Source organism: Neltuma alba, unplaced genomic scaffold, assembly GCF_004799145.2.
Source record: "Neltuma alba isolate B1F8T4 unplaced genomic scaffold, ASM479914v2 tig00013147_pilon, whole genome shotgun sequence".
NCBI classification, from domain to species: domain Eukaryota; kingdom Viridiplantae; phylum Streptophyta; class Magnoliopsida; order Fabales; family Fabaceae; genus Neltuma; species Neltuma alba.
In genome coordinates, this window is record NW_021637461.1 from 1 (window position 1) to 205616 (window position 205616).

General features: G+C 36.5%; 27 protein-coding genes, 4 non-coding genes and 2 pseudogenes across 47 annotated transcripts; 16 read left to right on the plus strand and 17 right to left on the minus strand.

Moving 5' to 3' along the window:
• Positions 1-1952: 1952 nt before the first annotated feature.
• LOC114734798 (galactinol--sucrose galactosyltransferase-like) lies at positions 1953-5949 on the minus strand. Its single transcript, XM_028922442.1, has 4 exons — positions 4613-5949; positions 3376-3553; positions 2921-3288; positions 1953-2826 (listed from the first exon to the last, which is right to left on the minus strand). The coding sequence occupies exons 1-4, from the start codon at positions 5819-5821 to the stop codon at positions 2263-2265; spliced, it is 2319 nt and encodes a 772-aa protein (XP_028778275.1). The 5' UTR covers positions 5822-5949; the 3' UTR covers positions 1953-2262.
• A 1587-nt stretch (positions 5950-7536) lies between these two features.
• Positions 7537-12677, minus strand: LOC114734810 (FKBP12-interacting protein of 37 kDa-like; annotated as a pseudogene).
• A 2760-nt stretch (positions 12678-15437) lies between these two features.
• On the minus strand, positions 15438-15522 carry LOC114734825 (small nucleolar RNA snoR77Y). The gene has a single exon (XR_003739207.1). It is a non-coding gene; the product is annotated as a small nucleolar RNA snoR77Y (small nucleolar RNA).
• Positions 15523-15574: 52 nt separating this feature from the next.
• LOC114734826 (small nucleolar RNA snoR2/U65) lies at positions 15575-15724 on the minus strand. The gene has a single exon (XR_003739208.1). It is a non-coding gene; the product is annotated as a small nucleolar RNA snoR2/U65 (small nucleolar RNA).
• Positions 15725-15921: 197 nt separating this feature from the next.
• On the minus strand, positions 15922-15988 carry LOC114734827 (small nucleolar RNA U49). Its single transcript, XR_003739209.1, has one exon. It is a non-coding gene; the product is annotated as a small nucleolar RNA U49 (small nucleolar RNA).
• A 5488-nt stretch (positions 15989-21476) lies between these two features.
• On the plus strand, positions 21477-24620 carry LOC114734811 (short-chain dehydrogenase TIC 32, chloroplastic-like). 2 transcript variants are annotated; one of them, XM_028922456.1, is made up of 8 exons: positions 21477-21669; positions 22120-22351; positions 22469-22548; positions 23400-23553; positions 23659-23737; positions 23878-23965; positions 24054-24100; positions 24175-24620. In XM_028922456.1, the coding sequence occupies exons 1-8, from the start codon at positions 21540-21542 to the stop codon at positions 24262-24264; spliced, it is 900 nt and encodes a 299-aa protein (XP_028778289.1). In that variant the 5' UTR covers positions 21477-21539; the 3' UTR covers positions 24265-24620. The 2 variants fall into 2 exon arrangements, with proteins under 2 accessions (XP_028778289.1, XP_028778287.1); XM_028922454.1 differs by having other exon boundaries at positions 24185-24620.
• Positions 24621-34923: 10303 nt separating this feature from the next.
• On the plus strand, positions 34924-40242 carry LOC114734809 (LRR receptor-like serine/threonine-protein kinase). Its single transcript, XM_028922453.1, has 2 exons — positions 34924-38077; positions 39545-40242. The coding sequence occupies exons 1-2, from the start codon at positions 35239-35241 to the stop codon at positions 40102-40104; spliced, it is 3399 nt and encodes a 1132-aa protein (XP_028778286.1). The 5' UTR covers positions 34924-35238; the 3' UTR covers positions 40105-40242.
• A 2016-nt stretch (positions 40243-42258) lies between these two features.
• Positions 42259-46970, plus strand: LOC114734794 (2-oxoglutarate and iron-dependent oxygenase JMJD4). The gene is given in 11 exon segments (XM_028922438.1): positions 42259-42510; positions 43035-43205; positions 43884-44046; positions 44168-44221; positions 44224-44284; positions 44602-44671; positions 44752-44832; positions 45273-45329; positions 45437-45548; positions 45670-46179; positions 46210-46970. Coding segments are annotated over 10 exon segments (1476 nt in total). The 5' UTR covers positions 42259-42282; the 3' UTR covers positions 46149-46179; positions 46210-46970.
• Positions 46971-50188: 3218 nt separating this feature from the next.
• On the minus strand, positions 50189-72813 carry LOC114734818 (uncharacterized). The gene is made up of 9 exons (XM_028922471.1): positions 72808-72813; positions 62315-62323; positions 52826-53213; positions 52636-52722; positions 52284-52496; positions 51869-52033; positions 51716-51769; positions 51474-51620; positions 50189-50795 (listed from the first exon to the last, which is right to left on the minus strand). The coding sequence occupies exons 3-9, from the start codon at positions 53204-53206 to the stop codon at positions 50418-50420; spliced, it is 1425 nt and encodes a 474-aa protein (XP_028778304.1). The 5' UTR covers positions 53207-53213; positions 62315-62323; positions 72808-72813; the 3' UTR covers positions 50189-50417.
• On the plus strand, positions 56772-73824 carry LOC114734815 (protein MODIFIER OF SNC1 1). 5 transcript variants are annotated; one of them, XM_028922466.1, is made up of 11 exons: positions 56772-56783; positions 66492-66503; positions 66657-66743; positions 66834-66878; positions 66985-67357; positions 67961-68054; positions 68688-68756; positions 68877-70182; positions 70472-70733; positions 70813-73356; positions 73441-73824. In XM_028922466.1, exons 3-10 carry the CDS (start codon positions 66688-66690, stop codon positions 73258-73260), a joined length of 4653 nt encoding a protein of 1550 aa, XP_028778299.1. In that variant the 5' UTR covers positions 56772-56783; positions 66492-66503; positions 66657-66687; the 3' UTR covers positions 73261-73356; positions 73441-73824. The 5 variants fall into 5 exon arrangements, with proteins under 5 accessions (XP_028778299.1, XP_028778298.1, XP_028778297.1 ...); XM_028922465.1 differs by lacking the exon at positions 56772-56783 and adding an exon at positions 65160-65399 and having other exon boundaries at positions 66429-66503; XM_028922464.1 differs by lacking the exon at positions 56772-56783 and adding an exon at positions 65160-65396 and having other exon boundaries at positions 66426-66503.
• On the minus strand, positions 59307-61861 carry LOC114734817 (probable apyrase 7). 2 transcript variants are annotated; one of them, XM_028922468.1, is made up of 3 exons: positions 61654-61861; positions 60276-61436; positions 59307-60006 (listed from the first exon to the last, which is right to left on the minus strand). In XM_028922468.1, exons 2-3 carry the CDS (start codon positions 61357-61359, stop codon positions 59453-59455), a joined length of 1638 nt encoding a protein of 545 aa, XP_028778301.1. In that variant the 5' UTR covers positions 61360-61436; positions 61654-61861; the 3' UTR covers positions 59307-59452. The 2 variants fall into 2 exon arrangements, with proteins under 2 accessions (XP_028778301.1, XP_028778303.1); XM_028922470.1 differs by lacking the exon at positions 61654-61861 and having other exon boundaries at positions 59307-59924; positions 60276-61464.
• A 1119-nt stretch (positions 73825-74943) lies between the features above and the next one.
• Positions 74944-78849, plus strand: LOC114734805 (uncharacterized). 2 transcript variants are annotated; one of them, XM_028922447.1, is made up of 6 exons: positions 74944-75012; positions 75110-75200; positions 75711-75774; positions 75937-76070; positions 76726-77166; positions 77934-78765. In XM_028922447.1, the coding sequence occupies exons 3-6, from the start codon at positions 75748-75750 to the stop codon at positions 78346-78348; spliced, it is 1017 nt and encodes a 338-aa protein (XP_028778280.1). In that variant the 5' UTR covers positions 74944-75012; positions 75110-75200; positions 75711-75747; the 3' UTR covers positions 78349-78765. The 2 variants fall into 2 exon arrangements, with proteins under 2 accessions (XP_028778280.1, XP_028778281.1); XM_028922448.1 differs by lacking the exons at positions 74944-75012; positions 75110-75200; positions 75711-75774 and having other exon boundaries at positions 75948-76070; positions 76731-77166; positions 77934-78849.
• A 647-nt stretch (positions 78850-79496) lies between these two features.
• LOC114734804 (uncharacterized) lies at positions 79497-83446 on the plus strand. The gene is made up of 5 exons (XM_028922446.1): positions 79497-79894; positions 81081-81147; positions 81347-81745; positions 82288-82628; positions 82937-83446. Exons 1-5 carry the CDS (start codon positions 79817-79819, stop codon positions 83150-83152), a joined length of 1101 nt encoding a protein of 366 aa, XP_028778279.1. The 5' UTR covers positions 79497-79816; the 3' UTR covers positions 83153-83446.
• A 2995-nt stretch (positions 83447-86441) lies between these two features.
• LOC114734803 (LRR receptor-like serine/threonine-protein kinase GSO1) lies at positions 86442-89958 on the plus strand. The gene has a single exon (XM_028922445.1). The coding sequence runs from the start codon at positions 86781-86783 to the stop codon at positions 89730-89732; it is 2952 nt and encodes a 983-aa protein (XP_028778278.1). The 5' UTR covers positions 86442-86780; the 3' UTR covers positions 89733-89958.
• Positions 89959-93171: 3213 nt separating this feature from the next.
• LOC114734812 (serine/threonine protein phosphatase 2A 55 kDa regulatory subunit B alpha isoform) lies at positions 93172-100671 on the minus strand. The gene is made up of 14 exons (XM_028922457.1): positions 100640-100671; positions 98282-98406; positions 98023-98126; positions 97057-97107; positions 96855-96946; positions 96638-96756; positions 96313-96436; positions 96071-96203; positions 95633-95701; positions 95443-95534; positions 95277-95354; positions 95125-95204; positions 94909-95023; positions 93172-93466 (listed from the first exon to the last, which is right to left on the minus strand). The coding sequence occupies exons 1-14, from the start codon at positions 100669-100671 to the stop codon at positions 93172-93174; spliced, it is 1509 nt and encodes a 502-aa protein (XP_028778290.1).
• A 203-nt stretch (positions 100672-100874) lies between these two features.
• On the minus strand, positions 100875-104743 carry LOC114734821 (serine/threonine protein phosphatase 2A 55 kDa regulatory subunit B beta isoform-like). Its single transcript, XM_028922474.1, has 14 exons — positions 104662-104743; positions 104393-104500; positions 104184-104284; positions 103863-103982; positions 103399-103584; positions 103203-103294; positions 102890-103008; positions 102332-102455; positions 102108-102240; positions 101688-101756; positions 101440-101531; positions 101267-101344; positions 101091-101164; positions 100875-100999 (listed from the first exon to the last, which is right to left on the minus strand). The coding sequence occupies exons 1-14, from the start codon at positions 104741-104743 to the stop codon at positions 100875-100877; spliced, it is 1503 nt and encodes a 500-aa protein (XP_028778307.1).
• Positions 104744-107027: 2284 nt separating this feature from the next.
• LOC114734806 (uncharacterized) lies at positions 107028-113769 on the plus strand. Of its 2 annotated transcripts, XM_028922449.1 has the most exons (13): positions 107028-107599; positions 107826-107961; positions 108446-108582; positions 108968-109169; positions 109434-109672; positions 109776-109887; positions 110073-110214; positions 110345-110487; positions 110613-110782; positions 111244-111543; positions 111628-111683; positions 111986-112200; positions 112371-113769. In XM_028922449.1, the coding sequence occupies exons 1-13, from the start codon at positions 107390-107392 to the stop codon at positions 113543-113545; spliced, it is 3237 nt and encodes a 1078-aa protein (XP_028778282.1). In that variant the 5' UTR covers positions 107028-107389; the 3' UTR covers positions 113546-113769. The 2 variants fall into 2 exon arrangements, with proteins under 2 accessions (XP_028778282.1, XP_028778283.1); XM_028922450.1 differs by lacking the exons at positions 107028-107599; positions 107826-107961 and having other exon boundaries at positions 108547-108582; positions 108968-108991; positions 109065-109169.
• A 97-nt stretch (positions 113770-113866) lies between these two features.
• LOC114734807 (pentatricopeptide repeat-containing protein At1g74900, mitochondrial) lies at positions 113867-116191 on the plus strand. 2 transcript variants are annotated; one of them, XM_028922452.1, is made up of 2 exons: positions 113867-114766; positions 114926-116191. In XM_028922452.1, the coding sequence occupies exons 1-2, from the start codon at positions 114324-114326 to the stop codon at positions 115806-115808; spliced, it is 1326 nt and encodes a 441-aa protein (XP_028778285.1). In that variant the 5' UTR covers positions 113867-114323; the 3' UTR covers positions 115809-116191. The 2 variants fall into 2 exon arrangements, with proteins under 2 accessions (XP_028778285.1, XP_028778284.1); XM_028922451.1 differs by having other exon boundaries at positions 113869-116191.
• A 2111-nt stretch (positions 116192-118302) lies between these two features.
• On the plus strand, positions 118303-121712 carry LOC114734796 (anthranilate phosphoribosyltransferase, chloroplastic-like). The gene is made up of 10 exons (XM_028922440.1): positions 118303-118587; positions 118672-118815; positions 118934-119086; positions 119190-119273; positions 119825-120011; positions 120334-120423; positions 120544-120603; positions 120711-120829; positions 121337-121471; positions 121553-121712. The coding sequence occupies exons 1-9, from the start codon at positions 118417-118419 to the stop codon at positions 121454-121456; spliced, it is 1128 nt and encodes a 375-aa protein (XP_028778273.1). The 5' UTR covers positions 118303-118416; the 3' UTR covers positions 121457-121471; positions 121553-121712.
• Positions 121618-123183, minus strand: LOC114734797 (uncharacterized). Its single transcript, XM_028922441.1, has 3 exons — positions 122185-123183; positions 122031-122078; positions 121618-121944 (listed from the first exon to the last, which is right to left on the minus strand). Exons 1-3 carry the CDS (start codon positions 123002-123004, stop codon positions 121898-121900), a joined length of 915 nt encoding a protein of 304 aa, XP_028778274.1. The 5' UTR covers positions 123005-123183; the 3' UTR covers positions 121618-121897.
• A 796-nt stretch (positions 123184-123979) lies between these two features.
• On the minus strand, positions 123980-128630 carry LOC114734820 (U3 small nucleolar ribonucleoprotein protein MPP10). Its single transcript, XM_028922473.1, has 13 exons — positions 127910-128630; positions 127607-127677; positions 126722-126977; positions 126534-126644; positions 126293-126430; positions 125966-126034; positions 125817-125858; positions 125632-125700; positions 125381-125452; positions 125214-125267; positions 124980-125121; positions 124738-124800; positions 123980-124337 (listed from the first exon to the last, which is right to left on the minus strand). Exons 1-13 carry the CDS (start codon positions 128576-128578, stop codon positions 124324-124326), a joined length of 1770 nt encoding a protein of 589 aa, XP_028778306.1. The 5' UTR covers positions 128579-128630; the 3' UTR covers positions 123980-124323.
• A 275-nt stretch (positions 128631-128905) lies between these two features.
• LOC114734813 (uncharacterized) lies at positions 128906-134004 on the plus strand. The gene is made up of 7 exons (XM_028922458.1): positions 128906-128963; positions 129091-129223; positions 129347-130023; positions 130624-131583; positions 132253-132478; positions 132687-132829; positions 133681-134004. Exons 2-7 carry the CDS (start codon positions 129124-129126, stop codon positions 133810-133812), a joined length of 2238 nt encoding a protein of 745 aa, XP_028778291.1. The 5' UTR covers positions 128906-128963; positions 129091-129123; the 3' UTR covers positions 133813-134004.
• Positions 133936-137210, minus strand: LOC114734814 (uncharacterized). 4 transcript variants are annotated; one of them, XM_028922462.1, is made up of 9 exons: positions 137066-137210; positions 136186-136540; positions 135904-135937; positions 135561-135788; positions 135289-135378; positions 135084-135149; positions 134858-134949; positions 134721-134768; positions 133936-134579 (listed from the first exon to the last, which is right to left on the minus strand). In XM_028922462.1, exons 2-9 carry the CDS (start codon positions 136509-136511, stop codon positions 134462-134464), a joined length of 1002 nt encoding a protein of 333 aa, XP_028778295.1. In that variant the 5' UTR covers positions 136512-136540; positions 137066-137210; the 3' UTR covers positions 133936-134461. The 4 variants fall into 4 exon arrangements, with proteins under 4 accessions (XP_028778295.1, XP_028778294.1, XP_028778292.1 ...); XM_028922461.1 differs by having other exon boundaries at positions 136186-136593; XM_028922459.1 differs by having other exon boundaries at positions 136186-136635.
• Positions 137211-141978: 4768 nt separating this feature from the next.
• On the minus strand, positions 141979-144871 carry LOC114734819 (uncharacterized). The gene is made up of 6 exons (XM_028922472.1): positions 144273-144871; positions 144071-144184; positions 143618-143698; positions 143288-143460; positions 143067-143163; positions 141979-142455 (listed from the first exon to the last, which is right to left on the minus strand). Exons 1-6 carry the CDS (start codon positions 144549-144551, stop codon positions 142342-142344), a joined length of 858 nt encoding a protein of 285 aa, XP_028778305.1. The 5' UTR covers positions 144552-144871; the 3' UTR covers positions 141979-142341.
• Positions 144872-151666: 6795 nt separating this feature from the next.
• Positions 151667-155207, plus strand: LOC114734795 (triose phosphate/phosphate translocator, non-green plastid, chloroplastic-like). The gene is made up of 9 exons (XM_028922439.1): positions 151667-152164; positions 152644-152766; positions 152858-153010; positions 153290-153375; positions 153503-153587; positions 153738-153857; positions 154044-154112; positions 154560-154689; positions 154787-155207. Exons 1-9 carry the CDS (start codon positions 151787-151789, stop codon positions 154861-154863), a joined length of 1221 nt encoding a protein of 406 aa, XP_028778272.1. The 5' UTR covers positions 151667-151786; the 3' UTR covers positions 154864-155207.
• A 1159-nt stretch (positions 155208-156366) lies between these two features.
• On the plus strand, positions 156367-158311 carry LOC114734822 (transcription factor MYB98-like). The gene is made up of 3 exons (XM_028922475.1): positions 156367-157127; positions 157293-157419; positions 157730-158311. The coding sequence occupies exons 1-3, from the start codon at positions 156367-156369 to the stop codon at positions 158309-158311; spliced, it is 1470 nt and encodes a 489-aa protein (XP_028778308.1).
• A 281-nt stretch (positions 158312-158592) lies between these two features.
• Positions 158593-163186, minus strand: LOC114734823 (uncharacterized). The gene is made up of 3 exons (XM_028922476.1): positions 162768-163186; positions 161528-162672; positions 158593-161444 (listed from the first exon to the last, which is right to left on the minus strand). Exons 1-3 carry the CDS (start codon positions 163184-163186, stop codon positions 158593-158595), a joined length of 4416 nt encoding a protein of 1471 aa, XP_028778309.1.
• Positions 163187-164673: 1487 nt separating this feature from the next.
• Positions 164674-170464, minus strand: LOC114734799 (probable boron transporter 2). 4 transcript variants are annotated; one of them, XR_003739206.1, is made up of 14 exons: positions 170361-170464; positions 170121-170203; positions 169840-170032; positions 169602-169740; positions 169179-169350; positions 168795-168961; positions 168491-168664; positions 168276-168371; positions 167938-168075; positions 167541-167860; positions 166926-167196; positions 166459-166807; positions 165719-165801; positions 164674-165116 (listed from the first exon to the last, which is right to left on the minus strand). XR_003739206.1 is itself a non-coding variant. In XM_028922443.1 (12 exons), the coding sequence occupies exons 1-12, from the start codon at positions 170462-170464 to the stop codon at positions 166490-166492; spliced, it is 2175 nt and encodes a 724-aa protein (XP_028778276.1). In that variant the 3' UTR covers positions 166177-166489. The 4 variants fall into 4 exon arrangements, 1 of the variants encoding a protein (XP_028778276.1); XR_003739205.1 differs by having other exon boundaries at positions 164674-165065; positions 165719-165809; XR_003739204.1 differs by having other exon boundaries at positions 165719-165809.
• Positions 170465-174433: 3969 nt separating this feature from the next.
• LOC114734802 (iron-sulfur cluster assembly protein 1-like) lies at positions 174434-190987 on the plus strand (annotated as a pseudogene).
• LOC114734801 (iron-sulfur cluster assembly protein 1-like) lies at positions 184486-187195 on the plus strand. Its single transcript, XM_028922444.1, has 4 exons — positions 184486-184605; positions 185261-185570; positions 186397-186451; positions 186652-187195. Exons 2-4 carry the CDS (start codon positions 185285-185287, stop codon positions 187097-187099), a joined length of 789 nt encoding a protein of 262 aa, XP_028778277.1. The 5' UTR covers positions 184486-184605; positions 185261-185284; the 3' UTR covers positions 187100-187195.
• A 1106-nt stretch (positions 190988-192093) lies between the features above and the next one.
• On the minus strand, positions 192094-195127 carry LOC114734792 (inositol-tetrakisphosphate 1-kinase 1-like). Of its 2 annotated transcripts, none has more exons than XM_028922437.1 (2): positions 195122-195127; positions 192094-193270 (listed from the first exon to the last, which is right to left on the minus strand). In XM_028922437.1, the coding sequence occupies exon 2, from the start codon at positions 193234-193236 to the stop codon at positions 192271-192273; it is 966 nt and encodes a 321-aa protein (XP_028778270.1). In that variant the 5' UTR covers positions 193237-193270; positions 195122-195127; the 3' UTR covers positions 192094-192270. The 2 variants fall into 2 exon arrangements, with proteins under 2 accessions (XP_028778270.1, XP_028778269.1); XM_028922436.1 differs by lacking the exon at positions 195122-195127 and adding an exon at positions 193339-193597 and having other exon boundaries at positions 192094-193301.
• A 36-nt stretch (positions 195128-195163) lies between these two features.
• TRNAP-UGG (transfer RNA proline (anticodon UGG)) lies at positions 195164-195235 on the plus strand. Its single transcript has one exon. It is a non-coding gene; the product is annotated as a tRNA-Pro (tRNA).
• A 1262-nt stretch (positions 195236-196497) lies between these two features.
• Positions 196498-198332, minus strand: LOC114734791 (dof zinc finger protein DOF5.6-like). Its single transcript, XM_028922435.1, has 2 exons — positions 198225-198332; positions 196498-197809 (listed from the first exon to the last, which is right to left on the minus strand). Exons 1-2 carry the CDS (start codon positions 198276-198278, stop codon positions 196889-196891), a joined length of 975 nt encoding a protein of 324 aa, XP_028778268.1. The 5' UTR covers positions 198279-198332; the 3' UTR covers positions 196498-196888.
• Positions 198333-205616: the final 7284 nt, after the last annotated feature.

Below are 205616 nucleotides of genomic sequence, written 5' to 3' on the forward strand. Positions count from 1 at the left end.
TTTGTTTAGACTGCTAAAAGTAAATCAAGGAATCATTTGAACAAAGACCCGACATGCATGAAGAAACCAAAGCAAAAGAGAAAAAAAAATAGTGTAGTAACATCTTGGAAAGATTGATCTGTGTCGTTTTCAGAAACTCCGACGCTCTTGGAGTAAATCTCGGAAAAAAACTACTGTGATCGGATTTAATGTTTCTTCCCCAAGGAAACAAAAAAATATAAGACGATAATCAAGTCCCTGCCAGCCTTCATGGCCTTGAAATTGAAACAAGTGACATTAATAACACTAACTTAGAAAGCAGAGAACAGAGTTGAAAGTATGGAAACAAGAATGGTTGAAGGTAGCACTTACTAGTCAAGATTGATGACTCTGTCCCTGTCTTGGGGATGATTGGTGCGACTAGAATAGGAAGGTACGGCCAAACGTGCAGATCTAGAGTTACGTTAACACGTTTATCAGTGTCAGAATCAACCTCGTGCTCTGTCTCTTCAAACAAGACCCTTCTTTGTTTCCACGATCATACCCCATTCTCAGCACCAAACTCGCATTCAAAGCCACGACAGCGCCAAACAAGTGCTTCCCAGATAATATAGTCTTCAGATTCGCCATCACCACCGGAGAAAACAGAGCACCAAGCAACCAGGCCACTGAAACAGAGTAAAGTCTCTGAGAGACGGGACTTGTACTCAAGTGAAGGACCTCTGTGCTCCTTCTTACATGATTATGCTTAAACTTCAAAGAACTAAGTTTTATATTACCTCCAATCCTAATTATAAGACTTTATTTATAATCTACAAATCAAATCAGTCTTATAATTAAAAGCGAAAGTACAAGAGATGGTATTAAACTATGTTACGAAATTAAAAGGCATAATGAGAAACAGATGGGTGACGAGTTAAAACGAAAAAATATCTACCATAAATCTAAGTTGAAAAAACCGCTTCCTTCCTAACAACTAACAAGTATATGATGGTTGCCCAAAAAAAAAAAAAAAAATAATAAATATATAATTAATTGTAAAATAAAATTAAAAAAAAAAAAAAGGAAGGCCTATAACTTCTTGTATTTGGGTTAGGTATCAGAACATGAATTTGGAGGCAAAAGTTTTGTCGGTCTTCCCTTCGCCGGTAAACGGTGGTGAGATAAGGACATTTATAAAGTGTGTAATTGTGAAAACCATGAATGTACTGGCCTTCATTTTTAATTTGTGGGTTTAAATTTGTCAATGCTTCTGTTTTATTACCCCTCCGGATAATACTTATTTAATTTTGCAATGAACATGTGTTGAAACTCGGAATATGTTAGAGGATTTTATATCTTAATTAAATGTATCTATGGAAGTCATACATTCACCTAACTTCACATTCACTGTAAATTTAGATACGTAACGAAAGTAAAATGGTTGGAAAGTGCAGAACTGTGCTTAGAGGCATTCCTTTCATTTAGTAAAAGGATCTTAAGAAACTTTCTCGTACGTTTCTTTTCCTTTATATATGCAGCGTGGTGCTTGCATAGTAAAAAAAAAAAAAAAGTTAGATATGAATAAATCCTGTTAAGGTGATGACCAAAAACCCATTCAACGAGGAGCATGTTCACAATTATGTTGGATGGGTTAAAGACTTGAAGTCGTACGTGTTTCTGCCAAACGCAACTTAAAGGTTGCTTCTTTTAAAACCACATTTTAGCGCAAAGTCAACGTATATCACAGATTAGGTATTAGTAGATTTTATGAGGTGACATTACTAATATGAACCCGTGATACAACGTTAACTCGTTGGAGAGCAGAACTCAACGCCGTACAAACCAAACAAGTCAGCACAAAAGAAAGGGTAGAAGTGGTCGAGATGAGCAAGCATAAAGGACAAAGGAAGGTAAGGATCAAGGCCTAAATACTAATCTCTAGCAAGATAGTTATCATGGAAGCGAGCCTAGGATGCCTGAATAAGCACAACTCACCAAAGACTTGACCAGATGCACAGCATAAATTGAATTTATAGTCAGGAAACTCACGACTACAACTTCTAATTCCCAAGTAACCTTAACCATAGCGAGAAGGAAAGTATAACTAAATTTTGCTAAACAAATCCCAAAACAGGCATCATGTTTGAAATCTAACTTATTAATAATCTTTCGTTTGACTATCTAAACTCCTAAAATTCGTTGACGCTTACCCAACCAAGGCATGTCATCAGTATTTGCCAATGAATTCTTATTTTTGAAATCGTTGAGGAAAAGAAGCCACCAAAGCTAGCTAGCTTTGACTCAGAACAAGTACTCCACCGTGGACAACGTTGAAGAAGCAGTCCAGGGAACATGAACGCGTGCCATGTTGTCCTCATAACCAAATTCAACAGCCACTCCATCAACTTTACAGCTCACAGGCTTCTCTGAAGCAAACACCCTCATCTCTCCCTGTCCTCTCACTCCAATTCTCACCTCATTCCCCTGCTTTCCAAACTCCATACTCTGAATTGCCCCGCCCGAGTTTAGCATATTCACCAACCCAATCGGAGCGAAATGGATTGACCCCTTCGGCAACACCGTCACCGGAGAAACTGTCAAGAGCTCATAATTGAAGGGATCGAGGGAAATCTCCACACTTTCCCACCACTTCAACAGCTTCAAGCTGTGGTCCTTAATCATGTACACAGCAAACACATCCTCCTCTGTTACGCATATCGGACTCATCCCCTTGCTCCATTCAACCTCCTCAGGACTCGCAAAGCAACTCACCCTCTTTGAACACTCGCTCGCGCTTCTGTTCCTCCTAGTAACACGGCACCATCCTCCTCCTTGGCAATTAAACGCCCCCAAAACCCCAGTATACTGTGATCACAGAACCCAAAAAACCAAGTATTAATGCAAGATTTACACTGAAAACAGAGAGAGTTATAATGCATGGAGATGTAAATGTGCTTACTTTGTTGAGGTTCCAGATTTTGAGCATGGTTTTTCCATCATGAAGAGGGTCCTGAAACAAGCAGTCTCTAGTGGGGAGGGCGTAGTGTTGGCACCGGAGAATGGAGCCGTCAGGGAGGACGAGCTTGTGGAGGAGCTTGAAGTTGTGTCTGCCAACAGAGTCGCTGACATAAACAGGACCGCCGGAGATGGCTCGTGAAGCGGCATGGAATTCAGCACAAGGGTGATCGGACTGGAACATGTCCCAATCAGGGCGGATGAAATTTCCCATCCACAAGCTGTTATAGGCACAGTGCACCATGTGACATCCTTGAAGCCAGAACGTGCCGTTTGGATCTCCCGCAGGGTCGGTGCACCAAAAATCATCACCTGCAAACACAATGGGGTAGCTCGATTTTAATGTTGGGTTGAAAAGAGATAGGGAATGGCGAGTTGAGGTCGTTGGGAAGGACGTACCGACTCGGCCGAGAGAGATGGTTTGGGTGCCAAGGAACATGAAGTCGTTGCATTGCTGCATGCTGGAGATGACGCCGTTGCCTTTGAAGTGCTTCTTCACTGAATCAGAGAGGGCTTTGTAATAAGCTTTGGAGAGTTCTACGCGACCCCCATATTCCTCTGATAGCATCTCCAGAATCTGCCGCATCATCAACAATCAAAGCTAAATTAGCAGAGCTATGATACATCGATGAGATTGGCATATGACCAACAAGGATCAGAAGAATCATTATGCTTCCGTTTTTCTAAACTTTTTTTTCCTCGATTCTTGTTCACTTATGCCCATAAGTGAACCACTGAATCATTCTTCAATTCCCTTGCAAGGATGGTTACTGTTTGAATACTTTAATTTGTGGTTTCTGCTTCGTTACTACATTTAAGGAAAAATAAAACACTCATATATAATCCCATTTCATCTATGATCTACCCCATATGAAGTAGCCGAATTTTTATTTTTAATCACTCTCGACGAGGCACTTGAGAATGACAAGTGATAAGAAACCAGCTTTGGATCAAAATCAAATTACTTGGAATTGCAGTATAGTTATACTGCCAGGGTATTCGTTGGAAGTTAAAGTTATAATAAAGAATCATTGACCGCTGTGTGCAGGGTATATTTTTACCCTCCCCTCTCGCTCTATCTCACGTCACTGTGCATTGTTAAACCTAGTGTTTATCCTTAGATCTTCAATTGTTTAATATTGTTATCCTTGTGAAAAAAAATTCCCTTACACGCTAATTATGATTTATTTAGCTCACTCTTCACCCGCTCAATCTGACGTCGTCCTTGGTCTCTGGCTCTCTGCATACACATTCCACAGGCACAATCCAAAAGCCTCCTTAAAATGTACGTCAGAAATAAAATTATCCATCTTCCACCGCCAACAACATTTATTTTAACAAAAATCGAGAGATAAAGTGAGGGGGGGGGGAATACAACTCGATTATTTTGAATTATCTAATAATTTCGTAATTAGCCATTAACTTCCATCATAAACTTCAAAACTGGCCCGGGAGTACTATTCTGCCCCGGTTACGTAATTGACTGTTGATTGATTACTTGTAAGTTTAGAACTAGCTATAACTATAGATTTGACTTTCAACTAAAATTAAACAGTAATGCATTTTCATATATTAATAAATAAAAATAATAATAATAATAAATCTAACCGGAGGAGGAATTTTGGAGAAAACTTACCTGGGTGACATCAATCTTGACGCCGTCAATACCCACAGACTGCAGGTGAGAATGGAGTCCGTCATACAATTTGTGAGCATCTTCCGGCGGCACCAATCCTACCCCGACTTCCAATATCTTGTCCACCGCCAGATCCCTCATCAGCTTCTCCGCTCCCTCCGACAGCTTCGGCACCACCACCCGGGCCTCCGGCAGCCCTGGCACATTGGGCCTAAGCCCACCCCAATATCCACAAAACGCGTGCCACACATACACGTCCCCCAAGCTCTTAAACTCCTCCTTCAGGTCTCTCACAAGGGCCCCCAGCCCTCTCTCCGAAGGACCCTTCCTGCTACGGTACTCCTTAAACTTGCTATTCTCTTCGAAACTCGTAAGCCTATTAAGCATTTGCTCTCCTGGTATTGAACAATCCAAGCTTCCGCTATCGCCGACGGCTTCGTTGTCGTGGCAGAAGCTTTGCCAGCCGTCGTCGATTATGACGAAACCTGGAGGGCACCCACCGTCCGCCAGGCCTCTCACACCTTCCCGGACTCCTTTTGGATCCACCTTCAGATAAAACGCGTCCCAAGTGCACCATCCGAACTTCTCCACTATTCCTGGAGGGCTTTTCTCTTCCAGAAGCTTGAATGTTCCCAGATGGTCTCTTATCACTTTCATGGCTTCCTTCATTAAGTTATAAGGATCATCTCCCGCGTGGATGTACAGACAGCTTCTGAAGGTAGAACCAGAGACCCGCGTGGAGCCACTCTCCAGGCAAATGTCCACGTAATCGTCGAGACCAGGTTGCAGAGAAGCTCTGAAGGGCCCTTCGATGAGGGGAAGGAGGAGGACATAGGGACGACCCAAGTGATTACAATTCTCCAGCATCATCATTTGGGTTTCGTTTTCCACATCGCTCCCCTTAGTTCCGGCCCAATGGGTGCTCCACCATAACTTGAATTTGAAAATGCTCATGAACCTGATCCCACTGAGTTTTCCGATGGGAACCACGTGGCGGTGGGTGGGCTGGTCGGCGTCGAAGCCAACAAAGCAACCGACGTTGGCAACGTCGTTGGCCGGGGTTGCTGTGATGTTTGGCGGGACTTGGTTAAGAATAGGGTGGCCATTGGCGAGGAAGGTTGATGCTTCGAGCTTTATGGAGGATGATGAACTTTCATGGAAGAGGCCCTTTTCTTGTAGGCCACCGTTCTTGCGGATGATAGGCGCCATGGAGAGAGTCTTGGGAAGCTCCCTGTAGCTCTGGATTTAAGGATGGGTAAAGGGAGAGTTTACATGAATAAGTAGGCCAGGCGATTAGAGAAACTACTAGCTTCAGACCCAGAGAGAGAGAGAGAGAGAGAGAGCTACAGTATTCTGTACTTAATTACGTATTCCGCATTAGCCGGTAATAACCTGAATTAATTATGAATTATTCGTATTAATGTCTGGCATCAATTATTTTATGAAGGTATATTTGTATGATAAAAAATGAATCGTAGTTTAGAATTATAAATAATTAATTTCAATTACTTTTTTTATAACACTTGTGTTTGTTTGTCTGTCTGTCTTTAGAGGAAAGAAAACGGAGATCAGCCTGATCGCTGATTAGAAAGACATGAATATCTTATATTATAGGATCAAATATTTATTCATCACGTGCTAGGGGATGGATTCGTTAATTAATTTATGAATATCAAAAGCGATCCAGTAATTGAATGGTTCAAACTCCGGGCCGAATATTTTGTAGATGAAAAAATAAAATTCCCGAATGAGTAGTTACGTGTACTTTAATTGGGGTTTACAAAAATACCATGCTCATGATAAATAGCAAATAACACGTTTATATATAATTCCCGCAACATATTTAATTTACTCAGATAATTTCGGAACAAAAATATTACTTTTTTTTTTGGTTTACTATATTACTATTTTTTTTCCAAACTTGTTGTCGAATAAGAGAGGGAGAATAGTAAAATAATGAGCAAATTAAAGGGAAAAAGGTGAGAGAGCCAGAGAAGCAAAGGTGTACGAGCATGGATAATAATAAATGTTTGTTTGAGTCACATGTATAATAAATATATGAAGGGCCTGTTTGGGTATCCTAAACCGTGGTTTCAGAAGTATTTTTTTGTAAAACGAGATAATCTCCTCTATATATTTACTTTGTAATCCGTAAAAGCACTTCTGAAACCATAGTTTGGTTTCTATCCAAACACATCTGAAGTGAATTATAATGACGTTAAACGCGGTGGTATCAGGTGTGCGTGGGGGAGGATAAACCCAACACGACCAAGTCCGAATAGGGTGCGGTGGCCATTAATTATGTCAGAGGGAAGAGAGAGAGGAGTCCAAGTTCCAAAGGACTCTGGAAACATCGCTGGTCAAAAAAAAAAAAAAAAGGACTCTGGAAACATCGGCCCCACCCTACGTGTGACTTCCTCCCACTTCCACTTGTTTCACTCTCTGCATACACCCCCGGTGCAGGGCATCGCACCCAAGTAAGCCCATTCCCAACTAACCAAATCATGGATCTGTTTGTAAAAACGTTTAAAAATAAATTGAGATAAAATTCTTTTCACTAATTAAAAAACTATTTATGAACTATCTAAATAGACCCCATATCATATAGTAATCATCAATACCCACGATAATTTGCAAGAGATTTCACAAGAAGCTAGAGCATGCAAACTTTGAAAATCACCGCACCAAAAAAAAAAAAATTCCAATCTTTGAGGCCTTCAATCCATCGTCAGTTTCCAAAATCTCATATTATGCACCCATGTGGACCATTAATCGACTTGTTTATAATCATAATTATATATATATTTTTCCCCACAAGATGAGGCCTTAAAGAAATCATATTATTCACGTGTAAAGATCACAACTTATTATAGATTTTTTTTATTAGTAGTAAATTGTATATATTATGTTAATAACGAGTTATGTTAATGATTAGAGATAAATGAATGTTTTCATTTAAAAATACAAGTTTTTACAGAGTACTCAAAGTTTGACAGCTGATTAATTGACAATAGCTTCTCCAGATACGTTCACCTCTTGAGGTGGGGCATCTCTTTTATGATCCTCTTCTACCGTTAAGCTCTTCTCTTGTAGCTCTTGTTCCATCCTCCGAATTTCCGCATCCTTCTCCTCCATTTTATCTGCAACATATGCACCTGCATTTCAACGCATTCATCAGCAAACCAAAACCCCAGAACATAGATTATTCCGGTGAGTTCCCCTCCTCACTTACATAACTCCAATAATGTAACCGCGTTTCCTTATAGAAATATAATTAAGTTATTTGAGCAAAAAAACATACCATCAATTTTGAAAAATGATATTTTAATTTAATAAAAAAAATTTTAAAAAGTAAAGGATATATTCACAATAATTTTCCAAAAATATGACTAGATTTAGCAATACTTTATTTAACCCATATTACAATGAGAGTAATTAAGCCACTCCCAAATGCTTCCTCAGGAGAGTAATGTAATATAAATATTGTAAAAAGACCTTTGAGAACCATTCCAATTTTTTTTTCCTGGATCAAGAGTCGAGATAAATCTTTCCCATCCCGCTGTATTTTCAAAGAACAAGAACACTATTACCAGTATAGGCATAGAATATAACAGTGTTTCCTCGTATTTTACTATCAAGTTTCACAATTAAGATATTAGACATAGAATCTTTTTAATAGTAGAGTAATATGATATATATAATTTGTATAGGTGAGTTCATAATTTTTCAACCCAACACCGTATAATTAGATTTAAAATAATATTTACACAGTCATAATTTTATTAGAAGACTTTATGTTAAAAATATAAGAAACTATGCCTAGACCTAATTCGTAAGAATAACATAAAGCTTGATGGAGAGGAATAGGATCAGTGAGCACCATTTCATTGGATCTTTCTACATCGTTTGTCAGCACCTCCATATGCTTCTGCAACCCTGTAATCACGTTAAAAGCATCATTATTATTTAAAACTGTCAACATATGGGAAAACAATATATAGGAAAACTTCCAACCTGAAAGTCATCGAGTATGATACTGCATCAAATGCTTTTTTCTTAGGCATGATAACATCAAATGCTTGATTATGCGCACACAATGATAGAATTGATTATATACATCCAAGTCGCAAAATAAATATAATCACATGGTCAACTTGAAATATAAAAGTATAACAAACTACACTATTCATAAGCCGTAAAAATGTATCTCATAATGGATGTTGTACCTCTATTCCATTGTCATCGTCATATCCTATCCCCACTTTTTACTATTCGAATTTTTCACCCAAAATTTGTTCAAATCAATATTTTTTTAGTAAAAAAAATATCTATGATATTTATTCCATGCATTATACAGGGAAAGAATCAAGTGATTATAAAAGCACTCAAGCATTAAATGCATAAACATGAGGTGAGTGAGGCAGCAAATTAGTTGTCATTGAGATGGTCGTTCAAGATTTTGTTCAAACCCACCTTCAAATTGACTTCTGAGCTCAGCATTCTGGGATTTCTGCAATGCGAGTTTCAGAGCTAATTCATGCATCTGGAGACCCAAAGAGAGAAAAAGATATCATATCAGTCAATTTATCAATACAGTAAGATGCATTAGACAATCAACATAGCATAATGGCGTCCCCATAGCTTCTGTGCCACATTACTTCTAGGAATAGAATATTATGCGCTCAACATTCTAATAAGCTGAACGTGCACTGGTGATAGCACCCAGGCAGTTCAGATATATCTCATTTCACTTCAGAAAATAACCTACGGTGTATTTTATTCCCACCACATCTAACAACCGAATGAAAAGAAAACAACTACAATAACAAAGCCTTATCCCACTAAGTAGAGTTGGCTACATAGATCCCACGACGCTATTGAGCCCTATCCAAAGCCAAATCTTTGGAACTGAATGAACACATAAATGAATGGGAAGAAACAGGAAAAGAAAGTCCAAGATTCAAATATAATTGGCCAAAAAAAAAAAAAACAGAGACAAGAAGAAGCATCACCTTTCCTTCAGAAGCCTGATTCCCAATTTCCTCATTTTCCTCCTGCAGCGTTCTACATTTAGCCATCAGCATCTTCCCCATCTTGCTCTGGGGAGTAAAATTTACAGCGGCTATGTTATCTTGCAATTCCTTCACCTTTTTGTCCTTCTCCTCAACTAAATTCTGTCATCAAAAGCAAAAAATTGTTCAAATATGTAAGAAGTGAAAACAGTTTATCTTTTGAAACAATTGAACATGTAATAAAAGTTCAAAACATTGTATTCTTATAATAACGCCCACGAAGCTTGACAATTTACCATTAATAGCAAGGGATTAACAAATGCTACCATGTAAACAGAAGAACACCGCACGCCAACGAGATAATTGTGTAGTAGAACTTGAAAAATATGTTTCAAGGACAAAATTTTTTTGAGATTTAAATTTTAGGCATTTTTAGGCGTGTCCACATCCAAGGGAGGAGAGACAGAGACAAACAACAACAACAACATCAACAACAACAATAAAAAGACTTATTTCACTAAGTGAGGTCAGCTATATGGAGTGCTCAGCACCATTATGCTATATCAACAATCAAATATTTGAACAAATTGTTCTCTTCAAACTTCCTCTGCCCCTTTCCAGAGACAGAGAGATAGCAGACATAATTTGAGGCAACGTAGTATCAACTAAAATCACAAACCTTTAAACGTGTGAACTCTTCGTGAACAGCAGGATCTAGCAACAACCTTCTCGCCTGCAAGTTAAATACCAGGCAAAATAAAACCACTATAAAAGAAATAAAAGTTTGAGGATTAACTTCACTCACGAAATTATCCATGAAAAGAGCAATAACAATTTACTCCTCATATCAATTCACAAAGATGACTAATCAGCAGACAAATTGACATATCTATACTAAAATGTGTCTGTACAAATCATATACAACCTGCATTGATGGTGGCTTGAGTTGAGCTTTTAGATCCCGGACAGCAGACTGTAAAAGTTCAAAGTTTAGATAGGTATAACAAGAAGGAGGAAAAAAAACAAATTAGGAACATGAATTATCAACATAGGTCAAATGCAAGCAGAAAAGAGCATTAATATCTAGATAAGACTAATGTCAATAGCATGCAGAATCGAATCCTTTTCTAAACTTTACCTTCAACTCTGCTATCTCTTGTTCACGTTTTGCAAATGTTACGATGAATGCAGCTTCCTTTTTCTTTGCTTTCTCAAGCTGATAACAAAACGTAAGGGGTCTCGATGAAACCATGTCAATGAATGAAGATCTCTTCAAAGCAAAAATCGGAAGATTGGACTCCTAACCTGCTCTCTAAATGACTCTTCAGACGATTTTAAGGTTTGAAGATAATTAATCACCAATTTGGGTTCTAAAGCAGGAAAAAAAGATGAAATGATTGTTCAGGTTCACAATTAAAAGGAGTAAACAAATACCAAAAAGAGATTGTCCCGTATGCCAAAGCTTTAAAGGGCATGTGAAATACAATCACGTCTCATTTAGTAAGCACCCAATACAAACTCACCAGGAGTGGTCCCACCAGGTATAAAAGGTTCATTTTCAAAAGAAGAACGCCACTTTTGAATCTCAGCTTTTGCAGCCTCAAGATCATTCTGTAAAACATCACAAAGGTCGGGAAAAGTTAGAAGGAAAAGATACAATGAAACCTAAGAAATGATTATGATGCATCAAACTTCAACCAAGGTGAGAATATGAGCTTCAACAAACTGCTGAGAACCAGCAATGCAAGTCAGTCAAGCCTATTAAAGGAAGGTTAGTGTTACCATTCAAAGACTACAGACATTGAGTATCAAATAGTGATCATAAATCCAACAAAAAGATCAAATGACTAAAGTTCACTTCTCTTAACAACAAAAACTAAATCGTACAAAAGCGGGGAAATGAAAGGGGGTAATCAAGAAAACAAGAAAATGAAAAACATATTGCCTCACTTCTTAAAAGGAAAACGTACTTGGCATGTTGCAAGCGTATCCTTACAGTTCTGAAGACTGCCAAAAAATAAGTCCCAGAATAAACTTAACCACTGAAATGTTAGTGAAACATGAATTTCACACCAATTATAATGTGAAATACCTCTCACGAAGGGACAAAATCATTCCTGTTGTTACACCAGGAGCAGCTTCTTCAGCTTTAGATTTAATCTGCATAGGGAACAACAAACCTTTAAGCTTAAACTGGACAAAAATAAAAAGCTGTGCTCATCATATACATGTTATCGATGCACCTCACCCATACATAAGCAAATAAAGAAACCCAACCATCTAGATAGCGCATCTACGAGTTGGTTATATATATATATATATATATATATATATATATCACATATGAACGCACATGTGTGTGCAAAAAAGGAGTAAGTATGACTCCCAAATTGAACCGATATCACCACTACACATGCCTAAATGTGAAATAAAAATGGCTCAAATTCGAATTAAAAAAAAACACACACATACAGTAGCAACCTCCAAGCAATGCATTACAGATTCAACACTACATAAATTAGTAAACTCGGATAGAGGAGGAAGGACCAAGGAATACCTTTTTCGATGAAAAAGGATCACCGTCATAATCTTCATCGTCATAGTCTGGCGAAGACCTCTTATTACCTATATTTCCGAACAGTGATAAACTCAGGCTATTCAATAACATGCAATACAGTAGCAATTGATAGAGAAAGAAAGTTAACCCGAATGCCTTCCAGATAATCCGCCTTCAAAATCAAATTCCTAGTGTTGGCAAAAACACAATTTAGGTTCTACAGCGAATAAGGTCAAGAAAGAGTAATGGCTAGAAAAATCAAGAACTTACATCATCGAAATGCGCAGGGGAAGACATGGCAAGAACTTCAAGAAAAAAAGAACCCTAGAAATCAAAAGGGAAAACCGAGCTAGAACTGCTGCACTGCGAGTACGTTTGCCAGTGAAGAAGACAATATCGGATCTCGAAAATAGCCGTACTCTACAGCAAGTTAGTACACCGGTTACGCAGCTCCAACTACAATCTCCAGGCCGAATAACGAGTTTGGCGGCACCGGGTCGACGAGTCCCGCGAGAGCGACAACCACTATATATTTGGGCCTCGTCATCGGCCCTTTGTCTGTAGTTACACCCCTTTTTTGGGCCAACGTCTCGAGTTTCATCTATTATCATATCTGTACCCAAAACAATTAAAGTAGAGAAGCCTGAACCTGGAAAGGTCAGGTCCAAAAAAACTCTGCAGAATAGAGATATAATAGGACGCTGAACAGTTTAGGAGGTTCCAGGAGCGCGCAATAAAACCTCTCTCTGTTTTCTTTTTTGGGCCAACGAGGGCAATAAAACTTATATAGAGATCCAACACTATTGGGCTTCCGCAGCATATGTTCGAAACCAAAGTCATTTTAGCTAATGTTTGCTTGCAGCTCTACTCTAAAACCCAAAAACAATCGTCTTTTTTTTTTTTTGCCAACAACCAATCTCATTTATTTACAGTAACGTTTTTTTAATTTCAAAATTATATTATGTGAATTTTTAAAAAATCATAGTAATGATATTTTATAGATAATATAACATGTTATAAATTTGTTTATTTTATTTGTCAATTGTTGGTAATATCTTCAGTTTTTTAATCATTTTATGTCATTACTTAATCAAATTCAAATAATTGAAATATTATTATATAATCTTTTTTTTATCTTTTTGCTTGTCCAAATCCATGACATTAGTAAATTTCATTTTTCCTAGCTACTGATGTGCGCTGAGTACAGCATCAAGGGAAAGATTAAGAACCCGTTTAGATACAACTCAGCGGAATTCCTTCCCAGCATACAACAATTGAAACGTGAAATGTTTATTGTGCTGTTATAATCATTACTTAATACTTAATATAAGACTTATTTAACTAATTTAATTAAATTAAGAAAGTTAGGTAAGTTAGGTCTTGCTCTTTTTCTTCTACTTGATTATGGGTAAGGAAGTATTTATAAGGATAATTTAGAGAAAATTAATAAATAAGAAAAATGGGTATTATATTTAAAACCAAAATCAACTCAACAATTAGGTCATATATTAAGGATCGGAGGAGCATTTAATAATAACTACTTCGTATTATTAATCTTTTTTATCTAACTTTTTGCAGTTTAACCCCTCATTTTCTTTTCATTCAATTTCTTTCTACTCCTCCGGTCCTAATTATAAGACCCAATTGACTTATTTGAGGAGATTAAGGAAGTAAGTTAAGTTGGTTATTTATAATAAATAAGTGTTGTCATTCTTAAAATATCCTTGCTAATTAAGTATATTGACTAAAACTATCATCATTAGAAGGATTATCTTGGAAAAAATACATAAATATAAAAGACAAAATAGATTGGGTCTTATAATTAGGACCAAATAAAAAATCAAATGAGATCTTAGAGCGGAGGAGTATTTTGTTTCCCCGTGTTTCATTTCACCAGTCAAATGAGGCCTCGAGATAGAAAGGGAAGGAAAAGACTGGTAGGTACATTCGAGTTTCGACAGAGTTGAAATACCGAAGAATGGTGAGTCAAGTGTTCCGCTTCTGCGGACGCGACCGCCCTGCGTCTTTTGGAATATTAAATAATCATTTCCCAAATCCATTGCTATGAAAATGAACATGGTCTGATTATTTGATTTAATTAGCAGTTTATCACGTCTGAACTGTATTTAAATAGTTCAGATTTAAAATCTTTAATTAATTATTTTTAAATAAAAAAATTATTTTTTAAAAGAATGATAATTAAGATATTGTTCTTATTTTAGATCTATATATATTAAAATAATTATTTTGAAGATGCAGACTATTTAAATAAAATATGAACCATATACATATCTGATAAATTTATTATGCTTATCAAAGTAATAAGTACCAAAACCGATTCCCCAGGTGTCTTTTAACCTTTTGCCATCTCAAAGAAATGGATGCAACGATTGGGAAATTAACATTTTTCATCATAAAAGTGATGAATACCATTATGCGACAACGTAAGAATGTTCTTTAGTTTAACAAGTCTCATAATAATCGATTTATGATAAGCTATTAACAATACCAATTAACATGCCTGAGTGGGCGAAAATCTATTTCGTTACTTTATATTACAAATATTTCGATTGTTCTCCTATCATCACAATTTCACTTTTCTTTTTTTTAAAAGAAAAAAATTCTGACCAGTATTAGAACTATTAATCAGCTTATTATCTACACTGTAGTTATGTACTCCCTATAGTCCTTTTGATAGAATTCCTTCTAAAGAACAAATTTAGTTCTTTTTATAAAATCATGGCATATATTAAATTAAATATTTTTCTGTACATGTCCATTTAATGAGGATAACAAGAGGATACAAATTAAAATGATATTAAAATTTATGGCACATTTATTACTTCAGTTTTATAGGTACTTGTGAATTAATTGATAGGTTTTTAGTATATTACTCTATGTATGTACCGTTTTGTTCTGCGTTTTTTTTATTTTTTTATTTTCAAGGTCATAAAAATAGATACCATGTAAATCCTCTGCAATCGCTTTTTGTTCTTTGGATTTTGAGATTTTAGTTGCTGCCTGCTCCCGAACCCACGCAAGGCCGAAGAGGCGGATGAGATGCCCCGAGTATGATGATCCCTGAGCCAGGAAGGAGAGTTTATTGCAAACATTGGAACGTCGATGTTCGAAAAACAAGAAATGATAATTATAGGGGTGAGGAGCGAACCAAGATGACAGCAAATGATACGAGATAGAGAGAGAGAGAGACGCCATCAAAATACATGTTTGACCAGCAGAAAAATACGATTGCAGTGCGAAGCCTCAGTCAGCCAGAAATTTCACATCAGGGTAAATTGTTCAGACGGTAATTCCAAATTTGACTTATTCCTCATCGGCTTCAAGACATTCATATCCAAAATGACCATTAAATTAAAAATAACCCGAAGGAATATATGTAATCGCATAAACCGGCTCCATGGATCCATTGAAAAGGGGATCCACAGGTTCCTATCAACATGCGAAACGAAAATCTTGTTCTTGGTCCAATCATAGCATCGCCGGTCACAGCTCAGATGGCTATCGGAGACGTGGCATTGGACCTAACTTAGATAAAATCAAATGTCTAAAAAATTAACCGAGAAAACCCTCAGAGTCCCGCTTCAAATCACACACACAGCGAGTCACCGAAGTCACAATGATCCCGGCCGTTCAAAAACCCCAAAAAGACGCCGTTCCCGGAGGGGAAGGAGTCAGGATGGGGAATGAAATCGGCGGATGAGAAAATTGGGAATCGGGATGCAATCGCTGCTGTTTGGAGTGTCATACGGCACTTCCTATCAATTTGGGTGATCTTCCTCATGGGGATTCATTCTTTTGTTCATCAGAAGACCTAACTCGCTAAACGACTACCGCGAATGACTGAATATAACAAACAAATAAATGGGGAGAGAAGACTCCTCAACGTGTAACACACCGCCACAGCTACGACTCGGCCGCTCCAGACGCGATACAGCCATAAAACTGGGAGCTGGGGATGCAAGATGGCTGATTAGGGTTCGGGGGTGGAATTTATAGTCGATACGGGGGGGCACATCGGCCCCGCGAGATCAAATATGAGGTTAGGGTTTCAACGGATCACCGGAGGTTTGAAAGCCCAGCCTATATTGGGCCACTAACTATCACATTGGGCTCAAAAAACCCCGAGGCGTTCGGCACTGTTCAGGGGAAGTACATTGTTGGGCTAACCCCGTTGGGGAAACTTAAGCTGTTGTGAGCTCTTCATTTGATGTTAATTTTTATGAGGTTCCTCGGGGTTTTTTTGGGTACAATTATGAGGTTCCTAGTTGTTTCTTTCCTGCTTTACTTATTCATTAGGTCTATGAAGACAACCAACACAGACCGAAAGTATTACTCCTTTTTTTTTAAAGTGAATTTCTTGTTAATAATTCCAATGACTAGCCGAATGGGTGAATCCCATAACGCGTCAAGACAAGATTTCAATACTGACTGAAAGAAATATTTATATTCCTTTAATCCTTGATACAAGACCCATTTAACTAATTTGATTAGATTAAGGAAGTTAGGTAAGTTAGTTGATTATAAAAAATTTAACACAATTTTCCTAAAACACCATAATCATCTTTCTTAATACCTATTCTCCCTCTTTTACTTGATTATGGTTAAAGGAGTATCCATAGGGATAATTTAAAGAAAATTAATAAATATAGTAAATGGGTCTTATATTTAGGACCAAAACCAACTCAACAATTAGGTCCTATATTAAAGACTGAAGGAGTATTTAGTTAGCAGCTGACTTTCAATAGAATGATAGCCGTGGGTATAAGAAAGGTTTATTGTGCCTCCTGGTGCCATCACAGCCAAGCATGAATTAAAGTATTGATGATCGGCATTACTAGTATATCATAACAAAAGAGCGACAATCGAGAAAGATTCCCCCAGCCTTGCACCCTTTTCAGATTCAGCTTATAGGCATGGCGGCGGAGAAATCTGTGAAAGAGATCTAAATATTGTTAAACAATGAAAACGATGTATGGCCTTGGTTCTGCATCTCCAAAACAGATGAAGAATGAAGCCCATGGCGATCGCCACAGGCACCATTCACACCCAGAGAAAAAAAAAAAACAGAGAGAGAAGAAGATCCCAATCCGAACAAAGGGCAAACACATAATATTGTCTTAGAATAATGTTGTTCGATGATTCCGCACGACTGCTTTCACCACCACCCAAAATGTTTCAAACCCGCACATCATGTAATCATAATGGCTTTGAACAACTAATTGTTAATTATTCTTTAATTATTATTTTATTCACATGTTGCTATTGCGGGGGTATAGATGCTCCATTTTCTTCAAGCAACCCCGGCTCCTAGTCCTCTCTCTCTCTCTCTATTTCTATCCACTACAAAAATGACACCCCACATTTAACAATTCCACCCCTTTGATTACGTGCGTGCCACTGTGTTTTCTTTTTCTTCTTGGTTACATTTTATACGTGTAGATAGAGACAAACAACCTTTTCTTCAAAATCTCACCGCACAAAAGATAGTCCCCAACAAACGTTGGGATTTTTTCTTTTCTTTTCTTTTTCTTTTTTTTTTTAAAGAGAAGTGGTAAACGATGGTTGTTGTCAACTGCTTAATAATATAAATTATCTGGAGCTTAATGATATCTTTTGTGTGGATTAATTTTATAACGAAAGAATGTAAACGAGCGAGCATCGGCTGGACCCCACAGTCCCACTTATGGCGTGATTGGCTCGTGTGGCTGGGTCCCCACACCAGGATGCCGCACATGTGTCGCCATATGATTGGCGTATGGCACATGTGAGCGGCACGGATCAAAATAGCACAAATAACCACTGCCTTTCTTCCAAGTAATGATGAGTTTTCGCTTCGTGCGTGGGATGGATGACCCAGGACGGAGGCGACGTGATTGAAGAGCGGAGAAAAAATGGAGGGCATGTCGGTAAATTCACATTCTTACCGGCTTTGGTGGTTTAATGTGGCATCCCTCCGGGTAGAATTTTTTTGGCTAATTCAGGGGACATGGTTGCGACACCAGGGCCCTCCATGCTCATACCAGTTTCCGTCATGAACCTGTATTTTTCAGAGGCTAATTCATAAATATGCGGATATCTACTTTGGTTTAAAATTTGATATTTAGATGTATAACTTTTAATAGTGCAACTAGTTAGGTGCTGGTAATTGCTTAGGGATGGGAGAAGTCAAGATGAGATTTCTTTTTTTTTTTCCGGCTAAAATATAAGTATTCTCTTATTAGAAGCAATCCTATTCGAGGCACTGTCAGGTACTAAATGTAGGTACCTCTTCTTACAGGGATTCGAATCTTGATTCGTTACGTTGTAAGTGACTAGCTCCTTCTATTAGATCCAACCCCCCATTGGTAAGATGAGATTTCTGGCTACACGAGAATATTAAATAAAGCTTTTGTTTTCCGTTTTTTTCCCCATCTAACAAATTAAAAAGAGCCACTATTTCGCGTACTTTATCTGCACTATGTAATAGTATAACGTGGTGGGTGAACAGAAGGTGGAAAAGATAAAACACATGATTTTTTTGGTTAATTAGTCAATCGGGGCAACGAAACTTAAATTTACAAAAAAAAAAAAAAGGGAGTAGAAGACGAAATGACACCATATAATGAATGCCATAAATTCTGAAAATTCCGAGCTTTAATGGGTGCAAAGACCTTTTGTGTGGTACAAGCTTAAGCATGTTTCTCCCTCCCTCACTAAACCATATATATATATATATGCATTCATATATGATGGGAAGAAGTAAGAAAGAAGAAGATACAAGACGTGGGAAGTGAGAAGGAGAAAGGTGGGTGAGTGGCGGTGGGAGGTTGATGAGAAGGTGTCGCCGAGCTAGGTAACACAATGGGACCCTCACACGCACAAACCTACTGTGACGTTCTACTGCTCTCAATTCCTTTGACCCCTTATACTATTCCCGAGAATAAATATAAGAGTTGGACAGTCACTTTATAAAAATTAAAAATTAATCTTGTTATCTTTTTAAAATATCTTTATGAATCATATGCATCAAAATTATCTTTTGATAAACTTTTAATATATACAATCACTATAGAGACTATTTGGGAGAAAAAATATAACACTATGGGTGACAAAATGAATCAAAATCTTATATTTAAGATCAAATTGAATCCCTAACTAGTTTTTATATTACGTATTGGAGATAGTGTATGTATAGTTGTATACATATATTTGATGAAAGTATATGTTAATACATATACGTGTGTGCATGCGCGTGTATGCGTGTGTTTGTGAAAAGCTCGGACTGTTGCATGAAAGAGGGGAGGCGATAACACGGATGGATATAATGAATAAAAATGAGGCATCAATTCCAAGTATAGGGTGTGTGAGTGATATTCAAATTTAGACGGTGACGGGAAAGGAAGGAAAGAAGAGATGAAATGTGGATGGGGACAAAAGAAAGAGGGCGAATGGCAGGCTATGCACGCACCAAAAGCATCTTTGTCTGCAACACCCATGTCTCTGTCTCTTTTAACCGCTTCCCTTCTCTCTCTCCCCAAATTTCAAATCCACAAAACTTACATCGCATGCCATCATCATTCATATTTCTAGAACCACACGTGTTCGGGCTACATTCATACTCATCACCCCATGCATGGCCCCCGGATACTTTAATTAGCCACCCCCTACTTCACTAAATACGCACCTATATATTTGTAATCCTTAACAACTAGTAAAACTTAATCCAATTAATAACAACGTTGTCATTCAATCATGTTTTACTTTAATTGTAAGAATGGGAATTTAAATTCCCACTACCAACATAGATACTAGGATCTTCATTCGTGATTATAATGAGACTTCAGACTCTCCTCATCTAAATTTTTAATTAAAATAATCATTTAAACCCCTTTTTTCCCTTTAATTTCCCAAAAACAAGAACATCCATACAAATTAATGGTGGCCCCCGAATGGCCAGGTCAATGGTCCATCTCACTGCCACTAAGCTAAACATTATATTAGCGAAGATGAAGGAATGGCGTACGTGGCCAAGTGTCATCTCATTAAGTCAACGAGTGGGCTACACTACTTTGCCAGAATTGCCGGTTAATTAATTAATTGCATTTGGATTTCGTTGATCCCAAAAAGTTAAAGCAACCTTATTCGTAAATTAAACATCATCAAATTAAGCCGCCTTTGAGCAAGAAACTAGGAGCATATTCATTATATACTCCTACAACTGGTGCATCAATCATGAAACCCTAACACATCCTAATTTCGTACGTTAATCCCAAAAATACCTTAGCTTGTTGAGAAATGAAGAACCTAATTAAGCCGACTTTCAACAAGAAATCAGGATCAAGTTATATGCACAAACATCAGGTCAGTAATCACATGAAATCCTGCGAGGAATATATATATATATATATATATATATATTTGTTCTTTCCCTCAAGTTTCGGCATTCCGTTATATATAATCTAGCCATAGAATTCCCCCCACCACGTGTTTTATTTTTTAAATATATAAAACGATGACTTCTATATTGTGTGTGCGCGCGTGTGTGTGTATGGTTGTACTAACTAATCAAGCCACACACAAACACGTTGTAGGGGTTATTTCAAAGATTTTGGTTGTAAGATGATAATATTTTTTATTAACAATGAAAGCGCAAGAAGTCACATCTGATAAACCACATTTATATTTTCACACAGAGAACCAGTTTTGTGGAAAGCAAAAGCAAATTGAAAAAGGAAGGCCACTACCGTCAAGCATCATGTACACGTAAGAACTTGGGTTTAACTTCAGTGGTAATCTTCATATAATGATTCTTTTTCGCTCTGAATTAACCATTATTATGCACTTTTTTCGTAGTACAGAAGCATAATTATATATGCACCTGGAAATTTTAACAAGAAAAAGAAATATAACCGTGTGTTCAGCTCACCAAAAAATGCAGTAGGCCAGTTAGTAAAGACAGCCTGTAATCATGAGAAATCAAGACACAAAAAAGAACCCAAAAAAAAAAGAGGAACATATTGGCAGATGTAAAAATCTAGAAAAATAAGGTAACAGTAAATATGAAGCTCAGATGGTCGGTTTAAATCCCATAATTTGTGGACCATGAGAAATAGGTGGTCTCAACCAGTGTGAGAAGAGCTCGATGACGACAAAACAACTTCGTTAATTGGTTAAAACTATCAGGTTAGGTTAGTCCAAGGGCTAAATGATAGCTACAGTGTTTATGCGCTCAGTTTGGGTATATAACTTTGGATAGTTTTGCTTTGCAGTCTCACAAACCAAATGCTCTCTCTCTCTCTCTCTCTCTCTATCTTTCCTCTGATTAAAGGTTTCAAAAAAGCAGGCAAAGTAAGGAGCCATGAAGGCGACAATAAGGTACTTAGCAGGAATCGCTGGCCCAAGTGGTTTTGGCTCTAATTCCACAGCTGAGCAAGTCACTGAACACTGTTCTTCAACGCTTCCTTCTCGTCTCACTGCTCTCATTACTGGTAATTCAATCCCACTCATACCTTCTCTCTAGCAGTTTTACACCTTCTAATCATACTCAACGACTTATCATCCATTTTTTCATCAGCTTTCTTTATGTGGATTCTAATGGATTGTTGCTCGAATTATCATCTGCTGAATTATTAGCCAGTTTTGACATTAATTAAGTTTCAAGCTCTTTCTCAGTATGATTGTATATATGTGGTGATTCTTTTGGCCGCACAGAAAGATATGGTTTTGTCTCTTGTACATGCGTACTTTCTCTCATTGGTCGAGATTAGATATCGATCGTCTTCGTCTCATCTGCGACCGACGCAGGAACTTTTCTCCCACCGTAATATATGCACAGATGACAGATATATATATATATATATATATTCTTAAATATACATGAAAGCACGTGTGATATATACCTTAATTAATATAGTGTTGATTTGAAATAATATTTGAAGGGGCGACTTCTGGTATTGGGGCTGAAACGGCAAGAGTGTTGGCGAAGAGAGGAGTGAGGGTAGTGATCGGTGCGAGGAACATGAAGAAGGCGAGGGAAGTGAGAGAGAATATCCTGAAGGAGAGTCCAAATGCTGAGGTTATATTGCTTGAGATTGATCTCAGCTCTTTCGCTTCCGTCCAGAGATTTTGTTCCGACTTCTTGGCTCTCCAACTCCCTCTTAACATCCTCATGTGCGTACTTTCTCATCATCTCTCTTTATTACGTTCATGGTTACACACACACACACACGCACCCCCATATTTACCATTCTGAAAGAGTTCTTGATGAACAAATCAATAATTCTGCAGAAACAATGCTGGGATATACTCACAGAACTTGGAGTTCTCCGAAGAGAAAATTGAGATGACATTTGCAACAAATTACCTAGGTATAGTTGTCTTTCTCAGAGATCTTGTCTCTTTTTCATGTCTGTCTATTGACTTGAAATTTAAAGCACACTGCTACTTGTTTGGCAATCACCGATTCAGCAGCATATGAGTCCAGATGTTACCAACTCCTCTTTTCAATCCTTAACGCACACGCACACGCACACGGAAACAAAGTCAAGAGAATCATTGAATTGATCTAACAAAAGGGCCCCAGTCACCACGCTTGCGTGTGTGGGTGGTACTATTCACTGGTCTTTTCATAGTTAAGTTTTACGTCCTTTGGATTAATGACTCCCCAGAAAATAAGAATCTCAATGCTGCTCAAATGCCTTGGGTGAAAGGGAAAAAAGGATCAGTTCGTACACACAATTCTTTCATTTACAATCCTATGGCTGGAGTGCTTCCGTAAGAGGTCGATGTTATCTTTTTCTTTTATGTTCTAAGTGGGGACAGCGTAAATTAAGATTAAAGCAAATGCATAATTAGTCAAAGCCCTTAAAGTAAATACAAGAACACTGTGCAATATTAATAGCGATTTGAAGCCTTCAAGTGTGGATCAACTGATCAGTAGCCTTTGTTTTATTAGGCACTCCCTTAAAAGAAAGAGAGAAAGAAAAAGTTGGTTTACTTTTCTCTTTAGGTTTCATATAAGATGGGGGACAATGATTTAACCTTTATTAAGGTCCACAAATTCCCAGCACTGGGCATGCGATAGTATCTCTCAGTGGCCCGTTTCTAAAGTGAAAATTAGCAGAGAAAAAAGAACTCAAATAAAGAAAGTCGATAACTTTTGAGGTGATTATGCACCAAATAAACGGAAAATAACTTTCGATAATTTGTTTTGATGCAGGACATTTCTTGTTAACGGAAATGCTATTGGAGAGAATGACAGAAACAGCAGAGAAGACGGGCATTGAAGGAAGAATCATAAACGTGTCTTCAATGATCCATAGTTGGGTCAAAAGAGAAGCTTTTCAATTCAAGGACATGATTAAAGGAAGAAAGTAATCACCACAGGAACTTAATTATCTGCAAAATTATCCCCCATTTTGATGGAATTTGGTTAGCTGCGACGCTTAACTTTTTCCTTTTCAACAACAATAATGCAGCTATAATGGCACGCATGCGTATGCCCTGTCAAAACTGTCCAGTATTTTGCATGCCAGGGAAATGGCCAAACAGCTAAAGGTAAGAGAAGAAATCAAAACCAAGTCTTTCTAACTCATATCGATCAATTATTCGTGAGGTAGAAGCTCAGCTTTTAGTTGGGTAGTAGATAAACCAAAAGCTATGATGTTTGAAAATGAAATGTTTGACACTACACGCAGGCAAGAAATGCAAGAGTAACTATCAACGTGGTCCATCCGGGCATTGTGAAGACTGGAATCATGAGAGCTCACAAGAGTCTCATAACAGGTTCTTAATTTTCTGCAAAAAAGTGCAATTCATTTGAATTGTGTCCAAAACTGATGAACTTACCCAATGTAATCTTCCACGCATGCAGATTCCTTGTTTTTCATAGCATCCAAGTTACTCAAATCGACTTCTCAGGTTTGTAAAACAAATAGAAAGTAAACTTGTTGGCCCAGAAAATTGAAAGATAAACATTATATAATACAAAGTAGGTGATTGCAGGGAGCAGCAACGACCTGTTATGTAGCGTTGAGCCCAGAAATAGAAGGAATGAGTGGGAAGTACTTCTTAGACTGCAATGAGAGTAGCTGTTCATCTTTGGCCAATGACGAATCTGAAGCTCTCAAGCTATGGAACAACACACGTTCTCTACTTCACAAACGATTACGCAAAGCTGCCGCTTGACCTCCCATTTCATCTTAAAATGGTTTTGTATGTGTGTATATATATTATACTAATATTATATTCGCCATTTACATACAAAGACCCCACCCCATGTATAATTAATAAGGGGTTTTGAATTGGATCCCAGTATTCTGCAGTAGGAGAGAGGTTGAGAGGAACACAAGCTTTTTTATAGTCTTACACTCTCACTCTCTTTTATATCATCCTCGATCTCTCAAGTTATACAATTATAGAAAGTTTATTTGTTCTTGTACCATAGTTGGTATTCATGTTCATATACATGCTTGTGTAGATTCTCGTCTCAAAAGCCAACAGTAAGATTTCTAATGCGAAAGAAATGGTCTCTTTTAACACATAGCAAAGGAGAAGGAATATTATACGGATTTTGCGCATGAATTTAACTATACGACTGGAAAAATTAATTGGCAGCTCGCAAAACGGCTGAACTAACCAGTTGTTCTGTTTTTTTTGGGCCATGCATGGTTTTTCTGGGACACAATGATTTTGGTTCTAACTTATCTGACTGAGGCCTATTATACTGGTGGGCCTTGTTATAAGCCCAGGAAATCCAGCAGCTTGCTTCAGCGGGTGGCCTGTTTAATTGCTGGATGGATATGTTCCCCGGGAGACAATTTCATTCTTAAGTGAATTATCTGCTTCTTTTTTTTCCCCAATCAGTAATTGTCATTTTCCTGCGCCGTGTTAATTACTTAATTTGAGCTCGTCAAAGTCCAACACTGCCTGTCAAACACCACCTCCAGTCCTTAATATAAGAATTCATTTGACTTTTATTTTAGTTCTAAATATAAAACTCCAATCCACTTTGTCGTTAATATTTATATATTTTTTTCAAGATAGTTCTTCTAACAATGATAGTTTGAACCAATACACTTGATTAGCAAGAATATTTTAGGAAATGCAACATCTATTTATAACAAATAACTAGCTTAACTTCTTTCCTTAATCTTCTCAAATTAGTCAACTAGTTTTTATAATTAGGACCGGAGGTAGTATTAGGTAGACCTCAATGGGTAATATATTATATTAAAAGACACGATCTATATCATGTGTAATGTCCTCTAGGTTATGTAGTAATAAGAATTAGCTGTCCCACTATATATTTTTTATTTTAACCCAATAATATTTAGATTATGGTAGGAAAGAGGAGGAAAAAGGGAGAGAGAATCAAATTTGGAGATGTAACGTAAAGAGGGCGTGCAAGGGACAAAAGCATCTTAGTCTCTATTAGAAGGAATCTTAAAAAATATTAATGAGATTGAGATTGGGTCCAGTGGAAAAATATAGTGCATCACAGCATGAAAAATCAATATTTGAATCTAGCCTAAAGACATTTAGTGCTTGACGGTGTTAGACAGCAACAGAATTTCTAATAGGAATATTTTGTACTTATAAAAAAATAATAATCCTATAAATCGTGTTAAAAAATCAAGAAAATGAAAATCAACAAAGGGTGCCCTCGATCAATTTACGAATTTAACATCTTAAAGAGATAGCTATTATGGTCATCTGCATGCATTAAACCTTTTATTCGGCTATGAATTAATGTTTTCTAAAATGATATTTAAAATTTTTAATTTATTTTCATTGTTTTTTTTATTTTATATCACATTTTTATTAAATATTTATAATCCCATTATTTTAAATTGAAGCAATTAAAACCTCTCCTCACCTGGTTCTTCCCAAACCAAACACTTATTTCTCTCTGCATGTGCATACATATAGTTCAAAAAACATTCAATTATATATATATATATATATATATATTGTGAGTATTTAAAATATAAGACAGAATACAGAATTCAAAATTTGCAATATACTACTTCTTTGATTTTTATTTTGGTCATAAATATAATATCTTAATATATTTTGTCTCTCATATTTATCTATTTTTTTCAAGATAATCCTTGTAATAATGGTAATTCTAATCAATATACTTGATTGGTAAGGATATTTTAGGCAAGACAATACTTATTTATTTCAAATAGTTAACTTAACTAATTTTTCTAATCCATTCAAATTAAGCAGCTAGTTCTTATATTAAGAATCAGAATAGTGTAATTTATCGCATATAGTATATTGTTAAAAAAAATTAGAATGTCTAAGTAATCGCAACACATCGGCGAAAAACATTATACCTGCGTGAAGGAGGTGCTGCTGTCATTGGACTAGATTACAAGGGGCAGCCTGCGTGTCTTGCCCAGTCGCCTCAGCTACAAAAGCAAACGTCAATGTGTAGTGATTTTGGCCGTGTTTTTGAGATTGGTCCTGTTTTTAGAGTGGAAGATTCCTTCACTCATAGACATCTGTGTGAGTTCACAGGTCTTGGTGTTGAAATGGAGATTAAGGATTATTTTGAGGTAGGTTTGGTGGGAAAATATAATAAGCAAATTGTTAGAGAGGTATAGTCTAATATACCATTTCTTGGGCAGGTTTTGGACATAGTTGATAGGCTATTTGTGGCCATGTTTCATAGTGTAAACAATAACTGTCAGAAGGAGCTAGAAGCTGTGGGAAGGCAATACCCATTTGAACCTTTAAAGGTATTTGTGCATCACGTGTCAACATGCATAATAAATTTACAGCAACATATGATGCAGTGATTCATTACATCGTTTACATAAGATATTACTGTGTAATACTGCTAATTAGATCAGTCAGCGGTTGCCATTATCTTTGATCTGATGATAGTCTTGTGAATGTGCAGTATTTGCCGCAGACTTTGCGGCTTACATTTGAAGAAGGGGTTCAGATGCTCAAGGTATGCTTTTCATATTCTTTTAGACACTAATGACTATATAGAAATTGTAATGGGATAGATGAGGTTTGCTCAACCCTTGAAAATTATATTTTAGCAGAACCCTCGTTCTCCAAAGTTTTTTTTTTTTTTTTTTTAAAATCCAGATAGCAGATGTTCGTATTTGTTGGAGCTTGAACTGGAGGATGATGCTGAAGTGGATTGCATGTAGTTGAGTCAATCGCTTTGCTCCTTGACTTGTTTAAGGGGGCTGATGCGTGCATATGAGGCACCACTTTAAACATCCATATTCTCAGTTTATTTGTTCTTGCCTTCCTTGACCCTCTAAATCAATGACGTGCACTCTCGTGCCACTTCTGTACATAATCAAGGCTGATATTTAAAGATCATATTTGCTCAGAGAGAACATAATATGCATGATAGCAATTGTGAGATTCTCCTCACCTTGGTAACTCAGATGTGTTTATGTCCCCAGCTAATTGGCAGTTTGATGTGTATCTTGTACATGGAGAAATATTAAATTACCTATCACTGGTTCAGCTGCTTGGATGTTATGACAGTTAATGAAGAGACAAATAGAAGAGGAAATGTATATGCAGTATGCATGTATTGTGATCAGTAACCCAATACAACCTGTCATTTGAATTTGCAGGCGATGCTGGTGTGGGCGTTGACCCTCTTGGTGACTTGAATACTGCATCCGAAAGGAAACCTGGCCAATTAGTTTTGGAGAAGTAATTCTGTTTTCATTTGTTTCTGTCTATTTTAATCTTTTTATCTGATGTTTTATTTGATTTCTGCGATGGGGCATCATTTTAAAAATATTTACCGTATGGCACGCAGTTCTACATCCTTCACCGTTACTATGCCTTACGATGACAATCCGCTCTACAGTAATTCATTTGATATCTTTATTCGAGGTAAGCTGAGTCATTTGTTATGGCCTTGGTATGACAATCTGTCTTGCACGTTATTTTAGCTTGTATAGGCTACATAGCTTCGACGAAGCTGGGTTTTGGGTGATTGCTAGTTAACTTGAGCCTCTGGCGTTATAACTTGTTTTAGGTGAGGAGATCATTTCAGCAGCTCGGCGTATCCATTGGCCAAAGTTCTTGGAAGAACGTGCAGCGGCTTGCGGAACTGATGTCAAGACAAAGGCAATTTCCACGTACATTGATTCTTGCAGGTATTCATTATCACTTGTCACTACTCTTCCTCAGCTATGTTATTGGCAATAATTTAGACTCTTTTAGTTAATGTGTCTTGCCTTTTTTATAATGGAAGACTAAACATCTGAATATGGTTGATCATTTTCAGGTATGGCCCGCCCCCACCATTTGGAGCGGGCTTGGAGTGTGAGGTGATGCTGTTCTTAGATCTCGTCTCGATAATAAACGCAAGACATCTCTGTTCCTACGGGATGGTACTTTTTGAATGCACCAAAAACGATTCTAATGTTATATATATACTCCTCCGGTCCTTAATATAGGACTCAATTTTTGAGTTGGTTTTGGTCCTAAATATAAGACCCATTTTTCATATTTATCAATTTTCTCTAAATTACCCCTATAGATACTTCCTCAACCATAATTAAGTAGAAGAGGGAGAGGAGGTATTAAGAAAGATGATTATGGTGTTTTAGAAAAAATGTGTCACTTTTCTTATAATTAACTAACTTACCTAACTTCTTTAATCTAATCAAATTAGTTAAATGGATCTTATATTAAGAACCAGAGGAGTATATAATTAATAATATTCCTCGTACGCAATACGGGGCATTAAGACTTTAGTCCTAAACTTGTTTTATCTAGCTACGAGTCAAAATATTAAAATTGTCATAAAGCGCAATCAAGTTTCAATATCATTTTCATTAATTACACTACGTTTTAATATCATATTAATTTTTATTTCTTGTAACCTTTGCTAATAAGAACATATATGGAAAAAATAAATGCTCTAAAAACACCTTTTATAGAACCAAAGGAGCCGTTCAAAAACCATACAGTTTGTGCCAAACAGGCGCCACCATACTTTAGTCAATGCAAAACCGTTGCAATTCTATTGACCAAAAAAAACAAAAAAGAAACCCTTGCAATTCTTGATCCTTCTCGTGTCTTTTTGAAAGTGAATATAATACTATTTTCCAATTTTACTTATAACTCATTATTAAAATTTAATTATAACTTACTTTTTATAAGCACACTCAGTAATACCATAACATGTTGAATGAACACGCACGCACAAAAAAGGAGCTCTTCCCCAATTTGAATACGCACGTGAGCAAACAGGTAGCAAAAATTGCAAGATTACCATTTCCTAGATCAACGAAACTCTAGTTTCAAAGCGCTATACAAACTGTTGTGCATAAATTATTAAAGTTATATGATAGGGCAAGATTAATCTGTTTTTGTTTTTTTGAACTTTTTTACGTGAAGGTTTTTCTGGGTCATAATTATTTTGATCCAAATTACCCTGACTGAGGCCTATCATACTGAGTGGGCTTTGTTTGTGAGCCCAAGCAGTTGAGAAGTGATATATTAATATATGGAGATTTAGCATTGAAATTGGAAATCAATGATTGAGCGATTTGTGCTTCAGGTAGACCATGTATTTATAATATTATTAAATCACAACAATCAGTTTAGTACTATCTTTGCTCCTAAACATAATATCTAATTTGGATCCAGTTTACCGTTCATATCTCATTTTGATGGTCTAATTTTGATTTTTTGATTTTTATTTGTTTAAAATAATTATTTTAATATACATAATTTCTTAACTATCATTTTTTAAAAATAATTTTTTATTTAAAAATAAGTAATTAAAGATTTTAAATATAGACCGTTCAAATAAGATATAAATAATCTAGATCTGATAAGTTTAGAGTGCTTATTAAAGTGATGAGCACTGAAACTGAGTCATATCCAATTTATAGTGTAAATTGCACTATAAACTATATAATAAGGAGGTTTTCAGGTCAAAAATAGAAGAGTAGGGGTTTGCGTGTAATTAATGCATTTGCCCAGTATATTCACTGCAAAATGGCAATTGAACCTGACGATTCACGAGCCTTAATTCTTCTATTTGCAGGGGATAGTAGAACTCATGATAAATACGGGTAAGAGTTGAGGTATATGAACTATGAGAATAGTATAGGACTTACTTGGGTAAAAGCTAAGTAAAGCGGTAAATTATAAAGGAAAGGTAAATAAAACACACAAGACTCTTAATATTTACAGCTGTGTGTGTGTGTGTGTGTCATTCTTCCTTCGAAGACCTCTTTTTAAGTATTTCTAAAGATCAACTTTCAACTTTAGACTTTGCAGCCGAAAGATGAAAAGCCTACCAAGATGCTCCGTCCGGAAAGAAGAGAAGAACGCAGTCCAATAACGAATTGAAGGCCAGCAAAAAGGGCAGGAAAAAAAAGAGAGATTCCTATTTATATATAATTAAATTTGAGAGCCAATGAATATTGTTGGTCGTGTGATAAGGATCAGACTTATAGCTTAAAAAGGTGCATGGTCATATCATGCACGTAGGGCCTCGTGTGATAGTCTCGATTATGAATAATTTATGAGTATATTCATATAAATGATGCTCTTTTAAGTCATCAATATATGGGAACCTCAGAACTTAACTCGTCCAACTTTTCATATTAAAAAAATAAATTTAATAGAACTTCAAATAATTTTAAGGAAACCTGTTTAAGCTTCACACAACAAAATTTATAAAAAAGAAAAAAAAATAAAGCCCTTTGCATTTGATTTTAATTCTTCCATTTTTTAGAAGGGGCTAAGAACGAAGCTACATATCAACATGGAATCAGAGCTATCAAATTCAACAGAGACCAGACAAGGAAGGACACAACCATCAGAGAAGGAATACAAATGGTTTTGAGAAAGTGATCAAACTTAATTTAAATTGATTTTTATAATCACTGAAAGATCATCGAAATAATAAAACAATAATAAATATATCACTTTAATTTGGTGAGTGGGATGCATGCATGCTTGCTGGCTATCGTGAACAGCAGTAAGCAGTACTGAGTAGTGATGACTATAGATATGTTTAATGTTAAAGTCTTTAATTAATCACCTCAATTATTGCTTCAAGGTATATTAATCAATTCCAATTCCCAACACTTTGCCTTGTTCCTTTAATTTAGTCCAATGTTCATCTACCCAAGTTTGATGCGTACAAGGGAACATGCACATACATGAGCTAGATATATACTGTTCTCTCCGGTCCGTTATACTCCTTTGGGTTCAAAATATAAGCTAAATTTTTTTTAAAGGATTGGTTTTTTTATAAGATAACATTCACTTTTATCCAAGCATTTAATGAGTTTTTTTTTCCATTTTACCCCCATATATTCTCTTTCCTCGTTAATTCATTTATTACATCTTTTACTTATTATCTTCATTAATAAGGGTATATTAGGAAAAACAAATATATACCTTACACATTTATTGTTTTAAATTGATTTTAATCAGTTTCTTGATAAACGTAATTGGTAAAATTTAGCTTATATTTTAAACCGAAGGGAGTATATAGTATAAAATTAACATTTTATTAGCAACTTTAATGAAATTAATTAAAAATAACTGATTAATTGAAAATACATAGCTAAATGTCAAGAGTTTTAACAGCTTTTCAAAAATAACCCTTTAATTTGTGTCGTTAATCGGGAGCACGATGATAGGGTGATGATGTAAAGGCCAAGAGCAGTAAATTAGAAGAGATGAGTGTTCTTAAAAATGTGTACATGGTGAATGTTTCATTAAATTTTGTAACGACTTTGTATTAAAGGACGGATAAATAAGACCATATATGCACAATTCATATGAACTACAACCATTTGCTTCCTCCTCCTTTGTTTTTTAGATTACTAGGTAGGAGTAGTATGATATATATATATATATATGCACACTATATAATTTTATTCAATAACTTGACAACCGGCAATAATCAAATCTGTTTTTATTTTTGGGGGTTTCTTTTTAGGGGGGTGTAACTAAATAAGGGAAGAGAAAAATGAAAAGAATGAAGGCGGGGGAGGAGCGGGCGCAGGGCAGAGGCCATGAAGAGGACACAGAACGTCACAAAGGAACACAGATATGCATTATTTGGAAGCAATCATGTAGGATTTTAAAAACACTGATCAAATTGTGCCTCCACAAAGGTCACCCAAGTCCTACGTCTCACCTAAATTAGTTGGGTGTTTTTCAATTATTATTAAAGCTGATCGATGAAGAAAAGTTCCTGTTAGATGCGTGTGCGTGTGTGTTGCAGTCAAGAAAGTTGCACTACAGTAGCCCATAAATAAATAACACCACAACTTGCCGTGTTTGGTATTCCCTCCGTTCCTTATTATAAGAGACGAATAACCGAATTACGTTGATCAAAAAATCAGTTAAAATTAGTTAAGAACAATCAATATAATTTTTTTTCCAAAAATACCCTCATTAATAAGGAGAGAGAGCATGAAAGAGAATAATTAAATTATTGAAAGAAAGAGAAGTGAGAGGGAGAGAGAGTGTGAGTTGAAGACAATAAATATGGGTAAAATAAGAAATCAACACAAAAAAATAAAGACAACTTTTAAGTGTCTCTTATATATAGAAACATGCCATAAGCATCAAATGTCTCTTATAATAAGGAACGGAGGGAGTATCATTTAATGGTATAGAAAAAGCATTGAATTGAGGTATACTGTGGCGGCCCACTTTCGCCGCTCTGGTTAATTAAATAAGATTGCGCTAGGAATGCACGTGCTGGCCTAGTTGTGTATTTAAGTATTAATTAGACTATCAGTGTACGAATCACAAAGTCTTACCCATCATCATCAACATTTTGAATCTGATTTTCCTAGCAGTCTGTCTACGACATAACTGTGCCTGTTTGCGGTCATGGTAAAAATTTTCTATAAGTACATTTTATGTAAATCTAAACAAAACTCCTCTCACATATTTGTTTCGTATTTCGTAAATTATTATTAAAAAGTTACTTATAAACTATTTATAAGTTGTTTTAAACAGTCCCGCTATTAGCTATTAACTATTGCTATCTATATAATGAATGGCCTTGACGTGCATGCACTAGCTCAAAGCATTTTGTCCTCAGAATTAATGAGTACGGATTAAAACTGTACGGATCATTAGCATTATTGGAGACAAACCGCATCCCCATCATTATATTGGCTATGAAATCAAAAAAACTAATAAAAAATTATTATACTCCCTCCGGTTCTAAATATAAGAGTTATTTTATTGTGTAAATTACACTACAAAATGGTTTTTATATTTAGAATCGGAGAAGTATTATGTTCTTCCAGTATGGTTTAGGGGGTTCGGTGAAAAATCATGTCATCTTTTTTAATTTAATCAGTTAATTTGATTTAAGATGGCAGCTTGTACGTATTTTTGGATGATGAGGTAAAAACTGGGGCAAAAAACAAAGGGAGCAGGAGACACATGTGGGGATTTGGCGGCGACGGCCGACGGGGACCTCAACCAGTCTGGCAACCCTGCCCCTTAGACGTTGTCGTTTTGCCATGGATAGGGATGGCGACTAGAGACCAGAGTCCGTTGTATTCAGACGAGTGAAGCCTCCACCTCTGCTTTCCCATTTTCCACGTCGCCCACAGAAAATAAAATTGTCCCACATTTTATTTTATTTTTATTTCATTACTAATTATTGGCTATTCCCATTGCATGTTTGCATCCATGACCTTTCCCTTCCTAATGTTCCCTACGCCTCTATGCCCATCCTCCCTTTCTGATGCAACGACGTCGTAGGAGGCATGGCCGGCTCCACTTTCTTATTCTTCCTCATGTGATCGCGATAGGACATACTGGTATACTGTAAAATGGACTAATGGAGAGGAGCAGGTTAATATTCATAAATCACAATTACTCCTCTTTTTTTTCCTTTTACTTTCTTATTTTCCCTATTTTATTTTTATTTCTTACTCTGCATCGGATCCAAATTTTGATCCTCAGCAATCCCTTTAATTAAAAATTTTAGTGCTTTGTACGTGCTTTGGTTCTTGATGTGTTTTCTTTTCGGCTTTTTTAAAAAACAATGATTTGTGAATAAAGCTTAAATTTTGTACTTTAACAACTGTAGAAGCCACGCAGAATTACCTCTTCTTTCCCACAGAAACCATAAAAACCGCAAAAGCTCATATCTGCTCGTGCCTCTTTAGTTCGCTGGTCAGACACTGCCAAAGCACCAACGCCAAATACATACACGAGATAATATAAAATCAGTAACTCTGACTGGTTCTATGTGTTCCTTTAAAGCAACAGAAAACCACTAGTTTAATTATGGAGTGAGCCAATGAAGCAGTCCTCTTCAATTTTTTTATTTCGTGGAAACGAAGTATTTTTTAAGTTCAATTCTCCTATACAGAAAATTATCAAACTTGTCTCTTTCTCACACAAATGGTAAGTTGCTAACTTTTGGCCATTACAGTGGAAGAGGTTAAAATGATGCATCCTAACTAATCCAAATAAGCGATCAAACAAATTCATTCAATACAGAGGCCAAGTCAGACTCAAAACTAGTTGGCCCTTGGATGAATCTGTCGCGGACAAAATCCACGCTTTGCCCATGTTTGTATCCGATTCATCTCCATTTGTAGTGGAACAATCCAATAGAAAAAGAAAGCTTATTTCACGCAAGGCGACAACAAAAAGATAGCCATTTGATATTAAAACAAAATTTGCCAAGGAAGCCACTCACCCGCCCATCTCTGTTGCCCACATGCAAATCAAAACTTAGAAGTTATAATATGATCCTCCCCTCCGCCCCCACTTCTCAGCATAAACAAATCAAATGCTTAATAAAAAACTACCCAAAGTTCGATTTCCCTGTGCATAACATCATGGCCCAGTAGCTGTTCTCGGATCCGGAGATTCTGGGTTTTTTTTTTAAACTCACATATATATATATATATATATGTATATGTATCTTTTATTTGAACATTGCACTAGTTCACAAGACATGTTTTGGTTCCTTACAGTTGCTCCTCCCTAGGTTCAAACTTTTCTCCCCTGTTTTGCGTGTCATTGGAGTTCGTAGCGTTGTTGTGATGACTGTAAATCCATGGACCCCCTTCTTCCTCTGCTTCTCTCTTTCACTTCTTCATCATTCTTTTGTAGCTTTTGCCGTAAACTCGCAAGGAGAAGCTCTTCTTTCATGGAAGAGAACCCTCAAGGGATCCCTGGAGCTGTTGAGCAATTGGAACCCAAATGACAATACACCATGTGACTGGTTTGGAGTTAACTGTAACTCCAACGACGAGGTTGTGAAATTGGATCTGAGGTATGTGGATTTGGTTGGGACACTTCCTTCTAATTTCACCTCATTGCTTTCCCTGAACGAGCTAGTCCTCACGGGAACGAACATTACCGGTTCAATTCCGAAAGAAATAAGCACTCTTAGCGAGCTCGACTACTTGGACTTGAGCCACAATGCCTTGACGGGTGAAATCCCAAGTGAACTCTTCTTCTTGACAAAGCTTAAGCAACTCCATCTGAACTCAAACCAGCTCGTTGGTTCAATTCCGGATGCAATCGGGAACCTCACAGAGTTGACGCGGCTGGTTTTATATGACAATCAACTAGGTGGTGAAATTCCCAGAACCATTGGTAACTTGGGGAACCTGCAAGTGATCAGAGCTGGAGGAAACAAGAACCTTCAAGGCATCTTGCCCCCCGAAATTGGCAATTGTACCAATTTGGTCATGTTGGGTTTGGCTGAAACTAGTATCTCAGGTTTTCTTCCTCCGACTCTTGGCCTTCTTAAGAAGCTTGACACTCTTGCAATCTACACTTCACTTCTCTCTGGCCAAATTCCTCCCGAACTCGGAGATTGCAATGAGCTTCAGAACATTTATCTGTACGAGAATTCTCTCTCAGGATCCATACCAAGTAGACTGGGCAATCTTAGAAACCTCAAAAATCTTCTACTGTGGCAAAACAATCTCGTTGGCAGCATCCCACCAGAGATTGGAAATTGCTACCAGTTATCCGTCATTGACATTTCAATGAACTCGCTTGTTGGAAGCATTCCCAAAAGTTTTGGAAATTTGACGCTGCTAGAGGAACTTCAACTCAGCGTCAATCAGATTTCGGGTCAGATCCCAACAGAGTTGGGGAACTGTCTGCTACTCTCTCACATTGAGCTGGACAACAATCTAATCACGGGTACAATACCTTCTGAATTTGGGAGCCTTAAGAATCTAACTTTGTTGTTCTTGTGGCACAACAAGCTCGAAGGAACTATACCATCTTCGCTTTCGAGTTGTCAAAATCTGGAAGCAGTGGATCTGTCACAGAATGGATTGACCGGTTCCATACCGAAGGGGATATTCCTGCTCAAGAATCTGAACAAGCTTTTACTGCTGTCTAACAATCTCTCCGGGAATATAGCCCCTGATATTGGGAACTGCACGTCTCTGATTCGGTTCCGAGCCAGCAACAATAAAATCACAGGGACCATTCCACCAAATATTGGAAATCTGAAGAACTTGAATTTCTTGGATCTTGCAAGCAATCGCATTTCAGGAGTTATTCCAGAAGAGCTCTCAGGCAGTCGGAATCTTGCATTTCTGGACTTCCATTCCAACTTGATATCAGGAAGCTTGCCGGAAAGTCTCAGCCAGCTGGTCTCGCTCCAATTTATTGATGTCTCCGATAACATGATTGAAGGTAAACTAAGCCCAAGTCTTGGAAAGCTCGGCGCACTCACCAAGCTCATCCTCAGAAAAAATCATATCTCCGGGTCAATTCCCAGTGAATTTGGTTCATGTGCGAAGCTGCAATTATTGGACCTCAGTAGCAATGAACTCTCAGGCAAAATCCCGGGTAGTCTAGGTAACATTCCAGCGCTCGAAATCACAATGAACCTCAGCTGGAATAAGTTCAGTGGCGAGATCCCGAGGGAGTTTTCTGCATTGAGCAAACTTGGAATTTTGGACATATCGCACAACAATCTCACCGGTGGCCTCCAGTATCTCGAGGACCTCCAAAATCTTGTGGTCCTCAACGTCTCATTCAACAATCTCTCGGGTCGCATGCCAGACAAGCCTTTCTTCTCAAAGCTTCCTCTCAGTGTCCTCGATGGGAACCCATCGCTCTGCTTCCCTGGCAACCGATGCCCAGGAGATGTTTCAGAACGATCAATTCGGCGGACAAAGGCGGCGCGTGTAGCCATGGTGGTACTTCTGTGCACTGCGTGCTTGCTTTTCCTCACAGCCTTGTACGTCGTCGTTGCCGCGAAAAGACGTGGGTTCCCGGAGGACGGTCTGGACCTCAACGTTGGGGATAGCGACGTGGAGATGGGCCCACCCTGGGAGGTGACACTCTATCAGAAGCTCGACCTGTCAATCTATGACGTGGCAAGATGCCTGACAGTTGGCAACGTAATCGGGCGCGGACGATCCGGCGTTGTTTATAGAGTAGACCTCCCGTCGGGATTAACCATCGCCGCGAAAAGATACAGATTATCAGAGAAATTCGCAGCCTCCGCATTCTCCTCCGAGATTGCCACGCTGGCAAGAATACGGCACCGGAATATTGTACGGCTACTCGGTTGGGCGGCGAACCGAAAAACCAAATTACTGTTGTATGATTATTTACCTAATGGTAATCTAGATACGCTCCTGCACGAGGGTTGCACAGGATCAGTGGAGTGGGAGACACGGTTCAGGATAGCACTGGGGGTGGCTGAAGGCTTGGCTTATCTGCACCATGACTGCGTGCCGGCTATCTTGCACCGGGACGTCAAGGCGCAGAACATTTTGTTGGGAGACACATACGAACCGTGTTTGGCAGATTTTGGATTTGCGAGAATGGTGGATGATGACGATCACAGTCCGTTTTCCGTTAATCCACAGTTCGCGGGTTCTTACGGCTACATTGCGCCGGGTACGTGCATTTTCGTTTTTGTTATGATCAAGAGCAATCAAGGGTACATAATGAGCATGCATAGAGCTTTCATATATGCATTATGATGCAAAAGTTACAAATTTTTTTTGGCCAAGAGAAAGTTACAAACTTACAATTGGATAAACTAAACTAATTATAAGTAAACTTTGATTTGACAATCGAGGCACGCATGTAACTATGCAAGAAGCGATCCGCTCTAACAGTATTCTTCATCTTCATCTGACTACTGGACAATTTTGTTTTGTTTCAGACCGGTGATTATATTAATTAATATTTTTTTATCTTTTTTTTCCCCTCTCATTTTGCTCACGTGCTTCATTAACCTTTTTAATTCTTTTGTTTAATGAAATGAAAAATACACGTCAAATTAAATTTTATAACATTTCTTTGTCAACTTGAGAAAATTTATTAATTGTGAGTTTTTTTCTACGTTTTAATTGACAGTTTTAGAAACTGTATATGTAGTTTGTGAAATATAAATGATATTGTTAAAACTGCACGAAAATTATAACTTTTATATGCATTATAATTTTGACTTACGAATGATATCAGAGTTAAATTGAACAATTAAAAATGAATATGAATAGTCTTAAGATATTATTTAAAATTTTCATTGTAAATGTTATTAAATTACTACCTTCGATTTTTAATATAAGATTTCGTTTGACTTTTGTTTTGATCCTATTATTTATTATTTTATCAAGATAGTCATTATAATAACAATAGTTCTAGCCAATACACTTAATTAATAAAAATATTTTAAGAAAAACAGTATTTATTTAATACAAATAACTAATTTAATTAGTTTTTTTAATCTATTTAGATTAGTTCACTAGCTCTTATATTAAGAACAGTAAGTATTATAATAATTACAATATACGTATGTGTGTGTATATATAGAGAGAGAGAATGTTGTCCTTTTTTTCTTTTTCTTTCTGTTTTGTTGGGTTCACATGAAGAAATGCGATAGATGCATGAACCATAATACCATATGCTTTGGAAGTTGATGAGAAGTGGGACAGGGAAAGTGAAGTTGAAAGGAGAGAGGATAACATAATGGCATGATGAGAGTCTGGTGGGTCGGAATATAGAACCATAATGGCGGGCACAAGCTCCAACTTGACCGAAACACATTCCATATGCAAAGCATAATAATGACACACAATCTAGGCTTTTTGAGAGCCACCACACACGACAACCTCCCCGTTTCATGCCCAAAAGCCACACGCACACATTATAATACAGTCATTCATAATTCATGCACGCACTAACACTCCCACCTACATATCCAAACTATTTCATGCCTCTGATCTGATCCTTCCATCATAGACTTATTCAAAGATAAAGTTTAATCACATTGCACGATCTATATATGTAGTTAATCCTACCTAATAATATAAGACTTTGTTATTAATGTTATAGATATGATTTGGTTTGTATTTGCAGAATATGGATGCATGGTGAGGATTAGAGAGAAGAGCGATGTGTACAGCTTCGGAGTGGTGCTGTTGGAGATAATAACGGGGAAAAGGCCGGTGGACGCATCATTTGCGGAGGAGGGGCAGCACGTGGTTGGGTGGGTGAGGCAGAGGCTGAAGAGCAAGGGGGACCCGGTGGAGATTGTGGATTCTAAGCTGCGGGGGCTTCCAGACACTCAAATCCAAGAGATGCTTCAAGCTGTGGGCATTGGTCTCTTGTGTAGCAGTCAGCGTCCCGAGGATCGCCCCACTATGAAGGATGTCACGGCATTATTGAGAGAGATCAGACACTGCGATCCTCATGATCATCACCCCCACAAGCCTACTGCTTTTGCCGATTCCCTTTCCCCGAAAACGACGCCTCACCCCTCGTCGTTTTATTATTCCTCATCCTCCAACTTGTCGTTTCCTCCGCCCCCTCCTCACTTGCTCCTGCTTCACTCCTCTTCCCATTCTTCATCCAACTTCCCCGCTTATTCTTCTTCTTCTCTTGCCGCTTACCACCCCCAACCTCCCACGAATAAATAATCATTAATGTATTGTTACTAATATATATATATATATATATATATATTAGAATTGTAAAGCTTCATTCCATTATTTCTTATGGATGCTTGGCTTCATGAGTGTACAGAAACTTAATTAGTAGTTGTCGTTATTATTCCATATTTATTCTCGCCTGCTAAACCAGCCTTCTTCGCTGTGCACTGCCAAAAAAAAAAATCCCATTTTTATGAATGCTTGCCTTTCTAGTTATTTAATTCAATTAGAGACGGGCGGGAGAAGAACATGGTTGCGGACGGACGTATTAAATACTCATACATACCTGCTGATGTGACCTTGAATTAATGCAGTAACAACCTTGGTACGTCCTGCTTCATAATTAAATGGGCGTGAATTCTTAATTACTAGTCTTGTCACGTCTCTGTTATGAAAAGAGGAATTTGATTATACATACGTACGTATTTGGCTCTCCTTTAGCTGATTTTCATTACCAGACGTTGGCTTGTTTGAATCGTAAAGTACAAACTGAGAGGGTTATTCTGTGCAAGGCATTGAGCCAAAGCTCATGAAAAGTGAATATAAACTATGTGTAGGAAGACAAACAAATATATTAACTAAAAATATAAGTGGTGGAATGATTTTTGGGAAGTATATGTTAATTAACTTAAAAGTTTAAGAAGGTAGCCGGGAAGAGACAAGTGGAAAGGAAGACACATATTATTGTATATTTATATATATATATTGGTGTCCTCCTGTTAAAAACAATCATATTTAAATTACTGTAAGACGCTAAATATAAATACTTGTCTCAGTAAGAATTTAAATTTTAATTCACTACGTTGTGACGGACTAACTCCTTCTATTAAATCTAATTTCGTTAGTTATGTTATTGAATATTTGATGGAAATAAGAAAAGGAAGGTAGGTGTGGCCAATTGCTGATTGTCTTGGGTTGAAGCAACCGTATTGGCCCGCCCCATGTGACTTGCGAAACTTCTTAAGCAGCATTCAACATTACCATCCACATCCAACCCACTCCCACAAACCTCTTTCCGCATTATTAGCGCATGGCCTCATCATATTAAACCCGACCACCTATCTCTCCTTCCTGTCTTATGAACGAAGTTTGCATAACATTTCCTTTTCTTTAAAAAAAAAAAAGAGTTAAATTCACTCAATACTGTGACACTGACACCCACATATTTTGCCCTTTTCATTAATTTATTATATAACCCTTAATTACCTTTAATTTTTACAAGCCTTTATATGTTGCTTTTAATCAGTATATGCTTTCACTGATTCCTGATACAAGTGCTATACATAAAATGGTTGAATTTGATTCCATATATAATATCTCAGTTATTTTTGTCTTTTATATTTATAAAATTTTTTCCCAAACTTTATTCATATTAATTAACAGCGCACGAGATAGTTCCAATATAAAGGATTAAAGAGAGTGTTTTAGGTAAATTAATTGACATTTTTTACACATAACCTAGCCTAACTAATTTTTTTAATTTCTATAAATTGGTTATTTAGCTTCTGTGTTAAGAATAAGCAGGAATATTATAATTGAATGGAGTTTACTGGCTTCGGCTGGGGTCACTGTGCCTTTGCGTTTTGATCATCTGGTGGCCTCCTCATCGCTCCCTCGTGTAGCGCATGTGGATTTAGTCATGTGATTGGACCCATTACCTTTTTTTCTTTTTGGAAAAAAAAACTTAATTTTAATAAAGAAATACTGTGAAATTTGGAGGTAGATAAAGGTAAGCAAAAATGAAAGATTCCATCGTAACATTGCTGACGTGGTTCCAACTTCCATAGCGAAATCACATTCAAGTCGCAGAGAATGATGTGTAACTTTATGGGAACACCGAACAATGTCACCTTGGAAAAGAAACACCCAAACCTTTGCCTCCGTAACGGTAAATTCTATATAAGATATTTGTCGGCACTAAGTTCAAATAATCACAAAAAGTGGCTTTTTTTTTGGGCCAGAAAATTGTCGTCATTGATTACTCCCATTCCTCAACCTGAACAGGATTTTCTAGGCCCGAAATTTCAGAAAGCCCAATAGAAGCATCCCACAGTATTCTGGGCCCAATACCGTGAAGGAGAGATGCGTGGTTGTTCGTCCTCCCCGCAAAGGCCAACGACCAGAAGGTTCAGTTTCCGGTTCAGAGGAGGACGTAGAAACCGTTGAATGAGGCCGAGACCTGGCATGGATATCAACATCGGAGGACAAATAGAGAAGGTGAATGGAAAAGAGTTGACTTATCGGGAATTTGTGAATCGTTACATGGAGAAGAACCATCCCGTGGTGCTCACAGGACTCATGGACGACTGGAAGGCTTGCAGAGACTGGGTCACCATTAATGGCCAACCCGACCTTCATTTTTGTTCTTCCCATTTTGGGAGTTCTAAAGTTCAGGTATTCGTCTATCTATCTTTTTATCTTTTTCTAAGGCCCGAAATTTCAGAAAGCACGAAAAGTTTGTGTCTGTGTTTTGCCTCCCTTTACTCTTCGCTTTCCCTCTCTATTCTGGAGGTTGACTAACAAACGGCCTTTGTTGCTACTGAAGATTTTACATGAGCAAATGGCATCAAGAGTCTGAGATACTGCATTCTACTATCTTGATCGACTGTAACTTGGAACTCATTCTTCTGCTGGCATTCCTGCTTCAACGTTAGCAATTTGGAAAAATAAATTTTATTAAACCAAGGAAGTCAATGTTTTGTTAGTCCTCTGCATTGTGAAACGTATACCGTTAAATACTCAATTCCTATGTACTATTTCCTTTACTCACTTCACGATTATCATGGTTAGAAAATTTGGTTGATTAAAAAAAAAAAGAGAGGCTGTTGTGCCTTATTTTGCTTTAACAATATAGTTATAAGCTTCGGTATATAGCAAAACTAAGTATCTTACTGTTCATTAATATCCGTGTCACAAAGGTTGCAGATTGTGGCACGAGAGAATTCACAGACCAGAAAAGGGAGGAGATGCGTGTTTCAGATTTTATAAGCCGTTGGCTAGAGGGTTCACCATTAGAGCCTAATACTGAAAATGATAATAGCAATGGTCATGGCTCCGTACTGTATTTGAAGGATTGGCACTTTGTAAAGGTATTCGTGCGAGCTTCTCCCATCATCCTTCCCTTTTTTCTTCATTGATTAATGATTATTGAACTTGATGTGTTTCTGGCAAAAAAAAAAAAAAAAAGGAAAAAAAGAAAAAACAACTTGATGTGTTAAGCATGACATTGGAGAAATTCGAATCTAGAAGTAGGAAGTAGGAAGTAGGACAATAGTCAAACATCACTAATAGATGCAATTCCAGGTAAAGGTTTTGAGTCCTGGATGGCTGATTTTAAGGCACTTTCCAAGTTTCTCTAGGGTGATAGCAGGGTGTGTGGCTTAATGGAAATTTGCAAAAAGGGTTCTGGTTATAATTTCCAGTATCTTTCAGTGATTGATGATGCCTTTAGTTGAAACACCTTGTATTGGTATTATTTTTAAAATGAAACTTACTATGAACATAGCCTAGGAGCTCAAAACATGTTTATACTAATGAGTTTTTGGTTGTTGCAAATTTTGGCTTTGTTTCTTGAATTGAACTATTACGAATTGTTTCATTTCCAATTTTTTACTGGTGTAAGCTTCCTACCTGGCGGAGCCCTGGCTTCGTTATATAAATTAAACTATTGAGAGACACGTCAATACCATTGATTTGTAGTTTTATATCCAGTTTGGTTAACTTCTATTTGGCTTACATATTTATGGTTGGTTTTCGAATATGGTTAGGAATATCCAGAGTATTTAGCATACATCACTCCAGTGTTCTTTCATGATGACTGGCTCAACCTCTATCTCGACTGCTACAAAATGCATATAGATCCTGATAGTTACCAACAAAATAATGAAATATGTTGCTCTGACTATCGTTTTGTTTACATGGGGGAAAAAGGTTTGTGCTTACTCATGATGACTATCATTCTGAACTTTCTTTTAAAAGAGTGGTCTGGTATCGTTTGATTAGTTTTATGGACTACTCACCAGTAGCCCCTAGTTTTCTATTCTTCTGGCAGGATCTTGGACCCCTCTTCATGCTGATGTTTTCAGGTCATATAGTTGGTCTGCAAATTCTGTGGGAAGAAGAGATGGCTTTTTCTAGCTCCTCCTCAGAGTCATCTTGTATTTGACAGGCATGAATTGATTTGTTTGTCCATATAGAAGTTAAGAACTTTGTTTCTGGATCTGGAGTTGGGCATTTTGGTCACTGTTCAAATCACTGAGCCACTGGAAAATCACTACTAGATCAATTAATTATCCAATGTCTTTATTTCCCGCGGCAACCTTGTCCTAACTTTCTGACTAGGATGATGCTGTCCCTCCATAACTCCCTGTATCTGCCACCTTGATAAGTACCCCCCCCCCCAAAAAAAAAAAAAGGAACTTACATATTTATCTTAAGAATGCATGTATTTCTTTGCTTGACTTTGTTGTCTCAACTCTGATTCAGGAACATGAAAAGCTGTGTGTATGATATCTTTGCTGAAGTAAGCGAATCAACTTTTCCTGGCTTTAGAAAGGTAACTTCCAGCTTTAATTTTGACATAAATTTTCTTGATTCTTATGCTTCTTTGCTTCAGTGGGTTTTTTTCACACGCAGACTATCTGGTTAGAATGCACGCAAGAAGCAGGTGAAGTTATTTTTGTTCCCAGTGGATGGTATCATCAAGTTCATAATCTGGTATCTTCTGGTTCCCCCTGTAGATTGCTGTTATATTCTGATGGAATCAATCTCTGATTAAGTATTGTTCTAGTAGCTAAGCTACCTATTGTGTCCCAGCTAAGCCAAGCTCGTTGCATTTTTTTTCTCCTAGAATAAGTCTGATTGGCCCACATCTGTTATATTCTAACTTGATTTTTGAAAGGCTGCCCTACATTAGGATCATTGACTGACGGCGTTGGCATCCTATGATTTTTGAAAGTCTAATGGCTAATTGATTGGTCGCATTAGATGTTATTAACAGGATATGGTTAGGAGAGAAATTGATATATCACATGAAAGTGGGGACGTTCACAGCCACTTTTAGATTTTGATCTACACTAGATTTGTCAGTTTAGCTGATTCTGTCAGCTATATCAGATTTGACCCGAAAAATTGATGATACCTTCTTAAGCTTTCAGGAGGATACTATATCTATAAACCACAACTGGTTCAATGCCTATAACCTTTCTTGGGTGGTAAGTTGCGCATTAAGCCATTTTCCTATAGTAAAAATATGATAAGCACCTTAATGATTAAATTTTATTAAATCCATTTTGTTAAATAGGGTTTCATGTTGTGACAGTGGAACTTACTTTTGAGGGACTACAATGAGGCCAAGGAAAACATTGAGGACATCAAGGATATATGTGATGATTTTGAAGGTCTCTGTCAGCGCAATCTTTTTGCCAACACAGGTGCACTGTATGGTTAATATGTTTGACTGAATACTTATATGAATTACATGTGTAGGCAGTTGGATTGCAGTTGTACATTCAATGGTTTAGCTGACTTCTACTGTGTTTCCTTTTAAAACAGGGATGAACTTTTATGACTTCTTTACTTTCATAACATGCTTTACCCTGGCCAACTTAGCGTTGCTTTGCCATCTAAGTGGAAAATATGGAAGCCCCACTGAAAGTTCACTGGCAATCACTCAACATTTAGTTTTCAATCTTGGATCAGTGAGGAAGGTTGCATTGGAGATGAAAAACATGCATGCTCTTGGAGGAAATCATGACTGCTTCCTGGACATTATCAAAACATCTGAAGATCCTAGGTTTTCTAAGTTGTGTGCACGTTTGAGAAGAACATATGTGACGATACATGAGCAACCTTTTTTGTCTTTTGAATTTGAGAAATCTGCAGTTGATTATCTGATGGGCCTTAATGTTTTGAAAGCATGTTCTTCTTCTCGGATCCACACACCCGAAGACCTTATTAAACTTATAGATAATGCTGTTTCAGAGCTTGGTGACAGTTATACTCAGCAGCTGTCTGCATTACATGTCAATTGAATGTCCTTTTGGTGATTCTTGTTTGGCAACTCATTGCACTCCACCTTGACCCGTGGCTACTGCATTCTAACTTTTTAAGAAGTTCCTTGCCACCTTGATTTCTGTGTTCTATGCACCATTACTGGAGTTCATCAGGAAACCCACCATTGTATCATGAATCATAATTCGTTCAATAATATTATCGCAGAGAGAATGCAGGTTGAGCTAAAAGTCCCATGAATACTTTAGTCTTAAAAAACTCGTCTTCCTTCGTAGTAGTTCGTCCAATTTCCTCTGTGGTCCATCTGGCTGCGCCCTATCCAATACCTCTTCTGATATTAATTCTCAAGCTTTCTATATATTTAGCTTTCCCCTCCATTTCCTTCACATTATGATTAAACCACAACCGAGAGTAACTTTGGCGGGACTAAAATCTTCTGCTGTGAATACGGCCAAGCTGTATCAAGTGCAATACTGATGTGGATATTGTTGACAAATGATGGGGAAACTTGGGAGTAGGTTTCATTGGGAATCATCATGACCAACAGGGACTGTCTTGGACGCCTTCTTTGACTGCGTAAAGGAGATTTACTATGTCTCCCACGCCTAGTACTGGGGTCTGGAAGTTCACTGGGACCTCTTTGACGTTTGCCTTTCACAAGACGGGAGACCTTGGTGACCGGGGGTCCCCACCTTCTGCGGTTCGGTCCATTTAGTATTGTTTATCTATATGCATGATGACGGTGTCCTTCGAGTTGTAACCTTGTAGGGTAAATACATTATTGCTTTTATTTGTAATGTCATACATTATTGTTTTTTAATAATCAGTATCAGAAGGGACCATTTATTCCTTGAAGAGGAAGCATTTGCTTTCGGTCTGTCATCAACCTCAGTGATTCTGTGCAAATGAGGAAAATAAAGAACGATAATGAGTGAATAATATGTCCACTTCCGCTTTTTGTCAGAATGATTACTGTATCAGTGGCTGCTACTTGCTTGTTCAATAATTCACTGGTAGAGCTGATCGTGAGCTGTGTGCCTCAGAATTTGAAATGAGATGAAATAAAGCACCATTTCTTGCCCAAATTATTTTACTATTTTTGGTATAATAAGACAGTGGTTGCTTATCTAACAACGAGGAGAGCTCTTTCTCTTGCTTGATGTGCGGCAGTATCTTTTTCCAAGACTTTCCAGTTTAAGTCAGCAGAATCCCCCAAGTGCGTAACTACTTCTGCTACACGTTTCAGGACTCTGTTTAGACCAAACAGCCATAGGATTATAGGTCAGTGTCCTTTACTCTTTAATAAGGAACCTCTTATTCGTTTTGGTTTCACGCATAGAAGCGTCAATTCCAGGGTACGGTTCAATTTTTCTCCACTTCTTCTCCAAAAAACTTGAGGGTATCTTGCAGTCGCTTCACTATACTAACATTCGTATGCACACTAGATGCCACTAGCGCCAGCACTTACTTTTGCCTACCACTTTCTTCTTCTGAAAAACTTTTTTTTTTTTTTTGTGCTTCTCTCTGTGGTAAGCTGCTTTAATACTGTTGGTGCGAATGGCAGTAACATGTGAGATTCCTTTTGGTTGACATAGAAAACTTGGTATGCGGGGCAAAGTGCAATGTACCTACGTAAATTGAACGTCAAGGAAGCAGAATTTATTACCAACGTAAACTCTCGACGTTAAGAAATATTAAAATATAAGCTCGCTCCACATTAAGGAAATAAAATAATCCTGTCATGACTCGCACGATGCTGACTCTCAGCATTTTTCGGTCATTTGGCTTCAGATACACGTTTCTACGTATTTTTAAAACAAGACAATTTGATTTTACCTGCTTAAATATTATTAATTTCAGTGTGTTTTTCAAAATTAAATCTGCGAAATTCTCTTGGCTAGTTGTATCCTTGTTGGAAAGCACGTGCCCGGTGAGAAAATCCATTGTTGCCATAAATGGTTCTTGGTTTTCGATTAATCAAGATCGTTTTTCTTTGTTACGCTGCTGATATACAGCTAATTCTAAGATTTTAATTTTTATGCTTGATATTGTCTTGTACTCACTCCTACCTTTATTATAAGTTTCAAATAATTAATTCATAAGTAACAAATAATTAGTTAAAATTAGTTAACAATAATAAATATATTAGAATTATACTTCTATTTTTTCTTAAATATGTCTTTATAATAAATGAGAAAAAAAGATGAAAGAAAGTATGTGGGGAAATGTGATAAGAGAAGAATAATTAAGAGCAACATTGAAAAATATATATATTAAATATTAAAACAAATTCAAATTAAAACTTATATAATAGACTATATTCCTTTCTAAATTTGAAACTTATAAATAGGATGGGAGAGATTTTTAAACAAATCATAGAAATGTGCAGAACTTTTTTTTTTTTTTCAGTTTTTCATTGCTTTCTTTTATACACACCGGTATATTTAATTCACAGTATATTCCGTTTTCTTATTATCACTATTTGAATTCCTAAAAATATATTCTATTTTAAATTTTTAAGATACAAATGTTACTTGTTTCTGATAATGAGATGGAACATGTCAATTGTCAAATGGAAGTGGCTAAAATTTAAAATATGGTGTAACATTAAATGGAGGAGGGGAAATTAAAGAATGCTTACGTAATGCGTAGATTTTCTTCTTCTTTTTCCCCCCTGGTCCATATGTTTTCTCGCATGAGAACAAGTAAATAGCGATGAAGACACTACTTAATACTCCATCTATCTATTCCTTATAAAAAGGGGGAAAAAATAGAGGAAATGAGTTTGAATTGAATTGGATTGAGAGTTCAAGATTTGTTTACAGCAATATCGGCGGTTACTGACCACATGCAAAACCGCACATCAAGCTCAACCTTATCTTTTAGAAGTTCACCCTCCCGGTTTAAACACATGGGCCATGGCGTGCTCATAAGTCAAAGTCAATTTATTATCAATTTATTATCCAAAAATCCTTAATAGATATACAAGACAATTTTGTTTAAAAAAACATTGGAGTATATTAATCATGTGATTTGTTGTTTGTTTTTCCTTCTAACTTATACATCCATTATGGATTAACGTGATCCCAAACTTCCAGACCATTAAAAAATAATTTCTAGTTTAAGGGCGTGTTTGGAATCATGTTCTCATACGTGCATCTCAACCGGAGAAGTAACAGGTAGGTTGAAAAATAATATTTGGATCTACGTTTTGTGCATCTGACTTTTGCCATTGAAATGAACTTATCCAATAAGCACAAAGAAGTTGCTTTTACTCAATCTGACTTATGTAAAAGTCAGATTGGAAAAAGTTACTTCTGCCACCACTATCCCAAACACACCCTAAGTTGTTGCTGGTTTTTAGCTTATGGCTTCTTTATCTTCACTTCTTCTCTTTTTTCCTGTTTTGAGTCTTCATCTAAACAAGTCCTTGTTATATTGATTTTTTTTACAAAATCTAATCTAAACATAAATTATATTACACTGTTTGATTTTTATTTAATTTCTTTTTGTAAAAGTAAGATTAAAAAAAAATTACTTATGCTATTGGCAATCCAAATACACCCTATACCTTGGACTACCTTCGGTCCTTAATATAAAACCTCATTTGATTTTTATTTTAGTTTTAAATATAAGATCTCAATTCATTTTGTTTATCATATTTATGCATTTTTCTAAAGTAGCTTTTTAATAATGGTAATTCTGGCAAATAAACTTGATTAGTAAGGATATTTTAGGAAAGACAACACTTATTTGTTATAAATAACTAACTTAACTTATTTTCTTAATATTATCAAATTAGTCAACTAGCTCTTATAACTAAGATCGGGAGTAGTATAAAGGATTTGATCTCACATTCCAAAAGCCTTAAAGCATTGGTGTCATTTTAGGCCGTAAGGTTCCAATACACTCATTAATAATGTGGTTTGTTGTTTATAATGGATGAAAAAATGTGTTTAATTTTCAATAAAACTCAATCTTAACACGCAAGTTTATTCATAGTTTGAAATGCATTTATGGACATATACTCGCCTTTCATAAATTACTTGGACGAAGGAAGGGAAAGAAAATACCACACAAAATTCCTGGCTTTCACTGTTGCTGACAAAAGAAATTTACATGGAGCCGACGGGAAAATCCAAACAAACAGCCTCCAACTAAGCCATTAGTGAGACATGAAAGGAAAAGAAGAGGAATGGAAAGAGAATTCAATCGTAAAATGAGTGTATAAAAATTATATATTTTATAATAATAATAATCATCTATGGCAAAAAGGAGATGAGGTCCGGTCAGGGGCACCGGATATTTCTGCCGGGGCCGCCGTAATAGAAATAAGTGCCCCAAACATTGTTGCGGCCCTGTCGGATATCGTAGCAATTGGAATGATCGGCGAGCTGGTGAATGTTGGTGAGCGGAAGCAAATTGTTGTCCCAATCCACCACCTGCAAGTTCCTGAAGTAAGCCGCTTTTCGGAAGCCTTCGCCGGCGAAATGCCCGCTTCCCATCTCAGTGCCCGTGTGATACCCTCTCGATCGGGTGTTCACTATCTCTCCTCCGAATTGCACCATGCTCGCGTGGCTTCTCAGGTGACTGAACAAGTACGCCGGCCAGTATCCCACCAGCAGACCCGACCCGAACTCCAGCCACCAGTGCCCGTGTTTCGGATCCTGCGTCCACCAACGCCACGTGTCTCTTCATTAATTACACTGTACCACTTGCAGTACTGCCCCACCTCCTCCTAATCTCTCCTTTTTCTCTTTAATTATTCTCTCAATATTATTTTGAATTTATTTTCAAAAGATGTCTTCATATATTTTATAATTTTGAAAAATTAACATTATTTTTCCATTTTAAGATAAACTTGTATAAATTTATGATAATTTCATATTGACTTTTCTGATTCTCGGAGAAGCTAGTTACAGCAAACTAAAGTACTAGAAGACTTGAATGCCGAAATAAAATAAAAGGAAGCAAAGCAGGAAGAGTTGTGCTTTCAATTCAAAAAAAAAAAAAAAGAAAGAAAAGAAGCGTTTTGCTTTAACAAAGAAAAAGGCAGGGTCGAGTCGAACCCACGAAGAACACTGGTCCAAGGAAAGCAAAGGAATCTCACATTGTATTTAATAACCAATAAAAAGCTGTGTTGAAAATTGCAAAAGTAAACGAATTATTCTTTTACTCTCGCTCACCTCTCCTTTTTTGTTTTTTTTTTTTTTTAATGGAAACCAAACTATCTGTGAAATATCGCAACAAATAACGGTTTCAAAAGCTACAAAATGGAAAAGAAAAAGACTTTGGAAATCAAATTAAGCCCCGCAAGTGAAGAAAAAGAAAAAAAAGGAACTCACCTTCCAGACCATTAAGCCAATATCAAATTGTCTTCCATTGTAAGCTGATCTTGGAGAGATTGCCGCTCCTATGGCTATTCTATTGTTCGTTTGCACAAAACCTGAGCACAGCAAGTTGTAGCATCCAGTGGCTTGATATGCATCTGTCTGTTAAATAACAGATATTCCTGTGAGAAAAGAAAGCGAAAGAGAAAAAGTTGACAAGCAAAGGAACAAAGTAAAAGTCGATCAAGAAATCTTACGGTCCAGTAAGTGAAGAATCTAGGATAGTTGTCCCCGTATAGTTCTGGGCTCACCTGAGAAAGAAAGAAAAGAGACACATCTTAGCCACAAAGCTAACAGGAAATAGAAAAATTGAACATTGGGATTATATATTTGATTAAGTATGGACATGCCTGCCAACCAGCTTCGATGGTATTCAAATCATGGCCAAAGGAGCCTGCAATGACCCATATCTGTGATAAGCTGAATTCGTATTGATCGGTTACCCTGGGTGTCCACACGTTGATGCTTGCCTTTGCTCCATAATATTGATCTCCGTTCACAAAAACCACTGCATGCTGCAAATAACATTTTGAGTTGGAAGGGAAACTGTGGAATCACTTTTATCATAAGGAGGCAAACTTTTAACACGTGTTGTCCCTTCATGTCTGTTGTTTATGAATTCATTTTGCACTGTTTGGTAGACACAGAAAAGCAGGATTGCTTTTCTTTTCTTTCTGGCGAGGTAAAGCTTGTGAAAGAAAATGAAAGAAGCCTGTTTTGATTGAACTGCAAGAAGAAAGACTCTTTCGTTTTTGTAGTACCAACCTCATGACCAGAGCCAGTTGAGTCTCTTCGTACGTTTCTTGGTTTTCTTCCGAATCTACGAATGGAACTTGCTCTTAGGATGTCTTGTTCTGTTGTTCTTCTGATAGGAACAGTTCCTTCTGGGCATGATTCCCCAGAATCAGTCCATAGCTGAAAGCTTTCAATCACTTCTTCTCCATTGTCTTTGTGGCCCTTCGGCCTTTCTGGTGGATCCTGTGAAAACCTTAATCCTCTTAAAATTCAATCCTTAAAATTAATTAAAGCCTCAGACTAAAATATATTAACCTGCATTTCAACTTATGAATTCTGGGGATTCATTGAGCTCAAAGAAAGAGTCTTTTTGTTTTCTTACCAATGGCTTCTTCCCTTTAAGCTGAGGATGGTCAAACGCTGGCTGCTGATGCGATAAAACACAATCTATCAAATCCCCATCAGGGCTCTGCAAATAAAAACCTAGATCATTAATTTACAGCTCAAGGAATTACCCAAAAAAAGAGGGGGGAAAACTGTGAAGCAGAGGACAATCGTATGAAATGAAATGCCTTTATTGTCTTGACAGAAGGCTTGTTGATTTTCTTGAGGTGAGCTCTGATTCTCTTTAGCTTGAGCAACTCAGGACCCGGTCGGAAGGTTTGATTGGTTGGTGAAGAGTGAGACAGAACAGGAGTGATGAAAGAAAGAAGCAGAAGGAAAGCAACAAAAGCATGAAACAGAGGCAGGCTTGTATTTTGGCTATTCCCAGAAGAAGTAGAAGAAGAAGAAGAAGCCAATTTCAGAGAATGATTCGGTGGACTTGTTTGTTGTGAGGCAATGTGATTTTCTTGTATGCATTGTGGTTGTCTTCTTGTGCGGTGTTGATGACCTGAAAGAAAGGGTTCATTCCTATGATTTGTCCTGCAACCTGAATATCGCTTCATATCCATACAAAACACAAAGAGCTTCCCCAGAAGAAACCAAGTTTTATTCACTGCCTTCACGTTTTCAAATTATAATATATCCTCACGGAAGAGAGAGAGAGAGAGGAGGAAGGGGGGGTAGAGCGAACTAACAGTGGTCTTGATTTTGTGCTTCCCACGCCATGAAAATTGAAGAACCAGCACATAAAATAGACCCCGGATAGGTGGGGCTGTACTTTACAAGTTTTATTAGTCTCTCTCTCTCTTCCTCTTCTATTTTACTCTTTTTTTAAATTTCTTCTTGGGAGCTGCGACTCGCCTCAGAGTGACTCAACAAGTTAGATTCATTATACCCGGTCATTGTGCCCCAGCCAAGCCAATTTTTTTTCAGAGAAACAAACTCCTCTATATATTTATTTTATGTATTATAAAAATATTTTTAAATTATAATTTGGTTTCTATCCAAATATCTTTTAGTTATTTATGCTCCAATCAAACTAATTTTTTTGGGCAACTATCAAAATCTCTTCCCCCTAAACCACTTCTAATAATTTCATATAGCTTTGAATTTCCAACTCTTCTTACTTACGTTTCAATCCAAATTCTCCAGGCCTCGCAAATCTATTGTGTACTGTTCCTCCTATTTATATCTGCTCGAACTTGGGGAATGTTGTCTCACCAGCTAATGTCAGCCTTTAATTTTCGCTGCTTCGTATATTTATTGCAATACATACGGCCGAATATAAATGACACAGCCCAATAGAGATTGCTCAACTGTAAAGTGGAATAAAATAGATACACTGGACAGCCAAAAAAATTATATGGGCCATACCTAATTATTATATCCAATAGGGCATCATGATGAGAACACAATCATAAATTCTTGTTGGTGTGGCTGTTTTTTTGACTCTGTGGATAATGTGGTTGATTAATTATCAAAAGGGGTTTTATAATTATTTCTGTGGTAGACTCTGCGAACCTGATTTAGATAATGATGTGGCTGTTTCTTCTCCTTTGAAAAATTTTCAGCCTTGATAATTCTGTTGGGCTGATTTGTGCTTTGAAACTACGACATTTATCTCTAACCCGTCAAAAACATAGCCTGCACGTGGCTTGTATGATTACTTAATATTCCATTTCACTCTGGTTTTTAGTTTTTAATCTCATCTTCATGGAAAGGCAAATCACCTCGAAATCCTCACTTATTTAAGGCTTACCGAAGGTAGTTTGAATTTAAGAATATGAATGTTCTGTCACTAATCTAAGTGGTCCGTATATGAAGACTTTGAGGTAGATATTAGAGTGCGTTAATGGCTGCATGTGCCGACAACTTATAATGCCCACCTGCAAGTTGTTAGTTGTTTCTTGATAGCTGAAATTAACACACTTTCGCCAAACTCTGTAAGGAATAAAAGTAGAAGTCTTCAATGTTGGGTAGCAGGATTCATAAATTTGATGTGGCAATTCCAAACCTCAGTTCTATAATGTTACATGTCGTTGAGTAAACACCACAAATTTATTGTAATTGGATCGCTTACTACCTGAAAGAAAAGAACAGGAAAAATAAAATAAAAATAACAACTACTATGTTTAAAGGATAAGAATAATGACTCACGAATTACAAGCCAAAGAGGGAAGCATGTTACCATAGAACGTTTTGATGTATAATTAAATGGACAAAATGGGTTTAGAAGAAATATTCCTATCTAGAAACCTATAAAGTTTCTCTTGGGGAGTGAGTTGGCCACTAAGCCTTATAGTTTTTGTGAAATTGTGAGGCACAAAAGTATGGGCCCTCTTCGTCCTCCATTGTTATCACAGTTCGTCTTCTTAGCTAGCTGGCTATTCTTTTATTTCTCTCTTCTTTTCACAAACTTCCACTTACTCTCTCTCCAAACCTTAGAGAGGGAAAAAAAAAAGCTTTTTCTGTTCTAAGCATGGACATCGGTCCACAGTAAAAATCCCACATGAATCCTAGAGAGATTTATATTTTGAATGTGGTTGAGTTCCCAGAAGTGCATGATCGGTTCATTTCATAAAGGCAGTGTGATTTTATGGCATTAGCTATATAAAAATCATGTTCTTAAAAGGCTGACACAGCTGGGCGTGCTTTTAAAAGGAATCAGCATCTCAGCAGTTTCAAAAACAATGAACACAGATATGAAAGAAAATATTAACATTTAAAAAAATTAGAAATCTGAAAGTGGGGCTCATATTTATGACAATGGCCACAGGACCCTTAAGAATGGCAGTCACAATTGCTTTGATTGTTCTTGTTTTTCCCCATAAACAATGAATAAATGGACCCCTTACAGTACTCATTTGCTTTAATGAAACCATCAACCCATATCAGCATTAACCAAAGAAAGCAACGCAACATAATCCAAGAAACCCTCTTCCACTTGGGTCTTCAACAGATCAAAAATTAATGTTAAATGGTATTAACTGAGGTTATATATTCTATAAGAACGAAATTTATATATGGAAGAAAAAGAAAGTTCCTTCCTTTACTTTACCAATATTGCCCAGAAGAGAGTGCATACAAAATCTGAATACTGAACAATTCGAATAAGTGCAATGCACTTGTGACTGAGAGGCAAGAAGATTTCAGATCTTCACCTTTTTTTGTTCCTTTTCTCTCTTTAAATATTCCTACGTTTAGAGGGAACTTGTCTTGATTACCAAGTGAGGGTTGATACCATTTAATTGAGAATTTGTGCTCACACATCATGTGAAAAGATTTGCACTGTGTGGGAGAACTGTATCTATTCATCCATAACTAAAATATCATAGAAGCATGGTGCAACTATAGGAAGGGAAATGAGTATATAGTCTCAGAGGCATGTGAGAGTGCAGAATGTGATCCACATAGGCAGGCCACTAAGCTCTTAGTGCCTACTGTGAAGGATGAAGATGGTGATGGGTCATCGGCTCTGGGGGTTGTGGAAGCCATGTGATGTTATGTCTTTCAAAATAATCTTCACTGCTTCCTCCATTCTTTACGAATTAAAAAGCTGATAAGTCATGAACTTTTTAGTTCCCATCAGAATACCAACTCTCCCTTTTCTTTTAATTTTTTTTTCCCGTTTACTGGCTGTGCGGTTTCTTGTGAATTCCAAAAAGTTATAACAAGCAATTTCTGGCTTGGTTTAGAACCGACCCAACTTGAATTGTTTATGCACAAACTTTCTGGGACCTGCTCAAAACCACTCGAGTATCAATAGCACTAACAAAAGGGCCTTTGTCACCACATTTGACTATTTAGAGCGACAATCAATGATGATACTTTGAAGAAAAATAGGAAATAGACGTCAATTATGGTCTTATTTTTTGACTTCACTTTGACTAAGTTGAACCAGATGTACTTATTGGATAAGCAGGCTTAGAAAGTCGGAGATGTTTAGCACATACATAATATTAAGGGGGAAAAAAAGTCTGGGGCTTGCGGCCTTGCAGGTTCCCTATCCTCCACCGCGAATTCCATTAGTTTTCACTATGAAACCAAACAAGCGCTTAGAATAGTTTTCCAGACTGGACTAGGTTCTAATAGTTAGGTACACTGCTCTGCTTTGGATTATCGAAAAAAAGAAATTAGATGAAGAATGTCCAGACTAAAAAGGTGCTTAGGTAACCCTAGAAGTACTTTTCAGAAGTATTTTTTCACAAATCAAAGTAAATTCCTCCATTTATTTATTTAGTATATCGTAAAAACATTTATGAAACTATAGTTTTGTTCTTACCCAAATACCCCTAAATCGCATATATACCTCGCCATATAAAATTCTGAAGTAAAAGACTTGTCCTTGTTCAAACAAAATGGATCCTTTAGGTGGGGCTAATGACAATTCTACAAAGAACAGAGGACGTAGTAAAGCTATAGGCATGAAAATAAGATAATAACAAATGTTCAAATAAATAGACAAAGTGTAGAGCAGCTAATTTGAATTCATTCCAAATACCTAGGAAAAGTTCAGAAAACCATGGTCGACAAAAAAGAAAAAAGGAAAAAGGGGCAGTTCAGAAACCAGCAGAGTAGAAGCTCAAAATGCAACAAATTACTATAAGGTAAGAAACAATTTTGTGTCACCGAATAGCATGGTAATGCTAAGTGAATTAGCCTACCACTGCCAGAGAAAACAAAGAAAATGCAGAAAGGCTAAGAGAATCTCATACCATATTGGTATAAAAGAGTAAAGATGCGAGTTTCCAATTTTCTGCTTCAAATTTTGACAAGAATCCCAAATGGGGAATGTTATGCTTTCCTGATGTGGAAGAATAAAACTTCAAGTTACATCAATGTGAAAATATCAAAAATATTAAAATTATGAGTTACTAGAAAGCACCAAATGGTTGAGGGTATACTCAAATAATTTTTTGGACTTCTTTTCTATAGCTTATCGGAGTAGTGGCTCACAGGAAATGCATAAATTCTCAGCTGAGTTTGCGTTCCAGATGCATAGATGCTTTACAACACCATTTTAGGATTTTGGCCTTTAACGTCCAAATCAGAATTCGATTCTTTCTTCCAACCCCTTCACAATATTCTTTCAACATTGATCTCAGTGAACCTCATCGAAAGGCCACGGATAGGAAACCGTGACCATGTGATAGTGACGACTCCTGACTCCATGAAAAAAACAAAACAAAACAAAACAAAACAAAGTATTACCTCTGATCCTAATTATAAGAGCTAGTTGACTAATTTGAGAAGATTAAGAAAATAAGTTAAGTTAGTTATTTGTGATAAATAGATATTATCTTTCCTAAAATATCCTTACTAATCAAGTATATTGGTTATAACTACCATTATTAGAAGGACTATTTTGGAAGAAAATGTATAAATATGATAAACAAAATAGATTGAGGTATTATATTTAGGACAAAAATAAATATCAAATAAGGTTTTATATTAAGAATAAGAGATAGTAATAAGCTTTAAGTTTGGTAGTTGTGGCTTCTGCAGTTTATTCTAAGCCCATAATTTTTTGTTAATATTTTCTGTTGAAAATAATGATAACCATAATGTATCATTGTTATTATTATGATTTATTGTCATTATTGCTATTTATGGCTGTACGCCTGCTTAGGTCCGTCTTAACCCCCATGAAGAATTATTATTTTCATGTTTTGAAATCGAAATGGCAGGTTACAACTTAGAACTTGGAAGAATAACCCATGTTATTTAAAAAAAAAAATACCTACATCAAATTCTTTATATTCATTATATCAATTTCTCCAATTAGACATGATCATGTATCTTATTTTTAAAATATTAGCATCTAGCTATAATGAAACAAAAAAAGACGCCTGACTATGTATGATTAAAAAACTTTACATAATAGATATAAAGAATTTAACCTGAGTTTTTTTTCCCTTTAGAAAAAGCAGCAACGAAGGACACATGTTTTGCCGTAGAAATATTATTTTATTATTTCAGTTTAAATTGAATGAATTAGTAGTTAATATAGATCATAACGGTGACAACGGCACCTGACATAACAATAGCAGTGAGGAGAGGAGGGTAGTACCATGACAGTGACGATAGGGGAAATAGCAATCAAGAGCCATGGTCAATGACTCGGTGGTATGGGAGTTGCCAGGTAAATGATAATGCTAGTACTGACGACTATTTGACGATTTGATAATAGATAATGAAAACTGTTTTTTATTTTTTAATAATAAAAATTAAAAATTATATAAAATAACTTATCATAACTTATTCCTCCCTGGTGGAATAGTGTTGCAGAAAGAGATGTTATCAAACATATTACTAGATCTTCTCGATCGCATTTCAGATAAAGAACCCTTTTTTATAGGTGCCAAGAGAGAAGACCAATGTACAAGCAGGGCAAGTAATTGCAGAACAATAAGCTTGTCCGAAAATTGAGTCACTAACAATATATAGATATTGAATAGCATAACCCAGCACACTTTCAAATTCTCTAAAGCCAAATCCTGAGACTTTTAAAGTTGCTTGAGATACAACTCCAGTGACTTTTAAGTAGGCAAATATTGTGCTTCAGATGATATCAATCAAAAGAGCAGCGGGTATTATAATAATAAATAGAATTGGTCAGGGAGAAAAAAGCAGTAAAATACCTTCGCAACAAGTTTGCATCATACGTTATGCGCAATTGGCACCAAAACTTTTGCTATAATCAACATTAATTTATGAAAGTAGTATTCTTCCAAAGGGAATCTATGTGCAGAAGAGATACAAGAAATAAAGAATACTAACTAAACACACTGAACAAAACTTTATGCAAAAGCTAACTAGAATTTTGACCATTGTCTCGCTTGAGTATAAGATGGCAAAGAAATGCCAGGAGCAGAAGCCCTTCTGCTTGGCACAGGAAGTTTAATTTGACTACAATAAACAATTAGCAAAAGGAGTAGAAATATAGAAAAGAGAAAAGTCGGCGAAGACAAGACCTCAAAATTTTTTAAAGTTGAAATGATGGTCTGCACTTTGCTGGCTGCAGTATTTAACCAAACGAATTTCCCTTCAACTAATGCAGCACCTAACGTCCAGGAAACATCACCTGGTCCAAATACCATCTCTACATCATCAAGATGAAGAGTATACTCAATTAATGATGCCATATAAGCTGCCCGGAAACAAAATTGTCCAGCATAATTTGGATCGTCAGAGATACTGCTCAATCCAGCCCACAAGGCAGAGCACAAGCGCTTGCTTGATCCCCAAACCTTTGTTATGTTGGCTCTTGGGCTCAAATTTAATTTGCTGTGCACAAGAAAGAAACCAGATAAAGCATGGAAGTGCCTTGTTGGGTGAGCAACGGCTGTTAAATTATATATACCAGAGCCTGCATGACACATGTCGAGCATATAAATGACTTTTGACCTTCATATAAGTATTAGACACAAACGAGTTCTCTTGTGCTAGGAGTAACTTCATTTACTATATTCACTGTATTTAGACAACGGTGTAGTTTTCAGTTTGACCATACGTGCAGTGGATACAAAGAGGGGGAAAATTCATCAGCCTTTACCAATGAACATGCATCTTTATATTCAGAACAGGATAAAGTATAGTTACAACTACCTAAAAGAACTACTACTAGGCATTTCTTACCAACTGTTGGATGCGGTGCACTCAAATCACTCAAGTTTAAAGCAGCTGCAATTGCAAGATCTTTGCACCGCCCCCAATCCGGTTCTCCAACAAGATGCAAATAAGAAAGTTCATCTTTTGGAAGCTTACTATGATTTTTCTGGTAACCGGAGCAAGAATAGCAGGTGTAGTTTTGCAAAAAATTAGATCTGAGACAAGGATGTCTGATTTCAAAGCTAACCCCAGTTTTCTCTCTACTTTGATTATTTGTGAGCATATAGACAGTCCTGTCGAATGCTTCATTTAAGCCAAATGCTGGCAAAGAGTATGCAATAATCTGATGTTCAATTGAATTGAGCTTTGATCTCATTGTGTGTATGCCATCATCTGTGTCACCTACCTCCATCACAATCTGCAAGGAAGAGCCACCCAAATCAAGAAGGCCCAAGGTGGGAGACCTAGGATAACCAGCAAAGCTCCCCATTTTGTAGTTCAAAGCAACCCAACCGTAATATGCTTCTTCAATTCCACTCAAAACTCTAATCCAACTATTCTTATACATAAAAGAGTGATCCTTCACAACAGCCTCCACATCTTCCAAAACTTGCTCAGCATCGCTACTTGCCAACCTCCTTAGCCCAGCTGTTGCTAGAACAAAAATGGGGGTGTCTTTATGCCTTTCACGTGGCACCACCTTCTCTGCCCATATAATCAATGGTTCCAAAGATTCTTTTACACCTGATGAATCATTAACAAACTTGTCTAACCCCGGCTCGGTTTGCATGCAGTGATACTGACAGGAACTATTCCAGAGTGAACTCCGGGTTGTATTATCAGGATAAGAATGCAGCAAAATAGGCAAGTTTGAAGTACTCGCACTGTCCACAGTCCATTCATGTACATTTACCCGCGTTCCCGTGCTCCCACAGTCAACAACCACAGCATAATATGACCCCTTGAATACAGTATTAGCTTTTCTGTGATCCAATTCGAGATAAAAACCCAGTAACAGCAGCATCACGAGAAAAATAACAGTACCAATCATTAACATCCATCTGTTTTTGGTAAATTTCTTAACTTTCGAAGGTGATTGGGGGAATTCCATCAACAGAAAGCAGTAATACCAACAAGTCACAAATCTTAAGTCTAGCTCCTTCTAATTCTGTTGGCTTTCACATTTCCCTTCGCAAAAATCAACAGATCCCAAAAGCCGGCAGGAATACAAGAATACTACTGAAAATCATCGAATTTTTGGAATTTCAGCAAAAAGAATCTGAGCTTCAGTAATTTTTATCACCTTCGAGCAGTTAACTATAATACAAACTAAGAAGGAGTTCGTGAATTATTTCCATTTCGACAAAGTTCTGATAGTTGTAGGAGGTGAATGAGGTGAATGTACCTGAGACTCAAAATTTGCCTGCAGTCGACCACAACACAGGGAAGAGCCGATAAGAGCACTGGTTGCGCTGTCGCGGAGACAAGCCTGTGTCTACAGCTTCTCTTCCATTCTACGGATCATTCTCCCTCTCGCAACTCATCTGTTGTGACTGTGGATCCCTGCGATGGAGATCCGGCGATGACAACTTCCGAGTATAGAGAAATTTAGTTTTCGGAGATTAACATTATTATTACATACTTGACGCGAATTTAACGAACTTTGCAACCCGCAGATCCTCCCTTCCCTTCCGCATGGTTTTTCTCTCTCTGTTTTTTTTTTAAAATGTTATGAAGTTTTATAAATATGTTAATATTTTTTATGACATGATATATGTTAATATTAATGTTACACGATGGCAAAAGATGAATTTGAGGCTAAAACTCATTAGACGATTCCAAAAAGTATCGCCGCAAATAGATGCATCAATTTTTTTGATAAGCTCACTAAATCACCAAAAAATAAAAAACTAGGCTGGGAATTGTGGCCAAGCTTATTGAATGTTTAACAACCTTGAAACCATGGAATTGTGGCCAAGCTTCTGAGAAGCACTTTTTTATAAAACGAGACAAACTCTTTTATATATTTATTTCGTAAATCATAAAAGCACTTTTGAAACTATGATTTGGTTTCTGTCCAAACACTCTCTAAATTGCGTTCTTGATGATTTGATATGCACAAAATGGATCGAGTAATTGACTCCTTTGTAGGAATATGTTGATTTTGGCACATCCTAATCATTAATCTATATTTTGAAATACGCTAACAATTGGGCTTTATAGTTTTTCAAATAAAGAAAATAACTTTTTTTCCCCAGAATGTAAACCAAGACCAATAATTTTTCAAACACGCTGGAATTATGAAAGTTAGGCCACATGTGTCAGTAGACGAGCCCACTTAGCGTATAAAACCCGGAATCCATTTCATTCCTTTTCTCCTGTTTTCATGCGCTGTCATGTGAGGCAAATTCTTTATATTTATTATGTTAAATTTTCTAATTACACATAGTAATGTGATTGGCGAATTTGACATCATGAATACACATAACTTGATTTAAATGTTATTTTTATATAAACTAGTTATTAATAGTAATTTATGTCTTTGTCGTCATTATAAAAGATAGAGATAGGATAATAAATTAATTAAAAATGATGTTTTATCATCGAAAAATTCTAATATTATTATTATGACGATGATGACGAAATACTTTACTGTTTACATTGCGAGGCTATCTTATATATATATATATCTGGATACCAATAACTGTCTTTAAAAATTTGTATCCGTTCAAAAACTATGATGAGCAAGTAAGTTGGGGGGGGGGGGGAAGGGTTGGCCCACCCAACTTAGGAGTTAATCCTTGCTCAGCTTCTTAGAAGGAAATTAGAGGACAAATTATGCTTAACTGGCCAGCCTTGTGATCATATGGACGAGGGTAAAAATATGTCATCGCATAGTTGGAGACTCGGAGAAGCCAGTTGATGCGTGCCAGTCTCGCCAAAGAAGCTTAATAGGCTGGACAAGAATTCATGATTGAGTGGTTGGCCTTATTTAGGAGCTTGTTTGGATGACATTCAAAACCTAAGGTAAAACTATGACTTAGATAAGATGACATCCAAACAACTTCAATTTTTTAAAACCTTGGTTACACCTGAAACTATGATTTTGAAGGCTGAAATCATGATTTGGTAAGAAGTGAAAAATTGTTGCTTCTGAAGAGTGAAAGCTGAGTTATTAAAGTGATAATTAGAAGTCAAATGGGAGCAATAGTATATTTTGACCAAAAACACAAATTAATAATTTTCACAGAAAATTAAATAATTTTCTGTTCACAACAAAGTAATTCATCTTCTCCACAAATATTTTTACTCTTATATTTTATAAATATATATACATGTAGTAACAATTAATTAATTAATTATATCAAAGATCGGAGGTAGTATGTTGTTACAAAAACTAGTTGTAAAAAAATGTTATGGGATTTCATGTTTAAAATCTTTAAAGAAAATTAATACTTTTCTGTTAGCAAAAAAAAAAGTCATTTTTCCCTAAACATATCTAATATTATATTTTATAAATATTATATATACACATTAATTATTTATTAATTATATTATCTTATATATTATTAATTATGTTGGTAAAAAATGTATTATCAACAATTTTATTCCTTCAAATTAAAATATATTATAAAATCTATCTTTTATGTAATTATCATATTAACTTATACTCTTTTTAGTAATTTACACGTGTAAAAGGTGTTTCTGATACAACTATCCAAACACTTTCACTTTATCAGAGTCACTTTTTCACAAAATCTATTTTTCCATAATTTATTCTCTAGAAGCTAGTCTTTAAACCATAGTTTGGTTTCATCTAAACACCTCCTAGATTTATGTTGGGCAAGATGGCTCTGTATTCCAATTTATTTTTATAAACTGAAATTAGAACAAAAGTTAATTAGAGTAATATAATTTATATTTAGAAATATAAACTTATGTGAGTAATATATTGAAAACTTAGTTTTAACATGTTTATATTTGAAGAGCCAAAATAATTTTTTATCGAATTATTTTTTTCCCTGTTTTTAACTAATTCCAACAGTATCTTAAATATGCACTTTTTATGTTATGGCTCAGAGGATTAACCTTTCTATGGTTTGTTACCTTTTTTTTTTTTTAAGCTTCTTGTCTTTTCTTTGTACACAAATTTTTTTGGATGATTTTTCTTGTCCCTCTCTCTCTCTGTTTTCCCCCCCTTTAGGTAGCCAATTCATGCATGGAGTTTTGAAGTTGAAAGAATCCCATTTCACCAAATGGACCAAACTAACTCATCTCAATTTTTACCAATAGGATTGAGTTTAGCGGAAGAAGTTAGTCCTTCATGACATGATGAACTAATATTCAAATTTTTATTAGAATATATGTTTATATTTATTACACGACAGTGTTCTGAACAATATTACTTCTATCTAATAGAAAGATAACTGTGTCTAAAAAAAACCTATCTCAATTTTTTTTCCGGGCGAAATTCTAAAGGCCAGCCCATTTAGCACGGTATAATAGTATGGCCGAGTTTGTTGTAATCGCCCTTAGTGAGTGAGGAGAAATAAACGTGCTGCAAAAATTTTCTTTTTTGGGGTTAAATGTGTAATGTAATTGTCATTAGTACCAAACAAGAACTAAACAGAGACTCGATTTTGCAACTAAACAGGCTTTTCCTTGGGCCATAGAACACCATCGTAGATCACAAGCAGATGTTCTTCTGTTCTTGGTAGGATATATATGCTTCAATGGAGTCCTCAAACAAAACTCATGTAAGGAAAACCACTGCAACTTCTTTTTGGTTCTATTATTATTAGTTTTACATTTTTCAATTAAATTAAATTTAAATTTAAATATTAATTAAAATATATTTTCTTAAAGGGACCTATATTTATGAATAATTTCTCACAAGGCAATTCAACTGGGACGTCCTCGAGCTCTTTCAGCTGTCTCCATTCTCCGCTTCTTCGTCTCTTAACCCAAGCCCACCACACAAACCCGTTGCCATCAACGCCTGCAGATCTCCTTCTCTGAATTCTCCTCACGATCATTTTCGATAATTCCTCAAGCCTTCGATCATTTCCCCCTTATTTCTGGAAAAGCTTTCTGTAATTGATGCTCTAGGGTTTCTACGAACCTTCCTACGCTTGTTTCATATAAGGCAAGATATTTTGGAGTTATGCCTGGCATGCTTTTGCTTCCACTTCTGACTTTTGTTTATCCACGATTGATTCCCAAGAGAAACAAAGGGGAAAGTAATTATTACGAGTGACGATGTATAACTATAGCATTTTTCTGAGTGTGTCTTTGCGCCTAATATATTAAGAGATTTTAAGATATGCCCCTGTGTTTTGTTGTTAACATATAAAAAGGAGTAGCGCAGAATCTGTTTTATCTGCCGACGCCAAGAAAATTTACTGATGCTGCTTTTCTGCCACCTCCAGTTTTCTTTCCAAACAATGATCCAAGCACGTCCCTATTGTTGATTATGTTTCTTACCTTCATGCGTAGAATCTGAACCCAATTTACGATTGGAATGCTTGCTTATGCTTTAGTTGGTTCCTTATCGTTGACAATTTCATTGTTCGAGAGCATGCTCATTTTTATAAGGCTTCGGTTGTTTCCTTCTTGGATCTATTGCCTGTAAATGGTGACAGGGCTTGTCTACAGTTGGAAGTGAGAAATAGTTTGATGCTGAGATTATTGCTAGCCAATATGGGGAATATTGGTTATTGGTGGAGGTTGTGTTTGATTCTTCTGGAGTATATATTTGGTGGAACATGGGACAGCACATGGCTTTTTCTTCTATCTGCTAGACAAAATATAATTTTCATCAATGGATTAAGAACACTGTTTTATACAAGTTGACTAGTTGCATGAGGCTTGTGCCCTCCATTTTTTTCTGAGAATGTTGACCGGTAAGAACGAAAGTTGTTCCTAATGAGGAATTTTGTGGACTACGATGAAGACATGCATTATGTTGAACATCAACTTATGTAAATTAAATACACAGAATGATTCAATTTGTTGCTTCCTGCCTCCTCAATTTTAAAAATAGTATATATGACACTCGAATTCTCTGTGAAGTTTTGAAAGAGATAATATTCATGTTTTTGTTTTCAAATTGTGTTGTCTTTGCATGTATTGTAATATAATATCACACCATTGCCCTTATCTATTTCTTTCTTGCAATAGGCCTTCCAAGTGGCTTGAATGATTGTGTGGCAGCATCTAGGGTATGACTTCAAGCATGTTGAGTGGGGATCGAAGGTATCTTTTGATTTGTTGCTCTGGTATCCATTTTGTATAGTGATATGATAATGTAGGAAACCAAACGAGATTATGTCAAAATTATGGTGTTATCTCTAATCCTTTGTCTTTACCAATGAGGCGGCTTCAAGTTTGAGACTAATGCTATTGCAGGTGGGCCTCTTCAAGTTCCAGAAGAGGTGGCATGACTGTATTAGGCAAAGTTGCAGTTCCAAAACCTATTAATTTGCCCAGTCAAAGGTATTTAGTTTCTTGCTTCACTTGTTATCTTTTCAGCTTATTAATGTGGTCAGTTGCCTTCTGAAAATTCCCCTTTTGTTCTGTATCTAGGTTAGAAAATCATGGTCTGGACCCAAATGTGGAGATTGTTCCCAAGTAAGAAAATATTTATTGATATGAGTGATATGATATTTTATCTATTTGCATTCTTTAATTGATGCTTGTTTTGCTTGAAGTGATGTAATCTCTTTACTGTCATTAGGGGTACCCTCAGCTGGGGCACTAAATCATCTTCTGCACCGAATGCTTGGGGGTCATCTTCTCTCTCACCAAATACTGATGGTGATAGTAGCTCACCCAGTCGTCTCAGTGCTCGTCCATCATCAGGTGGAAGTGGCACAAGGCCTTCAACCGCTGGCAGTGATAGGGCTCTTGAACCTACTGCAAGTGCATGGGGTCCAAATTCTAGGCCATCATCAGCATCTGGTTCACTAACATCGAATCAGGCTTCACTGACATCACTGCGTCCTCGGAGTGCAGAAACAAGACCTGGTAGTTCACAGTTGTCTCGATTTGCTGAGACCTTGAATAAAAATCCTACGGCTTGGAGTGACGCAAGGACTGCTGACAAGCTGGTAGGCAGTAGACTTCAGTATTATATGTGCTTAAAAGATTACAATATATTATTTGTTGTCCTGTCATTAATCATTTTGGTTTGAGGGTTGATTCAACTCATGCATGATTTGTATCTTAACTCTCTACATATGCTGTAGGAACTTGTTTGGGATGGTAATTCCTTCTTTTCTATGCAATGATGCACTCTTGGACTTGGTGTCAATCTCAGTTTGCATGCAATTAAACATATTAATATAAAATATACAGCAAACTGGACTATTTGTAAATCATGAATAGTGTAATTCACTTTAGGCTTTGTCCAACGCTTGGGTTAACGTGTCTATTTTGTAGGTCTAAGTTGGTATTTATTTGTGAGAGGAGCTTTTATCTTGAGTGAATAACAGAATAAGATCTGTGGCATAGGAATTTCAAACAACTTGCATCGGTTATGTTTCAAGGGAAGAAAGTAGAATTCATTGTATTTTTATTCCATCAAAGTTTTAATTTCCCCCAAATACAATCCCTCTTAATTTCAGTACCAGCTGCCTGTGGCTGCTTCTAAGTTGTTTTATCACTAGCCCTTCTGATAACAGCATTTTTTTTTCCCTTGGGTGCAAATGCAGGGAGCCAAGAATGAGGAGTTTTCTCTTAGTTCTGGAGATTTTCCAACTCTTGGTTCTGAAAAGGACAAGTCTCTAAAGAATTCTGAGTTGCAAGGTAGCATTTTCTGTGCCACGTTTTTTTGGTTGATTATCCAATTTATCCTGTTATAATTTAATTGTTCTATGAGACACGGAAGATACTAAGGAGAGGAGGCTTATGTATCTTATCCTTTCAACAAAAGAAAATGAGAAAAATTCAGACCAAGTTAACTGAAACACAAGAAAGTTAAATATGAAATGGAGCTGTGCTGTGCATCTCCTCTCCATGTAAAAGAGACCAACTGAATAAAAATTCATTGTGTGGCTCATAGTTAAAACCCTAAATTTGTGCCATATATTTTCCGTCTAGGATTGGTTGCTGCAATTTCATTGGTTGTCTTGGGGATTTTTTTTAATGTTGCTTGAGTATATTGTCATCCCTCCCCAGTTTGTCAATTGTACTTTATTTTCATTATGAGTGTTAATTGGGTGCTTGGATGGCAGTTCTGAAAGTATGGTTGCCTGTTCCTTTATTTTATTGAGATAACTACTGTTTTTTCAATTAAGGAGTAATTTATCTGATGTTGGCAGTTATTCATGTAGAATTCATTGTGTAACCTCCTAAAATTAGACGAAAGATGTGTTATATTATCATTTAGCTTAATTAGGTTCTCCCGTGAGTGGTGGTTTCTTTATCAATTTTTTGCAGACCATAGTTCTCATGGTCGTCCTGGCTCATCTTCTTCTGAACTCGGGAAAGAAAAAGCTGAAACCTTTGGTTTGTCTGCTTGCTCTTGCCCCTACATTTGCAGTATTACTGCAAACTTGCTTCTTTTTACTACTGATAGGATTTGGTGTTCTTTCATCTAAAATAATGTTGTATTTTGGTAATTTACAGATGATGTTTCTGAGGATGCAAATGTCAAGGGTGGGGCAGTAAATTCTTGGGGAGGAGACTATCGGGGACACAGTGATGATGGAATGAAGCCTGGCGTGGAGAAATGGCAGGGGAATCCCCAGCCTTACCCTAGTGCTGGGATTGGTCCTCATCATTATGATGCTTGGCATGTTCCTCCTGTAAATAACCCTCAAGGTGGTGTTTGGTTTAGAGGACCGCCTGGCGGCCCCCAATTTGGTAGTCCTGTTGCTCCTGGTGGATTTCCTATTGAACCATTTTCTTATTATCGTCCACATATTCCTCCTACTGGTCTTGTCAACCCACCACCGGTTCCTCCTCCTGGGGCTGGTCCACGAGGGCCCCATCCAAAGAATGGAGATGCATACAGACCTCATATGCCTGATTCATATATTCGTCCTGGTATGCCTATTAGACCTGGTTTTTATCCTGGTCCGATGGCCTATGATGGGTATTATAGTGGTCCAATGGGCTATTGCAATTCAAATGATCGGGATGTTCCTTTCATGGGAATGTCAGCTGGACCCACGGTTTATAGCAGGTACTCAGGTCAAAATCCTCCTGAGCCTGGCAACTTGCAAGGTAGATCTGGGGGCTATGTTTCTTCTGGAAAGCAATCCTCAAAGCAAGGGGAATCCAGTCATTCTCCTGATACTGGTGGACCATACAGAGTTCTTTTAAAGCAAAACAATTCATGGGATGGACAAAATGAATCACCAAACTGGGAGGACTCAGAGATGGCGAATGCATATGCTGATGGAAGGGATCAAAAGAGGCCGTCTGTTTGGGAAAATGAGCAGAAATCAGATTACAGAATGAATGAGGAGATGAATTCAAGGGCAGGTGCTTGTGGGGAAGAAGTTTTGCAGACTTCAGAAAATCAAGGATCTAATTTTTCTGTCAAAGCTGAACATTCTGATAGTTCTGGAAATATCAAGGCATCAAATGACATTTCAGCAAGAAAATTGGATGGTGCTGCCTCTGGTGTCGAAGAAGTCCCCCTACGACCAGTTGCCCCAAAACAATCCAGCCTAATTCAGAAGATAGAGGGCTTGAATGCAAAAGCCCGGGATAATTCATCCACTAAAAGCAGGGAGGAGCAAAGGAATAAATCTCACATTGTTTGTGCTCCAGTAAATCGTGTAGAAAATGGTGCCTTTGCTGGTGATGTGCTTCCTGAGAGGAAATGTGCCCCTGAAGTCTTAAATTCACCCTTTCGTGATCTGAATGCCTCTGGTGGAGAAAAGAATCCTGAATCCTTGTCTTTCAGTGGAACAGCAACATCCAGGTTTGTTTGGTATCAATTGCAGTAACCGTGTCACCCCCACCTGATTTTCTTCTTTCCTTCGTCCGTTTCTTTTGATAATTTTTCCTGCAAGATATGAGTAGATTTTGCAAAGTTTTTTAATCCTATAACTGACTAGAGAGAAGGAAAATATATAAAGATAAATAAATAGGTGTAAAATATTTATAAATTTAATCAATTATATTCCAAAATCTCCACCTATTTAATGATAAAATGTGCATTTATCTCTGTGCTTTTAGCATGGGGAAAGTATTGAAATGCTTGTTTACAGGCGAGCCGGTCATGTCTTTCACGGCAGAGCTGATCATCGTAACAAGGGAAGATTCAATAGTGAAGATGCTGATGAGTGGCGAAAGAAGTCTGTTGATGGTGATTCCACTTCATCAAGTTCACAGTTGGAAGCATCTAATGTCCACATTGGTGACCATCGAATATCCATTGAAACCTATGACAGGTCTGGGTCCTATCACCAAGCTAGCCATGATGGAGAATCAGGGCATTTGATGTCTGATCCATCTGGCGGTCAGGCACAGGTAATAATATATAAATCAAGGATGTATTTGCTATCTTCTGTGCGTCAGCGCTTACACAATATGCTTTGGAACTCTACAGCGTTCTAAGATGAAAGAATTAGCTAAGCAACGTACTAAGCAGCTGCAAGAGGAAGAGGAGGAGCGCTTAAGGAAGCAAAACGCTAAAGCACTTGCAAAGCTAGATGAGCTTAACAAGCGTGCACAAGTAGTGGAAGGATCAAATAGGAAAGAGAACGCTACAAGTTCTGTCCTCCAGAGTAAGACACAGGAATCGCTAGCTTCTGAATCAGCAAATTTGGCTTGCGAATCTGGGGCATCCATGATGTGTGGCACCAATAGTCAGATAAGTGTGAATAGCACTAACAAAGTTGGAACTTCACCAACCTTGTCCGTTGAGCTGTCGTTAGAAAGACTAAATGCCGGGAAAGAATCTGTTCCTAATCAATCAGAGACCTTGCACCCAGCTGTTAATAGTGCTGAAGCTACTAGTTCCATGCAGGTTCAAAAGAATATTGCTACAAAGCAGAGGCGAGTGGGCTATAAACAAAAGCAGAATCTTCCGTCCAATGAAAAGCTTAATTCTGTCACCCCAGCTGCCCCAAAAGTTGAGAATGGCACAGTGATTGATGTTACTGTGTCTCCTGGGATTGTAACAAATGAAGCCTATTCTGCTGTTGGCTCGACTGTTGTGGCTGAGTCTTCTGTAAACCAGAAAAAGAAGAATAATAAGAATGGAAAGAACAAACACAAAGTTGACGAGAGTTCATCTGCTGTGGCATCATTACCATTGGCAACTGCAAAGGAAGCCGATCTATCTAGAAGTTCCATGGAAAATGATCAGCCCAAGGCTTCTAATCTTGAGTTAAATCAGGACTCAGTTCAGCCTAGTTCCTTGTCTAAAGATCCAAAGCAGCATTTAGAGCAGCCCAGAAATTCATTAAATGAAGAATCCCATGGTAGGGTGAGCAGCCAATGGAAATCTCAGAATTCTCGAAGGATGCCAAGAAACATGCAGGCTAACAGACCAGCAGATAAGTCCCATGGGAATGATGCTGTGATGTGGGCACCAGTTAAACCACAAAATAAGGTGGAGATTGCTGGCGAATCAGTTGACAAAAATAAATTTGAGACAGTTAACTCTATAAAGGGTGATCAGCAAGTGCATAATAATTTGAAAAGTAAGAGGGCTGAAATGGAGAGATATGTTCCGAAACCTGCTGCAAAAGAAATAGCTCAGCAAGGAAATGTACAGCAGGTGGCTTCATCAATCAATGAGGGCCGTACAGATGAGCTTGTTGGAAGAGTTGGTTCTGCTTCTCAAGGTCCTCAAATTTCTCAAAATGCCAGTTCACCTATTGTAAAAGTGGCTAGTGGAATGGAATCCAAGAATGGAGATGGCAGGCAAACTAAGCAGGGAAAAACTCATGGATCATGGCGGCAACGGGCCTCAACACAATCTACCATTGTGCATGATGCAGAAGAGGGACTGCATTCTGGTCCAAACAATGGTCAAAATCTCCAAAGATCAAGTGGACGTGAACAGGCTCAAAAGTCTGACTTGAGCTTAGTGGAAGGCCAAACCAAGCATGTTAATGACTCCATTGATCCTGATGGGACATACCACCTCAACAATCAGGATCCAGCTAGTCAGCTTTTTGCTCCTGCTGTTAAAGAGCAAGCAGTAGCAGGCAGAGGGAGGCGGGGACCTTCCAGAGGACACAAGGGCATGGGGATGAACTACGACATTGATCACAAGAAACCTGATCATGAAGCTGAGAAAATTGAATCGCAAATCTCATCATCTGAGCATGGTCAACCAGATGTTGGTGCTGCTTTTAAGGAAAATCGAAGTGTTGGAGAACGTTTGACAGCTCACTGGCAGCCTAAATCCCAGGCTTCTGGTAGTCAGCAGGGTAGCAGACCCAATTATCACAATGTTGGTTCAGAGGCAAGTCAGGCTATTAAAAAGGATTCCCCTCACGGGAGTTTATCTCATCCAGGAGGCCCCAACAAGGAGACCAACACGCATGCTGCCCGACCTCACCATGATCAAGCAGTCTTACAGAAGGGCAAGGCTGGGGAAGCTACAACTATAGGGAACCAAGAAGCCAAAAGAGAGAGAAGAAATGCTCCACCAAAGGGTCGTTCCCATTCCCCAAGTCAGGTAATTGGGAGCTCAGTAGAGGCCCCTCCAACAAATATGGATTTCAGACCTGAGCAGCACTCATCACCTGGGTTTCGCAGAAATGGAAACCAAAATATTTTTGGAAGGGGACATGAATCTAGAGGAGATTGGAAATCATCTGGGCAAGACAACAGACATTATAACCAACCCCGGGAAAGGCAAGGGCATAACTTGCAATATGAGTACCACCCTGTAGGGCCGCATGATAATAGCAAATCAGACAACTTGGAAAGGCCTAAAGACAGCCATCACAATCGAGGAAGATATAGGGAGAGAGGTCAAATGCACTCTAGACGAGGTGGGGGGAATTTTTATGGACGTCAGGGTGGTTCTTATGATTAAGTGCTGTTAATTAGTGGAGAGGTACTATATGATGGTCTGTTTTCCATCAGGAGCCAAACCTCCGTTAGCTGTGCTCAGATGGTCAGCCATTTTCAGGTATATGTAGCTTAGGTTTCAGGTGCAATTGAATTGTTAATCTACATGAATATTCTTCTGATGGTCGGTGTATGCATTGAGCAGGGCTGATGGCAATGATGATGGTGCCCTCAAATTTTGGGGTAAGGGGAGAGAAGGGTTGGCTGCTAGTGCCCTGTGTAGTTGGTTGTTATTTTCCGCTGTATCTGATTGGAAATATTAATTTCATGGCATTTTGTTTTTGTTTTTATGGAATCCTTGACAATTCAAAGTTTCAACGAGCCTAATTTCTAGTAACCACAACGCGCTTGCTTTTGGTGCTGGAGAAGTTTCACAGGTCTTATTTTTGTTGACCCCCTGCACACGTTCATATGACCCATTTTTGCTGGACATATGTACCGACGTACAGTATTTTTATGTGGTCTGGTACTGATGTAGGACGAGTATACCTGTGACTATAAATCTGCTTTTTTGGCTGTTGGTAGATAATACTTTCTTTTAGTAATGATAAAATAAAATTGTAATTTGCGCTTCCACAGTGCGTCAAAGTTGGGTTTTTTCAGGTTCTTTGTTTTGTTAACCAGCAAGGTTGAAATCCATTTTCTTGTTATGGTGTTCCTTCATCAGTGGGTCTAATGACCTGGAAAATTATTATCATGTTTGGAAAGAGTTAACAGTTGTTGGCATGGTTTGTTGCCAGATGCTCCTATCCTTGTGACTCTCGTTAGCGGTAATTGAGGGGTGCTTAGATGAAAACCAAATCATAGTTTTAAAAGTGTTTTTATAATTTACGAAGTAAATATGTGAAGGAGTTTGTATGTTTATGCGGAAAAGTACTTTTAAGAAGCATTTTTAAAGGTTGTCAAACATTTCTCGAGTCTTTTATCATTATAACATACACCGACTGAAAAATTGAACTATAAAGTCAACGAACATTGATTTTTATTGAACTACGAAGTCAACGAACATCGATTTTTATTAAACATTACCTCTCTAGTTTGGAGTCTAGCTCTTCGAACTTGGCTTAGTAGTTGTTTGATCAATTTTAACAAGTATAATTAGTGTAACTCTTGTGTGTTGTAAACAAAAATTTGAAAAATAAATTATATCATTCATGATTGAAAAATAATAAGTTTGTTATATTTTTAATTTTGCATTTAGACAATATATGAGCAAGATGTCCCATGAAAAAGGTTTTGCGTGGAAGAGCGGTAATAATTAAAGAACAAGAAAATAAATAATCTTTTCTCACTTTGGCCTACTGAAAAACATGTATGAGAAATTACAATTCCTCACGTAAGTTAAATTTTTTGTTTAGAAATTTGCATTTCAAACTTTAAATTTTTAATAATATACTGAACAACAAATTAGATTATGGGTTTTATATTTCACGTGAAATTTAATTCAACAATGAACTGTTCGCGACAGAAGAATAATGTGATTCTATAAATTTTATTTTACGTATATATATTGATTTTTTATTTTGTTATTTACTTTTTTTTTTTAAAAAAAAAAGGAAATTGCACAACCGGTGCCCGGTGCCAATGGGGCCTTTTATTAAGGCTTTAGCTTTTGATTTGCCTTTTTCATTTTCTCCGTCAGAGATCAGAACCGCCTCCGTTCATCTTACCCGCTGTTTTTGTGGCACCCTCCACCATCACCTCCTTGGTGACACAGGTTCTTAAGAAACCCTACCATTTGCAACCAGAACTTCCGTCCCCCTTAATTATACCTATTACCTTCGTTCTCAATCTTTCTATTTATCTCCTTGCAGCAGGGTCGTCGGCAAAATGATTGTTAAATTCAGAAACGGCTATATATTGAGAAGGTTTTGACGCGACCTGTTCATTAATTCGAGTACAAAGGTCTGTTAATTCAGCTGTATTTGTGCTTGTGTGTGTTGTTTTCCTTTTTTTAGTTTGATTATGCTCTATTTTGAATGCGCTGTGTTTCGTAAACCTTGTCTTGTGCCGCGAAAATCAGCCAACAGGAGGAGGAAGCGATTTTGTTTTTTTGTTTTTTTGTTTTGGCTTGCCGAACAAAAAATTCATTCTTTGTTTATCATTCGCTTGAACCGGGGAAATTCTAATCTATTCCACTTGAATAATTGGGGATTTAGCTTTTTTCCTCTGGTTCCTCAAACTTCCAAATAACTTAGATATTCCTTTCTACTTCTAACCTCTTCCCCTTGAATTATTGGCGCCTTCGCTTTTGACCTCTGGTTCTTCAAACTTCCGAGTAACTTGGATGTTTCCATTTCCCAGATATGAGTAAAATTCTATTATGTTCAAGTATTGTTCGGCGAGGTTACATTCTTGAATTTTTGTGTCCGGTGTCTGGTCACTTACCTCTTTTACTTGGTGTTCGTTGAATAGGTCCTTGAGTAGATAATTTTGTGGATAAATACGAGAAATGGCTCTAGTAGCACTTCAACCACAGGTACTTGTGTTTTTTTAACTCTATTATCACCGGGAATCTCTAATTGTAGTATACTTACATCCAGTTTAGCTTTTCCGGTTACAATTAAATTTTATGCCTACTGCGAGTGCAATCAGGACTTATGATGTGAACCTTATATGTGATTTTCCCCCTTGTGCACAGGGTGTCTATTTGACATCTTCGTCAAGGCGTTTTATACTTAGCAAAAGAATGCAGTTGAAGCGGTGTTTAACAAAGCATCACATGGTTGGACGAACTGACTGGCATTGCCTGTTAAAGCGGAATATTTGTTCAAGGTGGAAATATGTTTGTTTGTCTGTCTTGAGATTTAAATATATTTTCTGTAAATCACAGTTTCCTGTCCTGAGAGATGTCCAAAACTTAAAATTGCATGGCCCTGGTTTTATTTTATAATTCTACATTTGCCTGTCTTGACAATCAAAAGATGCTTCAACCACTAGGAGAACTATTTTGACGAAAGTATCCATACATCTATGTGATAAACTTATATTAATTTCATTTATATTTTCAACAAAAGTTCACATTGAAATGAAGTTTTAAAACTATATGTTTAATATGTTATACTTTTAACAGAAGAAATTAATACTATTTTGGAGGATATTCTAGTCATATTTTTGCTTCAGCAGTGTGTTTTATATATATTGTTTTGTTATAGATGGGAGGACTGTAACTCGGGAACATCAAGAAACTGATATGGTAATTTGACAAAACTGTCTTGCCAGCATCAAAATGCAACTCAGCTCTAGGATCTTTCTTGGAATAAAATAAAAAAAACTTAAACGTTTTGATGAATCGGATATGATTGATTACTTTTCCATCCTCTATTAGTTTTCTGCTTTCTAGCTTTGTTGCTGTTGATGCTAAACATGCGTGGAATGGATGTGCACAGCACCATTGTTCTGTGTCACCTAAAGGATTTCTTGTTTTCAGTGTAGGATCTCCTCTTATTAGTGGATCCATGCATAAGCCATTCAGAATTGCAGCTTTCAAAGGCAATGCACAAAATGATGAATCAGTAACGAGAGCTAACGGATTGAAGGTTCCTAAGACCTCTGTTGGACTGGAAGAGAGTGGTGATGCCAAATCAGAATCTCCTAAGGTCCACAACGGTCCTCTATCGTATGCTTCTAAACCGAATGAGAGCCTAACAACATCATCAGCTATTCATAGACTTTTCAAGAGATGGCTTACAATGTTGCGCACACAATCATCAACTGAAGAAGCAGAGGAAATTATAGGAGAACCACCTCCTGGTGTTTCACAAGAAACACCACAGGAGCCTCAAAGCCAGGGAAGAGGTGAAGTTTTGAAGGCAGCATGGTTTCATTTTGCAGCCCTTGATGCAACAATTAAAGTTCCTTTCCTAATATTGTAAGTATGAAGATTTTGCCTTTCTGCATATTATTCTATCTGCTTCTCCCACATCAATTAAGTGCACTAAATTTGGGAAATGGGAAAGTAAAATGTTTGCGCATGCCTAATATGTATGTTTCGTTTCTTGCAGATCTTCAAATTCTCTTTTCTTTCGCCATTCAAATGCTTAATTTTATCTCAATTGAACATAAGTCTTGAGACAAAGTTTATGTTATTAGGCTTCATGAGGAAAAAGGAAGAAAGAAAAGGGAAAATGACATGCTTGGTTAATATATTTTATCAATAACACGTATTATTTTTTGGCAGCACAATCTTTTATACTGTCAATCTTATAGACTAATACATAGATGGCAGCATAATCTTTTATGCTGTCAATCATATAGACTAGTACATCGACTTTACATTGGTTAAGTTTTTAATCATAACAAGTCTAAGATTTCTGTGGAGTTACTTGTCAGCAACTAAGGGAGTAGTTTTCCCTTGTTTGTTTTATGGGGACACCTGGTAAATTTTCATGACTTAATTTGAGGGGAGCCTTTATTTCAACATGTCCAGGACGTTCAAATGGACATAATTATGGTCAACAACTTACTGTTGATTTTTTGTAAAAATAAAAGTTATATCTCCTCCCTTAAGAAGAAAGTTTGAAGCTTGTAAGTATTAATGTGCTATCCACCTTTTTTCCCCAAACAATACCAACAACATTGACTGCTGGAGAATTCTTAAGTCTTTTATGTGTCTTCTCATTTATCTTTTACCTGCAGTGTTCCTTTCTACCTGGCCGTTAATGTCACATATGGTGCTGGAGTTTCGAGGGAATTAACTCCTTTGTGGGTTTTGGGCCCCCTCATTGTGGCCGTCTACATCACGATATTTCGGAAATTGTGGACACTTTATGTCTTCAGCTTCAAGCAGACTATCAAAGTACTCAAGGGCATGCCCTCTTTCTGCGTTCTGGCTTTTAGCTATGTCTTTAGTGGAAAGCTAAAAGAAGACATTGGAGCTCTTATTTTGCAGCCTATAATGGGCCTTAAAAATAAAGATTACAAAGAGCTAAGGAGGAGAAAGTTTAAAGAATTGGAAGAATGGTTAGTGGAGAAGTACCTCGATTTCGTGGAGTCAATTTGGCCCTATTATTGTCGGACTATCAGATTTTTAAAGAGGGCAAATCTCATTTGAATTTGAAAAATTTTCTTGAGGGTAGTCCTAGGAAAGGTAAGAAAGAGGTGGAAGGAGATGATCTGATATTGTGTCGAAAGAATTTTTGAAGAGAGCTGGCCAATCCCATTTTGTTTTTGGGTCTTGGTGTTTGATCGAGTTAATGATCAATGGTAAATTCCTGATTTGTGTCATCTTCCCAGCGTTGTCATTTTATTCTTAGACGAGGTTGTATCGATCATTGAATTGCAGCATATGTAGCGCCATGATATTGATTTCCTTCCGTGTCATTGGCGTGGATTGCCTCCAACGTTGTTGACAACTGAAGGACCCAAGGTGATTTCCCATTTTGGAAACATTAATCAAGGTCCGATTTGTTTGTAGTATAGTAACAGTAAACCAATTCAGTAATAGATTATGATGTTTAACTTTGTTTTACTTTCGTAGAGTGAACTAGGAAGATGGTTAGGAAGAAGCCGGTGTGAATTATATATCTTTGATGCTTGCAGTACTGATTCATCACACGCTTTGCCCATGTCTAATGATCATTCACATTCTAATTCTAATTCCCACGAAGATTGGTGCCTTATCATAAGGCTCGTGGAAAATCGAGTGACGTCGTTATTCAAATAAGGATTTCGCCTATTCTTCTAAACGTATAAGCGTGTCAAGAGGGTCAGCAAGATTGGAAAAACATGACATTAAACAGAAGAAAGGGGTCTTAACAAGTTTGTCAAGAAAAAAAATCAGAAAAATTAATAACTGAGCAAATTTAAATTTGAACGTATGCACCTATATCTGTGAAATGAAATTTTATGAGAAGTTATACTTTTTAATCATGAATAGTATACAACATTTCGATGTTTTCATGCAAGGCAGAAATCACTGCTCAGTTAATCAATGGGATATACAGAAAATTAGAAATCGTAATTATGAATAAACCACAAAATTATTAAATTGATGTATATATAATTAGTAAATCAGTATATGCAATAAAATGTATAATATATCACTCATATATTATATATACTTAATTTTTTTCACTTTATGTGATTTATATATTGAAATTTAAAATGGCATTTTGTCATATTGATATTGATGAGTGCTGACTTTAGATGACGGAGAAAATAAGAATTACCCCTGGCGGATAGGGAGCGAGGGGAGATTCATGGACGAGGTAGAACAGTGCGAACCGCGAAGGCTTCGTCTCCGCACGACCCACAAAATATTAAAAATAGCACACGACCTCGTGAGCAACTGAGCTTGCGCAGTGAAAAATTCTCAATGCTTCTTCAAACCTTCACCGCAGCTTCTCCCAGTTGCCCCTCTTGACCCCTGTTTTCGTTTCTTTGTGAAGAAATTTACACTTGTCTATTTCATAATTACTCCTCAAACGAATCAATTGCTTCTGCGAGAGGGAATTTTTGTATATGGATTGGTTGATTAATTTGAGTCAGTGCTAGTCTTTGATGCTGTTCTTGCTTCAGATATGGCTTCTAAGTCTCCGTCATTTTCCTGTCTAGCAGCTTCTCCGTCTTCTCCTTTCCAACGCCGGAGAACTGCCCAGGTACTTCAAACTATTGTTTGGTTATTCGCAAGTTACATCCTTTTTACCTTCCTGAGAAAATTAATGGTCTTTACCCGTTTGGTTACTCACAAGTTACATCCTTTTTACCTTCCTGAGGAAATTAGTGGTCTTTACACGAGCTTTCCTACATTGCAATTTGCTCGTGGTTGGTAAATTTATTTTCCCGTGCTGCTTTTGTTTCGCTGCAAGTTGAGGAAAATATGTAATCAAGCATCAAAGGGAATAATGTAGTGTGACCTAGTTTTGTTTGTCTGTCGTTGGGATAATATGACTTCTCACGTGGGTACGTTGATGCTGAAAAAGGTTTATCTAAGTTCAAGCCGAATAAATACAGTATAAATAAAAAAAGGTTTATTTTTTCCTAGTCCTCTGGCATTTTGGAAATAAATACTCAAATCAATTGACGCTGAAATCTTCGCCCTGTCTTTTGGCCCCATTGAAGGTTATCTGAACAATTATACCATCAATATAATGTTGGGAAGAAGAAGGAAAGAAAACTTGGGAGAAATCACAGACTGTAAATCCCAATAAACGTTATTTAAATAATGAAAACTTATCCTTCAGTGCCACTGGGGAAACAAAACTAAGGAGGAACAGCTGACTGCACATTTATTAATTTCGTCTCCCAGGATTTAAACTGTAACAGCGTATACCCACTATTTTATCTCCACACATCGTATAAAGAGTGCATATCAAATGAGGAACCCCCTTTTTTTTTTTTTTTTTTTGCGTTTGCTTCGCTGCACTGGTAGTTTTGAAGTTAACAAAATGGACATCAGCTAAATGGACATCAGCTTGTAGAATTTCATAATTATTAATACTCATTGTCAATGGACTCTTTGAACTATCGCGAGAAAAAAAAAAAAAAGGATGTTTTAGAACTTCAGAACTCAGAAAGCGTACCAAACATGCAAAAGTAGAGTCGAATTTTCAGTATAGTATGCAAACCATGACTTGGTTATGAATCTTTCTACAAAGTGAAGATAGGTATATCTCTACTAAATCTTTCTTTTTTTCTTTTTCGAAGGTTGAGCTGATCTCGAGAGATCTCTAGATGATTAATTCACCAATGAAGCAATTTATGTGGCTTGCTATTTCAGTTTACTCTCCCTAGCATACAAGCTATCTTTTTCACTTACATGACTTAGTTTTCTTTAATTTTCAGCTGAGGTTATCACAAAGGTTGTTCAACAGCCAGCAAAATAGTGCGCAGCAGTTAATATGCACTAGAGGTAGCTTGATTAATTATTGGGCATCTCATACAATTTTAATCCCTTTTCAATTCATCCCCTGGATGTAGCAAGCTTGATCTAACTAGTTCCCACTTAGTTTCTTGATATTGCTGTGCAAATTTAAAAATATTTGATATATTTTCTTGTGGAAATATCCTCCATTAACATTCTTTTGCTTCTGCATTATTTTTTTGGACAGACAAGTCAAATCAGTTAATACATGGAATGAGGAAGATAAATGGAAGGATCCAGAAGCAGCGACATCGTGTTTTTGTTGCCTCTGAGGATCAGTCACAGCATAATGAGCTCAAAACAGATGATTTCGTGCCAGAAAACCATGATATGAACTCTGAAGAAATCTCAATTGATAGCAATTCTTCTTTCTATTCATCAAGTGGTGACGGAAAGCTTGGTCTGATATCATTTTATAATCGTCCTTATAGGAAAGATAGTGAGATGCTTCAGTTGAATGGAGAGAGGGATCAAAACAGCATACTGTGGTTTATGGGCCCCGCAGTTCTTGTTGCTTCCTTCATTTTTCCTTCACTCTATTTACGTAGAATTCTTTCTGTCATCTTTGAGGACTCTTTGTTGACTGGTGAGTAATTATTCTCTGAAAGAAAGACTGTCTCTTGGCTTTTCCCTTTGAGTGTTGTCATTGATTGATTAGTCTGCAGTGTGTACAGTTCACTATTTTTGTGAAGTGTGTCGGCTTGCATCTGGATGTGGTTCATTGTGTCATCTCCCTGAATCAATAGGATAAATGGACCGCCTGATAAAAATATCGATGTTTGGTGCATTTAGCGACTAGTGGGGGATAATGTGAGGGAAAACATTCTGGATATCCATTACTTTGGATATGATTTTGATTGGGTGATTGGAATTATTTGTTTTTGGACATAATGGTGGAACAGTTATTGGATGAATGAACCAAAGATGGAACGTAATGGGTGATGAAAATAATCTTGATGTTGTCTCAACATGGAGTGACCACAAAAGAGAGTTTGTAGTTAGTGTAACTCGTGACTTACCTATCCAGGAAACTTGTCGAATGGTCAATTACTTGATTTAAATCTTTGTCTCTTCTTGTCTCTGAAACCTGCTTCCTTATCTGAACTCTGAACTGTTCTTTGCCTCCAGATTTCCTCATATTATTCTTCACAGAGGCAATATTCTATTGTGGTGTTGCGGTATTTCTTTTTCTACTAGACCGTTTAAGGAGGCCAGTGCTAGATGTTGCTGCAAATAATAACGATGCTCCTACTCCTCAACTGGGACAAAGGATCTCTTCTGTTGCTATTCTAGTACTTAGTCTTATAATTCCAATGGTCACTATGGGTTTGGTCTGGCCATGGACGGGCCCTGCGGCTTCTGCAACTCTTGCTCCATACCTGGTTGGTATAGTTGTACAGTTTGCATTTGAGCAATATGCTCGATATCGGAAGTCCCCTTCATGGCCCGCAATACCCTTTATCTTTCAGGTAAGGGCGACACAAAATCCCTTCTGACTTCATCCACTTTTGAAATTGGATTTACTGAAAAAGGGGAGAAAACACTCCTTTTTGCACACTTTTACCTAATTTAAACTATAAATCATCATGAAGATTCAGTTTGTCTCGTAAGTTCAATTTTGGGAAAATTCTTATCAGATCCCCACCAAGTATCACCACTCCAAGATGATGCTTGGAGAAATTGCTCTTTCATTAATTACCTATGAAGTGTTAAATATTCAAATATTCCTTCGTGTAACCTCATTATTAACGAACTGATGTAATTTTGCTATCAACAGGTTTATAGACTGCACCAACTAAATAGAGCAGCCCAATTGGTGACAGCTCTGTCATTTACAGTTAGAGGAGCTGAAATGACCTCACATAACCTTGCTATAAATAGCTCTTTGGGTACTCTTTTAAACGTCCTACAGTTCCTCGGCGTGATTTGTATTTGGTCACTTTCAAGTTGCCTTATGAGGTTTCTACCTTCTGTTTCTGCAACAACGCAATGACGCCCAGACTTCCGTGTAAGATATTATCACCCTAGCCAAAGCACGCCCCAGTTCGTCTACGTGCAGATTTTAATCATCATCCTTTGTATATTTCAAGGATATTAGTAAAAAAATATTCTTTTGAGCTTTCTGTTTAACTGCTTAAATTTTTGAAATGGGATAATCTTTTTTTACGTGGTAATTATTGTTTTTTTGGCACTCTAGTTGAATTACATGAGAGCATGAGTGAGTTCTCCGGTGAGAATGTGGTCATGACATTTAAAATTATCCATGGCATCTCTTGTAGAAACAAAACCTCCTCGTCTATGAAGTCTTTCTCTGATTGCTCTTGGTTGATTGGTTCCTTGTTTGAATAATTGTCTCTTAAAAAAAAAAAAATACTATTGGGATTAGGCTGCCTGATTCTACTCATTTCTTTCCGATCTTTATCCATCCCTGACACCTCATATTGTTAGGCTTTTCAGTTCTTTTATGGAATTCTGGTCCCTGTTACGCTGTTCTTAATAGTTAAAAAAGGCTTAAACCACTAGTCTATTACCTAAACTCCAATATAATATTCCCTCAAGGCACAACCTAAGTCAAGATCAATACAAAAAAATGGGCCAAGTCATACAAATTAAACAAATGAGTCGCATGATAATGGAAAAGTCAACAATTAGCCAATAAATGCCAAACGATTCATTGATCAAAACGAAACTTCATTTCTTTTCCTGCTTTCAATCTACTGTCTTTTTGCTGTTGATGATGTCTACTTAATTAATTATTTACTCTCCAATGGAAACTATCAACTAAATAACTAAATTTATAATACAGGATTTTATGTGCAGCCAACATGAACCACTACACTAACCTGAGAACGGGGCAACTCAAATTGATTCTTTTATGACTCGAAGGAATTATAATGATATTTTTTGGACCATCTTTAATCTTTTCTTATACGATAAGAAACACCTTCTTGTTGTATTATAATGGTTTTATTGCAATGGTCCTCAACGCTACGTACCTTCTCCTTTGGCTCTATCTCTTGCCTCGCATTTTTGTATTAACGGGTTGTTAATCTTCCTCTGACACTATTCCTTCATTTCGTGAGGAAGTTAATTTTAATCGGATTAGGTGACAATGAAAACAATGTTGCACAAAAAAGAACCTTTGTCATTATTTTTTAATAAAAATATATGTTAGCCATGCATTATCGAGTTTTAAATATACCTCAATCTGCTTAAATTTTAAAAAAGAAAAAGAAAACTTTTCCTTATATTAATAGTGATTATGCAGAACGAAGAGAGACTCAATATTAGTTAAGTAAGATGAATGGGAAAAAAATAACAAGACTAATTCAATTGAACTTAACGATACTTAAATTTTAATCAGTGGTACTATCATATTAGATATTAGATAAGATGCTAGAAAAACAAAACTCCCCCCCCCCCCCCCTCATATTGGATAGACAATTTACAAAATCTGACATCATGCAGATTCAAATTTGGGCTTGCGTGTTCAATTGGGTTAGACAACCAATGAAAAAAGTGTATAACAAGGTGGGAAGGTAGTGGAAGAGGCAATTTGAAGTGCTCTAGAGACAATGGTGATGCTAAGTTTTTTCTTCCATATTGACGCAGAAACCAAAACCCTGTGAGTGACCACATTCTTATGTAGTGGTATGGATCACAGAGGCGTGAACAAAAGCATTTTGGGTAACATCTCAAGGGGAAAAAGGCATGGTGAGCACTTGGGAGTAGGTATCCAAAAAAAAAGAGGATATGAGTATGTAACTAGTGGTCCACGTTGATATGTACTAAGGCTAACAATTTTTTTTTGAAAAATTATTTATCTCTATTTCTTAACAAATTCTTTCAAATATGAATTTAGCACATAGTTATATATTTTTTCTTTGTTTCTAAATCCAGGGATATGGAAGATGCAATGATATCTTTTTGAAGTGATTAGCCAAATCCAGCGACATGGACAAACCTTACTGGATATTCACCCATATTCATTGCTTGTGCTTGAATTCTCGGAAACTAATAAGCAAATCTACAGTGGAGGGTTCTATCACAGAGCTATCACTGAAAGCTACTGGTGACTTCTGAACATAAAAGAAAATGAGATGAGGGGCTTTTGTCTTCTTGTGTTTGAGCTTTATGTTAGATGAGGAATCTTACGCTTACTAGTCTTTGAAATGAATCCAAATTATTCTCTTCGCCTTCTTCGATTTTATTGGACCTCATCAGCCTGATTCAACTTAGTTTGCATGTATAATATACCAAACCTCACATGTTTTTGGCTCTATTATATGGACTTGTAACATGCTTGTTGAATATGTTCTATTTATGTGGTTGTTTTCTTCTCATTCTTAATATGGAACTAGGTGGTTTAGGTTGACAAAAAAGCTGATGCCTTTATTCTCTACTCAGCTTAATCATTACAGAAAACATAAGCTTGATCAGAAGATAAATCTTATTGGGCAAGAAATATTTTGATGGTTGGGTCAAGAACTAATGTGAGATCTCTATATATATTTACAGCGATATTGTAATATGACAGAACTTGAAGTGCTTGAGTATGGTTTAAAATGTTGTTGGTCATAAAAAAGGGATCATTTGAGCTGTTGAAAAAAAAAAAAAGAAAGAAAGAAAGGAAAATAAAGTTTTAAGTGTGAAATTATGTTCGTTTAATTTCCAATGCATCATGATGAATTTTCATTCGGTTTCTAAGATATCATAATGCAAGCCTGACATCTTAGGATGTAAATTTCGTTTTCCCGGGGACAGCTTGAAGAATCTTAGCACGCCAAGCAGACAGTAAGGGCTTAATGGGTGTACGTTTGTATTGCTTGGGGATCTTAAATCTTAATATTCGCGTGGCATTGATGGGATTGTACCGATTTATTTGACAATATTCGAGGTTGAATTGCCCAAAACTCTAGTAAAGTCAAATCATACTTGAATTTTCCCCTTATAATTCTAGTGACTTCCACCAAAACCTCTTTTTAACATACTATGAATTGGTCCAGTAATTGATTGTATCTTGTATGAACAACATTTTAAGATCAACAACAACAACCGACTACAGAGTGTCCCACTCGTCACACCTTCTATCTTCACCTGCTTCTTGTTCTATAATTCTCTCAACCACCACCCATCTAATTATTTCATCCCCACAATTTACTAAAAAAGACCGAAAAAGGCTCCAAAAAGTAAAAAAGGGGTGGGTAGAACTTCTTCATTGATAAAATATATATTAAAAATAATCAAAGGGTACTGTTGTTGCTCTGACTGTTCAAATTCAATCTTAATAAACTGTGGTTGATAAAGCTTATTTATATTTATATATATATATATATATATATATAAAATAGCCCTTGACGATATACATGCGTATTTTTGCACGAGTACTGCTGACTTCCTTTTCACAGAGGGCAGGGCTAGCTGCTTCACGAGGAGTACATAAAGTAGGGTCTTACATCCTCATAGCACTTGTTCTGCGTCATCCACTATTTTCCTTTCCTTCATTAACTTTCCATTCCTTGTTCTGTTACTACTTTCCGCCCGTCTTAATAATCTTCTCTTATCTCTTCCTTCTGCATGGAATTGTCCTCTCAAATTATCACCATTCCTAGTTCTTTATCATGAAGCATTTTTTGGTCAGAGATTCTACAATGGGTAGTCTTTGGATATGCCATTTCTTTCTGCTTCTGACCATGCTGAATGCTTCTTTCGTCACAATTCTGGGAGATAATGCCTCAGATTCCTACTGGCTTCTTAAAATGAAGTCACAACTGGTTGACCGATTAGGAGCTCTGAAAGATTGGTCTCCAATGGTTCCTATGTGTAGCTGGTATGGAGTAACATGTTCACATGACCAGTCTCATGTTATAGGCCTGAACTTGTCCGGTTCTGGAATATCAGGTTCCATGTCGATTGAGCTCAGCCACCTCACTTCTCTTCAAACACTTGATTTGTCTTCAAATTCCCTCACCGGCTCTATTCCTTCTGAGATTGGGGTGCTACAGAATCTAAGAATACTTCTACTTTTCTCAAATTATCTGTCTGGCACCATTCCTGCAGAGATAGGTAATTTAGAGAAGTTGGAGGTTCTCAGAATAGGAGACAACATGTTGACAGGTGAAATCACACCAAGTATAGGTAACTTGAAGGAGTTGAAAGAGTTGGGTTTAGCTTTCTGCTACTTTAATGGAAGCATACCCAGTGAGATTGGAAGCTTGAAGAATCTAGTTTCTCTTGATTTGCAGATGAACAGCCTGGGGGGCCACATGCCCAAAGAAATTCAAGGCTGTGAAAACCTACAAAATTTTGCAGCAGCAAACAACTTGCTTGAAGGAGATATACCTTATTCTTTGGGGTCTCTTGTATCATTGCAAATTCTGAATCTAGCCAATAATAGTCTCTCTGGATCCATTCCCTCTAGCTTGAGCCATCTCTCCAAGTTGAAATACCTGAATTTGCTTGGAAACAAACTAAGCGGGGAAGTTCCTTCAGAACTTAACAGTTTGGCTCAGCTTCAGAAGCTAGACTTGTCCAAGAACAATCTTTCTGGACCAATAAACCTCTTTAATACCGAACTAAAGAGTCTCCAAACTCTGGTTCTGTCTGATAATTTTTTGACAGGTAATATTCCAGCCAACTTCTGCTTCAGTGGCTCCAAACTTGAGCAACTTTTCTTAGCTCGGAATAAACTTTCTGGTAAGTTCCCGTTGGAGTTGCTTGATTGCTCCTCACTTCAACAATTGGACCTTTCTGATAACAGCTTTGAAGGTGAACTCCCAACAACCTTAGACAGACTGCAGAACCTTACAGATCTTGCTCTTAACAACAACAGCTTCACGGGATCTCTTCCTCCGGAAATTGGAAACATCAGTACCTTGGAGGGCCTTTTCCTGTTTCACAACATGTTTACAGGAGAAATCCCGGTGGAATTTGGAAGGCTTCAGAGGTTGGAAACCATATACCTTTATGATAACCAGATGTCCGGTCCCATACCAAGAGAGCTAACAAACAGTACAAGCTTAAGGGAAATTGACTTCTTTGGGAACTATTTTTCTGGGCCCATTCCAGAGACCATAGGTAAGCTCAAGGACTTGGTTCTGCTTCATCTGAGGCAGAATGACTTGTGGGGTCCTATACCTCCAAGTATGGGGTACTGCAAAAGTCTTCAGTTATTGGCATTGGCAGATAATAAATTGTCTGGTTCTATACCACCTACATTTAGTTACCTTTCAGAACTTAGAACCATTACCCTTTACAATAACTCTTTTGAAGGACCACTTCCAGAGTCACTCTTTCTTCTCAAAAATCTTAAAATCATAAATTTTTCTCATAACCGGTTCACTGGAACTATCCTTCCTCTCACTGGTTCACATTCTCTGAATGCTTTGGACTTGACTAACAATAGCTTCTCAGGTCCCATCCCTTCAAACTTAGCCATGTCAAGAAATCTCAGCCGTCTAAGACTTGCACATAACCAACTCACAGGAAGCATTCCATCTGAATTTGGTCAGCTCAATGAGCTCAACTTCCTTGATTTGTCTTTTAATAATTTGACAGGAGAGGTGGCACCTCAACTCTCGAACTGTCAAAAGATCCAACACTTTCTACTTAATAATAACAGATTGAGAGGGAAGATGCCTTCTTGGTTGGGAAGTTTGCGAGAACTTGGTGAACTGGATCTCTCATTCAATGTCTTCCATGGAAGCGTACCTTCCGAGCTTGGAAACTGTTCAAAATTGCTGAAGCTTTCTCTCCATCACAACAATCTCTCTGGTGAAATACCACCAGAGATTGGAAATCTCACTTCCCTCAATGTCCTCAACGTGCAAAACAATCATTTCTCAGGCTTGATTCCTTCATCCATTCAGCAGTGCAAGAAGCTATATGAGCTCAGGCTCTCAGAAAACCTCTTTAAAGGTGATATACCAGATGAGCTGGGAGGACTGACGGAACTCCAAGTGATATTGGACTTGAGCAAAAACCTCTTATCTGGGAAAATACCATCATCACTGGGAAACCTCATGAAGCTAGAAAGGCTCAATCTTTCTTTTAATAATCTTCACGGACAGGTTCCTCTTTCTGTTGGAAAACTAACAAGCCTGCACGTGCTGAATATCTCGTATAACCATCTCCAAGGTCAGATTCCTTCAACATTCTCAGAGTTCCCACTAAGCTCCTTCGTGAACAATGACCACTTGTGTGGCCCACCATTGGTATCGTGCTCAGGATCTAAGGGGCAAGGTCAAGTGGAGCTTTCTAATAAAGCAGTGGCTGCAATCATAGTGGCCATTGTCTTTACTTCTACTTTGATATGCTTAGTGTTGCTGTATATTATGGTGAGGATTTGGTGTAACTGGAGGAAAGTTGCGATTTCAAGTGCAGACGGAGGCATGGGTGAGCGAAAGAAAGAGGAGGCTAGATGGATCTATAGTGATAAGAAAACGAGAAATGGAGAGTATTGGAATATGAACACTTTTGGATTTAGTCCTTCACCGGATAAGCAGAGTCCAGGATCAACAGCTTGTGTTTTCAATCTTAAAAATGCAGAAGCAGTGGGAAACTCCTTGGTCTGACAGAAGATTTTCTATTCATTTGTTTGTTATATTTTTCCAGCTCCTTGTCTCTCTACCTCGTATAGCTCTGATGTCCTTTAAGGTTCTATACCGCACTTGTTTGGCTTCTAAATTTGCAGATTGCGAGATCTCAATTGAATGCACAGAAGCAGTCATTCAAAGAGGCAAATGATTGATACTGATTTCAATATTACATGGTTTGGTTAAACATTTTAGTTGGTGATAACTTTTTGAGTTCTGACTTCTGACGTTTAGTTTGAGGAACGGAAGGCCAAAGAGGTCGAATAAAAAAGGATATGATTTTTTTTTTCCAAGCCATACTAAGGATTTGATTTTGAAAAATATAAAATAAAATTGAGGCCAAAAGCAATCTATCTAGATATTGAACAGGCTTAAAGCAAGGCGAGCAAAAAGTCTGACGATAATAATAGACTTAGGGTGTGTTTGGATTAGCGGGGGAGAAGTAATTTTTTTTTCAATCTGATTTTTACAAAAGTCAGATTGAGTAAAAGTCAGATAGGGTAATGTGATGATTGGGTTTTAGAAAAAAGTTAGTTTAAGAAGTTAAACTTGTTTGGATGATAAATGTAAAAGTAAGTTTGGATGTAAAATGACTTAAAAAGACATGAATTCTATTAAATAGCACATATCTAATATTAGATATATATTAGATATGGCGGGAGATGGCGGGCGCACGGCGGGGATATGGCAGCAGACGTCGCGAGGAGTTTAGCTTGTCTTTCAAAATGAGTGCGTGTGCGTCTTTTTTTAATCTTTGAGCTGAAGTGAGAGAAAAAACATACAGGAGGGTCAGTTAGGTAAAAAAATTAACACCCTAATAAAATACTCCAATGGTTTTCTCAACGCAGCTGCGCATTCGGAAAAAAGCATCCAAAATAAGGGTGTGTTTAGAATCACATCTGGACCTTCAAACTGACTTCTCTACTGGCAAAAGGAGCTTTTTTGATTTGGGATGTGTTTGGAATCACATCTGGACCTTCAAACTGACTTCTCTACCCGCAAAAAGAGCTTTTTTGATTTGGGATGCGTTTGGAATCGCATTTTTGCAATCTGACTTCTGTCACTGAAACAGACTTATACAATAAGCTCAAAGAAGCTGCTTTTATCCAATCTGACTTTTGTAAAAGTCAGATTGAAAAAAAAAGTTACTTCTCCACCACTAATCCAAACACACCCTAAGCTTCTCCCAGAAGCCCATTTGTGTCTCACAAGGCAGATAGCCCCATCGCAGATCTAAACATATAAAACCACGGCCAGATTAAAAGTTAGATTGGGACCCACGTTTGGGAGCCCAAACGTGGTCCCAAACGGACCCTTATTTGGACTAAGACGCTCTTTAATAAATGTGGATATGATCACCAGCCGTTATATGATTTGTACTTTGAATTCTTGCATATCATCATGATGCACTCCTTTTTGGTATTGGTTTTCCATTTGGAATTTAGAATTATACACTAACTTGAAGGACTGCCATAGGGTGAAACAAAAATCAAAGGGTTCCGCCACTTAAAAGGACGTTATCCGGAAAGAAAAAAAAATCAAATAATGAGTAAGTTAGTACAGATAGAGTAATTATTAATAATAATAATTTTTACTGAGGCTTTAAATACATGCTTAAGAATCTAAAATTTATAAAACATACAGTAAAACTTTTTCAAAATCAAAATCTTCTCTTACATTAACATATGCAACCACATTCTGCTCTTTTCTCTGTAAATGCATAACGTTATAAATATTAAAGATTCAAATCAATTAAGAACTATAAAATAATTTACACTGTGTTCCAAAGTTATCGTTCATGTGACTTTTTAATCCAACCTTCCCAATATCATAAAGATGTTTTGAATTTATTATTATTGTTCATAAAAATATCCTTAATTATAACTTTTAATTTAAAAATTGCATATCGCGTAATTATTGTGGCGCGGAAAATTTAGATTGGATTGTGGACCTTGGTCTGTGGGACAGTGGGAGATAAAATCAGTGAGCCCAGATAATCTTTATTGGGCTGGATCTTCTACAATTAACGCTATTATTAATTGTTAAATTAAAATTTTGGAGTGTAAAAGAGCTATTTTAAAATGTTAAGAGGCGACTTTGAAATATTTTTTTAAGAAAAATAGCACTACTTCTGATTCTTAATATGAGAACTAGTTTAATTTTTATTTTTTTTTATCATTTTTATTCATTTTTTCAAAATAATCATTATAATAATTACATATGTTGAAGGTTTTATCACACAGTAGTTCTAACTAGTGCACGTAATTAGCAAGGATATTTTAGAGAAGACAACACTTATTTATTATAAATAACTAACTTAACAAATTTTTTTAATTTATTCAAATTAATCAACTAACTCTTATATATTAAAAATCAGATATACTCCTCCGGTCCTAATTATAAGACCCAATTGACTTATTTGAGGAGATTAAGGAAGTAAGTTAAGTTGGTTATTTATAATAAATAAGTGTTGTTATTCCTAAAATATCCTTGCTAATTAAGTATATTGCCTAAAACTATCATTATTAGAAGGATTATCTTGGAAAAAAATGTATAAATATAAAAGAGAAAATGGATTGGGTCTTATAATTAGGACCAAATAAAAAGTCAAATTGGGTCTTATAATAAGGACCGGAGGAGTAGTATTACAGTAAATAAAATGCACAGAATTCTCTTCCAAAAATCTCAAAGCCTGTTACCGTGACAGATTTTGCCATTTTGGGCACCATGAGTAAAATATATGGATGATTATACATACATACATATTTTCTTAAAATGTAGTACGTTTTAATACAATTAATTAAATTGGTTACACAAAATATTTTGTATTTTTGAACTATATTTACCTTTTACTCTCCGCATTTCTAATTTTTTATATCCAAACTCTTACAAAATTATTTTCTTTTTATTTGGTCTCATATTTTCAACCCCATCTTATTGTGCCAAACCAAGCTAGACGAAACATTATAGGCAGACACGTGGATCACTTCATGCGAATTCATCCTGAAATGTCATCGCGCGAAGGAATCACGTATCAGCCCCCAGGAATCTTCATTCTGATGATCTTATAACCTTCTCGTGTTTGATTTTTTTTTTCCCCTTATTTACATAAAGGCAATTTTTTCATGCTTGATTAACTAGGTTTATGTTTTTTTTTCCCCCAATTTTTTGGACAAAGCAAGCTCTGATCTCCAGAGGTTGTTAGAGAGGCTTTACAAATTACAATGGAAAAGATACTGACGGAGAAAAAGACCCATAATAATGTATTAATTCGGACTTAAAGCATAATGTCAATTGTCGTCTAAAAATAAATTCCAGTACTGCTTTCGAAAATTATATAATTCGCAAAATTTTAAAACATAGAATTCCTTGTATTGTCATTTCCAAAAAATGTATTACTATTTACTAACCCTAAGGGCTAAATCGCGTGACTTTGTGGGTACTCGGTAATTTTTTTATGGAAGAAGCATTGTCTAAGTATATTGGAATATACTTGTTCACTTTCCGGGTCATTTTCAGTGGTCGCTGAGCCCAAGTCCCATTTTCCTTTCTTATTTCTGGGGTCCAGTGGCTGAGACCAAAAGGACGCAGCCCTTTTTGCAACGTCGTCGAGCTTCATGGTTAGGTACATAGCCATGAAAGCTCTCGTTGAAGGGAAAGCCAAATCCGCAGAAACAAATTCAGTCGTCAAGAAGAAGGGCACGTTCAAAACCCTAAAAAATAAAACTAGAAGAAGAAAGAGAGAAGAATAAAAGGAGTGTGTGCTTGCCATAGCAAAGAGGCTAATGAATATAAACAATAACCTCTTGAAGTTTTGATAATGAACAAGCAGCTTAAAACACAAGCAAAGATTGTGCTTCAAGACTCAAAAGTCGATCTGTGCAAAATATGGCCGCCATGCCCATCAAGTGTCGCATGCGGATGGAAGTTTTTTGCACCAACCCCAAACCAAACACCAAAACGTACTCAAGAGGTAGAACAAAAGGATTTAAGAACGAAGAAGCAGAGAAAACTACTAAAAATGGAAAGAAAGGGACACGCAGGGAATGGGGAAGAAGATGACATAGAAGGCTATGAAGAAGGAGGGGGCGTTTATAACGATGGCACCGCCTGCCTTCCTAGGGCTTCCACCATCGGGCAAACGGGCAGACCGAGCCTTGCTGGCTTTACTGCCCTAAACAATAAAAGAAATCTGCAACTTGGCCAAGTGGCTGATTCTTCTAGATCTTTTATTTTATTTTACTATTTATTTCTTCATTTTTATATTAAAACTATTTACCATATATAGAAGCAAAATGCATGAACGTGGTAGTAGTAGTTCGATGCCTCTTATCTCCTGCTGCGCTTCTGCATCCAACTCCGTATTCCTTCATTTCTTTAACACTGGACGACTAAGGTGATCTTCAAATTGAATGCCTGACACATTTATTTTGCTATGCTTTGGCTTTATGAAAAAAAATAATTACACGCACATTACGTTTATTTTTTTTTACTTAATTTTAGAATATTTGAATATATTCTTCCTATGCATCAGCTTTCTTTTGGGTGACTTGAGCCTTTATGATTTATATGTGATATGACTGAAAGGAAAAAATTATGAATGATATTTTTGTGCTTAACATGAGTATTATGGAGTAGGAAAAGTATTTAGCATATTGAATGCCTGATACATTTATTTTGCTACATATGCATTGACTTTATAAATGGGGAAAATTTTACAATTCAACTTTTCTTTTCTTTTTTTTTTTAAAAAATGAATATAGAAATTATGCATCAATAAAATGAACACGGATGAAACTGTTCGGCGTAATTCCAATATCTTTCACAAGATACTGAAATTTCCATGGACAAACGGAAGTAGTTGATATGATGTATAATTCCAATATCCGTCACAACTACAATTACATAAAGGCTTTCCCATCATTATTTTGCCCCACCGGCTGGTTCCGTAGAAACTCTCAAATCCAACAATGTCTTCCTTCGTTTTGTTAGAAAAATGACAAAACCTTAGTAATTTGTATTTTGGTCAACTCAAATTCTCATCATTTGTAAGAGTAATGACCCACGAAAAAATCAATTTCAATGAACTTTCTAAATTTCAAAAAACAAAAATCCCACGAAAAAATAGACTCTACGCACGAACTACACGTGATACAATATCAAGCTACTTTGAGCAGCACCAGCTACTAAATTGTATGTTGGATGCCAAGCTACATGCAATAGCTTGGAGCTTAAGTTACCATCATCTAAGTCATTACCTCTGCCACAACCTACAAAACACGAAAAGCCCCCAACATCATTCATAGACACTCACCAAAAGAGATAATCAACAGGAAAAACAAATTGAAAAGGGGGGACAAAATCCAACCACCTTGGTCAAACCCACGTTTTATGTTGCCTATTATGGGCGACCTTCTAACCGTCCCACTAGGTAGAAGAGGCATCCTATAGCTGGTCAAAAAAGAAAAAAGTCATTTATTAACCATTGCAAATTAACAAACAAGTCAGTTTGCAGGACGTTACCTGTCAATATTTCCAATTATATCCAGTTTGATGTCTTCCACACTTCCATTCCCGATGGAGAATATCTTCAAGCGGTTACTGAGATCAAGTGGGCAGATACAGAGATTAGGACAGACATGAGCAAGTTAATGATCACGATAACAATCAAAGATTCAAAAAGACACACCCGTAAGAACCAGTTGCAAAACTAAGTCCGTCTCTACTAAAGCAGCAGTCAAATTGATCGAATATGTGGTCCTTATTGAATAACTCGGCTAGCTTCGCATATGCAAGTTACACCGTGTAAAAATAAACCATCCAATGAGATATAATGAGGGAACAAACACTTATATTCATTATTGGAAGAAGCCTCTTACTCTGGGGCGCAGGTGCTCATGAATTCTGAATGTTGCAACTGGACGAGAATCCATGCGCATATCCCAGAGCTAGAGCAAGAAATTAAAGCGTATTGTTAAATGCCTAATGCATTAAAAGGAAGGCATAAGAATACCGCTGAAAAGAAACCAATGCATGTTGAGTTTTTAGAGTTGAGTATTACAATCTGAATAATTTTTGGGCTAAAAGCGGTAATTATCTATCTATATACCCTCTCACTGTAGTTCACTTCAGAGGTTACGAGGACAAGCCTTTTAATTTAACCTTCCAAACTTCAGAAGTGAACCTATATCCGGGAGCCATAAATTCAGAAGGCTTTCTGAATCTAGGAAAAACATCATACATAAAACATGGATTTCAAAGAGAATATGATTCAAGTGAAGTTTGAACAATTTATAGAAGTAGCAGCTGAAATAGACCTTCATACTCAAGTAATCACGACTTATAAGCTGTTGCCCACCAATGCCATCAACCAGAAATTTTACATCAGAGATGCATGCAGCCATTTCCTCAAAAGGGAATTTCAAGCGCAAGAGTGATTGATCAAGAAATCTGTATATAATCGAAGCTGAATGAGAACTGTATCATAATATACAAGGGCATGACTGATCAAAGTAAAGAAACCAATCCCACACTCAGAGGGAAGCAAGCTGCAACATACAATCTGACACTACGGTCACATCTTGCTGCTTGTCTCAAGTCAGATATACGAATAAGACCCTTTGAGCTGCCATATGTTAGTAGGTTGCAGTGTACTGGATGGAATTCAGCTGACGTTATTATCTCTGGGAGCAAAATTTTTACAAATTAGCTGGTTTACAGAAGAAAGGACACAATCCTCTTGTCGTCAGAACATGAAACTTCGTAAGGGAATTATTAGAGAGAGTACAAGATTTGAATACATTCAACTGGTATATTGAGATGAAATCAGGATGCATTGGATACATGAACTAGAATACGCAAGAAACCGAGGATGGCAAAGTTACCAAAATCGTCCTCCATGTTCGACGGCTTCATGTCGATGATATTGAAATTCCGATCACTGACCTCCAGATTCCACAAATTGATTCTAAATTCATCTGCTGAGATAAATGTCTCAGCATCACTGCACAGGGATCAACAAGTCAGGTTATCTCGTTTTCTAATAACTAATAAAATAATAATAGTATGAAAAGGACAGCATAGTTGACGAGCGAACTGTACCTATTATTTGAAATGGAGTTAATATTAAAGCTTTGATCTTGAGCATACACCTTTTGGCATTTTGCATGGAAAGTGGTGCCTGTATCTGCAATCTAATTTCAAAACGTATTGATGAACAATCTCGTATGTGCTAATGAATGTTGCTTTCCCGCTGAAAAACTGATGATAAACAGAGAACTGCTTTATTCCTAAAAGAACCAACCTCTTCATCGGAAACAACGTCTTGACATGGTGGATCCTCCCGAGATAGGTTCTGTGTCCACTCCAAATTACATCCATTAGCAGAAGACAGGGTTTCTTGCCCACTCATGAAACTCTTGTGAGACAACAGAACATTTTCTGAGCTTAAAAATCGAAGATGTCCATGAGGAACTGGTTCTTCAATTTTTTCTGTTTTACGTTCCTTAATCTAATCCAAAGAAACAAAGAGGAAAAGAAAGAAGAGAGGAAAAACGGTTAGAACAACTATATGATGCAGAATTAACTTACAGAGACAATCTGTGCCCGTGATCATGTAACAGTAACTAATAAAAGAGATTATTTAGATTTGTTGGTGCCGGCTTGGTTTGGCTTTTCCTTGCAAAAGCCGGAATGTTCTTTGTCAATCGGTGCCAGTTTGATGCGTTATCAGTTACATAATGCAGAGAGACTTGTGTTAGGGGGAAATGAATCTTCAAAATCAAAATAACAAAACCATCCGTACCGTCCATAATTTAATTGTTTTATTATTTGCTGAGAGAATAAGCAGCAATCCATTCTGTGCAACACACCAACTCACTTTCCTAATCCTCTGTGTGACTCCCACATTATTTAAGTAATCAATCTACACGAGAAGAACAGAAAAAACACGGAAGTCAGTTAGACGCAGAGAGACCGACAAAATGCTTCCCTTACCCCTCCATCGCCTCTTATATACTACTAGAACGTAAAGATGAACATACTTCAGGCTCGTGACTTTGGAATTCTGACTTGTACCGAAATTTAAAACGTTGTGCAGGAGCGGAATCCAGGCCCTCCAAAAGTTTTTGAGGACATAACGATTCCTGATTTAAAGCATAAAAAATGGACAATATGGAGGGGGGAAAAAAGTGGTTCAAATTCAAATGCAATCGAAACAATGGAAAGAAGATATATTGGTTCGAGATTGTAAAAGGAAGATGATACTCACAAACTTTCTATCATCTCTTTCAAATATAACAATACGCCCTCCATGATCTCCAATGGCTAGATAATCACCACCCTTCTCGAACTGGATCGTTGTTATGATATCATCTAAAAGAAAGCCCCAACAGCTAACATAACAAAACCCAAGTGTACATGCGAGGGGAATATAATATAGGTAACAGAAAAGGGCGCAAATTTTCTAGAATCTTGAAAGATTCAAAATGTGAAAAGAAGGGGAAAGAATTTTTATGAAAGAGACGTACCCTCGTTAAGTTCATCGGCGGGGGCACGGTGGCCTAGTATCTGATAGAAGTTCCAGTGGAAAGGAGATGAAGAGGACTGAGGCATGACTGCTGCTGTGTCTGCGTTATATCGTAGGAAGACGATTCTGATAGGTAAAAGCGATAAAAGATTAGTGAATAATGAATTTGAAGCTTCGATTTTGAAAACTGGGGACTTCACAGTCTATTATTTTTCTTCCTATTCGCCCACATGAATCTTAAAGAACCGGAGGTCGATTTCTTTTCCCGCCACAAGAACCGGCGGTTGTTGTTATGATATGCTGAGAGAGATCCTCTCATATTTTCCTTCTTTAACGTTTTAATGTATTTTCATATTATATCATTTTTATGTTGATTAAATATATGAAAATACCACTAACCATCAATAATTAATAATTAAATATAAAATTCATAACAGCTCATATTATCAATAAATTTTAAACTTTCAGTTCAATCCTGAGATTTTAGAAAATGTACAAAAACCATTATTAATAATATTCAGACAGATGCTATCAAAAATAGTATTTTTCAACCCGCGGCTGTAGTCAAGTGATTCTTTTAGGGATTATCAAAATTAGATACATATTTTTATAGTTGATCACATGCCCAAAAATAATATAACAAAGATACGTTAAGAGTACTATAGGATTGTGAGCGAGCTGGGTGGTTTGTGTTATAGCTCGGGAAGAGTCAAGCTGGGTAACACACCACCAACCAAAACAAAACTCATAAAGATAAAACTAAAATATACATTTAGTCATTTAATTTTATAGAGAGTTTTAATTTGATTTCTTAATTTTGAAAAGTATACTTTTAATCCTTTTACCTTAAAATTATTAACAAAAAATGTTAATAAAATATTTTCAAATACTAATATCTTAATTTTAATTTTCAAAATAATCTTGATTATTGGAAAAATTATCATTTAAGTCTAATAATTTTAGGATTAGGAGGTTAAATGTGTACTTTTTAAAGTTAAGGATCCAAATTAAACCTTTGTATAAAATTAAAGAACCAACCATATAATTTAGCCTAAAAATAAATTCATTATCACATTTTAATTTAAAATTTTAAAATAGTGAGTATGTAAATTTTTTCATTTATATATCTCTTTTCCAATCTAATTCTACTCGACGTGGGATTTCTCCCTACTTATTTTTTTTTCCCTTTTTGCCTCAAAGACATGGATTCTAAATAAAATTATATTATACTTCTAACACAAATTATATGATTATTAAATCAATTTTAAAATTAATAAAAACACCTCCTGAGCATTGTACAAAGATATAAGTTCGAATTGTTGCTAAAATCAACAAGAAGATGAGAGCTCATTAAGTATAGTCTAATTAAGCAATCTTGATTTACATTGGAAAAAACTGATTTTGAAAAATAGATTTTCTTAAAAGTTGATCAATCCAATCCATGACTTTATTTTGGACTATAGTTAGGTGGAATTTCTTATATTCATTATGTTAATTTTTTCAATTATATATGGTCATATGTTACATTTTTAAAATATTAATATTTAATTAAAATTTAATTATAAACGCACATGAAAAAAAATACAGGATTATGTGTGATTGGAGAACTTGACATAGGATCCGTTTGAATTAGCGATTGAAAAAATAGCTTATTGTCAATTTGACTTTTGAAAAAATTAGATTGGATAAAAGTTAAATTAGGTGATTTGAATTATATTTGGATTAGATTTTATAAAAATTAGTTTGTGAAAGTAAGTTGTTTGAATTATAATTGAATAAGCACCAAAATGAGTAAGACTTTTATTAAATAATAAAAAATAAAAAATTATCAATTTATATAATAATAATTTTAAATAATTTATAAGCTCCAGCTGATCTCATATATTTTTTTTATTTTTTATCATTTATTATAAGGGCATATTTGAAAATAAAAATATATTTTTAAGAGCATATTTAAAAATAAAAGTATATTTTTAACTTATTTATTACTTTTAATTAATTTTAACTGATTTTTTATTATTTATAAATTAATTATTTGAGGCTTATAATAAAAACTAAAGGAGGTAGTAAATTTCTTAATTTTTTTCTCTTCATGTTTTAAAAATCATAAGTCATAAGTAGCTAATTTTTACTTACAGCTTATTGTAATTTTTTATACAAAAATCAAATTGCTCAACCATCAACCTAAACACAACAAATTTTTCAAGTGTGCTTTTGCTTGGAAAAAAAAAACTCATTGCCCTCCAAATACTGAGCCAAATAGGCTTATAATAGATATAAATAACTTGACTTGAATATATTTTTTTAAATTTTTACCCGCTAAAGCCATGCCCCTCTAGTGCACCAACGCGTCGCATACGGATGCACGTGTTTTTGCAGTTGCGCCGCCATTTTCTTAGAAGTGCTCTTTCTGCTTGCTAACAGAACTCCACTTAACAAAGAAACAACTTTCAAAATAACAAAATCCTTTCTAACATTTGGTTCCGAATACAGATCATATCCGGGATTCCCCCCATTTCAAATGGAATCCCATCGGTCTGTCAAAATTCCAACCCCGAAAAAGCAAGAAGGAAAGGAAATGCAGAATCTACAAATTATGCATGATACAATATCAAGCAACGTTGGGCGGCACAAGCCACTAAATTGGACGTTGGATGCCCAGCTACATGTAACAGCTTGGAGCTTAAGTTACAATCTAAGTGGCCATCTCTGCCACCACCTGCAAAACACAAAAAGCCCTCAACATCATAATAAATAGTGGTGCCAAGGAGTTAGAGAATTAGAAAATAAGATAGACAGAAAAATCCAACCATTTTGACCAAATTCACATGTCAGGTTGCTTATGGACGACCTTCTGATCATCCCATCAGCCTGAAAAGGCTTCCTATAGCACATCCACACACACATACAAGCATATCAGCATTCATCGTACTCTGCAAATTCCATGTGGTGAAATTAATCTCAAAGTCAACATATAGGAGTTTACCTGTCAATAATTCCAATTGTATCCAGTTTGATGTCTTTCACAGTTCCATTGGCGGGGGAGAATATTCTCAAGAGATTACTGAGAAGTTTGCAGATACAGAGATTAGGACAGACACAAGCAAGTTAATCACAGTACATTCAATATAAATTTACAGTTGTTTCAAAAAGACAGACCCATAAGAACCAGTTGCAAAATGAAGTCGATCTCCACTAAAGCAGCAATCAAATCGATCGAATATGAGTTTATTGCTGAATAACTCGGGTAGCTTCATCAAACAAGCGGAGCTGTCAACCATAGGAATACTCACATTTGCTAGTGGCAAGGTGTGAAACATATTGTTACAAGAAATATTCTGAGTGCACAGCTTATTAATATGCATATATATATATGTAAAATAAATTCACTGCAAGAAATCTCTTACTCTAGGGCGCAGGTGCTCATGAATTCTGAATAACGCAACTGGATGATAATCCATGCGCATGTCCCAAAGCTATAACAAGAAATGAAAGCATAATGTTAAATGTCCAACGCGTTATTGAAAGGAAGGCACAGCAATAATGATAAAACCTCTCCGTGTTCAGTTTGTCAGAGTTTTCTATTACAGTTTCAACGATTTTGTAACTAGAAACAATTCCCACATCTATCCTCTCACTATGGTTCCCTTACAGAGGTCAAAAGTCAATTTTTAACCAAATTCTATCTGAGAGCCATTAATTTATAAGACAAGTCCTACTAAATCTTTTGGGTGGGGGGGGGGGATCAGGGGAGGTCAAAAGTCTCATCTATCCTCTCACTATGATTCAAGAATGAAAATTTTACATCACAGCTGTGCTAGGAAGACCTTCATATTCATGTAATCACGACTTATAAGCTGCTGCCCACCAAGGCCATCATCAAGAAATTTTACATCAGAGATGCATGTAGTCATTTCCTCAAAAACTGATTTCCTGCAAAAGAGTGATCCATCCACAAACCTGTATAATCAAGTTGAATGAGAAACATCAGAATAAAGGCCGGACTTATTTAAGGAAATAAACACATAAAGGGAAGTGAGCTGCACTATACATTCTGACACTATGGTCACATCTTGCTGATTGTCGCAAGTCCGATAGACGAATAAAACCGCTTGAGCTGCCATATGCTAGCAGGTTGCAATGTGATGGATGGAATTCAGCTGATGTTATAATCTCTGAATAAAATTTTGACAAATCAGTTGAAGAGACAAACGAGTGGGAAAAAAAAAAAAAAACTCAAACCATGAGGAATGAGCAACACATCCCAATTTGGGCTTACATCTGACATATATGATACACACACACACATGTATATGAAGGTATAGGAAAAACACAAGTGATTAACCTGGCATGGCCTTACTCATCTACCTTGCTTATGGGTTTATCAGAAAATTTAGCTTCGATATGCTGTGAAATTAAAACTCGAAAACATTTCAGAAAGTGTTAGAGCAAATGCAAGACTTGGAAAAAAGTATCAACTTAAAGTACCAAAATATTTGAATATATCCAATTGGAATAGTCAGACAAAATTAAATTACATTGGATTGTGAGAACATGAATGAGTAAACAAGAACTACGATATGCGAGAAACAGAGGACGACAAAGTTACCAGCAAAATGCTCCATGTTCGACGGCTTCATGTTGATGATATTGAAACACTGATCACTGACCTCAAGATTCCATAAATTGATTTTAAAGTCATCTGCCGAGATGAATATCTCACCATCACTGCACAGGGAGCAAGAAGCCAGGTTGTCTCATTTCTAAAGAACTAATGATGATGACAGTGGTAAAACGAAAGCATAACCAGGGCCAAATATAATTTAGGCCTGAGTGCCAGTGCCTGCTCCCTTTTGTTTTATATATATATATATATATGGACTGGCAGGAAAGAGTGTATTGAAAATACATTATGGCATTACCTGTTATTTGAGATGGAGTTAATATTAAAGCTGTGAGCCGGAGCATACACCTTTCGGCATTTTGCATGAAGATTGTTGTCTACACCTACGATCTAATTTCGAAACATTGTGAAGAATCTTGTACTATAATAAATGTTGCTGCCTGGCATAAAACATTGACAAACCCAGAAACTGCTTTAACCCCAAAAGAACCAACCTTGGCATTAATGTTTTGCGATAGCGAATCCTTGCAAGACATGTTCTCCATCCATTCCAAACGACAGCCGTCGGCAGAAGACAGGGTATCTTGTCCACTCAAGAAACTCCTTTCTGACAAATTTTCTGAGCTTAAAAATCGAGAAGGAACCAATTCTTCAGTTTTTCCTGTTTTACATTCCTTAATCTACTTCCAAAGGAAAAAAGAAAGGAAAAGAAAGAAAAAAACAGTTAGTACCATTATATGATGCAGAACCAACTTGCAAAGACTGTATCTGTGATGAAAATCAGCAGTAACTAATAAAAGAGATTATTTAGATTTGTTGACGTGGGCTTCATTTGGCCTTTTCAAAGGTTCCTTCATTAATCAGTGCCATTTTGATAAGTTATCAGTTACGTAATGCAAAGAGTTTTCTGTTAGGGGGAAAATGAGCCTTCACCATTAATCTAATTAACAACCCGCACCTTCCACAATTTAATGATTTTATCATTTGCTGAGAGCATAAACAGTAATCCATTCTGTGTGATGCACCACTTCACTTTCTTAATCCTCGGCGTGATTTTCTCATTCGCCAAGTAATCAATCTACATTAGAGAACGAAAGAAATAACATGGAAATCTGTTAGACAAGAGAGACTGAAGAGATGCTTCTTCACACACACTCGAAAGAACCCTCAACCCAATCTAACTCAGCAGAAATGCTTCTAAGCACATTAAAAAGGACAATCTATGACACTAAAATGGCACCAAAAACATCACAGAATTAGAAACACAAGATGAACATACTTCAGGCTGGTGACTCTGGAATTGTAACTTAAACTGAAATTTGGGATTTCGTGAAGGGGTGCAATCCACCTGCTCCAAAAGTTTTCGAGAATATTGGTGATCTAAAGCCTAAGAAAGTGACAACATGGAAAGAAAATATGCGTCACATTCAATTGAAATCCAAACAATGCAGATACAGTTATTTGAAATTGAAAGAAGATATAGAATACCCACATTCTTCTGATCATCTCTTTCAAATATTACAACACGTCCACCTTGATCTCCAATGGCAACATAATCTCCACGCTTGTCGAACTCAATTGCTGTGATGATATCATCTAAAGAAAATCCCACAACATTTTTACGGAACAAACAGCCAAGTATATGTGAAGAAAAGAGAACCCAAAAGAAAACAAAAGACGTGAATTTTCAAGAAGGACTGAAAGAATCAATTTGAAAGGGAAAAGAAACGAACGAATATGTATGTTCTTAGACAGACCCTGTTCATGGTGATCGGAAGGAGAACGATGGCCTAATATCTGGGAGAAGCTCCACTGAAGAGGAGCAGAGGAGTGAAGCATGACGGTTATGCTATATCGTGACAACGCAAAGCTGACATGCAAAAGCGATATTGAATTTGGAAGTTGGATTGCGAAAAGCGGGAACTTCACTGTATTCAGTATTTATCTTTTCTTCTCCCCCTTCCTCCCAAACTCGAATTCTCAAGCCGGCGATCTTTACGGTTCTTAAATTTTCAGTTTGTTTTAGTGAGTGGAAAGGTAATAATATCATATTCAAAGATTCTCTTTCTCCAAAACGAAACCGAAAGATTACGCATTTTTGAGCATTGTTGGTTTTTTGCGACTTTGTTCTCCTGTTGGCGCTCTTCCTGATATTAGCCGTAGGGAATTTTCCCTCCTTGCTAAAGACATGTCATGAGTTTTGAAAATGGTGCGGAAAAAAAAAAATGGCGGGAATGCGACCAAGTTAAATGATACTCTTTTGGTTCTAAATATAAGACCATTTTTATAATGTAATTAAATGATCTTATATTTAAAATCAGAGGAATACTTTTGTTGGACATACCAAAAGCATTTTAAATTTCTTCTCATTATTTTAATTTTAATTTGTCTAGAAACTCTAGGAAAATTAAATTTCTTTTACACAAATATTTACACATATATCTTTTTTTAATGGATTTTTTTTTGCTAAAGTATAGGTATCCTCCTATTAGAGACAATCTTAATCAAGACACTGTCAAGTACTAAATGTGGGCACCTCTCCCAGCAAGAATTCAAATCTTAGTTCATCACACTGTGAAGGACTAGTTCTTTTTGTTAGATTTAACTCGTGTTGATTTTTTAACGGAATTTAAATTTTGACTTACCAAATTTACTGTAATGGGCCAAAAAGATTTTTCTTCGAAAAAAATTAACACGGACAGATGGGACACGGACGCCGGAAGCGAGCTGTGTTTGGGCCATCTCAGTCAGAAACTATTTAAACGGACCGGGCTTATGAGACTCTACAGAATTGAACTTTAGGGGGGGTACAAAACAACTCTATTGGGCCACACCTTAAACCCGGAGTACTTGTCCATACCCGGTTATATTGGGCCACATCCGGCCCACCCTGAAAAAGGAGAAAAATGTAAAGTCCAAAACGGGCGGGTAAGATGATAATACGAACACACCTTCAAGCAATCAAGCTAGTCTGCGCACCGCACATCCGTATACGGCATATATAATTTTTTTTAAAAAAATCAATATATTAAAATATTAAGAATTGCTGAAACAACAAGCAATCTCGTGCAATTAATTCTGACATTTATGGTTTTCAGTGTAGTCCAAAGCTTACGAAAGTGTTTTGTCATTGCGCAAGCATCGATCCTATAATCAAGTTTTAGTTCCAGACTTTACAGCCGAAGGCAAAGAGAGATAGAATCATACAAAGTAAGCACAGTACACAAGGGTTAAATTTTCACAGTAAACTCATCCCAGCGAAGCAAAACATCTCCTTGCTGAGCCCTACTTTAGAACGTGAAATTGAGATCCTAAAATGCATAAAATAACGGTAACAATTAAGCAGCTCAATGATTGTTTTCTAGTAGATATGAAATGAAGGGTGAAGAATGATTTCTGAATTAGTCCAAAGTCTTAGTGTGGTCCAACCAAACCATTCATCACTTTCCTTCTTCTGTTATCTTATCCTCTCACGCCATTGCATGCTTCATTTGTATGCATTGTCCTGATAGTGATATATTCATCTGGCGAAAATGTTTGATGCCAAGTGCCACCCATCTCTGGTTCCTCTTATGTAATTCAGTGTCTACTTCATTCACACACACACAACTTTAGCTTTCGGTCGTACCATAGTTCTTTATACGTCTTTGTCTTGTTCATTTACGACAAAACACTGGGTGAAGAATTTCATAAATCGAGTGTAAGAATGGGAATGCAGAATTGTGTGATGAGAATAAGACATAAAAGACGCACCCGTTGGGATGGGAGATAACGTTTGTGAGGTTGATTTTCACGCAGTATTTCTATTTTTTGTCTGCACCTGAGTGAGAATTGAAATTTCTTCAGTGTCCGCTGCCCTTCTTGCTTTCCGTTTTGTTTGTTTCTCCTCTTTCTATGTGTGTCTATGTGCATATACAGTGAGAGAATTTAGATCGTTTAAATAAGGGGTATTTAAAATGAGAAAATTAAAGAGGAAAAAATAGATAAAAATTAAATGCACAAGACTCAAGTATGTTTTCATTTATTTTGTCCCAAGTATCCATATCCTAGAATGATGTTCAAATTATTGGCGACAGAAACAGTGAAAGTTATTCTTCCTGTACCTTTTTTTTTTTTTCATCTTCATGATCAATAGCAAAATTACCCGTGAGTTCTCTCTTAACTTATGTGTAAACGTGCTTCTCTTTCTCAATTTAGAACGCCAAGGCCAGGAAAAAGACCATTTTTCCACACTCACTTTCATGCCACTTTATCCTTAACCCAACCATCATCTTCCAAATGTGCAGCAAACTCACTCAAACCATTAAGGCACTTCCATTACTCCATTAATTCTGCAAATTTCCCTCTTTCTCTCTCATACACTCCCCAGTACTGCATAACTCCATGTTCAAACACCATTTACACAATATCTAGAAAATGTTTCTCTCTTGCCCATAAGTTCCAACTGCTTCATGTTTGAAACTTCCATTTGAAGAATACTTCAAGATGGGTGTGCTTAGAATCACGCGCGTCAGTATACTCTGTTGGATGTTTTTACTACTGAGTTCCATATCAAAATGTGGTAGTTCAGAGGTCTTTGTGAAATTCTCGAGGGCTCCCCATGCATTCTCGCACTTGAACTCAGCTACATTTGCTTTTGAAGCTCAGGATTCTGGAGGTGGCAACCCCTGCACAAACTGTTCTTTCACTTGCAAGGTTTGTGCTTTGGTTTGACATCACAATAATTTTCTATCCAGGTTCTTCTGTAATTGTTGGCTTTTATGAAAATTCGAAAGACCTATTCACTCACTCACACACACACGCATGCAAAGACAGATATACACAACCTTCAGGTTTCACATACGCTCTCACTTGGAATTATTATTCCAAGATTTTAGGATCGAAGAATTTTCTGGGTATTCAAAGTATGTTGTGTACGCAGCTTGATGATGGGATCACATCAGTTTGTAAAGCAAGAAGAGTTATCTACTCAAGCTTGAGGGATGGAAATCATAGTTTTGAGGTGTGCGCCAGTGGACCTCAAGGACTTGGCTGTGCTAGCTATAATTGGACTGTCGGTTAAGAAACTCTCCCTTTTATTTTCAGCTAGCTATTTATCAGTTCTCATTTATGAGCATTGGCTTCTATTACTTTCTTGCTGATGTGACACTGATGAAGCCTGTCATAGCTTCGGTAAGGAAAGGGCATATTAGAGTCTTTTGTCTATGTAATCAACTACCATAAATTGGGTACACAAGCATGTTTTAAAAATCACTTGTATAACTAGGGAACAATTAATTTTCCTAATTTTAGATGCCATAACTAACTTTTGGTTCATCCTCTTTACGTAGAAGACCAAATTTATAATGTCATGAATGCCATTAACTAACTTTTGGTTCATCCTCTTTACGAAGAAGACCAGATTTATAATGTCATGAAAATGAGGCAAAGAGGAATGTTACTCCAACTATCTCTGAGTGAATTGATATTCTCTCAGCTTTTTCATTCTTTCGATGCCAATCTAAAACATTTTCTCTCTGTTTTTTTTTTTTTTTTTTTCAGATACAGTTCCCCCAACAGCATATGTTACTGCCTCAACATCTTTCACAAGCGCTTTAAATGTTTCAGTTGATATAACTTTCAGTGAGCCTTGTATAGGTGGAGAAGGCTTCGGGTGTAAATCTGTAAATGCTTGCAATGTAAGTAGGTGACTCTTTGTTTATGTTTTCTCTTCTGTCATATGCCAATTGTGTGATTCTTTTTTTTTTTTTTTTTTTGGTTCAAAAATTGTACGATTCACCTTCACCATGTTGACTGTGCCCTTTCCCTGCCTGTATCCTCCACGTGGAGATTGCCTTACTTCCCTATTTATATGCCCTTCCTAGGTAGTATATACAACCTCAAAGTCATGTCATTCTAGAGCTTGTTTCCAAATTGTATATTCAATCTATATTTTTGGGCCAAGCTAATAAATCAAAAGATTGAAGTGTATAAAATAACGTGATGTGGGCATTTGTAGAAGTAGCATTGTGTAACATAATGCTGGATCAGTTTGTAACAGATTGTTGTTATATCTCTCTGCAGCTTCTGGTCTATGGTGCGGGCCAGGTCATACCATCTTCCTTTACCGTTTTGCAGCCCAACCTGAAGTATTCTCTTCTCATAAATTTGTCATCCGCAGTTCAATATGGACGGGCTATCCTTGTAATGGATAAAAATTTCTGTACTGACATGGCTGGTAACAGCTTTACAAGAACTCCGAATTCTAGTGTTTTTGTGCACTTTGGTGAGTGTTAACATTTTACAGTATCTTGTTGGCTTATAATTTGAATACTTCTTGATATATTTTTCCTGTGATTTTTAATTGATATCCATGCACATGCGTGTATGGGATATCATTAATCTAAAATGAGATATCTTTAGTACCAGGATCTGCACTTTAGAACAACACCAGCTGAGTAAATTTGCAATGTTTTCTTATAAGAGATACCTATTTTTCTGAATGACTAATGTTCAGAAACTTCCCTTCTCTGGTGAAAATTTTCTATAGATAGAAGATGGGACTATGTCAACTTGAGGACTCGTGTACCAGAAAGGCTACTTCAACTTAACAGTGAAACTAGAACAGTGCTGGCAACTAATGACTACAATAGGTTGAAGGTGTTTGTGTACTTCTCTGAACCAGTTCTAAATTCCTCTACAGAAATCGTAAAACATGTCAGCATAAATCGGGGTTCGCTTCTTCCAACTACAGGAAAAACTCGTGGAAATCGTAGATTTGGATTCTTGGTTAGTTTATTCATGGAGTTGATATGCTACAATTACGTAATGCTTTATTTGTACCTACTCTCCTTACACCTGTTTTCTTTCTGGCTGCCTATTACCATCTCAGATTGCTAATATATCCTCGAACACAATAATCTCAGTGAGCTTCAATTCAACATCGATAATTAGCAGGCAAGGGATTCCAGTTGCTCCAGTTGCACCGGTTACTTTCCTTTATGGTACCCTATCCCCCTCTAACTCCACCGTTAAATTACATGCAAAAGAAATTCCAGTTGCTGCAGTGTTTTTGTAATTTCTAAACTTTCTTTTTTCCTTTTTCTTCTACCTCTGTGACAACCACACAATAATGAACCTTACTGAAATCTCATTACTCTCCCCTGCTACGTGCATGGATGGAATTCAGATTCTATGCGGCCTTCGGTAAACTTGAGCACATATAGCACAAGGACACAAGAGCACAATGTACAGATATTGATCAAGTTTGTAAAACCTGTTTTTGGCTTCAATTCCTCCTGCATATCGTTAACTGGAGGGAATTTGAGAAGGCAAGTACTTTCTATTTTCTAACTCTGCACATTATTGCACTCTTACGCAACTTCTCTCTCAATATTGAATTATGAAAATGGCAATGTGAATTTAAAACTTATCCTTTCTCGTACAAATATCTTTGTCCAGCTTCCGTGAAATTAGTAGAAGCATATACATTATTGAGCTACAAGCAGATGACAATGTAATATCTATCAATGTTCCCGAGAATGTAACTCATGACATAGCTGGAAACAAAAATTTAGCATCCAACGTTCTACGAGTGAGGCATTGTAAGAATCATTTTTTTGACTTTCTAGTTACTTTTCTACTACTGATCACCATAATTAATCTGTGTATTTTCTTAATGAAGATTTGTTATTTAATATAACAAACATAAATATTTTGAATTATGCAGACTCAAGCTCTCTGATCTCTATAGTGATTTCTACATTTACAACTGCTTCTTTTGTGTTGACATCTCTTGCTGCTGGGCTGCTTACCATCTCTACCGCTAGCCTTCAATATTTTGGCGCCTTTTCAAGATCATCTTCTTTCTTGACCGTTGATCCAGCAAGGAGTCTTTTTGTGAGATATTTAACCTTTTTTTTTTTTTTGCCAAATTGCCCACAGATATATTTAACTTGCCTGAACCATATGCTGTTCATCATTTACCATTAATCCGTCAAGTAGTCTTCAATCACATGTTTATGTATTATTTTTCATTTGAAACGGAGGAAAGATACTAGAATCTACTACAAATACCTGGAAGATGAGTGTCAGGTTGGATTTCGGAGTTCATGACAAATTGAAATTTTTGCTTAAGAAAGTCACTTTTGAATTGAGGATCTGAGAGTAGGGAGATGGGTATATGGAATTTACATGACCTTAATTTCTTTTTATTCCGAAATGTTTAAAGTATTGGGATCTTTAGTTTCAATTTTTTGAATATCTGTTTAATCATATCTTTATAATTTCCAAACCCTAACAAATTTATGTCCGTGGAGAGGATACAACACTGATCAAGCCAATTTTGGTTAAACATGCAGAGAATTATTTGCTACATTCAGGTCTTTGCACTATCTAAATGGTTGTCAGTTAAGTTGCCTATTGAATTTTATGAATTTGCCAAGAATCTGCAATGGACTATACCCTATTTATTGGTGCCATGGGAAACAAGAAATATGCACCTGCTCTTGGTAGGTTCTAGTCCTTTTGGGAGCTCTGATCCTTTTGTCTCCAAAGTTCCAGCAAAGATTCCAAACATGAAGTTAATAGATAATTTGAGTAATTCCGCCTCAGTATATGGATCGCCTCTCACTTCTTCAGAGTATCAGCTCTATTTTGAGGTCAGATTATTGTAGCTGACATTTTGTTTACATTTGTATCCATGAAAAATGGCCAGTCTAATTGATAACATCACATATCTGCAGAACCCGAATGTGCAACCAAAAGCTGAGTTTATTTCGGATTCACAACATTCCAGTGGGTGAGTTACATGAATTTCATACATCGTACAAAGTCCATAAGTATAACTCAGTATATAATTTTGAATATGCACTAAGCATTTGTTATCACTTTACTTGCTTTTGTTTCACTTCTGACCAATACTGGAGAAGGGTTCCACTGAATAAATCAAGATGCATATTATGTTTTCAAATTATAATGGGTTTAGTCATTCATAGATTCAAAGTTCAGATGCTAGAGCAAGGTTTGCTTTATATAAGTTTTCTGAAGGATTAAGTTGCTTTTTTTTTTTTTTTTTTCCTTTTTCATTTTCCCCTAAAATAGGTGGACGGACTTCTACAGAAGCATGTTTTGGTTGGTTGTGATCTTGGGTGGTTTGATGATTCTACATGCTTTTCTCCTACTCATTTTGAAATTCAGGAAGAGAAATTCTGAAAAACCAAAGAAATATGGGGCACTCACTTTCCCAAGATTTGAGATTTTTCTTCTATTTCTTGCACTCCCTGGCATTTGCAAGGCCTCTACTGCCCTTGTAAGAGGTAAACTAAATGATATTGGTCATTTTATAATTATTTGTTATCATATTATAATATTCTATGCAAAAAAAAAAAAAAAAAACTTCACTCGAGTTAGCCTCGAGTAATAACATCACATCTGTTATCATTACTTTAGTCTATTTCAACTTTTCTTATTTGTCTGGCTTTGGTAGGAAGTTCATCAGGAATGGTGGTTGGCATTTTGCTATTAGTTTTCGCGTCATTCGTGCTTCTAGCTTTGTTCTTATTCCTCTCCGTTGGAATTACACTCGGGAAACTACTTCAGTACAAGGAAGTTCATCGAGAAGGCCAGAAATTTCACTGGTATCAAGAGCTTGTCCGGGTAACACTAGGTCCAGGTAAAAGAGGCCAATGGGCTTGGAAAGAACTACCAAATTCTGTTCGTTTAACCATCTTTGGCCCTCTATTTGAAGATCTAAGAGGCCCTCCAAAGTACATGCTTTCACAGATTGCTGGTGGGCATCCTCAGAGTCAAGGTGATCGCATCATGGCCTCTGAGGATGAAACAGAAGATGCAGAAGCACCTTTCATTCAAAAGCTTTTTGGGATTCTCAGAATATATTATGTGCTTCTTGAATCTATAAGAAGAGTTTCATTGGGGATTTTGGCAGGTGTTTATGACAAGAATGAGTCGTCCAAAACTCCAACAACTATTATACTCTCTATTTCTGCATTTCAGCTCTTCTTTGTTGTGCTAAAGAAGCCATTCATAAAGAAAAGAGTTCAATTAGTTGAGATTATCTCACTAACCTGTGAAGTTGCTCTATTTGCGACCTTCTTGGCAATCTTGAACAAGGATTTTTCTCTCAGAACAGAGACTAAACTTGGAATCTTTATGCTTATTCTGTTCCTTGTGGGGTTTTTGGCACAGATTATGAATGAGTGGTATACTTTATACAAACAAACAAGGCTGCTGGACCCTGAGGAAAAGTCATTCTTCAGAGGTCTAAAGGTCGCTTCCATTGGGTTTCTCCTTTATTTCATTCCTCAGAGATGCATCAAGAGCTTGGAAAGTAGGTTCCCTAAAAATCATGGTGGGAATGAAGAAACAAGGGATATTACTTTCTCAGAAGAGAGATTTAGAAACTTAGGGAGTAGAAGTTCAGGCTCAATTGATAAACCGTGGTTGAAACAACTGAGAGAACTTGCAAAGGCTAGCTTTGGAAAAGAAGGAAGTCCAAATGATCCCTCTACTAGTACCACCAGGTGGAGCGGGATATGGGGAACTAAAAGAAGTGGGAGCTCTTCTATGAATTCATCTTCTGATTTCAAGTCAAAACCAAGTGGGTTATACAAAGATTTGGAAGCCATTTTCGCGTCCAAGTGAAAGTTTATGATATATTTATGTTTGTATTAGTTTTATTAATGATGTAGCATTATTGTTTGCCGAGTTACTCAGAGTAGGTGTGAAACACTCAAAACACATAGAAAAACATCGTCAGCTTTCTCTACTGCCTTTGAATTCATCATGTTTGACGCGGTTGAGAAGTTTATAAACGCATGTTTGCTAGACAAACCATTTCAATTAATGTCTTTATTTTCATAATTGAATTGAAGTTAGTTAGACAATCAAATGTTTCTCTAGCAGATTGTCTGTATGCAAAAAATTTAAACTATGGCAAAAATACTTGATCATAAAAAAATTATGCAAAACTTCGTAACTTCTTGAATGTAACTTTGAAAACTTAAAAACTGAACTAATGTGTTTCGGCCAACCATACCCTATAAAGAGTCTCGTTTTTGCCGAGTAGTCTGAAGCTTCATTCACATGGCGTCTCCCGTGGTTTAGCGGCGCCACCCATTCTCGATGCATCCTCGTCTTCCCTTCTGAGATGAGCGCATGATCAGAACGAGAAGAGCCAGTTTCAGATTGTAAAAGTTCAACGACCTCAGTAGAGTCAGATTCTACCACGATCTTCCTCTAACCGGTGTCTCGTGTCCCAAGCGAGTGTAATACCAGGGAGGCAAGCACACATGACCATAAGTTACCCGCTTTTTCAGTTGTTCCTTTTCCCTTGAAGAAAAAAGGTACCCATTTTTTGCGGTGCATCATCTGGACTAGATGAACATCTTTAGTAGGAGTAGCAGGCGAGGATGTAGGAGTGATGTTAAAGCTTCGAAACCCATTTCATCTTCTTCACCCGTTAAAGCAACGATTTTTACCCCCTTGTCGCTCCCTCACCGCCATTATTCAACCGTCACCGGCGACGCTGCCGCTGGTGGAGGAGGACTTCGCAGTTGCCAAACTCATTCTCGACTCAGATACGCAATCCCTATCTGAAACCCTACAAAGAACGACTTTCCAGTGGAATCCAAATCTAGTGGACAAGGTCCTCAAACGCCTATGGAACCATGGACCCAAAGCGCTACAATTTTTCAAGTACCTTGAACGCCACCCGACCTATACTCATGCCTCGTCATCATTTGATTACGCCGTTGACATTGCAGCGCGCATGCGTGATTACAAGTCTGTTTGGAACCTGGTTGCTCGTATGCGAGCTTGCCGTGTCGGACCAAGCCCTCGAACTTTCGCGATCATTACTGAGAGGTATGTCGCTGCTGGTAAAGCCGATAGAGCTGTTAAGATTTTTTTGTCAATGCACAAACATGGTTGCCGTCAGGATTTGAATTCTTTTAACACGATTCTTGATGTGTTGTGCAAGTCCAAACGAGTAGAAATGGCTTATGATTTGTTCAAAGTTTTCAGAGGTAGATTTAAGGCTGATAGTATCAGTTATAACATAATTGCTAACGGGTGGTGCTTGATTAAGCGAACGCCCAAGGCTTTGGAGGTGATGAAGGAGATGGTAGATAGAGGATTGACTCCAACTTTGGCTACCTATAACATGTTGCTTAAAGGGTATTTCAGAACGGGTCAACTGAAGGAAGCCTGGGATTTCTTTTTGGAAATGAAAAAGAGGAAATGCGATATTGATGTTGTGACCTATACTACCATGGTTCATGGGTTTGGTGTTGTGGGTGAAATCCAGAAAGCTAGAAAGATTTTTGATCAGATGGTTAGGGAGGGTGTTCTTCCCTCAGTGGCGACATACAACGCTTTGATTCAATCTTTATGCAAGAAGGATAGTGTGGATAATGCTATATTGGTATTTGAAGAGATGGTAAGAAAGGGCTATGTGCCTAATTCAGTTACTTACAACGTAATAATCAGAGGGTTGTGTCATAGAGGTGACATGCAAAGGGCCATGGAGTTTATGGTGAGAATGGAGGAAGATGACGTTCAGCCAAACGTTCAGACACATAATGTCATGATACGATACTTCTGTGATTCCGGGGAGATTGAGAAGGGTTTAGACATGTTACAGAAGATGAGGAACAGATCATGCTTGCCCAATCTAGACACGTATAACATTCTGATCAGTGAGTTGTTTGTGAGGAAGAAATCAGATGATTTAATGTTAGCTGGGAAGTTGTTGATGGAAATGATTGATAGAGGCTTCCTGCCTCGAAAATTTACTTTTAATCGAGTTTTGAATGGGCTTCTGTTAACTGGCAATCAAGATTTTGCTAGAGAGATATTAAGATCACAAAGTAGATGTGGCCGGGTTCCTCGGCATTTGAAGCTCTGAACGCTGGTTGATTGTGGTTCATGTGTGATTTTATTGGTCTTCTGCAAGAACTGTAACTGGCTCCTTAGAGTTCCAAAATGAGAATGGAAATTAATTTAATTTGTTGGAGAAATTGAGGAAGAAATGCAGATTTAGCAGTCTCTGAAATTTTAGAGGATTTGAAGGCTTGATGGTGACTACATTATGAATCCAGTGTGCTGCACTGTGTGACTTCCATTGCTTCTTGTTTCGATTAAACTTCATGAAAAGTTGTCGACTAAATGTAAATTCTCTTGTTGGAATGATCAGTTATCAACAGAGTTTTCAATGTAAATTTGTTCAATTTATCACCTATAATAGAGGTTTCCCACTGAATAAATAAAGAGCTGCCCTATATTTTCAAATATAATTGTTTTAGTATTTCATAAATTCAAACTTCATATGGTAGGACAAAGTTTGCTTTATAGTATACTATCTGATTGTTAATCCCCCTTTTCATCTTAAATAGGTGGATGGACTTTTACAAAAGCATTTTGATTGGTTCTGCATGCTTTTCCCCTGTTTATTTTGAAATTCAGGAAGGGGAATTCTGAAAACTAAGAAAATATATGTGGATCTTGGATCAGATAATCCATAAGTCAGAATAAAAAGAGACTTGTAATATTCTTGGACTATGATGGAACTCTATCCCTAATTATTGTTAAATTTTTTTAACACATTCTTTGGCCGGTCAAAAAAAAACACATTCTTGGCAAAAAAAATAAACTCATGTTTTAAATTCGATCCCATTTTAACCACATAAATGTTCTAGTCCAATAAAGTACTGAAATCATTCTTCATGATGATTATTATCCTTTTTCCGTAAGATACTGCGCCCACATTTATATCAGGAATAAGGACAACGTTTCGTTAATGTTTTGAAGAAAAATAAAAATACTCCTCTAGTCCTGTGAAAATAAATTGGAAAGTTAATGTTAGTCTATGTAAGATTTATTTTACATATTTATTAATTTTTTAAATTAATATTATTGATATTTCTTATCAATAATTAAGTAGGAAAGAGATGGAAAAATTAAGAAAGATACTTAAAGTGTTTTTAAAAAAAAATCATATTAGTCCCTTTATTTTTTTTATAAGCAATCTTATATTTTATCACGTAGATCAAAAAATTAGTTAAAAACAATAAGTATGTAAAAATTAAAAGTTTTTTCTTCAAAATATCTTTATTTATGAGAGGAAAGGAAGAATATAAGAAAAAGAGTAAGAAAATTATTATAATAAAAAAAATTTGAAGAGAGAGAATGTGAATGGAGAGAGATAATGGTTTAGAAAATAAAATAATAAATATATTGGGCATTAAAATAAGTAATTAATGTAAATAAAATAAGAAATATGCTGTAAAAATTTAAGACAACTTACAAATATTGCTTATATTTAGAGATAAAACGAGAATAGTAGTTGTTGCTTATAAAAAGGGACAGAGGGAGTAACTAATTTAACTAATACTTTTAATCTATTCAAATTAGTTAATTAAGTCCTATGTTAGAGTAGTTCTTTTTTGGATGAAATGAAAGAGAAATTGCAAAAAAAATTGTGAAAATTACAAAATCTCAAATAAGATCCGTTACAAGATTTATATAGGTTTTGAAAGTACTCCTCCGGTCTTTATTATAAGACCCAATTTGACTTTTTATTTGGTCCTAATTATAAGACCCAATTCATTTTCTCTCTTATATTTATGCATTTTTTTCCAAGATAATCCTTCTAATAATGATAGTTTTAGCCAATATACTTAATTAGCAAGGATATTTTAGGAATAACAAACACTTATTTATTATAAATAACCAACCTAACTTACTTCCTTAATCTCCTCAAATAAGTCAATTGGGTCTTATAATTAGGACCGGAGGAGTAAATGATAATAAATTTTTGAAAAAATAGCTTATTCATAATTTTGCAATTTTTACTATTTTTTTAACCACTTTCCCTTAGATCAATTCATCCATCCGTTTAAACTTTAACAAGAGAAGTGTCATCTGGGTCCCCTTCTCCACGATGCACATGCAGGTGTCAATGTGCCATCACCAACTCTAAACGGCATCATTGAATGGCCGCCTATTTAAACAACAAGGACCTGTTATATAAATATATATACTACTCCGGTCCTTAATATAAGACCTATTTAACTAATTTGATTAGATTAAAGAAGTTAGGTTAGTTAGTTAATTATAAGAAAAGTGACACATTTTTCCTAAAATACCATAATCATCTTTTTAATACCTTCTCCCCCTCTTCTACTTGATTATGGTTGAGGGAGTATCCATAGGGGTAATTTAAAGAAAAATGATAAATATGAGAAATGGGTCTTATATTTAGGACCAAAACTAACTCAAGAATTGGATCCTATATTAAGGACCGAAGGAGTGTGTGTGTGTGTGTGTATATATATATATATATATATATATAACAAATGGAAAAACTGAAACTGCAATTATGAATACTGTAATGGAATTCAGTTTCATGCTCACTACATAGTCAGCTAAACAGAAGTTTTAAGCGGAATAGTATTGAACCTCCCATACACAAAAGCACAGTGTTCTCTTCTCCATAGCCAAGATTAGTTAAGGCAATGGCAAGAGCTCTATCTCCTTGTTCCACAGTTTTTCTCTCATCTTCTACCCATCGCCTTTTCTCTTCCACTCTAAAAGCCCCGAGCTTTTCATTCGCTCCAATCATCAAGCCAAAGAGCTTTACCATTGCCGCTTACAATGCACGCACACCGATCAATTCAGTCCACAAGGTTCGGCATTGTTCTCCTATTTATGTCTTCCTTGTGGATATTTTTCTGCTTCATTCTTTACCTGTTGTCCATAATTTTCTTCAGGTGATCAAGGCGTTGATGAGTCGTGTTGATTTAACGGAAGCAGAAGCAGAAGCATCTCTTGAATTCTTATTGACTGAAGCGGATCAAGCGCTGATCAGCGCTTTTCTTGTGCTCCTGAGAGCCAAAGGAGAAACTTCTGAAGAAGTAAGCTTGCTGCTTTATGCTCTTCCATTTGCTTGCTGAGAAGCTTGCTTCTGCAAAAATGGCTGCTTTTTTTCTTCCTACTTTAGTTTCTCTTCTTATGGGATTTTTATGTGGATAGATTGTCGGGCTAGCAAAAGCAATGATGAAACGTGCGAGGAAGGTTGAAGGTTTGGTTGACATTGTTGGAACTGGAGGTGATGGAGCAAACACTGTCAACATATCAACGGGGGCTTCAATACTTGCCGGAGCCTGTGGTGCCAAAGTTGCTAAGGTGAAGATCACTAAAATACAATAATAATATGATGTTAACAATTGGTGATATCGCTGCATCGTTTTGAGTATTAAAGTTCGATTGAACGATTTTCATTTTGCAGCAAGGAAACTGTTCAAGTTCTTCTGCATGTGGAAGTGCCAATGTATTAGAAGCACTGGGCGCGGCTATTGACTTAGATGCTCAGGTTAGTGCTTTTTAAGTTATGAAAACTATTTGCTTCGTTGGTTTTCTTGAGTCTCAAATGTATGAATTGGTTCACGCTGGCCCTATTTATGATGTGGAAGATAATTACTAAGGATAAAAGTCGATTGTGCTATTAAGAGACTTGTCAAGACTGTGTTCGTTGTCATTATCAAATGAAAGGTCATTGTCTTCGTCTTGATAATGCTATTTTTGGCCATCAATGGAACATAATGGTGGCAGATATTTTGCTTTCTTAACTTTGATGAAACAGCAAAATGTAAGCTCTAGTATGCGTATTTCACTTCTCCAAGATTTCGGGAAGAATCTTCCGGATTTCCTTCTATGGTGAAAAAACCCTCAAACTTTCAGGTAGATGAAGGAGTCCTTCCATTTCAGAGTAGGGATGGCTTAGGAGCGAAGGAGAGAGTATTTTAAGCTTATATTTTTATTCAATTAATACTACGTATTAAAGAGCAACCGTTGTCATTGATTTTTTTTTTTAAATGCATATACTAATCTAATTTTTTACTTCCCTATTGTGATGAAAATCAGGGGGTAACAAGGTGTGTGAGCGAAGCAGGAATTGGTTTTATGATGTCTCCGAAATACCACCCAGCTATGAAGATTGCCAGTCCTGTTAGAAAAAAGCTAAATATAAAAACTGCATTCGATATTGGGTCCCATGTTAAATCCAGCACAGGTACCTTTCGCAGTTATTGGAGTATTTACGGAAGGCTTGGTAATTTCCTTTATATGAAATGTTTAGCCCTGAAACCTAATCATCAAATTGAAAAATAGTATTCATAGACATAGATGTGGAAATAAAATTATCTGATTTCTTTGAGACTTTGGCCTCTTGTTTCTTTCACAATCTGTGGACACTAATCCTGCTAGATAGAAGTAGATTCCAGCATACGAATGATCCATTACTCTATGCATAAGCAACTGATGAAGTAATTGGTCTAGGTTGATCGTGTGACAGGACAGGAGTCCAGACTAGTTGAAAATTCTGGTGTTTTTCTCTGTGTACGTCAAGAAGATCTTTGTTTTTCTTTTAACAGGTCTTCAAATGGCTAAAGCACTACAAAGATTTGGCATGAAAAGAGCTCTGGTTGTGCACTCTGAAGGTTTGGATGAGATGAGTCCTCTTGGTAAGATCTCTTGCTTTTATTGCATTTCTAGACATTGTTTATTCGGTGGGAGATATAGATAGGCATCTTACTTTGCATTTGACTGGGATTTCTAACATCCTTGCTCTGCATCACTTACAGGACCAGGGCTGGTATTTGATGTCACTTCGGAAAGAATTGATGAGTTCTTATTTGATCCATGTAAGGATATGATATGATAAAAATATTTGCTTTTGAAAGTCTCCTTCTGTTATGGATTAACTTAATGCAGCTCACTGGCAATTAAATCTGAATGTTTCTTGAAACAGTGGACTTCGGCATTCCTAGGTGCAATCTCGAGAGCCTGAAAGGTGGTGGCCCAGACTACAATGCCGAGATTCTGAAGCGTGTTCTAGCTGGAGAAAGGGCGCCAATCGCCAATGCTTTGGTAAATATTACCTCTGGTGCTAATTGTAAGAGCTAGTTAACTAATTTTAATTAACTAATTTGAAGAAATTAAAAAATAAGTTAAGTTAATTATTTATAATAAATAAGTGTTGTCTTTTCTAAAATATCCTTATTAATCAAGTTTATCGACTAAAACTACTATTATTAGATTGATTACCTTGGGAAAAAATGCATAAATATGAAAGATAAAGTGGATTGGGGTCTTATAATTAGAATTAAAATAAAATAATTAAAACCAAAATAAAAATAAAACGAGATCTTATATTAAGGACCGGAGGTAGTATCTTGACTTCTCTGAGAGAGTGACACGTGACACCTCTATAAGTGATGGGGAGAGACTGACTTTGAGTAGCAATAAACATATTAGGATGCTTTGATTTCAATTGCATCTAGGATCTTATAATCTACAAGCTTAGTCATTCAAAATGATTATGTACTTGTCTATTCATATCCATTTTTTTTTTCCTGTGAAAAAAAAAAAGGCTAGATTCTGAATGCAGCAGCGGCTCTCATGGTCAGCGGCTTAGTGAAGAGCCTAGCAGAAGGCGTATCTGTGGCTCGTGAAACACAGCAATCAGGAAAGGCCCTCAAAACTCTCAACTCGTGAAAAGATATATCAAATGTCAGTAAATTATGGACCTGAGTTCACTTCTTTCCAATAGCCACAAGTTGCTGATTTCATCTCATTGCTCAATAATTGCAGAAATCTAAAGAAGACGATGCCTTGGAATATGCTTAAATCTTCTAACATATTGTCCTGTTGCTGCACACGAGTGCCATTCGTGTCATGGCTTGTTCAAGTAATAATCCTGGATCGATTACTCTGAACACAACAAGTTTTCGAATGGGAAAATGATCTCAAATTAGATTCTGCGGACAAATATCATGCACGGCATTTTAAGTCCATCAATGGGAATAGGAAGTACAGAAACACCCGTCAAAACTCAATCTGAGTCAAATACCATGAATATAGGACTGACACAAAAAATATGACATTTACAATATGGGATTCATGAGTCAGGTTTTGTTGGTACTTGGTAGACACTATTCAAATCTGTTTGCTTGTCAGCCACACTAGTGTATACGTCAATAATCCTGCGGAAAGTTTAAAATGACAATTATACCCCGATGTCCAAATGCCATAGAACAAATTATACACTCGGGTCAATATAGTAAAATACCTCCAACCATTTTTGACATCATAGGCCTTGTCACTGTAGATGCTTTTCCTGGAAATCCCCCCCCCCCCCAAACAAAGAAAAATCTTACTGCCAAAGTTTTTATCAACGTTGAATTCAGAAGAAGCCGAAGTAAGCTTTGATTTAACTTACTGACCTGAATCACAGTTGGAGGTTGAATTGGAGTTCCCACACATACAAGCTTGCCTAATTCCATCTGAACCATACCCGCACGTGCCACCTGTGGCCTCACACGCTCCGCAAAAGTCATCGTCGTTTCCTTGCACCGAATACTTCACTCGGATCCCATACGACCACCCGCCCGGCCCGTCTAGTCTCAACGGTGCAAGATTGTAAGCACTGCTATACCCTTCACACTGAAGCCTGGTCAGATTAATAGCCTTAATCGCCCCGAATGGTATGGCACAACATGCTGGTGGGCCTGACCCAAAGTGTGTAGACCCGAGCCGTTTGTGTCCCACCCGATCCCATGCCGGGCACCCGTAGTACTCCTCACAGCCCATTCCCGAAACGTTCCGACATGGCAAGTGCTTCTCTGGGAAACCTTGGAACAGAGGTGACTCAGCTGAACAACCTATGAGCATGAAGACGTTGTCGGAGATCGGATTCATGTAGGCCTCCCGCCACGGCTCCACCGAGAAGCCGTTGCCGGTGCGGCCGAGCACAATTGTGTCACAAGTTGACATGTGAGGCTCGTGAAGAGTGAGAGACTGGTACGCGTAGTCTATTTCCAGAACTCTGTACGACCCTGAGCTTACGTGAAACATGAGAATGTCGTTCATGCAGAAAAGAAGGTCCCGAAATCCCGGGTGCCCGCACCCGTATTGGAGCCCGAATGGGTAATCTATGGTTATGTTTCCACAGTATGATCGACATGAGTTAGCGAGAGCAGAACTTGGTGGGATCAGACATGTTGAAAAGATAAGGAGACACAGAGTTGTGAACAATGTTTGCATAGTCGTGAGAAAGAGAGAGAGAGAGATTAAGAAGGAAATGAGATTGCAATAATGCTTACGATAGTTGCTTGAAGAGATAAGCAGTAGATGTGCATTTGATTGTTGCAGGACAAAATGATTTATTTGATGATTGCTTAATAGCTTTATTCACATGTGGTGTTGAGTTGTTTTTGGGTTGTCTTTTACTTTTTTGCGCTGCTGGGGGCGGATCTTTAGTTTTCTGAGTTTTATTTTTTTGCAGCTTTTGAATTTCTGTTTGTCAAAGGTTAGGCTTTTGTGGGGATGGTGAGAAAAGTAGTTTGATTTGCGAATCCGATGAGATTAAAGCATAACACATATATTAGCTGTTGGAAGCTTTTTACATCTGAATTCAATAAGAATCCATCACAACCGGTTCACTGGCATACGAAGCCCATGATTATAAGCAACCTTACGAATTGCTAACATCCAAGCTGTGAACTCGAACTCCAAGTATAATGGTGATTAACCAATTACCAAAAAAAAACGGAAAAACAAAAAAGCTAATTCAGACACTGATTGGCATATGTTTGCTTTGGTTTCTTCTTTTTCAAAATAATTTTACGTCCTTTAAGTTTACTGATGGTTCTTAAAGTGTCAACTTCGATGTTACACTTTTCCATGTCCTCTCACTTTTGACAGCCAATTAGTTAGAACAAGGATGCATAAATGATTTGGATGCTTGGGAGCGCACCAGGTAAAAGTGAGCAATATCAATTGACGAGAGATGCAACAGAGAAGCGGTTCACTCGAGTTACTAACTATATATTATCTGTACTTGGTGCTGCATTTTGTTTTCCTCTAGATATCATGTTTATACGTTAATCCTTGATTATATGGTAGTTCTCTATACTCCCATTAGTGTGGTCTTGTAAAAATTGATAGGCTTGCGGAAAATGAAAATAAATGGAAGCTAAATTTTAGGAGTAAACCAACAAAGAAGCGAAGAAGGGAGGGAGCATATGAAATTGCATTCTTTATGCCTTCAAAAGGGAAAGATATATCATACAAGTGTATCATTCAATTTGACTATAGAGATCAAATTCATTAATAAATCGGGAGAAAATACAAGAAAAGTTTGAGACCCCCAGGGCCGAGTTGTAAGTTAACCACATCTTTCTGCAGCAATGGGCAGACTTGTATGAACTATAAACTAAATCTAGAAAAGTATAATATAATTCCACCAAGATGCTTCCTCCCGTCTAATTGTGGCAGCACAGTAAAACGTAAGTCATTGGAGAACATTAACAATTTGGCGGCTTTCAACAATCTTCATATGTCATTAGATCCTATGCTAGATCTCATTGTTCTTGGCCTGCAATTTCAAGGAACGTCCAAAGTTAAAAGCTACGGCGTACCATCTTATTTTCTACTAAATTTCAGAAATAACTATAAATTGATATCGCAAACGTCCATTACATTTTTTTCAAGGGATAACAGCAATCCCCCCGGCACATTTGGTTGGATAAAATTGCAAGGGTATCCCCCTTAAAATGATGTGAATGAACGCACCTCTAGGATTACCGCAATTCAAATCCGAACATTATATATAACAAATGATCCGGTTTTTTCTTCTTCTTTTTTTTTTTTCAGTCACAAAGGCAAATTGCTCCGTTAAATATTTGCTCCCATCAAATATTTGAAAAAAAAAGTAACCAAAATTAGAGTAATTTTATTAAACCTAGAGTCTTAAAATCATATAATTAAGAAATTACCATCAGTTTGGCTAGGAGCTGTATTATGTCGTGCCTTCATTGACATCTTTTTCACTGTTTCAGCTGTAATTAAGATGGCCAGAACTCGTTAGCAGTGAGGAAGAAATGAAACAGTTGTTAGGTTTCCCCACATGATATGCAACATTGTAAAACCCATGAACAGCATGATTGTGGAAGTGTTGAAAAAACGGCAGATGTAGGCTATTGACCACTCAGATTCCTAGTAGCCTCGCTGATTTTACCTTTAAATTTTCTTTTCTTATTTGCCCTCCTTCGTTTTCTCTCTGCCTTTGTAAGCTCTGCTTCTTCCTTGATATCTCCCTTGCCAGCAAAGACCTCCTCAGGAGCCAGCATAGCTGCATCTGACACAGCCACAGGCGCAATCTATGCATGGAAAGCATCAAGGTTTTAATTAATCAACAATTAAACAAGGTTCACCTAAGAAGGTTTAAGATGAAATGGAAATAGCTCTTTACTTCTTCCATTGCCAGAGCAGGGACATTAGCTTGTATAGACATGTCCTCTATAACCTGTTTAGTTCAAGACAAAGCAAACATTACAAGACAACAAATAAATTTTCAAGTGCACGACACCAATTTAAAAAAAAAAAAAAAAATCGTGTTAACTAAATTGAATGTCATACAGGTTTTGGAGCAAAGTTGAAATGAGAAAGAGCATCCAGTTTCAAACAGAGTCTCTTGAACAGCGTGCTTGCCTGATCACAATTAAATGGCACAGTTCAGCATAGTTTGAAAGCTTCAACAGCCAAAAAGAAAAATAGGAAAGGAAGGTTATACAGGCCATTTGAAAACCAGCGCCTTATCATCCTATAAATAAGTGAAACATAGGACAGATGAGAAATATAAAATTGAAGCAGTCAATTAAAACATGTACCTCTTTTTTCTGTTCATCCTTGAATGACAAAGGAGCAGAAGAGGGGTCTGTCTTCTGAACATATTCTTCCTGTACACGATTTTACAATAAAGGAGAATCTTTAGGGAAGCCATAAGCAAACACAACAGGGGTTTTATTGGGGGATTTAGATGTTGAAATGCATGATGGTAAAAAAAAATACGGACCTCATAAACTTCTGCAAGACCCTTCTTGCTTTTATTCTCATCCTGAACTCATCACAGAAAATGATGATTAGCTATTAACTATGCTATAAATAGTGCTAAAAAATCAGTTAAATTCAATATTCTATTTATTTTATAGAAACAGTGCTTACCAACTCCTTTACTTCCCTGGGTGCTTTTGCTGGCAATTTGGGAGCCCTTTGAACGTCATCAAAACGTCCCTATAATCAACATAAACATAAGTTACAAAAAACAAATATGTATGCTTGCTCTGGAGTGTATTTAAAGCATACATAATATAAGTCTCATATAGTTAGATATATAACCCAGTAGTCAGTGGCTCAGTGCCCAGGTCAGCTTAGCACACAACCAACTTTTTAGATAAATGGCCATTCATTAAAGGGCTCCCACCACAGAATAAAATAATGAGCCACTGTAATAGAAGTCCAAATTGATGTCAACCCATCCTTTCAATTTACCTCAAGGATCCTTTTCTGGATCATTTCCTCAATCGAAGCTGTAACTTCCTCAGTAATTACAGGAGCTGGTCTCATATTTTGCTCAAAGTCAAGATCAACTTCCAAAGCACTGTTCAAGGGTCTCTTAGTCGCAGTCACCTGTTACTAAAAGCCAAAGTCAGTGATCTAATATATAAAGATTAAGCATGAAGGCCCAAAGGAGGGGCCCGGGAGGGGGGGGGGGGAGCAACTACTACGTCACCTCTCCCTGCATGGTCCATGTTTTTGGCTCCAAGTTAGATTTCTCCATCTGCTGAATCTTTGCTTGGATCTTTTGCGTTTGTTTTTCATGGGTAGAAACAGCCTCTTGATTCTATATGAATAAAAAGGGCAATATAAGAACTTGAATGTCATGCATGCATAAATCCAACAAAATACAAAAAAATATACTTGGCCATCAAATTCCATGCCATCTTCATCAGAATCTTCAAGACCCTGAGTGAACTTTCCTTTTTGATTTACTTGCCCATCAAGTTCCATGTCATCTTCATCAGAATGTTCAGGCCCTCCATCAAATTCCACGTCATCTTCACCAGAACCTTCAGACGTCCCAGTTAACCTTTCTTTAAGTTTTAATCTTTTTTCCTTTCTTCCTTTTTCTTGCTGGGATCTCCTTCCCTTTCTCTCACGAAAGAAGTCTTCGTAACTGCAAGAATAAAGATGAGCCGCATGATTGCATCCAGAATAAAGAATACACTAATAAAAAAGGTCCAGCGCGTACCATAACTGAAAACCTAGGTGAGTGTACTCGACTAGTTGCATATCATTTTGCATCTAATTACATTCAAAGGAAAAGCAGTAAAGCCAAAACACAACAGCATAGCAACACAGAAAAATACTGGACATTTACGATCAAGCAATAAAGACGAATCCTTAGGCCAATAGCAGTCATGCTTCTTCATGTTCGTCAATTGTTGATCAATAAATGATAGATGTTGTACTCGAAAGAAAAGAAAAACATAGAAGGAAATTATTGCATCAACCTGTTGTGCGTGTGTTATGATAATAATGAAAGGAATAAAGAAGTGAGTTGAGTGATGTTCTATAATCTAGAACATGCCACAGATCTACAGCAATAGTAACGATCCTTCTTAGAATCTGACTCGTTCGAGTTAGTTAGAGATATCAGTTTAACAGTTACTAGCCGTTGCCCCATTAGCCTATACAAGGTCACGCATAGGATGTGTGACTAAGCTTTCGTATTACGAGAATGAGCCGAAAAGAAGTGAAGATAGAAAAATGGTTTATGTAGTGGAAGGGTAAAATAATACGAACATTGCGTATCTAAAGTCATCTGCGTCTTCGTCTCCATCATCGTCATCATTGCCAACCCCAAATTCACCAGCCTGCAGCAAAAATAATAAGAATGAGCCAAAATCATAAATAACGGTAACTGAAACAACGCGTTATGCATCTTACAGATATAGGTAAATGATTAAGAAGAAAAACGAGAGAAAAAACAGCAAACCTGTAGAATGACGAACCGATTACAAATCGCAGGGCTCACAATAAATGAGATAATATCGAGCAAATCACAGTAACAGAAAATCAAACCAAAAAAGCCAGAAGCAGTCTCACCTCATCACTTTCATCATCCACTTCCTTTAACTGTCCTGCTTCATCGTTCTCCAAGTTATTCTCCTCCTGCACCAGGAACTTCTCCAAGTCCTTCATTTTCAGAAAATCATCTTGAATACCTCCATAGTCACCTTCCTCTTCATCTTCCTCGTTCTCAAGGCCTTCCTCCTCCTCCTCCTCTTCATTCTCCTCATCCTCTGCCACTGCTTTCCCTCTTTCCTCGCCTTCTTTTCCTTCCTCATCTACGCCTTCTTCGTCGTCGTCGTCGTCGTCGTCAAATTCATCTAATTCCTCATCAAACCCGTCACTTTCTTCGTGCCACTCCTCTTTTGTTTTCCCCTCCACCTTCTTTTTACCCTGTAGAGCTCCTTTAATCCCAGAGATTGCTTCCGGACTCTCCTCCAGCTGCTTCAACCGCCGGCGAAGAGTGGAGAACAAAGGCTGTGATTGGAGGTCAATTTGCTGCCATATCTGCTCGGCATCGAACCCGTCCACCAGGAGTTCATCCAATGGCGATTTTTTGGAAAAGGGTCTGAGAAAGGAGAAAAGATACTGTGAGGCAACACGAGCAGTTTGAGTGAGCGATGGATCTCGTGTGAGCCACGGCACAGGATCCTTCGCCTGCAGACGATAAAGAGCTTCAACGCCGGCTTCGGTGGAGCTAGCCATTGAAGGGGTGCTCTGCGTGAGATTTTCTCCAGCTGAATGGGTTTAGGGTTCTAGGAAAAGAAAAATGCCGAGCGACGATTTTTTTTTTTAATGTCTAAGCAACGAGATTATTTTAATTTTAATTTTAATAAATACTCATGTGTGTGTGTATATATATATATATAACTATTGCGTAAGACAGTAAGAGGCTGTTCCCACCTTTTTTCCTAACCAAATTCCCGCCTTAAATAATAGTAAAAATTCAATCTTCACAATAACAATCAAATCAAGTTTAAATGGCACTGTGCTCTTCAACACCCACCAGCGACAAAGGACGTATTCATGCCTCTTGGCTGTGCTTCTTGTAAAAAACAAATTTTGGGCAAGTGCGTGCGGGTGTGGCCAGGTAATCACATCATTTTAAAAAGTCCAATCTTTCTGTGATTGTGAGCTTGCCAACTCTATTCAGCCATGTGTGGCAGAGTTGATTAATGGTCTTTGGATTCGAGGTTTTTATTTTCTGTCTTTTTCAGCGCTAAAAAGTAACGTAGCTCCCGCATCCTGGAATGAAAATTTTGAAGGCTTTCACTATTTGTAACTTTGAGATTGGAACCCTTCGCCGTAGAAATCCCGATCCTCTGAGTTCTGAGTCTGCTGCGCCGACAGGTAAGGAGCTCTGTGTCCGTTTCTCAGATACTTTGATTGAACCGAATCAGCCAATCAGGGCTATATCCCGGATTTGTTTCCTTCTTCCTTTTGATTAATGATTCTAAAAGATTCGATTTTTAGGATTTATTGAGCTTCAAATGATCCATGGGGATGGCACTCGCAAGGCCGCCTGCGAAGCCGTCTCTCTCGATCGTTTCGATTCGCTCCCTGCCTTGCAGGTTCCGCCATTCCATGATGGTGATGTTTCTTCTCCTTCTTCACGGTACTCGTCATGCGGAGAGTCCGATTTCGAGCGCTATTGTAGCGCGAACTCGGTCTTGGGCACCCCAAGTGTGTGCAGCACGATTACTGTTTTCAACGATTTTACGGAACATGACAAAAATGATCTGGAGAATTTTAGTTTAAGAGATGGAATTGGTATTACGAGCCAGGATCAGAGGATTTCATCCACTGGTGCGTCGAGCAGAACGCCATTTTCACGAACTGGGATTCGCAGCGATGATATCCAGACTCACCAGAACTTAAAATACAGCTCCATTGCGTTAGAATTGTATGATGATGACAATGACGATGTGCGTGCTGCGCCCATGCTTCGTGCAACGGGTCTTATGGGGACCAACCAGTTGGGCAATAATTTGGACCGGAGTTCCATCCGTAAAGGTTCTGAAATGTGTGAAGGACAATCATTTGAGAACCTTGAACCAATAGTGCCTTCTGCAAATTGTGAAATGAGGAAAACATTAGACAGTTCTTTCACCTCGCCAAATCTCTGTAAGAAAAGTCCTGTGACATCAAAGGTCAGTAATTACTTCTGCTTAATATGTCAAATAATGCGCACTTGATATGCCCCTTGTAACTCCGGAACGAACAAATCATATGCCTAGTTATAGACTAGATTACTGTTTTGGAAGATGACGCAATCTTTTCTTTTTTTTTTTGGTTGGAGGATTAAATTATATTTTTACATTTCCACGATTGTAACAATCAACTAAAAGATGCCCTGTAATATGTAGCGCGAAGTGTCTCATTTTGACTGTAAATATACTAGACCTTTGATATTTTTTCTTACCAGATCAGTGATAGATCAGAACTCTGGTGGTGAACTGCTTTGATCATATTCCTATTGAAATTATTGGACTGAGTTGTCTTAAATCAGCCTTGCTTGATTACTTTTTGTTTTAAATTGCCGCTTTCCTTCTTGATGCATTTTTGTTTTGTCCTTGTAGTTTGTAAACCTGTGTAATTGTTTCACAGTTCTATAATATTGTTTGATATGTGTGTGCATGTTGATCATTTTGGGAACTAAGAGTTGCTTGTCTTCATCTGCTTGTGTTGTGGGATGATTATTCACCTGGATGGTTTATCTCTTGGGTTTATGATTCTGTTACATATTGCAGATGAAGGATTTTGAGCAGCATGGATTGTATGATGATGTTCATGAAATGGAAGAAAGTTTACTAGAGTCTATTGATTTCGCTGGGTCTAGGCTTGGTCAGAGTAATAGATTTCGTGAACCACAATTGTTTAAGCCTTTAAGAGACGGCGGGTTGACAGCCTCAACTTCTGGCACAGATGGTGCTTGCCTGCCTGTTCAACCTCCAATGAGATTAGATAGGGTTAAAGTTGTAGGTGCAAGGCAGAAGAGTGGAGATGTTTCTTTCAGCAGGAGATTGGTGGGGATAAAGGAATACACTGTATATAAAATGAAAGTGTGGAGTGGCAAAGAGCATTGGGTGATTGAAAGACGATATCGTGATTTCCTCACTCTCTACCATTGCATGAAAACCTTATTCACAGAGCAAGACTGGGATTTACCTTCCCCTTGGTATGCTGTAGAAAAAGAAACTAAGAAGATATTTGGAAATGCATCTCCTGAAGTTATTGTGCAGAGAAGCATTCTCCTTCAGGAGTGTTTGCAATCCATTCTTCATATCAGACACTTTTCTTGTCCTCCAAGTGCATTAATTTGGTTTTTATCCCCTCCAAGTGCATTGATGTCTGGCTCTTTTACAAGTGTGACAATAGAAAGAAATTATTCCACTTTAGGGAAAACCACGCCATTTATATTTGAAATTCCTCCATGTAAATCCATTGAACAGATGTTGGCAGCACAACGTAACTGTTGTGCTGGATGCCACAGGCATTTTGATGATGGAACAACTTCGATCTGGGATATTTTACAGAGGTTTGGATGGGGCAAACCTCGACTCTGTGAATACACTGCTAAATTGTTTTGTTCTTCTTGCCATACAAATGAGACTGCAGTCTTGCCTGCGAGGGTTTTGCATCATTGGGATTTTACTCCTTATCCAGTTTCTCAACTGGCAAAGTCTTACCTTGATTCTATAAATGACCAGGTAACCTGAAAAAATAAAACATACATATCTCATTCATTGTTTAACCCTTTTTGGGCTCTGCTTACATTGCTAGCCGGAAAGTATGCATTTATTTGTAATCATTATGAGCATTGGACACTGTGAGAAGCGATGCTGAATTTTTTCCTTTATATAAGGGTGTTTGGATTAGCTTTATAGAAGTGATTTTACAGTATAGAGGTAAGTATGTAAGATGAGTTTTGTCTTGGCCTGTGTGAAAACACTTTTTTGAAGTGCTTTTAGGGGGTTGCCAGGTGCCTGTTTAGATTTTAGTTGTTAATTCTAACTACATGTTTTAATTATTGTCTAGCTTTGGGCTTGGACAAAAAATATTTGCATAACTTCAAAAGAAATTGGAACATTAAATTAATTTTGCTTTTTCTATGAGCAATAAATTTATTATATTTTAAGGATATCGCCTACAATGGACGTGAAATTCTCTTGACTTGAAATGTTGGAAGTTTACTTGCTTGTCACATGGCTGTGGATCGACGAATGCATAGGTGCACATACATGCTTCTTATTCATTTTAACTTTAGATATTTGGGAGTTACTCTTAATGTTCTCAGTTTTTTGATATAACTATCTGATATCCAGGACTATGGGTTTTGAACAAAGTAAGACATTTTGTTTATGGATTTTCTTGTGCAGCCCTTGCTTTCTGTCACTGCAGTTAATCCCATCGTTTTGTCAAAGGTTCCAGCCTTACTCCATGTTATAAGTGTCAGGAAAAGGATAGGGACTATGCTTCCATTTGTTCTCTGCCCATTCCGGAGGTCTATCAGTAGTGCGCTTGGAGTGCGGAGATATCTTCTAGAAAATAATGACTTTTTTGCTCTGAGAGATTTGATTGATCTTTCCAAAGGAGCCTTTGCTGGTTAGTTTCTATTTTCAGTTTACTGCTTAATTGTGCAGTACGTGCAAGTTTTTTTCCCCCCATGTGCCCTTCCATGTGCCCTGTACAGTACAAATTTTACCTGTTCTGTTGTTTTTGGATTGTGGGGCTAATAAATGATTTACTTTAAAGCCAACATGTAGCATTCGCTGGGTCAATTATCCCTGATGTATGGTAACTGTTATTGCAGCACTTCCTGGCATATTGGAAACAGTGTCAAGGAAAATCCTAAAACACATCATTGACCAATGTATCATATGCTGTGATGTTGGAGTACCCTGCAGTGCCCGACAAGATTGCCGTAACCCATGTTCTCTTATTTTCCCTTTTCAGGTGTGCATCTGTTGGTAACCTTTATCATGGTTTTTTTTTTTTTTTTTGTGGTCAGTGATAGAATTGTTTCTTTTGATTTATTATGCTAAGTTACCCTTTTATCCTAAAACAGAAGTGTACCCGTTGTGTCAGAAAGCAAATGATGGATAACTATTGTTCAATAAATATATGGTTTGTATTTATATTAAATACTTGCAAATTATCAGTTTCCGACTTTCACTTTAGTTTATAAATTGTATGGGGTACTTTAGAGGATCTAAACTGAATTTTGAAAGGCTCCTTTAAGTTGTTTTAAAATAAGGCTGAGCGAACTTTCTGGTTGTTGTTGTAGTGGTTTGAACTGCAGAATTCCAGTTTGCAGAGATGTTTCCAATTTTAACCTCTATGCCTTTTTCTGGAACCTTTACATGAATAGGACTTTTTAATGTGTGTTTTGTGAAAGGAACTGGACCCCCACTAGCTTTACCCTTTAGTTGCTTGCGTGCAAGGCAACTTCCAGATGTGCACCCACTAACTTTGGTGGAGCGAATAATAGGGATTTGGATTACTACATGCACAGTCATACTGGAGAGGGAGACCCCAAAAAAACAACTTTTAAGATAAAAAGGTCTCTTTGGTAGGATTCGAATTTGGAAATAGGAGAGCTAGGATTGTCATGTCCCTAAGGAGTTAGTTATGTTCATTGGAACTGTTGGTTCGATATATTACTTGGAATATATCCACAACATGCTAGCAGAATAGATTGGAACACTGTTTTAAGAAGCTACGGCTCCATATTTTACCGAAAAGTCCTAAGTATTGTCATTCTCTAATAGGAAGGAGTTACTCTAATCTAACCAAAATTTGAACAGGAAGACGAGATTGAAAGGTGTACAACTTGTAAGTCAGTTTTCCACAAGCCTTGCTTCAGAAAGGTTCTCAGCTGTTCTTGTGGAGCTCACCATAACATAAGCAACGGTGAAAGGCCAGTGAGGGATTGGTGAAACAGTAAACTCGGCTCTGGCTTCGATCAAGAGTATTCATAGGTCAATTTTTTGGTTGTCATTCTTTGTAACGAGTATTGATGTGATATATATGCTTCTTCAGTTTTCTTTCGTATGTTATTTCCCGTTCATGTAATTCATGTCTGTATTCTTTCACTTATTGAATAGAGAACTCGAGTTTCTCCACCGGGACATGCATTTCAACTTTCGATCAAGATAGACAGAGTATCTCACAAAAATAATAAAATTCAACAAATTTCTTCTTGGAACTAATTTGACAATTCTAGAATCGTTTAATCAGAACTCAGTTTTTCTTCCTAGAAAGCCTAGTTACTTACATGCATAATGGAGGAATAGTCAAGCATACTGATGCCAATTTGGGCCATTGAGAGAATGAGAATTCAGAACTTGCTCAGAGTTCTTGGAATGCCTGAGTAATTACAACTGAGCAGAAAGTGACTCTGTAAAGCCAGGTTGCCCGATCAACACAGCTAATCATTCCCAAAAAAGAAAAGAAGCACTATATATTTGCTTTGTATTTGTTCGATGTATGAATCCAACAATGCTGATTACATTCTACCCCCTTCCTTTTATCTACTGAATTTGATATTCTTCAGAAAATCAAAACTAGGCTATTTCTGAACTCAGCTCATCTCCTACATTGATACGAGTTAGGGAACCGCGTTGATAACACATGGTGTTTCAGCTTTATTATCAAAGCGAAGATTCCATAGCAGGGAATATGAAGTAATGCCACCGAGCAGTACCTACAGGGCACAGAAGAAGGGTCAGCAAATCATCTCAATTATATTATTATCATGTAAATATCATATCACATGGCTTTACTTGGGAAGAATGAATGGACAATAATCAGCAGAATATGAAGGCAAATGCTAAGAATTACGCACCAGAGCGGAGCATAGGAAGATGACAAGTCAAGAAATGGATATGGCCACCTGTTTTAGGAGGAAAAAAGAAATCGATGTTACAGATGCAAGAAGTTTTCAGAGAGATGAGATCAAAGAAAATTTATTACGATTTTTACCAGAGCTTAACGCAAGCATGAAGAATCCACTGGAAAATCACATATGTGACTGTCCACATGCAAAAGTACCCTACTCGGAACCAGGGGAATCGCTGGAGAGGAAAATTACAAGTTTCCGTTAGAAAATTTAATAGTACAGTTCTTTTACCAAGGGTTTGTCATCAATTTTCGGACGAAAATATAACATGTTAATTTTTTTTTAGAATCAACATATGAAGACGCATACCAGGCAATTTAAAGCCGTGTCTCCAAGAAGGAAAACAGCATTGACACTGTGCATATTGATAATCAGCTGCCACAGGACAATTCAACATACCGTTATTGAATTATTCAGAAAGACAGTTAGAAGTTTGAAATCTTCTCTTTCTTTGTTAAGAGCAGAAGTGAAAACAGATAGAGACAGCTTAATGCCATAAACGAATGGTACTTACAAAATTCAAGTTGTAATCTTTAATGGTTAGAAACGGAACAATTATGAACCAAAATACGCAATCTGTGAGCATTACAGCGCCGGCATTCATCTGTTCACAGGTGAAGAAAAAAGAATCAATAAATTAGCCAGTGTTGAAGCAAAGAGAAAGACACTTAGCATAATGGGTAAGAGGACAATGTACTTAAAGATATAAACTCGTTATATTCCGCCATTTGAAGAAATTAGAAGGGGGGGGGGGCTTAAATAAACCAGTGAGCTATGAAAACGTACCTGGAAAAGTATTTGAAAGATGTAGCCCCAAGTGCCAGCAGGTTGGCGACCAGGATCTTCAACTGGAGGGTTTAAGGTTTTCTGGTGGTTAGAGCCATTAGAGGTTTGTGAAAGTCCATGAACATCATAAATGCCCTGTTCTGCATCTCCATCAACATTATCAACTTTGTCACCACTCGCTTTCTTATGATGTCTGTAACATCCATGCATTGACAGCAAAGACCCCAGCTGCAATAACATCATACAATGGCAGTGTTTATGAGAGATTTTTGCAGTAAGAAACAAACTAGATTCTAAAACAAAACGACAGATCCATTATGTATAGCAGTTGAGCAGTACTTACCCCAAAATAAATGGTGATTGAAGTAAATGTCCACCTGTTTTGAAACCCCAAACAGAAAATGAGATATTAGGAACCAAGAAAGAGACGACTGAGAACAGAATTTATCATCTTTTTCGTCATAGACTTTTTGTTCTAATGTTAAAACGTAGGATGATGCTAAACTAAGGCTCTAATAAATGCGATGTCGCCATCGAAAGCAGCCAAATTTTGAGATAACGATTTCTTTCCAGGCCATGAATTTTGAGATGACGATTGAAATCAAAAGGGAATGAGAGGCCTTACTGAGTGTAAAAATAGAAAATGCTTCCTCCGTCTGTAACAGCAGTGATGATGAGCAGAACCAAAAGCACAATAAACGCGATAACTCTAAAGACCAACAACCAGACAGGGTGAACTCCCTTTAGACATGGCCTCCATGTTTCATCCTCGTACAAAACTCCTAGTGTTTCTTGTTGCTGGGTTTCTCTGCTACCTCTTCTCGAGTTCCTTAAGGTTTCATTTTTCCATATAAGAAATATTGAAGACATGGCTGTGATTAAAACCCAAGCGGCACAAACCAGAACCCTCCAATTTAACCAGTAACCTGTCGTTGTTGTATCTGCAGTCATAATGGGTTGCCAAGAACTTTTGGGAGGGCCTGTTAAAAAACTCATGGCGTTCGTTACTTCTGATTTCTTGGTCTTGTTTCCACTTCCCAAATTAATGCAGAGTGGAAAAAGAATGAGCCAAAAACTGTCAGGAAAAACAATAGTTGAAGAATGAACAAATTGAAATGGTTATATATATGTTGTAATGAGAGGCCTTAATGCCTCGCAACGATAGAACTGACTTGCCAGAAGAGGCGAGAAGACATTTAAGCAGTGAAGCGAGAAGGAGAAGATGAGGTGAAGGGGAAAGTGGTCATGGGTTTCTCATGCACTTTTCAAAAATGGGAACCTCTGAAAATTTGCCCAGGGCAGCAAGAATAAAAAAAAATGATAAAGTTAAAACTGGATGACCCATTTTGACCACATTAAAACCCCTTAGATTACGTAGAGATTCCAACCTTTGGGTGGATTTAAGCACAGAAAGATACACCGACAGGTTTAATATTAGAATAATGAGGTCTATAAAGGAAAAGTAGGAGCTAATCTCTGTAAGCAAAGAAAAGGTTATAACTTACAAGGGAAAGCAACGCGGATGTGGAGGAGTGAGGGGAAGAGATGCTTTGCTTCTTTGCTTTGTTCAGAAAACTATTAAAGACCAAACTGAGAGAGAGAGAGAGGGAGGGAGAGAAGGAGAAAGAAAAGGATGGTGTGCTTTGAGCATAAGCTTCTCTTGGTTGCTTTTCTTATTATCCCAAACAATATCTGTTTAAATAAGCGCCAGAGACAGAGTGCTCTGTACTCTTAATCTTCCACATTCCCATGCAAATATAAACTTCCAAGACACAACACACGCATGTTTTTGTGGACATTTCTTGGAGTAGCTGACAATCTTGCCATTGCAATACTTTTTATCATAATATAATTTTTTTTTTATTTTGTTTCTGAATCTCTAGAGAAAGAGGAGAGGGACCAGAGAGAGCACTTGTATTTGGATTTTGTATTGGACTGCTTGGAACGAAGATGCTTCCTGTAACCCAAGAACTGTTGTGCTTTGTATCTGTCCTGTGTTGGTGATAAAAGGAATAAAGTGCTGACCGAGAATGAAATGACAGCGCCCCAAAAAAAAAAAAAAAGGATGCTTTAAGGATATGATATGTTGCATTCAAGTACAGGAGACCGCCAGTTGGGACCAATGATTTGTAACATGATGATCAGTTGATTGCCCATTGTGCTACGACATGATTCGTTCTATGAGGGAAGTTTAATACTCCTGGCTACCAACATCTTGAGCATTTTAATTATTCATTAATAATGAGTTTAAGTTACCTTGATTAAATCTGAACTTGGTCAATATTGTATGATATTTAAAAACAAGAACAAGTTTTATGTGATAGAATATTAAAAAATAAATGAACGTTTATGGGTGAGAAGCAAAATAAGAACTGGTGAGTAAGATGGATTTTAAAATGATAAAAAAGAAAAAGAATGAATAGGGTAGTTAAACATGAAGGAGAGAGGGAGATATGATGAAAGGGTTACAGTTAAAGCATGAGATTGTTGCTGCTTTTAGGACATCAGACGGTGGGCCCCACCACCCTTCTTGACCTGGACTCCGAGGAGGAGCCCTCCAAGCTGACGGTGGTCTCCGGACCTGACATGTGACAACTGGAAAAGCAACCACTACGGTTACCCATGTTCCGTGAGCCCAAAGCATGAAAATGAAATTACGTGGTAATGAATTTTTGTTTTTTCTAAAGATATTTTCTTAAATTTAATACTACGTAAAAAATTACACGTCAATGTAATTTTTGAAAAGCATGCATAATAAAAGCTCAGAATAAAACGTGACCCACCAGATTGTGACGCCTGCCCATTATTTTTTTTTTTCTTTTTGGTAATCCCACTCTTTATGGTTTCTTTTATCTGGCTTTCTAAGGCATCAGCTTGGTCCCCAAGAAATCAATCGCCGGTTTGAGCAATCCACGAGAAAATGTCGGGCACAGTTTCCTATGATTGTGTAATACTCATCTCTACATGATGGTGACCAGTTTCGGTTCCTTGCTGCCATGAAATCCACATTATTCAATATTTAGATACAGTTTTAATTGTTAAATTTAAAATTTTTAATTAATAATTTTTTTAAAAAAATTAAAGTTAAAAATTACATCTATTTTCGATTACCTATCTATTAAAGAAAATAATTTTAAAAAAATATATTAAAAAATTTAATCTCGACCGTTCATATTAAATTTAAACAATTGATATTTGATGAGTATCATGATGCTTGTCATACTATAAGTGCTAAAAATGACTTCTAACTCCTTTTTTTAATATGAGAATTGTTTCATTGATCTGAATAAATTAAGAAAATTAATCACATTGTTAATAATATTTGTGTTAGATTTTTTAAAAATATCTTTTTTATTAACATGCATTGTAGCTGTTATTGATGAAAATCTGTTATTATATATAATCAATAGGAATGCTTATTAAAAAAATTATAATTTTGGGAGATATAGTTAATTGAATTCTTATATTAAGGATGAAAACAAACTCATGCCTAGCTATCATATTTAAGACAGGAGGTAACATATTATTTATGGCTTATAAATAATATGATTTATTAAAAAAAATTTTAAGTTATACAAAATTTAAACCTATTTTAAAATTTAAAAAAACTTATGCAATTTCATCTTTGCCTCTTAATCACTCTAGAATTTTATATTAAATTTGATAACATATAACCACAGACATCGACTCTAATTTTTTTTGGTATAAGCTGCAAAAATTCAAAAAAAAAAAAAAGGTAGAAACTACGTGTGAAAAGCTCATTGTACATACAAACTAAATTACGAGAGATTTCTGTATTTTATGAGCGGGAAATCCATCATATCAAATTAAGTTATCGACATTATGTTCATTAAAATTTAAAAGCTAACAAGTTTGGCATTAGCTTCCATGAAAATATAATGACTTGTAATGTTCATTTTATGTAAAGGTAGGAATGAATATATGGAATTTGTTCAAATTCTTTATTATTTGTGAAAATATTATATTATAAAACAATAAATTGAAGGTCCAAGTTATCAGATCTGGCTTTATATTGAAAAAAATGTGGTGTAAAATAAATATAAAAAGCGGGAATAAAGGAATATACCAAAAATCCAACTTTTCTTAGCATTTGATGCATTTGAATTCGATAGGTATGAAAGGGAGAGTGAATTAAGGAAGCAAGGCTTGCACATCAAGCAAGTTAAAGCTTCAACTTTTGTTTTGGGAGGGCTTTCATTTTTGTCTATGTTGAGGGAATATATCAGCTCTATTGCTATAGCGACAAATGAAAAATAATTTTCTCATTCCTTTGACAAGTTGCGACCAAAGGCAAAGACCAAATTCCAAAATCCCTTTTGCAAGATTTTAATTTCTTTTTTTTTTGTCTTTATTTTTCTTGCATTTGATGATTATTTATATTTTCTCGATCCGCTCATTCTAACGTTCATAAATGATTTTTCATTCTTAAAAAGAATCAATTTTACCAGATTTATGAGTTGTTATAAGTAATTTGGAAAATAAAAAGCTTGAAATATGTTATGAAAGCAAATCTTAAGAGAGAGTTCAATACCAAGAAAAAACCAAAAAAACTACTCAATGTGAAAACCAAACATTTCAATTGTGAGATTTCTCAATAAGAAACTCGATAATGCACCCTTTTCAAGAGATAACATCTCTAATAGTTCCATATATATCATACCCTCTCCGTAAACATCACCTCTTAATTAAAACACTTTTGTTATAAACACAATCCCAAAAGAAATAACTTAATTTCAAGAGACCAAATGTATTGAATAAAAGAACCCATTAAAATTATAAATCGTATTCTACGTGCAAATCTTTGTTAAAAAATAATGACAATTAATTGGCTGTTAAGCTATTAATTAATAGCGATAAATGATTTAGAATATTGACACTATCTTCCATCCATGCAAAGAAATGTAGAGATGATACAGACATACACATAATTTGATATTATACGCATGCGCCGGCGCTTTTTAATTAGTTTTGCATGATAACGAATGGACTTAATGAAGGTCAAGAATATCCTCGTAGTGACGAAGGGTTCCCTTTTTGTTAATTCCTTACAAAAAGTAACCATTCATTAAACAATAACCTCAAGTAACACATTGGGAGCTAAAGTTTTAATTCGAAGCTTCTTCTTTGAAGCACTATTCAATTCACAATTAATGAAGATCACAAGCTTTTGAGCTAGCTCGTGATTAAATTAAAATGCCCATTAAAAATATACGGATTTTGATGAATTGCCATCAGACAAATATGCGGGAAGTATCGTTGCCTCTCTTATTTGAGGAAAAAAGAATCGAATGGACAAAAAGAATGTTGCACAATATACCTGTTTCACGCAATCATACATCGTCCGTTCAAAATTATATGCTAGTCGTATAGAATTAGTTCCAACGTTTGCCTTTAGATTACTCGCAAAAGTTTAGGTTCATTTTCAGACCACGGGAATCATCCCAAAAATAGAATGAATGAATAAATAAATGAATAATCAGCCAACACGAAACGCAGAATTAATTATCAGCAACACACTTGTCTGGCAAATGTCGATCGAATATGCCAAAAGCTAAGATTCGGATTTCAAATCATGTCATCAACAAAGAGTGATGAAATTACAGAAACGCATATAGTAGGACGTACCTTTCATGAGAACCTGTGCAGTTGAAAATTTGAAATAAGCTTGAATTAAATGAAGCTCTGGCATAAGAGCACAAGCTTTAATAATATTAATAATATGATTTAATAAAATAATGACATTTTAATTTTGAATCTAGTAAAATAGAGATACATTGAGCGTCCCTTCATCTTTTTGAAAGTTTTCTGGTTATGTAAATTACGGATTCTACTATCTGCTGTGAGGTTTGTTATTTGATGAATCAGAATAGCTGCAAGTTTTAACTTTTAACCAAAAGGTTACTTTACTTGATTATTGTGGAACTTTATTATTTTAAGAATAGAATACAGTGACCAGTCTTCCGTATGGTTAAAATTACGCAGATTATCTTTCTCAATTTTTAATAATTCCGTTAGAAATATTCCGCTACATATCCTGAAATGTTTAAATTTTTATTTTATAATTATGTTAACTAATTGAAAATTATTAATTCGTCTGCTTTCTCTGTGTCTAATGTAAATTAGTTAATCATTCAATTAGTTTTTTAAAAAGAAAGAAAGAAAAAGAAACAAGGGGGGTGGAAACTTCAATAGATTTCATGAACCTTGTGTGAATTGGACGGGTACGAGAAAGGGCTTTCTGGCCTATGTTGGTCGCCAAATAAACGTTAGCCCACGATCATCATTCAGCATCGTCCTCCCCCACAACAGCTGTGCAATTCCAATTATGTTTCAAGTTTGGACGAATCCCATATCAAACCAAAAACCAAAAAACAAAATAAAACACATTACAGGTTAATTTTCTAAAGCAAAAACATGGTTGTAGTATACTTATATTCCACGAAAAACTTTCAAGTTTGGGCGCAGCATTAGGTACAAAGCACAGTAGGGTTTTTCCCGTCCTGAGAGCCAAACTAAACACACACCTTTGCTGATAACAGAGGAAACCCACCCCTACACTAAAACTCACTTGCCAAAGCGTGCATGTGCCATTGGGGCCCCGGGCGAAACACAGTATTTGAATGAACTGTAATATATACGTTATGTACAGACATTATTCATAAGAGTCAGAGATTTTACACTTCACAGAAATGCGTATTTTAAATGTTCCGGATGCCGATCTGACGCATCTCCGATTCGAGGATGATGCCGCAGCCCGCTCTCAAATATAATGACCATCATCATCTCCCAGTAGAGACAGAGAGAAGGGAGCAACAGCCACGTTAAACGATGGTGACCCTATTCTATCAACATGTATCATCTCAAAGTCACCTTCCTGCATTATGACAAAGATAACCAGACTTAAGGCGCTTGTTTTTCTGATGAAAGGAAACATATCTGTAAAAGGTCAAAACTTGACGTGAAAATAATCGTGCTTCATGAACATAATAAGCAGATGTAACCAGTGGATCCGAATCAACTTAGAGGTGTCCGATATGGGGCTTGATTTCAATTTTCCTCCCTTTAAGCCAAAATCGCGGCGTCAACTCATTCTGTGGTAATAAACAAATCTGTCATGACATTGATTCAGTTATACTTTTACTTTTTGGTTTCCTCTATCTAGGTGACGTGACCGCCAATTATTGAGCGGGTAATGGTAGTTGTTTGGCTTCAAGGGGCACTGACTCAAACATGATGTCACATATGGATATTTCAGAGGAGAACCATTGCAGGTTTCCTAGATGAAGGCTTTTACGGAACCTTGCTATGCCAAGGTGGCAGTAAACAGTTTAAATACGAAAATCACAGCTTGATGCGATTCAGTTTTAGTATGACTACGGAGACTATACCTGTAGAAGATCTAATTTAAAGAAAAATATTAGAGATTAAATCATTAATTTATTTTAAATTTTGCATACAAGAACAAAGGATACAAATTAGTCTTACCATTCTGCCATTTGGTGTGCTTATTGGACATGCTGAAGAGTATTCAAAACTAGTCCTAGGAAGCATTACAGGCTGTTCGCCAACAACCCCCATCCCCCTGTCATGATGGAAAACAGTTCAAGACTTGTATGTTGAACTTGAATAATCACGGATTCAAACAATAAAAAACACCAAGAAAGTTTCAAGAATAAAGATTGCCGAGACAAGAATAATCAACTCACCAGACATTTTCTGTCTTCCCATTTGCATCCGTTATAATCCAATGCCTTCTAAGAAGTTGAACAGGGCGGTCAGAGTTGTTCGTAATTCTGATTCTGTATGCAAAAAAGTAAAGCCCCTTTGAAGGCTGACTTCTTCCCTCTATATATGCACTTCTAACTTGAACCCTGATTCCCTGTGTAAAGTGGATATTTAACTTTAGAAGCTTGGACTTATTTGGTCATAGGTATGGAATTTCTTTAGATGTAACCATGCACTAGAAATACTATTTAATATTCAACAAAATATGAGGTCGGAGAACAAATACTTGCTAATTGAAGTAGTAGTCATACCAAGGTTGTTGCAGTACTTGAACATTTTAAGAGACCGTGTGGACCAATTTCTCTAAGCTCATCACGATATTTTGCTGCATCCTATTTGGGGAAAAAAAAAAAACGAAAACAGAGACTCAAAAGGTGGATTTACGATAAAATCATTATGCTCTGTCACCGTGAAATGAAAGATGATATATAAACTGATTTAAAAGAAAAGGAACAATGAATGAGATTGCCTTCTCTATAATATTTCCTTCACAGAAGGAACCAAAGTGTAATGTAAACCTTCAAATAAGGTCATGAAAGCTAAAACAAAATGCACAACATAGCATTTCGATCAGCCATAACTTAACTTGACAAAATAAAAAAATTACACTGGCTGCATTGAAAATTTAATCAGCAATATATAATGGTTTAGTTGAAGCTTGGCAGAAAACAACAACTCAACAAGGTCGGGTGACAGGTAGATACCAGAAACCTCTCCTCAGCAATGGCTTCTTTCATTAATCTCCGCAGACGCAAAACTGGCTCCTCCTCTTCAAATGATCTAATCGAATCACGAATCCTCGCAGCTTCCTTGTAGTCCTACAAGCCAGCATGAAATTTCAGCTAAAATATATTGCCATCTGATGCGAAGGAAAATACTCAATGAGAAAACTAACCAAACACAGACCTCGGACTTCGCAGCTAGCTCCATTTGCTGCTTTAAGAAGGCATATGTGTGGCTCCGAGACAGAAACGAGCTCGGACCTGCACTTTGACTCGCACTCCGAATCTCCCCTCTGCCATTCTCATTCCTGTCTGCAATACAGGCCACGATTCCATTCGTTCTCTTCAGGTTCCTGCAATTTACCCAATGCCTCCTTCCTCGCAAATTGTTATCGCAGAAATCAGACCCTCCGCGACCCGGCAGACGCAAATTCAAGAGAGCCTTAGAACTTAAAGATTGCATTGCCTAATGCTGCAACTAGTCTCGAGAATTTTTCAGTGATTTCAAAAAATTTCCCGAGAACAATACGATAGAAATCCTATCGTATCGGCAGCTTTCTTTGTTGATTGCTCACAGCGATGCTGCTCCTATTGGAGGGAATCCAACATATATAGTTATAGCTTGGGAGATTTTCCTGTTATCTTTCTTGAGGCTGCCAACGATATTCCCGGGCTTCGCTATTCTTTGGTGGGTTTTTGCCTAGATAAGCAAATTAGCCATTATCCATTTAAGGAGATTTAAATCAATAACGAGCAGACGAGGCCATGGCACGGACTCAATATCCGCCTTGGATTGTGTCTGAACTCTGAACCACAACACAGGTATCGGAATTTTGGTGCCGGCCGCAAAGACGCACGTGTCGCTTTTATGTTGGCACGAAAATATTTCCCCTCTAATAAATACTAAATGCAGAAAGGCAAATAGTAACTTCAAACGTGGCGCAATTAATGCCCCTCTTTCTATTTTTAATTTAATGGACGAAGAAGGCAAATTACTACTCGTTTTTATCGTCTAAAGTATCAAAATTGGGTTAAGGTCTATTAACACTCCAAAATATTTTTTTTGTGTCCATCTAGTATTTTGAAATACTTTTTTGCCTTGATATTAGATATTGAGTATTAGACGCACCTAAAAAAAAACTTTGATAAGGTGTTAGATACATCAAAAAATAATTCGCAGTACTGAACGTACTTAAAAAATATTTTTAGGTGCTAGATAGATGTATCTGAAAAAATATTTAGAGATGATGGATACACATTTAACCTTATTAATTTCAAATAATTATCAAAATTAAAAAGGTCAAAAAAAAATTTTAAGGTGTTCAAATGTAAATTAAGACCGTACTTAACTTTCTCCCCGAGTTTTTCTCCCACATTTCCTTTTCCGTCTTTTTTTGGAAGCCCATGGATCTGATTCATTGTCTGATCGAAGCAGTAACAAAACAGCAGTCTCAGTTGGCATTATGGGCCAATCAATGGTTTTCCTGTCAATTTACAATACACTTCCTCTTACCTCCGGTTCTAATATAGAAAAGTTAATTAATTAATTTAAATAGTTTTAAAAAAATATTTAAATTAATTATTTATAATAAATATGTGTTATTTTTTGTAAAATATCCTTATTAATCATGCGTAGCTAGAATTATTATTTGATGTAACATTTAATATGTGCAACTATTATAAAAATTACCGTAAAAATAAACAAATATAAGAGATAAAGTAAATTGAGGATCTCACATTTAGAACCAAAATGAATCTTAAACTAACTCTTGTATTAAAAACATGAGGTAGTAATAAAAAGGGCCAATAAAAATTGGTCTGATGATAGGTATCGAATTGGCTTATAACTTAATAAGATTGTGGGTTGAAATCCAAAGACTTTGTTAACAGATGATTTATAAGTTGCTCATCCAAGGCAATCCAAATGAAATGAGAGGATGTGACACGTCCAGGAACAGACATTGATGAGAAAATGAGCAGTCTCCTGCAGTTGCCTGACATGAGTGGGAGGGGCATTTTTATTAAAATACTGCAAACAGTTAAAAAAAATTACTAAAATGCTACATATTTAAAAGAATTTAGTCAAATAATACATCACAGGTCCTTCACACCAAAAACGAGTTTCAATTTGTGAAGAACTCGTTCACGCTGAAAACTCCTTGGTGAAACGACTTGTAATGTAGTTTTCAACATGAACGAGTTCTTCACAAATCCAAACTCGTTTTTTGTGTGAACGATTTGTAATGTAGTATTTGAGTAAATTTTTTTAAGCAGGTAGTATTTTGGTTTTTTTTTTTTTACTGTTCGAGTATTTTAGTAAAAATGTCCCAGATTTGATTTTCCCATCGTGAAAAGCAACATTCTTTATTTTTCACCACATCAAGCGTAGTAAAATGATAACTCCCCGTAAGGGCCAGGTTCCTTTTTTGAATTGTAGAGTGCAGCAAAAATGGACTTGATCCAGTTAAAAATGCCAAGATCAGCAAAGTGAGAAGAGTGCATGGATAAAGCACTAAACCAGGTTTATAAAACATCAACTGATTCACTATCAGGAATTGGGTCTATTGAAAGGAGCTAGTCCCTCATAGACGAACCAAGATTTGAATCCCTACTAGAAAAGATGCTCACATTTTGTGTCCGACAATACCTGAAATAGAATTGCTTTCAATAGAAAGATACCTATGTTTCAGTAAAACAAAAATATCAACTGATTCCTTTTTTTTTTTCACCAGCAAAACTGATTCCTTTTCAGAGCATCCAAAAACACCCCAATAATTTATTTTGAGATGATGTCTGATTAAAATATTACCCAGAAATATGAAAAGCATATGCTTTTTTTTTAATAAGATATAAATGCAGTTTCCACATGAAATTCCATATGTCTACCATGTTATTCCTTGGGAACACTAGATATGTGATGCGTTCTTCGAAGCCCTTTTTAAGCGTGATGTATTTGGTGAATTTTAATGATTTCAATAGCTACTAAAAAAAGACCTCATAAAACAAAACAAAAAACAACAACATAAACTAAAAGGGGGAAAAAAAAAAAAAGCGAGATGGAGGATTCGTACAGAAAGTAGATGCACCACTTGAAGGAAGGAGGCTAGCACCAATAATGAACGAAGCAACCACATGCAAGCTGCACCAGAACACATACACTACCTCTGTCTTACTTATAAAAAATATCTTGTAAAATTCTATATTTTGCTACCTCTGATACTTAATATAAAAACTAGTTAATTAATTTAAATAGATTAAAAAACTAGTTAAATTAGTTATTTGTAATAAATAAATATTATTTTTCTTAAAATATCTTTACTAATCAAGCATATTGGTTGGAACTATTATTATTACAAGGACTATCTTGAAAAAATAATGGATAAATATGAGAGACAAAGTGGATTGAGATCTTATATTTATGACCAAAATAAAAATCAAACAAACTTTTATATTAAAGATCAGAGGTAGTAATTAAAATCACTAATCTTATACTTAACAAATAATTAATGATGAGCACTAAATAAGAGTAAAATTGAAAAAGAAAAAAAAAATTCTTAATTCATTGACAAAAGGCTTCGATAGTGTACGATGAAAGCAATCACAACTTCTATTCACTCTTTTTAATTTTTTAAAATCATAAAATTATTCTGAAGTCTCAATAGATTTTTTTGCAATAAATTTTATTTGTTTAATTACCAAATTGCTCTTATTATTTTTTTAAAATTTGCATTGACAACTGAAAAAGTAACCGTTGACAACTTAAGATGCAAAGATTAATAACTATCACGGCGGGTATTGACAACATATTTTCTCAACACATCAAAAAATGTAATACATGAATTGTCAATACTTGCCGCAATAGTTGTCAGTTCTTGCACCTTAAATTATCAACCACTACTCTTTCAGTTGTTAATGCAAACTTAAAAAAAGAAGAAAAAGAAGAAGAAGAAGGGTAATTTATTGCAATAAGGTCTTTTGATACTTCAGAATTAATTTTATGATTTTAAAGAATTTTTTTGTATTTAATTTTCTTGATTGGGACGCAATTGTAATTTTTCCTTTCTTTTTCTGTATGTTCTTGAAGCCATGGATATGATTCATTTTCTGATCGAAGCGGTAACAAAACAGCAGTCTCAGTTGGCATTATGGGCCAATCAATGGTTTTCCTATCAATTTACAATATGCTCCCTCTTACTTCTTCTTGTTCCAGCTAATTAACTAATTTAAATAGCTAAAAAAATATTTACATTAGTTATTTATAATAAATAAGTATTGTTTTTTATGAAATATCTTTTCTAATTATGTGTAACTACAATTATCATTTGATTAACTTTTAATACATGCAATTATTATAAGAACTGTCTTAAATAAATAAATAAATATAAAAAATAAAATGAATTAAAGGTCTTACATTTAAAACTAAAATGAATGTCAAATTAACTATTATATTAAAAACGTGAAGAAGTGATAAAAAAGGCCAACAAAGATTGGTCTAAAACGCATCAAATTGGCTCATAACTTGTAAGATTGTGAGTTGAAATCTATCCTCTTACTTTGTTAATAGATGATTTATAAGTTGCTCATCCAAGACAATCCAAATGAAATGAGAGGACGTGACACGTCCAGGAGCAGATACTGACGAGAAAATGAGCAGTCTCCGACAATTGCCTAACATGAGTGGGAGGTATGATTTTCTCATGATGAAAAGCAACATTCTTTATTTTTCACCAAATCAAGCGTAGTAAGATGATAACTCTTCGTGGGAGCCGACTTCCTTTTTTGAATTGTAAAGTGAAGCAACAGTGGACTTGATCCAGTTAAAAACGCCAAGATCGCGCAAAGTGAGAGGGGCGCATGGATGAAGCACTAAACCTGATTTATAAAGTATCAACTGATTCCTTTTCAGGGCATCCAAAAACACCCCGATAATTTATTTTGAGATGATGTCTGATTAAAATATTACCCAGAAATATGAAAAGCATATGCTTTTTTTTTTTAATAAGATATAAATGCAGTTTCCAGATGAAATTCCATATGTCTACCATGTTATTCCTTGGGAACACTTGATACGTGATGCGTTCTTCGAAGCCCTTTTTAAGCGTGATGCATTTGGTGAATTTTAATGATTTCAATAGCTATTAAAAAAGACCTCATAAAACAAAAAACAACAACATAAACTAAAAGGGGAAAAAAAAAAAAAAAGAGCGAGAGGGAGGATTCGTACAAAAAGTAGATGCACCACTTGAAGGAAGGCGGCTAGCACCAATAAGGAACAAAGCAACCACATGCAAGCTGCACCAGAACACATATACTACCTCTGTCTTACTTATAAAAAATATCTTGTAAAATTCTATGTTTTGCTACCTCCGATTCTTAATACAATAGTTAGTTAACTAATTTAAATAAATTTAAAAAATTAGTTAAGTTAGTTATTTGTAATAAATAAGTATTGTCTTTCCTAAAATATCTTTGCTAATCAAATATATTGATTAGAACTATCATTATTATAAGAATTATCTTAAAAAATAATGAATAAATATGAAAGATAAAGTGAATTAGGTCTTATATTTAGAACCAAAATAAAAGTCAAACAAGCTCTTATATTAAAAATCAGAGGTAGTAATTAAAATCACTAATCTTATACTTAACAAATAATTAATGATGAGTAGTATTAAATAAGAGTAAAATTGAAAAGGAAAAATAACTCTCTTAATTCATTGACAAAAGGCTTCGATAGTGTAAGATGAAAGCAATCACGAATGCTATTCACTCCTTTTAATTTGTTTCCTAAGAATTTTCATATTTTTGAAAACTCCCCAACATTTTATTTTATTTGGAAAATGCATCTCGGTGATCATGTATAATTTGTTTTGCGCAGGCATGACACGGAAAATTGTTGTTACGTGTTTGAATTTTGTAGCCAATCGTGTATCCATGAGGCCTGCCACCCAGTTCTCATTTGCACTATTTCTAGAGGGAAGTTTCTGAATGAGATAAATGTGAGAAACTGAGCATGGGTTGAAATTTGTGTGGAAAAATAAGTTTAATTTGTACAATTTCTTAAATTTTTTATATTTTACATAAACTGATGGCCGATGCTCCAATATCATATGTCATTTATACACATTTTGTTATTAGTTAATGATTTATAGAATATTTTTAAGAGTTACTCCAGGTTAGACTCATGATCCAATCAATAATGATATAAAAAAATAAGTTAGCTTTTTTTTTTTTTACCTGAGATATTTTATTACATTTGCTAATGGCACTGTCAATAGAAAATGGGTATCATCTCTCCTAAAATGTTTGCATCATAAAAAATGTATTAAATGTGTAAATGTGATAAACAGAGAGTGAGAAAAACTATAAAATTAATTATAGTAATATGAACAAAAATTAAACAAGGGAAACAAAAAATATTAAAATCCTAGATTTAGCATTAAAATAAATCTCTCAATCAGGTTTTTATATTTAGCACTACAGAGAATATTATTCTTCAACTACAGAAAAATGCAGCTCCAAATATATTATACTTGTGTTAATGTGTGGGAAGGAGACTGATTTAATATTTCTTATATATCCATCGATTTCACCATAAATCAACACATATATGTAACAAATCTTGTTATTCACAAGCTAGGAATTCAAACTTAATCGCAACCGTTGTATATGATGCTCATGATCCACGTCTTGTTTTGATCAATGTAAATATCATTAATATCAATGCACACATAAAATATTCATCAACATTAATCTATAAACAGCCCAACTCTCAGGTCAAAAAAAAAAAAACAGCCCAACTCAATTTGCATTTCATACCATGCATAAAACTTTAAAAAACAAAAAAAGTTGTTAATTATAATCTGGCAGTTGCCAGTTGCCAGTTGCCTAGCAAACATTGCGCTTCTAGCATCACCTTTATTTCAGAAAAATAATATTACCTCCGGTCTTAATTATAAGAGCCAGTTGACTAATTTAAGGAGATTAAGGAAGTAAGTTGAGTTAGTTATTTATCTTAAATATGTGTTGTCTTTCCTAAAATATCCTTGCTAATTAAATGTATTGACTAGAACTATCATTGTTAGAAGGGCTACTTTGAAAAAATATATATAAATATGAGAGACAAAGTGGATCGGAGTCTTATATTTATGATCAAAATAAAAGTTAAATAGGGTTTTATATTAAGGACCGAGGTAGTATTTTTAATGTATTATAGTTTTTTATTGTAGTTTAAAATGCAGACCATAAATATTTAATTTTTTTTATGGCAACGTATTATGTAATCTTTTAATTCTTTGGCGGGTGATCTAACCTTAGGTCGAGTTGTAATAAATTAGTAAATATCCAATTAAGAAATCGTATATATATTTTTATGGTGATATTATATACCTAACAATTAAACATTTCTGGTGTTACACAAACACTAGGGTGAGCAGCATTTTCCTTGACTTATAAATATCTATAAATAGTATAATTTTGTTTTATTAAAATATTTAATCATTTATCATCAAATTTCATTTGGTTTTTGCATCTTAGTTTGTTTTGCATCAATAGGCCTCACCTACTGCGTCACCAACCCTGTTTCATGAACGGACGGAGGCTTCGAGGGCTGCTCTTTTCTCTTTGAAAAAGGAAGATCCTTTTGCTCGCCCCAACCTTTCTCCCTCATTTTCTGAGTCAGATCTTCCAAGTTCCAACATGCAGAGCTCAGCCTTCACTCTTTCTCCTTCTCTTCCTCTTCTCAAGTCCCGCTCTCGCAATCCTTGTCGCTTCGATCCCATACGCCTCTCTGCTTCTTCCTCTTCCAAACCCAATGTCGCTTGCTCCTCCACTTCTTCCACGCGCCGATCCTGGTCCCTTGCTTCTTCTTCATCCCCTTTTGCTTTCAGGCCCTGGACATCTTTCACCACACTTTCTTCCTCCGATCCTGATGCATCTCCTTTTGAGGCCCGGGCTGCTTCCGTGCCTGAGAGCAGCAGTGAGGCATCCAGTAGTATGGCCAACACGTTGGTGCTTGGATCCTTATTTGGTTTCTGGTACCTCTTCAATATCTACTTCAATATCTACAACAAGCAGGTAATCAATTGTACATCTATCTCTTATTTCTTTTCTTTTCTTTTCTTTTTTTTTTTTTACGTGTTATCGATTCGGGATCTGTGTGGAAATGTTATGGTTGAATTCTGCCTTTCTTCGGGGTGTACTCGTCTCCTTTGGCACGAAATGGTGGAACTTTATACAATTGTAAGGCATATTCAATGTAAACGTTGGTTCAAAGTCTCACATTCCAACGTGGCTGGAAAATCTTGCGCAGTATTGTGCATTATTATTCGAACAGAACGGAAGTGAGTGACCGGCGAGTGTTCAGCTGAAGGCGGATGAATGCGATATATAATCTAATCTCTAGAGGCTTCTTCAGGATATTCATAACCTGCGAATTGCAATCCTTAGTGAGCGAATCATCACACAAATGAATTCTGCTTGTTTAAAACATATATTTGTCTACGAATAGTCTAATTCTGTTTATAACCTTGCACTATTCTTCACCTTGTTCACAGGTCTTGAAGGCGTTCCATTTCCCAGTCACCATCACTGCACTTCAATTTGCTGTTGGGACTATCCTTGTATTATTTATGTGGGGTTTCAATCTGTATAAAAGGCCTAAAATCAGTGGTGCCCAGGTATTTGGACCTGTGCAGAGTTAGCTATTCGGTTTCTGATGTTTGCACAATTTGTTCATTGTATTATTGACTGCAAGTGTTTTCTTGGCAGCTTGCGGCAATACTTCCACTGGCTTTTGTACATACCTTAGGGAACCTTTTCACAAATATGAGTCTTGGAAAGGTAGCCGTATCTTTCACTCACACAATCAAAGCAATGGAGCCCTTCTTCTCAGTGATCCTTTCTGCTATGTTCCTTGGAGAGGTGAGAATGCTATATATTTTTGCACCCTGTCTAATACAATAATCTGAGCCTGATGTCTTAACATAACTAAAATTTTGATGGTAAGCAAAATATTGTCATATTTTTCTCCTTCATTAACATAACTAAAATTTTGATGGTAAGCAAAATATTGTCATATTTTTCTCCTTCATGTATTTTGTTAATTAATTTGTTCAATAGCTTTATCGTTTTGAATTGGAGCTCATTGTGGATGGATTTTTTTTTTTCCTCATCTCAATCCACCATGCCTGTTTCTTACAGTTCCCTACACTTTGGGTAGTTTCTTCCCTAGTGCCCATTGTTGGTGGAGTGGCACTTGCATCAGTTACTGAGGCCTCCTTCAACTGGTAAAACGACCTCCGCCTTTAACCTTTTAGGGAAAAATAAGAGCACATGTAGCCTGATTTGAATAGAAGATATTTGGTCATTTAAATTCTAATAATTTGTTCCCCTTTTCTGTGGCATTTTTTTAAGGGCTGGATTTTGGAGTGCAATGGCATCCAATTTGACAAATCAGTCTCGCAATGTTCTCAGCAAAAAAGTCATGGTTAAGAAAGATGTAAGCTGATTTGTCAATTCTGAGAGTTTTTGGTCTATTTCATCATTCAAAATATTCTTTTTGCATTATAGTAGTACTTTTGACAGTTTTTTCTGTTCTTACTATATTGCCTGAACAAACAGAAAATGACATGCATCTTGTTCTTCTCAGGATTCTATGGACAATATAACCCTCTTCTCAATAATAACCGTTATGTCCTTCTTCATGTTAGCCCCAGTGGCTGTATTCATGGAGGGTGTTAAACTCACCCCTGCATATCTGCAATCTGCGGTGAGTGATTATTGTGGAATTGCTATTATGATAGTTGCAGGTTACGTTATTATTTTTTAAAATAAAAGAGGAAAAGGCAAAATAGAAATCAAGTTCACAAGCTGTTATGATAGTCGCAAGTTTCAACCAAATGACACCTTTTGGTGACCAGAGTGCTAATTGGTAATCACATCATCTTTATGACAGGGGTTGAATGTAAGACAAATATACATCAGATCACTTATTGCTGCACTGTGTTTCCATGCATATCAGCAGGTGAGTTTTCCTCTAATATGTATAATTGTTTCATCTTGCAACGTTTAGGTTTAAACATTTATTTTTTTTGGGTTTTCTACTTTTCTAAAATAATAGAATAAGTCCTTGGGCATCCTCTCTGGTTCACTGAAATCTCTGTCTACATAGTTAAGATACATTTAAGAGACAGTATGAGAACCATGCTGTCAAATCTCACTGGGGTAACTTACACCACCCCCCCTGGGGGCCCCGCGGGGGGGACAAAAAATGGCAACTTTGCAGGCGATATTTTACACTAGGTGATGGTCAATGGAGAGAAGGGGAAGCTACTCTATAGTGTAATATAAGGGAAGAGAAAGCAAAGCTATGCATAGACAATTCTACTCGTTATTACTAACAAAAGCCCTCTGGGTTCTCATCCATTATAGGTTGTGTTATTTGATGATCCTCTGTAAATGTGTCATGCAGGTTTCTTACATGATATTACAAAGGGTGTCACCTGTTACCCACTCTGTGGGTAATTGTGTGAAGCGGGTTGTGGTCATTGTGAGCTCTGTCATCTTCTTCCAAACACCTGTTTCACCCATTAACGCTTTTGGTAAAGTTGCTTCATTTTGGTTCCCATGGAAACATGTAAAACTCATTTTGAGGTTTGCTTGAACATTGACCTCACACCCCTATTATTATTCTTACAGGGACTGGCATAGCGCTTGCTGGCGTTTTCCTCTATTCAAGGGTGAAGCGAATTAAGCCAAAGGCCAAGACAGCGTAATAATTTTCTGTAGTATAGTTTTGCTAGTTGCGTATGAATTGTATTGTTTTTGTAGAACAGGCTGGGAAATTGAGGGTCTTCATTATTTTCCGCTCTTCTTTCTTTATTTAGCTATTTGTGATTTTTATTGTTTGTGGTGTAGCACCAAATGGTTCTGCTCCAACAAAACTTGAGTTTTTTTTTTTTTGGGTTTTTCGAGGAATCACAATTTCTTATGGGTCAAATGTATAATGTCCATCTGGCTACGCTTAGGCCCGTTGGACTCTGTAGGAAACGAGCCTGGGTCATAAATTGGGTAATAGACTCATCTTTCGGATCTTTTGAACTTTTTTTTTTTTTTTTTTTTTTAACGATGATGATGCATTGGTCTTTTTTATTTATGGTGGACGCAACGTAATTTCCCCAAAGCTTAATAGGAGCTGCCCCAAAAAAAAAAAAACAGAAAAAAGGTATTGATGGTGTGAGTAATCGGTTGGTTTCAATTTTAGATTAAAAATAAAAATATGGCATTTCCTAACAATCAACAGAATGAATATATTCGGTAAAAAAAAAATTAAGTATAAACAGCAACCAAGAATTTTAGTTGCCAATGCCTTTATCCAGAGCCAAGTTGTTCCTGAGAATGTAACTTGTGGTCCTTCAATATCTGTGGGCATCGGTGCCATTGAATCAAAATATAACAATTCCAAAATATCATTGCATCAATAATACCAATCTAATATCTTCATATTATATACTTATATTTGAAGATAGGACGCCAATAATTAAAATTCTACTCTTATTTCATTCAACACGTAATCCATTAATTTCTACGAGTCCCTTCTTTCAAGTCTTCTTCATCCTATAACTTCGTATGCATTACGAATTTTAATACAATAATGAGACGTGAGTTATTTATTTATTTGTTTGGTTTTGAACAAGATATGAGATTTTTTAAAAAAATAATTCGACTTATTTAGTTCACATTAGGGAACTTTATTTTTTATTTAAACACTTTATGTTACCCAAAGAAGAACCTTTACAATTGCCTTTATTACAGTATTTAATGAAACCAATTGAAAATTGTTAATTCTAGTCAGTTTATTTCACTCAAACTTTTCAGTTATTTTAGATATTACTGCTCTTTGATGCTCAAAATAATCCCTGCTTCCAAACCATTCAAGCTCAATCATCAACCTCACACGAAAACCAACATCAGCCACATTGATTTGTTTCCGGTTCACCAGTTTACAAGCTTGTTCAAACTTTGACCATCACTACTTAAACCCAATAACTTCACCAACTTATCTATGAAGTCGCACGTACTGTATATAATTTACTCATATATGAACGAATGTTTGACTATAATAATGGTGAAAACATAACGGCAAAGATATTATACTTGTTCTTTATTAACCTTAATGACGCTTACCAACGTAGTCATCAAATTAAAATGTAAACAATATCAATAATGATATAATGCTGGATTAGGGCATCATTTTTTTCGCTCTGTTGTTTCAAAATATGAAGCAATTTAGGCCATTGGATGCATCAAAACCAATTAATTGCGATGCAATTAATGCATTCTCATCCTCTCCTATTAAGGAAGATGGACTTGAAACGCTGAAGCTGGCTCTTACCCTCAATATTTCTGTTACTGTTTCTGCCATGGATCTTCACACGAATCTCAGAGATAGCTCTTACACCTCATCACAGCCAATGCATCTTCAAGAAACTTACTTGAGGCCTAATATGACGAAATTAGATGAATCTCCTTTTGGGGTTCCTAATTCATCACAGGGTTTCTTGCAAGATTTTAATTACCACGTTGATCATCAGCACCATCATCATAATCAGTTTCACCTTAATGAGTCTTCTTCATCCAACCCAGCTTTTGGAGGGATCCATACTTTGAGTTTTGATTCTTTTGATAACTTTGATGTTTATGAGTGCAAGCCTATTGTTGAGATCAATAATAATGGGCATGCTCAGGTTTTGGATGATTTCCAATATGGAGCTAATTGTAGCTTGAACGTCCCTCAGAGAAATGAAGCCAACATGAACCAAACCTATGTGCCTTTCAATAATTCCCAGGAAATCATAAGGCCTGTGAATTTTGTTGTGCCAGATGAACTCTCATGCATATCCCCTTCGGTGAATTATTACAGAAAAGTTGGCTTCAATAAGAAAAGTAATAGGGTATCATCATCTCTAAGAAGGACTAGTCACAGACTTCGCAAGAAATCCAACGCTGTAAAGGGCCAATGGACCATAGAAGAAGATAGGTACATATATATACACTTAGTATTTATCTGTCATTAAGCAAGCTAGCAAGCTGTTCTTTTGTTAATTATTTGTCCCCTTACAATAAGTTACATGATATCTTTGTCCAAGTTTTGATTCTGCAAATATATATATATATATATATATATATATATGGGTGAAAACAGGTTGCTGATTCAATTGGTGGAACAATATGGAGTGAGAAAGTGGTCTCATATTGCTCAGATGTTGCCAGGAAGAATAGGCAAACAGTGCAGAGAGAGATGGCATAATCATCTAAGACCTGACATAAAGGTTTTATATTTAACACATTAATGTGTTTAGTAATTCTGATATATATTTTTCCTTGCTCAGATCTATAAAAGGCTTAGACCCTATTATAAGAAAATTAAATCAAATCACTTACAAAGAAAGTCAACACAACCAACGTAACTTTTCTTTTCTAATTAATTAATTTGTATGGAACTGATCACAACCCGATTTCTCTCTTTAACTGCAAAGTTTATGTGATCAAATTCCTTCTTCTGATACATTAATTCATTTACAGTTAACGTATTGTATATCTGTTAAGTATATGCGGAATTCATGATGATATGATTTGCAGAAGGAGACATGGACAGAAGAAGAAGACAAGATACTGATAGAAGCTCATGGAGAGATAGGAAACAAATGGGCAGAGATAGCCAAGAGATTGCCTGGAAGAACAGAAAACTCCATAAAGAACCATTGGAATGCGACAAAGAGAAGGCAATACTCCAAGAGAAAATGTCGCTCAAAGCACCCAAGACCCTCTCTTCTACAAGAATATATCAAAAGCTTGAACTTAGACCAAAACCCACCATTAGACTATCGCAAAAGATCATCGTCATCATTTTTATCCGCTGCTGCTAATACTAACACTGCCACAATCATAAACCAATCTGAAGCATCTCAGTCTCAGTTAATAATACGTGCTTCCCATGAGGATCCAATATTGGTGCCGAATAATTATGGGTTTAAGGAGGCCCAAGAGTTTTGCTTTGACCAGAGCTTGCTTCGAGAAGGAGGTGATGGTGAAGAAGATGATGATTTGGGTGATGACAAGTTTGAAGAAAAAATGGCAGAAATGGTAGAGTTTGAAGAGAAGAAGGAGCTGGATTTGGTGGAGATGATGTCTCAGGTCAATCAAGCTATTATTGATATGTAACGTAAACGTTTCGTTGACCTATACGTAGTAACTTTGCATTATATTCTAACTCCACATACACTGTCCGTTTAATAACACTGTTCCTCCCCCCCCCCCTTTCGAAACTTTAGCTCACTGTTTGGTTTAGTATTTGTGTTTCTTATCATTGCTGGAGAAAATTTAGATGGAGGCAGAGGAATAATGGGTTCTCATTATCGTTCGACATATACACACATACGAGTAAATTATATTTTTTTTTTTTTGGGTACAAAAGGCAAGCTCACGCTTGAAAATACAAAACGTCAATTCGTTGTGGGACCTGCCCTACGTAGAAATTTTCGATCTTCCATATACCTTTCCCTACAGGCAGGATCAACCTCAGGTACAATGACTAACCTCAGACCTACTTGGTGCCCTGTTCTCGCCATGTTGTCCGCGCATCCAATAGAGTCCCTGTTGCTATAGCCAATTCTAACATTATGCCACTCATAAAGCAGACTCTTAACTTCCTCTATCTCATTATAAAAAGGATGGTCTCCTCCATTTGGTCGCGCTAGCATATTAATCGCTTCCAAGGAGTCTGAACAGAGTTGTATATTTGGTAAGTTTAGTGATCTACAGACCTCCAAACCCGTATGAATCGCCAAAAGCTCAGCAATTGTAGATGGCAATACTCCTAGTCCTCTTTTGAAGCCTGCAATCCACCGACCTCCCTCATCTCTAATCACTCCTCCACAAGCAGCTTGGCCATTCTCTAGAACCGAAGCATCTACATCCACTCTAACTGAACCTTCTTCTGGGGGAACCCACTGACTGCTCTCCAGTTGTTGATTATTAAAAATTCTATGCTTCCACTTCCCATCCTCGACCCCTTCCAACAGTAGGAAGTTACATTGATGTATGATTTCCTTAACTGGGGCCTCGCGTGTCTGAAATATTCTCTGGCATCTACACTTCCAGATTAACCAGCATAATATTCCAAACACCCGATTCCACGCAACGTCTGGAAATTTTGTCCTCTTTGGCTCCCTTTCCACATTCCAGTGAATCCATTCCTGCAAATCACCAGAAAAAAAGACAGTATAGGAGTTAGGATGAATAAAAGCTTTCCACACTTGTTTCGCTCTATAGCAATCTCTCAGAAGGTGTATTACACTCTCCTCACTGTTGCACCCAAAAGGGCATGTCTCTCGATCACTCAGCCCTCTTTTTGTTCTTAGGGAATTTGTCATAACCCTCTCATGGAAAACATGCCACATGAAGAATTTAACTTTCTCTGGAACTTGCCAACGCCATAAGCTCCTCCAGAACCGGTTTCCCGCACCAGTCCTTGTATTAGACAGATATTTGTAGGCTGACTTCACAGAGAATTCACCATCATTTGAGGCTCTCCAGCAGATCACATCAGGTTGGTTCGTCACTAAGGGACCAGATTGTAAGACTTTCTTAACCGCCCATTCAGGGAGGAAATATCTCAGCTTTTGAACATTCCATGTTCCCGAATCTAGAATAAAATCAGCCACTCGGTCATCTGGATTGATGTCTTCCCAATGCTGATTTGCAATCTCAATGAGAGGTTTATCTATCTGAGTCCATGGCTCCCACCAAAACTTTGTGTTGTTCCCGCTATTAATTTTTTTCCCCACCGCTGTCATGAAAGTTTCCCAGATTGCTGAAATAGCTTTCCAAGTACTCGATATGTTCTTTTTCTTCTCCACCAGTGGTATTTGCTCCTGTCCACATTCATAAATGGATCGCAAACATTGCACCCATAGGGAGTCCCTTTTTGTGATCAATCCCCAACATAGCTTCATTATGAAGGCTTTGTTTTGTTTTTCCATATCCTTAATTCCCAGACCTCCTTCATTCTTGTTCTTGATGACCTTTTCCCAAGCAATTAGGTGCGTCTTCCTTTCATTTATATTCTGACTCCATAGGAAGGAACAACTAAGCTTCTCTATCTCTTTTAAAACACCTTTTGGAAGCAAGGAAGATTGCATCTGATACGAGGGCAGGGCTGATATTACCGATTTGATGAGCACTGATCTCCCTGCCATTGTGAGGTGCTTGCCCTTCCATCCTGACAGGCGACTCCTAACTCTCTTCATGATATGGCCGTAGGTAGCTTTAGTAATTCTCGCGTGGATAAGAGGCACTCCCAGGTACTTGCCTAGATCTGGAGTAATTCCAATGCCTAGCTTTTGACTTAAAGTTAGAGCTCGATTGATGTTGACATTTCTAGAAAAGAAAGCTTTGGATTTCTCCAGGTTAATTCTATGCCCAGAAAATAGGCAGAATCTTTTCATTATCCTTTTGACCTCTTCTACTTGCCTTGTCGAGGCCTCAGTAAATAGCAGCAAGTCATCGGCAAAAAATAAATGAGATATGGGTGGTGCTTCATTATTAAATCTCAGTGGTCTCCATCTGCCCATGCTGCATTCCTCCAAAATGATATGATTCAGCCTTTCCATGCACAACACAAATAGATAAGGGCTAAGAGGGTCACCCTGCCGGATTCCTCTAGATGGCTGGAACATAGGACCCACCTCCCCATTTATCAGAACTGTCATGGAAGCTGTTCCCACACAAGCCATTATCACCCTTATGAGTTCCTGCTTTATGCCAATGACAGACAGAGTATCTTGGAGATAACCCCAGTCAAGCCTGTCATAGGCTTTTTCCATATCCACTTTGATCGCCATGTAGCCACGTTTACCCGGCTTTGTCCTCATTTTGTGAATCGCCTCCTGTGCTACAATGATGTTATCACAACTTGATCTGTTTGAAATGAAACTACCTTGTTGGGGACCCACCAAATGATTCATGACTGATCGGAACCGATTTGCCAGCACCTTTGTGATGATCTTATAACTCACATTGCAGAGGGAGATCGGTCTCATTTCCTTCAATGTGGTTGGATTCTCCACCTTCGGTACTAGCACGATATTTGTTTGATTTATCTCCTTGATAACTTGGGGATTCTCAAAGGCTCTCTTAACAAAGTCACAAATCTTTCCCCCCACTATATTCCATTGGGTTTGAAAAAAGTGGGGCTGGAGTCCATCTGGTCCTGGGGCCTTAAAGGCACCCATTGCAAAGGCTGCATTTTTAATCTCGACATCAGACACTTCTGGTGTAAGAGTTCCATGTGATGCTGCTCAAGAGCGGGAAAGCTATTCGGCCAATTTATATCTACCCCACCGTCTCCCTCCTTGGTGTACAGGGTCTTATAGAAACCGCAAGCCAGTTGTTGTATTTGACCCTTCTCTTGTACCCAAACTCCATTATCATCCTTCAACGACATGATATTCTTTTTTGCCCTTCTAGCAATCGAGGTGGCATGGAAATATCTAGTATTCTTATCTCCCCACTGCAACCACTTGCAACGTGATTTTTGATACCAGATCAGTTCTTCCTGGAGGAGCACTCTATTGTATTCTTCCCACAGCCTCTTCTCCAAACGCAGCAGACCATTAAGCCTTCCTTGGGTTTTGCATTTCTCTATACCCTCTAATCTACGCATAATTTCCTTCTTCTTCTTTGGTATACTGCCTACCTTCTCTTTATTCCATTTTGTCGCTAGCTCTTGGAATCTATGGGCCCCTTGTATCCAATCATTACCCCTCCAGGCTTCTTCAACAACCTCCTGAAAGTTATCTTCTAGCAACCAAGCTGAATGGAAGTGGAATCTCCGTGATTTGTCTTCATGTTTATCTCCCTCCTGCCATTCAATTACAACAACCTTGTGATCCGATTTATACTTTAGATCTAGCTTGACCTTCGTCCTCCTATAAGTATCTGCCCAAGCCACATTACAGAAGACCCAGTCAATTTTTTCTTGTAACCCCTCCTTTTCCCAAGTGAAAGCCTTTTCAGGATCAGATAATTCCAATAAACCCGCTTCATTCACACATTCATTGAACTGTTCCATAGAGAGCTGGTGTGGTGGAGCTCCCCCCTTTTTGTTACTAGGGTCCCTATATGCATTAAAATCACCCATCAAAATCCATTCTTCCTCAACGGTTTCCGCCACTGCTCTAATTACTTGCCATAACCGATTTCTTTTGGAGTAACAAGTTTCCCCATAGACAAACATCCCAAGGAACGAACGCTGAATTGTCACGCAGGTAATCTTGCAAAGAAGGAATTGTTCGCTCGAGGCTTTGTACTCTACTTCAAAATCTTTATCTTGCCAAAGAAGCCAAATTCCTCCAGCGAAACCGGTGGCTTCCACCCTTATCCAATTTGAGAAACCCAGTTTCCTAACAATCTTTTCAGCCTTCCCGCCACTGATCCTGGGTTCAATAAGACAAAAGAGGCCAATCTTATTTTTTCGCACAATGTCCTTAATCAAAACAGGGAAGGACCTACTCCCAGCCCCCCTACAATTCCAACAAGCTATATTCATAATTAAAGGAAAAGCAAAGAAAAGTGGGGAAAGGAAACTTATCTATTCTCCCCGGTTGCAGGCACAAACTCTGCATCTACCAAGTTATCCTCTGATAGCGAAGCCATCTCCTCCTCCCATATCGGTTCCTCAACCATTTTGTAACAGGTATTCTGGTCTGGGGGTCTTATTTCAGCACCGCAAGCACTTTCGGAATTTTTGTCCCTATCTCGTAACACGGGTGTTGGAGTTTTCACCTCCATCCTCTTCACAACTATTTGGTTCTCTACTGTTACTTCTCTGTTCTGACTGAGACCACTTCCTGCCTCCCTTACTAGGACTATTTCCTCTTCTGGTTTTGAGTGCATATTCCCAGCTACTACGCAATGTCCCCTCTGGGCCCTTGTTTTGGATTTGGGTGTCTCCTTCGCTTTTTCACTGGACTGGCAGACCAACTGCATTGACTGCTTCGGCCCATTAACATCTTCCCTGATCTCTACATCTGGCATCCTGTTTTCTTTGCCTTGGCCTGACCCGTTAACTTTTGTTTTCTTCTTTGTGGACCCATCTCCTTTCCTTCGGTTTTTCAAATTTTCCCTCCCTAGTGTCTGGGCATTTCGCTCTATCTGGACGCTCCCTTCCTGATTACCTTTCTTAATTCCATCTGAGGCAGTCTGCACCTGTCAGTACTCACTAGATCTTGTTCCAGCTCTCCCTCCTCACAATCGAGGTCTACTAATGTCGCGAAACGAGAGTTTTGAATTGCTTTTGTATCCTTCCTTTCCACTCTTCCCATTGCTCTCTGACCACTATCAGTCCCGACTTGACCTTCCTGCTTGGAGCCTCGAGCCTTACGGTTCCTTGACACAAACATCCACGGACCAAATGGTTCCTTCTCTGCCGGATTTTCTGTTTCCGGTACCTCTCTTCTTTCCGATGATCTATCATGCCTCACTTCTGACTTCAGAGATTTACCAGCCTCTTCCCCTTGTTTATTTTCTGTGCACTTTTTCCATGGACACCCTTCTCTTCTGTGACCATACTTCCCGCATGTAAAGCAGATTAAATTATATGTACAAGTTATGTTGAACTTTGATGAAAAATCATATATTTCTTAAATATTTATTAATTTATTAATATATTAAACCTACTTGCGATCTATTTTAAAAGTTACAATGGCTGTTTTATTTTTCCTTTCGGCATTTTGTTTGATGACGGTATATTTACATACGGTTCCTATGTTTTTGGCTAAACATAAGGTCCCTATTTATTATGCACAAATGTCAGCTTAAAATAAAAGGAAAATACATGTAATTTCAAACAAAACAAATTGGGATACTAAGAAAAATGTTTTTTCCTTTGTAGAATAAAAAAAAACAATGCTTTTTACTCTAAATAAAAAAAAAAGGAATCTAAATGTATACCAGAAAGTGTTAACATTTTTATTACTTTTTAATAATTAAATTATGAGAAAAATATAAAATGTTTAACTACAAATAGCCCGTTAAGAAAGTCTATCAAAGTTCAGAGTTACTTTGCCGTTTTTATTGGAAACGTTAGATTCCTAATTGATTTTGTCAAACAAGTATTTATAGCTATAAAAATTGCAATAAGCGGCAATATATTGGACAAATAACTTTACAATTTACCAATATCGAGGCATGTCGCATTTCACATGCTCAACTCTTCGGCTTCCCCAAGGTTAAGGAACAACCCCGGGTATAGCTTTTTTTTTTTTTTTGGTTCAACTAAGGCATAGGTATCTTTTTGTTGGAGGCAATCCTATTTAAGGCATCGTCAGGCACTAAATGTAAGCACTTCTCTCAACGGGGATTCGAACCTTGGTTCACCACGTTATGAGAGACTAGGCCCTTCCATTAGATCCAACTCTTGTTGGTACCCAGGTATAGCTTTTAATGTTCTTCTGTTTTTCAAAAACAAATAGCTGGTCTGTTGGCCTTAATTTGAGCCCCCAAGAAAAATAGACAGCAGCAAATACTACGAGGAAAAATCTTTAAAATAATAAATTGTCTTCCTATCTTTGGAAGTTCCAGTATTCTCTCCCTTCTATTTTCCCCTCCATTCAGACCAAGTTTTCAGATAAACGTGGAAGAAAACTTGATCCAAAGTTGAGATCATTTGAGGAATGTCCTTCTATGAAAGAAAATTAAAGATAAGAGTTACTGGTTACATGAATGCTTTCAAATCTCAATCTCAATATAACACGTTGAAGACACAGCATGGTGTCGTATCTGCAGGTAGATATGTGAATGACATCACTAGAATTTGATGGAGCATATGCAGAGACAGTGGGAAGAGAGTGTGCATTCCACTAACTTGTGTTTCTTATCCATCTTTCTATATGGGTCCTCTCTTCAATCTTCACTCCTACACAATGTTTGCCAGTTTCCATAATGCACAAAATATGGTCACCATGCTCTGTCAGATAGCATTCATTATGCTATTTACACATTTTAAAGAGTTTAGTTATGATTATTAGTTTATTACACATAATTAAACAACTACGTTTCTGTTTTGTTCTGAAAGAAAAGTAAAAGAGGCTTCAATTCATTGGTAAATTGTGGTCCCAATAGTTCTAGTGTTTTGGTCTTTTACCAAAAGGGAAAAAAGCATCAAATTCAGAGTGCTTATGGATACTACAAGGTAAATATCAGATTATCAGTGACTGATGTCACCTCTGGCCACTAAGGCAAGGCGTGCCAATAAAGTCATTATTTAAAGAACAAGATTTACCTAAATTCTGTTAAATGTCTTCTATCAGGTTTTTCAGTACAAAAATCTCCAGAATTATTTTTTAAAAGATCCTCAATCATGTGATATTGACTGATTAAGATATTTACTTTAGTTTCATCCATTATAACAGATAATTAACTTGATGCCAAATATCTAAAATTCGTACAAAATTTTGTCGGTATTGAAAAGTAGGAGATGCAAGTCTGTCTTCTCCGTTCGGAAGGACTATTTACCAGCTTTGAAAGGACTGCTTAGTGACTTAGTGCTTATCAGGTAAGAGGGCTCACCTTGAGATAGCATTAGAGGACACGGAGGATTACTTCACTTTCAAACTTATACTTAGGTTCGTCAAGATCTTAACGTCCTCATCCTGAACAGCTAAAGCAAAAGCACAGTGAAAAGCAGATGTTATACATGATGGCTTTGAACACCTTCATTGCCACCAACTAGAAATCACTCCCTTCTAAGCAGCTTTACTACATACGTACAGACAATTCAATGTGTGTCGTGAAAAGCCATTTCAAAGTTACCCCATTTTCATTTTTAAAGCAATCAGTCAGACTGTCAGAGTAAAGGGGGATAGGTGATGGAATTCATGCACTAAAAGATACTATCATCATCTATGTTTTCCACGAAAATAATGAAAGTAAAAGGGAAAAAAGTTTATCGCTTGAAGTTCTGTCAAGGTCTTTCGCATATTTGACTTTATGATCCATCGAAAAGTAAATTTGGCACTAAACATTTATAGGTGAGTTCCTTTCGCCAGACACATAAAGCAAATAAACTCTTTGTTTCTGTATCCCCTTCTTGCATAGCAAGGAACATCAAAATTCAACCAACACAGATAGATTTAAATATCATGTTTCCATGAACATGACAATACCCTGCCCATTTTACATTAATAAGGAACAATGCAGTCAAACAACAAACTACAGTAAAACTTCACAAAGGAAGAGAAGATATAGACACGTAGAAGATTGCCTTTCATTACAGGTATGAAGCAAATGACCTCTAGCGCACCACCTACAACTATTCTCTTCAGTCTTAAAGATACCACTTTAGCTCGAAGATGAACCTTTAGGATCTTGTCTAGGAATCGATGACCCTGGACTAGGAGTTTGCCTTAGCATGATCTCTTTTTTGGCTGATACTAGGCTGCTTTCCCCTCTCAATTCAGTTACTCGAGGGCTGTGCACCCTTCGCACTAGCTGTGGACTATTAGCAGGTCTTATATCACCAAATGAAGTTGGCGTCGAACTACTTGTTTTTGGGCTGTGGATGCCACGAATCTCCCCACGGCTCCTTGTAATAATTTCATCAAGAATTTCCCCGCCACTAATGTTAACAGTTGTTGCTTGAGTTTGACAACTTGGATCCTGTCAGACATCAAAACATCAACCTAAAAGCTTTGACAGACACATGATACAATACTAAGTTGTCTAATGTCATTCTATAATGGTCAGTGAAATTATAGTATAAACACGATCTACTTACTTCAAATGCCATGTTGAAAGCAACAGCAGGGGATTCCTCGTAGGCTGCAGCATCCAACTCTTGAAGATGTACTCCTTTAAAAAACTTAGGAAGGACATATTGGCGTGCTGGGACAAGAAGCATGATTAACAACGGGAAAAGGACCCCGGCAATTGGTATCCAAGTTATACCAAAGCACGCAAGCAAGTAAGCCGTTTGTAACAAGGTAAACATGGCAACTGTTTTGAAGGGCACAGTCTCAAGAAAAGTTGCGTGCATTTTCTCCAGCACCCTAGTAAAACAAGTGGAAAATAAGAATCATTATCACCTCTGCCTTCTTTAGTAGGAAATGGTCGTATGAAATGCAAACGTAGATACAAATATTCATGGGTGTGTCTGTGTGTGTGTGTGTGTTTGCATGGATCTATGATCTCTTCTCCCTGCATGCACTATTTTCATCAGCTATCACCACAAATATTGATAAAGAAACAAGAGATAAAGATGCATGTTCATTATGCACCAAAACTAGGAGGTTGATGTGGGAGGGAGTTTTTGTGACGCTACATAAGTTCACAAGTCCTAGAAAGTCTGGATCAGTAGCTATGAAAAAAAAACCAATTTTGAGTATGTACATACTTGTATCTTCGATTTGGAGCAGTTAACAGAAACAATACTCTCTCCCAAAACTGATTTCCCGGCAGACTCTCTATAGCCATGAAAGCGAAGTAGCCCCATAGGACTGAAGTTGGTATCTTCTTCAGAACAGGCATAGCAGCAACACAACCACCAACCATCAATGCCTGCAGCAGATTGCTGAGGCGCTGTTCTTTAACTTCAACAGGCAAAAGATCATCAATATCCTTTTCCACATCAAACACAATCTCATCAACAGGGGCATCGACGTATCCTTGACTAGAAGCAAGTTGGATGGTGGACTCCTTCAGCTCTTTCAACCTCTGCTTGGAAAGAAAACCAATGGTTGAGAGAATATCACAAGCTTAAAATCAACACGAATTAATACAACCGCATTTACCAGTGCAGGTGGCATTTGATGGACCAGTGGAGTGTGCATTTCATCATATGCTGCTTGCATATTCTCGTACAACTGGCTGAGGTTCATATTTTTCTGCATACTTTGTCGTGCAGTTGATCTAAGCTTTCTCCTCAGAAGCTATTTCCAACAAAAAATAAAATAAATAAAATAAAATCAGTCTGGGATATACATCTAGTTCAGCCATAAGTAAAGAGTAGCAAAGCGGATGATAGACTTTACAATGAAGCAAGTGAAACAATGACAAGTGAATCAGATCCCTTTTGTTATAGAATGAAGACAGTTGGCAACAGTTAGGATGAATAAGAAGATGATATTACCTGATGTTTTAGAGTGGCCAAGCTTTTTGTATGCATTGGAGATTGTGGAATGACCCCATTGGAAGGAGGGATTCCAATAAGCCCACACAACAGAGTCTGGCAAGAAATATGAAAGAGTCCAGTTTAAAACCATTTTGTCACATGTAACATAAAGGACATTCATTGCTGTCAACTGGAATTGCAATAAAATTTATTATCTAAATTAAATGACCAACCAAAAAGCCCAAAAGAAGAAGGTCATAATGATAGGAAGAAGGTTTTCTTAGATTGAACTCCTTCTGCTGTGCAAGTTGTGATGCAACACTGTGATCAAAGTAGTAAAGTACAGCAATCATAGTTGCTGGTATAAATGCTCCAATAATATACACAGCAGGAACATCCAACATTTCCTGCAGAACAGAGCAAACAAGAGCACCCAGCGAAACTTTTGAGAGGAACAACTAGAATGTGGTTTTTCATGTAGTTAAAACATTGACTGCACTCAAAGAGAAATATGTACACTTAAAGCTTCAGAATCACCTTGATAACTGTCCAATTTGAGTATGCACCAGGAGACCATGGGTTTGGACTGAAGAGTCGCCTGGGGATTCCCTTTGGGACCTCATTGACTGGTATGTAAGATACAGCGGTCCATACTAGCACCAATAGTGGAACTCCATAATCAGCTATAAATCCCCTAAGCCAACCTATACGACCACATTGAAAAAGATGGGAAAGTTAAAAATAATAAATTATTATGCTGCAGAAACAAACTGACAAAATGCATAGAGTAAGCAGACCACAGAATCACTTCCACAGGACATGAATGTGGTTAAGTTTTAGTCATGTCAAACTTATGGCCTATCTTGTTAAGTATAAAAGTTCCTTTCGAGCTTGTTAAATAAGAACAAGTATAAATTATACCTGTCCCATAGCGCCAAGATCTAGCTTTACGACTTTGCAGTGCTGTAAAAATAAGGCCAAATGACAAAACCAAAGCAAACATCCCATTGCCAAACAGCCAAGATGGTTCGAGTGCAATTGAACTGGTACTTTCTCTCCGGTTCTTGGGTACCCCAAACTCTTCCACAACTCCCTTTAAGATGGACATTATAAAAATTAGAAACTCTTCCTTGTTTGGTGTTTCATTTGAATAAAAACTAGAAACTAGCTCCCATCAAAAACCATGTCAATTGCTTGAGGATACAGGTTACTGTTTGTGAGTGGAATATCAAACTCAGACTACTCAACAACAGTTTTTTCGTTGATGTTCTCTATAAGAATTACAGCAACTGTTGTTTCATTAAGAATCTACCACTTGATATGGATGAGCACAAAAATTCTCACCCTTATGGCCTGCTGCATAAAGAGCATTGCAATTAGCAGACCAAATAATTCCCCAGCAATGCGTGTGAACCTGTTGATTATGGAGCATGCACCAAGAACGGCCAACAAAAAGAGCAACAAGGCTGTCCAAGCACACACCCTAATCAACGAATCAAAGAGAGTTACATCAGTTCCCTGTTAATTTCATTTAAATTATACATAATAACCATCAGATAACCACAATAAAGCTCAAAAATACCATCCAGTCCAGGGAAGGAAGAGTTTATGACCCAAATCCTTTCGATCCTTAGCAAAATTATACATAAAGGTATACATTAAAACCGTCGGCTCAGCCACACCAAGAATGAGGAGAGGTTGCCCTCCAAGGATTGAATGGATAACACCACAGAGTGCTGTTGATGCAAGAGTCTGCACTGCAGTCAGAGTTCCATCTGTAGAATATAACCCAATAAAGCATTTTTAGATAATGACCATCAATATACCAACAGGGCATTGTCATTCTGAAGATTGACCTTATACCTGTATTTCTATCCAGTTGCTCTCCAAAAGAAATAACTGGAATTGCTGAAGCAAAAAATATGTATGTGGTCGGGGCAAGAATCCTGTTTGACACGATATGAATTAAGAACCTCAACAAAACTTTTCCGTTGGTGATTCATAAGCAAATATGAATTTGTATCTTTGGAAAAAATCAGAGTATGCAAAAATATATTATGTACTTGGAAATCACAATTATGCAGAATAAGGAAAATCACAAACCTGATACCAGCTCGGAAACCACTTGTCCAATCTTCTTTGTAACATTCAATTCTTGCTTTGAGGTCATTCTTGATCCCTTCGAAGGGAACAAATGTTTCTTCCATACGTTGTGGTATAACAAGTACAGATACAAATTCTTAAGTTTTGGTTTGAAATAAGTGCGTGGACTCCAGAGGCAAAATAGTGATTAAATTTGCATAGATAAAAATATCCAGAAAACTAAGGGCAGGGAGACGTGAATCCCTATTGATCATCCTAAGGTTTGAATCGGAAAACTGCTAAAAAGGCGTGTTCATTTGTTAACTGCGCTAGTCCATCAGGTCCTTGAAGTGGAAAATGAATAAAAGAATCCTAATGGAGAATTTACATGTCGGAGAACTAATGAGGATAATATCTTGATATTCTGTTATCAAGGACCAAAGAATAAGTTAGACAAAGAATCAACACTACTTGGATTGCATATTCGGATAACTATTGAAGTTAACGAGATGAACATATGCTTTCCGCCAGCTACAATGAAGACTACCCATGAAACATGACAGAGCCTAGATCCAGAGTCTCCTCTTTCTGAAGAAAACCAGGCAGGCCTTCCATTAATCACCAAGGCAGAACAAATGCGTGGCAATGGTAGCAAAGAAGCAGTATTCCAGTTACATGGTACACTTCACTCACAGAAACTGATGCTAATCGAATTCAATCTCTAGAGCCGTAGCTTCGGAGAGAAAGCAAACCAAATTAACGAGAAGACATAGTAGCAACCTGCATTTGATTTGACTACATCCACTTCAGGAGAACAGGAATTAGCGGATGAAATATGACGAAGCTGGACCCATAGGAAAAAGAAGCAAGATTAACGAGATTCCATGACTCAAAAACTCTGACGGGAACGATTCAGAAGACTTTTGCTGAAGCAGGCATTAATCAAACAAAGGTGAGTTACATTCTTCGGCAAGGAGCCTTGAAGAAGGAAGGAAACGAAGGGATTGTTGGAGCAGTCAAGTAAAGATGAAGAGAGATTGCAGTTACACTAAAATGAACTACAATAGAAGAGAAGTACTACTGCGGTAAATACTCAGAAATACCCGCGGGGTAGAAGGGAGAAGGAAGGATTTTCCGAGGCAACAGATAATGAGCAAAGCGAGAGAAATCAAGAGATCTTACTCCGCACACAACCGTGAAATGATAGGACTTCCCAGTGACAATGAGCATGGGAAGGCCGATGTTATGTATATATATAAGTGGCCGCGGGACGCAACAAACCGTCCTCAGAGGCCATGAGACCGGAAACATACGGCCGGAGTAAAAGATACAAAAACAGGACTCAAAAAAGAGTTTTTTTTTTTTTGGCCAACCGAAAAACGAGTTTTCTCTTCAGGTGTTAGTTTTTTTAAAAAAAAATCATCTTTGAGTTTTTTTACTGTCAAAACTCAAAACAAAGATGAGGAAAGGCTACAGTTAATTTAAATATTTAATTTACGAAAAATAGCACAGTCTATGAGCATTGAGCAATCAACTGAGAAGTGTGAGTGCAGATAACGAAACCAGTTGGAATTTTGTTCTTTGTTTAGATACGTTCAATTGAGAAGCTCATAAAAATTAAGACTACAAGAGCATTAACTAAGGAGGTTTTAACAATCAAGAATATGATTCAATTCAAATATACATGAAATCTAGTTAATGATGAAAAATCATAAATGCAAGGAATACTCAGCTGAACCCAACACATGTCCAGCTTGACAGGGGAATGCTGACAAGTAAGAGAGCGATGCTCCGTACCTCTTTCACCTGCTATCTACCCATTTGTCACCATTATAAGTTATTTTTAACATATTTTATATATGTAAAAAGTTCACTCTTATTTATAAGTTAATAATTTTTCAACATTATTCTCATTTAATTAATATATAATTATATATTATTACACGTGAAAATAAAATTAATATAATAATAAATTAAAGATAAAATTATTTATTTGTATGAAAATTTTCTTTATCTATCCTATAAATATGGCAAAAAAAAATTTACTTTCTTTTTACCTTATAAATAAGATCATAAGAATATGTACAAACTCACCTAGATTAATGCTTTCTCTAAATATAATACGTATTTTTAATTTTATGATTTTTTTTAATATTGTTTAGTTTCGCTAGATTCAGGAACAAATGGAGGAGTACAGTGATATATTTGAGATGGAGGATAATGATACATTTTTGCATTCGATTAACGTCAACAAATCGTTAATTCAATCACATTTTAATTTTTATACTTCACATTTTCTTGTCATTCTACTAGCCGTTTTTGGTGTAGTTAGCATTATACATGCGCGTATTCTTGTGGGAGAAAAAGAAACATAATATTCTTTCCGGTCCTAAATATAAGACTCATTTCATAATGTAAATTACACTATAAAATGAGTCTTACGTTACAAAATGGGTTTATATTTAGAACCAAAAAAATATATATACACGCATTAAATTGAAATATTTAAGAAGAAACATTATTTGTAAAAGTAAAACGTGATAAATGTGATATATGTTCACAATCTATTTTTAGTATATTTCAATAAAAGAGTTAAAATAAATTATTTTGAGTCTTATGAAAAAAAGAAAAAAAAATACTCAAGCTTTTACAAAAGGCTATCATATGTTGGTTAGTGTTTTTTTTTTTTGGTGCCTTCCAACAATCTCTCCTAATGTTTCTTTCGTCACTTGATAGAAACTTTTTAATCTTGCAATTTTTCTTCTTACCATGTTGATATAATTTCTAAAAATATTTTTTAAAGGTTGCTAGTATAGATTATCTGATAATTTATAATATTTGAACTCGTAGTTAAAAAAATGGATTAAAAAAAAACTATTGGCCTCCACGATTGATCTCCCGAGGCGTTCCCAGAATAATTAGATCATCCGTTCATGCATTGCAGCCTTTTATTCCATTGCCCTTTAACACGCACCCATCAGTCTCGTATTATTGGATGGCCAAAATTTCTTTTAAATTTTGGTTTTTAAATTTCTTTTTTGGGCTGATGTAATTGTTTGGCTTCTGATCAGTTGTTCTATCCGAGACGCACAGTTAAAAAAAAATTGGAAGATCAGTTTGAGTTTAAGAATCCAAAGGCTTAATTAGAAATAAGATGAACGATTTAAATTATCTAAAAGATATTTATATATTGAGCTTTAATTATTTGCAATTGAATTCCTACCTTCTGAAAGTCAGACTTCTTAAGCTTCCAATTGACTAGAGGGATTTTGATCCATGTGATGATATCAGTAAAGGACCTACGTCTTAACTACTAGTACTATTTTTCAAATTCAACGTCGTTCTCTTTCATTATTTCCATAAGAGGGCCATTCTATATCTCGTTTTCTATGGGATTAATATGTTTTAGAGGTGCTAATAATAATTGGTTCAGTTGATATCTAATCGCCTCATAGGTTATCAGTTCGAATCTTCTTGTCAAAATGAAAATTTTATTATTATCTCTATGAGAATGACCTTATTTGAACAGCATTTGTTCTATAGGCTCGTATCCCCGTGTCCTTGAGTATCAAGGAGACAAGATCCGTTATTATTATTTCTATGAGTGCTCTTTTAACCTAAAATATGCGTTATGATCTTGATCTTGATAATGAGCTTTTGGAACTGAATTCATCTAAATTTTTTTATAAGAAACATTTTTCAGAGCCTGTGAACCCGATGCAAAAGGAATAAAACGTGCGTCTTTTTTTTATTTTTATCTTGTTTATGGTATTATAGGTTCAGATTCGAATATCATCAAATCTGTTTTGGAGTAGTTCTTCTATAACGCGCGTCTGTGTTTTTCTTTGATAGTAGTTCTGACAACTAAATTTTAGCCTGGCTGAATATTTACATAAAATATTGTTTTAGTTTTTCACGGTACTGTATAATTATATAAACTTAGAAAAACAAGCAAAATAATCACCGACTATGCATGATAAGAAATACTCATCTACTTCTCAATATAAAATTTAACTAATTTGAATAGATTAAAAATATTAGTTAGATTAATTAATATGATGTGTTTTTTTCTAAAATACCCAAATTATTCTCCTCTCTGTACTGTTGAGGAAATATTATTAGGATTAATTTGAAGAAAAAATTGATAAATATGTAAAATAAGTTTTAGATATATAATCAATATTAACTCTCAAATATGAGTATATTGGATAGAATTTAATTACCACATAAAAAAAAGAAAAAGTTTACAATGGAAGTGAAGAAAAATTCTTGGGAGAGGACTTTCCATATAAAGATGGATGTAATTTTCAGAAATATACTGCATGATTACCTAAACATCGATCAATAAATGACGAAATAGCCAGAAATCATCCCTGTTTTTATGTGTATACAAGAGTAACATCGTCAATATTAAAACTTTACAAACATTTAAAATAACAAATACATAACAACATTACTGTTAAAAAAACTAAACTGAAAATCTTGTATAAAGTTAGAGAACAAAATGTATATTTTTAAATTAAATTTAACTATATATTAAGCCCGACAAACCGTTTTCGTGATGGGGTCATCCTCCATTATTATCACTTATCAGGCTTCGTTAACAATCCCTTTCATATGTACGTGGTCCCATCGTAGACCTGCCCAACAATTATTGTTTATTTATTTTAGGTTATTCTTGTTCTTTTTTTTTTTTTTTTACCAGCAATAATACATATAGCTCAACTTACTTTATTAGCTACTTAATTATTTGGTGAGCCTTTTACAGATATATTTAAATATAAAGGGTTTAAATTTGTGGCTGAATCTTTTTTTTCTTAAAATACCATAATCATCTTTCTTAATACCCTATTTTTCTCTTCTACATGATTATGGTTGAAAGAGTATCCATATGGGTAATTTAGAGAAAATTGATAAATATGAAAAATAGGTCTTATATTTAAAACCAAAACTAACTTAATAATTGAATCTTATATTAAGGACCAGAAGAGTATTATATTAATAACTAAAAAAAGTAATTATGTGTATATATTTATTGGAGCTCGCAGGGATTCTTCCAACTTTTTTCTTCTGCCTAGCACAAATCCCCTGTGAATGTCATAATCGTTTCGTTTTAAAAAGGGTTCTTTTTTCTCATTTACTTTTTTTAGCGCCGTCATGCCAATAACCGTGTAATATCGATGTCTATCAATGGAAGAATACCTTGCATTTGCATAAAATTCCAAAACAACAGGATTATTTTTTTTTTTGACCAGAAAAAAAACAACAGGATTATTTATATATATGTATATATAGATATGACATGAAAATATAATCTAGTCCTCTCATTTTCTGAGACCATACGTTACACATATTTTTATTCCTCCATATTATTGCTCAACAAAATCTTATGTCCTATCCGATTTATTTTTAATTAAACCGACCAAATTAAACGCACAGACAAGAAGTTTGAAGTTTCTCAAATAATTGGACACTTAAATAATGTCCAGATGCATATGAGAACGGATCGATCCAGATATGAACGAGTCATAATAATAAGAGCATGACGTCCTTTCATGAAACTTTTCAACTGCGTCCTGGAAATGAATTCATATCCAATTAACAAATCATGTCTAATGGTCCGTTTCGTCTGAAATGAGGAAAAATGAAAAGAAGGGAGAAAGGGATTTTTAATGAGCTCGATTTAAAAAACTAAAAAGATAGGGTTAAAAAGATTTTAATTAATTTTTACTACTCGTCTATATTACTTATTCTTTTTATTAAAATTTGAAAACCCCACTTCTCTAATTTTTTAAATAGAGCTCGTTAAAATCTTCTTTCTCCTTTTTTTCCCTCTATTTCTCTCATACCAAATACTACTTAAATTATCACACTGATAATGGCAAAACTCTGGATAAATAATAATTAAAAAATTATCAAATTGGCATTTCATGATAATATATTTAATAGGTGGAACAGAAAAGCAGGGAACATAGATGATTGGTGTACCAAAAAGAGTTTGGTTTAATTATATACGTGTGTATGTGTATGTCATATGCTCCTCTGATTTTTAATATAAGATCTATTTAACTAATTTGATTGTATTAAAGAAATTAGGTAAGTTAATTAATTATGAAAAATATGACATGTTTTTTTCTCTAAAATACCATAATTGTCTTTCTTAATATTCTCCCTCACTCACTTATTTGATTATGGTTAAAAAAGTATCCACAGAAATGATTTAAGAAAATTTGATAAACATAAAAAATATATCTTATATTTAAGATCAAACTAACTTAATAATTAATTCTTATATCAAAGAGCGATACAGCATATAATATGCAAAGATTCTTTTGCATTTGAACTATGGAAGCAGATAATAAGAGTGCGTGGCCTTTTATCCCTTTTCCGATTCTGATTCAGTTCAACTGTTCAGCTCTCTACCGAAACACATACACCTCAACTTTTGCAGATTACAAAAAGCCCCTTTTTCTTTTTCTTACAAATCACACTCTAATTACTGATTATCTGCAGATTAGACAAGAATATCCTATTTTCTGGTCATATGTTTAGAATTAAAATATCAATACTTTTTTCCCTTTATAATATAATATCAATCCACAAACGATTTGCCTTGCAAAGAAAACAAGCGCATAAACCATATACTCCTCCGGTCCTAATTATAAGACCCAATTGACTTATTTGAGGAGATTAAGGAAGTAAGTTAAGTTGGTTATTTATAATAAATAAGTGTTGTCATTCCTAAAATATCCTTGCTAATTAAGTATATTGGCTAAAACTATCATTATTAGAAGGATTATCTTGGAAAAAAATGCATAAATATAAGAGACAAAATGGATTGGGTCTTATAATTAGAACCAAATAAAAAGTCAAATTGGGTCTTATAATAAGGATAGGAGGAGTATATCATTTTCAGATGCCTATGGTGGGGTTGTAACGCGGTTTCGTTATGATTGTTTAAACTTTAGTTAAAAGAAAATCTCCACCATACAGCTAGACGTACACTGGCCTGTTTATTAATTGATGAGTACTCCACTAAATATATACGCACACAGGCCAGCGATAGGATTTATTAAATATAGTTTTTTTAATTATAATTATAAAATACGAAGAAGTATGTGAGAGGTATTTTATTTTGATTTACATAAACAGACTTATAAATACTTAATTTAAGCAGCTCCAGACAATTATTACATTCCCTCTTGGTTATTTATGAGTTAGATACGTGCCCGCAGTCATTCTAGGATTTGCATTGGGTGCTCATCAGTTTTGATGAGCACCCAATGCTCATCAGATCTGGACCGTCCAGATCTGATTTGGATGGTCCAGATCTGATTTTATTTTTATTTTTATTTTTTTAAAATAATTATTTTAATAGATATAGGATAAAAAATAAAGATAATCTCTTAACTATCATTCTTTAAAAATATAATTTTTTCTATTTTAAAATAATTATTTAAAAATATTAAATCTGGACCGTCCAGATTATTATCTGGAGGGTCCAGATTGCTCATCAGGTGATGAGCACCAAATGGGGACCCGTCATTCTAATGATATGTTTAATTTGATAAATTTGGTATGGAGAATTAATTGAAATACTTGATTAAAGTCAAAGAAATGTGGTGACGTCAAGTGCAAGTGGACAATGGGGAAAGTGACTTGCATAACAATTTGACGGTGATTGATTTCGTTGAAAAAAATGGGGAAATGTCGCGTGAGTAAAACTAAAGCCATGTCCATCCATTCTTGTTTGTATTTTTATCCCCAAAAAAAAAAAAACGATGTCCATGTACAGGTGGAAAAATGATTTGTTTAATAATTTGATATGACTGCTTGCAATGAAAACCCATTTATATTGGGAATTTGATTTAGTACGAATTAAAATCATTCAAAATTTGATATAGATTATTTAAATTTAAAAATTTTTAATGATAAATTTATTTTTTAAAAAAGTACCAGTTGTAAAATTATATTTATTTTAAATTATGTATATTAAAACAAAAAATTAATTAAAATCTATAAAAAAATTTAAATTCAATATGGATCATCCAAAATGATTTGAATGGCCCAAATTGCAATGGTTTGATTGAAAATGTACTTTAAAAAAAATAAAAGGTTAAGGTGGTATTTTTTCATGTGCATCCAATATTCTAAAGTATTTTGTGATGTATTCAGTATTTTGAAATATTGTTTTAGATGCTTCTAACATTGTGAAGCATTTTTTAGTGCATCTAACATCCCAAAATATTATTTTTAGATACATCTAACACCCACAGATATTTTTTGATCCATTAAGTACCAAGATAGAAGAAAAATACTTTGAGATGCTGGACGTATTTAGAAAATATTTCGAGATGTTAAATATACCACAAAATATTTTGGGATGCGGATGCCTTGACCTAAAAATAAATTGAACAAAACACGTTCACTTTAATATCACCACATAAACTAATACTTTAATAATTACTTTTACTCGTTACTAACTTGTTCCGATGGCGATCTTATTATCAGAAATTGCATGATCTTGATTACCTGTTTCTTAGTACTTTGATAATTAATTTACTCTTTACTAACTTCGATCCCGCAACAGCTTATTGTAATCTCCCCCCTTTAACCATCTTAATCCTTTAATTTAATGCAAGGTTAATACAGTGATTATCATCCCAAATTAGAAGCCGTCGTCATATAGTTAAGATACTTTCTGTGATTTTTATTTATTTTTAATCTCTAAAAGCACAATCTTCAGCCACCCCTAATTATGAAGCGGCTGGTTCGTGACGCACAGACCCACTATGAGATAATGCAAAATAAGCAAATTAAAAGCCAAGCAGCCGAAAAGTGATTGGCCTGTAGTTTGATAATTCCTGTAAATAAATGATGATGCCCAATTGGGCAGTGGGACAGTTGGTTCTGCATAAAATACACCACTTATATGTACTCTTTCAGTTCTTAATATAAAACTCATTTAACTAATTTGATTAGACTAAAAAAGTTAGGTGAATTAGTTAATTATAAGTAAAGTGACACATTTTTTTTAAAACACCATGATCATGTTTCTTAATATCTCATCTCTCTTTTCTACTTGATTATGGTTGAGGGAGTGTCTATAGGGATAATTTGGAGAAATTTGATAAATATGAGAAACGGGGCTTATATTTAAGACCAAAACTAACTCAAGAATTGGGTCTTATATTAAGGACCGGAGGAGTACCATTTAAGAATTATCATAATCTATATTTTTATTCCAGCCTACTAAACTTTTTTATACATGCATGCAACCTGATAATAAAGAGAAATTAAAAAGTCGCGATTAATATTAAAATACAAGATCCGTACATGCAAACATTTTTAGATCACCCAATCCTTTCCAATATATAATATATAAATATAATTAAAGTATGGAGGCAGATCATTTAATTTAACTTCTATACAACTCAAAAGTCTGGAGTAACTAACTGCTCGTCGGTTTTATAGATTATATATTTGATAAAGGTGACATTGCATTGGACAATCTCGTTATTGGTATGGGGACTGAGCCAAAAAGGCATGGTCACCCTAAATGGCCCATACATGATACTGCCTCTCATAATTAATTTAATATAAGAGTTAATTTTATTTTTAATTTGATTTTAAATATAAAATTTTAATATATTTTATCTCTCATATTTATCTCTTTTTCTCAAAATAGTCATTACAGTAGTTGCACATGTTAAATATTTTATCAAATAACACTTGATTAGTAAGAGTATATTATGAAAGATAACATTTATTTATTATTAATAATTAATTTAACTAATTTTTTTAATTTGCTTAAATTAATCTATTTAAATTAGTCAATTAGTTATTATATTAAAGACCAACATTATATTATATATATGGATTAAGTAAAAATGTACAAAATAACAAATATGAGAAATAAAGTAATTTCATATTTGTTATTAAAATCACTTTTCTAACAATTAATTCTTATATTTAAGACTGAATGACCTATTATGTATTCATGGTGCTTGTCTGGTGCGGGAAATTTTAGGTCGAAGGTCGTATATTATGAACACATGATTGTTTTGTGGAACCCATATTGCCTGTGTTGGAAGGTTACGTTTCTCATGCTCTTTAGAAAAATGCCAACCCCCCCTTTTTTTTTTGTCTTAATCCTTAAATAATTAATGCATAATTAGATTGGGGTTGGTGGGATGTACAATCAATCATTTTAAATTAGAAATTTAGAACCGTTAAGTAACCAAGTTCTGAACTACTTCTAATTCTTAATATAAAACCTAATTAGCTATCTTGAAAAAAATTAAAAAAAATTAGTTAAATTAGTTATTTGTGATAAATAAGTATTATTTTTTCTAAAATACTTTTACTAATCATACCTAGCTATAATTGTTAAAAAATTTAATACTCCTTCGGTCCTTAATATAGAGTCTAATTGTTGAGTTGGTTTTAGTTCTGAATATAAGACCAATTTCTCATATTTATCAATTTTTTCTAAATTATCCCTATAAATACTCCCCAACCATAATCAAGTAGAAGAGTAAGATGTGGTATTAAGAAAAATGATTATGGTGTTTTAGGAAAAATGTGTCACATTTCTTATTACTAACTAACTTACTTAACTTTCTTACTCTAATTAAATTAGTTAAATAGATCTTATATTAAGGATCGGAAGAGTATAAGCAACTACTAGAAAGATTATTTTAAAAAGAAAATAAATAAATATAATAAACAAAATAGATTAAAATCTTATATATAGAATTAAATTAAAAGTTAAATAAATTCTTATATTGAAAATAAAAAATAGCATACCGTATATATACACGGCCCAATGATCTCAACCCAAAAAGTAACCCTGAATTTCTTTAGCGGTATATATTAGTTTAATCATACAAACCTACCGGCGCCACAAATTAAAATAGGGAAAATCCCAAAAAAGGTCCTTGAAATATGGGAAATGTCAGATTGGGCTTTTAAATTTCGAAAATGACAGAATGGGTCATTGACCCAATCTGTCATTTGTGAAATTCAGGCGAATTGACAATTTTGCCCTCATTTATTCATTCACTACAATGATTCAAGGAATCACTATAAGAGTTTAGGTGTTACCTAGATTCGTATAGCGAATAACTATTCACTTTTTCATAATCAGGTGTCTTGTTATTAACTACAACTAATGTTGTAATCACTAGAACAATATAAGCATTACCTAGATTTGTGTAAAGAATAACTACTCATTTTTTCATAGTCAGGTATCTTATTATTGTCAGGTACCTTATTATTAATTACAACGAATCTTGTAATCACTAGAACAGTATAAGCGTTACCTAGATTTGTTTAGAGAATAACTACTCACTTTTGCTCAGGGGTAAAAATGTCAATTCGCCTGAATTTCACAAATGACAGATTGGGTTAATGACCCATTCTGTCATTTTCGAAATTTAAGGGCCCAATCTGGGATTTGGTATATTCTAAGGGCTTTTTCTGGGATTTTCCCATTAAAATATCATATTTAAATACTCCTCCGGTCCTTATTATAAGACCCAATTTGACTTTTTATTTGGTCCTAATTATAAGACCCAATCCATTTTTTCTTTTATATTTATGCATTTTTTTCCAAGATAATCCTTCTAATAATGATAGTTTTAACCAATATACTTAATTAGCAAGGATATTTTAGGAATAACAACACTTATTTATTATAAATAACCAACTTAACTTACTTCTTTAATCTCCTCAAATAAGTCAATTGGGTCTTATAATTAGAACAGGAGGAGTATCTTCTTTCAGGTCACTAAAACCTTAGTTATCGTTAGATCCGATCGATAAAAAGATATTTCTGACTAATGCGTGATTCGCTGGGGGCTCGCGCATATGCAGTAAAAGATATGGTCCACGCGTGCCCACACGCGCGCGCGCATATATGTGTGTGTGTGTGTTTATTACCCCCTTCCATCCCATATACCAGATTACCAGTAACATTCTCTCAAGCAGCATTTTTTGGGGTCAAAATTTTAAACTATTTTTTAATTTGCGCCCACCGTTATTGCTACATCTTTTCGATTCATTCTCATTTACTCATTATCTTCACAAATATATTTGGAAAAAAATATATTCTTAATATATTTATTATTTTTAATTAATTTTAACAAGTATTTCAAGCCATGTGATTCTGGTTAATTGTTGCTTTTATATGTATAAGCCCGGAACGAGTAGTCTTTTTAAAACATGTAAAAATATTACAAGAACTTCCACGGATCATGCAAGTTGAGCATGTGCTGACTTTTAAGTTTTTGTGCTGAATGTGACGTACTTTGGAGTAATGTTTATGGAGCATTAAAAATGAATGACAAGAATTGGGGTTGCAATTGAACAAAATTATTAAAAAAGTATTTAATATAAGTAATAATTTGTTATATGGCTATTGTATAATCTTTTCAACATATTGATGGAACACAACAGAATTTTTATGTTGCCTTCTTAAAGAAATACAACTTTAAAGGGGATTATTTTGATTCAGCTATCTCTTTAAATTTTTGATTTTGCTAATAACTTATTATATAGGATTAGGCAAACCTATAGAGGTAAAATTGAAAAATATCACATCCCCTCATGATATTTTCTAATCTCACGTAAATGAATTTGTTTAATTCTATGTAATAATCAATTTTATATGCTAAACATTCTTTTCATAAATTTTATCAATTTCAATCTCTGTATTTTATTTTCAACACTTTGTACTAAATGGGACCTAAAATTTTTGAGGTTTATGAGTATCTGAGGGTCGTCACTATGACAGGCAATGCTAAACCTAGCTGCTTGAATTATAATTGCACAGAAATGGATGGATAATTTGTAATTAATTATCCCAGATCTATACTATAGTTTTATTCAAAGTGCGATTTGATAATAAAGCTGACCCACTCCATATATAGCTGCATTATCAAAGGATCTTCAAATAATCAAACACAAACATTCGCAGAGAACTCGTTAACGTTGGCAGAGGAGGCAGAGAGAGAGAGAGAGAGGACTGGTTAACTAATCCACGGCTTATGAATAAGTTCGGATTATGTACCAAACCAATAAATAATATCCAACACATTTTGTAAATCCTTTTTAAGTTCTAATCATCAATTGCCATGATCGCCTCGAATGCAACCACCGCACATCTCAACGCTGCTATTTACAATTTGTTTGTAAAACAAATTCAAAGTTCAAAAGTCTTTCTTTTTTTTTTTTTTTAAAAAATCAAACCTACTTGCATGCCCAATTGCCATAGTTTGATATCAGCTAATGGCCAATTAATTACTAGCTAGAGAACAAGTGCATGCAAAGTTGATTTAGGAGTATTTGGATGAAAATTAATTTATGGTTTTAAACGTGATTTTGCAGTATATAAAGTAAATATGTGAAAGAGTTTATCCCGATTTATAAAAAAATGCTTTTAAAAAACACTTCTCTTAATTTCCAAACACCCTCTTAGTATTTTAAAAGCGAAACCTCACTGCACTTCTTGTTAACAGAACTAGAAACAGCCGTGTTACTTTTTGTTTGAAAATATGCCATTATAAATACGAATTAATATCATTTTTATTTTTTAAGATTTAATGTTATTTTGGTTATGATTTCTAAAACTTGAAATTACTCAATTAGTGATTTTAGTCCTGAAATTTGATTTTATTTTGGTTTTAAATTTTAAAATTTTGTTTCAGGGACAAAAACACTTTTTTAGAAATAGAGAATCTTTAGGTAGACTAAAAAAAAGTTAAATTTTAATGACTACAGATGATATTAACTATTTTCAATATTATCCTTTTACTGCGCCTCTTTTTTGGAAATAAAATTTACTCATAATCCCATAAAAAAATGAGGCTTAAATGCATATCAGTAGTCAGTACCATCCAGAATGAAAAAGTTCTACCCCATCATGCATGGAGTTGGGCTCCACATCTGTGAGTTTCATTTTTTATTACTGCGTTTTACTTGGGCCCAATAGAGCGTTGGGCTATAATGCCAGCTTTAATAAAGTCATAAAATCTAATTGAATCCTGTTATTGTATTAAAAAAAAAACTTGAATTCTGTTAATCCAAAACGAAGTCTACTTTTTTTTTTTTTTGAGCAGGCAAAACAAAGTCTAATTGAATCCGACGCGATAGCCTGAGACTGCGAGCAGGAGGGGCGGCTGGTGAGGAAGACGCGAGTAACGAAAGGGCTGTGACCGACGAAACCCACCCATTCTGACGGTGAAGAAGACTTGTGCGACGGAAGGTGTGCATTCTCTTAAATTTTTTGTTCAAGAACAAACAAAGACACAAAATTCACGCCCTTATAATGTTAATAGCTTCCAGAACTTTACAAACCATGTGATCTTAGTTCGGATTTGTCATCAGTAATCCAGCTCTGTGGCCGCCCTAATGCTTTTATTTACGTCAATTACTAATGGTCATCAAATTACCCATTAAAAATCCTCGAAACGGGATGAAAATGCTAATCTTTCTTCATTTTTTCTCTCTCTTCAAAGTCATGGTCTATTATTCTTGAAAACCGATTTGTTTTTGCATAGTTGTGATTTGTGGAGCTATAACTATGATCACACGTGGGTGGGTTTTTTCATATACATCTCGAGGCAGCGTTTCCTGTGTATGCTCACTTTTGTTTAACAATTCTCTCTGTCCTGATGATCTTGGTTTTGTAATTCCTAGATCGCTACGTACTGTATATAATCAGTGATGCTGGGTTTTGCATTATTTGTGAACTCTTATGCCGTTTTTCTTTATAAAGCATAATATTTGGCTATTATTGGTTACTTAAATCCCCTAGCCTGCGTGAGCATACCCAAATCCAAACCAAACTCCAAGTGCTGTACAAAATAAAAGTTATAAGGAAAAAAATTGAGGAACCGTGGATATTTTTCCAATTGAAGGGGAGGAAGCCTTGAAGAGGAAGAATGTTGAGGCTGGTTTCAAAGAGAATTTTGGGAGTGTCACGGGAGGTGCCATCGCCAACACTCCAAGTTCTGCCTCAATTCTCCCGTGAGAGTGTTGTTGATCACTACGACAACCCACGGACTATGGGATCCTTCAACAAGAATGACGCCATGGTCAGAATGGGCTTGGCTAGGGAACCCTCTGACATGAAACTCCATATTAAGGGTGATGAAATAACCAGAAAGATCGTTGATGCTCGCTTCAAGACCTTTGGCCGTGGTTTGGGCATTGCCTCTTCTTCTGCGGGTATGCAGTCCTATAAAGCCCCTTTTATCCCCTTGCCTTCTTCTTCTTGCTTTTTGTGTGTGTGTGCGCGTGTGTGTAGGGGCGTTGAAATTTGAACAGATTACCTTTTACGTGTTTTCATCTTTTTGGAGATTCTCAATTTCTATTTTTATCTTTATGGAAGGCAAATTTATTTGTGTGCTCGTTTCAGTTTCCCAATATGGAAGATGAACAAACATGAGTTGGATTTTTGGAATATGATTGGATTGATGGGACCAAGCTTATGTTTGGAAACCTATTGGAAATGAGCTGGCGCCACTTTCTAAACAAAACTACTCTAACATTACGTTGGTCAATTGACCAAGACTAGCGGGCTTGCAGACACACACTAAAGTCTTTTTCCTTTCCTTTTGTTTTTCTGAGTTGAACATTTTCAACTGACCAACTTAGAGAGTGCTGCGGAATAGATAATGCGATGTTAACACTAGACACTTGCATATCATCATCAATAAATCTGATGAGTTTGGGAGTGTCCTTTCTTCTCTTGTCTTTTCATTTTTGACCCTTGTGTTTGGCTCGGCTGTGCAAGCTTGTGGTTGATCCTGTATATATCTATTTGCTTTAGATTATTAACATCATAGGCAGCTTATGGACTTTTCACTTATTTTGGCAATAGCTGCTTAGCATATGGAGGAGTAATGTGCTGGGATGTTGACCTGAATTGCTATTAAATGAAACCTTAATAGCTGCCGTATTTGTTTTATTCACTTTTTGGTGTAATAGTTTGCTCAATGGTACCTTACCCTCATTAAATAAGTTATAAAATTTTTTATCTCTCACTTTTCAGCTAATGAATGGGTAAAAGGGAAGCAAATGGAGGGAGTTTCATCCACAAAAAACATGTAAGTATCCATAAGTCTAGTAAGCATATGATACTAATGTATGTTTTTTGCCTGAGTGACTTTTTCTCTTTGAAATCAGCTGCTCGTCAGTTCTGGACGTGTTGGTTGATGGTTATGCTTTCATGGTTCTTGATTCTGGTCTGCTTTCCTGAGTTTTTGAAATGAGATGACCTGAATAATTGATAACGGATATTCTGCAGGGAAATTGCAAAGCATCTGTCATTTCGTCCATTTAAGCTTCACTGCGGCATGTTTGCTGACGATGCCATCAAAGCAGGTTTTAAAAGCTATGAAGCTAAGCGAGCCATGGCAACAGCCACCGAGGCAACATCTGGAGAGACGGGTGCCACTCCAGTCACGGCGCCTATGAAAAATACACTTCGCCCGATATCTCCTCATCTTTCTATTTACAAGCCACAGTCCTCTTCCATGTCTTCAATTTTCAATAGGATCTCTGGGGCTTCCCTGGCAGCTATGGTTTTGGGTTTCTATCTTCTATGTCTGAAAATGCCTCTGATTTGCTTCACCTATGCTGAGTTCTACCAATTTTTCCATTTTTCGACAAATTTCAGCGTAATCTTTGCCCAGATTGCTGCCGTTGCCATGTCCTATCATCTGTATGATGGGATCAGGAGATTGCTGCATTAGCTCCGTCCTATTATCTGTATGCTGTGGTTAATGATGGAGAAAACGGCCAATGTTAAGGTTTTCTAATGTTGTCAAGTTTAGGATCAGTGGGTTGATGTTCGTTTGAGCATCTTAACGGCTCAATCTGAGCTTTATGTAATAAAGATGCTATTGCCTGAGACAGTATCATCTATGTAACGAATGTAATCCCTTGAACAGTGCTTATTTGGTTTTCTTGCTTTTATACTTCTTTATTTTGACAATTCTTTTCTCTTCTTTTTACACAACACATTGATCGTTATTTTTTTAATGGTTGTTTGCCTAATTATTTTGGCTTTCTCTTCTTACTTTTTGTTTAACTTTTCTGTTCATTTTTATAAGTTATTGATTCACCAAAGAGAATGTACTTCATGGTTCGTGGGGGAGTGTTATTGAGGCTCTGCAAGGAAGACAACGAGACTTCGGGTTTATATAATTAAGGATCGTGACTATTTTAGGGTCAACAATTATTTTTTGCGATTAGCCAAGAAAGATTAAACTGAACATGCCTGAAAATTAACGGGATTACAGCCCTTTTTTTCCCCCTCCTTGCTATGGAACATACTCAATATAGCGTTACCAACAAGTGTTGGTCCAAGCAAAAAAAACTTGAGCACTTTAAACATCATGTCCTGGGTTTAATTCTTTGGACGGTGTGTATGGAAAAAACACTGTTAGGAGAGATTCCCGTTACGGTGTCTGACAGTATCTCAAAAGATTAATCTCTTATTGTTCGGGTAGGAAGATACTTTGGGCCAAAAAAAAAACTTGACATAGTGTTGCTGAATTTCAATTACCATATTTTTATTTAACGGATAAGTTGGGCCCAACAGAACATTGGGCTGCGTTCAAGATGGTAAGGCCCAATGAAGCCCATGTCACCAGTGACTCCAGAAATGGGCTTTGGAAGGCGGTATCATTCGAGTTGCAGCGTCACAGAATAGTGGCACCAGTCGCCCCAAGTTAGTATATACATCAAGGATCCACCTGATCCAGTAATGTTGGACAAAGAGATCCCTCGAGCCTCCACGTACATACCCAAATCCGAACCTAACTAGTCTTTTTCACAACAAAAATTGAGCAACGATATTTATTTGCAAAATTAAGAGGAAGAAGCACCCTTGGAGAGGAAGAGGATTGGAATCGACCGGAGAATGCTGAGGCTGGTTTCAAAGAGAATTTTGGGAGCAGCATCGCGGGAGGTGCCGGCACCGGCGCTCCAGGTTCTGCCCCGATTCTACCACGAGAGGGTTGTTGATCACTATGACAATCCGCGGAATGTTGGATCCTTCGACAAGAATGACCCCACCGTCGGTACGGGCCTGGTCGGGGCACCTGCATGTGGTGATGTCATGAAACTCCAGATTAGGGTTGATGAAAAGACCGGAAAGATTGTTGATGCTTGCTTTAAGACCTTCGGCTGTGGTTCGGCGATTGCGTCTTCGTCTGTGGGTATGTGGTCCTTTGCATTCGTACTTTGGACGGTTTGTTGGGAAATTCATTTCTGACGTGCTAGTTTCGGTTTTCCATTATGGAAGATCGGTAAACATGTCTTGAATTCTGGGGATATGATTGGATCAATGGGCTACGGTTCTTTTCTGTTGTGGAAAACTAGAGAGCACTACGAAAGAGATAATATGACGTTAAACGGGACGTCTGCTTGTAAGTATCAATCAAATTTGATGAGTTCTGTTCAGGAAAGTCCTTTCGCCTGCAGTTTTTTCATTTTGGTCCATTTGTCTTGCCTAGCTGTGTAAGGTTGCGAATGGTCGTGGTTATTATGGGGGGTTGATGTCTAGAAGTGGTTACCTGGATTGCGTTAAATGAATATCTCATAGCTATTGATTGCGTTTTATGCATTGTTTGTGTGTATTAGCTTATTCAAGCGTAACTTATCTCATTAAATACGTTATTAACTTTTTTTTGTTTCTCACTCTCAGCTACTGAATGGGTGAAAGGAAAGCAAATGGAAGAAGTTTTATCCATTAAAAATACGTAAGTATATCTGTTCTTAACTCTTGGAGCGTATGAGTCACATGCATGTAGTTTTCCTGAGCGACTTGAATTTCTTTTTATATCAGAAGCATAATAGGTCAGGGTTGTCACTTGTCATCCTCATTTGGACCCCTGGAAAGGAACAATAACAGTCTAGCACAACTATGATTACAGTGCTGATCTGTATTGTTTAATTTGGGCAAGCAGAGTATGAACTATGTCCTAGGTCCTGATAACTTCAGCTCTGGACCTTTGCTCGGGGTGAAGTAGAGATAGACATATTATGTCAGAGACTAGATCTTTTTTTAATCAGTGTAAATGGTTAATTGTGGTAGGAAACAGGACAGCGCTTGTACAAAATAAAATTTTGGGTAAATTGCTCAGATCCACCCCCCCAAAAAACAAAACAAAAAAAAAAGTCAAAGGATTTTGTGACTTACCCCTTCAACCCTGACATTTGCCAACCAGATCCGTGTCTTCCGAATTTGTGCAATATTGCCAATCCACCAGTAGGTCCATCAGCTTCCATGTTGATTAAACCTACCACCTCTGCCCCAATAATTCCGTCTGTCATTTGAAATTCTCAAGTTTGAAGGTTACCTTTGTGATTTTCCTCTCCCTTCTCTGTCACCCTTTCCTCCACGGGAGAGGCCATATTTACATGAGTTGTGCTTCTGAAGAGTGGAATCACAACTTTTGTAAATAAGGTCTCCCCCATTGTTTGGTTGATGAGATATAATTCATTTATTGTTAACTATTGCTCATTCTCCCTATGTCTTGCTTTCTTCTTTCAAAGAGGGATTATACTAAATTACTAGTCAAATTTTACTCCAAGGCTGAAAATGGAAAGCTTCAGGTTGTGCATTGGAATTACTTGCTTCCCAATGGAGAAGCAATGGCGTTGCTGTAGGGATTGTGCTAGATAGAATCTGCTGCATCCTGAGCTGCTTTTAGAGTGTGACTAAATGTGTTGGAGGGAAGAAGAGTAGTTGAATCTGAGATACATGTATTAGTATTCTGTGAGGGATTATTTTTGTTCTGTATGAACAGTTGGCCGTGGAAGACAACATGACTGCTTACATATAAAATAGAATTTTGTGTTGGTCACTTTTCTGTTTAAAGCTGGAAAGTGTGTTGATGTTCTATCATATGATATCTTCTAGTTTTCATCTCCTTAGGTGCCGATCATAACAATCCCTGCATAATTAATATTGATATTGATTTTTCAAAAATTATTTATATCTTTTGCTGGTGAGTTTTGGACCTTTTAGGCGATGATTATGCTTTCATGGTTCTTGGTTCCAGTCCACTTTTCTTTGTTTTTTTGGAATTTTTCAAATAGTTGACAAGGGATATCCTGCAGTGAAATTGCAAAGCACCTATCACTTCCTCCAGTTAAGCTTCACTGCAGCATGCTTGCTGAGGATGCTATCAAAGCGGCTGTTAAAGACTATGAAGCTAAGCGTGCCAAGTCAACTTCCACTGAGGCAACATCTGACGAGAAGGCTGCCGCTGCTTGATTTCATCCATGCCTGGAATGATGATGAAAACTGTCACTGTTTGGATTTTCTAATGAATTCAAGTCAAGGATCAGTGAGTTATCCATCAATTGAGCATCTTACTGTATAACTCTTTATCTGCTGGACCTACTTTGCCAGCTTCTGTTGTGTCATCATATGAAGTAAATACTGGTGGTACTGGCTAGGGTTTGTTACTTAATTGTTTGCATGGTGGTTTTCAATAGGCGAACAAGGGTCTGCCAGTTTGACACTTTAAAGTTGTATTAATATCTTGCTGCATACAGAAATGCCTGGCAGCTCACCACTTGCCACTCGGAATGCCTTGAAAGGGAAACAGGTACACTTTGCGCATGCTTGCACGATTTTTTGCATAATCATGTATTCGTCTCTAATTTATTTTGGCACCACTTGGGGGAAGATGTGCTTGGGTCTAGAGCTAAAAATGCTATGGCATCAATTGGAGCAATCTTACCAATTCCTTCCCTATAACAAACTGATGGTTAATAAATATCGAATACGTCTGTTTAATTGGTCGGGAAAAAATGTCGGTTTAGATGACCTATAATCCCGTCGCATCATTGCTCTTGTTCAAAAGATTCACTGAGCATGAGAAAGTATTTCACGTTATAACAATATCTAGACGTGTTTCCCCGTCCTTATCTTGGCAGTCTTCGACGACTGCTCTTGGCTATTTGGTTTACTGGAAAAGATGACGTTTTGCAATGTCTTTGTTCGGTGCTCCCATAGACATTAGAAAAAGGGCGAATGAAATGAATGGTATAGGATATATTACTCGAGCTGCCACGAATTGGCACCTGAACTGCATTTTTTGGTATTATCAAATTTTTCTTAGGAAGTAATGAATGGAGCTTTTCCTGGAGTTTGGCAAGGACCCGAATGAAAGAAATTTAGTAGGTTCAGAGTGGAGATTTGAAGCTCGAAGAGTAAAGCACGCTTGCAAGGAGATATTTTATGCGATAAAAAGTAATCCTTGAATTGTAGAATTGGATTAGATCCTGAAATGATCCTATCAAGAGCAGAAGACTAGAAAAGATTGTAAAAAGCATGCTTGTAGGATATTTCAACTATCCTTTTTTCGCCCGGTTCAGTAGAAACTAACAAAGGAAATTGTCTTCGTGCATTACCAGAAGGCAAAATAATTTCACAATATCCTGTTATATGAGCACATTGTTCCACTTTAGCCTACACATTCGAATACCTTAAACCTCACAAGATGCAGGAAAAGCCAAAACAAGTCAAGAAATAAAATGAGAACAAATTTCATATTCCAAGGGCACACGTGCTTATTAATTATTATTGCAATGCTAAATGAATTAGGATAAAAGCCAAAGATCAAAGAAGGAAATGTTAAAATACAAGGGAGGCTAACAAGGTTCCGTGAGAAATAAATCAACAAAATGATACACAACAAAATGATGCAATCGTGCATGTCTCAGCATATTGCACAGCTTTTGACCCTTTGAAATGGGAGGGTTTTCCATTTTTATTCAACATTTCTTATTCGCCCGCAAAAAAGAATTATCTTGTTAAAAATCAAAGTCAACAGATTCTTGGTCAGCTTATTTCGGTCCGCTCACTTGCGTCCTCCTAGGCTCCCAGCTCCATCCTGTGACTTGTCTAAGCAGTTTTGAGGTGTGCAATATCACACAAAAAATTGGTGAAGAACGACTCGTAAGTTGGCAATTTTGCATATCCCGGAAAGTAATTGACATCAATAACCAAATACCTTGTCGGATCTCTGGTATCTCTAATCACATCAAAGTTGAATAGATTAAGGCCCATCGCCTCCTTCAATGCCTTAGCTAATCCTTCTATCAAATTTTCAGGTGGCATCTCGGCTTTCTCAATGTTTTTCTGGGCAATATCATCTTCCTTGTTGTGGCTGTTCCCTTGGACGGCCCCATTAGATACCCGTGAAAATGGCAGCGCACCAGTCATGGTTTTCTGCTTCTCCTCTGGTATATCAGGTAGGGACTTCCGTTTGACGCAAGTTATGCGTTGACCAGCAACGTAAATTTTGAATATAACGCCTCCATGATTCACAAATTCTTGAAGAACCACAGGAAAACTCAATGTCTTGAGCCCGCTTTGGTCGAATACCAAAGACAGATTGTGGGAATTAGGGCCTCCATCAGCGTCCAAAGGCTTCGCGATAAGGGGGAAATTTAAACCTAGTTCCTCGATTGCGTTGGCATCGGCGAGTGTTTTCGATTCCTGGATGACCAACTGTTTGGGAATCCCGACGGTGCCGTTTTCCAGGGTAATTTTGATCTGATTCACCACCTCGAGCATCGATTCTCGATTGTGAAGGCGCTCAATCAAGTCGGGGCGATCTATTATGACCGCTTTTGGGTGTGTCGCCGAAAATTCATCCAACTGTTTCTTCCAATCTTCGCCGTATAATTTGTGGATGATACAGTCGAAAGGGCCCTGTTCAATCAAGGATCTGGTGGGGTCGATCTGTATGAGATCGATGCCGCGTTGGTTCGCGTAATCGACGAGGGAATTGAGGATGAAGCTACGGACTTTTTTGGGTTCAAGAGCATAGCCTACACGATATCTGTGAGATTCTGGCTTGGACATGGTATTTGGGATGAGAGAAATGATCGATAGTCCCCTTGAACTCGAAATTTAATGCTTTGGACAAGCTTTCAATACAAGGAAAGGGTTGATGCAGATCGTTCCCTTACCGGGAAGGTTCGCCGTTTGCTTCTCGGCGAAGCGTCGCCGTTTGTCTTTCGGGGAAGATTCGCTGTTGGCCCATCGAAGATGACTACTTTCCTTAGCACAATGAATAAACGCTGACCTTTGACGAATGACACGGGCATCCTGTGCGAAAAGAGCCTCTCCCCAACCCTTCCTCTCTTCTACCCTCCTCTTCCCTTTACAACCATTGGATCAAAATTCCAATGGTCCAGAATGAACATTTCATAAAGATAAATATTATTTTTTATTTTCAGATAAAGTTAACGGTTTTAAGTATCTTCTTGAATTCGGTGGTCTTGTTACAATATAACATTGACTTGCCGGAGTATATAATGACAAGATTACATAAATGAAGAATGTTTCTCATTTCTTATCCCATTCGTTTGCAGATAAACATAGGAAGCAGTAATTCACCGAAATGGATGCAATTAGGCATACAGATTAATTATCTTGTAGAATTCAATCACTAAGCTTGGCTTCTGTCACCTGAATTGCCAGACCTTTCAAAAGGAAAGACAGACATATCATGTTACGCTTGGAGTTGAATATCTTCGACCTTATTCTTGTAACATGTCCAATAACAATGATAATGAAGGCATCTACGTAGAAAATGCCCGATTAGCTGCTTGGAGTCATCTGCAGAAGCAAATTATAAAATGATTTGGAAAGAGAGGAAAGCCGGCCTGAACATTGTTGTATCTGATGTTAGGGGGAAATGCTGAGACTGAACTGTGAAAAGTTGGATTTGTATTCCACTCTCTGTACCTTAGCTATTGATAAGGAATGAGAGAGAGTAATAATTTTTGTTCTATATATAAGCTTTCCATGATTGCATTGCATGTTGAAGTTACTATATTTCTGCCTCAAGCTGCTTTATCCTGTTGAGTTTTGTCTCCTACCCTTATGCGTCTGGGGGAGTTGGTGAGAGTGAAACATGTACCGGGGGATTATTGTTATCTGACACATTTCTTCTGCGTCTCTCTGTGTGTGTGTTTTGTTTTGTTTTCTTTTCTTTTTTTAAAAAAAATACAAAAGAAAGGCTGTTGTCATTAAGGGATTACAAACAAGAAATTCAGTAGTAAGTAGCACTGTGACCTAAATATATATCTTGATAAAGCAAGCTTCTGCAATATCATTGTGAGGCTCATATATATTCAATATAATGTACTCTTCAAAGACACAAGTGTGTTTGTGTGTTACATACATAAATGTAGCTTGCTGGTCAAAAGCCCAGAGGAATATGGTTGAAAAGTTGATTAAAAGTACCATGTACTCCTGTGTGTCCGTAAATATGAGCCTGCCAGAAGGCTTCCATGTATTCAATGTTAATGGTTCAACTGTGTTTCTGAAGAGTGACTGACTGGTTTTCATGAAGTTGAGGGGTCTGGACGAAACATTATAGTCATTATTCTGACGGTTCAAATAATGCTCAATAGTGGGGAAATACTCCAGAAACATTCTATATTATCTCAATTAGTTCATGAAGCTTCTGTTTTTATCAGTAGTGTGGATTTGTGTCAGATCTTAGACTCTTTTTTGGTCTCACATTTTGTATGTATGAACAGAATGTTAAGTTGATATGTTATGATCAAGATATCACCATTAACATTACCGTCTAGATTTAATTTTCGATTTCGTTAATATCAGAACTTGTCATTTCCATTGTGACTGCTCCGTATGATCTGTTCTTGAACTGACCCAGGCGCAGAGACTCCGGATCCTCTTGATTGCCCGGTGGGATGGGTTGTAGAACATAAGTTACCTTCCTTGTATATATACTTTTGTTGCACGCGCTCTCAAGCCCGGGCATTTGGTCTAGTGGTATGATTCTCGCTTTGGGTGCGAGAGGTCCCGAGTTCGATTCTCGGAATGCCCCTTTTAATCGGTTTTTCGCCATAACGCTGGCCAGAGCGCTAAACGACAACGCAACCGGATCTTCTCCTTCTTTTTTTACTTTTTCCCTCCCCCTATTATACCAGAGGAGCCACATGGCCGTCAAAAAACCGTAGTCATGTACTATTTGTTTTTGGGTGCCAAAAATTGCTTTGATATATAATAATAATAATAATAATTATTATTATTATTGTTGTTATTATTATTATTATCTGAAGGCCATTGACGCCTAAACTCATAAAAGAAAGATTCTAATCTAACCAAACACATGCACAGTTGTAGCTAGAGTCTATTATCATTTTATCAATACTCGCTCGTCATGCGTATCACGTCATACATATTACCCTGAACATGCACATCACGATGATTTCCACCGATCTGCTGTACGTACTTCGATAAACTTTCATTTTGGCTGAGCTATCACCCAAAATTCGGCGGGGATAAAGATACATGTCACATATATAAAAAGAGAGAACCGGTTTATATTTCTTTTGTTCATGTATATATCATTTATTTGATTGCCAAAATGGATTAAAAGCAGTCAATTTATTAAAAGCAGGAGCCATGCTTAAAGATTTGAGTTACCTGATCCTGATCCACTCTGTCTATTTGCCCACCAATGTTAATACAGTTTCACTGTACACTTTATACGTGAGCCATGACCGTCACAAAATGGCATTGATATTTAATCATATACATATATGTATATATATCAATAATCAGGACCCGTAGAAAGACTTGTCAATACTTGTTACCTATTTTCTTTCTGATGAACGTACAGTTCAGTTCTTTCTCAATTCGTCCAGTCTCATCGAGAATCTCACTATACCTTTTTATTATTATGTGATACTCCTCCGGTCCTTATTATAAGACCCAATTTGACTTTTTATTTGGTCCTAATTATAAGACCCAATCCATTTTCTCTCTTATATTTATACATTTTTTCCAAGATAATCCTTTAATAATGATAGTTTTAGCCAATATACTTAATTAGCAAGGATATTTTAGGAATGACAACACTTATTTATTATAAATAACCAACTTAACTTACTTCCTTAATCTCCTCAAATAAGTCAATTGGGTCTTATAATTAGGACCGGAGGAGTATATAAATTCGATCAACGACCAATACTTAGTATATATGTATCTCTGTCTGAGAATTGCTTTTTCCTCGTATTTCTTTTTTCCTAGAGTAAATGTAAGGGGGTCATTACGAAATTCTCTGGCGTGATGAACTTGTCGTGGTTTAATCTGGGGACATAATATTATATCACAAAAGCACATAGGGACAAGAACTTATAAAGATAATGGTACTACTATTGACTGCATTTTCTTTAACCGAAAAAAGAACTACCATATCCTCCTCGATGTTACAACAAAATCCTAATCAAAGCTTTAATTTCACATATGTTACACACACAAAGACACGAATATATATGAACCAAAAGTAAACCCACCAAGGCAGTCGATATTGGACTCTGAAGCTTCTTGTTCACACTCCTTTGCCAAGTCAATGCAGAAACTATAGACCGCCTAGATAGAAGGAACCAGGAACCTTCCTATCAAAGGCTTAGGAATATTTTATATATAGAAATAACTGAGATGTGATAGATTCACTCATCTGAAGTAGTGAGATTTAGACCAGAGGGTTTGTCGTGGAAGAACCGTAGCCGTTGATCATGCCGGTCCATGGTCCTAGACCGTTAAGATACCCAAACGACTCCTTTCCAGCATCCGAGCAACCCTGGTCCTGCCATTCAAGCGACAAAAGCTTAGGGTTTGGCTTCACATCAATTGTGGCATTTGGGTCCTCATTGGCATGATCATATGGCAGCATCAGTCTCTGGCAAGAAGAGTCCATGATATTATAAGTACCTCCACTATTGTCATTACCATCAAAAGATGACATACCCCCAAATCCCGACGGAGAGCAAAGACTGTGAAAATTTGGCTGCAACCCATTGTGATGACCATTAGTCTCTCCGACCTCAATTCCCATACCCATGTCACTATTTCCCAGAAAATGGAAGTTCCTAGATGTACTCCCAATTATCCCTTCCCACCTACTTTCCATGAAGTCAATAGGCCTGGGGTTCTCAAGCATGAAATTAGGGTTTCCCAGTAAGTTACCAATGTGAGAAAACTGCGCATCTGGGAAAGAAAGTTGAAGATGGTCTTTGGGGTTGTTATGGTGATTATAAGAGGTGGCTATCCCTGCAGGCTGTAATGGTTGGTTTTGATTATTATGTGATGGGTCATTATTGGATTTCTTGTTAGAAACTTTCTTGTTCTTTCTGCAACCACCACCAACAGGGATGTTCCTGAGAGTACCACCTTTAGTCCAGTACCTTCTGCAAGTTTTGCAGAAGTACCTTGGCTGAGAGAGGCTGTAATTGTTGTAGTAGCAGAACTTGGTGTGTGTGGAGTCACACCTAGGGCACTTGAGGGCTTGGTCATGTGGAGGTCTTAGCCTCCTCTCTATCAAGGGCCTGGAGCATGTAAGCATGTCTCCTGACGGTGAAGATGAATCCAATCCAGATTCCTCGTGAATTGTGCCCTAAGACAAACCAAAAGAAACAAGTTAAGTAACACATATAATAATGGCCTGCATTTTGTGTCTTTTTCTTACTACATTCTTCTTCTCTCCTCGTGCTTCTAAAATTCTTTTTTCCCTTGGCTTTTTCCTTCTTTTTTCCATTAGCGCAATACATACCTTTTTCCTGCAAGAAAATGCAGAAAAGAAATAGGCTGCAGAGTGCAACATGACATCACTTCTACTAATCTCATCTAATTAAATTGTGTATATATCCCTGTATTCCACTCTCAAATTAATCACCTTTCTCCACATTTAACATAACATGTGCGAGATAAACACAAGAAAAGAGGTTGAAGTTCATCACAAATAAGAATGTTTGATTTTCGCAGAAGCCATATTCGAGGCAAAGAATATAACCTGTCCATTATAGGCATACCTGGAGCCAGTGATCTGATGATTCCATGCAGACGTGCAGAGAAGAAAAACCCATTCACAAGCGAATCTAAACCAGGAAGAAGGCCTTCTCCTAGGAGCAGATCCCTATCGAACTTCACGCTCCGCTAGCAGTTCATGATCAGCATTGCACAGAGAAAGAAAGAGAAGCAGCCAGCCAGCCAGCCAGGAAGTGTTAAGAGAAAGGGGAATATTTTCTTAGTGTGGAGTGGTGAGACTACTAGCTTGGGACGAACCAACACTGGCAGTGATTAAGAAGGAAGAAAAAGGTGAGCCTAGTGATCTGCCATGTTGTCCTGCGCCACGGTCTAAACCTCGCCAGGCCCCGTCGGGGACAACGACTGTGGGCCGTAACTGTCTCTCTAGTGCCCCCACCTTTATTATATCCTCTTTCATAAAATGAACAGTTGAGATTTAGTATGGTGAGTGACTTGGAAGAAGGATAGCCGTTCATGATGACTTGGAGAATAGGCGGCAAGTTACGTCATGCTAGTCCTAATCTGACGTGACAGAAGTTTAGAATATTTGGGTCCCCGAGAAAGAACGCATACCGAAAGAGCACTCTACTAGCGGGCCCCGGAAATGTGGGCCCCACTCGGCCTCCTCCCACAAGCAAAGGATATATTCCCCTCACGCGCGCCCTCACTCGCCCACCTTGCTCCTCACGTCCCTTCTTTCTTTGCTTTTTCTTTCCCGAGAGGCTTATGCATACATAATTATGATGTCACTGACCTGCAGATCCGCACCAGGAGGCAGAAACGAAATCCCCACGGCTTCCAAATTCCGTGCTAATTTGTCCATCGAAGCTGCTTTGTGCCATCTAATCTCTAGTTCCTGTTTGGAAATGCTTAAAATAAATGTGCCCAACACCTCTCTCTCTCTCTCTCTCTCTCTCTCTCTCTCTATATATATATCTTTCAGAAATAGTCGTCATTTTCAATCTTTTTAGTTTGTTCTGGAGTGACAATACAAAGAATAGAATGCTTAATTTTGAAATCCAAATTCTACTATAGTACAGTTCTCTATATCCTAAGTGGAATTATTTATCGCAAGTTTTGTAGTGTCTTAATGAAATTTAAAGCCTCTCTGAATATATCGCATGCAGTTAACATAGATACTCCAAAGCTCTGTCGTTTGTAGCATGAACATATGTTTAATAGCCTCTGATCTAAACGGAAATACATACATAGTAATGAAAGCGATTGAGTTGAGCCTTCTTGTTACATGCTTTACTGTATATGAGTAAAATAAATAGTGCTTGAGTCCAGACAGCAAAGTGAGTATAATATATATACATTTAGATTCAAACTTGGACTTAAATTTATTTCATACACACGTACACACACACACCGAACAGCTCAGTGCTGGTGCAGAATATGTTTGCCAATATCTCTTCTCTTCCTGGTGCATGACTCAAAACTAGCTGGCCAGATTTAAACTTTCAAAGTTTGAACACATATTCCCCGAACAGGCGGGTTGGTGGGATGCCTCCTCAAGATTTAAAAACTGGGAATATATAAACTGAAAAGCTTTAAGCAGTACAAGAATGACACCTGAAAGAACAACTTGGACGCTTTATCCCCTTATAAGAGATCCAATAAGAGCAGCTTGTAGTAATAATATGTGCGTGTGTATGAATTAACCACAATGAGATATAGTTGGCGTGAGGAACACACCCCCACACAAGAGAGAACCCAAAGTACACACAGAATAAAGTGCGAGTGTGCCCACGTTACCCCCCGTACACCTGATTTTTGCCACTGTTAGCCTTCCCTTTTCTAGTTATGTGGGATTGTCTTGCTTTTTTTTTTCCTCCCTTCCTTTCTCTTTGTGTGATCGTTTTCTACATCTGCTTTAGCAACAGAAAGATTGATTAATTATTATTTCAATCATGAGTGTGAGTATGCTTTCATTGATTTCAGCACTTTAGTTTGTGATTTGATCTCTCTTCGCGTGGCTTTTGCCTGTTGGTGAAGGCTCGTTCTTTGTAAACATCAAAGTATAACAGTTAGGGCATAAAATATTAGCAGCACAGTAGTAGCTGGTATAGTTTTATAGCTATGGTTGGTTTCTTTAATTAGACTTGTGGCACAGTAGGTGGTAACTAGATCTATAGCTTCTTTATTTGCATGCAATAAAGGGGACAAAGTCATGAGTATTCTTTGGATGGACTTATACTGGCAAAATAAATAATGCATTTTTTTGTCATGACATGTGCACACACAGGTAAAGATCTCTGAACGTATAATGGTTGCTTTTACCATACATGCACATGCCATGCATATGCCTTTGTGTGTGATCGGGACAGTATAGAGGGTATCTTGTAAATGAACAGCTTCGATTAAAGTATCTCCTTTTGAGGGATGGGCGTTTTGATACCATATGATGAACATCCTTCATCCTCAAGCTACGTATAATATAGTTTTATCAGTATATATCTTTACTTGATCTGCATTTGAGTTTCGCTTTCATTCGTCTTTTGTTCTCTTTCTTCGTCTTTGAGCTTAAAATCAAATGAAAGTTCAGTAAAGGCCCATCGCACCATACAAATTCAAAAGCTCGCGGAATTTTCTCCTCCAATTTTTCCCCATACTTTTTCCATGATGTTTTAAAGACTGAATTATCGATTAAGCCACTGTTAGTTTCGTCCTTATGGCTTAAAAACAAGAACTAAGCAGTAAACCAGTAGTGTATTAATTATCACTCTGTATTAATTATTATGACGTGGTCAAACGTTCTAATGCGCCAAAACTCTACCTCGGTACGAGCGCCGTCAAATTGTTTCTTTGCTTTTGCCTCAAAAGTGTTTGTGATGATATGAGTGAGGCTATAACATATAATACAATTAGCCCCCACCATATGTTCTATTCTTTCCGAAGGCAACCTTCCACATGTTAACCAATGATGAACTCTGATAAAAGGAAACACACCCATCGCCCACTAGGGGACCAAAACGCTTGCATACATATCATACTACTCATCAAATACACGTACGCGCGAGAGAGTTTTGTTTCTCTTGTGTCTCTTGTATAGCTGTGATATAGAGTCATGTAATTACCTAATTACGTAGTTTTTTCAACGCTTTTTTCTTGTATAAATTGGGGAAAAAAACAAGCCAACAAAATGGCATTCGAAAGAAAAAGAACAAGAAGAAAACACAAGAAAAGGTGACTGATAATATGAAGCGAGCTAGCTAGCTAGTGCAGATAAAAGTAGAAAAATGAAAGAGACATGTATAATGGCTTTAAAAAGTAAAGAATGATAGCATCAAATCTAGGGATAGCCGGCTTCGGATCCCACCGCCAGCTCGCATATATAGAACCAAATTTGTTCATTGATATACGTGTACTACTGTGTGAACTGGTATAATATAAATGATTACATTTTGTTTCTGCAGGCCAAAATAATAGATCACGTTCGTGTCTCAGATTCGTACTTGGTTGCTCTGGGAATTCATCATGTGTGGTTTGTTGCGTCTTGTGCTTGCCTCACCTCTCATAAGCATACATTATAATATATATGACACAGACACAAGGGGGTCACAGTGGCAGGGCATCACGGGAACAAAGTTAAGTGGCGTGTTTGGTCTTCCACTACATTAATAATACATATACACATGAACGCGCATGCGCCACACTATTGCTAATTCTGGGCGGCGCGCAACGTACATAAAAATATTCATATTAAAGAAAGGTTGATACGATGGTTTTAAGCCTAGCTAATCCGTGCAGGAAAAATTAGAAAAGAGCCAAGTTTTACAAAATGGTAGTAGAATTAGTAGTGTTCCCGTGGTGGTGCTTGGTGTGCAACATCCAGTCAATATGGTCGAAAGTGGTATAGTATAATCTCAGTATGATCAGATGGATCTCTTGTCTCTTTAATTGTGTTGCCCATGAGATGATGAGGAGATGGATCGTTATTAATTATGTAAGGCTCAAGTATTTCCTGTCGAAAATTTGTTCTTGTTCAAGGGATCTCTTGTATAGATATATGCGTGAATCTCCTCGTATAGACGCCGCTGGAACTCAATCTTTTTAATTTAGTTTTAGTCAGGATGATTTAATATTAACTTTGTGAAATACTAGTAAAAAGGAGCCTCTGCGTGCCGTTTTTAATTTTGAGAGTCGTGTTTACTGTAGTGAGTGCGTGATTAGGGATGTAGAATAACTCAACAATCCAAGCAAGACTCAAAAAAGTTTGGCAACACAGCATCAGTTCAGTAGGGGCTTAATTAGGGATTAATCCATCAGTTTACAGAGATCAACATGTTTTTTGGACTCTCTTCTTGAATCCATGGACCTCGTTTCGAGATAATGATAGCCACACAATATCATTGGCCCGCAATGGCATGTGATACAAGACATTCGTCCACGTACGCATGTCTGACATTCTAGCCTACTCCACCGTATATACTCAGAGTGAAGCAATTATTTGCGCGGATTTGTTCGCCCAAACTGCACATGATGGTTATTCTACTTGCTCTAAATAATGCGTATGTTAAAGAACAAGTCTCACCTTGCTCGAGAGCGAGAGAATAAAAGTAATTGAATTAGTTAGAAGATTGGCTCGCTAATTTATTAGTTTGACGGTCTGAAAGAAAGTTGGGTTTTAAGAAAATTAGTTAGGTGGTTATTTCTAAAAGTATATGTATTAATTTTCTTAAAATTTATATTTATTTTGGGAACTATTCTTATTTATAAAAACCGAATCTAATAAAAGCCATTAATATGAATGATTTTAAAAAGTTATAAAGATCTGAATGATTTTAGAAAGTTACAAAACTTTGAGATAAAATAAATTGATACTACCTCTGGTTCTTAATATAAGACATCGTTTGACTTTTGTTTTGGTCCTAAAATAAGATCCCAATTATCCTGTTTCTTGTATTTATCTTTTTTTTCTTCAAAATAATCCTTATAATAATGATAGTTCTAGCCAATACATTTGATTAACAAGAATATTTAGAAAAAATAACACATATTTATTCAAATAACTAACTTAATTGGTCATTAATCTATTCAAATTAATCAACTAACTCTTATATTAAGGACTGGAGGTAAGATTTTATATTTATAACCAAAATAAATTCTCAGCTAGCTCGTGTATATGATCCGGCAGCATATAGTTTGCACTCAAATTTGGCTTAGCTGACCGAACAAATTGTAGTCAACCGACCAAAAGATGTAACTTGCGGATGCATTTGAATTTGTCAGCCAGACTCATTGTTGACTTCTGCTAGATGAACTGATTATTTTGACCAACTAAAAAACAGCTAAGTTATGTGCCGGGAAAAAACAGCAGAAGAAACAACTCAAATTCCCTGTCTTATAGAAATAGAATTTAAAAAAGAAAGTCTTATTATATTGTTTATAGGATTAAGGTTTAAAAACTACTTGGTCAAGCTGTCTTTTGAAAAAAGTTGTTTCCTAACTTTGAGTAATATAGTCGGTCCTTATAGGATCTAATTTGTTGTGTAATTATTACCAACTATATCTTATATTGGAGACAAGGGATACATATGAGTTTATTAGACATGGTGATGGTTAAGTGCTCATTTGGAACTGCTTTATAAACATTTATAAATAAGTTTATATAAGTCGAGATAAAATTATTTTTATATATTTGTTATTGAGGAGATGCTTTTGAAGGGTCATATAACCATCTTGTAGCACAAAATTAAAAAATCAAACTAACTACAGATATATCTAGACAGTCTTGAAAAAGGAGCTGCAATTACATATTCTGTTAATTAAAAATTTTAAGAGTTTTGATTTAAAGGATTGCGAGCAGAGTAATACAGGTTCTACATGCTATCCACAGTTCCATGCTGATTTGTGATTATCATATCTCCAATTAACTAAATAGACATCTGTGATATATATTATTTCAAGTGAGTTGTAATCTAACTATGTATTATTAAATTATTTTTTTAAAGACTAAAGTGTACATTTGGTCGTTTAACTTTATACAAGGTTTCAATTTGATTCCTTAACTTTAAAAAACATATATTTGGTCCTTTAACCATAAAATCATTAGGCTTCAATGATAATTTTTTGTAACAATCATAAATATTTTAAAAATTAAACTTAATATGTTAGCATTTGAGAATATTTTATCAATATTTAAGATCTTAATGTTATCATTTTTTTAAAAAATTTTAGGATTAAATGACTAAAAGTATACTTTTTAGAGTTAAGGGACCAAATTAAAATCTCGTAAGTTATATGACCAAATATATATTTAATCTAACTATCATTTCCTTATTTTGCACGGAAAGGGAAGGGTAAGAGAGATTATGCCAAAACTCACCAACACCATCCTTTTTTTTTTCCAAAAAAGAAGAAGAAGAAACTAATACGACAGTTCTTATAGTTTTATTGGATTTTGAATCAGGTCCTTATAGTATTTTTTTATTATTTAATTCTTACTATTTGCTTAACTATTTTTGTTAGTCCTTCCATTAACACAAGCCGTTAACTGATGTGGCATTACATTGAGCACAGAAAGGATGTCCAAAACCCCCTTCTCTCTCAGCTGCTTTTGCTCTTTCTCCGGCAAAGTACAAGAAATAACGTTTGGGTCCTCCATGACCCAATGGTCACTAATCTCTCATTCATCCCTTGAAGCTCTCCGTCCAACATTTTCTGATTTTCCTTCTACCTTTCTATTTCCATCATCAACGCTTCGTCCTCCAAACTCTACGTATTCTTCCCTCGAAACAAGAAAAGCGAGTATTTACAGAGCCTAAAATTTGTGGCAATGGTGGGGTGCTGACAATGGTGGATCTGACACCTCTTGTAGCGAAAAATTCTAGCCATATCAACTATATTGGTATAATGTGGCCATGACCAAGGAATGGGAGGAAGAATATGTGCAGTTTGTGATTTTCGCTATTCATTGTTTTGGATTTTGCAGATAATGGGTAGTGACAGAGAAGAAGTTTCAGGACAAGAGCAAGTTCATAGGTATGAAAAGATGGACAAGGAAAATTAAGAAGATGACAACGAAATGTTTTCAGAGTGGAAGTGAACGAGAAATGATAAGTTGAGCAGTTTGTCTTGGAAGAATGTTTTGCTCTCACATAGGAGAGAGCCTTTCATGAAAGCGTTCTTTCTCGTAATTTTGATGGGAGAGAGAGTAGAAGCAAGTGGGAGAGAGAGGTGGTACGTAGAATCATGCTGTCCTTTTATGTGCTTATTATCCGTTTAAACTAACGTTTTATACTAATAGAAGGACTAACAAAAATAGCTGGGTAAATAATAAGGATTGAATAAAAAGAAAAAAATTACAATGACTTGATTTAAAATCTAATACTCCTCCAATCATATAGACTCATTTGGTAATGTAAATTACACTACAAAACGTGATTTATATT

What these genes read in the sequence shown, in the direction of transcription:
- LOC114734798 (XM_028922442.1), bottom strand. Translation starts at nt 5,821, where the DNA reads ATGGCGCCTATCATCCGCAAGAACGGTGGCCTACAAGAAAAGGGCCTC. An exon ending in TCAAGATTGATGTCACCCAG is followed by an intron (nt 3,554 to 4,612) that starts GTAAGTTTTCTC and finishes ATGATGCGGCAG; the next exon opens with ATTCTGGAGATGCTATCAGA. An exon ending in CATCTCTCTCGGCCGAGTCG is followed by an intron (nt 3,289 to 3,375) that starts GTACGTCCTTCC and finishes TTGTGTTTGCAG; the next exon opens with GTGATGATTTTTGGTGCACC.
- LOC114734811 (XM_028922454.1), top strand. Translation starts at nt 21,540, where the DNA reads ATGAAGGCGACAATAAGGTACTTAGCAGGAATCGCTGGCCCAAGTGGT. An exon ending in CTCCCTCTTAACATCCTCAT is followed by an intron (nt 22,352 to 22,468) that starts GTGCGTACTTTC and finishes ATAATTCTGCAG; the next exon opens with AAACAATGCTGGGATATACT. An exon ending in GACATGATTAAAGGAAGAAA is followed by an intron (nt 23,554 to 23,658) that starts GTAATCACCACA and finishes ACAATAATGCAG; the next exon opens with CTATAATGGCACGCATGCGT.
- LOC114734809 (XM_028922453.1), top strand. Translation starts at nt 35,239, where the DNA reads ATGACTGTAAATCCATGGACCCCCTTCTTCCTCTGCTTCTCTCTTTCA. An exon ending in TTACGGCTACATTGCGCCGG is followed by an intron (nt 38,078 to 39,544) that starts GTACGTGCATTT and finishes TTGTATTTGCAG; the next exon opens with AATATGGATGCATGGTGAGG.
- LOC114734818 (XM_028922471.1), bottom strand. Translation starts at nt 53,206, where the DNA reads ATGGATATGAAGCGATATTCAGGTTGCAGGACAAATCATAGGAATGAA. An exon ending in TTAAAGGGAAGAAGCCATTG is followed by an intron (nt 52,497 to 52,635) that starts GTAAGAAAACAA and finishes AGGTTTTCACAG; the next exon opens with GATCCACCAGAAAGGCCGAA. An exon ending in CAACTGGCTCTGGTCATGAG is followed by an intron (nt 52,034 to 52,283) that starts GTTGGTACTACA and finishes TGTTATTTGCAG; the next exon opens with CATGCAGTGGTTTTTGTGAA.
- LOC114734817 (XM_028922468.1), bottom strand. Translation starts at nt 61,359, where the DNA reads ATGGAATTCCCCCAATCACCTTCGAAAGTTAAGAAATTTACCAAAAAC. An exon ending in TGCACCGCATCCAACAGTTG is followed by an intron (nt 60,007 to 60,275) that starts GTAAGAAATGCC and finishes TGTGTCATGCAG; the next exon opens with GCTCTGGTATATATAATTTA.
- LOC114734815 (XM_028922465.1), top strand. Translation starts at nt 66,472, where the DNA reads ATGACTTCAAGCATGTTGAGTGGGGATCGAAG. An exon ending in AATGTGGAGATTGTTCCCAA is followed by an intron (nt 66,879 to 66,984) that starts GTAAGAAAATAT and finishes TACTGTCATTAG; the next exon opens with GGGTACCCTCAGCTGGGGCA. An exon ending in AAAGAATTCTGAGTTGCAAG is followed by an intron (nt 68,055 to 68,687) that starts GTAGCATTTTCT and finishes AATTTTTTGCAG; the next exon opens with ACCATAGTTCTCATGGTCGT.
- LOC114734805 (XM_028922447.1), top strand. Translation starts at nt 75,748, where the DNA reads ATGGCTCTAGTAGCACTTCAACCACAG. An exon ending in TAGTAGCACTTCAACCACAG is followed by an intron (nt 75,775 to 75,936) that starts GTACTTGTGTTT and finishes CCTTGTGCACAG; the next exon opens with GGTGTCTATTTGACATCTTC. An exon ending in AAAGTTCCTTTCCTAATATT is followed by an intron (nt 77,167 to 77,933) that starts GTAAGTATGAAG and finishes TTTTACCTGCAG; the next exon opens with TGTTCCTTTCTACCTGGCCG.
- LOC114734804 (XM_028922446.1), top strand. Translation starts at nt 79,817, where the DNA reads ATGGCTTCTAAGTCTCCGTCATTTTCCTGTCTAGCAGCTTCTCCGTCT. An exon ending in AACGCCGGAGAACTGCCCAG is followed by an intron (nt 79,895 to 81,080) that starts GTACTTCAAACT and finishes TTTAATTTTCAG; the next exon opens with CTGAGGTTATCACAAAGGTT. An exon ending in CAATACCCTTTATCTTTCAG is followed by an intron (nt 82,629 to 82,936) that starts GTAAGGGCGACA and finishes TGCTATCAACAG; the next exon opens with GTTTATAGACTGCACCAACT.
- LOC114734803 (XM_028922445.1), top strand. Translation starts at nt 86,781, where the DNA reads ATGAAGCATTTTTTGGTCAGAGATTCTACAATGGGTAGTCTTTGGATA.
- LOC114734812 (XM_028922457.1), bottom strand. Translation starts at nt 100,671, where the DNA reads ATGGCGGCGCAACTGCAAAAACACGTGCATCC. An exon ending in ACGTTGTTTCCGATGAAGAG is followed by an intron (nt 96,947 to 97,056) that starts GTTGGTTCTTTT and finishes TTTTGAAATTAG; the next exon opens with ATTGCAGATACAGGCACCAC. An exon ending in TTTGCAACTGGTTCTTACGG is followed by an intron (nt 95,355 to 95,442) that starts GTGTGTCTTTTT and finishes ACTTGATCTCAG; the next exon opens with TAACCGCTTGAAGATATTCT.
- LOC114734821 (XM_028922474.1), bottom strand. Translation starts at nt 104,743, where the DNA reads ATGCTTCACTCCTCTGCTCCTCTTCAGTGGAGCTTCTCCCAGATATTA. An exon ending in CGCAAAACATTAATGCCAAG is followed by an intron (nt 103,295 to 103,398) that starts GTTGGTTCTTTT and finishes TTTCGAAATTAG; the next exon opens with ATCGTAGGTGTAGACAACAA. An exon ending in GAACATGGAGCATTTTGCTG is followed by an intron (nt 102,456 to 102,889) that starts GTAACTTTGTCG and finishes AATTTTATTCAG; the next exon opens with AGATTATAACATCAGCTGAA.
- LOC114734806 (XM_028922449.1), top strand. Translation starts at nt 107,390, where the DNA reads ATGGGTGTGCTTAGAATCACGCGCGTCAGTATACTCTGTTGGATGTTT. An exon ending in CGTTCTACGAGTGAGGCATT is followed by an intron (nt 110,488 to 110,612) that starts GTAAGAATCATT and finishes TGAATTATGCAG; the next exon opens with ACTCAAGCTCTCTGATCTCT. An exon ending in GATTCACAACATTCCAGTGG is followed by an intron (nt 111,684 to 111,985) that starts GTGAGTTACATG and finishes CCCCTAAAATAG; the next exon opens with GTGGACGGACTTCTACAGAA.
- LOC114734807 (XM_028922451.1), top strand. Translation starts at nt 114,324, where the DNA reads ATGTTAAAGCTTCGAAACCCATTTCATCTTCTTCACCCGTTAAAGCAA.
- LOC114734796 (XM_028922440.1), top strand. Translation starts at nt 118,417, where the DNA reads ATGGCAAGAGCTCTATCTCCTTGTTCCACAGTTTTTCTCTCATCTTCT. An exon ending in CGATCAATTCAGTCCACAAG is followed by an intron (nt 118,588 to 118,671) that starts GTTCGGCATTGT and finishes AATTTTCTTCAG; the next exon opens with GTGATCAAGGCGTTGATGAG. An exon ending in GAGTATTTACGGAAGGCTTG is followed by an intron (nt 120,012 to 120,333) that starts GTAATTTCCTTT and finishes TTCTTTTAACAG; the next exon opens with GTCTTCAAATGGCTAAAGCA.
- LOC114734797 (XM_028922441.1), bottom strand. Translation starts at nt 123,004, where the DNA reads ATGCAAACATTGTTCACAACTCTGTGTCTCCTTATCTTTTCAACATGT. An exon ending in AACCTCCAACTGTGATTCAG is followed by an intron (nt 122,079 to 122,184) that starts GTCAGTAAGTTA and finishes GGGGATTTCCAG; the next exon opens with GAAAAGCATCTACAGTGACA. An exon ending in GATGTCAAAAATGGTTGGAG is followed by an intron (nt 121,945 to 122,030) that starts GTATTTTACTAT and finishes AACTTTCCGCAG; the next exon opens with GATTATTGACGTATACACTA.
- LOC114734820 (XM_028922473.1), bottom strand. Translation starts at nt 128,578, where the DNA reads ATGGCTAGCTCCACCGAAGCCGGCGTTGAAGCTCTTTATCGTCTGCAG. An exon ending in CATGGACCATGCAGGGAGAG is followed by an intron (nt 126,431 to 126,533) that starts GTGACGTAGTAG and finishes TTTTAGTAACAG; the next exon opens with GTGACTGCGACTAAGAGACC. An exon ending in TCAACTTTGCTCCAAAACCT is followed by an intron (nt 125,268 to 125,380) that starts GTATGACATTCA and finishes TGAACTAAACAG; the next exon opens with GTTATAGAGGACATGTCTAT.
- LOC114734813 (XM_028922458.1), top strand. Translation starts at nt 129,124, where the DNA reads ATGAAAATTTTGAAGGCTTTCACTATTTGTAACTTTGAGATTGGAACC. An exon ending in TGAGTCTGCTGCGCCGACAG is followed by an intron (nt 129,224 to 129,346) that starts GTAAGGAGCTCT and finishes TTCGATTTTTAG; the next exon opens with GATTTATTGAGCTTCAAATG. An exon ending in CTCTTATTTTCCCTTTTCAG is followed by an intron (nt 132,830 to 133,680) that starts GTGTGCATCTGT and finishes AAATTTGAACAG; the next exon opens with GAAGACGAGATTGAAAGGTG.
- LOC114734814 (XM_028922461.1), bottom strand. Translation starts at nt 136,556, where the DNA reads ATGAGTTTTTTAACAGGCCCTCCCAAAAGTTCTTGGCAACCCATTATG. An exon ending in TCTTTCAAATACTTTTCCAG is followed by an intron (nt 135,379 to 135,560) that starts GTACGTTTTCAT and finishes ACCTGTGAACAG; the next exon opens with ATGAATGCCGGCGCTGTAAT. An exon ending in AAGATTACAACTTGAATTTT is followed by an intron (nt 135,150 to 135,288) that starts GTAAGTACCATT and finishes GTCCTGTGGCAG; the next exon opens with CTGATTATCAATATGCACAG.
- LOC114734819 (XM_028922472.1), bottom strand. Translation starts at nt 144,551, where the DNA reads ATGCAATCTTTAAGTTCTAAGGCTCTCTTGAATTTGCGTCTGCCGGGT. An exon ending in AGCTAGCTGCGAAGTCCGAG is followed by an intron (nt 144,185 to 144,272) that starts GTCTGTGTTTGG and finishes GCTGGCTTGTAG; the next exon opens with GACTACAAGGAAGCTGCGAG. An exon ending in TTGCTGAGGAGAGGTTTCTG is followed by an intron (nt 143,699 to 144,070) that starts GTATCTACCTGT and finishes TTCCCCAAATAG; the next exon opens with GATGCAGCAAAATATCGTGA.
- LOC114734795 (XM_028922439.1), top strand. Translation starts at nt 151,787, where the DNA reads ATGCAGAGCTCAGCCTTCACTCTTTCTCCTTCTCTTCCTCTTCTCAAG. An exon ending in TCAATATCTACAACAAGCAG is followed by an intron (nt 152,165 to 152,643) that starts GTAATCAATTGT and finishes CCTTGTTCACAG; the next exon opens with GTCTTGAAGGCGTTCCATTT. An exon ending in CTAAAATCAGTGGTGCCCAG is followed by an intron (nt 152,767 to 152,857) that starts GTATTTGGACCT and finishes TTTTCTTGGCAG; the next exon opens with CTTGCGGCAATACTTCCACT.
- LOC114734822 (XM_028922475.1), top strand. Translation starts at nt 156,367, where the DNA reads ATGAAGCAATTTAGGCCATTGGATGCATCAAAACCAATTAATTGCGAT. An exon ending in TGGACCATAGAAGAAGATAG is followed by an intron (nt 157,128 to 157,292) that starts GTACATATATAT and finishes GGGTGAAAACAG; the next exon opens with GTTGCTGATTCAATTGGTGG. An exon ending in ATCTAAGACCTGACATAAAG is followed by an intron (nt 157,420 to 157,729) that starts GTTTTATATTTA and finishes TATGATTTGCAG; the next exon opens with AAGGAGACATGGACAGAAGA.
- LOC114734823 (XM_028922476.1), bottom strand. Translation starts at nt 163,186, where the DNA reads ATGCCAGATGTAGAGATCAGGGAAGATGTTAATGGGCCGAAGCAGTCA. An exon ending in GATAACTTGGTAGATGCAGA is followed by an intron (nt 162,673 to 162,767) that starts GTTTGTGCCTGC and finishes TTGGAATTGTAG; the next exon opens with GGGGGCTGGGAGTAGGTCCT. An exon ending in AATACAACAACTGGCTTGCG is followed by an intron (nt 161,445 to 161,527) that starts GTTTCTATAAGA and finishes GCTCTTGAGCAG; the next exon opens with CATCACATGGAACTCTTACA.
- LOC114734799 (XM_028922443.1), bottom strand. Translation starts at nt 170,464, where the DNA reads ATGGAAGAAACATTTGTTCCCTTCGAAGGGATCAAGAATGACCTCAAA. An exon ending in GCTCCAAATCGAAGATACAA is followed by an intron (nt 167,197 to 167,540) that starts GTATGTACATAC and finishes TTGTTTTACTAG; the next exon opens with GGTGCTGGAGAAAATGCACG. An exon ending in CTTTCAACATGGCATTTGAA is followed by an intron (nt 166,808 to 166,925) that starts GTAAGTAGATCG and finishes GATGTCTGACAG; the next exon opens with GATCCAAGTTGTCAAACTCA.
- LOC114734801 (XM_028922444.1), top strand. Translation starts at nt 185,285, where the DNA reads ATGTTGAGGCTGGTTTCAAAGAGAATTTTGGGAGTGTCACGGGAGGTG. An exon ending in CATTGCCTCTTCTTCTGCGG is followed by an intron (nt 185,571 to 186,396) that starts GTATGCAGTCCT and finishes CTCACTTTTCAG; the next exon opens with CTAATGAATGGGTAAAAGGG. An exon ending in GTTTCATCCACAAAAAACAT is followed by an intron (nt 186,452 to 186,651) that starts GTAAGTATCCAT and finishes GATATTCTGCAG; the next exon opens with GGAAATTGCAAAGCATCTGT.
- LOC114734792 (XM_028922437.1), bottom strand. Translation starts at nt 193,236, where the DNA reads ATGTCCAAGCCAGAATCTCACAGATATCGTGTAGGCTATGCTCTTGAA.
- LOC114734791 (XM_028922435.1), bottom strand. Translation starts at nt 198,278, where the DNA reads ATGGGTTTTTCTTCTCTGCACGTCTGCATGGAATCATCAGATCACTGG. An exon ending in CATCAGATCACTGGCTCCAG is followed by an intron (nt 197,810 to 198,224) that starts GTATGCCTATAA and finishes GGTTTGTCTTAG; the next exon opens with GGCACAATTCACGAGGAATC.